At 41.6% G+C, this 230988-nt stretch overlaps 3 protein-coding genes across 18 annotated transcripts in view; all 3 read left to right on the forward strand.

The window, feature by feature from the left end:
- Positions 1 to 7303: 7303 nt before the first annotated feature.
- Positions 7304 to 67492, forward strand: LOC101530346 (cytochrome P450 2C18-like). 3 transcript variants are annotated; one of them, XM_012925467.2, is made up of 9 exons: positions 7304 to 7574; positions 9374 to 9536; positions 9711 to 9860; positions 12679 to 12839; positions 19373 to 19549; positions 20377 to 20518; positions 23645 to 23832; positions 26865 to 27006; positions 28313 to 28614. In XM_012925467.2, exons 1-9 carry the CDS (start codon positions 7407 to 7409, stop codon positions 28492 to 28494), a joined length of 1473 nt encoding a protein of 490 aa, XP_012780921.2. In that variant the 5' UTR covers positions 7304 to 7406; the 3' UTR covers positions 28495 to 28614. The 3 variants fall into 3 exon arrangements, with proteins under 3 accessions (XP_012780921.2, XP_058527968.1, XP_004580108.2); XM_058671985.1 differs by lacking the exons at positions 9374 to 9536; positions 9711 to 9860; positions 12679 to 12839; ... (3 more) ...; positions 26865 to 27006; positions 28313 to 28614 and adding exons at positions 51161 to 51323; positions 51516 to 51665; positions 53287 to 53447; ... (3 more) ...; positions 64095 to 64236; positions 66212 to 67492 and having other exon boundaries at positions 7392 to 7574; XM_004580051.2 differs by lacking the exons at positions 7304 to 7574; positions 9374 to 9536; positions 9711 to 9860; ... (4 more) ...; positions 26865 to 27006; positions 28313 to 28614 and adding exons at positions 49641 to 49850; positions 51161 to 51323; positions 51516 to 51665; ... (4 more) ...; positions 64095 to 64236; positions 66212 to 67492.
- A 13191-nt stretch (positions 67493 to 80683) lies between these two features.
- Positions 80684 to 197021, forward strand: LOC101529516 (cytochrome P450 2C14-like). Of its 10 annotated transcripts, none has more exons than XM_004580050.3 (9): positions 80684 to 80851; positions 82007 to 82169; positions 82495 to 82644; positions 84557 to 84717; positions 89226 to 89402; positions 97006 to 97147; positions 100646 to 100833; positions 103831 to 103972; positions 106571 to 106792. In XM_004580050.3, exons 1-9 carry the CDS (start codon positions 80684 to 80686, stop codon positions 106750 to 106752), a joined length of 1473 nt encoding a protein of 490 aa, XP_004580107.2. In that variant the 3' UTR covers positions 106753 to 106792. The 10 variants fall into 10 exon arrangements, with proteins under 10 accessions (XP_004580107.2, XP_058527975.1, XP_004580106.2 ...); XM_058671992.1 differs by having other exon boundaries at positions 82495 to 82643; positions 84586 to 84717; XM_058671989.1 differs by lacking the exons at positions 80684 to 80851; positions 82007 to 82169; positions 82495 to 82644; ... (4 more) ...; positions 103831 to 103972; positions 106571 to 106792 and adding exons at positions 123458 to 123625; positions 124801 to 124963; positions 125245 to 125394; ... (4 more) ...; positions 151054 to 151195; positions 152058 to 152470.
- Positions 197022 to 230155: 33134 nt separating this feature from the next.
- The window catches only part of LOC131481792 (cytochrome P450 2C14-like), a 22626-nt gene continuing 21793 nt past the window's right edge, over positions 230156 to 230988 (forward strand). For all 5 annotated transcript variants that reach the window (XM_058672011.1, XM_058672012.1, XM_058672015.1 and 2 more), the window contains exon 1: positions 230156 to 230323. In XM_058672011.1, coding sequence (XP_058527994.1) covers positions 230156 to 230323 — 168 coding nt within the window. The remainder of the gene's footprint in view (positions 230324 to 230988) is intronic.

The raw sequence follows: 230988 nt of genomic DNA on the forward strand, positions 1-230988 counted from the left end.
CCAAAGAGAAGTCTCAGGTCCTTAGACAAGGCATCATCTGGTTATTTGTATATAAAAGGGAAGAATAGCCTGGTTTTGCTCATTATGCTTTGTTTCTTGCGTTGTTACCTTGCCTGCAATTCAGCCTTCTCCAGCCTTGTGTGACCACAAAAGAAATGTGGTTTGACCACAATCAGGAGTGAATGGACTTTCCTAAAAGCTGCTTTGACACTTGGAACTTTTGAAGGGGTTCGGTGATGGAGACACAACTTTTATGGCATGTAATAGGGAAGTACCAGATTTCAAGTTAGAAGACTTGGGGTTTCAGTGGGTTTGCAGTTTAACTATCATGGAGATAGAGGAAGATATGTATGAGCACATCTTTAAAATAATACATATATATTTTATTTTGATAATCTTTACATAGTTGATTAGGGCACAAAGCGTCAAGAGCTATAGGAAACTGGGTAAGACCATTGTTTCCACATTAATATATACATATGTATGTGTATTTTTTTCTTCTGTATCTGGGGTAAGGGTAGAGATAAAGAGAAAAGACCCACCCAGCCTCTCACCCATCCCAGGTCTCCGATGTGGGGCTTTCTCCGAGGGTCCTGCTCAAGCAGTTTTGATAGTTAAACAGTTCAGAATTGCTGCCAATCTAGCCGTTCCAAACACGATCAACTTTCATTTTTTTTAAATATTTTTTTAAACATTTATTCATTTTATTACAGCCAGATATACACAGAGGAGGAGAGACAGAGAGGAAGATCTTCCGTCTGATGATTCACTCCCCAAGTGAGCCGCAACGGGCCGGTGTGCGCTGATCCGAAGCCGGGCACCAGGAACCTCTTCCGGGTCTCCCACGCAAGTGCAGTGTCCCAATGCATTGGGCCGTCCTCAACTGCTTTCCCAGGCCACAAGCAGGAAGCTGGATGGGAAGTGGAGCTGCCGGGAATAGAACCGGCACCCATATGGGATCCCAGGGCTTTCAAGGCGAGGACTTTAGCTAGGCCACGCCGCGTCATCCAATCAACTTTTAACACATCCGACTTACTGTATACTGTACAGTTGTTATATGTGGCAATATATTAGGAGACCACCAGGTGGCAGTGTTTTCCCATTTAATATGACCTCAGGGCATGATTTCAATTTTGTTTCTGCTGTTGACAAAGGATAGCAGTTCATTAGTTTCTACAACTATAACAGTAAAGGAAGTTAAAAAATTCATTGTATTTTTATTATACAAAAGTACTTCAAAAGATTTGTAAAGATTCACATTATGACAATACTATGCATGGATTCTAAGAAATATTTCTAATTAACCATAGTCCTCATGTATTTCAAATTTCTAGGCTTATTGATCCTCCACAGCTAAAACTTCATGCTCTTTGATTTCTGTCTCTTCATTTTTCTCTGTCTTATTGCCTCTGGTAACTACTATTCTACTCTCTTCTTAGATGTGTGCATTTGTTTTTGTTTATTTATTTATTTTTGTTTGTTTAGATTCCACATGTGAGCATATGCATATTTTTCTATCTGTCTGGCTTTTTAAAAATTAATTTATTTGAAGAACAGAGTTTATTTAGTTATCTTAAAAAAGGTTTGCTTATTTTTATTGGAAATTTAAATTTACAGAAAGAAGGAGAGACAGAAAGATCTTCCATCTGCTGATTCACTCCCCAAGTGACTGCAATGTGTGGAGCTGAGCTGATCTGAAGCCAGGAACTTCTTCTGGATCTCCCATGTGAGTTCGGTGTCCCAAGGCTTTAGGCCATCTTCGACTGCTTTCCCAGGCTACAAGCAGAAAGCTGGATGGGAAGTGGAGCAGCCAGGATCTGAACCGCTGCCCATATGAGAGTGCAAGGTGAGGATTTAGTCACTAGGCTACTGTGCTGGGCCTGAAAGTTTTATAGTGAAGGAGAGGCAGATCTTCCATCCACTGGTTCACTCCCCAGAATGACTGAGTTTGGATTGGTCTAAAGATACGAGCCAGGACCTTCTGTATCTCCCCTATGGGTGTCAAGGGGTCAAAGGACTTGAACCACTTAGGCCATCTTTGTCAATTTCCCAGGCACCTTACCAGAAAGCTGGATTGGAAGTGAAGCAGCCGGGACGCAATCCCGTCCCCAAGTGGAATGTTGGTGTCTTAGGGGACAGCTTGTTCTACAACAGGGACCTCCTGCGCTATTTCACTTAATACAGTATTCTTTAAGTCTGTCCATACTGTAAGTGGCTGCATACTGTTTTTTTAAGGCAGAGTAGTATCTTTATATCATAATTTCTTTATGCTTTCATTGCTTGAGGGATGCATGGATAGTTTCCCTATCTTGAGTAACATTGTGATAAATGTGAGTTTATCACATTTTTCTGAGCTGGTGGTTTTATTTCCTTCGTGCATCTACCCTGAAGAGGGATTTCTGGATTATGGGTAGGTCCGTTTCGTCTTTCTTTGGGAACTTCAGTGTTTTCCCACGGCGGCTGATCTTCGTACTCACCAGCGGTGGAAAGTCTCCTCTTCTTGAGGAACTTGGTGATCTTTTGGTCAGATCACATGGGCCTCCCAGGGAAGCTGAGAACGAAGGCCTGAGAAGGCCTGGCTTGCGGTGCTCAGAGGACGCTCTGGAGAGCCGGGGTGTGGGGGGAGAGCTCGCTGGACTTAGGACTGGCTACGAGAAATCACAGGAACAGCTCACAGTCACCCAGGTGCCCATATGGGGTGTTGGCACTGGAGGTGGAGGATTAGCTCATTGAGCCATTGAGGCAGCCCCTAATGGATATATTTCCGTGCAAGAAAATTAATTATTTTGGGGAACTGTCCTTGGGAGGAATTCATGTGAATCTTGTTCCTATAAGCCTGAGTTGTTCTTGAAAGAACGAGACTGGGCTGCCACACTCTGCTCTCCTGTCTTCCGTGGGATTTCTCTGGCTCACAAAGCTCTGCCATGCGGCCCTCATCAGATGCCAATGATAGATTCCCGCTTCCGAAACTGAGCAAACGTTCTTATCAAGTGCCAGCCTCAGTAGTGACCAGAGGAATACAATGGTGGACACTAGGATGCCCTAACTCTGCAGTGGATGTGCGCTTAGAATTTTCAGTCCTGCCTCCCTGGTGTTTCCTTGTCCCAGAAGCTCGCTGCTGCCAGTGACATCACCTCAGAGGACATCATTCTAACGCAAGACCTTACCTGTCAGATTGTTTACTGCTGTGTGACTCCACCCTTACGACAGTGCTGACTTCATTCCATATGCCTCCTTGCCCAGGACTGCCCCTCCTAAGGAAGAGGACACAGCATTCACTGCTTTTCTTCCTATTACATAGTGGATTTTTGTATTTCTGTGCTTCTTGCTTGCCAGAACAAATATCCCCACCTTCCTGTGTCTGCAGGAAAACATTGTTAGTTACAGACAGAATGTTTCTGTTCCTCCACAGTCTGTATGCTGAAGTCTAAAACATTTTTGGGCCTGCCCTCAGTTGAAAAGCTGTCCCCTTAGAGATCCTGCGCCTGTAATTCTGTTTCCTCAGGCAGTCTCTTCTAGGAGCTGCTTGATTTGAGTCCAGTGCAGTCTGCGAAATTGTTTTCCTATGAGCAAGTTGTTCAGATCTAACAATTGTTGCCCCTGAGAAAGTGAAATCGGATTAGCTATCACTGTATCTTTATTAGAGCTGAAGCTCTCCGACTGAGTCATTGAAGTGAAGTGAGAGCAACGTGTCTCAACAAGATGAGTCACTGGGTCGTGGCTGAGCAGCTCAGCAGCGCTCTCCTGATTCCAATGACTCAGCTCAAATCTGAAGTGTCCCAGGACCATTGTTAAGCAGTTCCTGACGCTGGACCATTGACAGGTTAGGAACCTAAGACTTGGTGTAGGTTTTACAGTCGTGTTCCAAACCTTGATCTCATGCTAAGGACCTGTAGCACAGCTCCTTTGAAGTCTGATGGCTATTTTGTCTGAAGCACACGTGGCCCTGTAGCTGACTCAGGATTGGCCAGGCTGCCTGATCTTTGTACTGTGGAACCGAACTGGGCTTTATGTCTGGGGGCCACCTGGACCTATTTTGGGTGTAACCTGTAGGATGCCAATTTGGTAACGTTTTCCCTGGGCTGCTGCTGGAGCTGCAATTGCCAATCGCTGGTTGCTGAGCTCCTTTAGGCTATTTGGTCACTGTAACATCGCTCCATCTTCTTCCCAGCTTCCCTGTGTCCGCAGGTCTCCAGGTGCCCCTTTGCTGTCAGCCTGTCCTCTCCTATTTCCTGGAGTCTGCCCTCTCTGCTTCACCCAGATCACAAGTCACTGTTTAGCAATGAGGCCAAGGGTCAAAACTGATATCTGGCCTGGGCCATAAGAGCCTAAGAGCATAAGCATACGTGAGCCTTCCCCTTCTTCAGGACCACAGCCCCCCGGTCATGGGGGGATGAATCTGTAAGGCATGCTACCACGTGAAATAAACCAGACACAGAAACAAAATACAGTATAGTCTCACTTCCATGTGAAATTTTAAAAAGTCAAATAAATAGAACTGGAATAGGATGGTGGTTAGAGTTTTCAGTGGGAAGACAAAGGGAAAAGTAGTTTAAAGAGTACAAATTTAAAGAATACAAATTTGCCGTTAGATAACCAAGTCTAGAGTGTTAACATACAACAGGAGGATTGTAGTTAGTACTGCATTACTGTGCTTTAAAAACTACTAGCAAGAAATGTTAGGTGTTCTTATCACAGCAGACAAGACATTCTTGGCAGGTGATGGATATGTAAATTTGACAGTCATTCTTTCACTATGTTCAAGGATATTAAAAAAGTTCATGAAGGCATGGAGGGATGGGTACTTGGTGCATGGCTAAGACATTGCATGAGACACCTGCATCCTGTAACAGCACCTGGGTAAAGTTCCATCGACATTCCTGAGTCCAGCTGCCTGCTGAGGCACACCCTGCTGACCACACCCCGCTAATGCACACCCTGCAGAGGTACACCCCACTAATGCACACCCTGCAGAGGCAGCATGTTAGTTCCAGTACTAGGGTCCTTGCCACTCACCGAGGATACCTAGACTAAGTTACCAGCTTCAGGCTTCAGTCTAGCTTCGTGTGTGAGCATGTGGGGCATGGACCAGCAGATAGGAGATCTCTGTCCGTTTGTCTCTTGCCTTCTGCCTTTCAAATAAAATGTAACTATTTTGAAAAAAATACATAGTATGAAAACAACTACACTTGGATTTCAGATACTTTCATATGGAAACTTTCGTCTTAAAAAATGTATCTGAAATGCAGAGGAATGGGGAGAGACATAGACATATCTCCCACTTACTTTTATTACTCCCCGAGTGCTGCAGCAGCTGGAGCTGGGGCAGGATAAAGCTTGGAGCCAGAAACACAGCCTGGGCCTCCTGCACTGAGCCAACGTCTGCTACCTGCCTAGGTGTACATTAGTAGGAAAGTGGAGTCAGAAGTAAAGTCCAGATTCAAGCGCAAGTGTTCTGACCAACCACTGCACCAAGAGCTTGATCGAAACATATCTGTTAATTGTGTTTTTCTCCTAAATACATGTACATGTGTGTATACATTCATTCATATATATTCATCATATATATCCATATATATCCATTTATATATGACACCTTACAACAAAAACACATTCAAAAGAATTAACCACGTTCAATGATTTAGGACAAACACTATGTTATATTTTTTAGAAAAGCTTTATTTTATCTATTTGAAAAAAGAAGTACAGAGAGAGATAGAGAAAGAGAAGAGAGAGTAAGAGAGATCTTCCCTACACTGGTTCAGGCACAAATGGCTTCCATGGCCAGGGCGAAGCCAGGAGCTAGTTTTCCCTGGGTCTCCCTGCATAGAGGCCAAGCACTTGGGTAATCTTCCCCTTCTTGCCCTGGTCATGAACATCCAGGACTTGAACCGGGGTGCATATGGGAGGCCTGGAGAAGGCGTGACAAATACCATGATATTTTCTGTGCCTTTATACCTTCATTGCACTTGATGGTCTTGTCAGGCTTTCACTCCAGTGCTGTTCAGGTCCTCCTGCCGCCCTCAGTGGCATCTGCCCTTGAGGTCTGCACACGGTGGTCCTGTGACCTGAGTCCGTTTGACCCTTGATGCCGTTCACTACTGAAGCTCATGCCTGCAGGTCTGTCCATTGTCGCGCTTCCTGGTCATCGTTTGTATTATTCTGCTATTGCCGACAATGCCAGGCTAAGGAAACAACAGCAACAGCTGTGTCTGGAAGTGATGGGGAGATGGGAACAGCCCATTTCCCCCAGCCTTTTGCATTCCTTTCTGAGACTGGCCTTGCCTCAGCGAGAAGGCGGAGCAAGATGGTGGAGGAGGACTGTTCCATGTTGGTGCCCTTACAGAGACTTCAATCGGAGCAGCGCTAAGGAAATCAGGTGAGACAACGCTGCACCTGCTTGGAGCAGAGAAGACAATAGAAAAGACAGTTTAAGAGGTCTGGAATTGCTTCCCTCTGGGACGAGAGCCTTTGCTTGCTTGAGAAAGGGAGAAAGGGTCGTGTCTTCCTGGGAAAGGCTGAGAACAGGGCGGTTTAGATGCTCCGTTAAGGGAATAACTGTTGCTTCTGTAGCAGTGGAGAGAGCAGAATCTGTCACTTTGTTTCTGCAAATGAGAATGTCAAGTCGCATTATTTTGTGAGCAGCCCGTGTGGGGTACATTCAGAACAGCTCATGTTTTTGAGGCTTAGTTTCATTTTGCTAAAATTACTTTAAGGGTGGCTGTGATGTGAATCATGGCATACGACTACAGTGGACGTCAGAAGAGTCGTGTTCTGGCCCGCGTGAGCCGTGGGAACCTTCAGGTCGTTCCTTCTCCAAGAATAAGAAGCAATAATCCCTGTTTTCAAATGTTAATCAGAGGGTTAGTAAGAAAAGGTTCAAATGTTCAACACATATGACTGACGTCAGTGATTTCATGTTTAGGCAGCTGTGGTTTTGAGAGGCTTTCGTTTTCAGAGAAAGCAGCAAAGTATTTGCCAAAGACTTACTGTGTAAACATTGTTTTTAGTAACAAGGGATAGAATGAACAGATTGCCTCAGAATCACAAATTTCCAACTGATTGTTAAGCTAAGAATCCTGAAATTGTACAAACCCCTGCCACCAATCAAGTAATTTACCTCATTAGTTCTCTGTCCTGGGCTTGTTTAAAAAGTGACTCAAGAGTGCCTGGGTTCCACCCGAAAACTGATTAGTCCAGTAATGCTAGGGTGGGACAACAGAAAGCCGAGCAACAGCAAAGAACACCCTCCTTTCATCTTTTTCAGTGGGCCAAAGTCTACTCAGAAAAAAACAGCAATGTGCATCTAGCTGCTTAGTCACTTCCCTGTCCACAGCCATGCGGGTGGTAGTGTTAGAAGAGCCTCTGCCTGTTCACGGTTCTCGCAGGAAGAAGGGAAGGCATCAATGGATCCCGCCGTGGCCCTGGTGCTTGGTCTCTCCTGTTTGCTTCTGCTTTTGCTCTGGAGACAGAGCTCTAGAAGAAGGGGGCTCCCTCCCGGCCCCACTCCACTCCCGATTATTGGAAATATCCTGCAACTGGATATTAAGGACATCAGCAAATCCTTAACCAATGTAAGTATGCATTATGCTCCTCCTGTGGCGTGCAAAGGTAAATAACTAACTCCTAGTTTTAAATAAAATATGACTGGGGACAAATTTTGAGAGTATTTTATTTAATGCAACGAGCTTCCTGGGGATTATTATTTTTGGTACGTGATTCTCAGAAACCCTGGCATTCAGGAATGCATCTTGCCACTAGAGAAATATTTAAATTGGAAGGGGGAATCAAGATCACAAAATGCTGCTGCCATTCGTTGTTTCAGTCATGTTAAAAAAAGATTCATTTATTTTATTGGAAAGGCAGATTTACAGAGAGGAGGAGAGTCAGACAGAAAGATCTTCCATTCACTGGTTCACTCACCAAGTGGCCTCAATAACTGAATTTGCACCAATCTGAAGCCAGGAGCCAGGATCATGTGGGTGTAGGGTTCCAAGGCTTTGGGCCATCCTCCACTGCTTTTCCAGACCAAAGCATGGAGCTGGATGGGAAGCGGAACAGTTGAGATATGGACCAATGCTCGTGTGGGATCCCAGCACTTATATTCTATGGTATTTTGTAGAATGGTAACTTCTAATGGAGTGCTGTTTAATTAGATTTTAAATAAGATTTTATTTATTTTTATTGGAAAGGCAGATATACAGAGAGGAGGAGAAACAGAGAGGAAGATCTTCCATCTAATGGTTCACTCCCCAAGCGACTGCAATGGCTGGAGTTGAGCCAATCTGAAGCCAGGAGCCTCTTCCAGGTCTCCCTCGCGGGTGCAGGGTCCCAAGACTTTGGGCCATCTTCCACTGCTTTCCCAGGCCAAAGGCAGGGAGCTGGATGGGAAGTGGAGTGGCTAGGATTAGAACTGGCACTCATATGGGATCCTGGTGTGTTCAAGGAAAGGACTTTAGCCGCAAGGCTATTGCATTGGGCCCTAATTAGAGATTTTATTCATGAAGTTACCTAGTGTGTGTGCCTCATAATTTCACTCAGATGAGCCAAGATAATTGAATTATGAAGAAACAAGTTATGCTTGATGTTAAGGAAATATTTATGGTGACGCAATAAACACTATTGGATGAGAAAAAGTGATCTACTCAGGGTCCGTTGGGTGGTAAAGGGAAATTTTGGGTCTACCCAGAGCTGCTGCCTTGGCTTGTGGCCGTATAGCCATGGTTTTTGTATGACATGCCACATGTCCTGACACTGCCTGTGTGGTGTTTATTCTCTCAGTGTTTGTAATACCAGCAGATCTCAAATTGAGTTGGCATTAGAATGATCTGTGGCTAATTTTTAAAATGCACCTTTATTTATCACAGGCTGCTGAGATACCCATGGGAATAGCTTTGCAGGTGACCCTGAAACAGCATTTGACAGCGTTAGAGCATTGGCCCATTATAAGTTGCTCAAGCAGCAGAAATTAATATTTAAGTTCTCTACTTTTCATTCATAGGATACTGGAGATAAATTGGGAATTCTTTAAGGCTTAGTTTCGTTTCGTTTCTTTTTTTCTTTTCGGTGTAGTTTCTTTTTATCTGTGAAAGTAAATCTGAGTAAGTAAATCTAGCCCCAGGTGTGATGTGATTATTGGTGTAGTGATCTATACTAATCACCAAGTCTGTTGCCTGGCAATGGGAGGGAGTCTCTATGTGGCCACTGGAACAATCACTATTATAGTTATACCACACATCTAGGTATAGTTGGAGATATGTCTGACAGGACAAAAACATCAGCAACATGATAATGCCAATCTCAATCACACAGATTATACTGGCAAAACACTGGCTTCTTTCGCTACAGTTTGACTCTTCTTTCCATTTCCCAGCTCTCTAAAGTCTATGGCCCCGTGTTCACTCTGTACTTTGGCATGAAGCCCATTGTGGTCTTGCATGGATATGAAGCAGTGAAGGAAGCCCTGGTTGACCTTGGAGAAGTATTTTCTGCAAGAGGCAGTTTGCCAGTATCTGAAAAAGTTAATAAAGGACTTGGTAAGTGACAGAGCGTGTGTGTGTCTGTGTGTTGGGCAATGGGATGGAGAGTATGGAAAACAGAGATTTGTATAGCTTTTCAAACAGATGCTACAGGCTATCCATTGTCTGCCGTCTGTTTCCTTTATCCTTGCCTGGAATATCCCTCCTAATTTCTGTTTCCCCTTCTTGTAGGACTTATTTTCAGCAATGGAAAGACATGGAAGGAGATGCGGCGCTTCTCTCTCATGACCCTGCGGAATTTGGGGATGGGGAAGAGGAGCATAGAGGAGCGAGTTCAGGAGGAGGCCCTCTGCCTTGTGGAGGAGCTGAGGAAAACCAACGGTGGGTGACTCTTCACTCTGCACCTCTGCTTTGCCACATTTACTCTGCCACACTGCTTTGACCTCTGTAATGCTCCCACATACTTTCCAGCGTTGTCCAGACCTTTCTGAGATTGAGTGTCAGTCCACGTGGATGAAGTGGGAATGACTGCCAGCACCCTCATGGAGCATGCGCACATGGTCTAGGCTTGGATGGTGAGCCTCCCTGCCGCGTCTGGGGGCTACTTGGAAGGCCAGGGCTTACCATTTCTGCCCATAGTGATGCTTATCTGTGGTTTCAAACAGCTGGACATGTTTAATGCACTCTTATCAACTATGATTTCCCTGTTAACTAATAGCTATTTGTCTATTTGTTTCAAAGGAGAAAGGGAGAAAGACAACAAATCAGTTCTCTTGTTCACTTACCATTCCTGGTGCTGTGCTAGGCCACAGCTTGGAGCTTGGTACTCATTCCAGGCCTTCCGTGTGGACGGCAGAGACCTAAACCCTTGAACCTTCATCCAGCATTTGCTAGGGTGTCCTTTAGCAGGAAGCTGGAATGAGGGGTGCAGCCAGATTCAAACCCAGGTACCCTGGGATGGGATGTGGGCTGCTTCGTTAGTAGAGCAAATGTCCATCTACAGTAATTATTTTAAAGCAATAAGCTGGAGCTATATATTTAAGTACATTTAAGAAATTATTGCAGTAAAATTCTCCATATATGCAAATAACCATTAATAAAGTTATTTTAACTAAATTCTATTATTAAAAATTCTTGCCTTATCTTCCCCAGGATATTCTCCTGCCTTTATTTATGTTAATCATTTTAACGTTTTCTATCTATCGTGATTCTTTGACTTCTTGGATGCCTATAGGCTGGGGAGGGACTCCCCAGCTAGGACTGGGTGATCTCAGCTAGCTAGGTGTTCTAGATCACCCTAGCTCATCTCTAGAGATAGCAAGTATCTTTTTTTAAAAAAATTTCATGTTGTGACACAGTTTCATAGGCTCTGGGATTCCCCCCACCCCTCCCCAAACCCTTCCCCCATGGTGGGTTCCTCCACCTTGTTGTAGTATTACAGTTCAAATCCAGTCATGATTCCTTCATTGCAAGCATGTACCATGAGTAGAGTCCAGCATCTTATTGTCCAGATACATGCAACAGTTTCTTGGGGAGACCATCTCTGGTCTGAAGGCAAAGCTGGCAGTGTAGATAGCAAGTATCTTGCAATGGGTCCTTCAATGATTTAATTCTCTACTGTTTTTTCACAACACTTTAAGTTACTCATGATATCAATTTGGGGGTTTTGAACATATAATTTTTTTTTTATTGGAAAGGCAGATTTACAGAAAGAAGCAGAGACAGAGAAAGATCTTGCATCTACTGGTTCACTCCCCAAGTGGCCCCAATGGCTGCAGTTGCACCAGTCTGAAGCCAGGAGCCAGGAGCTTCTTCCAGGTCTCCTGTGCGGGTGCAGGGTCCCAAGGCTTTGGGCCATCATCCTCTACTGCTTTCCCAGGCCAAAAGCAATGAGCTGGATGGGAAGTGGAGCATCCGGGATATGAATAGGTACCCATATGGGATCATGGTGCATGCAAGGCAAGGACTTCAGTCACTAGACTACCACCCTATGTCCGGAACGTATATGTTTTATTAGTGATCCGATTACAACAATTTCATTTAAAATTCCCCATCCTTCCTTCCCTTCCCCCGGAAAAATGAGGATTTGACATAAATGATGTTGAGTGTAATAAAGCAGACATCTGGCAATTTGATTGCTGTTTTTTGCCCTTGCCTATGAACTATGGTCTTTCTACTTTTTATTTATTGAATATTATGGTTAGTGGCATATTAAGCTGTGATGATAAAGTGAGTTGGAATTATATTTTTGTAAAATTAAAAAAAATAAAGGAGGAAGATTGAGAGGGGAATGAAGATATGGTTATATTCTTGGAATTATACTTATGACATTTGCTTTGTTTCTACTAATAAAAATTACAAAATACCCTCTCTCAGTTTTTGATGGCTGAATAGGGCGTTAATCCGTAATCCCACAGGAGGGCAGGCTTTGTCCAATAAGCGTGGGTTCTGCTTGATGAGAATATGTGCTCTTTCCTAATTCAGCCAATATTCCCCTCCACCTCTTTAATATTGAAATGGACAAACTAAAGGTCTTTATTTATCGATTGAACGTTTTCTTTCTCTTGTGATTTGAGTTTGGAATGAAGGCTTCTTATTTTGTTTTTAGGAGGACCCATCAATCTTCTGATTTGTGTTTGGGTTAGTTTTACCTTTCATAGAACCTGGACGAGCCTTTTTTCTTTTCTTTTCCTTTTTTTTTAACATTTGTTCCATCAGGTACTTGCATTTTCCTGTTCTCTTTTTACTTTTAGTCCTTCCCTCTGCTGGTTAACCACACAGTTCCTTCCAGCCTTCTCTGTGAGAGAGAACTTCCCAGGTCCCAATTTTCCTGCTCTGTCAAGGATGGATGATCTGTATTATTTTCAGCTGACAAATGGTTGTCATCTTTGCATTAACTTGAATTAGTATTTCATTTGCTCTGCAAAAAGAAGACACTTTGGGTCAGAATCATGTCAACTGAGGCCATGATGGCAGTCGAGTAACTGGAAGACCACTGTTACTAGATCGGCTAGGATGAAACAGCCAATCTCAGGTCTGAGGAAAAATGACACACGGATTTTAAAAATGCTGAGGAATTTTATGATCAGGGCATTTCTAGGTAGACAATAACCCAGAGGTTCTAAAATGATCTTTATTTATTATCGGTAGTTCTATGTTATGTGTTAATCGTATTTTTAAATTGTTTCTCGTTCTTCAGGCATGCCCTGTAATCCCACATTTATCCTGGGTGCTGCTCCCTGCAACATGATCTGCTCCGTGATTTTCCAGAACCGTTTTGATTATGCAGATAAAAATTTTCTTAATTTGTTGGAAATGTTCAATGAAAACCTCAAGCTTATGAGTAGCCCATGGATCCAGGTGAGGTTAAACACTTCTTTACCAAGAAAACTCCTTGATGCTCTTTCAAAGATGTTGAGGATTCTATATGGAGTGTGAGTTGTTCTCCATGGCGTGTGCTTTGAAAGCTGGCGGTTTGAATACCAACCAGGTGATAATCCTGGAAGTCAGGCTCTGTGCTGTTCTTTTGGGGCTTTGTGGTTGTTTTCTGCTGTGGATATATTTCCTCTCCTTGCTTTCCATAGATTACAGCTGTTTGTTTAGCTAAATAAAATTATTTATTTTTATTGGAAAGGCAGATTTACAGAGAGAAGGAGAGACAGAGAAAGATCTTCCATTCACAGATTCACTCCTCAAATGGTTTCAATGGCCAGAGCTAAGCTGATCTGAAGCCAGGAGCCTCTTCTGGGTTTCCCACATGGGTACAGGGTCCCAAGATGTTAGGCTATTTTCCACCATTTTCCCATGCCACAAACATGGAATTGGATTAGAAGTGGAGCATCCAGACAGGAAATAGTGCCAATATGGAATGCTGGCACTTGCAGGCAGAGGATTAGCTGGTGGAAAGATGGTGCCGGTCCCTGAAACAGTCCAAAACCAGGAACCAGAAACTTCTTCTGGGTCTCCCACACAGGTGCAGGGTCCCAAGACTTTGGGCTGTCCTCAACTGTTTTCCCTAGCCATAAGCAGGGAACTAGAATGGAAGTGGAGCAGCTGGGACATAGGATCCTGGTGCATGCAAGGCAAAGGCTTTAGCCACTAGGATGCTGCGCCAGGCTCAAAGATTAAATCTTTTTCTCTCAAATCTCAGCTAGTCAGGACAAAGATTTTATGGAATGTGAGGTGTCAGAAAGAAAGAGGTAGGAAGATACAGGTGAGATTGATAAATAGAAAAAAAAGGTGGGAAGAAGAAAGGAATGACACTTAAAAAAAGAAAATGGAGGGTCTGGCGTGTTAGCCTAGTAGCTAAAGTCCTCGCCTTGAAGGCACCGGGATCCCATATGAGCACTGGTTCTAATCCCGGTAGCTTAGCTTCCCATCCAGCTCCCTGCTTGTGGCCTGGGAAAGCAGTCGAGGACGGCCCAAAGCCTTGGGACCCTGTATCCGGGTGGGAGACCTGGAGGAAGCTCCTGGCTCCTGGCTTTGGATCGGAGCAGCTCTGGCCTTAGTGGCCGTTTGGGGAGCAAATCAATGGATGGAAGGTCTTCCTCTCTTCTCTGTTCCTCTCTGTATCTGCCTTTCCGATAAAAATAAAATAAATCTTAAAAAAAAAAAAAAAAAGGAAAATGGAAGGGAAGGAGGAAGGGAGAAGGAGGTTCTTGCAGACTGGCCCTGTGCTGCAGTGGCTGGTGCTTCAGCAGCTCTGAGGGGTCAGCTGGAGTGACAGTCCAGTCTTCCCAGGTCCCCTCTTAGCCTGTGTCCAGACCAGAGTATGCTCATAGCTTTCTGAGTTCTTCTGTGTGCACAAACACATTAGAATGATTTAACTAGTTTATTAGAAGGTCAGAGTGGGAGGGAGAGAGAGAGAGAAGGAGGAGGAAAGGAGAAGGAAGAGAGAGAAACAATTCCCATTTACCGGTTCATTCTTCAACAATTGTGATGATTGAGGCTGGGACAGGTGGAAGCCAATAACCTGGAACTCAGTCCAGGCAGGGCCCAGGAACTTGGGGCGTCCCCTGCGACTCCCCATGGTGAGCATTAGCAAGGAGCTGGAATAGGGAACAAAGCTGAGTCAAGCTGATGTCTGAACTCGTGTTCTAATTGCAACACCAAATGCCCATCTTCATGTGCACTTTTTTTTCCAGACAGAAAAGTTTATCTGCAAAGGGAGCATGTGAGCAGGAAAAGAGGTGGGAAGGGGAAATCACCTTCCAAGAGGAAGCCGGGAGGTGGGGTGCCTCTGGACAGGAGAGAGGGCGAGACATCAAAGGTTTGAGGAAGGGTCTTGGGCTTTTAAGCCTTCTCTTACCCCTCCTTATTGGACGGGAACCTACAGGTAAGATGTTCCCCATTGGTGGTCTCTTCACCAGCTAGGTTAGGCAATACTTGCGCTGCCCACCTGAAGGTGTGGCCAAGACCTCAGCAGGTCTGGATGGTCTCAGAGGCTTCACGCTTGCCTTTTTTCATTCCTCCAAAACAATAAGTGATGTGATGTCGTTCACCCTGTGGGCCCCTGCTGGGATTCTTTGCAGAGGTCACCTCTGCTCCAATGGGGATGTTCATCTCGTCTCTCAAGCTTTTTTCCTAATGTTTAGGGAGTCATAGCTTTTTTTTTTCTTTTAAAATCTCTTATGTGTTTTAAAGTTACCGATTATTGACACCTTGCTCCTAGTAACCTGAATCAGCGATACTTTTAGCTGGATCCTGTAGCTTACTGTTTAACTTTAGCTTTATCTGTTCATAAGCAGGCCGAGCAGTAGTGCAGAAAAAGAAGCAGGCACTTTCTTTTTAGATGCTGGGGGTCAAAATATCCCCAAGGCTTGAGGATAAGTCCCAACGTGGTGTTTGTGATGGATGGCTAGTTTCCCATTTGAAATGAGAGGATAAAAACAGAAGTGTCCTTGAGTTCATATCTCTTGAATGTTTGAAATATCTTTCAAGCTTGTCACCAGTCTGTGGTGTTCAGGTGTGTCCTGAGGGCCACAGGGAAGGGAGGAAGGTGAGGGTGAGGTTAGACCCACAGTCGCTCAGCCTTCCAAGCCTCCTGGGACAGATCTGTCAGGAGTGGCATGTGCCGGGATTGATCAGTTCCTGTTTTCTGCACCTGCCTGTTCAGATATAGCCTGGTCCTGGTCTGTGGACATATACGTCGCAAGTAGCATGTCCCAAGATTGAGAAGTTCCTGTTCCCTGCATCGTGCTAGACCTGGGATTCCTGCCTGGTCAAGCATATCCTGGTTTTGCTAGCCTTAATCAGGATCCAGGGGTCAAATAAGTCCCAGTTTTTAAGGATACAATGAGAGGTATCCGGGAGTCCACTTGCGAATTCTGCTGAGATCCCATCTTGTGAAGTCGTCTCTCGGTTCAGTCGGGCGACGTGGCTCCGGTCTAAATCTCTTTTTCACACCTCACGTTGGGCGCCAGGGGAAATATGTTATCAGAAAAGCCTGGTGGATTTTTTCCCTCGACTTTTTATAGAAATGAAAAGCTGGGAACCGGTTGCAGACAGAAAAGTTTATTTGCAAAGGAACCAGGTGAGCAGGGAAGGGAGAAGAAACGGGAAGCACCTCCTGAGAGGACCAGGAGTGGGGTGCCTCTCAAAGCAGAGGGGGGAGACACCGCACGAACACTTTTTTTTTATGTTTCTTCTTCTTTTTTTCTTTTTTTTTTTATTATTTATTATTTTTAATTCATTAATTACATTGGATTATGTGACACAGTTACATAGGTACTTGGGTTCTCCCCACCCCTCCCCAAACCCTCCCACCATGGTGGATTCCTCCACCTTGTTGCATAACCACAGCTCAAGTTCAGTTGAGATTCCCCCATTGCAAGCATACACCAAACATAGAGTCCAGCATCTTATTGTCCAGTCAAGTTCAACGGCTTCTTAGGTATACCCTCTCTGGTCTGAAGACAGAGCCAGCAGAGTATCATCCCAGTCAATTGAAAGCTCTAACATACCATCAGCAAAAATTTACATCATTATGGAATTAATTGACATAGTAATGAGTAACCAATATGTTAAAAGTAAATGCGAGTTCCCAGCCACCTTCTGTGACCACCTCACTTACATTTCAATTTTAGTTTATACACAACATATAACATTCATAACATAACATGTTGTACATAACATCATATCATCTTAAATTAAGGCAAACATGTGGTATTTAACCTTTTGTGATTGGCTCATTTCCCTTAGCATTATGGTTTCCAGTTTGGCCCATTTGGCCACAAAGAACTGCATTTTGTTTTTTTTAATAGCTGAGTAGTATTCCATGGAGTAGATGAACCATAGCTTTCTTATCCAATCCTCTGCTGATGGGCATTTTGGTTGCTTCCATGTTTTTGCAATTACTGATTGTGCTATGAGCATAGGAGTGCATGTTGGTTTCTCATAAGACAATTGTTCTGGATATATTCCTAGGAGTGCTATTGGTGGATCATACGGTATGTTGAATTTGAGTTGTTTGAATATTCTCCATACTGATTTCCATAGAGGCTGTACCAGCCTGCAGCCCCACCAGCAGTGAAGTAGGGTTCCCTTTTCCCCGCAACCTCGCCAACAAGTGTTGTTGGTGCTTTTATTCATGTGGGCCAGTCTTACTGGCGTTAGGTGGTACCTCATTGATGTTTTAATTTGGATTTCCCTTATTGCCAGGGAGCTTTAGCATTTTTTCATATGTTTATTTGCCATTTGGGTTTGTTCCTTTGTGAAGTGTTTGCCCATTTCCCGTGCCCATTTCTTAAGTGGCTTGTTTGTTTTGACATTTTGGTTGTTTTGTAGCTCTTTGTATATTCTGGAGATTAGCCCTCTATCACCTATGTAGTGTGCAAAGATCTTCTCCCATTCTGTGGGTTGCCTTTTTACTTTGTTGATTGTTTCTCTAGCTGTACAGAAGCTTCTTAGTTTGATGAGGTCCCAATTGTTTATTTTGGTCTCGATTTCTACTGCTTTTGGAGTCTTTTTTAGGAAGTGAGGGCCTACCCCTAAGTGTTGCAGTGTGTTTCCGACATTTTCTTCCAAAAGTTTGAAGGTTTCTGGATGAACACCTTTTAAAGCCCTATTTAAAGGGGGAATCTCTGAGCCTAAGGAACTGCATCATGAAAAATAAAGAATTAGAAGAAAAAAAGATATATTGACTAAGGAAAAAAAGTCCTTATTTCGTGCTCTATTGTGTTAATTCTGGTGTAATCCTTTTCAAATGGTTGTCCATTTGCCTTAAAAGGTTTTGATAAAATGACTACTTCTTTTTCACTCTGAGCTCTGCATTAGATGAAGCTAAGGTGAATGCCTTCCATCAATCCTTCAAGTAGTTCTCGGGCAGGTTAGAACAGAGAAACAATCATTTTGTCTGCAGCCAGAAGCCAGGGTCCCAGCCTGGGAACAGGCTGCGCTTGCCAAGGGCACTGCCAAGGAAAGCAGGGAGCGGTGAAGGGGAGGGAAACACTGCAGAACTTTCAAGTTGCCTTTCCTTTCATTCATCTTCCCTTTCCCTTCTTGCTGCCAATCCTTGTTGTTTTGAATTCTGACAAAGTTTGTTATGACAGTTCTTTCTTGGTTCCTCAAAATAAGGTTTTTGCAGGTAGGGGACTTTGGAGCCATCTACTGTGCCATTTTTTGCCTGTGTCATACTGTGACGTGCATACATAAACAGCACAGACCTATCCACATTGTTACAACAGGGAGGAATCACCTGGAAAAGAGAGCTACACTCTTTGTTTTATAGACAACAATACAGATACCAAAAGGTAGAGAAGGAATTCCAGCCCCTTGACTGGCAGTTTTCTCCTCCACAAGTCTTTTTTTTTTTTTTTTAAGATTAATTTATTTCTGTTGGAAAGGCAGATACACAGAGAGGATGAGAGACAGAGAGGAAGATCCCCCATCCGATGACTCACTCCCCAAGTGGTCGCAATGGCCGGAGCTGCACTGATCCAAAGCCAGGGGTCAGGAACTTCTCCTGGGTCTTCCACACAGGTACCGGGTCCCAAGGTTTTGGTCCATCCTCAACTGCTTTCCCAGGCCACAAGCAGCGAGCTGGATGGGAAGTGGGGCTGCCAGGGTTAGAACAGGTGCCCCTATGGGATCCTGGTTCATGCAAGGTGAGGACTTCAGCTGCTAGGCCACTGTGCTTGACCTCTCCATCACTCTTTGAGCGATTGCTTAAAAGCATGCACATGGCCCCCGATGACATCTCCAGGGCTTTGATGAAAAGCTTCTGCTGCTCCACATGCTGGTTCACCAAGCAACATTTAGACATACCTTGGTGACATTACTTGGCAGAAATGCCCTGGGTTGGGATGTCAAAGAGTGAGAATGTTTGGGAGCACAGATGCTGTGAAGAAGCCCTGAGTAGGTTATGTTAGATGCACCTCCTGGGATGCTAGCTGGGATTGGGAAGCATAGATCAGCATTACAACCTTGCTCTGTGTTGAGCTGCATCGTGTGATAGAAGTAACCACCACGTTGGCACACGGGCTCTTACTCATAACGCTCATCTAGATTCTGTGGCGGCTTTGCAGTCCTCCCGTGTTCACACTGTCGTCCTTCTGTTCCCGTGGCTGCTTGCTCAGAGCGCGAACAGCAGGGAGTGGCCTGTGCCTGGGCTCAGGTGGCACATCCCTCTTTCCTCTGTCCTCAGCTGTGGATGTCAATGAGAGCAAAACTCTTGCCAGTATGTGTTTTTACATAAAGATGCATAAACGTAATGTGTGAATTCAGGAAACTATTGTCATCTTTGAACGTGAACTCAACACAGGTTTACTTTATATGAACCATCAAACATTGCTCATTAAGGTAGAGATGGTGGCTTTTTTCATCTCAGTTTTAATACATTCTGTACATGTCCTCGGTATGTGTTTTTAATTAAATTTTTGTATTTTTTTTTTAAGATTTGCAATACTTTTCCTATACTCATGGATTTTCTCCCAGGGAGTCACAACCAAGTACTTGCAAATTTTTCTTATGTAAAAAATTATGTTTTGGAGAAAGTCAAAGAGCATCAAGAATCTCTGGACGTTAACAATCCCCGGGACTTCATTGATTGCTTCCTGATCAGAATGGAACAGGTAAAATGTCATTGTTTTTGCCTGTGTTTTGTGGCAGGATATTTTTAAAGGCTTTTGATGTGACTGTATATTCTTTTGTTCAGGGCATAGGAGTCTCCCAATTTGTTTCTTTCTCTTGGAATGATTTTGCCCAGGAAAAAATGTGTGGTGCATTCAACAGGAGGGAGGAGTAGGAGGCCTCTGTTCTGCCATATTGTAGAAGTCATAGTCTGAGAATTCCAAAGTCCTAATTCTGACTTACGACATTTTTAAAGATCTTGCCCTAATTTCTATCAGCTAAGATTGTGTGTGCAGTGAAACAGAAAACCAGGTAACAATGACCTGATGAATTATTGTCCTTATTTATTTCATATGCCAGAAGTCTCAGGTTAGTCCAGGATTGTTGCTGGATCCCTGAGCCATTGTGGACCGTTGGTCTATGATTCTGACTACTATTTGTACATAAACATTCGTACTTGTGCTCAAATACTTACGTTCCAAGGTGTTATCTGGACCTTGAATAAGAACAAAGAGAAAGTGGCCGGAAGCATCCTTTTTATGTGTTGGTGGCACAAATCTGCTGCATGATCATCGTACCTACAGCAGTGACTAGGGAATGGAGTTTTGAGGCAAAAAAGAAAAAAAAGAAAAAAAGAAAAAATTAGAGGGAGTGATAGGAAATAAAGATTGGGTCGATGAGATTCACAATCTGCTGTTTCATGCAATTGAAGTTTCATATTACACTGTCCAGTTTCTATGTTTGTTTGTTTTTGGAATAGCTGAGTTACTTTGGATTCTATCTGAATGTACTGGAAAATAAAATAACTAAATGCTCACATAATTCCTAGGAAAGGCGTAATCAACAGTCTGAATTCACTATTGAAAGCTTGCTGGCCACGGTCACTGACTTGTTTGGAGCCGGGACAGAGACAACGAGCAGCACCCTGAAATATGGACTCCTGCTCCTGCTGAAGCACCCAGAGGTCACAGGTATGCTCCTCATTAGTGAGCAGGATGAGGTTCGGAAGACGTTGGCAGGACGTTGGCAGGACGTTGGCAGGTGCCCTCCGCTTTGTTTCCCTTATAGAAGCTTTGCTGAAAAATCTGTGCCATCAGTTGTAATGGATGCAAAAGCAATGAAGGGATAAAAAGTGAAGCAAATATGCCCAATAAAGAGGCCTGTGTGAGCACTAACGCAAAGGCATGGCAGCTCTCCAAGGAAGGACGCAGCATGAATAGGATGATATGTTGACTTTTTGAAAAGTAGACAAGTTGGAGTGTAGGCATGTGTCTTAGTCCATTTTCTGTTTTTTTTTTGAGGCTGAGTTCATAGAGAAATGAAGTTTATTCACTCCATTGTTGTGAAGGGTCAGGAGCATGTCGTCTCCTGTTTCTGGCAGGAGCTTCACAGAGGAGGCCTTGGTGATGCCAAGACCATGTGCAGGAGTTGCAAGTGAAGGAAAAATTCAGGAAATTGCTGGACTCCACCCAGTGAGCCCAGCGTTAATCCCTCCTGAAAGTGAAGCCCCGTTGCCTAAGCCGTTCTGTCTGTAGGTTCCTTACCTCTCACCCAACCATTCAGAGGGCACATGAAATTTGAGGAGAGATACTGTGACCATGTCCAGATGATGGCAGTGTGTTCTTACGGATCTTTCCTGATTCTGAGAATGTGGTGTTGTAATGCTGTGGCAGGGAAATCAGAAACTAGAAGTATAGTAGATATTCCAGAAATTTGATGAAATGGCTTGTGAACATTTCCAGTCTGGAAAATATTTTGTTATGCTTTAAAATTGATTTTTCTTTGAATGGCAATGAGACAGAGACAGAGACACAGAGTGAATGAGAGGTCTTACATTTACTGATCACTTCCACAAAGGCCCACAAAGGCCCACAACATCTAGGACTGGGCCAGGCTGAAGCAGGGAGCCTGCAGCTCCATCCAGGTCTCCTATGTGGACAACCGGAACTCGGAGAGGTGAGCCATGCCTGTTGCCTCCCAGGGTTCACATTAGTACAAAGCTGAATGGAAGCAGGAGCGGTTGGGACTCAAACCCAGACACTGATATGGGATGTTCATGTTACAACTGGTGTTTTAACCTCCGTATCAAATATCTGTCTCAACAAAGTTGATGCAGCTATCATGAAGTAAACAATAGCATTGACATAATAAAATGTTGTTATAAATAAAATGTAGAAAATATAGTGAGAAGAAGTGTTTATATGTTTACTTGTGGGTACATAGCCTCACATATTTTGTGAGGTATCAATGATGATGTGATGTGAGCTCTTTTTTCTCTTACCATCATAGTTTAGACATTGTCTAAAAATAAAGTAATAGAAATGGTTATTACTAGAAATTTGAACATAAAGTTTGGAAGAAGCTTCTAGAACTTTAAAATTTTTATAAGTATAAAGAGAAAGTATTTCATGTGTTACATAGATTTAACTATAAGAAGATAGCTATTCTTCCCTCTTTCTCAAATTTTTTCTTCTAGTTCCCTTCCTCCTCTCCCTTTTTTTTTATTAATTTTTGTAAAGATATAGTTTTATTCCACTCCATAATCACAGGCTTAACTCACCATTAACCATAATATTCAGCAAGTAAAAAGTAGGAAGACCACAATTCCACAGGAGTGTAAACAGGGCTAAAACCAAAAATCATATCACAAAATGTCTGTTTCATTCTTGTACTTTTTGTATTGTATATTAACTGACAGGTTTCAGAGAAAACATGTATTTGTCTTTATGAGACTGATTAATTTCACTGTGTGTAATGGGTTTCCAATTGCATCCATTTAGTTGCAAAAAAAAGGACTTCATTTTTTAATGACTGAGTAGTGTTCTATGGAGTGTGTGCATATATATGTGTGTGTGTGTATATATATATACACTCTATTTTTATTCAGTCATCAATCAGTGAACATATGGGTTGATTTTGTATTTTAGCTAGTATGAATTGAGGAACTACATTAAATGTGGAGGTACGGACAAGTCTTTTGTCACTGGAAGTCGAATGTACTATCTGTTATAGCACAAATATAATTCTTGCTTGTAGTGATTTAATTTCTTTGGAGTAAATTCCCAGAAATGGAATGGCTGTGTTATATGGTAAATCCATTTTTTTCATCTGTATGGGGAATCTCCCTAATGATTTCCATAATTGTTACACAATTTACATTCCCACCAACAGTATGTCTTTGGGGTATGTGAAGATGAGAGCATATTATTGCAAGTTGATAGCAAATACTTTACATACACAGCACTCAAACTCACACTTATATACTAACAGATTTATTAATAAATTCAGTTTTTTATAATATCACATATCCTTAATTTTCTGTTTTCCTTTTTGCAAGACAGTAATTTCTTGAGGTTAGATGTCCTGAATATTTATATTTTGAAGATTTAATAATTTGTATTGATTATCCTATTTGTTAGTATGTAGGTATGTATAGATGTAATGCTTACTTTATGAGAGAGTTATATCTGCCCATAATATAGTCATTCTTTCTTCAAGTCTAGATGTGGAAGTGTATTTTAAGATAGCTTGTGTAAAAATAAAAAGATAAATTTATTTTGATACAAAGATGAAAATTCCATGTGTAGATTTTTTTAATAACACTCATTGTCCATGAACTTTTTGCTTTTAAAGATTCATTTGTTATTACAAAGTCAGATATACAGAGAGAAGGAGAGATAGAGAGGAAGATCTTCCATCCGATGATTTACTCCCCAAGTGAGCTCAACAGCTGGTGCTATGCCAATCCAAAGCCAGGAGCCAGGAACTTTCTTCAGGTCTCCCACGCCGGTGCAGTGTCCCAATGCATTGGGCCATCCTCGACTGCTTTCCCAGGCCACAAGCAGGGAGCTGGATGGGAAGTGGAGCTACCGGGATTAGAACCGGTGCCCATATGGGATCCCGGCGTGTTCAAGGCGAGGACTTTAGCCGCTAGGCCATGCCACCGGGCCCTGTCCATGAACTTTTTAAAGAGTTGTGTATTTTAGGCCTTGTGGTGTTGCTGGGTCCACTTTATCATGCATTATGTGACACTAAACTGCTGTGAAGTATGTTCCACTTTTGTTGCCTTCTGTTAGTTCTTATTTGTGTCTTCCCAGCTAAAGCCCAGGAGGAGATTGAGCGTGTGATCGGCAGAGACCGGAGCCCCTGCATGCAGGACAGGAGCCGCATGCCCTACACGGACGCTGTAGTACACGAGATCCAGCGATTCATTGACCTCATCCCTACTAACTTACCCCATGCAGTGACCAGTGACATTAAGTTCAGAAGCTACCTCATTCCTAAGGTAAGAGTATTAATTAGCTAATAATGAAATACCAAGGCAACTGTCTTCATAAAGAGAAAAGGGTTATTTAATTAATAGCTTTGGACATTCAGAGTTGAATATTGGGCCAGAGGAAAGGGCATGTTATGAACAGGGCAGGACTGTGTTGAGCAGGAGTCTTGTGGTAAGCCAGGAAGCAGAGACAGCAACTGGTCCCGATTTAAGCCTTTAGAACTATCCTTTAATAAGAAATTCCTTTGAGAGTACACTTCAGGACTTCAGAGCATCCCACGGGGCCCATCTGCTAAGCTGCATGATTGGACTGCGATTCTACCCTCTTACTATGGCCAATCTGAGGTTTAAAGTGCTGCGTGTTGATGGGCCAAGACATGTTCAGACGATAGCAGCATGCTTGCTTTGACTATGCCACAATTCAAAAATGATGCTTGTTGTTTTTTTCTAAATTTATTTTTTATTTATTTTTTCTTTTTTTTCAAAAGATTTATTTATTTTATTACAAAGTCAGATATACAGAGAGAGGAGGAGAGACAGAGAGGAAGATCTTCCATCTGATGATTCACTCCCCCAAGTGAGCTTCAACGGCCAGTGCTGTGCCAATCTGAAGCTGGGAACCAGGAACCTCTTCCGGGTCTCCCACGCAGGTGCAGGGTCCCAAAGTTTTGGGCCGTCCTCGACTGCTTTTCCAGGCCACAAGCGGGGAGCTGGATGGGAAGTGGAGCTGCCGGGATTAGAACCGCCGCCCATATGGGATCCTGGGGCTTTCAAGGCGAGGACTTTAGCCACTAAGCCACGCCGCCAGGCCCGATGCTTGTTTTTGTGCCAAATAAATCCATACTCTTAGATCCATTTTTTTCTGATATTTTATTTTCATATGAACCAGCGCTCACATGGGATACTACTACACCACAGTGGAAGCTTTGGAGATTCTGGGCCATGCGATGGAAAGTAGTCCTCCATCTGTTTTATGTGTAAATGTTTTCTTGGAAGTTTTATTTCAGGTATATATTTTTGGCTAGAATATTATTCATATGATGTCATGTGTGCTCCGTTGCATCACATTGTAGCTAAATGCAGGTGAAGTCAGTTCATTCCTTTACTGCTGATGTTAAATTGTCACTTGGAGGTCTGTCAGAACTCTCCATTGCTGGGCCTGGTGTGATGGCTCTAATGACTAATCCTCGGCTTGTGAGCACTGGGATCCCACATGGGTTCCGGTTTGTGTCCTGGCTGTCTCACTTTGCATGCAGCTGCCTGCTTATAGTCTGGAAAGACAGTGGAGGATCCTTGGGACCCTGTACTTAATGTGGGAGACCTGGAGGAGGATTCTGGCTCCTGTGTTTGGATCAGATTGGCTCAGATCTGGCTACTGTGGCCCTTTGGGGAATTACCTCGTGGATGGAAGATCTTTCTTTCTGTCCTTCTCTCTGTAAATTTGATCTGCTTTTCCAATGAAAATAAATAAACCTCAAAAAGAATTCTCCATTGTTGAGATTCTGTTTTTTATAGAAAATTAAAAAAAGAAAAATTATTTTTTATTATTTTTAAAGATTTATTCATTTTATTGGAAAGGCAGATGTACAGAGAGGAGGAGAGACAGAGAGGAAGATCATCTGTCCGATGATTCACTCCCCAAGTGGCCGCAATGGCCGATGCTGCGTCAGTCCGAAGCCAGGAGCCAGGAACTTCTTTCCAGGTCTCCCACGCCGGTGCAGGGTCCCAAGGCTTTGGTCCATCCTCGACTGCTTTCCCAGGCTATAAGCAGGGAGCTGGATGGGAAGTGGAACTGCCGGGATTAGAACCGGTGCCTATATGGGATCCCGGTGCATTCAAGGCAAGGACTTTTACCACTACACTATCGCACCAGGCATCCCAAAAGAAAAATTATAACATAGTACTGCCAGAGTTTGTGAACACTGTGTCATAATTCATGTAACAATTTTAATACTGAACTATGATCCTTGCCTGAATAGATGATCTTACCTAAATATTGCAAAGTGGTGAATATTTTTTTTAATAGATTAGAATCTATCTATAGTGAAGAGTTTGTCCACATTTTTAAAGTAAAAGAAATATATTACATTTCAGTGGTATTCCATAAATCTTACTGTATTCTATCGGCACAATTTCAAAAGTCATTTAGTAAGTCCTATGAGGAATTTTCCAGTACTCCTGATGTTTCTAAAGCCAACACAGGCTTCCACTTAAGATGAAATCCACATATAGGTTGTGTGGAAACTGAGTTGATGAAGAGAACAGCAAGTGATGAAAAAATGATCAAAATATTGGGATTGCAGACCCTGGTGCACAAGTTTCCAGGACTCAGTACTGTTGGAAGACACTTAGAAAAATCATTGCTTCTAGACTCAAACTACTTTTTCTGCTTTTCTGGAGAAAATCGCTTCTGACTTCCCCCCATTCTATCTTGTTTTTAATTTTATGATACAATTTCATAGGCTCTTGGATTTCTTTTACTCCCTCCCCAAATTCCCTCCCCTCAGCTTATTTCCCCCATGTTATTACAATAGTATGGTCGTTCATAAGCAGTCATAAGTCCATCATTTTGCTATTTAAGTGTATCTTGACATTGCCAATAGACAATGGCAGACAGTCCAGCAACCTATTATCAAGATATGTACAGCAGTTCTATCTTTGATCTGGAAGTAGAGATGCATACTGCATTGTATCCTCACATCTGGGTATGATGGTCTCTGTTACCTAGTCACTATACATTCCCTTAATTGAGAAGCCATAAAACAAAATCAACAACAGGAATACAATTTAAAAAATGTACAGCACCATGGAGTTCAGTAACATGCTACTGAATAACTAATGTGTTGCTGAAGAAATGAAAAAGAAAACACAAAATATTCTTGGAGAAAATGATGGTACTGTGTGATCTACGGGTCATCACTGCTGCTTCTACATGTGGGTCCTCTAACGTATACACCAGGGACTGAAGTAGGTGACTTCTACTGTTTCTTGCCATTCTTTGACATTTTTATGGCTTGGTTATCTATGTCTGTTTTTTCCAGGGCACAACTGTAATGACATCACTAACTTCAGTACTGCATGATAGCAGGGAATTCCCCAATCCAGAGATATTTGATCCTGACCACTTCCTGGATGAGAGTGGTAACTTTAAGAAGAGTGACTACTTTGTGCCTTTCTCAACAGGTAATAGAAGTTCATTTCCGTTTGTGCTTCAGGGGACAAGAGAACTTGCTGGCATGATTTGGAATTTACATGGCATCTCCTTGGGAGGTGATTGATGTGCTCTTTGAGCATGATCATGAGTACAACTCCCAAGGCCTTGAGTCTTCTTTGCTTGTAATACATCCTTATTATTGAGCCAGACTAGTGGGGATTGGAGTGTTGACCCACCTTTGATAGATCACGCAGCTAACCAGCTGTTCCTCTTAGAAAGCGAAGCTCATTAAGGCTTTCTTTTATCATGAGAAAGTCTACAACTTTGAGTATCTTCTCTGTGGTGGCTGCCACTCTCTAAATAAGCTATAGAGATATAATAAGTATCCTAGGGAACATGTAAGCATCTACGGGGCTGACTTGTGAGTTAGGGAAGCAGATGAATGAACTGATTGTTGCAATCCAGTGGGGTGAGTGCTGAAAAAGGGAAACCACAGGTTGCTGGCTGCGCTGGAGGGAGAAGCTTTCTACCTTCTAAACCCTCTATGCCTCATAACACTTCAACAGGAGAGAGGAAATTTCAGCTCCCTCTCTAGAGTCGAGAACAAGAACAAGAAAAGTCCAGGCACTACTACAGAGGAGATAAGCTCCAGGAACAAGTTGTGTATAGATTCAGGGATCAGAACCAGACCACCAGCTAGAAGAACAGGAACACCCTTGGACTGTTATAGGAAATCTACTGGGATACCTGGCACTGTGATCTTCCTCTACTCATGGGTTACATGTCTTTCATGACTCTGCCTCCATTGCTGAAGAATGTGTATAAGTTTCTGATCTTTTTTTTTCCTAGTGGCTTTTGATCATGGCAAGCTTGAATCTCTCTTTTTACCAGAGTTGAAAAACAAATAGAGTATGGTATTTAAAGTAGTGCCTCTTTCAGTGGAGGCGTGAATGTAACAAAGAAACCTGGAGAGGTGAAGTTGTACTCCACAAGAGGATTGCAAGCATAAATAGTTGCTGATGTTAGCTTGTTAGATAAATGGAATGGCTTACTTGGCAAAGCTTGAAATTTCATGGGGGTATTTGAGCTGAGAGTAGAAGAGGTGAAGAATGTAACGAGTGATGTTGGGCATCACATTGGGAATAGAATGTTAAGGATCTCACATCAAGCCATTTTGACCTTTGTCAAAGACAGCTCCACCTGTCTGTCCAACCATTCCACGAGCCATCCTATGTCCTTCAATTCATTTGCTTGTTCAGCCATTACTGCATGCTTTTAATGACAGTTCACAACACAGTATTTAAGGAGTACGTTCTCTCCATTTGCTGTTTTTAGGAAAACGGATGTGTGTTGGGGAAGGCCTGGCCCGCATGGAGCTATTTCTCTTCCTGACCAGCATTTTACAGAACTTTCGGCTGAAACCTTTGGTTGACCCAAAGGACATTGACAGTACTCCTATTGCCAGTGGATTTGGACATGTGCCACCTTCGTACCAGCTCTGCTTCATTCCTATCTGAAGAAGGGAGAATCATCTGCTCTGCTGTCGTTCATAACTCCCCAGCCTGTGGGAGCATCATCTTCCCCCCTTCCCTGTCATTCTCTCACTCACTCCTTTCCGTCAAGACCCAGTGGGCTCCAGCCCAACCCTCCATTTTTGAGTTTGCTGGGTCACTGCCAATTATATTCACTACGCATTTTATGTATAACACACAAATTGATCACCACAAGGCTAATGCTTATCTTATGCTCAGTTATTAGTATGTTATTACTATAAAACAATACAATGGTAGAAAACAAAAAACATGGTAGTTCAGAACATTTCACCTCTGGATGTTCTAAATAAAATATTTTACTAATTTCTGGATCAGTTCTCAGACTTTCATTTCTCTAGTGAATAATGCAGGGAAGAAATAAAAACAGCCCCCAGAGGCCATGCTGGTTCCCTTAACATAGACACAGAAGTGGACAAAGGGGAAGAAGGTAGAAAGCTCTGTTTGCTGCCACCTAGCGGTATTGGAAAGAGAACTTGTCCAGGGGCGGTTCAGGATTGTAGTGAAACATTGAGAGACTTAGCTGTAGGGAGGATGAACATCCAGTGATAGAATCCATGTCTCTACTTTGGTGTTACTGTGGATATTAAACAAAAATTTGAAATATTTTTCTTTAAAGATTTATTTATTTTTGTTAGAAAGGCAGATTTACAGAGAGAAGAAACAAAAATCTGTTCACCGGTTCACTCCCCAAGCAGCTGTAATGGCTGAAGCGGAGCTAATCTGAAGTCAAGAACCTCCTTCCACATGAGTTTTTGGGCCATCTTCTACCGTTTTCCTAGGCCATAGCAGGGAGCCAGGTGGGAAATGGAGCAGCTGGGACACAAACCAGTGCCCCTATGGGATCCTAGCACTAGCAAGGTGAGGTTTTAGCCACTGAGCCATTGTGCTGGGCCTGAAATATTCTTTTTACTTCTTGTTTCCAGCTTAGAGACATGTATGCATATGTACTTTCATATTGTTAATCATGTATTTTCTCCTAACAAGAACAAAAGTTTGTAGAAAACATCACCAGATTCCTTTATTTTTTCATCTCCACTGCACGTTTCGTGCTTAATATGAATCTGATGGCAGTTTGATGCCAACTCTAAAATCATTATCTCCCCCCCTCTCTCCCTTCCCCGTCTCTCTCTCTCTCTCTCTCTCTCACACACACACACACAGTGAGACAGTGAGTGAGAATCAGTGACCTTCTATCCATCAGTTTATTCTCTGAATTCCCCCGTGGTAGAGAAAAAAGGGAGTTGAAGCTGGGAGCTGGAATTCAAGCAAAGTCTCCCATGTGATTCAGAGAAATTCCTATACATAAAACCATATTATGGTAAATAATACACAAAATGAAAGACGTTTCAAAAGCTCATCATTTATGCTTGCATCCTTTGTCATCACAGGTTGAGGCTGTCAGTTTCTGAAATTTCTATAAATGAAAATAAGCACTAGATATTCTTTGAAGAAAAGGAATACAGTTGTATGCATATTGTATACATACAAGTGTATGCATATTGAAGAGACACTATCCACCTTAATGAGGAAGTGAGATGACTGAATGCTATCAACACAATCATACAGACTGAAGTTATTGCCAGTTAAGGTAAATCTGGCTGCAAGAGATGAGAAATTTTAAACAAATGACTGTATAAGTTATGAGAATCATAAGTCTAAAGAAATTTGAAAAGAATTATTTTCTTTTCTCAGAGGCAGATTATGTCAGATATAAAAGCTCATGAACTTGCTGATAACTTGCTAGTCTGAATGAAATCTCTGAGAAGAAGATGCAGGCAGGGGACAGAGAGAACATAAAGATATTTGTTTTTTGGGGGATTGGCTTATTTCACCGAGCATAATGGTCTCCAGTTGGGATCATTTTGTTGCAAATGAGAGAATTCCATTTTTTTCAATGGCTGAGTAGTATTCCATTGAGTAGATGTACCAATTTCTTTATCCATTCCTCTTTCGACGAGTATCCAGGCTATTTTCATGTCTCCACATTGTGGATTGTGCTGCTGTAATGCAGGGTTGCAGATCACTTTCTCATATACAGATTTCATTTGCTTTGGATATATTCCCAGGAGTGGGATAGCTGGGTCATAGAGTGTATCAATCTTCAGTTCTCTTAGCATTCTCCATACTGAATTCCTTAGTGGCTACACAAATTACACTGCCACTAATAGTGGAGTAGAGTACCTTTATCCTCACATCCATGCCACCAGGTGTTTTTAGTAGGGTCCTGAATAGTAGAGTTATGAGCCAATCTCACTGGATTTGGTTGAAATCTTGTTGAATTTGTATATTATTTTTAGTAAGATGGCTATTTTGATGATGTTGATTCTACTGTTTTCAGAAACATGGTAAATTTCTCCATCTTTTGATGTCTTCTATTATTTTTAACGTTTTGTAATTCTCATCATAGAGTTCTTCCACATTTTTGGTTAGGTTTATCACAAGGTATTTAAGGTTCTTCTTTGCTATTTTAAAGTGGGCTATATTTACAAGTTCCTTCTCAGCTATGGAATTATTTGTATATATTTGATTGATTTATGTTTAATTTCGTATCTTGCTATCCTGCCAAACCGTCTTATGAATTCCAACAATCTCTTTTTTTAAACATTTTAGTTTGTTTCATGATATAGTTCCATAGGTTCTGAGGTTGCCTGTGCCCTTTCCCAAGGTCCCTCCCCTCCGCACATCGATTTCCCCTCTAGTTTTACAATGAATGTCCTTCGTGAGCAGTCACAAGTCCATTGTGTTGTTGCTGAAGTATTTCCCAACAATGTCGGCATGGACATTGTCAGGAATTCCCTCTTCTTACTGTTAGGATAGTTTTCAATTCTTTCACTGGAAGTCCATCTCTGGTCTATATGCATAAAGACATTCAGCACTTTATCTTCATATCTGAACATACCCACCCAGTCTCGAGATTTTGATGGAAGTTATTTTATAGTAGAACAAACATGTGGTATCTGACCTTTTGGGATTAACTCCTTTCCTTTAGCATAATGTTCTCCAATTCGGCCCATTTGGCTGCAAATGATTGCATTTCATTCTTTTTTAATAGCTGAATAGAACTCCATAGAACAGATGAACCACAGTGTCTGATCCAGTCCTCTGTCAATGGGCACTTATGTTGTTTCCAAGTTTTTGCAGTTGTTCATTGTGGTGCAGTGAATACAGGGGTGCATGCTGCTTGCTCATGTATCAGGGCCTATGGATATATTCTCCGTAGTGCAGTTGCTGGGTCACATGGTCGGTGCATTTTCAGTTGCCTGAATATTCTCCATACTCACTTTCTCAGTGGCTGCACCAGCCTGCATTCCTACACTTGGTCTAAGCCAAAAGGCCAAGAAGCACCAACCTGCATTCCTACCAGCAGTGGAACAGGGTTCCTTTCCCCCGCCGCCCCCGCCCCCCCCGGCATCCTTGCCAGCAGGTGTTGTTGGTAGGTTTCTCTGTGTGAACCATCCTTACTGGGGTTAGGCGGAACCAAAAGTGTTGTTTTTATTTCAATTTCCCTTATTGCTGGGGAGTTTGAGCAGTTTTTTTTCATATGTCTGTTAGCCATTTGGATTTGTTTCTTTGAGAAGTGTCTGCCCATTTCCTTTGCCTATTTCTTTTTTTGTTTTTTAATTTTACTTATTAAAATGATTTAGTTTTTTACTTTCCTTTTATTTTAAATGTAGGTACATACATGCACAGAGAGAGAGAGAGAGAGAGAGAGAGAGAGAGAGAGAGAGAGGTCTTCCTATATTCTATTTGCTGATCTCCTCCCCACAAGTGCCCATCTGTGAATGACCAAAGCTGGGCCAGGCTGAAACCCAGAACCCAGAACTCAGTCTATTTCTACCTGTTGGTCACACAGTCCTAGTAGTTGAGCTGTCTCTGCTTCCTCCTCTAGAGCACATTAGCAGGAAGACAGAACCGGAAGCAGATCTGATACTTCAACTGTATACCCTGATGTGGAAGAGGGCATCGTAGTGGACACTTTTAATGCCATATTACTTGCCCACCCCCTTGGCAAACTAGCTGATTTCAGAGAACTCTTCATCTTCAGATTATCTCTGATAATGTAAAGAGAAGGTGGACTGACAGTTCAGATCCTCAGAAAGGAAGAGGTGCAGAGCAGGAAGCAAATGACTGCCCCAAACAGAATGACTGTGGTTGTTAGGGTTTGGAGCTGTGTCAAGTGGGCAGTGAATTACTGCATCTGTACCTTTGACAGAGTTCACCAAGACCTGGGTTCATCTTAGTTCTGAAGATCATAAACTGAACTTTGCTTTGGTCAGCCAGTGAACTAAATTTCTGTTTATTTTGAGAGTTACCAATTAGGTTGGATCATGAAATGTTGACTCACAGCAACACATATTTTGTGAGCCCAGGTGAACAGGGCATTTTGTTTGGTGGAAGAGTGTAAGATACGGAGCATAGGGGATTGAGCCTGACCTCAGTGACTGGCAGTTGATGTGTCCTTGGACAAAGGAAAGACTACAAAGCCCAGCTTCCTTATTCTTACGCAAACTTAATAAAATCCAAGGGGTTTCATGGGGTAAAAACTCTCGTAAGTTGTTAGAATTCTGTAACATGACCAATAAAACTTTGGCAAGATTTGACAAGTTACATTTCTTTAATAACAGAGCTTAGAAATAACGGCACTGATCAATATACAACCAATCTGATGGTATCTTGAAAAACTGTGCCTTTTCTTAAGTGTTGCCATTAATGATCTAATAGCATCTATCATCAAGTGCTATTTAGATTATCATAACAACTGTCACTTTCTATTTGGGTCTACATGTTGCGGTCCTGTGGTCCCATTGTCCTACGGGTCAGTTTAATGATTTTTGTAAATCCCATCTTGTATTGCTTCTACAGTTGTTCTCTTTATAATTTCCTTTTCTGGCTGTGCAGGGCAGAAGGGTGGGAGTGAGGAGAAGGGGTGGAGTGTCTGATCGGAGCATGGGAATTCTCAGCTGTTCCCTCCCGAGTGGCCTAACAGAAGGGCCCAACTGGCGCATTCGACGGGGCAGAATGCAGAAAGCACTGCGGGGAAATGGTCCAGGATTTGAACTAAGATCTTCTGATGCATATTGTTGCATTAGACTATGAACTTTCTGATTCTAGCCAGATCTCCTGATCTCCCAGAGCATCTGTTTTCCCATCTGAAAAATAAAACATTGTGATCTCTCCAATGTCATTTTGTAATTAATGGTGAGGGAATACAGATTGATTTAGCTAAATACATGCCCAGTTATTGAAGATGTCTGAATTATGATAGCTGTTTAATGGTTAGGCAGCTACATGCTCATGGAGGGTTCTGAGTATTTGAAAGGCTTTCACTGTCCAGGACAAAGTGTTCTTGATTTTTGGAATGGTGCACAACAAATAATACATGTTGTAGAGTATTCTGATTTTCTTCAACATCATAAATTCCCAAGTAGTCATTTGTTGATGAATCTAGAATTTTGAGTAATTTTCTTGCATCAAGTTACTTCAGTGTTTTTCAATCACAGCTGCACATAGATTCAAAAAATGACCCATAGTTTTGCTCCAACTTGGTATAATTTTTAAGATTAGCATGGGAAAGAAAGAGAACATGATTAAAGAACATTCAATTTCTTTCATTGGAACAGTGTCTTCTCAGAAGATAGTATATAAATTACATCTAGGTGATTGGTCATAGTATACATCAATAGCCACCAAGTGAATCGAATCACTTTTCATTGCATTGTATGCAAAGAGAAGGGCAAGCATCTCCAATGAGAGTCTTGTGAAAGCAGCAAGCATGAGGGATCATCAGGCAATCACCCCTGAACGACATGGTACATGTACTCTTGAAATGTGAGCAAGGTCAAAAGTTCAGAACAGATTGAGGAGCGGCCTCAGCCTTAAGCGAGCCAGCCTAATCTTCAGTTGCAAAGTGTGATTCAGAGTGCTGAGCTGGTTCTGGGAAATTCTATAAAAGCCTTATTGGTGAGCCAGTGGCGAGGATTTGATGATTCTAGTGCATCATGATGAATTTCCTGGTTTTGAACGTTATGTAATTGTTTTATGAGAGAATTACCTTTTTAAAAAAAGAATTTTATGAAGAATCCCATTCACTTTCAAACATCTGGTCAGCAATTTGCTTGCAAATGTTCAAGGTAAATGAAGTTATTTTTATGGCTCTCTGAAGTCTCCTGCAGGAGATATTGTGACTGTGTGGTTAGGTGTAGCCTTAAGGCAACTCAGGACTATCACTATGTGTCACTGTGTTCCAAGAAGAGCGCCCCCCTCAGCATGGATGCAGCTCTGCAGAATCTTAAACAGACTGAAGTTACAAGTACAGCTTCTAGCTTTTTGGGGGAAGCAACCTCTGGTAACTGCCTCATTGTGAATATCAGTTTCTTCTGAGAATAGATTCTAGACAGAGAGGCTCTGTCTCCTCACTGTGATCACGCCACTGGCCTGCTCTCGGTATCTGTCTTGTGAGCCTGCAAATGTCGTGACACTGGATATCAGGGACTGGGAAAGGCAGTGAGGAGGAGGTCCTCGGACAATTGTTTTCCTTGATTGTGCTGGTTACACAGGCGTGAGTACTTGGTGATAATTCACTGAACTACCGTATATGTGTAGGATGTTCTCTGTCGTTATGTTCTTGTTAAAAATTTACTTTAAAAAGTTCTAAATCAAGTTGAGATTTTTCATAGCTTTTTTCATATCTGTTTAAAATTATTATTGTGTGATACAATTCCATAGGCTCTGGGATTTCCCCCTGTCCTTCCCAAGTCCCCTCCTCCTAGTGATTCCCCCTATAATGTTACAATAATACAGTCCTTCGTAAAGTCGTTAAGTCCAGCATTCTGCTATTTAAATGTATCCTGACATTGTAATTATGAATAATGGCAGAGAGTTCAGCATTCTACTGTCAAGCTACATTTAATAGTTGTTAGGAGCCACAGACTTACAGGCCTTAGACTCAGCATGCCTGACAACCTGCTGCATTGCAAAACCTACCTTGGGCAAGCACGGCCACAGCAAGCTGGATCGTGCGGCCAGACCATCCCGTGCAAAGCAAGCAGAACAGAACCTCCACCCTTGTTCCTGTTCAAATAATTAGTTCCTTCCCTGCTTCAATATAGATGATTAGTTCAAGGAAATCCATCCCCTTCTCCTCCTCCCCTAGAGAAGAAGGTATATATATGAGGAGTAAAAAAAAAAAAAAGGGCATTGGCACTCTCTTTCACCAATTACGTGTGTCCATGTGCTTCTTGGGCCAGCAGCCCAGGGGCTAGCAGCCCGGCATTCCTAGTCCACCCTCAGGATTTGAGCATCATGTCCTGCAGGTCGGGACAAATAGTTTCATTGGGAATCCTTTGATTTGGAAGTAGAGAAACATACTGCATTGTATCTTCACATCTGGATAGATAGTCTCTATTACACAGTTACTATACATCACCTTAAATGAAAAACCAAAAAGCAAAATCAATAACAAGAAGAAAAATAGAAAATTTACAACAACATGAAGCTAAACAACGCGCTACTGAATGACCAATGTATTGCTGAAGAAATGAAAAAGAAAATCAAAACCTTCTTGAGGAATGATGCTAATGTGTGTCACTGAGGAATTAATAAGGAAAAAAACTGTTTTAAGAAATGAAAATAAAAACAAAGATATCAAAATGCATGACATGCAGCAAAAATAGTGTTGAGAGGGACATTTGTAATACCAGGTGCTTGCAAAAGATAGACATATCTCAACTAAATGATCTAATAATGCATATCAGGAACTTATTAAAAAAGAAAAATGAACAGGAAGCAAAAAATGATAAAAATCACAGCAAAAATGAATGCTGTGATTTTTTTTTAAGTTTTACTTTTTAAAAAATTTTTTTTAAGTCTTTTTTTTTTTAAGTTTTACCTATTTATTTTTTTGATTGTCTGTTTGCTCTTTTGGCTGTATCTCATATGTTTTAATGTTTTTATGTCAGTTTGCTTGCTTCCAAATAATCTCTTTTCTCTAGTAGAATTCATCAAGTGCTCATGAAGTATATGATGGCATCATCTTTCCCAAGAGACTTCTGTGTTTCCTTTTAGTTAAGCATGTATTGCTTACTCAGTGGCACATTATTTTATCAGGGTGCTGCAATGTGTTGTTGATGCTGTTGTTGTTGTTGTGCTCGATGTGGCTGTTATGAAATGATGTCAATCCGAAAAACAGTAATATTATTTCAACCCCAAACAGCCTGTATCTCATGCAATAAGATATTGTGAAGTAACCAATGATATGAGGCAGATTGCTTATGATCTACATCAAAGAATTGTAAAACCTAATGTACTTGTAAGACCCCATGATACTTGGAAATGGGGAGGGAGAGCAAAGAAATCTTACATCACCCTAGAAGGTATGAGGAAGATGGGAAATATAACCTATCAGGATCATAACTGGTAACTCATAGACAACAGACTCGAATTAGCATTAGACAATAACAAAACTACAAAGGCATATGGGGGAATCAGGAGTAATCCTAACAACCTCTTAACAGGAGGTCATACGCATAGAGTAGGGGGGGACCCCAGAGTGGAGCAGGCGGACAGGAGGAGGCTTTTATCCCAATCCTGAAGACTCCCAGTACCTCACCAAGGAGCACCGAGGACTACATCCCTACTGCCAAGGAGACCACGGGGAAATGGAGTGCCATCGGAGACCAAGAACTCTGAGGTTAACCACCCCCATTTGGATCTACCACATGGGATGGAAGAAGCCCAAATCCTGCCTTGCAGGTTCCAAGGTCATTGGAACAACAACCAGGAGCCCTGAGCGGTCCCCAGAAACAGAAGAACAGTAAACTTCCTTCGGGCCTAGGGAGAGGAGCTTTCTCTGGTCCTTGCCTGCATCCAACTTTGGGTCCCCACCCCTCTCATAATAACCATCAGGAGCGCGCCAGAAACCCCTCAAAACAAACAAACAAACAAACAAACAAACAAACAAGCAAGCAAACAAAACTAGAATAGATAGACAGAGAACAACAAGAAAAGCTTAGAACCAGACAGGAAACGGTCAGCGGGGATGTACTTATACCTCACTGGGTGGGACACAAAGATTAGTTACTCCTCTCTGGGGTATGGAAGATTTCTCTGAACACCCCTCCTAAACATTCTCACCTAAACTGTTGACATATATCCTGTTAGAATTATAGAGTTAGACCACCCGAAAAACAGCCAGGGTCAGTGAAATCATGCTTCAATGCTATAAACTGCTAAATACTAAAATTAAAATAGGCATGAGACAGCTGAATAGCAATCTAAGCCATTTTAAGGTGTATAGAACACGGTTGAATGTAAACCAAAATTGAAATGTCTATGAAGAAGTCACAGGTTGTGGTTGAGAGCCTGCATTTTCCTATTAACATATTGGTTAATCAATACCATGTCAATTAATGCCATAATGTTGTAAATGGTTGGAAATATTATGTTGGGACTTTTAATTGATTGGAATGATACTCTGCCGGCTCTACCTTCAGACCAGAGATGGTCTCACCAAGAAACCATTGAACTTACCAGGACAATAAGATGCTGGACTTTATGCTTGGTAAATACCTCAAATGAAAGAATGTCAACTGAATTTGAACTATGGAAATGCAACAAGGTGGAGCAATCCACCGTGGGGGGGAGGGGAGGGCTTGGGGAGGGGCGGGGGGAATCCCAGTGCATAAAAAAATGTATCACATAATGCAATGTAATTAGTTTTAACAAAAAGGAAATGCAAAAAAAAAATGTTAAAAAAATAAAATTTAAAAAACTACAAATTGCAACAAGAAAGCAATGTTTTAAGAAGATGAGCAAAAGAAATTTTTAGCCAGACTAGCAAAGAAAAGCAAGAGAGGAAAACCAAGTAAATTTGGGAATGAAAAAGATAACAAGAGACTAGTAAGGTCTGTTTTTGCTGATGGATCCTTTGATCATTGTGTGGTGTCCTTCTTCATTGCTTTTAATATTTTTCTCATTAAAGTGTGTATTATCTGATATAAGAATGGCTATACCAGCTTGTTTTTCTTTACCATTATCCTGGAATATCTTTTTCCATCCTTCAGTTTCCACGTGTTTGCTGGTGAGATGTGTCTCCTGTAGACAACAGATAGATGGGTTTGGTTTTTTGATCCAGCCCTCTAATCCATGGCATTTGATTGATGAGTTTAAGCCAGATTTAATATTGATAAGTAGTGATTTAGACCTGTCATTTTAGCAGTAGGCTGTTCATTGTTTGACTTAATCTTCTTTCATTGTTTTATTCGAATGTTCTCCATATTTGCCTTGTTTTTTTGGTAGGTGCTATTCCTTTTCTCTCTCGAGAGAACATCTTTAAGTATTATTTGTAGGACAGGTCTGGAAAAGGTGAATTCTTTTAGCTTTTGTTTGTTGTGGAAGTATTTTCCTTCATTATGTAAGACAAAATCTTGCTAGTAATTTATCATGGGCTAATAATTCATTCCTTTTAGAATCTGGAATATGTAGCTCCATTCTCTTCTGGCCTGTAGAATTTCCTGTGAGAGGTCAGTAGTGAGTCTGATTTGGGCTCTTCTATATGTTAATTGATTTTTTCATGTACATATTTAGGAATCTTCTCCTTATATTCAACTGAAGAAAGCTTGGTTATTATGTGTTATGGTGAAAGATTGCTTTTGGTCAACTCTGTTGAGAATTCTGTGCTCTTCCTGTCTGTTGTTTCCTAATTCATTCTTCAAACTAGGAAAGTTTCCTTTATTATTTCATTGAATTCATCTTTAAGCCTTACATCTCTTTCCAACTTTCTGGAATTTCCATAACTCTATTTGGGGTTTTAATAGTGTCCCTTTCTTGAATACTTTTCTTTGTTTGACCCAGTTTTGCTTCCAGCTTTTTGATGAATGAAATATCTTCCAATTTTGAGATTCTTCTTTCTGCGTTGCTCATTCTATTATCGAGGCTTTCCAGTGAATTTTTTTTAAAAGATTTTATTATTATTATTGGAAAGCCGGATATACAGAGAAGGAGATACAGAGAGGAAGATCTTCCATCCAACGTTTCACTCCCCAAGTGAGCCGCAACGGGCCAGTGCGTGCCAATCCGATGCCGGGAACCAGGAACCTCTTCCGGGTCTCCCACGCAGGTGCAGGGTCCCAATGCATTGGGCCGTCCTCGACTGCTTTCCCAGGCCACAAGCAGGGAGCTGGATGGGAAGTGGAGGTGCCGGGATTAGAACCGGCGCCCATTTGGGATCCCGGGGCTTTCAAGGCGAGGACTTAAGCCACTAGGCCACGCCGCCGGGTCCTCCAGTGAATTTTTAATTTGCTCCATGCTGTCCTTCATTTCTGATAATTTGGCTTGACTTTGTTTCAGTGCTGTTATTTCCTGTGTGGCATATTCTTAAGTTTCTATGTGTTTCTTTTTGTGAATAAAGTTCATAACAAGTTTTTAAAATTCCTTATCCCATTTGTCCTCAATGCCTTCCTCAGTTAACTCTGAGGCTGACAAGGGCTTTTGCTCCTTTGCAGCGGACTCTTCAGGAATAGTTATTGTGCCTCTCTTTCTTCGTTTGCTCTTAGTCATTGCACGTCTGGTTAGCAGAGTCTTCTCCTTATGGCCAGCTTCTAAGCCGTGTCACCCACTGGTCCGCAGGTCAATTTAACTGATTGCATTTTGTTTCTGGTTCTTTGTTTGCTGTCACTTGTGCTACTCCCTCCAGCGAGTTTCACTCCCAGGCTTTTTTTTTTTTTTTTTTTTTAAGATTTATTCCGTTTTTTTTTTTTTAATTGGAAAGGCAGATACACAAAGAGAAAGAGATACAGAGAGAGAAAGATCTTCCATCTTCTGGTTCATTCACCAAATGGCCACAATGGCTGCATGTGAGCCAATCCAAAGCCTGAAGCCAGGAATCAGGAACCAGGAGCCTCTTCTGGGTCTCCCATGTGGGTGCAGAGTCCCAAGGCCTTGAGCCATGCTCCAATGCTTTCCAGGACACAAACAGGGAGTTGAATGGGAAGTGGAGCAACCAGTACATGAAGCAGATGCCCATATGGGGTCATGGCAGATGCAAAATGAGGATTTAGCCACTAGGCTATAGCCCTGGGCCCAGTCCTGGGTTCTTGTACTAGGTTTCCACCACGGTTTCCATAGCCAAGCTCCTGGCTCACCACTTTCCACCCCCTCTTCTCCATTGCCTACAATAGCTTTTCTCCCACTTCTACTTTGAACAGTGTCTGGGATTAGGGAGATACAATCTATGGGTTGTCAGTGATGCTGGTCTTGTTGCAACCTGCTGGCTATTAGGTCTGAGGACCACCCAGACATATTTTGGGTGGAACCTGCAGGGTGTCTCTTCGATACTATTTTCCCTGTGAGATCGCAAGTGGATTGCCTCCTGGGTTAGTGCCTGTGCAGCTCGCTGTTGCTCCTTTAGCCCTACAGTCTTTTCCTCACTACATAAAAATCGTATCTGATGTGGCTCCAGTGGAGGTCTGGGCCTGCTGGCTGTTACAGGTTACCTGGACCTATTTTGGGTAGACCCAAAAAGGTACCCCAAAGTTGGTAGTTTTCCCTGTGAGACCAGTGCAATACATAGATCTGGAAATGAGCTAGTTTCTGGCTTCATTAATGCAGATCTTGCTGTTTCCTTCTAGCTCCAAAGCCTTTTCCTCAGTATACAAAATGGTGCCTGATGTGGCACTGGTGAGGGGTCTGAGCTTTGAAATATACCCTGTTCCTGCAGCTGCCTGCTTAGGCATGCCACTCTGCTCATGGCCAAATCAAGCAAATCAGCAGGATAGGCAGTTCTATGGCTGGGCTCACTTCCTGGGCTCTCGGTGAACTCCTCTTGGCATCTGGCCACTGGTGGAGTTCTGATTGCTAATCACTGACTGACGCTGGGGTATTTGGTCACTGCAACACCACTCCACTGTTTTTGCTACTTTTCTGTGTCCAGAAGTTTCCAGGTGTTTCTCTGCAATCAGCATGTTATCTTTTATTTCCCTGGTTTGTGCTCTCCTCGCTTCACCCTGGCTAATGATTCACTCCTGATTATCCATGTGGGCAATTATGAGAAAGGTCTTTCATCTGTTGGTTCACTCCCCACACAGCTACAACGGCTAGAGCTGAGCCAATCCGAAGCCAGGATCCAGGAGTCAGGAGCCAGGAACTTCTTCCAGATCTCCCATGTGGGCGCAGGGTCCCAAGGCTTTGGGCTGTCGTTGACTGCTTTCACAGGCCAGAAGTAGGAAGCTGCATGAGAAGCGGAGCAGCCAGGATTAGAACTGGTTCCCATATGGGATCCTGGCATGTTCAAGGCGAGGACTTTAGCCATTAGGTTACTGCGCTGGGCCTGAAATCTTAAAAGAATCTTGCTGATGAATCAGTGACACCGCACAGGTTCACCATTCTGCAATGAAAGCCTGTGTTCTCTACTGGCTCCCAGAATGTCCTTCTTAATCTATGTCTTTTTCATTCTATATGGAGAAAGGACCTAGCAGAAACCTCAAGAAAAAGAAGCAGAAATAGAGTCCTCCATTTTATGAGAAGCAAAATGATTGTTTTAGAGAGGTCATTGGAGTTCATTTCATCCAAATAAGGTATCGCAACTCTTAGACTTCAGTCAAGTAATAAACTTGACTCATCCAAGTTCTAAAGTTTAAAACATGAATCTCTCCTAACTGATTTTCATGAAGTTGTGCTATAATAATTTACTCAGTACATGTATATTTGAAAGTCATTACTGTGTTTTAGAAAGCAATAAGTAAACACTGGAGAACTCAGTTGAACTGAGTATCTTGCTTGGTAGCAAGTGTGCGAGACTCAGGATATGGAATCCAGCCCGAGCTTGGCACTGGCAGAAACAACACCTTGGTCCAGAGATTAACTTCCCAAGGCTCAAGTTCCTAACTCTAAAAAAAGAGCAATTTTGCCTTAGGCTACGGTGGTTCAGAGACTCCAAAGGGATGCTACTCAAGTGTCAATTCTGTATAAACTGTCAAAATTTCTGTAAATATGTCCAATAAGTCATTATGCATCTGGTTTTTGGACAAAATTTGATTTTTCTAACTGTAGTTAGAAATAGCTGCAATAATAGGTCTAATTTTTAAAGACATTTGTATTGGAAAGGTAGAGCTACAGGCAGCGAAGGAGGCTCACACACACACTCATGCACACAGCTCTTGCACTCACTGACTTACTCCCCAAATGGCAGCCATGGCTGGAACTGAGCTGTTTCAAAGTCAGGAGCAGCAGCTTCTTCAAGGTCTCCAACATGGGAACAGGGGCCGAAGTGTTTAAAGCATTCTCTGCTGTTTTCCGAGACCGCTAGCAGGAAGTCATATTGGAAATGGAGCCCCTGGAATATGGATCCGCACCCATAAGGGATGTTGGTACTGTAGGAGGAGGCATAGCCTGCTATGTCACGTGCCAACCCTAATAGTGGGCTTATTTTACAAAGACTACAAGACTGGAAAAACTTTCGTTAGAACTGGTTCATGTACTGGTCTTTAAGCATGGAGGAACTCTTTCTTTCTTGGTCCTACCAAACAGAATAGGACATTGACATACCATGATAGAAAACTTTAGAGGTCTAAATTCACAAATGTGTTTAATAGAGCAAATGTGCAAGACTCTGTACAGAAATGAGATATCACCCAGTTTCTGGTTCATTTCCCAAATGATCATAACTCCATGGTTTGGATGTGCTGAATTCAGGAGCTGAGAACTCTATATTCATCTCTCTCATTGGTGACACAGATCCAAGTACTTGAACTCTTGCTGTTGAACGTTAGGAGAAAACTGCACTGGAGTGGCGCTTGGATTTAAACACATATACTCTACTACTGGATGCTGGCATGTGTTCCAAGTGGAGGCTTAACTTGTTGTACCAACATGCCCATGTCAGGGAAAGTTTTACTTTTTATTTTTTACTTTTGATAATGTTTATATAGTTGATCAGGAAGGAAAGGATTGAGGGTTATGGGAAAGTGGGTGTGATTACTGTTTCCAAATTTTCTATTTCCTCTTCCTGTATCTGGGGGAGAGGGGAGATAAGGGAAGGAGCCACACCAAGCTTCTCTATGCTTTTCAAATAAACAAATAAAATTTGTTTTTTGAAGAGCATTCTTAGCACACCAGTGTTTTTCCTGTGCATACATTCTAGCCTCAGGTATGGGAATATCAAGCATTATAATTTAGTTAGCATTAGTCTTTTGAAATGGTGGCTTTCTGTAGAGGTTGTACCAATGGCAATCTTTTTATAATAGTTACTATCAGACAATCGTATGTAATAGCCCTTTATTCATAAACTCTGAAATTTATGTATCTTAGCTTAGGCTGACATGAGTAACCCTATTTTAACATTGATATTCCCCCCTCATGATCAAGACATTTTTTCTGAGGACACTTGTGGTCAGTAATCATGTAGCCCGGTTTTGCTCCTCATTGCTGGAATACACCTGTTCTGCTGGTTGCTGGTCTGATCTATCCCACAGTGTGGGCCAGATGTTGGCAACCAGAAGTCAATATCAAAAACAAAACTTTTCACTGTGCTGGAGCCACAAAGAGTTTTTAGTAAAAATTGGTTTTAGGTTAGCTTCAACTGAAACTCATTACCAAATTTAACCTTATCAGTTTTGTAGCAAGAGTCATCAGCCAAAGGGCCAGGCCAGTATTATTTTGCTGTTGAGTGGTAGTTATGTGGAATTTTGATCGACAACAAGTATAAAGCTCAAAAAGAATATGCAAAAAACATGATAAACCAACAGGAGCATAACAAATTGAGTTTGTGTCTTATGGACAGTGAACAGAGCTAAAATATAGTAGCAGGAGATTTTGGTTTGGAGGTTGACTACTTGCATAAGTATAGTAAGAACCACATAAAAACCTCAAATTCCACCTCCCCACCAACAAAAACCACACACAACTCCCCAGCCTCCCCCCAAAAAACACAGTAGTTAATCTTTTGGAGATTCTGGACATAATAAAAAGTGATTTTATTTAGTAAGTACAAGGCCAGGAATACCTTAAACCAGGTCAGCAATTTAAGATTTGCCAATGCTTCCAGTTTTATCCTGTTAGGGACAGAATATTTTTATTGGACTTACACAAATAAGCATGTTACTACAGAAACTCAAAATACTGTTCATTTTGAAAGAATTAAATAGAGAGATGTAATCATCATCAAAAATTAAAAAAAAAGAAAAAAGAATTATGAGGAAGGAGAATGAAGCCATTTTTGCTTACCAAATATACTTTACCTAAGAGTTGTAAACCACAGAAATCTTAAGAAAAAAGTTTTTTTTGTAAACCAGACTCTAAATCAATGTAAGTATACAGAACGAATATTGTTTTAAATAGAAGACATAGAAACCTACAGATTTCACTCTTTATTCAGTTTCATGTAATTGATTTTTGTCTCTCTTGTTCCCAAAAGTTTCATAGGTTCATCACTTTTTAAAAAGATTTATTTATTTTTATTACAAAGTCAGATATACAGAGAGGAGGAGAGACAGAGAGGAAGATCTTCCATCCAATGATTCACTCCCCAAGTGAGCGCAATGGCCAGTGCTGTGCCGATCCGGAGCCAGGAGCCAGGACTTCCTCCAGGTCTATTTTTTTCTTTCCTGGGATAGTTGCCAAAAGGGGAAATCATGAGTGAAGAATCAAATGATCCTGTTATAAACATTTTAGTGTCATGTCATAAATAGGAAAAGCTTGAATAGAAGGAATATAATATCTTGAATGTCAAAGTACATTGCATTATCTGGTTACACAGAAGACACTGAATACGCCAAAAAAAAAAACCCATGAGCAAAAAATCAACCTATCTTCTAATCTAGGCATTTAAGGGTGCATTTTTATTGTCTAGTGATTAACTCAAGAACAGCTGGGTAGAAAGGAGCTTACTGAAGGTAGGTAAAATGTGAGGAAGAGACCAATTACATGAAAACTATACTTTTTTTTTTTAAAATGAAAGAACACCTTAGCTGTCAGCATCTACCTAGGCTGCCTTGTACCTAGACAAGTGTTCAGTGCTGGGAGAAAAGCAAGTAATAGCTAGTGGGAACCAACCCTGGCCTGGGTGATGCCAAATTTGTGTGCCAGCATAGGTGACTATTCTATTGTTTTTTCTTGAAGATAGGTAGGGATGGGTGTGGTGTGATGGCTCAGTGGCTGGATCCTAGGCTTGCATGTGTCAGGATCCTATATGGGTGCCAGTTTGTGTCCTGGCAGCCCTGCTTCCCATCCAGCTCCCTGGTTGTGGCCTGGGAAGGCAGTAGAGAATGGCCTAAAACCTTAGGACCCTGCACCCATGTGGGAGACCCAGAAGAGGCTCCTGAGTTCAGATCAGCTCAGCTCTGGTTGATCATGGGGAGTGAATCAGCAGATCAAAGATTTTTCTCTTTGTATCCTTTTCTCTGCAAATCTGCATTTCAAATGAAACAAAATCTTAAAAAAAAAAAAAAAGGATACATGGTGAAGGCAGGACTTGACAGGTTGGGAGATGACGCCCTGACTCCTAGGTGGTGAGGCAGGGCTGCCCAGGGAAGGGAGTCTGGAGATGTATTTGAGTGGGAGCAGCTGAGGGCATGTTTGACTGGGGAGGAATAAGTTTTGGGGTCTTCCATGGAGCAGGTCTCTGCACTCACATGTAGGATGAGGCAGCTGAGATGAAGTGGTTTAGAGAGGGGGAAACTGGAGGCTATGTCTTGGTCAGCCAATACACCCTCCCATGTTGGAGATCTGTGCCACACGAGCGGGCATTGTCTGCCGATCAGTGGCACATGCAAAAGCTGGGACTGAGGGGCATGCTTGACTTGGCTAGGACGCACTACCTGCTGTGAGTGTCAGAGCAAGGAAGGGATAGACCACATTAGGCTGGGCTGCAGCACCCACCAGAATGCAAGACAATTGGATCTGGGGACAGATCCTTTTTTTAAAAAGATTTATTTTATTTTTATTGGAAAGTCAGATACACAGAGAGGAAGAGAGAAAGAGAGGAAGATTTTTCCATCCGTTGATTCACTCCCCAAGTGGCTGCAATGGCTGGAGCTGGGCTGATCTGAAGCCAGTATCCCAGAGCCTCTTCTGGGTCTCCCATGCAGGAGCAGGATGCCAAGGCTTTGGGCTATCCTTGACTGCTTTCCCAGGCTACAAGCAGGGAGTTGGATGGGAAGCAGGGCTGTTGAGATTAGAACCGGCATCCATATGGAATCCTGGGATGTTCAAGGCGAAGACTTTAGTCATTAGGCTACTGCGCTGGACCCTGGAGGCAGATTCTGTAGAAGACTTGTGGGTTTGACTCCGGGGGAACTGCAGCACTTGCCAGTTTATTTGCAGACCTGGGGGTGGTGACAGGTTAAGACAGCCCGGACTGTGGAACTCACCTGACACTTGCAGGAGCTGGGGCTTGTAAGAGTCCATGCTGGACCAGCCTGCAGCACTTGCTAGCACATGCAAAGGTCAGGACTGAGGACAGATCATGCCAAGCAGGGCTGTAACACCTGCCAGCATGTGTGAGATCTGGGACTGGGAGCAGAACTAGTAGGGGAGCACAGAGCTGGGGCTGGGAGTAGGTCAGGCCAGGCAAAGCTGCAGCACTTGTTAGCATTTTTGTGGGTGAGGGCTGGGGGTAGGCTGGGCTGACTGGGCTGGGACAGGTCACAGTACCCACTGGCATACACAAGAATCAGAACAGGGTGTAGTCTGCACGTGGCTGGGCCAGACTGCAACACACACCAGCAAGAGCTGAGACTGTGTGAGCCATGCCAGGCTGAGTTGAAGTACCCAGGAGCACGTGTGAGGTCTGGGGTTGTGAATGGGCCTGTTATGTGAACTCTGGGAACTCCCCTGCTAGGCTGTACCTTCCACTGTTGGATGCAAGAGCAAGGGCTGTGGGCAGACTGGGCTGGGCAAGGCTGCAGCATCCATCGGCATGTATATGGGCTGGGGTTGGGGGCAAGCCAGATTGGCTTAGGCCCCAGTACCCACTGAAACTCCAAGAGCCAGAATGGATATGGGACAGGCTGGAATAGGTCATGGCACATGATGGTTCACATGAGACAGGTCTGGGGGTGGACCAGGCGGAACTAGGTTGTAGCACCCACTAGCAGGAGCCAAAATAGGTGTGAGCCAGTTGGACTAGGCTGCAGTACCAATCAGTAAGTTTCAGGTCTTGGGCCAGGCCTCTTAGACTGGCAGCAGTAATTGCTGCCACATGTGAAATCTGGGGTTTGGAGCAGGCCAAGCCAGGCTGGGCTGGGCACCTATTGGCATATGTGTGAGACAGGTCTGATGGCAGGCTGAGCTGAATCAGTGCACAGCACACACTGGCATGAGCAAGAGCCAGGATGAAGTGCAGGACAGGCCAGGTTGGACCACCACACCTGCCAGTTCATATGAGGGCTGGGGGTGGGCCAGGTTGCTGCTCCTGCCAGTGAGGCTGGGTCTGGGGGTGAGTTGGGCTGAGCTAAGTTGCAGCACCCATGGGTGTCCAACAGAGCCAGGTGGGATTTGGGATGGACAGGGCTGGGTCACAGCACATGCCTCTAAAAATATTAGACAAGCATAGTCATTATTTTATTTTGTTTTATTTTTTTATGTGTGAAGTTTTGATTTTTATTGTTTAAAAAATACTTCAAGTAATAGTCATTATTTTTAAGCCTATCTTGTTATGCCTGGCATGTGTAACAAGGTATTGTATTTTACTTGTGTGTAGGCTAAGTTCATATTTTTATGACCTTAGATGGATAGCAGAGATAAATATCTATTTTTTAAATATTTATTTATTTATTTATTTATCTTTTTGTACTGGAAAGTCTTATATACAGAGAGGAGGAAAGAGAGGAAGATCTTCATCTGCTGATCCACTCCCCAAGTGGCTGCAACGGCTGGAACCAAGCCAATCTGAAGCCAGGAGCTTCCTCTGGATCTCCCACATGGGCTCAGGGTACTAAAACTTTGGGCCATCCTCTACTGCTTTCCCTAGGCTTCAAGCAGGTTGGGGAAGCAGGGTCACTGGACATGAACCAGTGCCCCTATGGGATCCCTGCTCGTGCAAGGTGAGAACTTTAGTCACTAGGCTACCATGCTAGACCCTAAATACAATCTTGATTGACTAGAAAAATCAGGAACAAAAGTATGCTAACAATTCTGAAGATATCTGTGCTTTTATTTTGCCCCCAAAATCTAATTTTTAATGATTCATGTGAACATTAATATTTATGTCGTTGAATTGTTTTAATTTATGTGTCATTCATAATCTTTAGTTCAACAAAACAACACCTTAAGTAAGTTTTACAATGTAAACACAACATTTAGCACATACGTACATATAACAAATATCATGAGAGAAAAAGTAAGAATTTCTTGTACAAGTTGGCTTTAATTTTTTTACCTTTGTTTTTAACTAAAAATTTCTCTGTAATCCCATAAGTTTACATGGTAGTAGTATATCTTGCCTATTCACAGAATTGTTCTTCCCCTTTTCTTTTTGAATCACTTGTAACAATTTGATTTGTTGCTGTTGGCATCTCTAAGTTTTAGTAAAAATCATGCAAAGTTTAAAGTGTCATGTATCAACATTTCAGGAGGAACTTACATGTGGAAGAAATGTTGCTTGAGCATTCAGGTTGCAAACAACTCATTCCAGCAAAGAGTTTGGAATTATTACATGTCAAAAAAAAGCTGTCTTAATTTTAAAAATGGTATGCCAAAATGTTTTCAAGGCTTTAATTTTGAAGGAATGTTCCTAGTGTTTCAGAAAGCATTATAGGATAAATATTATCTTATGTACAAGGGACTGGAAAAAACCTCACATTGTTCTTCAAGTCGTAAATTCCCAACTGGTCATCAATCTAAGAAATCAGAATGTGGAACAATTTTTTTTGATGGAATGGTTTACTTCGTTGGTTTTCAGTTTTAGCTGTAAGTGGGAAAACAGTTGTCGAGTTCCTGGACCCACCCTAGCTAGGCAGGCTAGAGTTTCCAGGGTGTGGCAATGGGCAGAGCCACAGTAAGAAACACACTATTTCAACCTTTTCAGTGGACCAAAGTCCACTGTGATGGACTTTACAGTCAATACAGCTTATTGCTTAGCTTATTGGGCAAAAGGACACAGAAGTGGCAGGGAGTATTATAAACATCTGGGATTGCAAGCTTGGTGAGAGAAGGCTTCCATGGATCTAGTTGTGCTGCTGGTGCTCTGTCTCTCCCTCTTGCTTCTCTTTTCACTCTGGAAGCAGAGTCATGGGGGAGAGAAGCTGCCTCCTGGCCCCACTCCTTTCCCAATCATTGGAAATATCCTACAGTTAGATATTAAGGACGTCGGCAAATCATTAACCCATGTAAGTATGCATTATTTTCTTCCTATTGGTTGCAAAAGGTGAGTTATTAAGTTCTATTTTATGATAAGATACATTGCTGTGGGTGAATAATTTAAAAATATGTACTTAAAAATACTCCCTGGGGATTAATATTTTTGATGGGTCACTATCAGAAACAGTGGGATACATTGAAACATTTGAGAGGGGGGCAGTGTTGTGGCGCAGTGTGGCAAACTGTTGTTTGTGATGGTGGTATTTCACATCAGGGTGCCTCTCCAAGTCCCTGCTATTTTCAATTAGAATGCTTTTCTCTGTTACTCTGCTTTTCAAATAAGTAAATAAAACCTAAAAATCAATGCATTTTGCCAGTAGAGAAATAATTTAAGTTGTAAGGTAGAGTTAAAAAATGCTACTTTTTTTTTTGTTTGTTTCACAGTTGTTTTCTACAACAACAACAACAACAACAAAAAAGCCTGAAAAATAGGTGGTAATGGAGAGGCTTGTGATTAGAGGCTTTAGTTAGAAAGTCATCTACTAATGCATACAGCATTATGGTTTTTTCAGATAAGTAAGAGGATCGAACTATCAGGAAGCAAATTCGGGATGAAGTCAAGGAAATATGGTTCTATAATAAAAACAAGTGAATGAAACCAAGAGTGGCTGAAGGTCTGCTGGGTGGTACTGGTGTACTCTGAGGCCTGCAAAATGTTGCTGTTCGTTGCCTGTGAACGTACAGTCTGGCTGAGTCTGTCCTTTGTTGGTAACTCCATGTCTTTCTCATGGTGCCATTCTGCACTGGCAATAGCAGCTGTTTTTCAGTTGGGCTGGGCTTTTGGGCTTTTAAACACATAGATTTCTAGTATTAATCTCAAACCACTGGCTGTGCTCACCAATGGGAATTTGTTCTGAAGCACTGTCCTATAGTAGACAGATGTAGGTAGAAACCTGAGCATTAAGAATAATAAATTCTTCAGGCATTACAGGTTAACAAGGCGGGGTTTAATTTTGGGTCTATATTTTTTGGGAAAAAGGATTTTGAAATGTTTTTAATTCAGTTTCTGTATCTATAAAACAGCAATAAGGCTCACTCAATGTGTTAATTACTTGTAATAATCTATATACTAATTTCCCCTATCATTTCTGGGTATTGGAATTCACTCTGTTTATGGGAGTCTTAGCAAACATCATTATGTTAGATGTAACAGAGAAACATTTGTCTTTGAGAGCATAGCAAATCAATATGATGGGACGTCATTCTAAATCATCTAAACATGCATAGACCAAAGGGAAATTTCTTTTACTAACATTTGATTTGTCTTTTCTGTTTCAAGCTTTCAAAAATCTATGGCCCTGTGTTCACCGTATATTTGGGCAGGAAGCCCACTGTGGTGATGCACGGTTATGAAGCAGTGAAGGAAGCACTGGTTGAGTTTGGAGATGAGTTTTCTGGAAGAACCAATTTCCCACTGACTGCGAGACTTAATCAAGCATCTGGTCAGTGTGTATGTGTATATGCATAAGTGTATGTGTGTGTGTCAATGTGTGTGGTAATGGGTTTGGTGACATTGAAGACCAAACACCAGAATGGTTCCGCCTGCAAAACTGGAACAATTCACGAGGCTTCTGTTGCTAGCTTATTCTTTCTTGCCTGGAGTTCTCCTTAGTTCCCACTTCTCTTTATATCAGGAGTCGTTTTCAGCAATGGAAGGAAATGGAAGGAGATGCGGCGTTTCTCACTCATGACCCTGCGGAATTTTGGGATGGGGAAGAGGAGCATAGAGGAGCGAGTTCAGGAGGAGGCCCGCTGCCTTGTGGAGGAGCTGAGGAAAACCAATGGTGGGTGATATATGTTCTTAGGAGACTTCTCTCATTTCAAGTGATGGCCCTGGACACATTATAAAGATAGCAAGACCTTCTATTCTGGGCCCTGGTTGTCAACTCCCTAGAGGAGCAGGAGCATTCTGAAGCAGAGAACTGTTCGGCTGCCCACTTACAGCAAGAACTCTTTGAAAGTATTCCAATTATTCAATCCTATAATTACTGAACTTGCCACTCAGTCACTCCCCAAATGGCAGCCATGACTAGCTAGGTCAGCTGAAGCCCAGAGTTTAAAATGCCGTCTGGGTTTCCTATGTTGGTGGAGGGGCCCAAGGACCTGGGAAATCCTCTGCTGCTTTCCCAGATGTGTTAGCATGGAGCTGGATTGGAAGTGGAACATCTAGGAGTCAAACCAGTACTCACATGAGAGGCTGGAGCTGTAAACGATGGCTTCACCCACTGCACCCCAATGCTAACCCTAACTGCCATCATCTGACGTCCTGATGACTAACCATATGTGATATAAACAAAATCTCAGGTGCACTTCAAAGCAATTGGTTTGGGGTTAGGCCTTTTATATTTACTCCTCTTTCTGTAAGCTCGAAAGTGTATGTTATATGAGATTGATTTTAAGTTTGAATTCCAGAGTGCCCTGACTTTTGTTTAAAGATTTATTTATTAAGTCAGATATACAGAGAGGAGGACAGAAAGAAAGATCTTCCATCGCTTGATTCACTTCCCACATGGCCACAATGGCTGGAGTGGTGCCGAGCCAAAGCCAGGAGCCCGGAGCCTCTTCCTGCATGAAGGTGCAGGGTCCCAAGGCTTTGGACCGTCCTCGACTGCTTTCCCAGGCCACAAGCAAGGAGCTGGATGGGAAGTGGGGCCACCAGGACTAGAACCAGCGCCCATATGGGCTCCTGGTGTATGCAAGGCAAGGGCTTTAGCTGCTAGACTATCATGCCGGAGTGCCCTGATTTTTAATAATATCTTCTAAAGGAAGTAACAGGAAGGACTGAAATGAGGTTTCCACAATAAGCGCGCACACACACACACACACACACACTCTTGCGTCTTACATTACTATATCCAAATTGTTTCTTACCTTCCAGGTAAAGTAGAAGTTTTTTTTAAAGCTTAATGCCATGATCTGTTTTAATTGAAAAGGGGCCTGTTTAGAGCAATTACTAGACAGGATGCCTCTTTTTAAATTACTTATCAGTGTTTTGTAATACTTTGGTTCATTGTCTTCAATTAGATCTGTGATAAAATTTGGTGTTTCATTTAAAATAAAACACATTGATCATGTGATTGCAATTTGACTTACATGTTGCTTACCACTGAGCGAGTCAAAACAGAAAAATGAAAAGCAGTATTTTGCTTTTATTTCTTTTTGGATAAAATTACAGAGTTGGCTTAAATGATGATCAAATTAAAAAATTCATAATAGCACGGGTTTTGTTGATGGCTGACTGGAGTTATGATCTATAACTTATAAAAACACAGGTTTAAGATGTTGATAAGGTAATGTCTGTAGATACTGTTTTAGATCATCCTAAAATTACCTGTATTTGTTAGTTCAAAAGCCCAAACGTGTGCATGTGTATTTTAACAGTATTTAAAAATGTTTTCCCTTCAGCCTCACCGTGTGACCCCACCTTTATCCTGGGTGCTGCTCCCTGCAATGTGATCTGCTCCGTGATTTTCCAGAACCGTTTTGATTACAAAGATGCAGATTTTCTTAACTTGATGAGAAAATTCAATGAAAACTTCAAAATTCTGAATTCCCCCTGGTTGCAGGTGAGATCAGTTCCTCTCTGACAAATAATTCCTCTTCTCATCAATGAGCACAGAACTGTACATTGCTTCCAGCCTCTCTACCCTTCACATATTCTCTTCACTTAAAATGTTTTTCTTTCCTCATTTCTTTTTTTCTCCCTGCTTCCCTCCTTCTCTCCCCTCCACCCTCCCTTGCTCTTTCTTTTTCTTTTCTTTTCTTTTCTTTTCTTTCTTTCTTTCTTCCTTTCTTTCTTTCCTTCCTTCCTTCCTCTTTCTTTCTCTCTCTCTCTCTTTCTCTCTTTCTCTCTTTCTTTCCTTTCTTTTTATAGGCTCTGCTTCCCCCAGTTTTCCAGTTTATTTCGGTCTCACATTTACCTATTTATTTTGTGAGTGATATACATATTTTTATTTTGTGTCTGAATTCTGCCTTTTATTTGCTTTTGCTCAGTTAGTTTGACAGAGATTACCTTGAAGGTGAAAGCCAAGAAAGAGAGAGGGAGAGAGAGAGAGAGAGAGAGATGTTTTCCCTAGAGCCTCAGGCCTGAGCACTCCCCATATCAATTTTCGCTTGTTGCTTGTGTTGAATCTAGACGATAGCTGAGGGTGAAAGCTTATTGTCTTCTCAGGTCCTTTTTTAGCTTGTGGCCTGTTCATGGGATATTCATGGTTTTCTAACTACCTCAGTATTTTCTCCCTGACTTTTCCCTCTGAATCTTAGTGCTCTATTGTTTACCTCAATTGCTACTGTTTGCCTAAGGTTGACTGTTGGTTGTTCATGATTCAGGAGAAATACCTGCTTCTTTCTATCCTGAGTGTTTTGGATTAAATAAAACAAAGACAACTGCTTTACATCACTCCTTCAGGTGGTCTTCAGACAGACACAGAGAAACATCTCTTGCTCTGAAATCAAGGTCCTGTACTAGGCACAGGGCCGTACTTGCCAAAACCACTGCCAAGACAAGGAGAGGGTGGGACAAGGGCAAGTAAAATGTTACACAGCTTTTCTATCAGGTTCAAGTTACCTTTTCTTTTTTTTTTTTTTTAATTTTATTTTAAATTCATTAATTGCATTGTATTATGTGACACAGTTTCATAGGTACTGGGATTCTCCCCACCCCTCCCCAAACCCTCCCACCATGGTGGATTCCTCCACCTTGTTGCATAACCACAGTTCAAGTTCAGTTGAGATTCCCCCATTGCAAGCATATACCAAACATAGAGTCCAGCATCTTATTGTCTAGTCAAGTTCAACGGCTTCTTAGGTATACCCTCTCTGGTCTGAAGACAGAGCCAGCAGAGTATCATCCCAGTCAATTGAAAGCTCCAACATACCATCAGCAAAAATTTACATCATTATGGAATTAATTGACATAGTAATGAGTAACCAATATGGTAAAAGTAAATGCGATTTCTTATCCACCTTCTGTGACCACCTCATTGACATTGCAATTTTGGTTTATACACAACATATAACATTCATAACATAACTTGTTATACATAACATCATATCAAATTAAGGCAAACATGTGGTATTTAACCTTTTGTGATTGGCTCATTTCCCTTAGCATTATGGTTTCCAGTTTGGCCCATTTGGCCACAAAGAACTGCATTTTGTTTTTTTTAATAGCTGAGTAGTATTCCATGGAGTAGATGAACCATAGCTTTCTTATCCAATCCTCTGTTGATGGGCATTTTGGCTGCTTCCATGTTTTTGCAATTACTGATTGTGCTGCTATGAACATAGGAGTGCATGTTGGTTTCTCATAAAACAAGTGTTCTGGATATATTCCTAGGAGTGCTATTGCTGGGTCATACGGTATGTTGTATTTGAGTTGTTTGAATGTTCTCCATACTGATTTCCATAGAGGCTGTACCAGCCTGCAGCCCCACCAGCAGTGGAGTAGGGTTCCCTTTTCCCCGCAACCTCGCCAACAAGTGTTGTTGGTGCTTTTATTCATGTGGGCCAGTCTTACTGGCGTTAGGTGGTACCTCATTGATGTTTTAATTTGGATTTCCCTTATTGCCAGGGAACTTGAGCATTTTTTCATATGTTTATTTGCCATTTGGGTTTGTTCCTTTGTGAAGTGTTTGCCCATTTCCCGTGCCCATTTCTTGAGTGGCTTGTTTGTTTTGACATTTTGGTTGTTTTGTAGCTCTTTGTATATTCTGGAGATCAGCCCTCTATCACCTAAGTCGTGTGCGAAGATCTTCTCCCATTCTGTGGGTTGCCTTTTTACTTTGTTGATTGTTTCCTTTGCTGTGCAGAAGCTTCTTAGTTTGAACAGGAAGTTAGCAGGGGGAATCACAGTCCCAGACCTCTGGACATACTATAGGGCAGTGGTTATCAAAACAGCCTGGTACTGGCAAAAAAATAGAGAAGAAGATCAATGGAGCAGAATAGAAACACCAGATGGGAACCCACACAAATACAGCCAAATAATCTTTGACAAAAAGACAAACGACAACCCAGGCAAATGGGAAGGTCTGTTCAATAAATGCTGTTGGGACAACTGGTTGATAGCCTGCAGAAACAAAAAGATAGACCCACATCTCTCACCATATACTAAGATCAAATCCAAATGGATAAAAGATTTAAACCTACATCCAGAAACCTTCAAACTTTTGGAAGAAAATGTTGGAAACACACTGGAACACTTAGGGGTAGGCCCTCACTTCCTAAAAAAGACTCCAAATGCAGTAGAAATCAAGACCAAAATAAACAAGTGGTACCTTTTCTTTTATTTAGGTTTCTCCTTCTGTTGCTGTAGACCTTTGACTGTAGTGTAGAATTATGTTAAAGTTGATTCTGGCAGGATTTGCTTTTGGATTTTCAACATTTTTGTGGAGACACAAGATATTTGAGCTGAGATGGAGCAGTGGTTTTCTTACCAATCCTGAAAACCCAGCTTCCAGACAGTACTTGGTTATTGCCAAAAAGCATGTCTGTGATCCTCAGTGACAATTTCAGGTCCTTACAGAAAAATTTCTCTTATCCTCATGCTTGTTCATCAATTAGAACTTGGGGAACTTTTCATCATGTTGCTTGGCATAAATACCCTGAGTTGGGATGCCAGAGAGGGAGATGTTTGCACACACACTTCCAGGAAGTTCTGAATAGAGTCTGTTTGATGAATCATTGCAAATGGTAGCTGACAAGGTAATAACCATGATTAGCTGACAAAACTATTTGACCTGAGCTGTGTGAATCGTCAGCAAACATCCCAATTTCAGCTTGTGTTGCACTGACACGTTCTGTACCCTGCCTAAAAAATAAAAGACAAATTTCATGTGTTCTCTCTGATTTAAGATGACCTTCATGCAAAATACAAGATCAATAGATACGTAGGTAAACATTCATGTACAAATAGCCATCTAGAGGACCTGTGTAATAGAGATGATCATATCGAGGTGTGAAGACACAACGCAGTACAGTAGGATGTTGGACTTTCTGCCATCATCTATACATTTCACTGCAGGAACTGCAGCCTAGTCAGAACAACCTCTGATAATCCCAAATATGCCCACACCCAGCTCTGGTTCCTGTGCTTGCCAGTATGTGCAACAGACTGGTACAGCCTGCCCCCGTGTCCCATTCAGTTCTTGTACATGTCAGTGGGCACTGAAGCCTCGCTCAACCCAACACACTCCACTTCCCAGCCCACTCTCATCGGTGTACAGGCTGCTAAGCTGGGTTTCATGGTGTCTTTGTGCCACGCCCAATCACATGGAGTGACTCATGCTAGAAATAGGAGTGGCTCTGTGAGCATTATCAGGTTGCCTCACCCTCCTTACCTTCTGTTATAATCATGGACCGTGACAGAGATTCCTGCATTTCTGCATTTCTGGATTGTAGCAATGAGTTAATACAATGAAAGCATCAATGTAAAGATGCTTTTCTTCTATAAAAATGATGCATGGGGACGTTGTCGTCATCTTTCATCATGAGGTCTGTGTTTGCTCCCGTGTGTCTGTCAGTGCAGAGGATGACCATGTGAGCAATCCAGTGCTCTCTCTCAAGGTGGAGATCTTATTTCCCTTAGTTTTAAAGCATATGTTGTTATGTTCTGTGTGTGTCCTCAATACATATTTTTAATTCAATACATTTGTTTTTTTTTCTTTTAAGATTTGCAATACTTTCCCTATTCTCTTCGATTATTTCCCAGGAAGTCATAATACAGTCGTTAAAAACTTTGCTGAAATAACAGATTATATTTTGGAGAAAATAAAGGAACACCAACAGACCCTGGATGCAGATAATCCCCGGGATTTCATTGATTGTTTCATTATCAAAATGAAACAGGTAAAATGTTATTTGTTTGCCTGCACTGTGGGGTCACTGCTGATCTGTGACTATTGGGGATGTTTCAGTGGTCAGATCCGAAATGCTCTAAGGTCTCCAAGATTGTGGTTATCAGTGGCTAATTTCTTAATACTATTTAAAAAATATAGATATCCAATGCTCAGTAGGTACCACCAGACATTAAAGATAGAAGGTAGGCTCTAGAGATGTAGCAGAAAATGTAGTGATGTTAGACATGTGTTCTGGTTCCTTCTGTCTTCACAGTGGATCTGAGAATGGGTGTTTTTGTCTTCAACTTTCTGTCCACTTTGCCAAGGAGAGAATTTATGGCAAAAACCTGGACTACTATTTTGACTACTCCCTCTGGCCACAGGGAGATAAGTGCTTGTTGTGGGCACATATCTCTGTTTCCTGTGATCTTTGGAGTTTCAGGGATGGGAATATCTGTAAACTTGTAGAAATAGATGGTTGAAAACTTGGTGAGAAGCACATAACTGGTACTCAGTGCATGGACTAAGCTCCATTTGGGATGAATCGGTACAGCTGCAGTTACCATTGAGGCAACAAAGGAGAAGGCTTGCAAATGTGAAGTTCCTGTTAGGATTCTAGAAGGTTGCTGTTCATAAACCCAGTGAATGTTCTGATGCAGGCTAGTTGGAAACTCACCTGTCAGCAGTGATAGAATATGCTAGCAAGGACCTTTTAGGCAGAAATATGGACCGTTGAAGGTTATCTGCCCCTCTGCTCTATCCCTGGGGATGAAGCCACTAGATATGTTTGCATGCCTCTTAAAATTGTCACTTTATTCTGTGATGTAGAAACTTGGATATGCCCAGTTTCCTAGAGTTGGTGAATTAAGAGCCAAACTATGGTACATGGTCTTCTGTGTGTAGTCTAAACCTTTCTTTCCTTAGGAATAGGATGAGTCTTCGGCATTTATTCTGGATTGCATGCCACAATGCACGGGATGGATGTCCATGTCTGAGTTTACCATTGTTTTTCTCATTTGGTGTGGAAAATTCTCCACTGGCAATGTGTAGGACTGTGTTTATATATATATGTAATCTTTAGGAAGAGAACAACGAGCAGTCTGAATTTACTACTGAAAGCTTGATTGGCTGTGTAACTGATCTGTTTGTGGCTGGGACTGAGACGACGAGCACCACTCTGAGATTCGGGCTCCTCCTCCTACTGACCAATCCAGGCGTGGCAGGTAAGTTTACAATGAATGGCTGAAGCCAATATCAGGTGGCACAGCAAGTTTCATTACTGAAATTCCTGTACCCCAGATGTAGTTTCTTGAAGGAATCATATGAAGAAGGCATAAAATTGAGACAAGTATGCCCAATAGGAGAGAAGGACTGAGAACAGTGAAGCTAACACAAGCAGCAGGAAAAGGCATAAAGCTCTGGATGGTGACAAATTGTGGGGAGCAGTTTGCAGCAGGCGAAGAATCTTGAATTGGTTTGAGTTTAGAGTTATTGTTTTGAAGAACAGAGTGCTTCGAGTGGCAAGTCTATTCGCCTGGGGCTTCTTTCATATGACAATGCTAATGTTGGGTTAGAGAAGACTAGTATTTTATTTATTGAGGTGTAGTGAATACAACATTAAGCATTTTAAAAAAGATTTTGTTTCTTTTTATTGGAAAGGCAGAGTTAAGAAAGAGCAAGAAAGAGAGAGACAGGAAGTTTTCCAACCGCTGATTCACTGGCTAATGGCAGCAATGGCCAGATCTGGGCTGATCCAAAGGCAGTAGCCGGGAGTATCTTCAGGTCTCCAGTATGGATGCAGGGGCTCATGGACCTGGGCCATCCGCTGCTGTTTTCTCAGACCATAAGCATGGAGTTGGTTTGGAAGTGGAACAGCTAGCCATGCATAAGTTTTCATAGTACAAAGTGTGCATGAATTCTTTGACGTTCCTCACCTGTGTGTATAACACAGAAATTCTGTCACTCTAGGTGTACTGTGACCTTATACAACTGTTGGGATTCCTTTACTTTGCTTCTCTTAGCCCTCACCTGCTAAGAGAAATGTGCCATATTTCTCCTAACCCCAGGTTCCTTACTTGTGTTTTGCCAGCTACAATGCAGCAGGAGATTGAGCGTGTAATAGGCAGAGAGAGGATCCCCAGCATGCAGGACAGGAGCCGCATGCCCTACACGGACGCTGTCATGCATGAGATCCAGAGATATGTGAACCTCATCCCCAACAATGTGCCCCGTGCAGCAACCTGCAACATTAAATTCAGAAACTACTTCATCCCTAAGGTAAGCTTATTTCCCCCACACTGCATGTCTGTATTCCTGAACTTGCTAGTCAATATGCTTCTAATCCTCTGTTTGCACAAGGTGGGAGAGTGTAAAACTCTTACTGCTGCATTGTGATGACCTCTCGGCTGTTTTCAGTGTCTGGCATGATGACCTGGGGCAATAGCCTAGCGTCAAAAGTCCTTACCTTGCATATGCCAGGATCCCATATGAGTGCCGGTCCATGTCCCAGCTGCTCTACTTCCCATCCAGCTCCTTGCTTGTGGCCTGGGAAAACAGTCAAGGATAGCCTGAGCCTTGAGACCCTGTACCTGCCTGGGAGACCTGGAGGAAATTCCTGGTTCCCGGCTTCGAATTGGCTTTGCTCTCTGTCTCTCCTTCTTTCTGTATATCTGTACATCTACCGTTCCAATAAAAACAAATAAATGTTTAAAAAACGCGGCATGATGTGTCCTGATTGCTGGCATCTCCTAATTTTTTATGCAAAAATGGTTTTTACTACTTTCATAAACTTACATTTTCAAACAAGTGTTAAATCTACCAATTTGTTGACCATCCAACATTCCTTTGAGATCTCTATCAAGGTGGCAGCAAATGAAGCTATAGATCAAGTTGAAAAGAATTGGCATTAAAAAGGATGCATTTACTTATTTGAAAGGCAGAGTTACGGAGACAGGCAGACATACAGATAGAAAGATAAAGATAGAGAAAGAAAAAAACCATCCACTGGTTCACTTCTAACATGGCTGCAATGACTTGGCTGAGCTGGACTGAAGCCAGGAGCCTGGGACTCCACTGGGGTGTCCCATGTGAGTGGCAGGGGTCCAAGTACTTGCCCATCTTCCACTACTGGAACTTGAACTGGTGTTCATATGGAATGCTGTGTCATAGGTGTTGTGTTTACCCGTTGTATCACAATACTGGCCTCAATAACTGATATCTTGACAGGTTGAATCTTTATGTTTGGGGATGTAAGCATGTCACAATTTGTTTTGGTTTCATTTTTTTTTCTTTATTTTCAATGTGGTGGCTTGTGAATCTTTTTTTTTTTAATGAATGATGGCTTGAGTTGATTATAAATATTTGTGCTCATAATGCATTTTTAGTTTATTTTTAGTACTGAGAATATAATCCACATTATTCTTTGATAGTTTGTTATCTAGCAATCTTGCTATATTCATTTATCATTGCTAATAATTCACAGATTCACGTGTAATCTCTTTGTGCAGAATTCTAATACCCGATTTAATATTTGCTTTTTCTTATTTTCAATTTGTCATTTCACATTCCACTGGCTATGGTTCCTAGGATAGTGTTGAGTAGAAGTTAGGAGTGTAGACATGATTGTTTTATTTCTAACCTCCAGCAGAGGTGGAGGTTAGACAGCTGACCTTTGAGAGTGAGGTTTGTATTTTTGAGAACAATTTTTGTGAATAATTTTTTATTGGATTAAGGATATGCATCCATTTCTCTTACAATTTTTGGGTTATGAACGCATATACATTTGGATTAACTGGATTCTCTTCACTTTTTTATATGTTCATAATTTTGACTGGCTGTGTTAAATATGCATTAATTATGTATTTTAACATTTTTTATTGATGTAAGGAGAAAAGATCTCACGTATTACATAGGCATAACTGCAAGAAAACAGACATATTTTCACACATACAAATGTACAATTGGCTTTGATTTATTTGTTCAGGATGTTTACATTTATATACGTAAGAGACATTCTCAACTTTTTCCTACAAAATATTTTTGTTAAGTATTTTTATAAGAAGGTAGAATTTACCTAAAAAACTAGGCAATGTTCCAAGCTGTGAGTTTATTTTAACCATTGTTTGGCATTTTACTATTCTCTAAAAGAAATTATTTGAGGGATGAGAGACCGATAAATTTCATCCACTGGTTCTCTCCTCTCAGATTTATTTATTTTTTATTGGAAAGGTAGATTTACAGAGAGAAGGAGAGATAAAGAGAAAGATCTACTACCCACTGGTTTACCTCCCAAGTGGCCGCAATGGCTGGAACTGAACCAATCCGAAGCCATGAGCCAGGAGCTTCTTCTGGGTCTTCCCTGTGGGTTCAGGGTCCCAAGACATGAGGCCATCTTCCAGGCCTCAAACAATGAGCTGAATAGGGAGTGGAGCAGCCGGGACATTAACTGGTGCCTGTATGGGAATCTGGAACTTGGAAGAGAGGATTAGCGAACTGAACCATTGCGCCAGGCCCTCATATGCCTGTAAATGTCAGCACCGGGCTGAGGAGAGTTCCAGGAATCCCATTTAAGTTTTTTTCTGGAGTAGCCATTGAGGCTGCCTCACAGGGAGTGCACTAGTAGGAAGCCAGAGTTGGAAGCTGGTGGTGGAAAGTAAACCCAGGCACCTCCATGCAGAACAGAGGTGTTACTTTTGGGTTGAACATCTTTTCCCTGTCCTTATATCCATTGATTCGCTCTCTGCTGTGCTGAATAAGCGCTGGCTAGTGCCAGTTATTACACATGAGAACACGTAGAATCTCAGATGAAGTTTCATTTTCCAGAAAGCATTTGTTTCTCCTTCAATATAGACAAAAGGGTTTAATATTTGTCTTCCTTCAAATCTGCAATGAATAAATTCAGAAATTGGCTGTAGATTTCAGCTGACCTCCAAGGTTCTCTTGATACCACTACATTATTTATGTTGCAAGAAGTGAATTTGGTAAGATCTATAAAATAAAAGTTAAAACTGAGAAAATATTTTTCAGTCATCATTTAGATGAAGTCAAAAGCTAAGAAAACATTTCGTTGGTGAGAATGAGTATAAATGAGTGTTTTTATGTTCTAAAATGATTACAAATAAGCACCTCTTTTTGGAGGATAATTTGTATTATCTAATCCATTATAACATATCTTACCCTTTAATAATTCAACCTTTGCATACCTACCATATAACTGGGACTGTGCAAATGGGAAAATGTCCAAAATGTTTATTATTTACTCATCGCCTATAAAAAAGCAAAATTCAAACCATTGTAAGTATTCATCTGTACTGTAATGGCATATTTGTATTGATTATATAGCTATTTAAGGTATGTTCACGTGCTAATATGGGACAATATTGAAATGAATTTATTATATACAAAAATCAAGATACAGTGATGTCTGTCCTTTGGTGTTAAAAATAAAGAGACAAATTGTAAGTGATGTAAATTTATTTAAATGGAAACTAGACATTTTTCTATTTTTTTTAAGTTTGGGTTCATTTGCAATAAAGAGTTCCAATATAATTTTATGTGAAAAAGAAACATTCCAATGGTAGGGACTCAGTAATATGTAGATAACATCACAGAAGTAATTTTAAATTAGACCAGACATCTGATTAAAAACTCCTTTTGGGATTGGTGCCATGGCATAGCATGTTAAACCCCTGCCTGCAGTGCAGGCTGCACATATTGGGGCCTGTTCAAGTCCTGACTGTTCCATTTCTGATCCAGCTATCTGCTAATGGGTCTGGAGAAAGTAATGAAAAATGGTATGAGTCATTGGCATCATGCACTCAAATAGGAGACCTGGAAGAAGCTTCTGGCCTCTGGTTCTGGCCTGGCCCAGCTCTGGTCATTTTGCCATTTGGGAAGTGAACCAGTGGGTAGAAAGTTTCTGTCTCTTTATCTTTTCCCTTCTTTTTCTGCAAATCTGCCTTTCAAATAAAAATAAATCAATCTTAAAAAAAAACCCTTTTAGTAATTTTCAAATACTCCTTAGTATAAAGAGCCATCATAGGATTCCACCTGGACAGTAGTCCATAAATGAGGTGTGTGGCAACTGTGAAGATGAACCTAAGCAGCAAGTGGTGGCAGGTGGTGAGAAACGGGCTGTGGAAGGTTTGGCACCCAAGTCTAGAGTGCTCAGGGCTTCAGTGCTGTTGGAGAGCGTTTAGGAAAGTCACTGCTTCTGGGCTCAAATTCATCTTTGTTTATTTCTTGATCTGTTTTGGTGGAAAATCCATTGCTGTTTCATACATGGATGCTCTTTTTATTGACCAAAGAGGTTGAAGTACGGAGGTGATTTCTATCCCCCCCCACCCCAAGGATTCAGTTCATTTTTTTTTTTCCCTCCAGGGCACATCCATGATAACTTCACTGACCTCTGTGCTGCATGATGACAAAGAGTTCTCCAACCCTCGGGCGTTCGATCCTGGCCACTTCCTGGATGAGAGTGGAAATTTTAAGAAAAGTGACTACTTCATGCCTTTCTCAGCAGGTAACAGAAATCCGTTTCCATTTCTGCTGAGAGGGACTTGAGAATGTTTTGGGATCCGTTGAAGCACGCCTGGTCTGTTTTGTGGAGCTGGCAGGTGTGCTCTTTGTACCTGAGCACCACTCCCAGTACTTTTGTGCCTTCCTTGCTCATGAAACACTCGCGTTATGCGGGCAGCTTAGTGGGGCTTTGGGATGTTGATTCAGTTCTTCCAAACTGAGAAAGCTGTAGTACAGGTTAGTTGATTCTTATTCTAGCTGTATCTGGTTACACACATGCTCCTCTTACACCTGGAAGCTCATTCAGACTTTCCACTCATGCCATGATTAGGAGATTCATTTTCGTTGAGTCTCCTGCGCAGTGGTTTTCACTCTGAAGGAGCAATAAGGGTATAATGAGTATTCCAGAGCCCACAAAGGACTCCTAAGGGGCTCCCTTCCAAGTAATGGAAGCAGGTGACTAGCCAGCACAGTGTGACCCAGCACTATGAGTGTTTTGAGCAAGGCGATTTCTGGGGAGGCTAGAGGGAGAAGCTACTTTCTGCTCATTCCTACCCCATGGCTCTCTAATGGGAGAAAGGAAATTTGAGCTTCCTTATAGGAGGTGGATAAAAGGAAAAAGAATCAGGCCTGTTTTACAGAGGTGATAGACTCTGGGAATGCATTGCCAGTAGATTCGGAGAATTGAATGTAGTCATCTAAATTCAGGGATAGGAACCCTTGAGAATGGGGACAGTACTTACCACTAATTCCAGAGCACCCTGATCTTGTATTTGTGATCCCACATCTTGGATATTTGCTCTCCACAGCTAAATTGTGCTACTACCAAATCTCCAGACCTGGAATCCTCTTCACTGTTGTTTATCTTTTCAATGCTTTGGGTTTGGTGCCATGTTTATTAACATGCCAGTGATTGCATTCTTCTAAAGAACACCATTTTGTCTGATGAAAAAAGAGAAGGATTTCAGATGCTTCATGCTTCAGAGAGTTATGACTATGACAAGGAAGTTCAGAGAGGGTGAGATTACACTTACCTGAGAGGCTCACAAACATCACAGGTAGGAAGTGACATGGGTTACAGATCCCAGAGGACCATAAGAGTAAAGTGTCTATACCTACGGGATATGGTAAGATGAAGCTGGAAACTTCATGAGGTACTAGGTAGTGAGGAACTAGTGAGGAAGAGGAATGCACTTAGACTGAGTAGAAGCGGTGGAAAGAAGAAGTGACATCGAGTATCAGACCAGGAATAGAATGTGGAGGGCCAGATGAAAGCATTTGGATCTCATGCCAAGGTACACACACAATGTTAATTTAAAGTTCTAAACTGAAAGTGACCTGTTTAGATACATGGTTTTAAAATTGCCCTGGGAAAAGAACATCTTTGGCTGAATATTCTGTCAGAGGAACAAAAGGCAATGGAAAGGCAATTCAGAAACCAAGTGGAGAATAGAACTAATGATCAATATATTTTGGTGCAAAAAGTTTTATAACCTGTGTGTAAGAAGTCCCCCAAAATGTTTGTGGAAATGTCTAGTGTGTGAAAAGCATGGTTTAAAAATTTGTTTATAAGACGTTAAATTTACCCCTTAACTCCATTTTATTTAACTCTTTGAAGTAATCTGACATATGTATCTTTTCTTAATCCTTCTCTCTTCAGTTCCTTTCATAATAAATATGTGTTTCTAGAAGAAGATGAATGGAAATTTGAAATGTCAAAAGAATCATTCTAAGGCTATAATAGTTAATGAATGTGTACTATGGAGTTGATATTCAATACATATTTGTTAACTAAGAAAAAAAATGCTAGCAAGTGTTTATCCTTTGTCTATTTGAATATCCAGCCATCCTCCCAGTCATCCTGTCTCTACCTATCATTTTCAGTCATTCAAATATATCCTACATGATTTTTGTGTTAGTTTTATAACCTTTGTAATTTCGTGCTTAGACAACAAACCTTCCATGCTTGTAATTTTCAGGAAAGCGAGCGTGTGTGGGAGAGGGCCTGGCCCGCATGGAGCTGTTTCTGTTCCTGACCACCATCTTACAGAACTTTACCCTGAAGCCTCTGGTTGACCCAAAGGACATTGACGTCACCCCAGTTTTCGAAGGATTTGGCCGTGTGCCCCCCTTTTACCAGCTCAGCTTCGTTCCTGTCTGAAGGAGGGCAGGTCATCTGGCTGCTGCTGCACTGTCACCCTCACCTCCCCCCTTCCTGGAGCCACCCAACTTTTCCTTTTTATGAGCGCTTTCTCTGATCTGTTCTCTGACATTTCCTCATTTCTCAAAGATCAACTTTACTAGAGAGCTTTTAGGGTCTCTTCACAGAGACCCATCATTCCCTATAGTCTACACCTTTTAAATTGACCACCTTGTAGCATCATCTAGTGCTGTTATTAATGTGTTATCACTGTAACAGTGAGCAAAATTTTTGCATTTGATAATTCAGAGACATTTAGCTTCTGCAGCCATTTCCCCTTATTAGATCAGTTCTTAGATTTTTTCTTGTTGTGTGATCATATGATTAGGGAGAGAAGGAAAATGTCTAAAGAATCCAGGCTGGGACTTGCGTGGTAGTCTGGTGGCTAAATCCTTGCCTTGATTGTGCTGAGATCCCACATGGGCACTGGTTCATGCCCCGGCTGCCCCACTTCCCATCCAGTTCCCTGCTTGTAGCCTGGAAAAGCAATAGAGGATGACCCAAAGCCTTGGGATCCTCTGTCTTTGTGGGAGACCCAGAAGAAGTTCCTGGCTCCTGGCTTTGGAGCAGCTCAGCTCTGTCCATTGTGGCCTTGTGGAGAATGTAGCAGTGGATAGAACATCTTGGTAAACCTGTCTTCCCAAAAAAGATAAATAATTTTTTATAAAAAACGCTGGTCCTCATAATGGTAAGTCTAGACAGGGACCAAAAATATGTGTAATTATCAATCAAGTATAAAATGAAAGGTTTTGAAAGTTTGTTTATGTTATGAATGAAACATTTTATTTGCTAAACATTTCAAAAGGAATGAAAGTAGGGTATCTAAGAGATATTTCTGTACTCATGTTTATAACAGTATTGTTCACAATAGCCAACATGTGGAAGCACCTCAAATATCCATTGAGGAAGGAACGCAATTACAAAATGTGATGTATATGAACAATAGAATCTTATGAAGCTCCAAGAAGAAAATTCTGTCACATGATACAATATTGATGACTTTAGGACACTGACAAATGAAAAATGTCAAATAACAAAAGACAAATACTATATGATTCCACATATATGACATAACCAAGAATAAAGAAATTCACAGAGAAAGGCATCCCTGATTACTATGTGCATGAGAATAGAAAATTACTGTTTAATGTGCAAAGTTATATTTTCAAGGTGAAAAAGTGTTCTTAAAAATGATAGTGGTGATTGCATAATAATAATGTAAATATACTTAATGTCAATAAATGGCACACTTGAAGGAAACAATATGGACATAATAGTCTTACCCACTTCCCTATAGTCCCTGAACCTTTTTACCGTAATTAACTATGTAAAGATTGTCAAAAATATAATAAAATAAATTAAAAGAATGGCACTGAATTATGGTAAATTTCATGTTGCATCCGTCTTGCCACAATTAAAGTACTATTTGCATTTGTTCCAAAACTGTGTTAGTACAATGGAATGACTTAAATGATGCTCCCTTAACACAGTTACCATGAATGTATAATTCAATCAAGATACCAAAAACATTTAAAAGTGAACAGTATCCTGAGATTTGCATTAGTTTGAAAGGTGTGCAGCCATTCGCATCACTCTTTATAGTTCCTTTTCACAGGTATTTTCCTGACGAAGTGACTGTCCAGTGAGCTTTGTGAATTGCACATTTAGAAGCAGCTTTTCCAGGATGAAGTTGTGTTAGCTGTGAAAAATGCTAAGAAGATTGGCTTCCTCCATGTACCACTGATCATCCCTGAAAGGGATGCACATCTCTGCAGCCCCACGTTTCCGATCTCAGAATGAGTCTTTGAGAACAGCTTATGGCAGATGCCTTATCCTGCTGTCAGTCTCCTGCCTTCAGTGTATCTGTAGATCCTTCAGACAGTAAAACACGAGCAGACCAGCAGGACCACAGCTGGACATGAGGACACTCACAAAGATCTTTTATCTTCAGGGCCTGTGCCTGGGACATTGTGCCTCCCAGACTAGTACCAAGGGGTGTAGGAACTCAGAATCAAATGGGGAGGGGAGTTGAGGGACTTCTTTTTTCAATTTTCAGATAAGCTGTAGTGGACCTCGGACACAAGGCTTGTTGAAGTTGGAGGACATCCTGGCAGACAAGGGTAGAATCTGACATGCAGGGTGAGGCTCCCTCCTGCCTCAGGAGAAATAGCTTCCTGTGTACAGAGAGCAGGAAGCAGCTGCTCCCCAACGAATGGGTTGAGATCATCAGCTGCCATTTGTATCTGGAAACTGGAGCTGAATCAACTGGGAACATTCTTTAACCCTTCTTTGCACAAGATGAAGTTTTATTCAACCCCTATGCTCTTGAGTCTTCAGATCCAGGACAGAATCTGTCTCTGACAAGAGGAAGTGGCTCTTTTCAATATTTTTTCAGGAGACCCAGTGCCAAGATAGACTCCCCACCCCTGAGGCTCAAGGGCCCAGCACCACTTGCAGACAGGCCTATGACTATGGGACATATGGATCAGGACCCGCCAGACCCCCATCCCTGGGGTTTCACGTACTTGGCCCCAAACTTGCAGGTGGGCTCAGTGACCTGGACCAGGAGACCCAGACTGTTCCAGGCCCCCCAACTCTGGGCTTCATGAATCTGGTACCCATCTGCCTGGCAAGTCTGAGGGTGTCTCCTTAGCTCTCCAACCAGGTCTATTACAAGCCACAACCTTGTGCATGCCAGTGCAGATTGCTGTTCCACATGGGTGAGACCACATATTGCCCTGCAGATTCTACCCCCAGACCTGATTCACTCACATGTTTGTTGGCTGCATGGCCCAACCTCATAGTACCTGCTCCCTTTTCTGAACTTCTGTGGTTGGTTCCATGTTGCAGTCCTTCAAGTAGAGTGTCCTTGTCCATGGAAGTTTCAGAGAAGTCATTCCCCATCTGGACATGAATCCTATGGTCTCTGCTCATCTCCACCTTTGCTTCCTGTAAGCCCTCACCCACAAACTCCGAGAGTGAAACTCCAGGCAGCCTATGGGTTTGGCCTGGCACCATTGGCACCTGGGCAGCCTGGTGTGGATTCCTTCAGCCACCACAGCCACATGGCTGGGAGATTCAGATACCCATGCCTCTGAGCAGACTTACCTGAACTCCACCCACTAGCATGGCAGTGGAGGGTGGAGTTCCTGAGCATGCTCAGAGCTGCCCAAGATCTGCCCACAGCATGATCTCTGGGCCAGGGCAAGCTCAGGATTTGCACACTACCTGGCAGCAGTGGACAAAAGCTAGGATCCCCAGCAGGAAGCCTGACCAAGCACAGATTTCCCCCAGCCACAACCATGTGGCTGGGAGATTTAGAAACCTGTGCCTATGCCAAGACTTACCTAGAGTACATCCTGGAGGTAACTTTAATGAGTAGAAAAAGGATAGCTGGAATATTCCTAAAACCTGGGGATGAGAAGACACAACATGGTTATATAGCACAAGAATCAAAGAAGAAGTGTCAAGAAATTTAAAATTTTAAATAAAGTAAAATTAAAGCTTTTCAGAATTTGTGAGATGCAATAAAAGCAATTCTTAGAATTTATAGCATTCAATGCATATGTTATAAAAGGGAGGAATGAAGGCAGTAATTTATATTCATCTTAGGAAATTGGAGAAAAAAGAACAAATTACATTGTAAAAAAAAAAAGAAGAAAAGAAATAATAAATAACCAATGGAAACAATTAAAACCAGGACAGAAGTTAGCATATTTGAAAGCAGGAAATCATTAGAAACACTCAATGAAAATATGAACTATTTTTTAAGCCAAATGGCTTGGCTGCAAAGGTATCAAAGCCAGAACTGAACCGATTTGCAGCCAGGAGCCTTTTCCAGGTCTCACACATGGGTTCTGGGTCCTAAGGATTTGGGCTGTCTTCTGCTGCTTTCCCAGGCCACAAGCAGGGATCTGGATGAGAAGAAGAACAGCTGGGGATATGAGCCAGCACCCCTATGGGATTCTGGCAGATGCAAGGTGAGGATTTAGCCATCAGGTTGTTGTGCTGGGCACAGGAAATGACTTTGTAAAAATAAAATTAATATACAATCAACCAGACTCACTAAGAAAAAAAGAAAGAAGACATATTTTACTAACATCAGAATGAAAGCGAAATCATTGCTGCTGATAGGCAGGCAGTCGAAGTGTAATAAAAAGTATCTATGTCCCAAATTTTATACTTAACTGAAATGAGTCCATTCCTTAAGTGCTATCTGCTAAAATTCATACAGGGGGGCCCAGAATGCAGATACTGGCTAAGGTCCTCGCCTTGCACATGCAGAGATCCCATATGGGCTCCGGTAAATGTCCCTGTGGCCCCGCTTCCCATCCAGCTCCCTGCTTGTGTTCTGGGAAAGCAGCCGAGGATGGCCCATGGCCTTGGGACCGGACACCCACATTGGAGACTCAGAAGATGTTCCTGGCTGTTAGATTCAGATTGGCTCAGCTTCGGCTGTTTCGGCCACTTGGAGGAATGAATTAGCTAATAGAATATCTTCCTCTCTGTCTCTCCTCCTATCTGTGTATCTGATTTTCCAATAATAATAAATAAATAATTTAAAAAAATTGACACAGGAGGAAGTAGGTAACTTGAATAGTCCTTATTTTTTAAGGTGATGTTTTAATGAGTAGCTAACTTCCCCCAAAAAAGTGCAAGTTCTAGGTGGAATCACTGGTCAATTCTACTAGACAGTGTATGAAGAGACGATACCTGTTCTGTAGAAGCTCTTCTAGAAAGCGTAGGTGAGCAAAATCTTCCTTGCTCATCTTATAGGCCAGTATTACTGTAAAGCTGAAAACAGGCAAAGATGTTATAAGAAGGGAAAATTAAAGACCAACGTATCTAATTAAACCATATATAAAAATCCTCAGCAAAATGTAAATAAGCCAGCAGTGCACGAAATCAGTTATACCACGTGACCAGGTGTGATTTATTTCTAGTAGCTTCAATGATTCAATTTTGGGAATTTGACAAATATATCCTTTCACATCAATTTAATGAAGAAGTCACATGGTCATGTTAAAAGTACAGAAAGTATTTGATTTGATGAAACTCTACAAAGAAGCATTTGAATAATAAATATTTATAAAATACACACCTGATAAAAGGACTGTTATTAAAATACACAGAAAACTTTTAAAGTTCAACAGTGAGAAAATGGAGAACCTGACTAGAAAACCAGCCCAAATACTTGACTATTCATCTATCCACGTAGGCTCATGAGTCAAAGAAGTTCTTGAGAAACTGGACCATCAGACATGATTAGGGAATTATAAACTAAGTCACCAATAAGATGCCATTAAACATCTACCCAATGGCTAAATTATAAAAAAATGGATGAATAGAGCCAAATTTCAGCCAAATGTGGAACATTGCATTCTATTAAACATTGTATGTAGCAATGCCAAAGTTCAGTTTTTGAAAAAGAAGTTTGATTTTTCACGTTACCCAGCTATTGCACTCGTTAGTTTTTATTCAGATGAGTGGGAATCTTACATCTACAGAAAAGCCGGCACAAGGGTGTTTATAGCAGCTTTCTGCATCATTTTCAGAAATTGAAGGTCATCAAGATATTCTGCACTAACTGAAGGGATAAACAAATTATAGCATATACAAGCTATGAAATACAATTTAGTGCTAGAAGGGAGTGTATTATTGCGACTGTGTATTGCACAGTTAATTAAGTCACCAAGTGTGATGCTGGCATTCCATTTCAGTAATTTATTTCTGATCCAGCTCTCTACCAATGTACCCAGGAAGGCAGTGGAAGATGGAATGAGGACTTGGGTCCCTGCCACTCCTGAGGGAGAGCTGCATGAATTCCTGGTTCTTGGAATCAACCTGGCAGAGATCTGGCTGTCTCAGCCATTTTGGAAGTGAACCAGTGGATGGGAAAACTCTCTCTTGCACTCTCACTCTTTCATATAAATATGTCAATAAACAAGAGAGCAAATTCCTAAAATATTAATGTGTTATTATGACATGAACATACATGGAAGAAATTTGTGCATATGCCTAGGTGAAAAAAAAACAGTACATAAAGCCTATATGCTGTGGTATCCAGGCAAACTCTGTTGATATGAAGATTATTTGAGGAGAGGGGTTTACCCTTGGAGAAGGAGATGCATCAGCAGAGACCAAGGTGTTGTAGGGCGGTGAAACTGTTCTGTTTGATAGCATTATGATATATGCAGTTCATTGAATGCTAATTGGAAGAAAGGAGTGTGCAACATAGAGTGAACCCTTTGTGAAATATGAACTCTGATGTGTCAGTGTTGCCTTCTTGATTTTTAAAAAGGGATTTAGTTATTTCTTTTGAAAAAACAGGGCTACTGAGACAAGGCAGAGACATGGAGATATCTTACTTCTCCTGGTTCACCTGCCAGAAGACTGCAATGTCCAGTGCTGGGCCAGGCAAAACAGGGCACTGGGAGCATCAATCTGGGTGGCAGAGGTCAAAGCACCTGTGTCATCCTCTGTTACTTTACCAGGGCCATCAGGTGGAGTTGGATCATGAGTCTAGCTCCCAGGTCACACATTGTTGCCCATAGGGAATGCTGGTGTCACAGCATCCTTACTTGGTATGATATGTTTCTTGTGCTGGTTTGTTGAATTTTAACTAATGAGCCTTATTGTTTGGTGATATTGATTGTGAGACAGGCTGTTTGGGTGTGTGGAGGATATGTATGGCACTGAAGTACTTCATAGGGAATACTTCTATAATCCTGAAAGTGCTTTCTAAAAGTCAGGTCTAAGCATTAATTTACAGGGTTGGTTCTTGACTTATCAGGACATGCAGTCACTCAAGTCCTAAAGGTTAAACCCTAAACTGTTTTGACCCTGATCTTGACAAATTGATGCTGTAATTATTAACTAAATTTATCAAGTAAATTACATTTCATCATAAAGAGTGACTCTTAGCACACAATCAATAACTGTTGGGCAATCCTGCAGACTTGAATGCTACTGGGTTAAAGGGAGCAAGACAGTGGTTTCAGGCTCCAGCGTGAGCTGTAGTAGCTGTAGTGTGCTGTCCTTGGGAAGCAGGGGACCCTGTGAGGTTCTCCTCTACATTCCTCTAATAGGGAGAGTTTTATCTTAAGCAAAGTCTGTAGACTCTAAACCATGTGATTTCTATGACTCTGTAAATCTCCAGAATCCCCGTTATCATGATGAATAAAGCATTGTGTAACTGGGTTTGAAAGCAACAATTGATTTTTCTCTTTAGAAAGACAAGCAAATGCCATGCTGCTCTCTTCCAACACACATGGCTCTGCATCAACACTGTCTTTAGTGATCAGGTAAAGTTTAGGACTGCAGTGATGCTCTGATGCAGATGAGCACTGAGTGCCCCTTGCTGTTCAGGTCTGGGTATGGTGGTCTTTGTGTCCTGTGGGTCAGCTATGGTATATCTATCTCCCATCCTCTCTACCACACTGGAGAAGATTGTTGTGTGTATATTTGTTTCATTGCTGTGCATTATCTCGTGTTTATTTGTGACAGTGGGAGGCCAAAAGCAACAGAAATGGCCTTGTGTGGAGGTGATTATGCAGGTGGAAGTGTAGTTTTCACATTCGTTTTCAGTAGATTCTCTTGTGCTGGTTCTTTCCCCTGATGTGCTGGGCAGGTCTTACCCCTTCAGTGACAAAATGGGAGAATTCCACCTGTTTTCCTTGCTTCTGTGTGTGTCCTGTTTCATTATTGTTGGATCAAATAATGATTTCCCGACACCTTGAAGCCTACGCCTTGTTTGTTTTACCTGAAATGCAGAGACAAAGGGAGAACAACATTAGTGTGCATCTGTGCACATGCACGAGAGAGAGAGAGAGAGAGAGAGAGAGAGAGAGAGAGAGAGAGAGAGGTCCCATTTCTGCTGGTTCACTTGCTAAAAGCCACGTGTTCATGGCAGGGCTTGATAGAATTCAGAAGCCCAGAACCATCAGGGTCTTGCACTGGTAGCAGGGCCCACGACCTTATCCAGTATCTGGCACTTCTCTGGACGCATTAGCAGGAATCTAGATTAGAAGCTGGTGAGCCAGTAATGCAATTGTTACTGCAGTAAGTGTGTGGATATCATGGTTAACCCACTGCAGCCGTAAACCTGCCCCACACCCTGAGCTTTATGACCAGAGGGGTGTTCATTTAATGTACCAAATGTTTGAATTTGCCTTTTTGGGCTAACTTTATTGTCCAGGTAATTGTGTTGGTTGTAGTACTCATACCACATATCAGAAAATCTGAAGTGAAATTCCTCTGTGGTTTTCTTGAAAGATTTGTTTATTTATTTGAAAGTCAAAGTTACAGAGAGAGAGGAAGAGAAAGAGAAAGAATTTTTAAGAATGGTTTATTTTATTTTTATTGGAAAGTCAGGTGTTCAGAGATGATTAGAGATAGAGAGGAAGATCTTTAGTCTGTTGATTCACTCCCCAAGTGTCTGCAATAGCTGGATTTGAGCCCATCTGAAGCCAATAGCCTAGAGTTCGGAGCCTCTTCCAGGTCCCCTACATGGGTGCAGGGTCCAAAGGCTATGGTCAATCCAAGACTGCTTTTCCAGACCACTGTCAAGGAGTTGGATGGGAAGCGGGGCTGCCGAGATTAGTATCCTGGTGTGTGCAAGGTGAGGATTTTAGCCGCTAGTCTGCTATGCCAGACCCGAGAGTGCTTTTCATGGAGGTTTCCCACATAGGTGCCAGGACCCAATCACGTGGGCCATTCTCTGATGCTTTCTCAGGCACATTAGCTGGTTTGGAAGTGGAGTAGACAAGACGTGATCTGGTGCCCACATGGTATGCTGGCACTGCAGGTGGCAAATAACATGCTGTGCAACAGCACTTTTTTTTGTCATTTATGTGCCATATGACCATGATCAGTTTTGTTACCCCACAGTCTCCCTTTCCCAAATGGAAAAATAGAATACTGACCTTTCTTTCTGCTGTATTTTGCATTCAGTGGTGAAAGACATACACATCTGTTTAAGTTATAACTTGCTATCGGTTTCGGTACTGCATGTATGAGAAGCTGTTTTACGGTTTGGCGGCTGTCATGCTGGTAGAGGGAACTGAGTGAAAGTCATGAACAAAGATTCTTAGAGCTTTGAAGAGCACACAGGACACTTTTTTTTCTTTTTTTATTTATTTTTTTTAATTCGTTAATTACATTGTATTATGTGTCACAGTTTCATAGGTACTGGGACTCTCCCCACCCCTCCCCAAATCCTCCCACCATGGTGGGTTCCTCCACCTTGTTACATAACCACAGTTCAAGTTCAGTTGAGATTCCCCCATTGCAAGCATATACCAAACATAGAGTCCAGCATCTTATTGACAAGGACACTTTTAACATACATGTCATAGAATACTCTGACTCCTCTCAATGTCCTAACAACTCACTGTTCATTAGTATAAGAATATAGCATTTAGAGTTATAAACAGAAAAACCATGATACTAAATAAATATATATTGTCAGAGACATTTATATTAACTTTTAAAAAGCTCAAACTATTCTGTGACAATGCACAGGATTTTAGAGTGGGGAGATGTTAATGGAAAAGAGACATAATGGGATTCTGAGAGTCTGCTAAATACTTTTTTCTTGAGCAATATGTTGATCACACAGAAACATTTCCTTCATGTTTATTTATCGATCTGACTTCTACATTTAAGATGCCTGCAATATTTGTATGTGTTATACTGCAAGGGAAGTATACAAGACATTTCTAGCTCATAGTGTGCCCTGGAGAAAATTTTTGCTCCATTTTGACAATGAATGGCTTCAAATGCTGCCCTCCTAGGCATCCGTTTGGTCAGTGATGAGAAATTTCTTTACTGTGAGAATGCTTGAATTAAGCTTAGTTTGTTTATTTATTTTATTTTATTTTATTTTATTTTTATTACAAAGTCAGATATACTGAGAGGAGGAGAGATAGAGAGGAAGTGGAGCTGCCGGGATTAGAACCAGCGGCCATATGGGATCAAGGCGAGGACCTTAGCCACCAGGCCACACTGCCAAGCCCAAGATTAGTTTATTTTTTAAAAGATATATTTATTTTTATTGCAAAGTCAAATATACAGAGAGGAAGAGAGACAGAGAGTAAGATCACCTGTCCTATGATTCACTCCCCAAGAGACCACAACGGCCAGTGTTGTGCCGATCCGAAGCCAGGTTCTCAGATCCTCTTCCGGGTCTCCCATGCGGGTATAGGTTCCAAGGCTTTGGACCGTCCTCGACTGCTTTCCCAGGCCACAAGCAGGGAGCTGGATGGGAAGTGGAGCTGCTGGGATTAGAACCGGCGCCCATATGAGTTTCTGGCTTTTCAAGGTGACTCCTTTAGGTGCTAGGCCACCATGCCAGGTCCTAAACTTGGTTTCTAAAACAAGGTCTGATACTGATGTTTTAGGGAAACTTCATCTCAGAAATCACATGGGGTTTCACAGGGGCTTATGTGGGAGCTTATCATGTTGGACTTTCACCTTCATTTGGAATCACATATGGGTGCCAATTTGAGTTGTCCCACTTGGTTGTCTTACTTATCATCCAGTTCCCTGTTAATAGCCTGGGCAAGCAGTGGAGAATATCCCAAGGCCTTAGAGCCCTGCACTCCCACGGGAGACCCTGGAGAAGCTCCTGGCTTCAGGACAGCCCAGCTATGGCCATGGTGGCCATTTGGGGAGTGAATTAGTGAATGGAAGATCTCTCTCTCTGCCTCTGACTCATTTCCCCTCTTTTGCTCTCTTGTGTTTGTATATTTGACTTTCATGTAAAAACAAGTAAATCTTAAAAAATCTCATTCCTAAAGTTGAATAGGGACACATTGGTAGATACCTAAGGTCCCTTCTATTCATCTAATTATGTGTGAGTTTTTTTTCATCTTATAAAGAAAAAACTGATGGGTGTGAGGAGAGTGACGAATTTTACTTTATGAAAAGCAGATAACTCAAGTGCCTAATGCAAGCTGGCACTGAGAGTTCGCTTCTCAGTTTCTAGAATACAGAACCATTTCTTTTCTTTTTCCTTCACTAAGTTGTACTTCAATTATTTATTTTTTTTTAAAGATTTATTCATTTTATTACAGCCAGATATACAGAGAGGAGGAGAGACAGAGAGGAAGATCCTCCGTCCGATGATTCACTCCCCAACTGAGCTGCAACGGGCCGATGCGCGCTGATCCGATGCCGGGAACCTGGAACCTCTTCCGGGTCTCCCACGCGGGTGCAGGGTCCCAAAGCATTGGGCCGTCCTAGACTGCTTTCCCAGTCCACAAGCAGGGAGCTGGATGGGAAGTGGAGCTTTCGGGACTAGAACCGGCACCCATATGGGATCCCGGGGCTTTCAAGGCGAGGACTTTAGCCGCTAGGCCACGCCGCCCGGCCCTGTACTTCAATTATTAACTAAATTCGTGTTTATTTGCCAGTCATTGCTGTGTAAGTTAGTATGTAAATGTCTGTAACTTGTGGAGCTGATCATCTGCTTGGTTGGGAGGGAGCAAGAGTCAGAGGGTGAGAAACTCCACTACCTTGGACAAGGGGATTTTTAAAAGGGCAATAATTTTATCTTAAGAGACATTTGTTGAGAACCCAAATAGGTATGATATTAAACATTCAATTTTCAGAATACTAATATGTATGAATAATCAAATATTTTACATGAAAATTCACTTGATTTTCCTTATTGTAGTTAGAAATAATTGCAGTGTCTCAGCATGATTCACAGAAACCAAGTTGTGGAAATAATATAAGTGTCCACACCAGTTTAGTTGATTAAATAACGATCCCAGGATATGCACATGTATACAGTGGAATACGATTCATTGAAAATAGGGGAAACACTAGCATTTGTGAAAAATCACGGACCTTTTGGAGAACTCTGTATTAAGAGAATTTTAACAAATATAGATAGAATATATTATAGGCAGAATGTAAAAATATGCCAAAATACCTAGTGGGGGCCATTAGGAGTTGCCCTGACTTGGCTGCAGCTCCCACTGGTTTGCGAGAGGGCCAAGTGTGTGCTGGGAAAAATCAGGCATGACTGCAACACCTGTTGGTTCGTGTGGAAGACAGGTCTGGAAGCAGAAATAACCAAGCAAATGCAACCAGCAGTATATGCATAAGCTTATTGGGGTGACGGACTGTGTTGGGCACTGCACTGGCATTCACACACAAGAATCAGGTCTAGGATCACCTTAGATGAAGTTTCTTTGGAGATCCCTCCAACTGAACTGCTGATCTCAGAACCCCAACCGTGAAAAAACTATGTCAACCAGCGGATTCTGAAGAGATTTCATCGTGCTTAGAACGGTGAGATTGGCAGCAATTTAGAACTGTTGAACTATCAAAACTGCATGAGAAGGATCCTTGGAGCGTGCACCACATTGGACACCTGGGATGAGTGGGAGGTTGAGTGGGGCTTTTCCTGTTGTCTCTCCCCTTACCTCAGATACAGAAAGAAAGAATAATATTAATGTGGAAACAATGGTCTTATTCACTTTCATGTAGCCCTAGACCCTCTGTGCCCTAATCAACTATGTAAAGATTATCAAAATAAAAAATACGCCAAAATATAGGTACATGGATACATTGTTGTCACTGGTGGAGGAAGAAGATAAGGAAAAATAAAAAAAGTATATGAGTTTGCCATTAGGGAGAATGAGTAAGTCTAAAGGGACAATGTGAAGTGTAAGAATTATGGTTAATAATACACTCTGGTTTCTCTTCAGATCGTGTAAATCTTTCGCTTTTTTAAAGAATTATGGTTAATAATATGTAGATATGAACAGAGCAAGTGTCCCTTTGTATAGAACGAAGTTATTGTGAATTAACAGATGCGAAAATATATTTTATTTTGATAATTATATTGCTACGTACATAATAGCATCTAAGCATCAGGTTGTACCTCATACACATAGATAAGAAAAGTAAATTGAAATAGTAGTGATCTGTAGCTGCTGTTGATGCCCAAAGTCATGATGGTTTTACAGAACGTGCCTTGAATATACACACTTCGGTGATGCGGTCAGGCTGTCTGCGTCAGTGCTGTTCAAATCTTACCCACTCCAGGTCATTGACATTTGTGTCTGCATATGGTGCAGGTCCTTCTGTGCCTTGAATGTGTTTGGAGAATTCCTTGGTCTCATCCTCCACGGGAGCACATACATGTGGTCTGCCCATATTCTCCCTTCCTGGGTGTTCTTTATCCTACCATGTCATTGCTGACAAGGACAAGCCAGGTAAGCAATGGAAGAGCTGTGTGGAAATGATTTGAAGGTGGTAGAGTCTGCCGTTTTCCCAGTTGTTCCCTCTGTGTTTCTGAGACTGGTTTTGGCCCTGTTTACACTGAGAATGCGTCACCTCTTAAAGGCCAGTGGAGAAATCCTGTCTTTATTTGTTCTCTTGAGGGTGTAGAGCTCTGTTACCTAGTGAACAGTCTGTATTCCTTCAGAGTAAGATTTTAATTCCAAAGCTGCTGTTGAAGAATCTGAAGCTCTGCTATCAAACACCTCAGTTCCAAACTCATTTGTACCATATGGGAGGTTTGGGACCCTACAGGTGTCCTGTTTATAGAATCCTATTCTTCCCTTAAATAAAGGATTATATCTGCTTTCAAGGTGTTTCATGGTAGAAGGTGTGACTATTTAATTGATAAGGTGTTCAGTCATTAAAAGTTGTAGAAGTATGAATTGTTTCACCTGTCATGCTTAGTACTCTAACATTAATATAGCAGATTTAAAATTTGTAGGCTTGCCCAATTTCAAGGAAAATATTCTTGTATTTCAGAAATGTTTTAGGGACAAAACTTTTATATACAAATCTTTTGAACACTTGGATTGCCCTTAGTGCTATTAACTCCCACCTGATATCAATGTAATAAGAATTAACTGAGCAATTTTTTCAATGTGCTAGTTCATTTCATCAGTTCTTATTTCTCACTGAACTTGGAAGCACTGGAGCTGGTTGCAAAAGTCACAGAAGAGTGCCTGTGGTTTTCGTCCCATTTCATCCCCCTGCCCTTCCACTGAGTTGACTAGAACCTCTGAGTTGGAAAGGACTAAGGGAACAGTGAAAAACTAAACATTAGGAAATAACATTTTATTTTCATCTTTATCAATGGACCAAAGTTCATTCAAAGGATAGTTAAAGTGCATCCAGCTCACCTGCTGCAGTACAGGTCAAGCACACGTGATGAGCAGGCAGTTCTGTAATAGCCTGTGGTTGCCAGCTCCCACTTGTCTCGGGGAGAAGAGGAGGCTCCATGGATCTCACGGTGGTGCTGGTGCTTTGTCTCTCCCTCTTGCTTCTCTTTTCACTCTGGAAACAGAGCCATGGGCGAGGGAACCTCCCACCTGGTCCCACTCCTCTTCCAATTCTTGGCAACATCTTACAGATAGATTTTAAGAACATCAACAAATCCCTAACTGAAGTAAGTATGCATTATCATGCTCCAGTGGTTTGTAAAGGATAAGTGATCTACTGCAGGGTTAAAAAAATTCTGTATGGTTGGAAGCTAATTACTGAAGTATTTTATTTCAAAGAAACAAACGCTTGGGATTCAACTTTTTGATGTGGTGTTCTCAGAAATCGTTGGAAGAAAGTAATGCATTTGGTCAGTATAGAAGCTTTAAAGCAGTAGGGTAGAGTCAAAGCTATAAATTCCAGTGTTCGTTTGTTTGTTTCACGCTCTTTTTGCTCAGTGGCTTAGCTTCCTCAAAGTCCATGGCAACAGAGTGTTTTATGATAGCTGATTTTAGTGAAAAAATCATCTAGTGTTTATTTCTTGAATTTGCTTTGATAACCAAGAGAGTTAAACTTCAGGGAAGCAAATTGTTACTGTTGTCCAGGAAAACTCTATGGTTCTTCAGTACAAGTGAATAAAAGAGAATGAGCCAGGGTCTTCTGGGTGGTAATGGAATGCATTTGGACGTGTAAAACCACCGTCTGTGACAGTGAATGCACAGTAGGGGTCGAATGATCTTTACATCAGGTCTGTGTGTTCTTGCTGTACCTCAGTGGCGCCCACTCTCTGTATGCTGGTTACTCACATAGAGCTTTACTTGGCTGGCCTTTTGAGTTCCTGGGTGACTGTAAATCTTGTATTCCTTACTACTGAGTAGGCTTCCCATGGCAGGAGGTTTGTAGGTGATCCAATTATTGTCATAGTGCAGCTGGGTGGGGGTGTGTGTCTGATCTTACCTGTGAACTCTGATAAATTCTCAGGCATCAGTGTCGCTGAAGCAGAATTTAAATATGGGCCTTCTACTTATTATTCAAAGGACATATAATTACAAACCTCTGCACCTTTAGATGTTTGTCTTTTAAATCTGGAATACAGATGAACTAATCTTTTGTTTTCTGTGTTGACTAGTGATGATAATCTGACCCTTATTTTCTCTGCAATAGCATGGGTGTTGGGAGTCACCATGTATATAGTTGTTGCAATCATCAACACGTTTGTGCATAACTTCCAGAATGTTGATGTTGTAATTGACAGAACAGGATTATTGACAGGAAGGTGTTCATACCAGCTCAGTGATGTACATAATGTAAACCAAGTGAGAACTTTTCTTTCCTCCCTCAGCTGTCTAAAATCTATGGCCCTGTGTTCACTGTGTATTTGGGCATGAAGCCCACTGTGGTGTTGCACGGTTATGAAGCAGTGAAGGAAACACTGATTGATCTGGGAGAAGAGTTTTCTGGAAGGAGGAGAATGCCGGTGAATGTAAAAGCTAATAAAGGATTGGGTTAGTGTTCACATCTATGTTTTCATAGTGTTCACATATGTGTTCACATGTGTTCAAATGTGCATGCTTACTGTTATTTGTCAATATTTGCTTACATGTTGTCACACGATTGTATGTTCACAAGCATGCTCACGTGTTACCCTTTTCATGAACATTGTCACATGTGTAGTAATGTGTGTGTGTGTGTGTTTGTCTGTGTTTGTTGGTGGTAACAACGGGGATTGTTAAGGTTGGCACAGAAGTTAGGGGCTTCTCCTGTAAAATTTTCACATCCTAGTTTTCTCTTACTCTTCTTGGATCCTCCTTAACTTTCCACTTCTCTCAGGAGTTATTTTCAGCAATGGAAAGACATGGAAAGACACCCGGCGCTTCGCACTCATGACCCTGCGCAATTTCGGGATGGGGAAGAGGAGCATAGAGGAGCGAGTTCAGGAGGAGGCCCGCTGCCTTGTGGAGGAGCTGAGGAAAACCAATGGTGGGTGACCCTTTATTTACTTATTTTATTTCTTATTTTAAAATTACATTTATTTTAGTTTTTGATGATGCTCCCATAGTTGAGAAATATGTATGTCCATACGCAGCATTGATTGGTGTGGCGGGTTAAGGAATGGGGGAAAGTAGATAAGAAAATAGGTTACAATTTTTTTTCTACCAGTAATTGAGTGTAGAGGGTAGAGAGGGTAGACGGCTGCTCCCAGCAGTCTAACCACATCAGTACCAGGGGATGGGGACTGCCAGTTGATGCCATCCTAGGATCTGGTGGCTGACCCTTTAAATGTCCTTAAGAAACCTCTCTCCTGTCTAGTGACAGCCTTGGATGGACTCACTGCAAGGATAGTGAGCAACTGCATTCTTTGTCGTGGTTTTCATCTCCCTGGAGGAGCAGGGACTGTTTGAAGCAGAGTCCAGGGAGCTTCTGTGGATATTTAGCTGTTGTGCTTCACATACTGATCATTACACAGTTTTGGGAATAGAAGCCTCACAGGACTATTTTCTGTTTTTACTTTGTTTTTGCATCCTCATTTTCCAAAGAGAACATAGCATTTTTATTCCTGTAACACAATTGTGGAACAATATTCTAGAACATTTCACCAGAGTGCATGATGGGAATGACTTGATCACACTATGATGGAGCATGAAAAGGCATCAGACACTATCACTAATTGGCCTGCATTTGTAGTGTGAACCTCTCAACATGATCTAAGAGATTTTCAGTGTTTGTAGGGCTTTGATTTTAACTGCCTAGCACTCTTTTAAAGCACTCAATATCTATCTGTTATTTAATTTCTTATCCATCTGTTACTTAATTCCTCATCCATTTGTTATTTAATTTCATATCATTTCTTTTTATTCTCCTGATTCAATTCCTTTAATTATCTCATGATGTTACATTTTTATACATATAATATTTAGTTATGTCTTGGCTTTAGCAATTTGATTTTTTTAAAAGATTTATTTATTTTTATTGGAAAGGCAAATGTACGGAGAGGAGGAGAGACAGAGAGGAAGATCTTCCCTCCGATGATTCACTCCCCAAGCGGCCACAATGGCTGGTGCTGTGCCGATCTGAAGCCAGAAGCCAGGAACTTCTTTCCGGAACTCCCACGCGAGTGCAGGGTCCCAAGGCTCTGGCCATCCTTGACTGCCACAGACAGGGAGCTCGATGGGAAGCAGGGCTGCCGGGATTAGAACTGGCGCCCATACGTTATCCCGGTGTGTTCAAGGCGAGGACTTTAGCTGCTAGGCCTCGCCACCAGGCCCTGCCATGTTATTTTTAATGGAATTTGTCTAACTTCATTTTAGTTTTAGGCAAACGAGTCTTGGTCAATTTTTATTTGTGCTGTTTTCCCTGGCTTGCATGAATTCTAGCTGTCCTTAATTGTTTCATCAAACCCATAAATTGTGTCAACCCTTTCTCTTCTTGGGTTTCATCACTCTGCAGTTTCTACACCCATTTTACTTAATTATTGAATATGTGCAAAATTCCCTCACCATTTCTTTCTTATTCACTGTTCTGTTTCAGGGTAGATATAACTGTACACTGATAACTTGAGTTATTGGTGTTTTAAGGATGGCCTCTCAGGTTTTCCCCTTGGCCTCCAAATAACATTGACTTGGGGTCAGAGTCCTGCGCACAGAGGCTGTGATGTTTCCTCTGGCGTTGGGTGTTCCTGAAGCTGGAAGACTGTCATTCAATAAGGGATGAGGTCAACAGTCCTTTCTGGGAAGGGGAGGAGTGTTGTTCTCAGCACTTTGAAGATGATGCTGGTTAGGTAATTTGTACATAGTTCCTGTTTTAGAGTCTAAAATCACCGGTGTCTCATAGTTCAAAGTGTAGGAGGTTTGTATGGCTTTTCAAATGGTGCTTAAAAATGTCTTTCCTTCAGCTTCACCCTGTGACCCCACCTTTATCCTGGGTGCTGCTCCCTGCAATGTGATCTGCTCTGTGATTTTCCAGAACCGTTTTGAGTATAGAGATGCGGATTTTCTTATCTTGATGGAAAAATTCAATGAAAACTTCAAACTTGCTAGTTCCCTGGGTGTACAGGTGAGATGGTGTTCCTCTCTTTCTGATAACATTTCTTGTGTTCACTAACAAGCTCAGAATTGTACATTGCAGTGCAGCTTCTCCACTTTTCAACATTCACTTTGCAACATGTTTTATAGTAGTTTGTGAGAAACTAACTTCTCTGCTTGTGGGTTTTTTCATTTTTACCAGTGGCTCTTTTTACCATTTTTTTTTCTTTTAGATTAGCTATTTGCTTAGTGACTTTTTCTAGACTATTAAAATTTTGTATCTGTTGCTCAGTGTGTTCTACGTCTTCTCTGTTCCTTTACCTTTTTTTTTTTAAAAAGATTTTATTTTCATTACAAAGTCAGATATACAGAGAGGAGGAGAGACAGAGAGGAAGATCTTCCGTTTGATGATTCACTCCCCAACTGAGCTGCAACGGGCCAGTGCTGTGCCGATCCGATGCCGGGAACCAGGAACCTCTTCTGGGTCTCCCAAGCAGGTGCAGTGTCCCAATGCTTTGCGCCGTCCTCAACTGCTTTCCCAGGCCACAAGCAGGGAGCTGGATGGGAAGTGGAGGTGCCGGGATTAGAACCGGCGCCCATATGGGATCCCGGCGTGTTCAAGGAGAGGACTTTAGCTGCTAGGCCACGCTGTCTGGTCCCTGTTCCTTTACCTTTTTGTAACTTTCTTTGACAGAGGTGAAACATTAAGTGGAAGTGAAAATGGAAACAGAAAAATTTGATGAATATACACAATATGAAACAGAGCAAGTATGAGAGAGATAAATAATAGATTAAAAGACAAAAAATGAACAAAAGATGGAAGAAAGGATGAAAAAGTGAGAAAGAGGAAAGAAAGTCATGATTTGTGTTGGGGTCTTCCTAACCCCCCTTTTGCTTGTAGAGCAAATTGAACCCCAGTGTTATTCAGAGGTGAAAGCTCAGTACTTTCTCAAGCCCTTTCTCAGTTTTTCAATATCATTATGGAAAAATATTGATGTGTTTGTGTTTTCTTGAATGGCTGGGACTGGGAGAGACTCCGGATCAAATAGACACAAACTGTTCTCTGATTATCTCTTCATTTGCCCATGACACCCAGAATTCTGCCAAGCTGAACTCAGGAATCTGTGATGTCGTTGGTTTTTTTCTGTGGGTGGCATGGATCCTGTGTTGAGGCATCACCTACTGCCTCCCTGTGGATGTGTTACCCGGAAGGTGAGAGTGGCTGTTGTTGTGAGACATGAGTGGAAAGACTACAGTTAGGAATATGTCCCAAGTAAAATATTTGTTTCTTTCTTACATTATTAGCTAATTAATTAATTAACTATTGGAAAGATAGATATGTAGAGAGAAGCTGACACAGACAGAAAGATCTTCCTTGTACTGGTCCACTACCCAGGTGGCCACAATGGCCTAAACTGAGCCAATCTGAAGCCAGGAGTCAGGAGCTTCATTTAGGTTTCCATGCAGGTGCAGGATCCCAAGGCCTACAGCCATACTATACTGCTTTTCCAGGCCACAAGCAGGGAGATGCGTAGGAAGTAGTTCAACTGGTTGCCCATGTGGGATCCTAGCAAATAAAAAGTGAGGATTTAGATGTTAGGCTATTGTGCTCCCCAAGTGAAATCATCTTTAAATTTACCTAATGCCCATTCCCAATTCTTTTTGCTTTAAGCTAGAAAATGTGTCTTACAATTTTTAAATTATTTGTCTCGTGCAATGCAGGAAAAAATAACACAGCTACAGAATTAAAAGGCCTTGATGATATCCATCTAATTGACAGTACATTCGTTAAACAATATCTATACGTTTGACAAATTGTGGCTATGACACCCTGAACCAGAAGGATTTTTTGTTAATGCTAAGCAACTTTTTTGGCAGATTCTTTACGGTTGTCTATGCACTCGAGGTGACCTCTATCTTTGCTCTCTCTCCTGCTAAGAACCTTAGTGCTTTTCTATTGGGTTTGGAACCTTCAGTTACCTGATTGACCACTTCCATCACCAGCTCCAGAACCAACAGCACCATGGAAGCTGCCCAAACAACTTCCTCCAAAACTGCCTCCTGTCCTGGGTCCATAATGTTACAGCTGTTATCCACGATAACTTACAAAACTATTATAATTGCCACCAACATCATAGGTACCTCAAAATTTGTTGTATTTGAATCATGATTTCCACCAGGTCAAAAATTTTCATTTTCATATCCTGGTCCTCAGCCATCACAGACTACTATAAGCATGACTATTCATATCATCACCACACCTTCTATCCAGCGTTACCCCCTCCATAACTTCCCTTGCTCCCAGCTCCTTGTTTATAGTGGCCTTCTGCTTCTCCCAAATTTCTATTTAGTGAGAATTACCTCAACCAAAGATGATATTTACTTTGTGATTCAAATTGTCACATCCAGCCCTGTGTCCTCTTGGTGATTCAGCAGCTGAATGTGTCTCTTGTTTGGAAAAGGCCATTTTCACCTCAAAACGATGCCCACTAATCTTCTGATGTTTTTGAGCAATAATGTTATCAGTGTTGTCATGATTCTTACAGGTTACCAGTGCAAATCCACTCTTCTGCTTCTGCCTCCCATTCTTAATTCTGCATCTCCAATCTTTGTGTAGGTTTGTATGTAGTCTCAGGTGTTATGCTTCTGCGTGTTCCTAAATAGCACCAACAACAGTCTTCACTGTTAGGTGGGCACCAGGTTGCAGAAGATCTGTCTGGTAACAGCTCCCTGGTCCCACCCCATCCCACGTACCTTGTGTGTTTGAGCAGCCTTGGCCGCATCCACCCCTGCTACACAGGAGCAAGATCATGATATCAAAGGCCCGGGAACGTTAAACGGTGAACATGCCTGATTTCTCAAAATGTTCTCTCAAACCAGAAGCTCCATATTCAGGCCTTACTTTGTTCATTTTCTTCTAATGTGATATGTTTCACAGCTCCTTTCTTAGCCTCTGTCTTGCCTGGATATATTTGCAGTTTGGTCAATTTTCCAGTAGTCGGGCACTTCTGAATGCCCTGATTGATCATTTTATTCTGTCCTCTGCTGTTCTTCTTTCCATCTCAGTGTTGCAATGTGTGCCTCAGTTGTAATGTTTTGTTGTAGGTTGTCCATTTTTCTTGCAATTTTTGGAGGAAAGTCTGCTTCTTTGCAGCTGAGTCAATACAAAATTAGATGTAAATGAAGACAAATGTTTTGGGTCAGCCTCCAGATGTTCTTTTGCAGATTTAGGAGAGAGGTACAACCTCTTTATCTGGAACCACAGACCAGAGTCCCACGCTGAGATCAGTGCTGCCCTTGCCAAACCACTGCTCATTCCTGAAGGATAGATGCGACAATGGCAAATGACAGAACACAAAGCTTTTTGAAATTTAAGTTGTTTTTCTTTCCTACAACTTTCTATTGCTCCCATGAACTCTGATTATGGTCTTGAGTTCTGATAAAGCTGACTCAGGGTGATTCAGACTGGCTTTGCTAGGTTTCACAAAATGTGGAGAAATGGGGCTTTTGATCTGTCTACTATAACTTCTTGGTTGAAATCAAATGGTGAAGTGACTGCACATTACAGTTTTGTTCACATTGTGTATCCTAGAAGTCTTCCTGGAAATAGAATTGAGCCCTTTAAAGAACAGATGTGTGGAAATGGTGCTGAAATTCAAGCCCGTGGCTGGTGGTGTTTACATCAACCTTGACAGCTCATTGTCTTGGAGGTCTTTCTGTGGTTGACCACCAGTCCGCACGTGACTTACCATACACAATCAAGGTCCCTATTGAAAGGTTTTGGTCTCATGTATGTGTCTACTGTACGACCTAGAGACCTTTTCCTTGCATTATTTGCCTGAAAGGCCCCAACTAGGGATGTCAAGGAGGCTGAATCAGAGCAAAGATGCTACCTGGAATCTTTGAATGTGTTGGCATGTTGACAAAACAGGGTTAACTGGCAAAATGATTGGTTTGGGACGAATGATTCATGAAAAATGTTATAATTTTTGTCCTCTGATGATGTGCAGACATATTTTATGATTTGTAGACGTAACTTAAGCACTCTAGTGCCCAGATTTTCATTCACAAAATGCTGGTCTGGATTGCTTGGTTTCCTCAGATATCCCCCTTCCACACAATGGTGATTCTGTTCCTGAGGCTACAGTCTTAACATAGACACAGCAGTGTCTGAGTTTGGTACCTGCTTGGCAAGCCTTGCTTCCTTTGACAATTCTTTACGTAATGTAAATGTTGCATTTACACCACTACATATTTTAAGTCTGTAGGAAAAAGTTGATGTATTAAGTGAAAACCAGCAAGAGGATCATGAAATTAGCAAGTGTGTAAAGAGCTTATTGTCATCTTTTATGAAGGGATCTGGGCTTTCGCCTTTACCTTTCCTTGTAAGCAGTAAGGGTTAATTTGCACAAACACTCCAATGGTGCTGTTCAAGGTAGAGATGCTTTTTTCTAGGAAAGTTTTGATTTATAGGTTTGTGTGTTGTGTATATGTCTTTAATAAATGTGCTAAATGTGCTTTTATAATTATTTTTTTAAGATCTGCAATATGTTTCCTATTCTTACTGATTTTATGCCTGGGAGTCCCAATAAAGCAATTAAAAACATTATTTACATTAAAAACTATATTTTGGAAAAAGTAAAAGAACATCAAGAATCTCTGGACATTAACAACCCTCGGGACTTCATTGATTGTTTCCTGATCAAAATGGAACAGGTAAAATGTCCTTTATTTGCATTTTGTGAATCATTGATAATTTCTGTACTTATTGGGAATATCCAAATGATCAGGTAAGTAATATGTGGCCACTATTGTAGTTACCTGCTCTGTTTAAGGATCTTGACTAAGTGTCCTATAAGAGTTAAAATGAGCTTTTTATTAGAATATATGGATTTTGTTTTAGATGACAATTTTTTGAGGCAAAGAAAATGCGCATGTCTTAGCCAATATGCAAAATAAGTTAAAATACAAAATATCCAATGTAAATTGGGGCTTCTCTTATTCCCATGTTACAGAGTATGGGATAATGTGAGTCAAGGTTTTTTTTTTTTTAACAATGTGACTGTCAGGTGAGTTTTATTATAAACAACCAATTTTACATATCATGGTGCATTTCCTTGGGCTCAGCGATTTCCCCTTCTACTCATTCCCTTTCTCCTTCCTACCACAACTGCTGTTCCTTGTGTTATGATGATAGTATTGTCCTTCAGCACCTGTCACCCGTCAGTCATTCTGCTATGTGCGTGTATTCTGACACTGTGGTTAGACAATGGTAGAAGGTCCAGCATCCTACTGTCGAGATATATTTAACAGTTATATTGAGAGTCCTTCTTTTAGTGAATCAAGGATTTAATCTAGCCAGGTTAGTCATATGTCTGAATGTTTATGTTTTTATGAAAGTTATTTGAAGGTCAGAGTTAAATAGAGTAGGAAAGACAGACAGATAAGAGGTAGCGGGAAAGAGAAGGAGGCTTGGAGGAAGGGAGAGAGAGAAAGAGAGAGAGAGAGAGAGAAAAAGAGAGAAACAGATTCATCCTGAGACTGTGGCCAGGACAAATCAAGAAGTCAAGAATTCAGTCTTAGTGTCCCCCATGAGGATGGCCAGGTCCAGCTAACTGAGCTAGCACCTCCTTCTCCTGGTGGATTCATTGCTCCAAGTTTGAGAAAATCCTTCCAAGGTCTGTTTGTGAGCGTCCATGTTAGTACATCCACGCACCTAGACACTTGCTGCCAAGTTGTCTAACTTATGCTGTTATCCATCTTCTGAGAAGGCACTTGAATTCCTCTGCTGTTCTAGATGACCTGGCAGTCTTGTGGCTCAAATGTATCTGGGCATGCCATCCACTGTGAACGCATCAGCAATTGAGGAGTTCCAGTCCCAACACATACGTTCCAAGGTTGGATCATGAATCCACTGCTCATCCCTGTTGCTAGAGGTTTGTTCCTAGTGGTCTAGTTTGACAGTCTTCCAAGAAACCTCATCAGGGATGACCACAGATTCTTGAATGTAGTAGCCTTGACAGGGTCCAGTTCAGTCTGTCACCCACATCAGTCTGTACATGCACTAGTGATTATAATTGCCTGGTAGTCTGTCCCCAATCCTATGTCTTATGCAAACCTATGTGTGCTATAGTGCAGCCAACCCAACTTGCAATAGACCTGTCTCTTGTACACTTTGGTGGGAACTGCATCCTATTGGGATGACTTCACAAATACCCCAACCATGCCCACCATCAGCCCCAGTTTCTGGGTGTGCTAGTATGTTCAGGAGACCAGTATATTCTGGTCCATGCCACATCCCAGTCGTGCTCTTGTATACACCTATGGGTGTACACCAATGGGTGAAGCTTAACTCATCACACCACACCTCACAATCCAGTCTACAAATATGTCAATGTGTGCTGCTGCCTTGTCCAGCCTAGTAAATCCCTAGCCCTGGGTCTCATGGCTACTAGCAGGGAACTGCCCAGCAGAGGAGTGACCACAAGTTTTCTACTAGACCCACTCTTGGTTCCAGATCTTGCATTCTCCAGTGGTTACAATGGTCCATCTGATACAACTTGCACCCTGTCTTGGCATTTGCCAGTGGATGCTGCAGCAAAGCCCTGCCACTTATCCAAGCTTTTGTGTGTGTCACTGGATGCAGTCTCCTGGCCTGGTTTGGCCCTCCCCTAAATCCAGCTGACTTGCAGGCCATGGTTTTATTACAGTATTTTAAAACATTTTAATTTTAGAATAGTTTCAAATTTAAAAAACAAAGGGTATGAGTTAGTTCAAATTATTTTTGCAATCCCTCGGCAGTTTCACTCTTGAAACATCTTGTATTGTTATGATACATTTGCCTCAATCTTTTTTTTTTTTTTTTAAAAATAAAGCAAACATTTATTAAACTATAATAAAAACATTCGGTCAAATTACAAAACCTGAGCAAGAAAAACAAACGGCACATGCTTAACTGTAGTTGACATTCAAATAAAATTTGCATTTCCAAAATTATACAGTAATTAGAAAATACCAGCCAAAGTAATATTAGGATACTTTTAAGTGCGATCTCCACAAATTTGAACAGAAGCAAATTTTAACAAAGGTAAATTTTACAGTGAAACATAGCAGTAGATTAAGGATCTTAACATGTTTATTTTACTGCTATTTGACACTATGATACAAAAATAAGAGGATTTACTTGACATTTTTAATAAATATCTCATGGGCTGTTGCGTGCCTTACTGGTGAAAAGATTTAACTGGCTAATCTCATCAATCCATTTTGTACATTTAGTAAGCATCATCTCTGCCCTACATAACTCTTAATGCAATTCACAGCACACAAATTGTTATCATATTAAATACATAATCAACTCGGACTTCTCAACAAGGAAATTAGTAAACCATCAAATGGACTGCTTACCATACACTTTCCTCATAACTAAATAACACACAAAAAAATCAAAATAATATTTGTCATCACTCTAAACTATTGCCAGCAACTGATGGAAACTGCCAATTTGCCACATTCATGTTCGCAACATGCTAAATATACTCTGCTGTTACTTCATCCATGAAATGCCAACATGCCTAGAACAGAGAATTTTCACCATCTCTTGCCATGGGACCTGACTTGCAGCAATCTATATTTAGATCAGAACTCCATGGGCACTTGATGAACTCTACCTTTCCATGTTGGCTTTCTTATATGAGAGAGAATATATGGTATTTATTCTTTTGTGATTTACTCATTTCGCCGAGCATAATAGTTTCTAGTTGGGACCACCTGGTTTTAAATAGAATAATATCGTTCTTCTTGACAGCTGAATAATATTCCATTGAATAGATGTACCACAGTTTTTTTTAACCATTCTTCCTTAGACGCACATCTGGTTTGTTTCCATGACTTTGCTATTGTGGATTGTGCTGCTGTGAATATAGGATTACAGATCCCCTTCTCGTATGCAGATTTCACTTCTGTTGGGTATATTCCTAAGAGCGGGATTGCTGGGTCATATGGCAGGTTTATTTGCAATTGTATTAGCCTACACTCCCACCAGCAGTGAAGGAGGGTACCTTTTTCCCCACATCCACGCCATCATGTGTTGTTTTTCGAATTCTGAATGTAGGCCAGTCTCACAGGAGTTAGGTGATACCTCAAGGTGGTTTTCATTTGTATCTCTCTGATGGCTAGAGAGCCTGAGCATCTTTTCATATGTTTATTAGCTATTTGTATCTGTTCTTTTGAGAAACGTCTGTTCATTTCCTTTGCCCATTTTGCTACAGGGTTTATTTTTTCACTATCCTTGGGTTTCTGAAGCTCTTTGTAGATCCTAGATATTAGTCCCCTGTCACTTGTGTAGAATGCAAAAATTTTTTCCCATTCTGTAGGTTGTTTCTTCACTTTTTTAATTGTTTCTTTTGCTGTACAGAAACTTATTAGTTTGATATAGTCCCATTTGTTCATTTTGGATTTGATCGCCATTGTTTTAGGCGTCTTTTCTAAAAAGTCTTTCCCTGTTCCTATATCTTGGAGTGTGCTTCCTATGTTTTCCTTTAGTAGTTTAATGGTTTCTGGGTGTAGATTTAAGTCCTTGAGCCAATTAGAGCTGATTTTTGTATAGTGCGACAGGTACGGGTCCTGCTTCTTTATTCTGCAAGCGGCTATCCAGTTGTCCCAACAGCTTTTATTGAATAGACCAGGTTTTTTACCTGGATTGTTTTCTGTTTCCTTGTCAAAGATTAGTTGACTATACATGTGTGGATCCCCTTCTGGTATTTCTATTCTGTTCCACTGATCTTCTTCTCTGTTTCTGTACCAGTACCAGACTGTTTTGATAACCACTGCTCTATAGTATGTCTTGAGGTCTGGAATTGTGATTCCTCCAGTTTGATTTCTATTTTTCAAGACAGCTTTAGCTATTCGTGATCTTTTGTGGTTCCAGATGAACTTCTGTATCATCTTTTCTATTTCTATTTGCCTCAATCTTTAAACCAAGTCAGCTTTCCCTAATAATATCAGCCATATTAACATGAAATACTTTTCATCATTCATGGATCACTCCCAGCTTCCTATATTTTTTGAAGATTTATTTATTCATATTTGAGAAGCAAGAAAGACTATTCTTCTGGCCTACTTTCAGTTGGCTGGAATAAGCTGGCCTAAGCTGAAACCAGGAGCTAGAAGCTACATCTCAGTCTGCCATATACCTTCAGTAGTCCAAGGACATGGCCATCCTCCATAGCTTTTCCAAGGCTATATGTCTAGAGAATCAAGATGGTGAGACAGGATAAGGACACATTTAAATGGATGGAGTGAAGCAGTGCGGGCAGATTCCAGAAAACAGATGACAGAACAACAACAGAGGGGTACTCAATCTACCCTCTTAGTGCCGTATTGGGCACCGTTTTGTTTAAGGAAGCAAAGGTTATGGAAAGGATTGAGCATGCACTGAGCTGGGACTGAACTCATTTCTATCACAGTGAACTGGAAAAACGTGGCATGCTACAGATTCCACCCCAAATACATCTGGCACCCTCAAACCTGATGGCCAGCAGATCAAGAACTCTAGTAGTGGCACATCAGGTGCCATTTTGTACAGTGTGGCAAAGGGTTTAAGACTACAAGGACAAGAGTGAGCTGCGCATGTGCTGATCTCGATGAGAACTCACTGAGCTCAGTGCATTGCAGTGGCCCTGCAGGAAAATACCGAGTATGGCATTGTGTGAGTCAAAATTAGACCCTGTGGCCTTCAGACCTAATGGCCAACAGGTTACGGCAGGATCAGCACCACAGATAACCTAGCTGTATAGGACTGCTGGCGTCTCCTTATTTCTGGGACCTGTTCTAACTGAAAGTGGGAGAAAGGTTGTACAGACAATGGTGCAGCCTCCAGGAGGTGGATTCTGGTGAGCAAGAGCTGGGGCTACAGAGACCATGGTGGAAATCTAACGTAAGAACCTAGACGTGGAACTTGCTGGAGGCAGTGGCACAACTGGCTGCCAACAAAGAGCCATGTACCAACTGCAATAAGCAAAATCGAACTGTAGACCTGTGGGTGACACAGCTTAGAAACCTGCCCCAAGGAGAAGACTCTGCTAACCAGACGCACAATGACCAAGAGCAAAAGAAGAGACAGAGGCACAATGAACATTACTGAATACTCTCCTGCAAAGGAACAAAACCCTTTGCCATTCTCAGAGTTAACTGAGGAAGACATCAAGAAATGGGGGATACAGAATTCAAAACACTTGTTATAAAACTTCTTATCAACAACAAGAAGCACGTAAAGCATGCCTCAAAGGATTTAAGGAATATGTCACACTGGAAATGAATCAAATGAAAGCTGGAGCAAATGAAAGTATAGTGGAAAGTCTCCAAAATAGAATGAAGGAGGCAGAAGAAAAAAAATCTCAGAATTTGAAGCTATTACTTGTCACAATGGGGAAACAAACAAACAAACAAAAGCTGGAAGCAGAGCTGGGCAAGACTAAAAAGTATTCAAGAATTAAGAGGCACTACCAAACAGCCAAATGTAAGAGTTATGGGAGTCCTGGAAGGTGCAGAAAGAGAAACTGGGTTTACAAATGTATTTAATGAAATAATAAGGGAAAACTTCCCTAATCCAGAGAAAGAATTGGGAAACAACATCCAGGAGGAGCACAACACTCCCAACAGGCTTGACCAAAAGCCATTGTCATCACGATACATGTTTGTCAAGCTCTCTTCAATCGAACAAAAGGAAAAAATCCTTAGATGTGCATATGAAGAAAATGAATTGACATATAAAGGAATGCCAACTAAACTCACAGGAGATCTCTCACAGGGAACTCTACAGGCAAGAAGAAAATGGAGTGATATATTCCAGATTCTAAAAGACAGAAATTGTCAGCCCAGGATAACATATCCAGCAAAGCTTTCTTTTGTCTTTGAAAATGAAATAAAATTCTTCCACAGTAAAGAAAAATTAAAAGAATTTGCCTCTTCCAAACCTGCCCTACAAATGATCCTTCAAGATGTTCTCTTCACAGAGAAGAGGAAGAACATCCACCAAAACCAAAGGCAAATGTGAAGAACATCCCAGTAAAATAACAACAGAAGACCAAATCAATGAACTATTCATTACTAAAATGACAGGACCAAATTACCACCTATTTGTATTAACCCTGAATGTAAATGGCTTAAAATACTCAAACATCAAAGATTTGTTACCCACAGGAGACATATTTCACCACAAAGATCAGCAGAAACTATATCTCATGGATTTTGATTTTTTATTGTTAGTTTCATCTCTTCAAAACACTTTCTCCTGAATAAATTCTTCAATGACTCATAGATCATACACTAGCATCATTTTCTTCAAGAAGGTCTGGTTTTCTTTTTCATTCCTTCAGTGACACATTATTCATTCAGTAGCATGTTGTTTAACTACATGGCATTGTTAATTTATTTTTTTTTCCTGTTGTTGATCTTTTTTTGTGGCTTTTCATTTAAGGGGATGTATAGCAAATGTGTGATAGAGACTATCATACTCAGTAGCATTTTATTTATCTTCATGGCATTGTAAATTTCTCTTTTTCTTCCTGTTGTTGATTTTGTTGTGGCTTTTCATTTAAGGGGATATAAAGCAACTTTGGAATGGAGACTATTATATCCAGATGTGAGGATACAATGCAGTACGCATCTTTACTTTCAGACAAAGATGAACTTACGATGAAATTGTTTACTATATCTTGACAATAGGATGATGAATTCTCTGGCATTGCCCATGCCTGCAATGATGGACATAGGGCTGTTTATAATGAACTATACTACAGTAACAATATAGGGGAACTCAGTGAGAGGGTGGGTATTTGGGAGGAGACAAGGGAAATCCCAGGACATATGCAACTGTATCATAAAATGATAATAATATTAATTATTAAAAGAAGTAAAATAAAAAATCCCTATTATTCTGGGGGTCATTAGATGTAAAGCAGCCAGGATACAATGTAGTGTCCATATGGGATGCCAGCTTTCTTCAAAATGGGTTTAACCTCAAAGCCACAATAATGACCCTAACTTTTGTTTATAAATAAAATTTCTTCTATCTTTTCATATTGAGTTTTTTTTTTGTTTAGTTTTAAGCTTCCATATAGTGGTGACAACATATAGTGATTATCTTTCTGTGTTTAACTGCTTTCGGATGTCCTTTAGTTCCATGCAGCTGGAAGTGCTATAATGCTGCCCTTTCTATTTTATAAGTTTGACCGTTTTTGAGAAGGAAGCTCTTTTTTTTTGTCCTAAACATGATGCAATGTGCTAGCACAATGTCATGTTTGCAAATAATTCCTAGGAAAAGAACAACTCACAGAGTGAGTTCATTATTGACAACCTGTTGGCTACGGCGACCGATTTGTTTGCTGCGGGAACGGAGACGACCAGCACCACCCTGAGATACGGACTCCTGCTCCTGCTGAAGCATCCTGAGGTCGCAGGTATGAGCAGTGGGAGGGAGCATGGCAGGGTCAGCAGAGACACCGGGAAGACGGGCCTTAGCCTGCACCTTGTTTCTCTCAGAGCAGCTTTGTCTTTGAGATGTCGTGCTGGCAGCTGCACTCCGATGAAGGGATAACTGGGGCAGTGAGGACATGAGAGCAGTAGTCACCGTCATAAAGCTCAGTGCAGTGACAACAGCTGTGGAGAAAGTGTCTGGGCTCCACGGAGGGGTTTGTCACAGGCACAGGCTTCATGAAGTGGCATGGGACTGTCTGCTGGTTTTTCCCTGAGAGCAGAACACTTTGAATGGCTGGTAGTCTTTCAGAGATCTTTCGTTAATCTGACAACTTTGTTTTCTTATGCTGGGACAGCATACTCCAGGACAGAAAGTTTATGTATTTATTGTAGTGGATATGCCAGGAACTTGAGAAAATGACCTGAGAAAATTTCCACAGGCTGGAAAGTATATTGAAAGGAATAATTTATAACAAATGTGTATGCATTTGAGTCAGATAATGTGTATAAGGGATTTATTAACCTAGCAAATTGAGTATAATAGAACTTCATGTATTTATATGTTATAGAAACCATTTTTTAAATCTCTACTGGCTTCTATTTTGCTGCATCAGATTATGTTTTCTTGGTTCAGAAACTCATTTAAACTATGATAACTCAATGACAGTTAAGAATCCTTCCTGGTGAATCCTGGATTGTTCGTCTCACCCACATAGAGGAGATGAGGAGATCCCCAGTTCTGTGAGATTGAAGTTCCAGCCTAAGTGCCGTCAGAGCAAGGAAGCACCCGTGGAAAGGCCTGCAGGTGCTGCCATCTGCAAGGAAAGTTCTCACCGCAAATTAAATAGATGAACATATCCACCCAACACAGGGTCCTGGCATTTCAGGATTCAAGGCAAACCATAAAGTAATTCATTCAGAGGCTAATGTATATATTAGAGTCTACATAGACAATGAGGATGAGAATGGCATTACAATCCAGTACTAGCCTTCTTACTTCCTGAGTCTTACTAATGACAGTTCATTTTCTGCTTTTCTTTCTCAGACAGACACTAGAGGGTGTGCTACATGTAGGCACCTGAAATCACGTGAGAGGGAGTCATGGGTCCTAGAACCAGGAAAGCTCATGCTGGAGGCTGGGAGGGCCAGGAAGGGCGTAGAGCACAGACCCGGAAACACCATTTGACGGTGGGCCAGGGGATGATGTGTGTGTGAGGGGAGACGCCCAGGCCTAAGAGAGCTGATTGTTTATTTGCTGCTGTCAGTTATGAGAATAATTAATTCTAGCAGTTTTGAAACACATATGAGAATTTGCAAAACTTCTAAATTAGTATCTAAAACTTGGAATCGAAATGATTAGTTTAAGCTTGAATGTACAAAAGATGAAATGAGATCTTAGCTGTCAAGGAACTGTAAGCCACAGTGATGTGTAGGGTGAACACTGATGTAGCAGAAACTGTGATATAAACACTGGAGGAACGGAGTGAGGGAAGAGCCTGTGTGCATGCGTGTCTGTAGGTGGGTCGCTTTGACACACTGTCTGATATGGGGTGGAGAGAGCTGTCCTCATGTCCCCTGATAGCAAGGATAGAAATTAGTTAAGACAGATAACATCAGCAATTACAGTCATTATTTACAAATGTGAACATGGTTCTAAGAAATCTAAAATAAACATTTTATGTTCTCAGTTTTCCATATTTAGGTATATATTCAGAGGGGATCAACGCAGCATCTTAAAGATATAGCTAAGGTGTAGTGTCTTTTATTGTACCAAATACAATTAGACATGAAATCCTCCTTGATGTGTCTTGAAATTTTGTGCATACACGCAACATTATACACACATACCTACACTTAATGGAATATTTGTCTGGCTTAGATAGTATAATTTATATTTAATTTTGTTGTTTGAGACCTATTTTTAAAAATATTTTTTTAAAAATATAATTATTGGAAAGGCAGATTAACAGAAAAAGAGACACAAAAATCTTACTTCTATTGGTTCTGTCCCCTAATGGTTTTAATGACTGGAGCTGAGCAGATTCGAAGCCAGGAGCCAGGAACTTCTTCTGGATCTCCCATGTGGGTGCAGGGTCCAGAGGCTTTGTGCCTTCCTCTACTGCTTTTGCAAGCCACAATCAGGGTACTTGATGGAAAGTGGGATTGCCATGACATAAAGTGATGCCAACATGGGAACCTGACATTGAAACTGGATGAGTAGTTAATTGAGAAATTTTGTCAGGCCCTAAAAGTGTGATTTTATGAGAGAGAGAGAGAGAGAGAGCGAGCGAGAGAGCGATAATGTAGTTAAATATCTTGTGCTATAACTTCTCTGGCCAGACCAGCCTGCAGCCAATGAGGCAGGAGCTTCATATGAGACGGGAAGTGGGGATAGGTTGGAGCAGCCCAGTCTGGAGGTAAGTTTGTGTCCATAAAGGATGCTCTATTTGCATGGGGCGGCCTCTACTCAGTAAGCAGCAATTGTGGCTCCAATATCCTATAATTAGTGAAAAAGAACAGACCTAGATCATATTATGCTGTAACAGGCACCAAGTCCAACTTGACAGTGAGAATAAGTTCTGGTGTTGTGTGGCAGAATGGATGAGTACAGTGCATGAGGACTTACTATGTCTTTATGAACAAATGGAAGAGGGGAGGTTGAAGGCTGTAAACCCAAAGTCGTCATGACCAAAGAGAACAATGTCTTGATCAGGACACACTCTATAAGGAAATCTGATATATCATGAATACATGTAATGACAAAATGTTAATTGGAAATTTAAAAAATACTTGGTGAATGAAGTGTAAACTAACCTGAATTACAAAATACATGCATGAAATTATCACAGTGTATCCCATAAGTGCGCATAATTGCATCATAATCAAAAGCAATAGAAATGTGAGCACAACTTTTGCAAGAATCTTCTGCAGTGGTTCTAATCAGCCATATTTGCTGATTGCAAATGAAACAGTCCATGTTGCAAATAAACTCACTCTAAACACACACATATCTGTTGTTACATCCCTATCTGTTTATAGAATTCTATTTACAAATAGTATATTTACAAATACTGTTCGTTAGTGTCCTACAAAAATATTTGCTTCCTTTTAAAAAATATAGTGACTATCATGTCCCAAGTGTCAATATATTTTTGTAGTTCAAAAAATTTATTTATTTGAAAGTTAATCTAAATAGTATTTCATTAAGAGAATGAAATATATGTATTACTTTAAGTGTACACATATCTGAAAAAGATAAATATGTTTTCATAGAACACATTCAAAATCCATACCCAGTTTCTCAGAGGAAGAATTTCCCAGGAACCTCCTGTGTCTGCTACAGTGATGCTTCCTTGAGTCTCCGTGCACTCTGATCTTCAGGGCTGTTGGACACCTGCCTCCTGCTTCACTCAGCCCTCACCTGCTGTGAGACATGGGTTGTGCTGATCCTAGTCCCTGACTCCTCCCTTGTGTCTTTTCAGCTAAAGTGCAGGAGGAGATTGAGAGTGTGATTGGCAGACACCGGAGCCCCTGCATGCAGGACAGGAGCCGCATGCCCTACACGGACGCTGTCGTACATGAGATCCAGAGATACATTGATCTTGTCCCCGCTAGCTTACCCCATGCAGTGACCTGTGATGTTAAATTCAGAAACTATCTCATCCCCAAGGTAAGTTTGTTCTTCCGACACCACAGGTCTGACAGTCTTCAACTCAGAGAAGGGTTTCAATTTTCCACTAGCACAGCCTGAGAGCAGTGTGAGCCTCCTAAGTGGGGTGTCGTAATAGATTGATTTGTACTGTTTGTGGTTTGCAGCTATTAACAACTGCATCAGACGCTTAGTTGTGGTGTAGTGAGTGACTCCTGTGTTTGTTAGTCAGCAGACCTTATGTGCAGCAGGTGTCATGGCTGCTCCACTTGAGCTCCAACTCCCTGCCTGGAGTAGCAGCAGCAGGGGCCCCAAGTCCTAGGACCCCAGCGCCCACAAAGTTTGTCCCAGCTCTGGCTGCTGTGGCCTTTGAAGAGTGAACAGGTGGATAGAAGCTCCCCCTTTTTTCCTTGTCTCTTTTCTCCTGCCCTTCTTTACTAAACATGCTTTTTCTGTAAGTGTATGTTTTAAACATTAAAGTGAATATTAAAAACAAAAATCTTCCAAAATACATCTTGATTTATGGAGCCTTTGGATTTTTCTGTTCTTTTTAAACATCTAGGTGCTTACAATTAATTACATCTGAGTGTTAGATGTATCAGCTTATCAACTTCCAGCAATGTTTTATTATTTCAGTAAGAGTGGTATTACATTTTAGATTGATTTGGAATAAATTGAATTTTCCAGGTCATTGATTTTTCCAACTTATACTTATGTATCAATGTTTGGAAGATGACTTATTTTTCACCACTATTATTCTAATTTCATTACTCTGACTTGCACAGATAAAAATTTCCCTTGAGAACAGATATTTTTCAGTTGATTGTAGTGCTTTTTAAACTAGCTTCATAGATTACTTGTTTCTGCTATATGGAAATACAATCAATTATTTTTTATGTTACATGATACTTAGTAATCTTCAATTAATTTGTCATTAATAAAAAGTTGTGGGTCCATGTGTAATTATTATGTGTAGAATTCTTCAATCTGTTGCAATACCTTTCTTCTTGTCATTTCTCCTTATTGCAGTACTTGCCTGGAGTGATTTCTAGGACTGTGTTTAGCAGAAGTCATGAGTGTGGGCATACTTGTTGCTTTGCTGAGCTCTAGGAGAGGTGAAGATTTAACATCTCAGTAACGAGAATGCTTATGATATGTTTTGTGGATTTTTGTCATAGCTGGGAATTTCTCCCCTTTGTCCTATCTCTTTTTGTAATGAGTGCATATATAGTTGAATTTAGTGGATTCTCTGCATCTATAAATATAACCATTTATTCAGGACTGTCTTTATGCGAAAAGTAATTAATAAATATAGGAAGTGGTTACATATTATCTTACACTGAATCCTGTGTAGCTGCACTGGATTTGCTACATTTGTTTGGGATGTTTGTAGTTTATATTTATGTGGCTTTGCTGTCGCATTGATTTCACAAGGTATATTAGGGTAAATATGTGTATCTCCTCAAGCACATGAAAAAAATTCAAAATTCTTTCATTTTCTTGAATTGAAGATATACAGTACATTATTTTTATCTCTAGTCAACTGCAGTGCATAGAAGAATAGATGAGAGCAGCAAGTGAGAGCAGGCACCCAAGTGCAGGCTTGCTGGAATACAGAATGCTCTGAGGAGTGATTAGCACCGAGTTCCCAAGTCTCAGCACATCAAATAATATTGGATGGAAATCATTGCTCCTGAGTTTAAGCTCATCCTGGATATTGCGTGTTCTGGCTGAAGTGACACTATATTCCTTTGCAAATGGGTTTTCTCATCTACAGATCAAAGAGATTTACTAAATGCCGGAGTTCAGCTCCAGCCGAGAGTTCGGAGCTCGGGAAGGGTGCGTGGAGTCGGCGATAAAGAAAGACACAGACACTGACACTTGGTGCGTTCTCACAACAGCCCAAGAAAAAGCTGTCCTTTTTATTTACTCAAAACCTCACAGCTTTTGCACAAGCAACTAATTGTTCTATTTTTTTACTTCAAGACTAAGGGGGCATGTACAGACATTCGGTCATTCCGTCTGCACTTCAGGGCTAAGCAGGTGTCCCCAGAGATAATTCTTTAAAACACTATATTTATATTCTTCAAAGCAAGCCATTATTCATTCTTTAACAGTAGCCATGGAGCGGCAGCCAGGACTCCAAGGCCAAGGCACATGCGATTACCTGCTAATCAGTAGTACATTCCTACCACATTTCTATTTCTACAATTTGCTCATTATTCAATGGGAAAATAGTTTACAAGGGGAAAAAATATAAATCTAAAAACAAAAGTAACAAATATTAAATCCCCCTACAACTATAAGCTCTACAGCCCCATAAACAATAAAACAATAATCAAAAGCATTTTTCTTTAATAAAAACATCCTTAATTCCTCTAGCTAAAAATTATAAAAGCGGCTAAAACAGCTACATTTTTTATGCTCCAAAAAAATTGCGAAGACAGGCTAGCCTATGAGATAACAATAACTATATTTATTGCCACAGCAATTTCAGCTCTCACTCCCATCACTTGCATTAATATTTAGGATATTTTCAAGCCCCCTCCCAGAAGGAGTGCTGTATGTCTGGACGAAATTCTGAGGCAATGGTCAAGTACCCAATAAGGCATCAAAAATGGCATGGGCTTAATTGCACTCCTGTGTGTAAATTTTCAAAGGCCCACTCACCAAGACATTATCAGTGACATTAACTCTCAAGCTCACGTTGGTGGCAAAAGCCATCCCACAGGGGCAAACAATGCCTCAATAGATTACAGAATTCTTAGTGGGGTGCTTGAGTTTCCATGCAAAAAGGTGGAGAGACTGCTTCAAGGTGGTCAGGGGTGAGAGAGAAATCCGCCAGGCCCTGCTAAACAGCTGGAAGCTCCCCCGGGCCCTGCCAAGCAGGGGAGCTGTTCTCTTCACACCTTCGTGCCATCCACACCTACTGCACTGACCCTGGCAACTAAATGATTTCCATCCTTTTTTCCCATTGTTTGGCTTCTTCAGGATTCAGTTTCTGTCTGTTTTATCCAGGGCACACCAATATTACCATCACTGAGTTCTGTGCTGCATGACAAGAAAGAATTCCCCAACCCAGAGGAGTTTGACCCTGGCCACTTCCTGGACAAAAGTGGCAATTTCAAGAGAAGTGATTACTTCATGCCTTTCTCAACAGGTAAGAATTTATTTCCATGTGAACACAGGGTATGGGATAGATTTTTGCAATCAGTGGATGGTTTGCCTTGGGGAGGTGGTACATGTGCCCTTTGTGCATGATCAGAAGTCCCACTCTTTGTGTCTGTGTGTCTTTCTTGCTAATAATAGTAGTATCCAATTAGTAGGAATTTGGGATGTGTCTGAGGCATTCTTCCAAACTGAGAAACCTGTAATATAGTTGAATTCTGCCTGCAAATATGCCTTTATACGGTGGTTTCTCTTTGACTGTGACTCATCATTATTTTACTCATATCAAAGAGGAATGTACCAGAAGAATTGTATGTGTTTTGAGCAGTTTGAGGTACATCTGTGATGGTTTTTGCTTCCACTGAGCTGTTCATTTTTTTAAAGTAATTTATATGGAAGACAAAGCTACAGAGACTGGGATAAAGATAGAGAAGTGGTGGTAGGGAGAGAGACAGGAGAGACAGATCCTCCGCTTATGGTTCTCTAATTATTGTCGACAGCCAGACTCGGGCCAGGCCCAAACCAGGTGCCTGGAACTTCATCAGAGTCTATTACATGCATGCAGTGTTTCATAGACTTGGGCTAACTTCTGCTGCTTTCCCAGGTAGATTAACAGGAAACAGGCAAAAGTGTGGTGTTTGGGAATAGAATAAGCACGCTTCTGGGAAGCAGTGGTTTAACCCATCCTGGTACAGCATTGACCTAAAACTGTAGGGAGTTAGTATTCCAGAGTGCATAAAATGCTGTAAAGACCCTTGCATTCACCTGAGGGAAGGAGGTAAGTAGCTAGAATATTGCATCCCAGTAGGATGAGTGCTTTGAGAAAGGAAAGCACAGACTGCTGAGGTGGCTAAACGGAAAACTGCTTTCTGTTCATGCATGCTCCATGATTTTCTAATTGGAGAGATGGAATCTGATCTGTCTCAGAGGAGGCTGATAACCTGGAAAGGAGAAATCAGGACACTTGTGCAAGACAACAAAGCTCAGGAATGGAGCTCTCCCTGCAGCTCCAAGGTCAGAACTGTGCAAGTGATGTAGACCAGGGAAGGCTTGGGAATGTGCAGGCTCCTTTTAGAGTGCAGAGCAGGTGTTGTGCTAGCACACAGGGTCATTTACATTGGGTGTTTGTGTTCCACAGTACACTGTGTGCATTGTGTGTGTACACATGTAGTCCCCATCTCTTCCTCTGTTGTTTCCCATGCTTTTCGTTTGCCATTGTACTTTCAACACGTCAAAGTCCAAGCTCTTCCTAATGGACTCTTATTTTACCTGTGTAGATAAGGAAATAGGGAGTGATATTCATTGTGTTTCATGATGTAGTGGATCATGAAGGAAAAGGAAACCTAGTGGGAGAACTTGGGCCCACTGCACCATGAAGAGGCAGAGACGTGAGACATAGGTTCCAAAAGGAGCATAGGAGAAGAGCTTGTTAGGTCAGTGGGACAGCATGGAAATGCAGGGTAGACTAAGGTTGATGCAGATGGGTTGCACCTAGAGCCGAGTGGAGGATGCTTAGACCCAAAGGAGTGATACTGAACATAAACGAGAACAGATTATGAGGTTTGAGCACAACCATTTGGACCTTGTTCTCGGGTATGGATATGAGAATCATTTATGGTTTATGTTCACACAGCATATCCTGTGTGAACATATGATTTTACACTGTTCTGATGGAAGGAGAATAGTTGTCTGATATTCTGCAGAATTTTAAAAGTTTATTATTAATTTATTGGAAAGTCAGATTTACAGAGAGAATGAATTGCAGTCTGTTCTTTCACTCCTCCAGTGTCTGCAATGGCTGGAGCTGAACTGAGCTGAGCTGAAGCCAGGGCCAGAAGCTTCTTCTGGGTTCTCCATGTGGGTGCTGGTTGCTAGGGCTTTGCGCCATCCTCTTTCTCTCTCCCAGGCCACAAGCAGGGGCTTAGAAAGGAAGTCGGGCAACCAGGATATGAACCGTTGCCCATATGGGATCACAGTGTGTGCAAGGCAAGGATGTGGGATACTCTGCCCAGAGTTCTGCCTGAACTTTGCATGGATATGTGTACATTAATTTAAGCTAGTAGAAAACAAAATTAAAAATGTTTATTTTCACCAAAATTTTTGCTATTCATGCATTAGATTTGTCTTCAATACTTCATTAAATGTATAAGGTGGAAAGTTTCTAATGGCTTTAATAGTTCTTGAACTTTAATAAACTTTGCATTTCATTTGATCCAACTTTTTTGAAGTTCATGTGTGAATGTGCTCTCTTCGTCCCATCTTCCTTTAACCCTCTGTCCAAATAATGTGTCTGTTAAAACTTTGTATAAACTTGGAGTGGTTATATTGTGGTAATACTTAATTAAATATGTCACATGCAATGATAGTCAATAAGCGTTTGTTGAGTAAGAGATGACAGATGTTACATGAGACTATCTGAATAGCAAGTGTTCATTATTCTTTCCATGTGTATATCCCATTACCCTCCCAGCTAGCCTGTCTTAAACCTACCTGTCAATTCAGTCATTAACCACTTAGTTACTGAATATTTCTTTTGATCATTTCAGACTCAATGTTTAGATGAAAAATCCTCTGTGCTTGTTATTTTCAGGAAAGCGAGCGTGTGTGGGAGAGGGCCTGGCCCGCATGGAGCTGTTTCTGTTCCTGACCAGCATCTTACAGAACTTTACCCTGAAGCCTCATGTTGATGTAAAGGAGATTGACACCAGTCCCCTTGTTAGCGGGATAGGCCGTGTGCCCCGGTTTTACAAGCTCAGCTTCATTCCTGTCTGAAGAGGGCAGGTCACAGGGCTGCTGTGCTGTGGTCTACAGCTGTCCTCTTGCAGGCACCCTGTACCTCTTCTCCCAGCATGGGTTCCTTCCATGTTGTGTACTCTGACATGTCCGCAGTCCTCCAGATCTTGTCTCCATCTGGAAGCTTTCTGGGTCATTCATTAATGTCTGTTTGCTATTCTTGGTAGCTTGTAATTTCTGGATAGATGACTGCTTGTTTCAGTCCATGCCTGATGTTGATTTATTAATGCATTATCACTGTGAAATTGTGGGAGATGATTGGCATTGAAAAATTCAAACCATATCTTTCCTAAGTGTCCAGAATAAAGCCATTATTAACTGTTAAATCAGTTTTTAGATTTTTTTCTTTTGCAAATAATGTGAATAAGAAATGAAAGAAAATCAAGTCCCAGGAGACCATGCTGGTCCTTATAATGACAGCACAAAGATGCAGAAAGTGAAATAGAAAATGAGCGCCTTGTCATCTATACGTATTAGATATTTGTCTGAAAAAGGGAAACTGTCAATCTACAGGGGAATATTGAATAGATTACCAAAGGGCAACTTAAAGTATCCATTGTTTTCTTCATCTGCCAGTCACTCTGCTCCTCAAATAAATTATCAGTCCTGAAAAATATAGTTCGAATTCCCAGCTCTAGTCTATTGCATAGGTTTATTGCACCTAGGTAAGTGTTACACTGTGTTGGGAGATAAGACGCCAATAGCTGTCTTGCGTTCTGGGCCTTGTAAATGCCAAATTTGTGTTAACTATACCAATATACCAGCATAACTGCTTATTACCTTTTCCTTTTTTCCTTTTTCTGTCTGTTTTCTTTGTTCTTAAGATAGTAGGGGAAGGCAGTGAAATCAGGCTGGGACATGCTCCACAGCCCCAGGTGATGGCAGGCTGGCAGCAGATTGCCCAGGGAAGGGAGTGTGGGAACATTGGAGTGGGAGCAGCTGAAAGCATGTTTGCCAGGAATGATTTCTTGGGTTTTCCATGGACAGGGCCATTACACTCATAGGTAGGCCAGTAATTGACAGAGTGATTTAGAGAGGGTAAACTGGAGGTCATGTTTGGGTCAGGCCAAGGCACCCATCCAGGTGGGAAACCTGGGCTGGACTAACTAGCATCACCTACCACCTGCTTGTGCTCACCACAACTGGGTCTGGGAACGTGCCTGGCAGGGCTAGATCACAGTATCCCCAAGTGAATGTCAGGGATGGAGTGTGTATGTCAGCACTGTATGGTTTCTGCAGAGAGCTGCTGCAGTGATGGGCTATGCCAGGCTGGACCATGGAACTCAGCTGACAGGACTCATGTGACACTCGTGGGGCCTGGGGCCTGGTGGTAGACCAGTTGGGTCCAGGCTACCACATGTGTTAGTGCACATAAGGGCAGAACTGAGGACAGACCATGACATGTAGTGCCACTGCCTCCACTGGCATGCATGAGATCCAGGGTTGAGGTTAATTTTGGTTGGGCATCTTGGGGAACTCCCCTAGTAGTCTGAAGTTCCCATGGGGGAACATGGGAGTCAGGTTTGGTGGTGGGCCAGGCTAGGTAAATATACTCAGTTGTCAGTGTATATGTGGGTTGAGTCCTGCAGGACTAGGCCTTAGCACCTACTGGCATAAATGAGAGCCAGGGCAGGGTGTGGACCATGCCTGGATAGGCTGGGCTACAGTATTCTCCAGAATGAGTTGATAATGTGGGTGTGCCATGACAGTCTATGTCCAAATACCTGCCAGCACTTGCAAGATCCAGGGCTGGGGATAGGTCTGGTTAGGGAACTCTGAGGACTGCCCTACTGGATTGCAATTCCCACTGGTGTTTGCAAGAGCTGGGGCTATGACAAACGAGACTGGACAAGGCTGTAGCATCCAATGGCATGCTTGTGGGTTGGGTCTGGTTTGGGCCAGACTGGACTGGGCTCCAAGATCTGTTGGTGTTCACAAGAGACAGAATGTGTGTGGGACAGGTCAGGGTAGGCTGCAGTGCCAAGAGCCAGGTGTAGGGGTGGGCCAGGCTGGACTAGGCTATAGCACCCATGAGTGAGAGCCAGAATGGGTGCAGGTGAGTCAGGTTAGACCTCTGTACCCACTGATGAGTGCCAGTTCTGGGTGCTGGTCACATCAGTCTCCAGCACACAGGAGTTCCATTGCTAGGAGCAGGCCTGATAGGGGCAACTGGGGAACTCTCTTGCAAGGACAGCTCCTGCCGATGGGCATGAGAACCAGGGCTGGAAACAGGCTATAGCAGTCTGGGCTGTAGCACTCATTGGCTAATGTGTGAGCTGAGTCTGAGCCCAGGTAGGGAGGGTCATCCACACCACACACTGGCATGAGTGCAAGTTGGAATAGGGTAGAGTTCAGGCCAGCTTGGACCACTATATCTTCCAGTTCACATGAGGGCTGTGGGTGGGCCAGGCTGGGCAAGGATGCTGCACCCACCAGTGAGAGCTAGTATTGTGGGTGGGTGGGGCCAAGCCGGCTGTAGCACATGCTTGTGAATGCAGAGACTTGACTTCTGAGACTGGACCATAGGCTGATCCATGCAAGATTTCTTGGCTGCAAGCTGTCCAGATTGTGGAATCTTTGGGGCCTCCTTAGCTGTGTTGCTGCTTCCACTGTTGAGCATGAGACCTGAGACTGTGGTTGGACGTTATGGGGTAAGCCAGACTAGGCTAGGCTGCTGCACCTGCTGGTTCACATGAGAATCAGAATGGATGTTGTTCAGATGAGGCAGTCTGCGTTGCCAGCTGGCAAGTGCCATGACTGGGTGTGAGTCCTGTCAGTCTGGACTGCACTATACTCTGTTAGGGAAACTGTGCGTGTTCCCCTGCTTGGCTGGGCCCTCCTCTAGTTAGCATGGCAACCAGGGTTAGGATTAGGCCAGGCTGGACAAGGCAATGTCAGCTGTTAGTATGCATAAAGTCTGAGTCTGTGGGGTGGGTTAGGCTGAAGTAATTCCCAGCATCCATGGATATGCATAAGTGTCAAAGGAGATGTGGTCTTGCCCACACTAGGCTGCAGCAGAAACTGGGACATGCCATTACCATGACTGAGTCAGGTCACGTGCAGGACTTTTGGGGCTCACCTGAACTAGGCTGCAGGACACATTGATATGTGTGAGGACTGGGTGTGTGGTGGGCTGACTGGGCCAGGCTGCAGCATCTATTAGTTTGCATGAGATATGGGTTTGCGATGGAAAAGACCAGGTAGCTGCATCCAACGATATGTACATTGGCTGGTGTAGGTGACAGAATGAACTTCACCCTGCACTGGCTGGTTCAAGTAACAGTCAAATGTGAGGTCACCCCAGGCAAGCTTTCTCAGGGAACTATCTGATTAGACTATTGGACTCAGACCCTGGTCACAGGGAAAATCACAGGATGTGTTTGGTCTGACCTTGGAGTTCATGTATTATGACTCATTCCTAATGCTTGTGCAGTAGCTAGCAGATCCAGATGCATACAGGGGGCATGCAGGCCACTTCATTTATTTATTTTTTTTTAGATTTATTTATTTTTTTATATTAATTACATTGCATTATGTGACGCAGTTTCATGGGCTTTGGGATTCCCCCTACCTTTCCCCGTACCCTCCCCCCATGGTGGATTCCTACGATTTGGTGCAATATTACAGTTCAAATTCTGTCAAGATTCTTTAACTGCAAGCATATACCAAGCATAGAGTCCAGCATCTTATTGTCCAGATAAATTAAATGGTTTCTTGGGGAGACCATCTCTGGTCTGAAGGCAGAGCTGGCAGAATATCATCCCAATCAATTAAAAGCCACAACATAACATCAACAGCAATCTACAACATTATGGAATTATTTGACATGGTATTGAGTAACCAATATGTTAAAAAAACGCAAGTTCTTAACCACATCCTGTGACTGCTTAGGCCACTTCATTTAAACCAGCATTGGATTCAGCTTGCCTTGTAAGATGATGGAAAAAAAAATAGGGGACGCGGTGCATCGGTTCAGTGGCTAAATTCTTGCCTTGCATATGCCAGGATCCCATAGAGGTTCCAGGTTGTGTCCAGACTGCTTCACTTCACATCCAACTTCCTGCTTGTGGCTGGGAAAGCAGGGGAGGATGGCCCAAAGTCTTATAGGCCCTGCACCCAACGTGCGAGACTTGGAAGAATGTGCTTACTCATTGCTTTGGATCAGCTCAGCTCAGTCTGGCCATTGCGGCCACCTGGGGGAGTGAACCGGGGAACAGAAACTCTTTCTGTCTGTCTCTACTTCTCTCTGTAAATCTACCTTTCCAATTAAATAGAATGAATCTATTATCTATCTATCTATCTATCTATCTATCTATCTATCTATCTATCTATCAAAACCAATAGATAGGATAAATCTGCTGGCCAAGCTTTGCAGCAAGGTCCAGTGTCTGCTGATACCTTAATGTGGAATTTGCCGACAAATAGAAATTGGAAGAATTTTCTTAACTCTGGGGCAATGAGATGAACAGCTTTTTAGAAATATCAAAACCACTCCAGTAACACCCTGTGAATAAGCTTTTCTGCCTCAGGGTCTCCAGCATGTCACAAAAGCACTGTGCCCACTCCTGAAGCATGTGTCTCACCTACCTCCTTCTGTGTCTGATCTCTCCCAGTATAATTGGAGGCCCACATGGACATGCATTTCTCTCAACTGGGTGAACAACATTGAAACTAAAATTAAAAAATTAAAAGCTGTATGTATGCATTCACCTTAGGAAATTCTAGAAAAAGGAATAAATTACATTCAGTTGAATAAATATATAGGCAAACATGTAAATACATGTATTCTCATAGATGAACTGTATCATGGAGACTAGTAGGCTGGGAAGTGAAGATACATTGTAGTATGCATTTCTACTCCTGAGTGGAAGGAGGACTCCCAGTGAAAGTGTTACATATACCTTGAAAATAGGATGGTATGCTTTCTGCCATTGTGTATACCTGCAGTGATATAACACACTTAAATAGTAGAATGCTGGACTTGTGACTGTTGCTGAACATCTATGCTATTGTAATAACATGGAGGAAAACATTTGGGATGGGAAAGAATGGTGGTGTCGTCTTAAGGGAAATCCCTGAGCCTATGGAATTGTATCACGAGAAAATATGATAGTTATGCAGAACTGCATTTTTGACTTCTCATGTTATCCAGCTGTTACACTCCCTAGGTTTTACTCGGATGAGTTGAAATCTACAAAAAACCCTCACAAGGTTGCTTATAACAGGTTTCTACATCATTTTCAGAAATTGAAAGTCATCAAGATATTCTGTAATAACTGAATGAATAAACGAACTATAGTAATCCAAATAATTGTTTGAATCTGAATTTGAAAATGCTTGAATTTGTCTGGTTTTATTGACATTATTGTCCATGTAACTGTGGTGTTAGTTGTAGTACGCCATAGCACATGTGGATTATCTCAAGTAAAATCGTTTTTTTCCCTTTTAGTAAAAGATTAATTAATTTATTTGAGAATCAAAGTTAGAGAGAGCCAGCGAGAGAGAGCTTCATGGAAGTTTCCCACATGGGTGCTGGAACCCAAGCACTTGGACCATCCTCTGATGCTTTGTCAGGCACATTAGCTGCGTTGAAAGTGGAGTAGGCAAGACATGAGCCAGTGCCCATATGGTATGCTGGTGCTACAGGTGGTAGATAACCTGCAGTGCAAGAGCAATGGTTCTTCTAATTCATTTCTTGTCATTTATGATTTATATGACTTCTGATAGTAGTGATTATTTACTTTAATGGCTAATAACTCATATCTATTTAAACTGATTTCACTGATACTGGTATAAATAATAATAGTATTTGGGGACTATAAAATGATTGAGGAATTAAATGTATCATAAGTATAAAAATGAAAGAACGAATTTGAGAGAGAATCTAGGAATAAGTTTTGTAAGTAAGCACAATATATATGATGCAGTATAGTGTTATTGGAAAGTGGACTTGGATTTATTGTATTTTATTGTTTGCTTGCTTGACATAGCTTTTGTTTTTATGCTTAGAGCTACAATTTAATTAATACATAATGTTTACACGTAATTTTAGGGGATAGTATGATTTTTGTTATTTGTTTTAAAAAATATTTTGAGAATCCATTTAATGAGTTTCATAGATATGAATTCAACTATGTCATAGTTTCCTTCTTCCCTTCTCCCTCCCTCCTCTTTCCTTAGGTTCCTTTTAATTTTGTGTGGCAGCATACTTGAAGACCCAGAGGCTCAGTACTCCTTTGAATAGAGAGTGCTTCACAGGGGTTCAGACAAGGGTTGAAGACAAGAAGCCAACCAGAAGATGACAGTTCAGCTCCATATTCATTGAGGTTTTTTGCTTGTTTATTGTAAGTACATATTTAAAATTTTGTGGAGGCTATTTCAGAAGCAAATGAAGAAATACAAGCAGAATGTTCAGGAAGAAGAGAAAATGGAGTGATAAGACATGCTGTTAAAACTCCTGAAGGCAGAAGATTATTACAGGCAAAAATGGAAGCAAAAAACAAGAGCAATGAGTAGGAAAAAGCAACAAAATTAGAAATTAATCCAGCTATATTAACATCCATTCGAACATCACTAAATGTACCAATTAAAAGGAGTCTTTCAGAGTGGAAAAAAATTTAATTTTGGGCATAAGATATCCACTTGAAATACAGATACATAAATGAAAAGTAACAGAGGTTAACGCTTGCCAAAAATAAAGCTGTAATTTCTGTATTAGTTTGCTTTATACAAAGCAATCTACAAAATAAGAATTCTTAAAGAAAAACATGGTATAATGGTAAGGAGTTCGATTCCCCTGAAGTCACAACAACCCTTAAGGTGTGTGTGCCTCTGACTTGTGCTCCGACCTTTAAAGAACACTTGACCCAGACAAGCAGAATACACTTTCTTCTTCAGATAAGTGGCACATTCAGCAATATGGACCATGTTCTAGGCTGGAGTACATGACTAAATAAATATGAAATGATATGGATGTTATAATGTGTTATCTAGGGTCATTATGGAGTTGTGCTTTAATAAGTAGAGGAAAGATAGCTGGAATAGTCCCAAGTGCTGAAGATAAAATGAAATAACATGCTTTAATGTAATACAAGAATCAAAGAATAAATGTGAAGAGACTTAAGATTTAAAATAAAATAAAATAAAATAAAGCTTCTCAAAATTTGTGAGATGCAATAAAATCCATTCTTTGTAGAATTATAGCATTCAATGCATATGTTAGAAAACAAAGAAATATAGGCAATAATTTATACATTTGTCTTAGGAAATTGGAGAAAAAGAACAAATTGTTTTGTAAAAAACAGAAGCCTGACACCTGTATAAACTGGCAAGCACAGGAACCAGGGTAAGGGGCAGGCCTGGTGCGGTTATTGGGAATTACCTTAACTAGACTGCAGCTCCCACCGGCTTGCATGAGGGCAGAGTGTGAGGTGGGCAGAATCAGGTTGGACTGCAACACCCATTGGTTTGTGTGGAAGACAGGGCTGGAAACAGAACTGACCCAGCAATTGCAACCAGCAGCATATGCATAAGCTGACTGGGGCAACAGACTATGTTGGACCCTCTACTGGCATTCACACACAAGAACCAGATCTGGGATCACCTCAAATGAAGTTGCTGCTGCTTCTTTCTTTCTTCCTTCCTTCCTTCCTTCCTTCCTTTCTTTCTTTCTTTCTTTCTTTCTTTCTTTCTTTCTTTCTTTCTTTCTTTCTTTCTTTCTTTCTTTCTTTCTTTCTTTCTTCTTTTTTTTCATCTTACCACATATATTTAATCAGAATGTTTTGAAATGTGTACTGTCTAGCTAAAAACAAACAAGTCCTTTTGTAAACTAACATTGTGGTCAAATCAATTCTAGCAGCACTGGAAATTTAAAGAAAAACATTTTCTTAATATATTTCTTTTTTTTTGTAATTTTACTTCTTTTTATCATTTTGTGATACAGTTCCATAGGCCCTGGGATTTTCCTTATCCCCTTCCCAATCCTTTCACTCTCACTGAGTTCCTCTCTATCTTCATTATAGTATAGTTCTTCATAAACAGTCATATGTCCATAATTGCGGGCATTGTCCTATTGTCAAGATATAGTAAACAGTTTCTTTGAGAGCCCATCTTTGGAAGTAGAGATGCACACTGCATTGTATCCTCACATCTGGATATAATAGTCTCCATTACACATTTGCTATACATCCCCTTAAATGAAAAGCCACAAAAAAAGATCAACAACAGGAAAAAATATAAATTAACCATGCCATAAAGCTAAACAACATGCTACTGAATGAATAATGTGTCACTGAAGGAATGAAAATCAAGAACCTTCTTGAAGAAAATGATGCTAGTGTATGATCATTGAAGAATTTATTCAGGAGAAAGTGAGATATAGTTTCTGCTGATCTTTGTGGGTGAAATATGTCTCCTGTGGGTAACAAATAGATGGGCTTTGTTTTTTTTTTTTTTAATCCAGTCTACTAATCTTTGATGTTTGATTCAGGGTTAATACAAATAGGTGGTAATTTGGTCCTGTCATTTTAGCAATGGATTGTTCATTGATTTGGTCTTCTGTTGTTATTTTACTGGGATGTTCTTCCCGTTTGCCTGTGGTTTGGTGGATGTTCTTCCTCTTCTCTGTCAAGAGAACATCTTGAAGGATCATTTGTAGGGCAGGTTTGGAAGAGGCAAATTCTTTTAATTTTTCTTTACTGTGGAAGAATTTTATTTCATTTTCAAAGACAAAAGAAAGCTTTGCTGGATATGTTATCCTGGGATGACAATTTCTGTCTTTTAGAATCTGGAACATATCACTCCATTTTCTTCTTGCCTGTAGAGTTCCCTGTGAGAGATCTCCTGTGACTTTAATTTGCATTCCTTTATATGTCAATTCATTTTCTTCATATGCACATCTAAGGATTTTTTTCCTTGTGTTCGATTAAAGAGAGCTTGACAAACATGTATCGTGATGACAATGGCTTTTGGTCAAGCCTGTTGGGAGTGTTGTGCTCCTCCTGGATGTTGTTTACCAATTCTTTCTCTGGATTAGGGAAGTTTTCCCTTATTATTTCATTAAATACATTTGTAAACCCAGTTTCTCTTTCTGCACCTTCCAGGACTCCCATAACTCTTACATTTGGCTGTTTGGTAGTACCTCTTAATTCTTGAATACTTTTTAGTCTTGCCCAGCTCTGCTTCCAGCTTTTGTTTGTTTGTTTGTTTCCCCATTGTGACAAGTAATAGCTTCAAATTCTGAGATTTTTTTTTCTTCTGCCTCCTTCATTCTATTTTGGAGACTTTCCACTATGCTTTTCACTTGCTCCAGCTTTCATTTGATTCATTTCCAGTGTGACATATTCCTTAAATCCTTTGAGGCATGCTTTATGTGCTTCTTGTTGTTGATAAGAAGTTTCATAACAAGTGTTTTGAATTCTGTATCCCCCATTTCTTGATGTCTTCCTCAGTTAACTCTGAGAATGGCAAAGGGTTTTGTTCCTTTGCAGGAGAGTATTCAGTAATGTTCATTGTGCCTCTGTCTCTTCTTTTGCTCTTGGTCATTGTGCGTCTGGTTAGCAGAGTCTTCTCCTTGGAGCAGGTTTCTAAGCTGTGTCACCCACAGGTCTACAGTTCGATTTTGCTTATTGCAGTTGGTACATGGCTCTTTGTTGGCAGCCAGTTGTGCCACTGCCTACAGCAAGTTCCACGTCTGGGTTCTTATGTTAGATTTCCACCATGGTCTCTGTAGCCCCAGCTCTTGCTCACCAGAATCCACCTCCTGGGATAAAGTGCTGAGGCTGCACCATTGTCTGTACAACCTTTCTCCCACTTTCAGTTAGAACAGGTCCCAGAAATAGGGAGACACCAGCAGTCCTATACAGCTAGGTTGTCTGTGGTGCTGATCCTGCCGTAACCTGTTGGCCATTAGGTCTGAAGGCCACAGGGTCTAGTTTTGACTCACACAATGCCATACTCGGTATTTTCCTGCAGGGCCACTGCAATGCACTGAGCTCAGTGAGTTCTCGTCAAGATCAGCACATGCGCAGCTCACTCTTGTCCTTGTAGTCTTAAACCCTTTGCCACACTGTACAAAATGGCACCTGATGTGCCACTACTAGAGTTCTTGATCTGCTGGCCATCAGGTTTGAAGGTGCCAGATGTATTTGGGGTGGAATCTGTAGGATGCCATATTTTTCCAGTTCACTGTCATAGAAATGAGTTCAGTCCCAGCTCAGTGCATGCTCAATCCTTTCCATAACCTTTGCTTCCTTAAACAAAACGGTGCCCAACATGGCACTAAGAGGGTAGACTGGGTTGTGAAATCCACCCTGTTGCGTTACTGCCCATCTGGGATCTCCCGCTCTGTCTCTGCTCCTGGTCAAATCAAGCAGACCGCCAGGATTGGCAGTTCTTTGCTTGGGTTCACCTCCTAAGCTCCTCGTAGTTGTTCATTCCCCCCTTGTTGCTGGTGGAGTGCTTACTGCGGGTGCAATTCGGATCGCCACTACTGTATGCCACTGGAATGTCAGTCACTACAACACCATATGTTTGTGTCCGCTGCTTTCCTGTGTCTGTCAGTCTCCAGGTACCCCTCTGCCGTTGTTCTATCCTCTCCTTTTTCCTGGAATGTGCCACTCTGCTTCACACTGGCTAATGTTCCTCTCTCTGTTTAAATGTGTGCTTTCCCAATTTGCCATCTTGATTCTCCCCTGATGAAGTTTTTTTTAGGGATCTCCCAAACTGAACTGCTGGACTCGGAACCCCAACCATGGAGGAAATTGCAGATTCAATGGTCTGACCATGGATTGCATGTGTCAAAGCTGAGCCTCCTCAGAGGCTCAGATGGAACAATTGACAGCATATCCAGGTGTACATGGAGAATATAGCAGTCCATCGGAACCTGCAGAGGACAACTGATACTGCAACAAAGGATGGAGGACAGAACATATTGATCAACTACCCCAGCCAAGTGTTGCCAGTTAAAATATGAGCAAACAGAGACTCTAAGTTGGGCAATGCCAGCCAGTGGATTCCTTTTTTTAATTGCATTTCATTAAAAAAAATTTTTTTTTTAAAGATTTATTTTATTTTTATTACAAAGTCAGATATACTGAGAGGAGGAGAGAGAGAGAGGAAGTGGAGCTGCCGGGATTAGAACCAGCGGCCATATGGGATCAAGGCGAGGACCTTAGCCACTAGGCCATGCTGCTGAGCCCAATTGCATTTCATTTTATGACACCATTTCATAGGCTCTGAAGTTCCCCCAGCCCCTCCCCGTACCCTCCCCCCATGGTGGATTACTCCACCTTATTGCAGTGTTGCAGTTCAAATCAGTCATGCTTCTTTCATTGCAAGCATGTACCATGCATAGAGTCCAACATCTTATTGTCCAGATCAATTCAACAGTTTCTTGGGGAGACCATCTGTAGTCTAAAAGCAGAGCTGGCAGAACATCTTCCCGACCAACTAAAAGCCATAACATAAATTTAACAAGAGTTTACAACATTATGGAGTTAATTGACATGGAATTGAGTGACTGATATATTAGAAAATGCAAGTTTTAACCATGTCCTGTGACTACTTCATTGACATTTCTATTTTGGTTTATACACACCCGGCTGCTATACACCTTAAAATCAGCCAGTGGATTCTGGGGAGATTTCTTCTTGCTTGGAATGTTGAGATTGGCAGCAATTCAGAACTGTTGAACTATCAAAACCACCTGAGCAGTGCCTTCAGAGCATGCTCCATGTTGGGGACCCTGGGAGGGGCTGGGAGGTTTGGTGGGGCTTCTCCCTTTATTTCCCTCCTTACCCAAGATACACACACACACAAACACAAAAGTGGAGACAATCGTCTTCCCCACTTTCCTGTAGCCCTTGACTGTTTGTATCTTAATCAACTATGTAAAGATTATATACATATAAGATTATATATATATAAAAGAAGAAAATAAATAATAAACAATCAAAGGAAACAACTAAAATCAGGACAGAAGTTAATACAGTTAAAAGCAGGAAATCGTTAGAGAGACTCAGTGAAAATAATAACTGGCTTTTTTAAAAAAAGATTTATTTATTTTTATTGCAAAGGAAGATTTACAGAGAGACAGACAAATGTCCTCCATTTACTCTTTTACTTCCTACATAGCTGCTAAGGCCAGAGCAGAGCAGATCTGAAGCCAGAAACCAGGAACTTCCTCCAGGTCTCCCACATGGGTGCAGGGTCCCAAGGCTTTGGACCATCATCGACTGCCTTTCCCAGAACACAAGCAGGAAGCTAGATGGAACTGAAGCAGACGGGACATGAACCAGTGCCCATATGTGAACCTGGCTAATGTTAGGCAAGGATTTTGCAATCAGGTTGTTGTGTTGGGCCCAGGAACTGGCTGTTTTCTTATTATTTTAAAATTTTTATTTGCTTATTTTCTTCTTCCCCCTTCTATTTCATTTTTAATTTTATGATACAATTCTGTAGGCTATGAGATTTAACTTGCCTCCCTCCCTGAATTCACTCCCTCAACTGATTTCCCCTGTATGTTTTACAATAGTATAGTCTTTCATAAGCAGTCATAAGCCCATCATTCTGTTATCCATGTGTGTCCTGACATTGCCAGTACACACAATGGCAGACAGTCCAGCATCGTATTGTCAAGATACACCCAACAGTATTATTGAGAGTCCTTTGATTTGGATACAGAGATGCATACTGCACCACAGCTTCACATCTGGATATGCAAGTCTCTGTTACGCTGTTACTATACATTCCTAAATGAAAGTCCATAAAACAATATCAAGAACAGGAATAAATTTAAAAAAAAATTTACAACACCATGGAGCTAAATAACATGCAAGGACTAATGTGTGGAAAAATAAATAAAATAGAAAAGAAGAAATCTTGTTGGAGAAAATGGTGCTACTGTATGATCTATGAGTCAATGAAGAATTAAATAAGAGAAAAGAAACTATTATGAAGAAATGAAAGTAAGAACTTAGATATTAAAACCCATGTATTGAAGCAAAAACAGTATTGAAATGGCTATTGATCTTATATTTTGCATGAAGGTTGACTTATTTCAGAGAGAACATATGGTATTTGTCCTTTTGGGATTGACTTATTTCACTGAGCATAATGGTGTCTAGTTGAGACCATTTGGTTGTAAATGGTAGAATTTTATTTTTTTTAATGGCTGTGAAGTATTGCATTAGGTAGATGTACCAGAGTGTCTTTAACCACTCCTCTTTGAAAGGGCATCTGGGCGGTCTCCATGTCTTTGTCATTGTAGATTGTACTGCTGTGAATTTAAGATATTTTAAGAAGGAAAACTAAAGACTAACATATCTAATTAAGGCACATATAGAAATCTTCAGCAAAATGTAAATAATCCAACAGTGCACGAAAACAGTTATACCACATGACCAGGTGTGATTTATTTCAAGTAGCTTGAATGATTCAACATTGGGAAATTGGTGAATATATCTCATCACATCAACTTAGTGAAGACATCACATGGTCATATTAAGACTAGAAAAAGTATTTGATGTGATGAAACACTACAAAATGAGAATGGAAGCATTCGATTGATGAATATTTATCAAATACATGTCTGATAAAATGGTGGTTATTCAAATACACAGAAAACTTTTAAAGTTCAATAATGGGAAAATGGAGAACTTGACTAAAAACCAGCAAAAATACTTGACTAGACATCTATTCACATAGGCACACAAGTACAAAAATGATTGAAAGACTGGACCATCAGACATGATTAGGGAATTATAAACTAAGTCACCAATAAGATGCCATTAAACATCTACCCAATGGCTAAATTATAAAAAAAATGGATGAATAGAATCAAATTTCAGCCAAATGTGGAACATTGCAGTCTATTAATCATTGCAAGCAGCAATGCCAAAGTTCAGTTTTTGAAAAAGAAGTTTGATTTTTCACGTTACCCAGCTATTACACTCGTTAGTTTTTATTCAGATGAGTGGGAATCTTACATCTACAGAAAAGCCGGCACAAGGGTGTTTACAGCAGCTTTCTGCATCATTTTCAGAAATTGAAGGTCATCAAGATATTCTGCACTAACTGAATGGATAAACAAACTACAGCATATCCAAGCTATGAAATACAATTTAGTGCTAGAAGGGAGTGTATATTGGGGCCTGTGTATTGCACAGTCAATTTTTTTTTTAAAGATTTATTCGTTTTATTACAGCCAGATATACACAGAGGAGGAGAGACAGAGAGGAAGATCCTCCGTCCAATGAGCCACTCCCCAAGTGAGCCGCAATGGGCCAGTGCGTGCTGATCCGAAGCCGGGAACCTGGAACCTCTTCCGGGTCTCCCACGCGGGTGCAGTGTCCCAATGCATTGGGCCGTCCTCAACTGCCCTCCGCGGCTACAAGCAGGGAGCTGGATGGGAAGTGGAGCCTCCGGGACCAGAACCGGCGCCCACATGGGATCCCGAGGGCCCCCAAGGTGAGGACTTTAGCCGCTAGGCCACGCCGCTGGGCCCTGCACAGTTAATTAAGTCACCAAGTGTGATGCTGGCATTCCACTCCAGTAATTTATTTCTGATCCAGCTCTCTACCAATGTACCCAGAAAGTCAGTGGAAGGTGGAATGAGGACTTGGGTCCCTGCCACTCCTGAGGGAGAGCTGCATGGAATTCCTGGTTCTTGGAATCAACCTGGCAGAGATCTGACTGTTTCAGCCATTTTGAACTCATAGCACACCATCAATAATGGTCGGTGAGTCCTGTAGATTTGAATGTTTTGCTGAGTTAAAGGGAGCAAGAAAAATGTGAGGAAGGGATCAAATAAAAGGAAGGAGGAACAGAGACACCCTCTTGTCAGTAGTTAACTGATTGCTGTGAAGAGAGTGAAGGATTTCATTTTATGCAAAGCAGGTAACCCAAGTGCAAAGCGCAGGCAAGCAGCCAGCAGCAAAAGCTGGCTTCCAAGTAAACTAGATACAGATCCATTTTTCTCTTTTCTTAACTAAGCTGTACTTCAACTATTAACTAAATTCATGTTTATTTGTCAGTCATTGGTGTGTAAGGCAGTAAGTAAATATCAGTGAATCCTGCAGAGCTGACTATCTAGTTGGTTTGGAGGTAGCAAGTGTCAGAGGTTGAGAAATGCCACGTGAGCTCTACCTCCTGCGGGAAACACTTCCTTGGCAAAGGTGTTGTATTTTTAAAAGGGCAATAGTTTTATGAAACAATTGTTGAGACCCCAAATATGTATGGTATTGAACATCCAATTTTGAGAAATTCAATATGTATGAATAATTAAATATAGTATATGAAAATCGATTTGATTTCCTCAGTGTATTTATAACTGCAATATCCCAGCATGATTCACAGAAATCAAGATGTGGAAATAACAGAAATGTCTATCACCAGTTGAGTTGATTAAATAACGATCCCAGGATATGCACATGTATACAGTAGAATATGATTTATTGAAAATTGGGGAAACAGCAGCATTCATGATAAAACATGGACCCTTTGGAGAAATCAGTATTAAGAGAATTATAACAAATATAGATAGAAAATACTATGTGCAAATTATAAAATATGAAATATGTAGTATATGGATAAATTGTTATTGGTAGTTGAGGAAGATAATGTAATGTAAAAAGCAGTATGAGTTTGCAGTTAGGGAAAATGAGTGAGTCTAAAGTGACGAGGTGAAGTGTGAGAATTATGGTTAATCATATCTAGATTTGTAACAGATCAAGTGTCCCTTTGTAAACAAAGAAGTTATTGTGTAAATTGACAGATGAAGAAATATATTTTATTTTGATAATAATTTTGCTATGTATATAATGATATGTATAAGCAGAATTTTGTACAACATACACATATATAAAAAAGCAAATGGAAATAGTTATGACCTGTAGCTCTGTTGATGCCCAAAGTCATGATGTTTTTAAGGAACATTCCTTTGTGTGCACAGACTTTGGTGATGCAGTCAGGCTTTCTGTGTCAGTGCTGTTCAGATCTTGCCCACTCTATGTCATCTGCCATTGGTGTCTGCAGGTAGTGCAGGTCCTTCTGTGCCTTGGATGTGTTTGGAGAAGTCCTTGGTCTCATCCTCCACTGGAGAACATGCCTTTGGTTCTGCTCATATTCTCCCTTCCAAGTTATACAAGTATGAGTTATTTCATCTGTCATGCTTAGTACTCTAGCATTAGTATAGCAAATTTGAAATTTGTAGGCTTGCCCAATTTCAAGGAAAATATTCTTGTATTTCAGAAAGTGTTATAGGTACAAACCCTTTATATACAAGAAAGTTATGAGTTCTTAACTGCCGTCGATGTATAGATAATAATATTGAACATTTTTCAATACATTATTTTAATATCAGTTCTTATTATTCTGGCCTTTTATCCACTGGGCTGGTTACAAAAGCCACAGAATAGTGCCTGTACCGCACCCACCATGCCTTTCACACACAATGAATTGACCAGAACCTCTGAGTTGGAAACGACTAAGGGAACAATGAAAAACAAAAGTTTAAAAAATAACATCTTGTTTTCATTTTTATCAATAAACCAAAGTTCACTCAAAGGATAGTTAAAGTGCATCTAGCCCACCTGAGGCAGTACAGGTCAAGCACACGTGATGAGCAGGGAGTTCTGTAATAGCCTGTGGTTGCCAGCTCCCACTTGTCTCAGGAAGAGGAGACTCCATGGATCCCACGGTGGTGCTGGTGCTTTGTCTCTCCTGCTTCCTTCTCTTTTCACTCTGGAAACAGAGCCATGGGAAAGGGAATCTCCCGCCTGGCCCCACTCCTCTTCCAATTCTTGGCAACATCCTACAGATAGATTTTAAGGACATTAGCAAATCCCTAACTGAAGTAAGTATGCATTATCATGTTCCAGTGGTTTATAAAGGATAAGTGATCTACTGCAGGGTTCAAAAATTCTGTATGGTTGGAAGCTAATTACTGAAGTATTTTATTTCAAAAAAACAATCCCTTGGGATTCAACTTTTTGATGTTGTGTTCTCAGAAATAGTTGTAAGAAGGTAATGCATTTGGTCAGTATAGAAGCTTTAAAGCAGTAGGGTAGAGTCAAAGCTATAAATTCCAGTGTTCATTTGTTTGTTTCACGCTCTTTTTGCTCAGTGGCTTAGCTTCCTCAAAGTCCATGGCAACAGAGTGTTTTATGATAGCTGATTTTAGTGAAAAAATCATCTAGTGTTTATTTCTTGAATTTGCTTTGATAACCAAGAGAGTTAAACTTCAGGGAAGCAAATTGTTACTGTTGTCCAGGAAAACTCTATGGTTCTTCAGTACAAGTGAATAAAAGAGAGAATGAGCCAGGGTCTTCTGGGTGGTAATGGAATGCATTTGGACATATGCAAAGCCACCGTCTGTGACAGTGAATGCACAGTAGGGGTCAAATGATCTTTACATCAGGTCTGTGTGTTCTTGCTGTACCTCAGTGGTGCCCACTCTCTGTATGCTGGTTACTCACATAGAGCTTTACTTGGCTGGCCTTTTGAGTTCCTGGGTGACTGTAAATCTTGTATTCCTTACTACTGAGTAGGCTTCCCATGGCAGGAGGTTTGTAGGTGATCCAATTATTGTCATAGTGCAGCTGGGTGGGGGTGTGTGTGTCTGATCTTACCTGTGAACTCTGATAAATTCTCAGGCATCAGTGTCGCTGAAGCAGAATTTAAATATGGGCCTTCTACTTATTATTCATAGGACATATAATTACAAACCTCTGCACCTTTAGATGTTTGTCTTTTAAATCTGGAATACAGATGAACTAATCTTTGTTGCTGTGCTGACTAGTGATGATAATCTGAACCTAATTTTCTCTGCACTAAAATGAGTATTGGGAGCCACCATATATGTAGGTGTGCAATCATCAACATGTTTATGTATAACTTCCAAAATGTTGATGCTTAATTTAAAGAATAAAATTACTGATAGTAAGACATTCATGTCAGCTCAATGATGAACATAATTGTGGCTAGAAGAGATTTCTCTTGTTAACATTCACATTTTCTTTTCTCCCTCAGCTGTCTAAAGTCTATGGCCCTGTGTTCACTGTGTATTTGGGCATGAAGCCCACTGTGGTGTTGCACGGTTATGAAGCAGTGAAGGAAGCACTAATTGATCTGGGAGAAGAGTTTTCTGGAAGAGATAGTTTTCCACTGAATGCAAAAGTTAATAAAGGATTAGGTCAGTGTTCACCTTTGTGTTTACATATGTGTTCACATATGTGTTCACACATGACCATGCATGTGTTTATGCATTCACATGCATATATATCCACATGTGTTCACCTGTGTGCCTGCATGAGTTAGGTGTGTGTATGTTCACGTGTGTGTTAATGTGTGTGGTGGTGACCTTGGTGATGGGGAAGATGTACAGAAACCAGGAGTTCCACCAGCATAGCTTTCAGATGCCAGCCTCCTCTTCCTAACCTGAAATCCTCCTTAACTTTCCACTTCTCTTCTAAGGAATCATTTTCAGCAATGGAAAGAGATGGAAAGACACCCGGCGCTTCTCTCTCATGACCCTGCGGAATTTTGGGATGGGGAAGAGGAGCATAGAGGAGCGAGTTCAGGAGGAGGCCCGCTGCCTTGTGGAAGAGCTGAGGAAAACCAATGGTGAGTTTATTTATGTTTTTTTTATTCTCTTAAAAATTACATTTATTTTATTTTTTAATGATGTTCCCATAGTTGAGAAAGATGTATGTGCATATGCACCATTGGTGGGGGGAGGTTGAGGAATGGAATAAATTGGATGAGACAATTGCTTCAAAATTTTTTTTCCTGTACTGGGAGTAAAAGGAAAAGCTGGAAAGAGGGCTGCTCCCAGCAGTCTAACCACATCAGTACCAGGGGATGGGGACTGCCACTTGAAGTCATCCTAGGATCTGGTGGCTGACCCTTTAAATGTCCATAAGAAACCTCTCTCCTGTCTAGTGATAGCCTTGGATGGACTCACTGCAAGGATAGGGAGCGACTGCATTCTTTGTCGTGGTTTTCATCTCCCTGGAGGAGCAGGGACTGTTTGAAGCAGAGTCCAGGGAGCTTCTGTGGATATTTAGCTGTTGTGCATCACATACTGATCATTACACAGTTTTGGGAATAGAAGCCTCACAGGACTATTTTCTGTTTTTGCTTTGTTTTTGCATCCTCATTTTTCAAAGAGAACATAGTGTTTTTATTCCTGTAACACAATTGTGGAACAATATTCTAGAACACTTCACCAGAGTGCATGATGGGAATGACTTGATAACACCATAATGGAGCATGAAAAGGCATCAGATACTATCACTAATTGGCCTGCATTTGTAGTGTGAACCTCCCAACATGATCTAAGAGATTTTCAGTGTTTGTAGGGCTTTGATTTTAACTGCCTAGCACTCTTTTAAAGCACTCAATATCTATCTGTTATTTAATTCCTCATCCATTTGTTATTTAATTTCATATCATTTCTTTATATTCTCCTGATTTAATTCACCTTTAATTATCTCATGATGTTACATTTTTATACATATAATATTTAGTTACGTCTTAGTTATAGCAATTTAATTCTAATATTGCTCACATAAATACAAAACATGAAGCAAAATAGAAAACTTCATCTTGTTGTGTATGTAAAATGATGAAATTGACCTCAGTGATGGTTCATATTGAAAATTCACGCTGACACAGTATTCTGTGATGGCTCTGTAGCACAATAATCTATAATTCCACAAGAGCACTGACTTAGTGTAAAGAAAAGGTGTGCAGCCTGGTTAGTAGTGCTGGGCATTGTTTCCTATTGAAGAAGTACGTTTCCTCCCACCTCAAAGGCTCTAAAGAGGCGATTCGTCAGTTTACATATGATGTTTGCCATGCCAGTTTGATTGGAAGTTGTCTAACTTCATTGTAATTTTAGGCAAACAAGTCTTGGTCAATTTTTATTTGTGCTGTTTTCCCTGGCTTCCATGAATTCTAGCTGTCCTTAGTTGTTTCTTCAAATCCCTGAATTGTGTCAACCCTTTCTCTTCTTGGTTTTCGTCACTCTGCAGTTTCTACACCCATTTTCCTTAATTATTGAATATGTGCAAAAAAATCCCTCACCATTTCTTCCTTATTCACTGTTCAGTTTCCGGGTAGATATAACTGTACACTGATAACCTGAGTTATTAGATTTTTTAGCGGTGGCCCCTCAGGTTTTCTCTTTGGCCTCCAAATAACATTGACTTGGGGTCAGAGTCCTGCGCACAGAGGCTGTGATGTTTCCTCTGGCGTTGGGTGTTCCTGAAGCTGGGAGACTGTCATTCAATAAGGGATGAGGTCAACAGTCCTTTCTGGGAAGGGGAGGAGTGTTGTTCTCAGCACTTTGAAGATGATGCTGGTTAGGTAATTTGTACATAGTTCCTGTTTTAGAGTCTAAAATCACCTGTGTCTCATAGTTCAAAGTGTAGGAGATTTGTATGGCTTGCTAATGGTGCTTAAAAGTGTTTTCCTCTTCAGCTTCACCCTGTGACCCCACCTTCATTTTGGGTGCTGCTCCCTGCAATGTGATCTGCTCCGTGATTTTCCAGAACCGTTTTGAGTATAGAGACTCGGAGTTTCTTAACTTGATGGGAAAATTCAATGAAAACTTCAGGAATGCTAATTCCCTGACTATTCAGGTGAGATGATGCTCCTCTCTTTGATAACATTTCTTGTCTTCAGTGACAAGCTCAGAATGTGACTTGCAGTATAGCCTCTCCATTTTTCAACATTCACTTTGCAACATGTTTTACAGTAATTTGGGAGGATGTCAAATTCTGTTTGTGGGTTTTCTTTTCTCATTTAACCAGTGGCTCCTTTTACCATTTTTTTTTCTTTTAGATTAGCTGTTTTCTTAGTGACTTTTTCTAGACTGTTAAAGATTGTGTATTAGTTTCTCTGTGTGTTCTATGCCTTCTCTGTTCCTTTACCTTTTATGTATCTTTCTTTGACAGAGATGAAAGTTTAACTGAAAGTAAAAACTGAGAAACAGGAAAAGTTGGATACATATACACAATGAGAAAGTGAGCAAGTCCGTGAGAGATAAGTAATTGGAAAAAGAAGAGCAAAAGAAGAGAAGGGAAGGAGAAAAAGTGAGAATGAGGAAGGAAAGCCAGGATCTGTGTTGGGGCTCTTCTAACCTTCACTTATACATGTTGATCAAACTGAACCTCAGTATCAGTCATAAGTGAAGGCTCAGGATTTTCTCAAGTCCTTTCTGTTATTTTTTATTTGAAAATATTTGTTTTCTTTGAGTTTACTTGATTGGCAGAGATTGGAGAGTATTCAGATAGGATCAGATAGACACGAAATGTCTATCCTCTGATCCTCTCTTCAGTTGCCCATAACACCCAGGAATGTGGGACAGTGTCAAGTTTTTTTCTGTGGGTGGCACGGATCCAAGTATTGAGGCATCACCTGCTGCCTCCCTGTGAATGTGTTACCGGGAAGGTGAGAGTGGCATTTGTTGTGAGAAATGAGTAGAGAGACTACAGTTAGGAATATGTCCCATATGAAATCTTTATTAAATAACTAATTAATTAGTAGAAATGCAGATATACAGAGAGAAAAAGATAATGAGGGTAAGATCTTTTGTCCACTGCTCTACTGCTCAGTTGGCCACAATGATCTAAGCTGAGCCGACCTGAAGTCAGGAGCCTGGAGCTTCATCCAGGTCTTCAACACAGGTGCAGTGTCCTAATGCGTTGGGATGTCTACTGATGCTTTCCCAGGCCATAAGCAGGGAGCTGGCTGGGGAGAAAACCAGCTGGGACATAAACCAGTACCCAAATTGAAAACCAGTGGCTGCAACACAAACATTTAACTTCTAGGCTATTTTGCTGGGGCCCCAAGTGATATCTTAAAATTTACCTAATGCCCATTCCCCAATTCTTTTTCTTGCAAGCTAAAAAATGTTGTCCCGCGATTTTTAGGCTATGTATGAGATATAATGAAATGAAAATAAATAACAAAGCTACCTAGTTAAAGGTCCCAATCGTGTGTATCTAATTGACACTATATCCATTAAATAGTAGCTATACTTTTGGCAAATTGTGGCTATGACATCTTGAATCAGAAGGATTTTGTTAATGCTAAGCAGCTTTGTTTGCAGATTATTTACAATTGTCCGTGCACTGCAGATGATTGTTTCAAATTAACCTCTATCTTTGCACACGCTCTCTCTCTCTTGCTAAGAAATGTAGTCCTTTTCTGCTGGGTTTGGAACCTTCAGTTACCTGATCCAGCACTTCCTCCTCCAGCCCCAGAACCAACTCCACCATGGAAGCTGCCCAAACAACTTCCTCCAAAACTGCCTCCTGTCCTGGGTCCATAGTGTTACAGCTGTTATCCACGATAACATACTAAACTATTATTGTTTCCACCAACATCATAGGTACCTCAAAATTTGTTGTATTTGAATCATGTTTTCCACCAAGTCAAAATTTTGCCACCACCCCCACCACAATGGCCTTCTGTTCCTACCAGATTTCCACTATGCCAGAATTACCCTAACCACCTGCAACGGTTCCTGTGTGGCTCACCAAATTGTGACATCCACCCTGTGTCCTCTTGTTGATCCAGCAGCTGAATGTGTCTCTTGTTTGCAAAAGGCCATTTTCACCTCAAATCTATGCTCACTAATCTTCTGATATTTTTGAAAAATAATGTTATCAATGTTGTCATGATTTTTAAAGGTTACAAATGCAAATCCACTCTTCTGCATCTGCCCATCTCCCTTAACTGCTGTGTCTCCCATCTTTCTATAGGTCTGTAAGTAGTATCTCAGATGTTACACTTTTGCGTATTCCTAAGTAGCACCAACAGCAGTCTTCACTGTTAGGTGGGCACCAGGTTTCAGGCGACCTATTCTGGAAACAGCTCCCTGGTCCCACCCCATGTCCATGTCCACCTAATGGACGTGTTTGAGCAGCCACGGTCACACCCACCTCTGCTACACAAGAGCAAGATCATGATATCAAAGGCTCTGGAATATTTAATCTGGAACTCTCTTAGTACCACACCCTTGGTGAACATGTCTTTTTTTCTCAAAATATTCTCTTAATACGAAGTTCAGATCATTGTCAGATTCCCCAACTTTTCTGGCTCCTTCGGAACATGGGGCTGCATATCCCAGCCTTACTTCCCTCATTTTACTCTAGTGTAATATGTCTCTCAGCTCCTTTGTTTTTTTTTTTTTAAGATTTATTTATTTTTATTGGAAGGTCAGACATACAGAGAGGAGGAGAGGAAAGAGGAAGACCTTCCATACCTTGATTAACCCTTCAAGTGACTGCAACGCCTAGAGATGAGCTGATCTGAAGCCAGGAGTCAGGAGCCCAGAGCCTTCGGGTCTCCCATAAGGTTGCAGGGTCCCAATGCTTTGGGCCATCCTCGACTGCTTTCCCAGTCCAGGAGCTGGATGGGAAGAGAGGTCACTAGGATTAAAACTGCAGTCATATCGAATCCCAGCATATTCAAGGCGAGGCCTTTAGCCCCTAGGATACCACAACTGGCCCTCTCGGTTCGTTTCTTAGCCTGTATCTTGCCAGGGTGTATTTGAGAGTTGGTGTGTTTCCCAGTATTTAGGCACTTCTGAATGTCCTAATTTTCCATGTTTTTCTCTAGCCAGCTCTGCTTCTTTTGGTCTCAGTGTTGCAATCTGTACCTCAATTGTAATCTTTTGCTGTAGGCTGTCCATTTTTCTTACAATTTTTTGAGAAAAGTCTGCTTCTTTGTACCCTATGGGAATTCGATACACCTGAATAAAGACAAATGTCTTTGTTAGATTTAGAAGAGAGACACAACCTCTTTATCTGGAACCACAGACCAGAGTCCCACGCTGAGATCAGTGCTGTCCTTGCCAAGACTACAGTCTCGTCAGGAGGCAGATGGGACAGTGGCGTATACAAGGAAACAAAATTTTTAGAATGTTTAAATTAGTTTTTTTTCCGTCAGCTTATTGTTGTTTTTGTCATCGTTGGCTATGTTCTAGATTTCTGATAAAGCTGATTCAGGCTGTTTTTGCAAAACTGTTTGTGGAGAAATAGGGCTTTTGATCTGTCTTCTGTGACTTCCTTGTATCTGATATCCAGTGGTGAAGTGACTGCACACCACCGTCCTGTTTGTATTATAATATAATAGAAGTTTTCCTAGGTATAGAGTTGAGCCCTTCAGAGAACAGATGGTGCTAAAATTCAAGCCCTTGTCTGGTGGCTTTCACACCAATATTGAGAGCTCCTTTTCTTGGAGGTCCTTCTGTGTTTTCCCTCCAGCCTCACATGACTCTCCACAGACAGCCCAGGTCCCTGTTGAAAGCTTTTGGTTCTCACATGTATATCTACTGTACGACTTAGAGGTATTTGGCTTGTTTTGTTTGCCCGAAAGACCTCAACTAGGGATGTCAATGGGGCTGAATGGGAGCACAGATTCTAGCTGGAATCTTCGAACGTGTGGGCATGCTGACACAACAAGGTTTAGTAGCAAAATGATTGGTTTGCGATGAATGACTCATGAAAAATGTCATAATTTTGTCCTGTAAAGATCAGACACATTTTGTGATTTGTGGAAGTAACTTAAGCATTGTAGTTCCCAGATTTTCATGCAGAAAATGCTGGTTTTGATTCTTGGTGTCTTCACAAATTACCTGTTCATGCAATGACGATTTTATTCCTGAGGCCACATGCTCTGTGTGGATACAGCAGTGTCTGAGCATGATATCTGGTTGGTAAGCCTTTCTTTCCCCTTTGTTTCTCTACAGAATACCAATTTGCATGCATGCCAGTTTATATTTTCAGTTTGTAGGAAAGTGTTGATGTATTAAGTGAGAACTGACATGAAGAGGAAGATTGTAACGTGTGTAAAGAGGTTATTGTCGTCTTTTATGAAGGGACCAGGGCTTTCCCCTTTCCCCTTCCTTGTCAGCACCAAGGGTTAATTCACACAAACATTTTAATGGTGCTGCTCAAGGTAGAGATGCTTTTTTTCTAGGAAAGTTTTAATTTGTAGCTTTGTGTGTTGTGTATATATCTTTAATAAATGTGCTAAATGTGCTTTTATAATTATCTTTTTAAGATCTGCAATATGTTTCCTATTCTTCTTGATTTACTCCCTGGGAAACACAAAAAATCAATAAAAAATACTACTTATATAAAAAATTATGCTTTGGAGAAAGTAAAAGAACATCAAGAATCTCTGGACATTAACAACCCTCGGGACTTCATTGATTGTTTCCTGATCAGAATGGAACAGGTAAAATGTCATTTATTTATCTGCATTTTGTGGATTATTGATAATTTCTGTACTTACTGGAAATATCCAAAATATCAGACAAGAAATATGTGGCCCCCATTGTAGGTACCTGCTGTGCTTAAGGATCTTGACTAAGTGTCCTGGAAGAGTTAAAATGAGTTTTTTCTTTTTTACTAGAATATATGGATTTTGTTTCAGATAATAATTATCTGTGTGCTCATATTCGTTTTCTACAGAGTATGGGATAGTATGAATAAACGTTTTTTTCAATTTTTTGATTAGAATGTGGCTGTCAGGGAGTTATTTTTTTAATTTTACATTTCATAATACATTTCCATATGCTCAGAGATTTCTCCTTCTACTAGTTCCATTCCCACTCCCTGCCTCCACTGTTTTCACCTGTATCATTATAATAATATTGTCCTTCAGCAATGGTCACGAGTCCATCATTCTGCTATGTTTATGTACCATGACATTATAGCTAGACACTGGTAGAAAGTCTAGTACCCCGTTGACAAAATATATTTAATAGTTGTATTGGGAGTCCTTCTTTACTGAATCAGAGTTTTCATTTAGCCAGATTTCCTGCGTGTCTGAGTATTTAAGTTTTTGTAAATGTTGTTTGAAAAGCAGAGTTAAATAGAGTGTGAAACACAGATAGATAGGGGAAGAGGGGAAGAGAAAGAGAGTTGCAGGAAGAGAGAGGAAAAAAAGAGAGAAAGAGATAGAGAAGAAGTGTGAAACAGATTCACCATTAGAATGAGACCAGGACCAATCAAGAAGTCATCAACTCAGTCTTAGTGTCCCTGATGAGGTTGGACTGGACCCAACTGATTGAACTATCACCTCCTGCTCCTGGTGTGAACTAACAGGGAAATGCTGCAGGAGCAAGCTGGTATTTTGATTCTATCACTCTGCTATTGGCAATGGCAACTGGCTGGTGCCACTTCTGTCACCACATCAAAACTCACTTCTCCCCTTCATTTTGCAGGATTAGTATTGTTGGAGGAAGCATTTTTCTTCTTCGTTGTTTCTTTTTTAGCTTTTCTTTTCTTTCATAATTTGAATATATTGTTCTCCTGTGAGATGTCTGTTGAGTAATATTCTTTTTTAAACATTTTATTATTATTATTATTATTTTATGATACAGTTCCATATTCCCTTATCCCCTTCCCAATTCCCTCCCCCTACCTAGTTCCTCTATATCATTACTAACATACAGTTCTTCATGCTCAGTCATATGTCCATCATTGCGGGCATGGTCAATGGCAGAGAGTTCGGAATCCTATTGTCAAGATATAGTAAACAGTTTCGTTGTAAGTCCGTCTCTGTCTGGAAGCAGAAATGCATACTACACTGCATCCTCACATCTGGATGTTAGTCTCCATTTCACAGCTACTGTACATCCCCTTAAATGTAAAGTCATGATACAAGATCAACAATAGAAAGAAAAATAGAAATTTACAATGCCATGAAGTTAAATGACATGTTACTAGATATAACAGTCTCCATTATACAGCTACTATACATCCCCTTAAATGAAGAACCACAAAACAAAATCAACATCAGAGAGAAAAAAGAAATTAACAACACCAAGAAGTTAAATAACATGCTATTAAATGACTAACGTGTAGCTGAAGAAATGAGAATCAAGAGCATTCTTGAAGAAAATGATGCTACTGCATGATTTAATCAGAAGGAAGTGTTTTGAAAAGATGAAACCAACAGGAAACAACAAAACCCATGTGATACAGTTTCCACTGATCTTTGTTGAAGTGTGTCTCCTCCAGACAATAAACAGATGGGTTTTGTTTTTTAATCCAGTCTACTAATCTATGACATTTGATTGAGCTTAAGCCATTTACATTCAGAGTTTAATATGTATGGATGGTACTTTGGTCCTGTCATTTTAGGAATGGGTTGTTCATTGGTTTAGTCTTCTGTTGTCATTTTACTGGGATGTTCTTCCTGTTTGCCTTTGGTTTTGCTACATGCTATTCGTCTTCTGTGTGAAGAGAACATCTTGAAGTATCATTTGTAGGGCAGGTTTGGAAGAGGCAAATTCTTTTAACTTTTCTTTACTGTGGAAGAATTTTATTTCATTTTCAAAGGCAAAAGAAAGCTTTGCTGGATATGTTATTCTGGGTTGACAATTTTTTTCTTTTAGAATCTGAAATATGTCACTCCATTCTCTTCTTGCTTGTAGAGTTTCCTGTGAGAGATCTCCTGTGGGTTTAGTTGGCATTCCTTTATATGTCAATTGATTTTTTTCACGTGCACATTGAAGGATCGTTTCCTTATGTTCATTTGAAGACAGCTTGATGATCATGTGTCTTGGTGAAGATCGCTTTTGATCAAGCCTGTTGGGAGTTCTGTGCCCCTCCTGGATCTTGTTTCCCAATTCTTTCTCCAGATTAGGGAAATTTTCCTTTATTATTTCATTAAATACATTTGCAAACTCAGCTTCTCTTTCTGCACCTTCTGGGACTCCCATAACTCTTATATTTGGCCTCTTAATAGTGTCTTTCAATTCTTCAATACTTTTTTTGGCCTGATCCAGCTCTGCTTCCAGCTTTTTATTTACTTCCCCCTGGTGACAGGAAATATTTTCCAATTATGAGATTCTTTCTTCTGCTTTTTTCATTCTATTTTGAAGACTCTCCATTGTAGTTTTAATTTGCTTTACTGTGTTCTTAATTTCTGACATATCAGCCTTGATTTGCTTTGTTGCTTCCTTAAATTCTTTGACCTCTTGCATGAGCTTCTCATTGTTGATCAGAATCTTTAAAATGAGTCTTATGGATTCTGTGTGCCCCATTTTCTCGATGTCTTCCTCAGTTAACTCTGGGGTTGGCATAGGGTTTTGCTCCTTTGCAGGGGAGTTTTCGGCAATATTCATTGTGCCTCTGTCTCTTCTTTTGCTCTTGATCATTGTGCTTCTGGTTAGCAGAATCTTCTCCTTGGGGCAGGTTTCTAAGCTGTGTCACCCACAGGTCTACAATGCGATTTTACTTATTGTAGCCACTTGTGCCACAACCTCCAGCGAGTTCCAGGTCTGGGTTCTTATGTCAGATTTCCTCCGTGGTCTTCAGAGCCCCAGCTCTTGGCTCACCCCTCTCTATCTCCTATGATACCATGCTGAGGCTGCACTGTCTCTGCAACCTTTCTCCCACTTCCGGTTGGAGCAGGTCCCAGGATTAGAGAGACAGCAGTTATCCTACATAATTAGGTTGTTGGTGGCGCTGATCTTGTCGAATCCTGTTGGACGTTAGGTCTGGGTGCCACACGGACCTATTTTGACCGGTATGATGCCACAGTTGGTATTATTTTCTGTGGGACCAGTGCAATCCACGGACTTCAGTGAGTTCTTGCGAGCTCAGGACATGCGCAGTTCACTGTTGTCCCCTGCAGTCCCAAAGCTATTGCCACAGTATATAAAATGGCACCTGACATACCACCACTACAGTTCTTGATCTGCTGGCTGTCAGATGCGAGGGCTACCCAGACCTGCCCCGGGCGGAACCTGTAGGATGTTACGTTGATGCAGTTCACCAAGTCAGAAATGAGCTCACTCCCAGCTCAGCGCATGCTCAGTCCTTTCCCTTGCCCTTTCCTCTTTATGCAAAATGGCGCCCAATTCAGCTCTAGGGTGCTGACTGGACTATGAAATCCACCCTGTTCTCGCACTACCTGTCTGAGACCTGCTGCTCTGTCTCTGCTCCTGGTCAAGTCGAACGGACCAGCAGGACAAACAGTTCTTTGTCTGGGTTTACCTCCCAAGCTCCCGATGAAAGTCCTTTTGCACCTCGTTGCTGGTGAAGTTCCGGTTGCTGGTGGAGTTCAGATAGCTATTAGCTGAATGCAACTGGAGTATCAGTCACTGCAACACCACACCTCTGTGCCTGCTGGTTTCCTGCGTCTGTCAGTCTCTAGGTACCCCTCTGCTGTTGTTCTGTCTTTCCTATATCCTGAAATATGTCCTCTCTGCTTCGTCCTTTTAAATGTGTTCTTACCCTGTTCCGCCATCTTGATTCTCCTTCTTTCTAATCTTGAATCAATTCACTAATATTCTTATCCAAGTTTCATTGTGTGCAGAAAGTCAGTTTTCTCTTGATGGTTTTGAAACTGTGCTTACATTCAGGCAAGGTATTTGTGACTTGGGTTAATGTCAGTTTTATTGATGTCATTGTTTTTGATGTCCTTTGTTATTTCCAGAACTGGATTTTTGATTCTGGGGAATTTTGACCAAATTTCAGTCAATACATTTCAATCCTTTTGTATTAGACATACTTTGTTGTATTTCATCTTGTTTGCTGTCAAAGTGTAAATCTGAGCTTCTTAGTTTCACCTACACTCATCTTGAGCTATGGGACTTCTATTTGGGCCTTGCAGACACTTTCATCTCTGCAAGAATTCTCCACCTGTTCATGTGCTCATACCTTGCCCTCTCTACCATGGTGAGCACTGTTATAATGCCATTTTGAGTTTTGTGTCAGATAAATCACATATATCCTATTCACTAATTCACTGCTATTGATTTCTGGAGACAGAGCTTACCATCTTTTTTTTTTTTTTGAGCAGATGTGCCTCTTATTTATTATCCTGGACTCCTTGTGATAGTTTCTATGCATTAGATAAGAGAACTGCTGCTGCCAGTCTTGTTAGATTGGGCATGAAGTAGCATCTCACCCATCCATCTGGATAGCCATTCTGAGATGCCATGTGATGTTCATGTTCTTCACAGCTATTGCCTCTGTTTTCAGCACTCACTAAGAGGTGAGGATGTGCTTTGTCCTGTAGTGCTACAAAATAGTGAGGATATAATACAGACTGTGGAGGTGCAGCTGTACATGTGGGGGTTAGATACACATTTCAGATCATGTATCCTTCTATTGCAGCTCAGAGTGGATGTCTGTTCTTCATTCTCTTTCCATTTTCCAGAGAGAGGATTTGTAGAAACTACCTGCACTCATGTTCTGAATGCTCTGTTAGTCCCTGACTGGGAGACACTGCTGGATATGGACCCACTGCATTTGTATGTCTTCAGTTTCTGTGACCTAAGGAGGATTGGGAATGAGAAGGCCGAGGCACTTGTAGAAATAGGTAGTTGATGATGCAGGAGAATCATAAATATGTGGCAGTCAGTACCTGTATACATTCTCTGCAGGATGAATGGATATGTCCCTAGGTACACTGAAGTACTTAGGGCTAGGGTGGGGGAAATGTGAGGCTTCTGCTTAGGATTCCAGAGGTTTGCTGTGTGCTGTGCATGTCAGCTTCCTAACATGGGCTCACGAAAAGCTCTGCTATTAGCCATGGTGTCACCGGCAGCATATGTTCACAAAGTATATATTTGAACCTTCATATTTTATACTGTGTCCTAATTCTGGAATATGAATCCTGTTATCTTACATGTGCATCCCTATGCAAGACTGCTATTCCTTTGTGTGGTTTGGAAAGACACCAGTTCTAGACATATTGAATTAAGAGGCACACCATGGGTACCCTTGTGTTAGGTCCTTATGTGTTTGGTGTAAAATCTTACTTCCTTAGGACAAAAGTCAGTGCTGGGGTGTGCTTCTGGATTATCTAACACAATGCATGATATGGGATTGATATTTGAGTTTACTACAACTGTTTGTACTGTTTGATATGGATATCTTCTTAGTTGCCAGGTTTCCTGCTGGTGATCGTCACTCCCCATCTACTGCTGCTAAGCAGTGGGAGGATTTGGTTTGTGGGCAGCCTGAATACCAGCTGGCACCAGGCCTTGCCTGCTGGCTGCCTGGCAGTGAGCTCTTGGAGGTATTGAATTACTTTCTAGGGACATCTGTGGATAAGGCCACTGAATGTATAGGTGAAGAATGAATCCTGAAGGACACCCAAAGACAGGACCACTGTGCTTGCAGGTAAGCATGGCAACTGAGACCTGGTGGTTTGGAGTTGAGAGACTTGAAGATCTTTATGGGTCAGACTGATACACCAGCCCACACAGGAGTCTTAAGTTGGGCTTCTTAGCATGGAACATTGCTGACTACTACATGCCACTGTACATGCAAGCTATAGCTGGGGGCCTGTCTGGCAGGGCTAGATCCCAGTACCTGACAGTGAATGTTGGATCAAGGGATGGGTCATATTAGACTGAGCCATGACACCAACCAGCACACAAGAGAACCTCGTCTGGGTGTATTTTGTGGGGGTGTATGGGCCCAATGCTATGGAACTACAAGTCCCACTGGTTAGCTTGAGAGTTTGGATGGCAATCAGCTGAGCTAGGTGTGACCGTGGAACTCACTGATACTCATCAGTACTGTTGCTGGGAACAAGCAGGCCAGGTCCAGGCTGCAGCACCCACATGAGCACCCTAAAACAGAGTGTGGGGCATGCCAGGCCACACTAGCTAATACAAGCCTGGGACGGATGGGGCAGGCCATGCCAGGTAAGGGCCATGCACCCACTGGCATGCATATCTGGTCTTGGAGTGGTTTGAGCAGGGGAACCTGGGAAACTTCCTTAGTGGGTCATTAGCTCCTGCTGATGAGCACATGGTCCAGGCATGGGTGTTGGGCAAGCTGGGCAAGGTAGCTGCATCCTTTGGAAAGTGTGTGAGTTGGTTTTGGAAGGGGGCAGACTCAGTGGGACTGAGCAAACCATTGTCCACTGGCAAGTGCAGAAGCCAGAATGGAGTGCAGGTCATGCTGGACTAGGCTGCTACACCTACTGGTTTACATGAGACAGGAATGAGTGCAGACTGAGTAGGGGCCAGGTTGCAGCACTGACCAGTGATTTAGAACTGGGAGTCAGCTAGACCAGGCCATGCTGCAGCATCTGAAGGCAAAAGCTAAGATAAGGGAGGGATGATGCTAAACTGGGTCGGAGCAACCACTGGTATGCAGGAGATCTATGGTTGGGAACAGACTTGGTTGGGGAGCAAAGAAGATGCCCTGGTTGGGTTGTGGGATCCACTGGTGAGTGCGGGGGCTGGAGTGGGTGCTGCGGTCTGATCTGGACATGGCTGCAATCTCCCTTGGCATGGGTGTGGACTGACTGGGCTAGAATCTAGCATCCACTGATTGTGAAAACCAGGATAGTGTAGGATGGGCTGGTCTGGGTCTCTGCCCCGATGAGCCATGTGTGAGCTGTGTCTTGGTGTGCGCTAGGCTTGGCTGGGCTGTAGCACCCAACAGTAAGAACCAGAATGGGTAGGGCCAGTCAGGAAAGGCTACTATTCCTACTAGGACAGGAAGTAGACTAAGTAGGGCTGGCCCACAGACCCATGGGTGTGCTTGAGATCTGGCTTTGGGAGAGGTTCTGATGGAGGAGCTTGGGGAACTCCTCTGTCGGGACACAGTCCCTGCAGGTGAGCGCAAGAACCAAGAGAGGGAGCAGCTTAGACCAGGCCAGGTTATGGTACCCACAAATTTACCTTTGGCTCAGGTCTGGGGTGAACCCATCACTCTCTGGTAAATCTGACAGCCATAATGGGTTGGGTTGCAGTACCAACCAGTTCACATTAGGACTGGGACTGGGGGCTGGCTGGGCTGGCTGGGCTGGCTAGACTGTAGTCCCCATCAGCATAGCTGAAACTGGGGAAGGGCAGGGCTGGGCCAGGCTACTGCACCCACTGGCAAATTCCAAGGTGAGGCAGACCATGCCAGACTGGGCCACAGCATCCAACCAGCACATATGAGAACTTGGGGAGAGTGAGTGAACCCAGTAGGGGGCCTGCTGGGAGCTCCCCTGCAGAGCCACTATTCCCACTGGTGAGTGTGACAGCTAGGATTGGGGGCAGACCAGGGGACAAAGTGGACCAGTTGGCTGTACATATTGGCACAGGAACTAGGGCAGGGGGTGGGTCTGGTGGGGGTTATTGGAAGTCGCTCTGTCTAGGCTGAAGCTCCCACTGGTTTGCATGGAGCCCGAGTGTGTGGTGGGCAGGATCAAGGTGGGCTGCAATACCCATTAGGTTGCATAGAAGACAGGGCTAGAGACAACGGATCCAGCAATTGCAACTAATAGTGTGCACGTAGGCCAATTTGAGTGACAGAATGTACTGGACCCTGTATTGGCTTGCACACATAAGAATTGGGTCTGGGATTACCTCAGATGAAATTTCGTTGGGAATCCCCCTAACTGAACAATTGGACTCAGAATTCTAACCATGGAGAAAATTGCAGGTTCCATGGTCTGACCATGGAACGCATATGTCTTCAGTGGCTTAGACAGAGCAGTGGATAGCATATCCGGAAGCACATGGAGGATATGGCAGTACACTAGAGCCTGCAGAGGACACCTGGTACCATAACGGAGGATGGAGGACAGAATAAATTGATCAACTACCACAGCCAATAGTTGGCAGTGTATACCTGGGTAAACAGAGACTCTAGGTGGACTATGTCAGCCAGTGGAGTCTGGAGAGATTTCATCGTGATCAGAGTGGCAAGATCGGTAGCAATACAGAACTGTTGAACTATCAAAACTAGTTGAGCAAGGACTTCGAAACATACACCACATCGGGGACCCTGGGATGGTTGGGAGACTGGGAGTGGCTTCTCACCTTATCTCTCCCCTTTCCCCATATACAAGGAGGAATAAAGAGAATGTGAAAACAATGGTCTCAGCCACTTTCCTCTAGCCCTTGACCCTTCACACCCTAACAAAATATGTAAAAATTATAAAAATGAAGTTTACACAATTGAAGAAAAATAAAAATCAAGAAGAAAAAATAAGGAACTATGTTAATTGAGCAACACAGCTGCAAGAAAGGCTGAGTAACATAGTTTTAAGGCAAGCAAGTGATGAAGAGTTAACAAGGAAAGATTGGCTAAATTAATACATTCTTGGTCATACTATGTTATTATTACAGTGCTTTTATTTTTAAAAAATCAAAAATAATTATTACTGACATTGTTTACATAGCTCACAGGAATGCAGGGATGCATGCCCATGAGGATCACTGATTTGTGTTCAGAGTGTCGAGGCAAGAGTTAAGGTGGATGGGAAGAATACTTCCAATTTTCTTTTCTTCCCTTTTCTCCTGTATCTAGGGTGTGGGGAACGAGGGTGAGCAAGGCCACTCCCATCTGTCAAACTACATCAAACCATGAGATGGGGCATTATCACTTGCTGTCATTTTAGAAATCCCAGTATAGAGAAGAATATTCTAAAGGTATTGCTTGAATAGTTTTTATAGTTCTGAGATGCTGTCAGTTTCATTGCTCCAAGTTTGAGAAAATCCTTCCATGGTCCATTGGTGACAGAGCCCTCTGTAGTGTATCCACTCACCCAGACACTTGATGCTAAAGCTCAGCCAGAATAGTTGTCTAACCCATTCTGTTTGCCCACTTCTGACATGGCACTCAACTTCTGTTGGCCTAGATGATCCGGCTGTCTTGATCCCAGATGTATCCGGGTATACCGTTCACTGCACAGCCATCAGCAATCAAGGATACCTAGTCTCAACACATGCATTCCAAGGTTGGATCACAAGTCATATGCTCCTCCTTGTGACTAGAGTTATAGTTCAGTAGTCTAATTTGAGAGTCTTCCAAGAAACCTCACTTGCAATAATCCCAGATTCTTGCATGTGCTGGCTAGTACAGGATTCAGTTCTGTTTGTCACTCGTATCAGATTGTACACACACTGGTGATTACAGTTGTCTGGTCAGTTCTGTCCCCAGTCCCATGTCTTATACAAACCTGTGGATACTCTGAACCTTCCATAGACCTGGCCCTTGCACACATCCCTTGCAGGGAACTGCAGCCTAGTTGGGGTAACTCCACAATCACCTTCACCACTGTTCCTGTGTGTGGCAGTATATTCAGCAGACTAGTCTTGTCTGTGCCACCTCCCAATTGAGCTCTTGTATTCACCTATGGGTGTTGAAGCTAAGTTTATCCTCCTCCCCCTAAAGCAGTCCACAGGTATGCTAATTAATGGATGCAGTGGAGTGTCTGTAGTCCCAGATCTTGCACTTTACAGGAGTTACAGTGGTCCAGTCTGACTCTACTTGCACCATATCTTGACATTTGCCTGTGGATGCTGCAGCAAAGCCCTGCCACTTGGCACTTATCCTGGCTCTTGCATGTGCCAGTGAATGCAATAGCCTGGCCTGGTTTGGCCATCCCCTAAACCCAGCTCACATGCAGCCAATGGTTGTTTTACAGTATATTTTTGAAAATTAAATTAATTTTACTTTTTTATGATGATCACGTGGTTGACCAGGGTGGGAAGGATCCAGAGGCAGAGAAAAGTGGGTGAAATAATTGCTTCACATTCTCTATTTCTTGTTGTCTCTGTCGGAATGGGAGAGATAAAGCGGGAAGCCATACTTAGCCTCCCAAATGTCCCAGTACCTAAGTTTGGGGAACTGCCACCAAATATCAGCTCAGGGTCAGACTATAGTGCATGTTCTGAGGGTTGTGACCAGGTGGTTTGGATAGCTCTGAAATGCTGTCATTTTCACCAATCCAAGTAAACCTCCCAATGTCCTCTGGCTGTCATTGTTGACCTCAAGCCTTCATTCACCCAGATTTTTGTTTTCATCATTTGCTCAGATAGTTGTTCAATTTGCTCTGTTCTCCTTCCTCTGCCATTGTGCCAAATGGGTTGCCATATTCTCCATGTGCATCAGGGTTTGTGTCCATTACTATGCCCTTTTCCACTCACAGGCAGGTTGAAGGACCAGGACCAGAACTCTCACCCTCACAAACCTGGCACCCACTTTGCAGGCGGACTCCAGGACGTGGGTCAGGTGACCCTAGCTCCACTGGATTCCCACCCCCATGGCTCATGAACCTGGCAGCCACCTTGCAGGTGGACCCCAGGACCCCAGTCAGGCAACCAGAGCCCCGCTGGATTCACTACACCCAGGGCTCATGAACCCAGCACCCACCTCACAGGCAGGTCCTCGGCCCCAGGCCAGGCCACTCGAGCCCTGATGGAACCCCCACCCCTGGGGGTTCATGAACATGGTAGCCACTTTGCCTGTGGGCCCCAGCATCCAGGCCAGGTGACCTAGCCCCAATGAAGCTCCCTCCTTTGGGGCAATGGACCCGATACCCACCTTTCAGGCAGGCCCCAGTATCCAGACCAGGTGACAAGAGCCCTGCATGATCCTCCACTCCTAGGGCTTATGAACCCAGCATCTCCTAATCCAAAGCTGGGAAGGCTTGTATCTCCTCAGTGTGAATTGGCTGGTGTTGTGACCTGACTGGCCCCTCCTACACCCTGTCCTAGTTTTCAGATCTGCCAGTGAATGTTAAGATCTGGCCCTGCCTGGTCTGCAGATAGTGTAACATGGCATGGTCAAGGTTGCTCTTTGACTTCGTTCTTGCGCTCACTTGCATGGACTGCATCCCTACAAAGGAGTTTTCCAAGCTACTCTGTTGGGTCTCCTCCCAGTAGCAGATCTCACACACCAGTGGGTACCTGGCCCAGGTTGGCTTTGTCCACCTCCTGTCCTAGCAGGGATAGTGGCCTTGCTCAACCAGCCCACACCCATTCCGGTTTTTGCTGTTGGGTATTGTAATCTAGCCAGACCTACTCCATTCCCAGACACAGCTTTCACGTGGTTCAGTGGGAGTCAAGACCTAGGCCAGACCATTCTATATCCACCCTGGCACTCACAAGAACCAGGGGGTACTGGGGTGTAGCCCAGTCCCAGACCCAGTACACACTTGTGCTGAGGGAGGCTTTAGCCCTGTCCAACCCAACCTGCTGCTCTCAATCTGGCTCTTATGTTCACACATGGGAATCCAAACCCAGCTGTGGTGTCCCCTTAGCTCCCCAGCCAGGCCTGTTTCTTTCCACAGTTCTTACACGTGCCAGTGGAGATTGCAGTTTTATAGGACCACCACAATTATTAAGCTAACCAGCTGGACTTGTATTTCCACAGGGTTGGACCCACAAATCCTCCATACAGTCTACCCACAGACCTGGTTCTTCCGTATGCTGGTTAGAGTCATGTCCCTGCCTAATGTGACTGGCCCCCTGTTCTGACACTCAGTCAGGTCCTGAGATCTAGCCCTGCCCGATAGACCCCCCAGCCCTAGGTTTCATGTGGGCTGGTGTGTGGTGGTCAGCAATGTTCCATGCTAACAAGTCCAACTCAGGAGTTCCATGTGGGCTGGTGCATCAGTCTTATCCATACAGGTCTTCTGGTCTCTTCCCTCCACAATACCAGGTCTCAGTCCACCTTGCTTACCTGCAAGTACAGTGACTATATCACTCAGAATGCTGCAGGAGTCATTTCTCACCTACAGGTATGGTTGCCTTATCTATGGATATCCCTAGGTAGTAATTTGTCACACCCCCCCCCAAGTCCACAGAACTCATAGCTGGGTTGTCAGTGAGTTTTGCGTGATGCTGTTGTTGCACTGGTTGCCTGATCCATGACGGTGCAAGTCACTTTAAAGCAGCTGGAGCTTTAAATTCTGACTCGGGAGCTAGGCTGTAGATGAGGAGGCATATATCTTCCCTCTGGTGGCTCACTCCCCAGTTGGCTACAGCAAGCTGGCCAGGCTGAAACCAGGAGCAAGGCACTACAACTCGGTCTCCATATATGTACAGGAGTCCAAGTTCACAGGTCATCCTCCATAACTTTTCGCAGGCCATAGATCTGGAAGTGAATCAGATGTAGTGATACCAGGATGCAAAGCAGTGTCCATAAGGGATGCAAGCATGTCAGGCAATGGTTTTGCCAGCAAAGCAACAATGCTGTACCCTCCCTTATTTTTGTAAATCAAAATCCTTCCATCTGTTCTGCAGCACTGATCTCTGCACCTGCATAGTTCATTTTGAGTTTCTTTTGTTTGTTTGAACTTTCATATATAGATGAGAACATGCAGTGCATATCTATGTAAGACTGCTTTCACTCAACATGATGTATTCTAGACCCAATGAGTGGAGAGTGTTGTAATACTGCTGTTTCCATTATATAAATATGATTATTTTAGAGAAATATCAGTTCTTTAGGTGATTATGATGAAAAGTGCTAGCACAATATCAAATTTTCACTTAATTCCTAGGAAAAGCACAACCCACAGAGTGAGTTCACTATTGACAACCTGTTGGTCACGGTGTTTGATTTGTTTATTGCGGGAACGGAGACCACCAGCACCACCCTGAGATATGGGCTCCTGATCCTGCTGAAGCACCCTGAGGTCGCAGGTATGAGCAGTGGGAGGGAGCATGGCAGGGCCAGCAGAGACACCGGGAAGCCGGGCCTTAGCCTGCACCTTGTTTATCTCAGCAAGGCTTAATCCTTTAGATTCTGTACTGGAAGCTGCAGTTTGTGCAGCTCCGATGAAGGTATAATGATGAGAGCACTGTGCATTACAGGGAGCATGACTGGGACAGTGAGGACATGAGAGCAGTAGTCACCGTCATAAAGCTGAGGACAGTGACAACAGCTGTGGAGAAAGCGTCTGGGCTCCACGGAGGGGTTTCCCGCAGGCACAGGCTTCATGAAGTGGCCTGGTACTGTCTGCTGGATTTTCCCTGAGAGCAGAACACTTTGAATAGTCTTTCAGAGATCTCTCAGTGGTCTGACAATTTAGGGTCCTTATGCTGCCCAGACATAGGGTCCTGGCATTTCAAAAGACTAGGATTCAAGGCAAACCAAAAAGTAATTCATTCAGAGGCTAATGGGTATATGAGAGTCTATATAAACACTGAGGATGAGAATGGCATTAAAATCTACAACTAGCTTTCTTGTTTTCTGTTTCTTACCAATAAGGGCTCATTTTCTGCTTTCTTTTCTCAGATAGTCCCTAGAAGCTGTCTTGCTGCACGCAGCTGAAATCATGCAGAGGGAGTTAAGGGCTGATGTTGGAGGCTGGGAGGACCAGGAAGGGTGTAGGACACAGACCTGGAAGCACCACTTCACAGTGGGCCAGGGGATGATGTGTGTGTGAGGGGAGACAGCCAGGCCTAAGGGAAGTGATTGTTTACCTGCTGCTGTCAGTAATGAGAAAATTAATATTAGCTGCTTGAAATACACAATAGCATTTGCAAGACTTCTACATTAGTATCTGGAACTGGAGATTGAAATCAACAGTTTAAGCTTGAACATACAAAGGAGTAAAAGAGATCTTAGTTGTCCATAATCAAGGAACTGTTAAGCCACAGTGATGTGTGGGGTGAACACTGATGTAGCAGAAACTGTGATATAAATACTGGAGGAACGGAGTGAGGGAAGAGCCTGTGTGCATGTGTGTCTGTAGGTGGGTCACTTTGACACACTGATGTGGGGGTGGAGAGAGCTGTCCTCATGTCCCCTGTCTGCAAGAATAGAAATTAGTTAAAATAGATAACATCAGCAATTAGTCATTATTTACAAATGTGAATAGACTTAGTAATCTAAAATAAACATTCTATGTTCTCAGTTTTCCATATTTAGGTATATATTCAGAAGATATCAGCTCAGTATCTTAAAGATATACCTAAATTTAATGTTTTTCGTTGCAGTATTTGTAATACTGTAGACATGAGATCCTTGATTCCCCTTGATACTCACTTTATGGATTCAAGAAACATCATACATACATACCCTCACTTAATGAAATGAAATGTTTTTCTTTCTTAAAAAGGATATCCTATATTTTATTTTGCTTTTTAGACTTATTTTAAAAATACCTCAAAAATATTTTTTATTGAAAAGGCAGATTTACAGAGAAAAGGGAGACAGAAAGAGCTTCTTTGTGTTGGTTTACTCCCTAAATGTCTGTTATGGCCAGAGCTGAGCTGATGTGAATCCAGGAGCCAAGCACTTACTCTGATTGTTCCAGATGGGCATAGGGTCCCAAAGTTTTGGGCCATCCTGCACAACTCTTCCAAGACATAAGTAGGGAGCTGGATAAGAAGTGAAATTGCCATGACGGCTTCATCCCACTACACAGCTTTGCTAGCACCAATATCCTATATTTAGAGCAAAATGAGCAGACCTAGATCATATTATGCTATAACAGAAACAAAATCCAGCTTAACAGCGGGAGTAAATTCCGGTAATGTGCGGCACACTGGATGAATACAGTGCATGAGGGCTTACTATGTCTGTATGAACAAATGGTAGAGAGGAGGTTGACGGCTGCAAACCTAAAGTCATGACCAAAGAGAACAATGTCTTGATCAGGACATACTCTGTACTGAAATCTGATATATCATGAATACATGTAATGACAAAATGTTAATTGGAAATTCAAAAATACTTGATGATTTAAATTTAAACCAACTTGGTGAATGAAGTGTAAACTAACCTGAATTAAAAAATACATGCATGAAATGATCACACTGTATTCCATAAGTATGAACAATTTTATCATAAGCAAAAGCAAAAGAAATGTGAGCACAACTTTTCAAAGAATCTCCTGCAGTAGTTCTAATCAGCCATCTGTGTGATAACTGCAAGTGAAAGATACCACATTGCAAATAAATCCACACTAAACACACACGCCCATTGTCACATACATATCTGTTATAGAATCCTATTTACAAATACTATTCATTAGTGTCCTGCAAAATATTTGTTTCTGTTTTTTAAAATATAGTGATTACCATGTCCCAAGTGTCAGTATTTTTTGTTTCTTTTTTAAAAAGATTAATTTATTTGAAAGTAAATTGAGATTAGTATTTCATCAAGAGAATGAAGTATATATATTATTTTAATCAAAGTAAGTGTATACATTACACTGAAAAAGCTAAATACAGTTTCATAGAACATGGTCCAAGTCCAAGCTCAGTTTCTCAGAGGAAGAATTTCCCAGGAACCTCCTGTGTCTGCTTACAGTGATGCTTTCTTGAGTCTCCGTGCACTCTGATCTTCAGGGCTGTTGGACACCTGCCTCCTGCTTCACTCAGCCCTCACCTGCTGTGAGACATGGGTTGTATTGATCCTAGTCCCTGACTCTCTCTTGTGTCTTCTCAGCTAAAGTGCAGGAGGAGATTGAGCGTGTGATTGGCAGAGACCGCAGCCCCTGCATGCAGGACAGGAGCCGCATGCCCTACACGGACGCTGTAGTACATGAGATCCAGAGATACATTGACCTCGTCCCTATTAGTGCGCCCCGTGCAACAATCTGTGACGTTAAATTCAGAAACTACCACATCCCCAAGGTAAGTTTGTTCTTCTTTCAAACACCACAGGTGTGTGATTTTGAAGTTCCACAACTCAAAGAAGCGTTCCAATTTTCCAATAGCACAGCATGATAGTAGTGTGAGCATCTTAAGTGGGGTTTCTTAACGACTGAGTTGTACTGTTTGTGGTTTGCAGGTAAAAACTGCATAAGGCCCCGAGTTGTGGCATAGTGAGTGACTCCTGTGTTTGTTAGTCAGCAGCTCACATGTGCTCACAGCAGCTCCACTTTAGCTCCAACTCCCTGCTGATGTGCCTAGGATAGCTGCAGAAGATGACTCAAGTCCTAGAGTCCCACCCTCACACAGGAGACCAGGGAGATGATTTCATCTTCACTTTGGCTTGTTCTGGCTGCTTTGGCCATTTGAAGAATGAACCGTGCTCTGTCTGTTTTCCCCTCCCTTTCTGACTATTCCTGTTAGTTTTCTGTAAATATATATTTTGAATACATTAGAATGAATCTTAAAAAATTTTTTTTTCTGTTACACATCTTGATTTCTGGAGCCTTAGAATTTTTCTCTTTTTTTTAAATAGGAGAACTACTTTTAGGTAGTAAGTGTTAAGTATCATAGTTTATGAACTTCCAACACTCTGTTAGGATTTGTATCAGAGTGGTATTACATTTTTAGATCAATTTGGAATAAACTGATATACGACCGGTGGAAAATTCCAACTCATGGATTATCTGCTAACTTGTACGTATGATCCAATGTTTTTAAAATGACTTAATTTTAGTTTTCATTGCTTTGAGTTGCACAGATAAAATTATTCCCTTGCGAAAAGATGTTTTCTATTTTATGGTTTTCTTTTGGAAATAACTTCATATTTTATTTGTTTCTGGTATGTGAAATGTAACTGAGTTATTTTGTTATATGGTATCAGTAACCTTCTTAAATTCATTTGTCAGTAATAAAAATTTGTGGGATCATGTGTAATTTCTGTATGTAGAATTCTTTAATCTGTTGCAATGTCTTTCTTCTTTTCATTTTTCCTTATTGCAATACTTGCCTGGAGTGATTTCTTGACTGTGTTTAGCAGAAGCCACGAGTGCAAGCATCCTTGTTGCATTGCTGAGCTCTAGGAGATGTGGAGGTTTAACATCTCACTAAAGAGAATGCTTATGATATGTTTTGTGGATTTTTATCCTAGCTGAGAATTTTCCCCCTTGGTCCTATTCCCTCTTTGTCACGAGTACATGTAAGGTTGCATTAAATGCATTCCCTGCATCTATAAATGTGGGCACACATTCAAGACTGTCTTTATACAATATGTAATCAATAAATACAGGAAGTGCTTACATATTACCTTACACATTCCTATGCAGGTGCACTGGCTTTGCTGCATTTCGTTTTTTAATTTTTAAATTTTATTATTTTTGATATAGTTGTGCATGCTCTGGGGTTTCTCTAACTACCTCCCCAGATCCCATCTGCTCCTCAGTCATTTTCCTTATATAATTACAATAGTATAATTCTTCATAAACAGTCATAAGTTCATCATTGTGGTCATGGACAATGTTAGAGTGTGAACACACTATTATAAAGATAATCCCAGGATTAGGAAGACACCAGGTCTCCTGTATAGCTAGGTTTTTGGTGATGCTGATCTTGCTGCAACCTGCTTGCTGTTAGGTCTAAGGAGCACTCAGACCTATTTTGACCCGTAGGATGCCAAAGTCAGTATTATTTATCCTGTGGGACAGTGCAATGCACTGAGTTCTGTGAGTTTGCTAACAGCTCAGCACACATGCAGCTCACTGCTGTCCCTCCAGTCTCAGCCATTGCCACTCTGCACAAAATGGCACCTGATGTGCCACTGTCAGAGTTCTGCTGGTTGTTAGGTCTGGGGGCTACCTGGACCTATTTTGGGTGGAAGTTGAAGAATGGTGCAATGCACTGAGACAGAAATGAGATTACTCGTAGCTTAGCACATGCAAAGTCCTGTCTCAAAGCTTTTTCCTTCCTACACAAAATGGCACCCAATGTGGCTTTGGTGGGGGTCTGGACTGTGAAATCCACCCTGTGTCCGCACAGAGATTTGGGATCTGCTGCTCTGTCTGCTCCTGGTTGATTAATCAAACATATCAACAGTATGGGAAGTTCTTTGCCTGGGTTCACCTCCTGATCTCCTGGTGAACTCCTCTTCCCACCTGGCTGTGGGAGGAGGTCTGGCTGCCAGTGGAGCTGAGACCACTGATGCTGACTACCGCTGTGGTATCTGTTCAGTGCAATACCACATTGTTGTTTCCACTGCTTTCCTGTGTCTGTAAGTCTTCAGGTACCCTCTGCCATCAGCCTGTCCTCTCCTATTTCCTCAAAAGTGCCATCTCTGCTTTATCCTGGGAATGATTCTGGGAATTTCCTTACCCTATTTCACCATATTGATTTTCTCTGATTTGCTACATTTGTTCGGAATGTTTGTAATTATATTTACGAAGTTTTGCTCTCACACTTATTTCACAAAGCATATCAAGGTAAATATGTGCATTTCCTCAAACATTTGAAAACATTCAAAATTATTTCATTACCATTTTAAAAAATAAAGATATACAGTACAATATTTTTATTATCACCTGCTGTGCAATAGAAGAACAGATTAGAGCAGCAAGTGAGGGCAGGCACCCAAGTGCAGGGTTGCTGGAATACCGGGTGGACTGAGGAGGGACTGGCCACTGAGTTCTCAAGGGCTCAGTACATCAAATGCTATTGGAGGGAAATCATTGTTCCCGAGCTTCTACTCATACTGATTATTGCATGTTGTGGCTGAAATGACACTGTATTCCTTTGCACATGGGTTTTCTCAAAACCCAGATCAAAGAGATTTATGAAGTGATTTCCATCCTTCTTCCCATTGCTTGACTTCCTCAGGATTCAGTTTCTTTGTCTGTTTCATCCAGGGAACGCCAGTATTACCATCACTGACTTCTATGCTGAATGACAACAAAGAATTCCCCAACCCAGAGGAGTTTGACCCTGGCCACTTCCTGGACAAGAGCGGCAATTTTAAGAAAAGTGACTATTTCCTGCCTTTCTCAACAGGTAACCAATTTATTTCTGCATGAATACAAGGTATGGAGTAGATTTTTGTAATCAGTGTAAACGTGGGTGGTTTGTTTTGTGGATCTGCAAGATGCGCTCTTTGTAATGATCAGAGATCCCACTCCTTGTGTCTTACTTGCTATTGACCTTAGAACCATATTTGTATGTATTTGGGTTGGGCCTAAGCAGTTCTTCCAAACTGAGAAACCTGCACTATATGCTAACTGAAATCTGGTGTATAAATACTTTAGTACACAGAAGTTTCTCTTAAATTGTGACTCATCTCAACTTTGCTCATTGATCATGAGAATGGTACATGGGTTGACAACTTAGAGGTACTTCTGTGATGGTCCTCACTTTAATGAGCCATAAAGACTTCATTATTTTTTTAAAAGAATAATTTATAACAAAGAAAATATATGATGGCCTTAATAGTTCTTGAGCTTTAATAAACTTACCTTTTCATTACATTTTATCATGACCTTTTTTGAAGTTCATGTGTGAATGCCCCTCCTTCAACCCATTTTCCTTTAACCTACTGCCCACAATGTGTGTCTATTAAAACTGTAAACTCAGAGTGCTTATATTGTGATAGTAGTTAATTAAATATGTGACATGGAAATTATCATTATTATTTGCCAATTAATATTTGTTGAGTGGGTGATGCCTGACTTAATATGCTGTTATATTTATGTGTATAGCAAGTGTGTATTTCCATGTGTATATCCCATCACCCTCCCAGTTAGCCTGTCTTCCACCCACCCATTGATTCAGTCATTAACCACTTAGTTACTGAATATTTCTTTTGATCATTTCAGACTCAATGTTTAGATGAAAAATCCTCTGTGTTTGTTATTTTCAGGAAAGCGAGTGTGTGTGGGAGAGGGCCTGGCCCGCATGGAGCTGTTTCTGTTCCTGACCAGCATCTTACAGAACTTTAAGCTGAAGTCTCAAGTTGACCCCGAGCACATTGACACCACTCCACTTGTTAGCGGGATAGGCCGTGTGCCCCGGTTTTACAAGCTCAGCTTCATTCCTGTCTGAAGAGGGCAGGTCACAGGGTTGCTGTGCTGTGGTCTACAGCTGTCCTCTTGCAGGCGCCCTGGACCCCTTCCCCCAGCATAGGTTCCTTCCATGTTCTGTACTCTGACATGTCCTTGTTGCTCCAGATCTAGTCTCTACCTGGAAGCTCTGAGTCTCTTCATAAATATGTTTGAATTGACTACCACTTGTTTTAATGCCTGCCTAATGTTGAGCTCTTAATAGGTGATTGCTGCGAAATTGTGGGAGATGATTGACATTTGATAATTCATACTTTCCTATGTATTCTTTCCTATGTATTCAGAATAAAAGCATTATTAGCTGTTCAGTCAGCTTTCAGATTTTTTCCTCTTCAAATAATGTGAATAAGAAATGAAAGAAAATCAAGTCCTAGGAGATCATGCTGGTCCTTATAATGACAACACAAAGATGCAGAAAGTGAAACAGAAAACGAGCTCTGTTTGTTGTCATCTTTAGGTACTACATATTTGCATGTGGAAGAGAGAAACTGTCAGGTGTGGTTTCAATGTACAGGGTAATATTGAAAGGGTTACCAAAGGGCAACTTAAAGTACCCATTGTTTTCTTGATCTCTATAAGCCACTCTCTTCAAATAAACAATCTCGAAGAAACACCCTTCAATTCACAGCTGTAGGTAATTTCGTAGGTTGAATTGTACCTATGTAAGCGTTTCTGTGTTGAGAGACCAGCATCCAATAGCTGGCGTGTGTTCTGGGCCTTGTAAATGCCAAATTTGTGTTAACTACACCAATATGCCAGCATCACTGCTTATTATCTTTTTCTTTTCTATCTTTTTTCTTTGTTCTCAAGATAGTGGGGGAAGGCAGTGAAATCAGGCTGGGACATGCCTCCACAGCCCCAGGCAGTGGTGGTTGGATGGCAGATTGTCCAGGGAAGGGAGTGTGGGAACATTGGAGTGGGAGCAGCTTAAAGTATGTCTGACAGGAATGATTTCTTGGGACTTGCACGGACAGGGCCATGGAGGGGCTAGGCCACAATCCCACCAAGTGAATGTCAGGACTGGGGTGTGCCACATCAGGCTGGACCATCGCACCAACTTGATCATGAGAGAATTGTATGTGGAGCAGATTCTGTAGGGGAATTATGGGTTCACTTCTGTGGGATTGTAGCACCTGATGGTTTATGCAGCGAGCTGGGGCAGTGATTGGTTGATTTAGGCTGGATTGTGAAACTCACTTGACAAGAACTCATTTGGCATTTGTGGGGTTTGGGGCTATGAGAAGACAAATGGGTTCCTGGGTACTGCATCTGTTAGTGCATGCAAGGTCTGGGACTGAGGGCAGACCATGCCAATCAGTCTCACTACCCTCAATGGCTTGCATGATTGTAGGGCTGGGATTAGGGCTCATGGGGGAACTTGGGGACCTCCCCTACTAGTCTGAAGTTCCCATGGGTGAACGCAGGTGCCCAGGCTGGGGGTGGGCCAGGCCAGGTAAGTATGTAGCACTTGTCAGTGTATGTGTCGGCTGGGTCTTGCTGGGCTAGGCCTTAGCACCTGTTGGCATAAACAAGAGCCTGAACAGTGCATGGACCATGCCTGGATAAGATGGGCAGCAACCACTGTCAGTGAGACCTGAGACTATTGATAGGAATTGGCAGGCTGTGTCTAAATACCTGCCAGTACACGCAAGATCCACGACTGGGAATAGGTCTGGTAAGGGAACTCTGAGAACTTCCCCACTGGCCTGCACTCTCAGTGGTGATTGTGAGAACTGGGGCTATGGCAAATGAGATTGGACAAGGCTGTAGCATCCGATGGCATGCTTGTGGGCTGGGTCTGGAATGGGCCAGACTGGACTGGGCTCCAGGATCTGTTGGTGTTCACAAGAGACAGAATGTGTGTGGGACAGGCCAGGGTAGGCTGCAATACCCACCATGTCACATAAGATCTGGGTGTCATGGTGGGCCAGGCTGGACTAGGCTATAGCACCCATGAGTGAGAGCCAGAATGGATGTGGGCTAGTTAGGGTAGACCTCATTACCCACCTGTGAGTGCCAGTTCTGGGGGCTGGTTATGTCAGTTTGGGCAGCTAAACCCTTCAGCACAGAGGAGATCCGTTGTGAGAAAATGGCCTGTGTGGGAACTTGGGGAACTCCCCTTCTAGGGACAACTCTTGCAGATAAGTATGAGAACCAAGGGTGGAAGCAGGCTATAGCAGGCTGGGCTATAGCACCCATTGCCGAATGTGTGAACTCGGTGTGAGGGCAGGTAGCAGGGTCATCCACAGCAAACACTGACATGAATGAGAACAAGGACACGGTGCAGATCAAGTCAGATTGGACCACAACATTTGTCAGTTCACTATAGGGCTGTGGGTGGACCAGGCTGGGTAAGGTTGTTGCACCCACCAGTGAGAGCTGGGCTGGAGGTGGGCCTGGCTAAGCCAGGCTGTCGTACCTGGTTTGAATTTGGAGATTCGGGGTGGGCCATCTGAGACTGGGCCACAATAGCTGCTGACACATGCACCACCCTGGGCTGGAAACTGTGTGGGTGGGGTAACTTCGGTAATTCCTTAGCTGGGTTGCTGCTTCCACTGGTAAGCCTGAGAGTTAGAACTAGTGTGGGATAGTCTGGGGGCAGGTTGGGCTAGGCTAATGCTATACCTTTGGGGACACATGAGAGCCAAAATGGGTGTGGGCCAGTTGAACTAGGCTGTAGTACCATCAGGAAAGTTCCAGGAACTTGGTATAAGTCATTTCAGCTGGACTGCACTACCCTCTGGCAGGTGCAAGATCCAGCTTTGGGAACATGTCTTGCAGGGGAACTGTGGGCACTCCCCTGTTGAACTGTCCCCTCCAATGGTAAACATGAGAAGCCGGGCTGGGATAGGACAGGCTGGACAAAGCAGTGGTAGCTGTTGGCATGCATGAGGGCTGGTTTGGGGGTGGGTTGGGCTGAGCTAAGTGCCAGCATCCATGGGTATGCATGAGAGTTGGAATGAGATGTGGGTGGGCCAAACTAGGCTGCAGCAGAGACTGAAACATGCAACAACCATGACTGGATCTGGCCAAGTGTGTGTGTGAGGAGGTTTGGGGGGTCACCTAGACTAGCTTGCAGGACCCACTGATACCCATGAGGACTGGGCCTGTGCAGACTGGCTGGGCTGCAGCACCCGTCAGTTTACATGAGATATGGGTGCATCGATAGTGAGGAGGCAGTTGCATCTAGCAGTATGTTCATTGGCTGGTGTAGGTGGCAAACTGAACCTGACCCTGCACTGGTTGGTGCATACAACAGTCAAGTCTGAGATCACTCCAGGCCTGGTTTCTTGGGGGAACTATCTAACTGAAATGCTGGTCTCAGACACTGGCCACAGGGAAACTCTCAGGATGTGTGGTCTGACCTTGGAGTACATGTATTTAGACTGGGCCTCCTTCATTGCTAATGAATAACATGCCCAGATGCATACAGGGAGACACTCAGGCCAGCTCATCTAGACCAGCAGTGGATTCAGCTGCCTTTTCAGAGGATAGAAAGCAAAAGAGGTATGGGGCCCAGCATAGTGACTCAGTGGCTAAATCCTTGTATGTGTCAGAATCCCTTAGGGGTGCCAGTTCATATCCTGGCTGCTTCATTTCCCATCCAGCTCCCTGCTTCTGGCCTAATGGTAGGGAGGAAGCAGTAGAAGATGGCCAAAACCTTGGGGACCTACACCCTTGTGTTAGTCCTGGAAGAATCTCCTTATTCATGGCTTTGGATCAGCTCTACTCGGTTCCTGCTTTTGTAGCCACTTGGGGAGCGAATCAGCTGACAGAAGATCTTTCTGTCTCTCCTCACTACAAATCTGCCTTTTCAATAAAAATGAATGAATAAATTTATATATAAAAAAACACAGCAGGTAGGATAATTCTGTTGACCAAACTTCATAGCATGTTCCAGGGTCTGTAAATACACTAAGGTGGAAATTGTCCATCAATAGATCTTGGAAGGATTTTCTCAACCATGGCTCAATGATATGAACAGTGTCTCAGAACTATCAAAACCACTCCAGTAACATCCTCAGAACTCTTTTTTCTACATCAGGTCTCTTGGGTGTCATCAAAGCACTGTGCCCACTCCTCTCATGTAGACACAGAAGAAAGAAAAGACGGAAGCATGTGTCCCACCTACCTTCTTCTATGTCTGATCTCCCCCAGTATCATTGGAGGCCCACATGTGCATACATTTCTCTCAAATGGGTGAACAATATTAAAAATAATAATAAAAAATTAAAAGCAGTATATATACATCCACCTTAGGAAATTCTAGAAAAAAGAATAAATTAGATTCGGTTGAATAGATATACATGTAAGTTCAGTTGAATAGATTCACATGTCAATACATGTATTCTCATAGATGAGCTGTATAATGGAGAGCAGTTCATGGCAATTGAAGATACACTGCAGTATGCATTTCTACTCCCAAATAAAAGGAGGACTCCCAGGGAAACTGTTAAATATACCTTGATAATAGGAGACTATGCTTACTGCCATTGTCTATACCTACAATGATATGACACACTTAAATAGAATGTTGGCTTTGTGACTCTTACTGAATGTCTATGCTATTATAATAACATAGAGGAAAATAGCTGGAGGGGAAAAGGAATGGTGAGGGAGTCGAAAGGGAAATCCCTGCAACTAAGGCATTGCATCATGAGAAAATATGATAGTTATGCAGAACCACATTTTTTGACTCTTCATGTTATCCAGCTATTACATTCCTTAGTTTTATTCAGATGAGTTGAGATCTTCTATCCACTTAAGACCCTCAAATGATGCTAACAATAGGTTTTACGTCATTTTCAGAAATTGAAAGCCATCAAAATATTCTGTAATAACTGAATGGATAAATAAATTACAGCATATCCAATAACTGAATTGTTTGAATCGCCATGTTTTGTTAACATTGTTGTCCATATAACTGTGGTGTTAGCTGTAGTACGCCATAGCACATGTCAGAGATGTCAAGTCAAATCCCTTTTTCCCTTTTTGTAAATGATAAATTTATTTATATGAGAGTCAAAGTTAGAGAGTGAGCTGGAGAGAAGAGAGAGAGAGAGAGTTAGTTTTTCATGGAGGTTTCCAACATGGGTGCTGGAACTCAAACACTTGGACCATCCTCTGATGCTTTCTCAGGCACATTAGCTGGGTTGGAAGAGGAGTAGGAAAGACATGATCCAGTGCCCATATGGTATGCTGGTGCTACAGGTGGTGGATAACCTACAGTGCAAGAACAATGGTTCTTCTAATTCATTTCTTGTCATTTATGATTTATATGACTTCTGATAGTAGTGATTATTTACTTTAATGGCTAATAACTCAAACTATTTTAACTGATCTCACTGATACTGTTGAAAATATAATAATAATAATAATAATGTATTTGGGATTATAAGATGATTGAGAAATTAAATGTATCAGAAATATAAATACAAAAGAATGAATTTGAGAAAGAATCTAGGAATAAAATTTATGAAGTAGGCACAGTAACCATGAAACAATACAATGTTATTGGAAAGTGGACTTGGATTTAGGGGCCTGTGTATTGCACAGTTTAAGCCACCAAGTGTGATGCTGGCATCCCATGCTAGGCACTTTACTTCTGATCCAACTCTCTACCAATGCACCTAGGAAGGCAGTGGTGGGTGGAGTAAATACTTGGATCTCTGCCACTCCTGAGGAAGAGCTGCATGGAATTCCTGGTTCTTGGAATCAACCTGGCAGAGATCTGGCTGTCTCAGCCATTTTGGAGGTGAACCAGTGGATGGGAAAACTCCCTCTTGCACTTTCACTCTATCATATAAGTATGTAAATAAATAAGCAAGCAAATTCATAAAAATAATGTGTTTTTAAGACATGAAGATATGTGGAATAAATTTATGCACACACCTAAGTGAAAGAAGCCAGTATATAAAGCCTTTATGCTGTGATATCCAGGCAAACTCTGTTGATGTGAAGATTACTTGTGGAGAGGGGTTTAACCTTGAAGAAGGAAATGCATTAGCAGCGACCAAACGGTTGTAGGGCAGTGAAACTGTTCTGTTTGATAGCATTATGATATATGCAGTTCATTGAGTGTTAGTTGGAAGAAAGGAGTGCACAACACAGAGTGAACCCTTTGTGAAATATGAACTCTGATGTGTCAGTGTTGCCTTGTTGATTTTTGAAAATATTTTCGGTTATTCATTTTGAGAAACAGGGTTACAGAGAGCAAGGCAGAGACATGGAGATATCTTTCTTTTCCTGGTTCACCTGCCAGAAGACTGCAATGTCCAGTGCTGGGCCAGGCAAAACAGGGCACTGGGAGCATCAATCTGGGTGGCAGAGGTCAAAGCACCTGTGTCATCCTCTGTTACTTTACCAGGGCCATCAGGTGGAGTTGGATCATGAGTCTAGCTCCCAGGTCACACATTGTTGCCCATAGGGAATGCTGGTGTCACAGCATCCTTACCTGGTATGATATGTTTCTTGTGCTGGTTTGCTGAATTTTAACTAATGAGCCTTACTGACTGGTGATATTGATTGTGGGAGAGGCTGTTTGGGTGTGTGGAGGATATGTATTGCACTGAAGTACTTCATAGGGAATACTTCTATAATCCTGAAAGTGCTTTCTAAAAGTCAGGTCTAAGCATTAATTTACAGGGTTGGTTCTTGACTTATCAGGACATGCAGTCACTCAAGTCCTAAAGGTTAAACCCTAAACTGTTTTGACCCTGATCTTGACAAATTGATGCTGTAATTATTAACTAAACTTATCAAGCAAATTACATTTTATCATAAAAAGTGACTCTTAGCACACAATCAATAACTGTTGGGCAATCCTGCAGACTTGAATGCTACTGGGTTAAAGGGAGTAAGAAAGTGGTTTCAGGCACCAGCGTGAGCTGCAGAAGCTGTAGTGTGCTGTCCTTGGGAAGCAGGGGACCCTGTGAGGTTCTCCTCTACATTCCTCTAATAGGGAGAGTTTTATCTTAAGCAAAGTCTGTAGACTCTAAACCATGTGATTTCTATGACTCTGTAAATCTCCTGTTATCATGATGAATAAAGCATTGTGTAACTGGGTTTGAAAGCAACAATAGATTTTTCTCTTTAGAAAGACAAGCCAAATGCCATGCTGCTCTCTTCCAACACACATGGCTTTGCATCAACACTGTCTTTAGTGATCAGGTAAAGTTTAGGACTGCAGTGATGCTGTGATGCAGATGAGCACTGAGTGCCCCTTGCTGTTCAGGTCTGGGTATGGTGGTCTTTGTGTCCTGTGGGTCAGCTATGGTATATCTATCTCCCATCCTCTCTACCACACTGGAGAAGATTGTTGTGTGTATATTTGTTTCATTGCTGTGCATTATCTCGTGTTTATTTGTGACAGTGGGAGGCCAAAAGCAACAGAAATGGCCTTGTGTGGAGGTGACTATGGAGGTGGAAGTGTAGTTTCCACATTCGTTTTCAGTAGATTCTCTTGTGCTGGTTCTTTCCCCTGATGTGCTGGGCAGGTCTTACCCCTTCAGTGACAAAATGGGAGAATTCCATCTGTTTTCCTTGCTTCTGTGTGTCCTGTTTCATTATTGTTGGATCAAATAATGATTTCCCGACACCTTGAAGCCTACACTTTGTTTTACCTGAAATGCAGAGACAAAGGGAGAACAATATCAGTGTGCATCTGTGCACCTACACACTAGAGAGAGAGAGAAAGAGAGAGAGAGAGAGAGAGAGAGAGAGAGAGAGAGAGAGAAGGTCCCATTTCTGTTGGTTCACTTGCTAAAAGCCACGTGTTCATGGCAGGGCTTCATAGAATTCAGAAGCCCAGAACCATAAGGGTCTTGCACTGGTGGCAGGGCCCACGACCTTATCCGGTATCTGGTACTTCTCTCGATGCATTAGCAGGAATCTGGATTAGAAGCTGGTGAGCCAGTAATGCAATTGTCACTGCAGTAAGTGTGTGGACATCATGGCTAACCCACTGCAGCTGTAAACCTGCCCCACACCCTGAGCTTTATGACCAGAGGGGTGTCCATTTAATGTAACAAATGTTTGAATTTGCCTTTTTGGGCTAACTTTATTGTCCAGGTAATTGTGTTGGTTGTAGTACTCATACCACATATCAGAAAATCTGAAGTGAAATTCCTCTGTGGTTTTCTTGAAAGATTTGTTTATTTATTTGAAAGTCAAAGTTACAGAGAGAGATATTTTTAAAAAAGGCTAATTTTACTTTTTTTGAAAAATAGATATACAGAGAGGAGGAGAGACAAAGAAAAACGTTTTCATTCCATTGATTTACTCTGCAAGCATCTGCAATAGCTGGATTTGAGCCCATCTGAAACCAATAGCATAGAGTTCGGAGCCTCTTCTAGGTCCCCCACATGGGTGCAGGATCCAAATGCTATGGTCCATCCAAGACTTGCTTTCCCAGACCACTGTCAAGGAGTTGGATGGGAAGCGGGGCTGCTGGGATTAGTATCCTGGTGTGTGCAAGATGAGGACTTTAGCTGCTACTCTACTATGCCGGACCCGAGAGAGAGAGAGAGAGAAAGAGCTTTTCATGGAGGTTTCCCACATAGATGCCAGGACACAATCACTTGGGCCATTCTCTGATGCTTTGTCGGGCATATTAGCTGGGTTGTAAGTGGAGTAGGCAAGACATGATCTGGTGCCCACATGGTATGCTGGCACTGCAGGTGGCGAATAAGCAGCTGTGCAACAGCCTTGGTTCTTTTTTGTGTGTGTCATTAATGATCAGTATGACCATAATAATGACTTATTCTTTCTGCTCTATTTTGCACTCAGTGGTGAAAGATATACACATCTGTTTAACTTATAACTTGCTGTAGGTTTGGGTACTGCATGTATGAGAAGCTGTTTCATGGTTTGGTAGCTGTCATGTTGCTAGTGGGTACTGAGTGAATGCTTCCAAGTCAGGAACAAAGTATGTTAGATTTTAGAAGAGCATGCAACGGACACTTCTAACATACATATCTTAGAAATTCTGATTCCTCTCAATGTCCTAACAACTCACTGTTCATTAGTTCAATAATGTAGCATTTTAAGTAAGCTTTGCACGAAGTAATAATTTACTTCAGTGGTTCATGGTCATGACTACACATTGCAATCTCTTGGATGTTTATCTTAAATTCCCAGTAGCTGGATTGTGTCCCAGTACGATGAAACCAGAATTTCTAAAAACACTCAATTGATCATGTAAAGTTCATGAAGTTGTTGGTAAGATTAAACATTAATGGGCACAAGTGAACTGAATCCTTTGTCATCTAATTGCATGCAAAGAGAAGCCAAGTCTATCATTTAATCATCTTGCCAAAGTTGCATACCAGCATCTAATCATGAGGAATCTTCGGACAACCTCAGATTGAGTGACATTTCTCAGACTCTCAGTCTATGCTTTTCTTTTGTTTTTTTATTAATTATTTTGCATTATGTGACAGTTTCATAGGCTCTGGGAATCCCCCCACCCTCCCCACACCCCTCCCCCCTCGTGGATTCCTCCACCTTGATGCAGTATTACAGTTCAAATTCAATCAAGATTCTTTCCTTGCAAACGTATACCAAGCATAGAGTCCAGCTACTTATTGTCCAGATGGGTTGAACAGTTTCTTGGAGAGACCATTTCTGGTCCGAAGTTAGAGCTGGTAGAATATCATCCCAGTCAATTAAGAGTCCCAATATAACATCAACAGCAATTTGCAACATTATGGAATTGACATGGTTTTGAGTAACCAGTATGTTTAAAAAAAAAAAAAAGCAAGTTCTTAACCACAACCTATGATTAGCTCATTGACATTTCAATTTTAGTTTATATACAGGACCGGCTGCTATATACCTTAAAATGGCTATAAGGTACCATTCAGCTGTCTCGTGTCTATTTCATTTTTGTATTTAGCCATTTGTTGTGTTGAAGTATAATTTTGCTGATCTTGGCAGATTTTAGGATAATCTAGACTGGCTTGTAACTCTAACAAGACATTTGTCGACAATTAAGGTGCAGAACATTTTTTTTTTGGTGGGAGTGTGCAGGAAAATCCTCAACACCATGGTGAGGAGTGACTAATCTTTGTGTCCCACCCAGTGAGGCATGAGCCAATCCACGCCAGGTCTTTCCTGTCAGATTTCAAGCTCTACTTTTTGTTGTTTGTCTATTTATTTTAGGTTTTTTTTTTAGTTTGTATGATTGTTTGTTTGCTATGAGGGGTTTTCAGAGCGATCCCAATGGTCATTGCAAGGGAGATTGGGGGTCCAGAGGTGGAGCCAGGCTCGGACCAGAGAAAGCTCTCCTCCCTGGTCCCGAAGGACGTTTATTGTTTTCTGTTTCTGCGGACCGCTCAGGGCTTCTGGTTGTCTTTCCGATGACGTTGGTTTCTGCACGGTAGTGTTTGGACTTCTTTCATCCCCTGCGGAAGCTCCGGTTGGGGGTGGGTGACCTCAGAGTACTTGGCCTCCGAAGGCATCCAATTCCCTGTGGCCTCCTTGGCAGTTGGGATATAGTCCTTGTTGCTCATATTAATAGTTTTTGGTGAAGGTCTTTGAGTCTTCATGGTTGGGATCCAAGCTTCCTCCTTACCACCTGCTCCACTCTGGAGTGCACCCCTGCTCCATTCACATGACCTCCTGTTAAGAGGTTGTCAGGATCGCAACCAATTCCCCCCTCATGCATTGGTATAGTAGTTTTATTGTTGTTTAGTGCCGCTTTGAGTCTGTTGTCTATGAATTACCAGATTTGATCTTGATAGGCTATATTGTACTTTTTCCTCACTCTTTTTATGGTCCTGAAAGATTTCCCTGCACTCCCTCCCCATTACGGATTAACATAGCATATTGAGGGTATAGTAGGTTTTACAGTTTTTCGATGTAGATCTTAAGTATTCTGACATTAATTGTTGGTTTATAGATTATATCACATTATCTTATTGCATTGGATACAGGTTGTTAGAGATTGCACTAATATTACAATATACAGGTACTATCTTCCAAGTTGTCATCTTTTCATCTCAGATTAAGGCAAATATGTGTTATTTAACCTTTTGGGATTGGTTCATTTCTCCTAGCATGATGGATTCCAGTCAGGCCCATTTGACCACAAAGAACTGCATTTCGTTTTTTTTAATAGCTAAGAAATATTCCATAGAGTAGATGAACCATAGCTTTCTTATCCAGTCTTCTATTGATGGGCATTTTGGTTGCTTTCAGATATTTGCGATTGTAGATTGTGCTGCTATGAACATAGGCGTGCATGTTGTTTTCTTGTGTAGGAGATGTTTTGGATATATCCCTAGGAGTGCTATTGCTGGATCATGTGGTATGTTGATTTTCAGTTGTTTGAGTATTCGCCAAACTGATTCCCATAGAGGCTGTACAAGTCTGCAGTCCCACCAGCAGTGGAGAAGGGTTCCCTTTTCCCCACATCCTCGCCAGCAAGTGTTGGTGGTATTATGTATGTGTGCCATCCTTACTGGAGTTAGGTGGTACCTCATTGTTGTCTTCATTTGGATTTCCCTTATTGCCAGGGAACTTGAGCATTTTTTCATATGCTTGTTTGCCATTTGGGATTGTTCTTTTGTGAAATGTCTGCCCATTTCCTGTGCCCATTCCTTGAGCAGTTTGTTTGTTCTGGTGTTTTGGTTTCTCTGGAGATCTTTGTATATTCTGGAGATCAGCCCTCTATCTCCTATGTCGTGTGCAAAGATCTTCTCCCATTCTGTAGGTTGTTTTTTTACTTTGTTGATTGTTTCTCTAGCTGTACAGAAGCTTCTTAGTTTGATGAGGTCCCAATTTTTAATTTTGGTCTCGATTTCTACTGCTTTTGGAGTCTTTTTTAGGAAGTCAGGGCCTACTCCTAAGTGTTGCAGTGTGTTTCCTACATTTACTTCCAAATGTTTGAAGGTTTCTGGATGTAGGTTTAGGTCTTTTATCCATTTAGATTTGATCTTAGTGTTGGTGAGAGATGTGGGTCTATCTTTTTGTTTCTGCAGGCTATCAACCAGTTGTCCCAACAGGATTTATTAAACAGACCTTCCCATTTGCTTGGATTATTGCCTGTCTTTTTGTCAAAGATTAATTGACTGTATCTGTGTGGGTTTCCATCTGTTGTTTCTATTCTGCTCCACTGATCTTCCTCTCTATCTTTGTGCCAGTATCAGGCTGTTTTGATAACCACTGCCCTATAGTATGTCCGTAGATCCGGTACTGTGATTCCCCCTGTTAAGTTCCTGTTCTTCAGAGTGGTTCTGGCTATTCGTGGTTTTTCATGTTTCCAGATGAATCTGTGTATCATTTTTTCCAGTTCAATGAAGAATGCTGTGGGTAATTTGATTGGGATTGCATTGAAGGTATATATTGCTTTTGGTAGTATAGACATTTTGATGATATTAATTTTGCCTATCCAGGAGCATGGGATGTTGTTCCATGTTTTGAGGTCTTGTTCTATTTGTTTTTTGAGTGTTTTGTAATTTTCTTCATAAAGGTCTTCTACGCTTTTGGTTAAATTTATTCCCAGATATTTCATGCTTTTCTCTGTTATTTTGAATGGTAGCTTGTTGGTTAGATCTTCTTCCATCTTGCGGCTGTTTGCATACACTATGGCTGTTGATTTTTGTTCATTCTTCTTGTATCCTGCCACTCTGCCAAATTCTCGTATGAGTTCTAGGAGTCTTTGTATTGAATTTTTTGGCTCTTCTATGTAAAGAATCATGTCATCTGTGAATAGTGAAAGCTTGACTTCTTCATTTCCAATTTGGATTCCTTTGATTTCTTTGTCTTGTCTTATGGCTTCTGCAAGTACCTCTAGGAGTATATTGAATAGCAGTGGTGATAGTGGGCAGCCTTGTGTTGTTCCAGATCTCAGTGGGAAGGGATCCAGTTTTTCTCCATTTAGTATGATGCTGGCATTGGGTTTTTCATATATTGCTTTGGTTATATTGTGGATTGTTCCTTCTATCCCCACCCTGGTTAGGGTTTTTAACATGAAGTGGTGTTGAATTTTGTCGAAGGCTTTTTCTGCGGCTATTGATACTATTATATGGTTTTTGTTTTTCAGTTTTTGGATGTGACATATCACATTTATGGATTTCCTTATGTTGAACCATCCCTGCATTCTCTGGATGAAACCTACTTGGTCTGGATGGATGATCTGTCTGATGTTTTTTTGTATTCTATTGGCTAGGATTTTGTTGAGAATCTTAGCGTCAACGTTCATCAGGGAGATCGATCTGTAGTTTTCCTTCTCTGTTAATTCTCTGTTCGGTTTGGGGATTAAGGTGATATTGGCTTCATAGAATGAGTTTGGAAGAGTTGCTTCCTTTTCTATTGTTTTGAAGAGCTTGTAAAGGATTGGGGTTAGCTCTGGTTGGAATGTTTTGTAGAATTCTGCGGTAAAACCATCTGGGCCTGGGCTTTTCTTTGTTGGGAGCTCTTTAATCACTGATTCTATCTCTGATTCTGTAATGGGTTTATTCAAGTCTTCTGTTGCTTCTGGGGTGAGTTTTGGTAAGTCGTGAGAGTCTAGGAATCTTTCCATTTCCAAGTGGTTATCGGATTTGTTGGCGTATAGTTCTTTGTAATAATTTCTGATTATTTCCTTAATGGTAGTAGTGTCTGTTGTTATGTTGCCTTTTTCATCTTTGATGCTGCTAATTCTTGCTTTGTCTTGTTTTTTCTATGTCAATCGGGCCTGTGGGGTATCTATTTTGTTTATCCTCTCAAAGAACCAGCTTTTTGATTCATTTATTTTCTGAATGTTTTTTTTTAAAATTTCTTTCTGATTTATTCTTGTCTTGTTTTGATAATTTCTTGTTTCCTCTTGTTTGTGGGGTCCTTCTGCTGTTGCTTTTCCAGTTCCTGGAGGTGTGTGCTTAATTCCTGCATTTGTTGCCTTTCTTGGGCTTTGATGTGCACACTAATTGCAATAAACTTACCACATAACACTGCTTTGACAGTATCCCATAAGTTTTGGACTTTTGTATCTGGGTTTTCGTTGGTTTCCATAAATTTTTTGATCTCGTCTTTAATTTCTTCTCTGACCCATTGTTCGTTTAATAGCATATTGTTCAGCCTCCAGGAGTTTACGTGTTTCCTGGGACATTTTGAGTTGTTGATTTCCAGTTTCACTCCGTGATGGGCTGAGAAGGTACATGGTATGATTCTTATATTTTTGTAGTTAGTTAAACTTGCTTTGTGTCCTATTATGTGGTCTATCCTGGAGAAGGTACCATGCACTGCTGAGAAGAAGGTGTAGTCTGTGGCCTTAGGATGAATAATTCTATAGATGTCTACTAGGTCCAGTTGTTCTGTTGTTTGTGTGAGTTCTGTGTCTTCTCTGTTGAGCTTTTGCTGCGTTGATCTATCTATTGGTGTTAGTGGGGTATTCAGATCTCCCAGAATTATCGTATGTTCATCTATGTCTCCCTTTAAGTCCAAAAGTAGTTGTTTCACGTAGCTGGGTGCATCTGGGCTATGAGCATAAATGTTAAGAATGGCGATTGGCCTGGCGGCGTGGCCTAGCGGCTTAAGTCCTCACCTTGAAAGCCCGGGATCCCATATGGGCGCTGGTTCTAATCCCAACAGCTCCACTTCCCATCCAGCTCCCTGCTTGTGGCCTGGGAAAGCAGTTGAGGATGGCCCAATGCATTGGGACGCTGCACCCATGTGGGAGACCCGGAAGAGTTTCCTGGTTCCTGGCTTCGGATCAGCGCGCATTGGCCTGTTGCGGCTCACTTGGGGAGTGAATCATTGGACGGAAGATCTTCCTCTCTGTCTCTCCTCCTCTGTGTATATCTGGCTGTAATAAAATGAATAAATCTTTAAAAACAAAAAAAAAAAGAATGGCGATTGGTTTTTGTTGGATCCTCCCTTTCAAGAAGATGTACCCCCCTTCCCTGTCTTTTTTGACGTTCGTTACTTCGAAGTCCATATCATCTGAGAATAGGACTGCCATACCAGCCTTTTTTTCTCGTCCATTGGCATGGAATATTTGTTTCCACCCTTTCACTTTTAGTTTCTTGGAGTTTCTTCTGGTTAGATGTGTTTCTTGCAAGCAGCGTATAGTTGGGTCCTGATTTTTAACCCAGTCTGCTAATCGGTGCCTTTTGAGTGATGAATTTAAGCCATTTGTGTTGAGGGTTAGTACTGAAAAATTATAATTTTGCCGTGCCATATGCCTGTGTTTTTGGGGTTGTTGGTAATTGATTGTCGTTTCTGTGGATGGACTTTATTGAGATCTCCCAGATTGCCATCGTTGCTTATGGCTTGCTTCCTTTTTCTCTGGGAGTAGCACATTTCTAAGGAGATTTTGTAGAGTCGGTTTTGTGTTGGCATATTCTTCTAATTTCTCTTTGCTGTGGAAGTATCTAGTTTCATTCTCGTATACAAATGAAATCTTTGCTGGGTAGAGTATTCTTGGTTGACAGTTGTTCTCTTTCAGTACTTGAAAGCTTTTGTTCCACTCCCTTCTTGCCTGGAGCGTCTGTTCTGAGAAGTCAGCAGTGATTCTGATGGTCCTGCCCCTAAATGTAAGCTGATCTTTGGTTTGTGCTAACCTTAGGATTCTTTCTTTGTATTCATTGGAGGGTAACTTGATTACCACGTGTCTTGGGGAGGATCGTTTTGGGTCAACCCTGTGGGGAGTCCTCTGGCCTTCCTGAATTTGGATTGGGTTCATGTTCCAGGTATTTTAGAAGTTCTTCTGCATAATTTCCTCAAGTACTGGTTGTATGCCTGTCTCTCTTTCCACTCCTTCTGGGAGCCCCATGATTCTGATATTCGACTTCTTGATGTTATCGTTCATCTCCTGGATCATCTTGGTTGCCTTGTGTAGTTGTGACTCCAGTGAGTAAATAATCTGCCTGCTTTCATTCTGGGAATCTTTCAAGTCGGACATCCTGTCTTTTGCTGCTGTAATTCTGTTGGCTAAGCTCTCAACTTTGTTCTTCAAGTCTAGGATCTCGTTTTTGAGTAATTTTGTTTCTGTGATTATGTGGTTTTTTAAAATCTTTGAGCTCGTCCCATCGTTTTTCATTGTCTCTGAAGAGTTTTATAATTATTTTTCTGAACTCCTTATCAGAGACGTCTTCAATTTCTTCGTCTGTAATCTCTGTGATTGACCAGGCTTTATGGTGGCTTTTTGGGATGGCGCTAGCTGTTTCTACTTCACTAAATCTCTTATTCTGTCCCATACTTGTGGCCCAAGGTGTTGCTGAATTCTCACCCTTGACCTCTGTTGCCACCTAGTGGTTGGCCTGAGGTCTTGCTGGCCTAGGTTTTTGTTTTCCTTCTGGACCAGGGAGTTTTTGTTTTTTCCTTTCCCTTCTGGGTTTCAGGTTTCAGTGCCTCAGTTTTCTGCGCCTAGGCGCCCCAATCTCATCTCTTGGGTGTTTTTTTTTTTTTTTTTTTTTTTTTTTTTTTTTGTCTGAGGCACGGGATCTGGCAGACCCCGCTCCACCGCCTCTTTCCCCTGGACTGGGTTGGCCCAGAATTTAGATTAGTTGTGATCCTGGGGATTTCACCCTCGCTGCCGCAGCTGCCAGCTACTGCACTTCAGCGTCCTAGTGCCCTCCTGGTACAGTGGCGTTTCGTTATGGGGGAATGTGTGTTAGTTAGCCGTCCCTGTCTTTGCCTGGGTCCCGCCAAGGTTATTAATACTGCCACCAGTGCTAGAGGTTTCAGCACTCCTGCAGTTTCTAGCCACCACAGGAGGGGCTTTGTGCAACGATTTCCTAAAGTTGCCTGTATCTCCTCTGGTTAAAATTCGCGCTGGCCTTTCCCCTGCTGGGTTCTTAACTCACCCTTTTCCAGCCGACAAGCCATGCGCTAAGCCGAGCCGCTGAGCGTTGCCTTGGTTTTTTTGTGTTGTTGCTATTTTTGGTTGATTCTCCAGATTGCGTGGATCTTGTTGATTCCGCAGTGTCCTGGGGGGTTCACACACCTGCTTATACTATTTTTAATTATACTTGCTCCTTCTTCTGGCACTTTTTGGCCCTCTCTCTCTGCCTTCCTCCTTACATCAACCCTCCATGGTCGGCCATTTTTTTTCTCTCCCTAGTCTATGCTTTTCAAAGACAACAAGCTCAGAGTTATGCTGGAAAGCAAAATTGGGGGAGGTGTGGAATCAAGATGGCGGAATAGAGTAAGGACACATTTAAACATATGGAGAAACATTTAATCAGGATGAAGCAGAGAGGACACATTCCAGGAAATAGGAGAGCACAGAACAATAGCAGAGGAGTACCTGGAGACTGACAGACACAGGAAAGCAGCGATGTGGTGTTGCAGTGACTGATACTCCAGTGGCATTCAGCTAACAGCTATCTGAACTCCACCAGCAACGAGGTGGGAAGCAACTTTTACTGGGAGCTTGGGCAGTGAACCCAGAAAAAGAACTGTTTGTCCTGCTGGTCCGTTTGACTTGACCAGGAGCAGAGACAGAGCAGCAGATCACAGATGGGCAGTGTGAGAACAGGGTGGATTTCATAGCCCAGTCAGCCCCCTAGAGCCGAATTGGGAGCCATTTTGCATAAAGAGGAAAGGGCAAGGGAAAGGACTGAGCATGCGCTGAGCTGGAAGTGACCTCATTTCTGACTCAGTGAACTACATCGAGGTGAAATTCTACAGGTTCCATTCAGGGCAGGTCTGGGTAGCCCTCAGATCTGACGGCCAGCAGATCAAGAACTGTAGTGGTGGTACGTCAGGTGCCATTTTATATACTGTTGCAATAGCTTTGGGACTGCAGGGGACAACAGTGAACTGCACATGTGCTGAGCTCATGAGAACTCGCTGAGTTACTGGATTGCACTGGTCCTGCAGGAAAATAATACCGACTGTGGCATCATACCTCTCAAAATAGGTCCGTGTGGCACCCAGACCTAACGTCCAACAGGATTCGGCAAGATCAGCATCACCAACAACCTAATTATATAGATTATTAAATTATCCATTCTAAGTTATTGGGCTTAGGAGAAACAAAGTCTTAATGTATTTATCACTCTAAAAAATTATAAGGAGTTTGCTCTTGAATTTTTATTTTTATGTTTATTCTTATAAGGTCTGTTGAAACCTCTACCACTATGTTAGCGCAACAGGTTCATACAGCTAATCATATTAATTATCTTTCTTGTAATATTAGCTATGTCTTATTCACACAGAGAAGTATGGATAAAAATTAATGCATTTAAAAACCTGTCATTTACATTTACAATGAAATCTAACACTTGAAAAACTAAATTTGCTACCACTTGCCATGGCAATTATAAATGGATTTGTGTTACTTTCCTTTATTATAATGATGCACAGTTGTCTTGGGATGATATTAAAAGTCATCTTCAAGATATATGGAACAGTATTTCCACTACTCTTAGTATTCAACAACTACACTCCCAAATTTGCACCATCTCCCATTCTTATCCTCAAGCTCTCTCTGCAGGAGATGTTACTAATCAATTTTTATAATCTATTATATCTTTTGTTTCTGATAAAGTGTTTGCTTCTTTTTTATATTAATTTGGGAACTACACTAATTATTCCTCTTATTGTACTATTTTGTTTTGTCCCTGTCTTCATCCAATGTCTAATGTATTACTTCAAACCACACACAGGGAACTTTGTACCCTTCAATTTGATTATAACAGAGGGGGAAATGCAGAGGGCCAAGCAGTTGGGTCAGATGGCATGTATTTTGTAATGATTCCCGCTCTTTGGTTAGCAAGTCTATGAAAAGTTTCTGTCTGCATGGTAAGTCCCGGCAGAATGTGTCTAATCACCTCTTTGCTGCCTCACCTCATTGTATGGACACTTGATCACCTCTCTAATATTTCATGGAATTCTCTTAAGAATGTTGCTGTTGCTTTTAGCAACTTAAGGCAACGACACACAGCTAAAAGTGTACAATAGTAGAATTGAGCCCACAATGTCCCCAAACATCCTGTAATGTGCCCACTTTGTCCTGGAGCTTGCTGTGATATAAATAATATTTTCCTTAAGCAATGGCTTGATAATATCTTGGAACAGATGGTAATTGTTTACTGTGCAGCCTTGAACTGCTACAACACATGAAATGATGCACTTCGGTTTCTCACCACGGAAAGCAGAAAGTATATGGGACATCTTCTAAAGGGAGACAAATGTGAACGCCCAAAGAAAAGTGGTCTAAAACTTCTACCTTATTTGACACTTATATTTAGGGGAAGAAGACAGTTTGTAAAGATAAAAAGAAGTTTCTTGTATAGGCCCTCTCTTCATAGAAGGGCTGAGTTGTCCTGATCCTGTTTCACTGCCCTTTAACAAAACAAAAGCAATTGAATCAGTACTAGGTAAAGGAAATGGTAATTAGTACATGACTGATTATAAGATTTAATAAGGAATCTATGGTTTATGCCTTTATAAACTCCTTTCACCCATGAGCTTTGTTTTCTATTCTGTATTCTTGACATGTTAAGTGATGTTAGTTTAGATTTAGTGAAAATTGATTTTGGATATAAGTAAACTACTTGTTACTATGTAACTGCATGTGCTGCCAATTGTGGAGTTCCTGGCTTCAGCTGGGTGACTGCAGGTTTGAATGAGTAATGGTTTACTGAAAATGTTTTCTTTGAAGTTAAACAATATAATGTTTTTTAGAATTGATTTTTAACCATCCTTTTAAATTTTTTTCCAATTTTATTATATTTTTGACAATCTTTACATAGTTAATTATGGTAAAAAGTCTCAAGGGTTATAGGAAAGTGGGTTAAAACTATTATTTGCACATTGTTTCCTTCATGTATCTGGGGTAAGTGGGGCTATTAAGGGAGAAGCCCCACCCAGTCTCCCACTCATTCCAGATCCCAGATGTGGGGCCTGCTCTGAGGGTCTTATTCAAGTGGTTTTGATAGCTCAACAGTTATGAATGTTGCCAATCTCACCACTCCAAGCTTGGTGAGGTCGTTCAAGAATCCACTGATTAACATAGTCCATCTTAATTCTCCATTTGCCCAGTTTTTCACTGCCAACATATGGCTGAGGTGGTTAATTGACTTGTTCTGTCCTCTGTCTTTTCATGGTTAGGATTCTGAGTCCAGCAGTTCGATTGGGGAGAACCCCAAAGAAACTTTGTCTGAGGTGTTCCCAGATCAGATTCTTGTATGTATTAGCAAGTACAGGGCCAGCACAGTCCATCACCCCAATCAGCTGGCGGCTGCAATTGCTGGGTCGGTAACCATTCTTTTAACCATGAAGTAAAAGTGAAACAAATGGATGCTGTGCAAAAGCTTATGATGATTTCTGTATAAATAAAAAGGCAGCTTTTTTTAGTTGTCCATAATGAGCTTCATGCCATAGTGGTTCATGCCTCCCTTTTCTTGTCTTCTCAATAATACATGCATCCTTTGCAAGCTCTCAAGTCATCTGGAGTTGGTCTCTGGCAGTCCTATATGATTCTATTCTTCCCCTAAAATAAAGGGTCCTATCTGCATTCAAGGTGTTTCACGGTGGAAGGTGTGAATATTTCATTGTCAAGCTGTTCTGTCATCGAAGTTGTAGAAGTATGAGTTCTTTCACCTGTCATGCTTAGTACTCTGTTAGTTTAACAGATTTAAAATTTGTAGTCTTGCCCAGTTTCAAGGAAAATATTCTTGTATTTCAGAAAATGTTATAGGAACAACACATTTTTGGGATACTTGGATTGCCCTTAATGCCATTAACTCCCACCTGACATCAATGTAATAAAAAAATAAATTGAGCAATTTTTCAACTTGTTATTTCATTATATCAGTTCTTCATTCTCATGGCTCTTGAAACCACTGGGGTAGGGCTGGTTAAAAAGGCCACAGAAGAATTTCTGTGTCCCAACACACCGAATTGACCAGAACCTCTGACTTGGAAGGGACTAAGGGTGCAGTGAAAAACTAAACATTAGGAAATAACATCTTGTTTTCATCTTTATCAATGGACCAAAGTTCACTCAAAGTGCATCTAGCCCACCTGAGGCAGTACAGGTCAAGCACACGTGATGAGCAGGGAGTTCTATAACAGCCTGTGGTTGTCAGCTCCCACTTGTCTCAGGCAGAAGAGGAGGCTCCATGGATCCCACAGTGGTGCTGGTGCTTTGTCTCTCCTGCTTGCTTCTCTTTTCACTCTGGAAACAGAGCCATGGGCGAGGGAACCTCCCGCCTGGTCCCACTCCTCTTCCAATTCTTGGCAACATCCTACAGATAGATTTTAAGGACATCAACAAATACCTAACTGAAGTAAGTATGCATTATCATGCTCCAGTGGTTTGTAAAGGATAAGTGATCTACTCCAGGGTTAAAAAATTCTGTATGTTTTTAAGCTAATTACTGAAGTATTTTATTTCAAAGAAACAATCCCTTGGGATTCAACTTTTTGATGTTGTGTTCTCAGAAATAGTTGTAAGAAAGTAATGCATTCTTTCACTTTCTCTCTAGATGTCATCTGTTTACGTTGAGCCTAAATCTATATGATTTCATACAACAGTTAAGTCACATTGTAGTATGTGGTTGTGTGAGAAATGACATAATAACTAATACATAGATTGTGAAGAAATCTATTGTTACGTTCTATTGAATATTAAATCTTACAATTCTATAAAAATCACTGTACTTTTTCTGCATATTAAGTAAAAGAACTAAAATGCCTTTTGTGGGTATTTTTGTAATAATATTTTCTGTTATAAAGAAGGCATTGCCAGACAGTACCATCTGTCGTGTAGATTGACAGTATACAAATCTAATGCCTTTCTGTGACTTTCTATCTTATATAATTGGAGGTTTCAGCTTGATTTCCACCTAAGGACAGCCTAAGTTTGAGTTTACAGGGATATTTTAATCATTTCTCTGCTATGTGCTGATAAGACCAGTATGCCATATAGTTAAAGACTGTGAATGTGTCTATTGAGAATGTTAAACATTTTCCTCTGAGCTTCTGGCCATCATCCAAAATTATTACCACAATAACTTAAAAAATGAGACAGAAACCAAATGTATTTTAATCAATAAATGTTTCATTTGTACTTAAAAAAAAGAAAGTAATGCATTTGGTCAGTATAGAAGCTTTTAGGCAGTAGAGTGGAGTCAAAATAATAAAATCCAGTGTTTGTTTGTTTCACGCTCTTTTCACTAATGGCTTAGTTTTCTCAAAGTCCATGTTAATACAGTGTTTTGTGATAGCTGATTTTAGTGAAAAATCATCTAGTGTTTATTTCTTGTATTTGCTTTGATAACCAAGAGAGTTAAACTTCAGGGAAGCAAATTGTTACTGTTGTCCAGGAAATCTCTATGGTTCTTCAGTACAAGTGAATAAAGGAGAGAATGAGCCAGGATCTTCTGGGTGGTAATGGAATGCATTTGGGCGTGTGCAAAGACACTGTCTGTGGCAGTGAATACACAGTACGGGTCAAATGATCTTTACATCAGCTCTGTGTGTTCTTGCTGTACCTCAGTGGTGCCCACTCTCTGTATGCTGGTTGCTCACATAGAGCTTTACTTGGCTGGCCTTTTGAGTTCATGGGTGACTGTAAATCTTGTATTCCTTACTACTGAGTCAGCTTCCCATGGTAGGAGGTTTGTAGGTGATCCAATTATTGTCAGTGCAGCTGGGTGGGAGGTCCTATCTTAACTGTGAACCCTGATAAATTTTCAGGTATGAGTGTCACCAAAGCACAGTTTAAATATGGGCCTTCTCTTTATTATTCATAAGACATAGACATATAACTTCCAGAATGTTGATGTTGTAATTGACAGAACAGGATGATTGACAGGAAGGTGTTCATACCAGCTCAGTGATGCACATAATGTAAACCAAGTGAGAACTTTTCTTTCCTCCCTCAGCTGTCTGAAGTCTATGGCCCTGTGTTCACTGTGTATTTGGGCATGAAGCCCACTGTGGTGTTGTATGGTTATGAAGCAGTGAAGGAAGCACTAATTGATCTGGGAGAAGAGTTTTCTGGAAGAAAGGACTTGCCAATAAATGACAAAGTTAATAAAGGATTGGGTTAGTGTTCACATCTATGTGTTCATGTGTGTTTACATGTGTTCACATGTTGGCATGTTTATTATTATTCTCCGTATTTGCTTACATGTTGTCACATGAGTGTATGTTCACATGCATGCTTGTGTGTTACATGTTTGTTTACATGCACATGGTTGCGTGTGTGGTATTGTGTGTGTGTGTGTTGGTGGTAAAAATGGGGATTGTTAAGGTTGATAAAGAAGTTAGGGGATCCTCCTGTAGAGCTTTTAAATGCCAGCTTCCTCTTCCTCTTCTTGGATCCTCCTTAACTTTCCACTTCTTCACTCAGGAGTTGTTTTCAGCAATGGAAAGACATGGAAAGACACCCGGCGCTTCGCACTCATGACCCTGCGCAATTTCGGGATGGGGAAGAGGAGCATAGAGGAGCGGGTTCAAGAGGAGGCCCGCTGCCTTGTGGAGGAGCTGAGGAAAACCAATGGTGGGTGGCCCTTTATTTATTACTTATTTTTAAACCACACTTATTGTATTTTTTGATGATGCTCCCATAATTGAGAAATGTGTTTGTGCATTTGCACCGTTGAGGGGCGGTAGGTCGAGGAATGGAGGAAATTGGATGAGACAATTGCTTCTATTTTTTTTTTCCATCTGTACTGGGAGTAGAAGAGATAGATGGAGAGTGGGCTGCTCCCAGCTGCCTAACCACATGAGTACTGGGATGGGAACTGCCACTTGAAGTCATCCTAGGATCTGGTGGCTGACCCTTTAAATGTCCATAAGAAACCTCTCTCCTGTCTAGTGACAGCCTTGGATGGACTCACTGCAAGGATAGTGAGCAACTGCATTCTTTGTCGTGGTTTTCATCTCCCTGGAGGAGCAGGGACTGTTTGAAGCAGAGTCCAGGGAGCTTCTGTGGATATTTAGCTGTTGTGCATCACATACTGATCATTACACAGTTTTGGGAATAGAAGCCTCACAGGACTATTTTCTGTTCTTGCTTTGTTTTTGCATCCTCATTTTCCAAAGAGAACATAGTGTTTTTATTCCTGTAACACAATTGTGGAACAATATTCTAGAACATTTCACCAGAGTGCATGATGGGAATGACTTGATCACACTATGATGGAGCATGAAAAGGCATCAGACACTATCACTAATTGGCCTGCATTTGTAGTGTGAACCTCCCAACATGATCTAAGAGATTTTCAGTGTTTGTAGGGCTTTGATTTTAACTGCCTAGCACTCTTTTAAAGCACTTAATATCTATCTGTTATTTAATTCCTCATCCATCTGTTACTTAATTCCTCATCCATTTGTTATTTAATTTCATATCATTTCTTTATATTCTCCTGATTTAATTCACCTTTAATTATCTCATGATGTTACATTTTTTATACATATAATATTTAGTTATGTCTTAGTTATAGCAATTTAATTCTAATATTGCTCACATAAATACAAAAAACAATGCAAAATAGAAATCTTCATCTTGTTGTGTATGTAAAATGATGAAATTGACCTCAGTGATGGTTCATATTGAAAATTCATTGTGACACAGTATTCTGTGATGGCTATGTAGCACAATAATCTATAATTCCACAAGAGCACAGACTTAGTGTAAAGAAAAGGTGTGCAGCCTGGTTAGTGGTGCTGGGCATTGTTTTCTATTGAAGAAGTACGTTTCCTCCCACCTCAAAGGCTCTAAAGAGGCGATACCTCATTTTACTTGTGGTGTTTGCCATGCCAGTTTGATTGGAAGTTGTTTAACTTCATTGTAATTTTAGGCAAACAAGTCTTGGTCAATTTTTATTTGTGCTGTTTTCCCTGGCTTCCATGAATTCTAGCTGTCCTTAGTTGTTCCATCAAACCCCTGAATTGTGTCAACCCTTTCTCTTCTTGGTTTTCGTCACTCTGCAGTTTCTACACCCATTTTCCTTAATTATTGAATATGTGCAAAAATCCCTCACCATTTCTTCCTTAATTGACTGTTCCTTTTCAGGATAGATATAACTGTACACTGATAACTTGAGTTATTGGGTGTTTTAGGGTTTTTAGTGGTGGGCTCTAAGGTTTTCCCTTTGGCCTCCAAATAACATTGACTTGGGGTCAGAGTCCTGCGCACAGAGGCTGTGATGTTTCCTCTGGCGTTGGGTGTTCCTGAAGCTGGAAGACTGTCATTCAGTAAGGAATGAGGTCAACAGTCCTTTCTGGGAAGGGGAAGAGTGTTGTTCTCAGCACTTTGAAGATGATGCTGGTTAGGTAATTTGTACATAGTTCCTGTTTTAGAGTCTAAAATCACCTGTGTCTCATAGTTCAAAGTGTAGGAGGTTTGTATGGCTTTTCTAATGGTGCTTAAAAATGTTTTCCCTTCAGCCTCACTGTGTGACCCCACCTTTATCCTGGGTGCTGCTCCCTGCAATGTGATCTGCTCTGTGATTTTCCAGAGCCGTTTTGATTATAAAGATCAGAAATTTCTTAACTTGATGGGAAAATTCAATGAAAACTTCAGACTTCTTAATTCCAGGATTGTACAGGTGAGATGATGTTCCCTCTTCCTGATGAAACATTTCCTCTCTTCACTGACAAGCTCAGGATTGTACATTGCAGTTCTCCACTTTTCAACATTGACTTTGCAACATGTTTTATGGTAATTTGGGAGGAAGTTAAATTCTGTTTAGGGGTTTTTCTTTTTCTTTTTCAATTTGGGCAATGGCTCTTTTTATCATATTTTTCTTTCAGATTAGCTATTTGCATAGTGACATTTTCTAGACTGTTAAAATTTTGTGTCTGTTGCTCTGTGTGTTCTGCACCTTTTCTGTTCCCTTACCTTGTTTGCAACTGGTATCGTCAGAGATGAAACTTTAAGTGCAAGTGAAAAATGGGAAACAGGAAATATTCATTACATATATACAATGAGAAAGAGAGCAAGTATGAAGTGATATGTATATATATATGTATATATAGAGATAGACTGTATATACGTCTGTATATACTATATATATACATCTCTCTCTATATATATACGTACACACACATATATATATATATATAGAGAGAGAGAGAGACAGAGAGAGAGAGAGAGAGGGACAAAAATGAATAAAGGAAGGAAGGGAGCAGGAGAAAGTGAGAAAGTGAGAAAGGAAAGAAAGCCAGGATCTGTGTTGGGGCTCTTCTGACCTCTGTTTTATATGTTGATCAACTGAACCTCAGTGTCAGTAACAGGTGAATGCTCAGGATTCTCAAGTTTTTTATTTCAGTTTTTAAAAAAATTATTATTAAACATTATTTTCCTTGAGTTTTCTTGAATGGCTGAGACTGGGAGAGACTCAGGATCAGATAGACATGAAATGTCTATCTTCTGATTTCCTCTTCAATCGTCCGCAACAGTAAAAGTGTGCCAACTCAAGTCTGGAATCTGGGACATGATTGAGTTTTTCTGTGGGTTGCATGGATGCAAGTATTGAAGCATCACCTGCTGCCTCCCAGTGGATGTGTTACCGGGAAGGTGAGAGTGGCAGTTGTTTTGGGACACGAGCACAGAGACTAAAGTTAGGAATATGTCCCATGTGAAATCTTTATTAAGTAACAAATTAATTATTGGAAATACAGATATAGAGAGAAAATACAGAGAGAAAACTTTGTTGTCCACTGGTCCACTACCCAGGTGGCCACAGCAGCATAAGCTGAGCTGATCTGAAGCCAGGAGCCAGGAGCTTCATCTAGGTCTCCTGCACAGGTGCAGAGTCCCAAGGCCTAGGGCCATTCTATAGTGTTTTCCAGGCCACAAGTAGGGAGCTGTGTGGGTAGTGGTTCAACTGTGTATCCACACAGGATCCTAGCCAATATAAGGTGAAGTTCAATTGTTAGGGTGTTGTGCTGTGCCTTCAAATGAAATCTCAAAATTTATCTAATGCCCAGTCTCCAATTCTTTTTGCTTTATTTTTAAATTATTTTTTAATAATCTTACTTAGTTGATTAGGGTACAAAGGGTCAAGGGCTATAGGGTGAAAGTGAGTAATACCATTGTTTCCACACTAATATCATTTTCCCCTGTATCTGGGGTTAGGGGAGTAACAAAGGGAAAAGCCCCACCCAATCTCCCACCCATCCCAGATTCCCAACAGGAGGCACGATCTGAGGGTCCTGCTCAAGCAGTTTTGATAGTTCATCAGTTCTGGATTGCTGCCAATCTCATAGTTCCAATTGCAATGAAACCTATTCAGAGTCCACTGGCTGACAGTTTCTTCATGGTTGGGGTTCTGAGTTGGAGGGATCTCCAAAGAAACTTCATCTGAGATGATCCCGACCTGATTCTTGCGTGAGTTTGCTAGTACAGAGTCCAGCAAATTCTGTCACCCCAATCAGCTTATACACATGCTGGTTGTTGCGATTGCTGGGTGCTTTCTGTTTCCAGCCCTGTCTTCCTCGTGAACCAATGGGTGTTGCAGTCCAGCTTGATCCTGCCCACTTCTTACTCGGTCCTCAAGCAAACCAGTTGGAGCTGCAGCCTAGTTGGGGACACTCCCCATAACCCCCAACAGTTCTGCCCCCTACCCTAGTTCCCATGGTTGCCAGTATGTACCGCAGGCTTGTCCAGTCTGTCCCGCATCCCATTTAGCTCTCACACATGTCAAAGGGCATTGAAGCCTAGTTCAACCCAACCAACCTACTATCCAGCCCATACACCTGCTGGCAGGTGCCTTTCTGTCTAGCCATGCCTGCCCTGTCCTGGCTTTCGTGCTGTCCAGTGAGAGTGGTAACCCTGAGGGAGGTTCTTTTTGTTTTAAACTAAAAAATTTGTCTTACCATTTTTAGGCTATATGTCTAATGAAATGAACGAAAAAAATAGCTATGCTGTTGAATTAGAAGGCCCTGATGATGTACATCTAATTGACACTATATTCATTAAACAATAGCTATGCATTTGACAAACTGTGGCTATGACACCCTGAACCAGAAGGATTCTTATTAATGTTAAGCAACTTTTTTTTGACAGATTCTTTACAGTTGTCTATGCACTCGAGGTGACCTCTATCTTTGCTCTCTCTCCTGCTAAGAACCTTAGTGCTTTTCTGTTGGGTTTGGAACCTTCAGTTACCTGATTGACCACTTCCATCACCAGCCCCAGAACCAACACCACCATGGAAGCTGCCCAAACAACTTCCTCCAAAACTGCCTCCTTTTCTGGGTCCATAATGTTACAGCTGTTATCCACGATAACATACTAAACTATTATAGTTGTCACCAACATCATAGGTACCTCAAAATTTGTTGTATTTGAATCATGATTTCCACCAGGTCAAAAATTTCATTTTCATATCCTGATCCTCAGCTACTAGTATAAGCATGACTATTCATATCACCACCACACCTCCTATCCAGTGTTACCTCCTCCATAACTTCCCTTGCTCCCAGCTCCTCCATTATAGTAGCCTCCTGCTTCTCCCAAATTTCTATTAAAGGAGAATTACCTCAACCAAAGATGATATTTACTTTGTGATTCAAATTGTCACATCCACCCCATGTCCTCTTGGTGATCCAGCAGCTGAATGTGTCTCTTGTTTGGAAAAGGCCATTTTCACCTCAAAACGATGCCCACTAACCTTCTGATGTTTTTGAGCAATAATGTTATCAGTGTTGTCATGATTCTTACAGGTTACCAGTGCAAATCCACTCTTCTGCTTCTGCCTCCCATTCTTCATTCTGCATCTCCAATCTTTGCATAGGTTTGTATGTAGTCTCAGGTGTTATGCTTCTGCGTGTTCCTACATAGCACCAATAAGTCTTCACTGTTAGGTGGGCACCAGGTTGCAGAAGATCCATCTGGTAACAGCTCCCTGATTCCACCCCATGCCCATGTACCTTGTGTGTTTGAATAGCCTTGGCCACATCCACCCCTGCTACACAGGAGCAAGATCATGATATCAAAGGCCCGGGAACGTTAAACGGTGAACATGCCTGATTTCTCAAAATGTTCTCTCAAACCAGAAGCTCCATATTCAGGCCTTACTTTGCTCATTTTCTTCTAACGTGATATGTTTCACAGCTCCTTTCTTAGCCTCTGTCTTGCCTGGATATATTTGCAGTTTGGTCAATTTTCCAGTATTCGGGCACTTCTGAATGCCCTGATTGATCATTTTATTCTGTCCTCTGCTGTTCTTCTTTCCATCTCAGTGTTGCAATGTGTGCCTCAGTTGTAATGTTTTGTTGTAGGTTGTCCATTTTTCTTGCAATTTTTCGAGGATAGTCTGCTTCTTTGCAGCTGAGTCAATACAAAATTAGATGTAAATGAGAACGAATGTCTTGGGTCAGCCTCCAGATGTTCTTTTGCAGATTTTGGAGAGAGGCACAACCTTGTTATCTGGAACCACAGACCAGAGTCCCACGCTGAGATCAGTGCTGTCCTTGCCAAGACTACAGTCTCGTCAGGAGGGAGAAGGGACAATGCAAATGCAAGGAAACAAAATTTTTAGAATGTTTAAAAAGATTTTTTCCCTTCAGCTTTCTGTTGTTTTCGTCATCTTTAGATAAAGCTGATTCAGGGTGGTTTTGCAAAACTGTTTGTGGAGAAATGGGGCTTTTGATCTGTCTACTAAAACTTCTTGGTTGAAATCAAATGGTGAAGTGACTGCACACCACCGTCCTGTTTGTATTATAATATAATAGAAGTTTTTCTGGGTATAAAGTTGAGCCCTTCAGAGAACAGATGGTGCTAAAATTCAAGCCCTTGTTTGGTGGTTTTCACACCAATATTGAGAGCTCCTTTTCTTGGAGGTCCTTCTGTGTTTTCCCTCCAGCCTCACATGACTCTCCATAGACAGTCCAGGTCCCTGTTGAAAGCTTTTGGTTCTCACATGTATATCTACTGTACGACTTAGAGGTCTTTGGCTTGTTTTGTTTGCCCGAAAGACCTCAACTAGGGATATCAATGGGGCTGAATGGGAGCACAGATTCTAGCTAGAATGTTTGAATGGCGGGGCATGTTGACAAAGCAAGGTTTAGTAGCAAAATGATTGTTTTGAGATGCATGACTCATGAAAAATGTTATGATTTTGTATTGTGGTGAGGTGACACTTCGTGTTATAGAAGTAACTTAAGCATTGTAGTTCCCAGATTTTCATGCAGAAAATGCTGGTTTTGACTCTTTGATGTCTTCACCCATTCACACAATGGTGATTCTATTCTTGAGGCTACATGCTCAATGTCAACACACAAGTGTCTGAGCTTGATACCTGGCTGGCAAGCCTTTCTTCTTTCTCTTTATAGAATGTGAAAGTTTCAGTCATGCCAGGCTATATTTTGGGTTTGTAGGAAAGTGTTGATGTATTAAGTGAGAACTGGCATGAGGATGTTGAAATTGACAAGGTGTGTAAAGAAATTGTTGTCATCTTTTATGAAGGGACCAGGGCTTTGTCCTTTACCTTTCCTTGTCAGCACCAAGGGTTAATTTGCACAAACATTCCTATGGTTCTACTCAAGGTAGAGATGCTTTTTCTCGGAAAGTTTAAATTTACAGGTTTGTGTGTTGTGTCTATATCTTTAATAATTGTGCTAAAATTAATTTTATAATTATCTTTTGAAGATTTGCAATATGTTTCCTATTCTTCTTGATTTTATGCCTGGGAGTCCCAATACAAGCATAAAAAACACTATTTATATAAAAAATTATGTTTTGGAGAAAGTAAAAGAACATCAAGAATCTCTGGACATTAACAACCCTCGCGACTTCATTGATTGCTTCCTGATCAGAATGGAACAGGTAAAATGTCATTTATTTGTCTGCGTTTTGTGGATTATTGATAATTTCTGTACTTACTTCAAATATCCAAATGATCAGGTAAGTAATACGTGGCCACTATTGTAGTTGCCTGCTCTGTTTAAGGATCTTGACTAAGTTTCCTGAACGAATTAAAATGAGTTTTTTACTAGAATGTATGGATTTTGTTTTAGATGAAAATTATTTGAGGCACAGAAAATGCACATGTCTTAGCCAATATGCAAAACAGTTAAAAGACAAAATATCCAACGTAAATTGGGGCTTCTCATATCCCCATGTTACAGACTATGGGATAATGTGTGTCAAGGTGTTTTCTTTTCCCTTTTTTGTTTTTTTACAATGTGACTGTCAGGTGAGTTATATTGTAAAAAACCAATTTTACATTTCATAGTGCATTTCTTTGGGCTCAGCGATTTCCCCTTCTACTCATTCCCTTTCTCCTTCCTACCACAATTGCTGTTTCTTGTGTTATGATGACAGTATTGTCCTTCAGCACCTGTCACCCGTCCATCATTCTGCTATGTGTGTGTATTCTGACATTGTGGTTAGACAATGGTAGAAAGTCCAGCATTCTACTGTCAAGATACATTTAACAGTTATACTGTGAGTCCTTCTTTTAGTGAATCAAGGATTTAATCTAGCCAGGTTACTCATATGTCTGAATGTTTATGTTTTTATGAAAGTTATTTGAAGGTCAGAGTTAAATAGAGTAGGAAAGACAGACAGATAGGAGGCAGAGGGAAAGAGAAGGAGGCTTGGAGGAAGGGAGAGAGAGAAAGAGAGAGAAAAAAAGAGAGAAACAGATTCTTCCTGAGACTGTGGCCAGGACAAATCCAGAAGCCTTACTGTCCCCCACGAGGATGGCCAGGTCCAGCTAACTGAGCTAGCACCCCCTTCTCCTGGTGTGTATTAGTAGCAAACTGGGATTTGGACTCTACCCCTCCATAACAGAAAGTGGCATCTGGCTGGTGCCTCTTCTGTCACTGTGTCAAAACTCACGTCTCCCCTCCATTTCTCAAGGTTTGTTAGTTGGGGAAAGTGCCTTTTAAATTTATTTGTATGTATTTTTTGCTTTTCTTTTTTTCAAGGTTTGAATATATTGTTCTGCTGTGAGTTGTCCACTTGAAAAATTCACTGACAGTCTTACCTGAGTTTGATTGTGTATAGGAAGTCAGTTTTCCCTAGATGATTCTAAAATGATGCTTACATTCAGGCAAGCTATTTGTGACTTGAGTTGGTGCTAGTTGTATTGGTGTCATCGTTTCTCATGTTCTTTGTTATTTTCAGAACTGGATTTTTGATTCTGAGGACTTGTTTGCCAAATTTGTGTGAATACTTTTCAGTCCTTTTGTATTAGAGGTCCTTTGTTCTATATGTCGTCTGCTGTCAAAGTGTAAATCTGAACTTCTTAATTTCAGTCACACTCATCTTGAGCTATATGACTTCTATTCGGATTTTTCAGACACTTTCAAGAATTCTCAACTTATTCATGTGTTTATATTTTGCCCTCTTTACCATGGTGAGCACTTTGATAATGCCATTTTGAGTTTTGTGTCAGATAAATCACATATTTCCTATTTCCTACTATTGGTTTCTGGGGATAGAGCTTACTATTTTTTTGGGAACACATGTATCTATTGTTTATTTCCCTGGGTACCTTGTGTTGGTTTCTAAGTGGTAGATAAGAGAACTGCTCCTCCCAGTCTTGTTAGATTGGGCATGTGAGCAGGAAGCATATCACCCATCCATCTGGATAGCCATTCTGAGATGCCATGTGAAGTTCATGTTCCTCACAGCTGTTGCCCCTGTTTTCAGTGTTCACTAGGAGGTGAGGATGTGCTTTGTCCTGTAGTGCTACAAGATAGTGAGGATAGAATACAGACTGTGGAGGTGCAGCTGTACATGCGGAGGTTAGATACACATTCCAGATCATGTATCCTCCCAGTGGGGCTGAGAGTGGCTCTCTCTCTGTCCTCCACTCTTTCCATTTTCCAGAGAGAGGATTTGCAGAAACTACCTGCACTCATGTTCTGAATGCTCTGTTATTCCTGAGTGGGAGAAACCTGCTGGATACGGATCTGCTGCATTTGTGTCTTTGGTTTCTGTGACCTAAAGAGGGTTGGGAATGTAAAGGTCCAGGCACCTGTGGAAACAGGTAGTTGATGATGCAGGAGAATCATGAAGATTGTGGCAGCCAGTGCCTGAATAAGTCCCCTGCAGGATGAATGGATATGTCCCTAGGTACATTGGAGTACTTAGGGCAAGGCTAGGGAAATGTCAGGCATCTGCTCAGAATTCCAGAGATTGGAGTGTGTGCTGTGTCTTTTATCCTCATGAGATGGCGTCACGTGCAGCTCTCTTGTCAGCAGTGGTGTCACTGGCAGCATATGCTCGTCAAGAGAGAAATTTGGTTCCTCGTATTTCATACTGTGTCCTAATCCTAGAAGATGAATCCAGTGGGCATGTATGCATCCCTATGCAAGACTGCTCTTCCTTTGTGTGGTTTGGAAAGTCACTACTTCTCCTAGAGTTTTTGAATTAAGAAGCACACCATGGGTACTCGTGTGTGTTTGGTCTAAAGTCTTGTCTCCTCTTGAAGAAAGTCCATGCTGGAGTATGTTTTTGGATTGTGTGACAAAGTGCGTGGGTTGAGATTGACATCTGAGTTTGTCACAGCTGTCTGTAAAGCTTGATGTGGATGTTTTCTCAGTTGTTGTGGTTCCTCAACTTATATTACTTTGTCTTCTAGGGAATTAATTTGTGAATTTTTATTTATTTATAAATGCATAGATAGTGTGGAAACCTAGATGCCTCTACGACAGTGTCCAGCCAGTTCAGTATGTCACCCACATCAGACTGTACACACAATGGTGATTACAGTTGCCTGGTCAGTTCTGTTCCCAGTTCCATATCTTATGCAAACCTATGTGTGATCTAGCCCAGCCAATCCAACTTGTCATGGATGTGGCCCTTGCATACAGGGGTGGGAACTACAGCCGATTGGGATAATTTTGCAAGCACCTCCACCATGCCAACCACCAGCCCCAGGTCCTGTGTGCTAGTTTGTTCAACAGACTAGTCTGGCCCATGGCACATCCCAATCAGGCTCTTGCATGCACCTATGGGTGTTGAAGCTTAGCTCAGCAGATCACACCCCATAATACAGTCCACACATATGCCAATATGTGCTGCCGCCTTATCCACCCTAGTCCATCCCCAACCCTGGCTCTCATGCCTATTATCAGGGAGCTGTCCAGCAGAGGAATGCCCACAATTTCTCTCCTAAGCCCCATTCTCAGTCCTAGATCTTGCATTCTCCAGTGGATAAAGTGGTTCAATCTGACACAACTTGCACCCTGTCTTGGCATTTGCCAGTGGATGTTGCAGCAAAGCCCTGCCACTCGGTATTTATCCTGGTTTTTACTTGTGCCACTGGATGCAGTGTCCCAGCCTAAACCCAACTCACATGCAGGCCAATGGTTTTATTACAATATTTAAAAACATTTTAATTTTAGAATTATTTCCAATTTATAAAACAAGAGTTCTGAAGTAGTTCAAATTATTTTCATAATCCCTGGGCAGTTTTCCTCTTTTTAGCATTCTGTGTTGTTACGATACGTTTGCCTCGAGCTTTAAACCATAACCAATTTCCCTTATTAATATCAGCCATACTAGCATGAAATATTTGTCATCATTCATGGATCACTCCCACCTTCCTTTTGATTGAAGATTTATTTATTCATATTTGAAAGGCAAAGTTATAGAGAGGAGAGACCTGGTCAAGACCCCAATACAATAACATTCATGCAGAAGGAGAGAAACAGAGAGTAAAAGGGGGGAGAGAAAGAGAGAAACAGAGAGAAAGAGAGAGAGCGAGAGAGAGAGGAATTTTCCTTGTTCTGACCAACTCCTAGCTGGCTACAGCCAGCTGGTGTAGGTTGAAACCAGGAGCCAGGAGCTACATCTCAGTCTCCCATATGCCTGCAGTATTTGAAGGACATGGGTCATCCTCCTCAGCCTTTCCAAGATTGTAGGTCTGGAAGTTGATCAGATGTAAAGCAGCCAGGATACAAAGCAGTGTCCACGTGGTATGGCAGCTTTCTGATAAATAGTTTAACCTCAAAGCCACAAAGATGACCCTCTCTATTTTATAAATCAAATCCCCTCTATCTGTTAAATTGAGTTTTGTTTCTTAGTTTAGTTTAGTTTTGAGCTTCTGTATAGGGGTGAGAATATACAGTCATTATGTTTCTATGTTTAACTGCTTTCACTTAACTTGATGTCCTCTCGTTCCTAGCAGCTGGAAGTGTTGTAATGCTGCCCTTTCCATTTTATAAGTTTATATTTGAGAAGGCAGATTTTTTTTTGTCCTAAACATGATGCAATGTGCTAGTATAATATCATATTTTCAAATAATCCTAGGAAAAGCACAACCCACAGAGTGAGTTCACTATTGACAACCTGTTGGTTACGGTGTTTGATTTGTTTGCTGCGGGAACGGAGACGACCAGCACCACCCTGAGATATGGACTCCTGCTCCTGCTGAAGCACCCTGAGGTCACAGGTATGAGCAGTGGGAGGGAGCATGGCAGGGCCAGAACAGACACTGGGAAGCCGGGCCTTAGCCTGCACCTTGTTTCTCTCAGAGCAGCTTCCTCCTTTAGATTCTGTACTGGAAGCTGTAGTTTGTGCAGCTCTGATGAAGGGATAGTGATGAGAGCAATGACTGGGCAGTGAGGACATGAGAGCAGTAGTCACCGTCATAAAGCTCAGGACAGTGACAACAGCTGTGGAGAAAGCACTGTTGCAGGTGTTAGCAAGATCATACCAGACCTGTCTAAGGCTTATTATGGAGTCTTTATTAACCAAGCTTGGTGATAATAGAGCACAAGAACAAATCACAAGTCTATACAGCAATCCACCCCATCATAATCCTAAAAGGAACAAATGGTCATTATCCTTAAGTCCATCCATTAAGCTGAAAACCTATGTTCCAGCTTCCCCAACAATACAAGTTATTCTAAGAGACATGCAACGAATAACCTGGATACACTCACAAAGAACCTGGACACACTTACAAAGCTGCAGACATTCACCTTTCCCTGGCTTCTTTGCCCACATTCTACTACTGCTAGGCCTCACCCCTCCTGGAACGCCAGATAGTACACAGACCAGAAACAACATTATTATAACTGTTGCCTCTTCTAAGCAGTACACAGGGACCATGCTCAGGTGTTTACCTGTCCCGGGTCAGCCAAGAGTCGAGGTGCCAGAGTAATGGAAAAACCTGGCCAGAAAAAGAGAGAAAGAGCCCCTGCTTCATGGGCCTTTTAAAGGTGCTTGTGAGGGGAGTGGTTACACAACAACACAATACCGTCCCCTCTCAGTTGATAGGTGAGTCACAGATGGGCAGGAGCGAATACCTAAGTGTTGTGGGCTAAGGAGTTGATTAGTGCTTGTTAGGATGAACAGGAACAGGAACTGGGCTAGTAGCTAAAAACACCTAGACTAATTGGACTTCCAATATCCTGGCTCATTTAGGATGTGGGGGAAGTGGTTGAGGATGCAATTACCATTCCATGGCTGTTAGGACCCACCTTCAGGACAGAGGGTAGAGAACACAGCCAAATTTCATTTGCCCACTGGCTATCACTGGCTGCACCCCATAACAGTGTCTGGGCTCCACGGAGGGGTTTGTCACAGGCACAGGCTTCATGAAGTGGCCTGGGACTGCCTGCTGGTTTTTCCCTGAGAGCAGAACACTTTGAATAGCTGTTAGTCTTACAGAAATCTTTCGTTAATCTGACAACTTAGTTTTCTTATGCTGGGACATCATACTGCAAGACCGGAAGTTTTTTTTTAATACTAAATTTTTATCAACCTAGCAACTTGAGTCCAGAAATGAATTCTGCTAAAGGTTTATCTTTTACAAACCATGCTTTTTTCTTTTTAAATAAGCATTTACTGTTCTTTAGTAGCTTCTGTTTCCATTTATCGGGTTACATATATATATATGTGTATATATATACACTTTGTGTATATACAATGTATATATACATATGTATATACATATACATATACATATGCATATACATATTTAAATACACACATATGTATATACATATTTACATATGCATATGCATATATACATACACATGTACAATGTGTATACATTGTATATACATTGTATATACAATTTACATATACATATATACACACTGTATGTATATCTACATATCTACATTATATATATGTATATATGTATATATATATATATATATATTGTTCTGAAACCCACCGAACATAGGATAACTCAATCACAGTTGAGAATCCTTCCTGGTGAATCCTGGATTGTTCGTCTCACCCACATAGAGGAGATGATGAGATCCCCAGTTCTGTGAGATTGAAGCTCCAGCCTAAGTGCCGTCAGAGCAAGGAAGCACCCGTGGAAAGGCCTGCAGGTGCTGCCATCTGCAAGGAAAGTTCTCACCGTAAATTACATTAAATTAAATAGATGAACATTTCCACCCAACACAGGATCCTGGCATTTCAGAACACCAGGATTCAAGGAAAACCATAAAGTAATTCATTCAGAGACTAATGGGTATATGAGAGTCTATATAAACACTGAGGATGAGAATGGCATTAAAATTCTTGACTTGCTTTCTTAGTTTCTGAGTCTTAGCAATCACAGTTCATTTTCTGCTTTCCTTTCGCAGTAGACCCTAGAGGCTGTCTCGTTGCAGGCACCTGAAATCATGCAGAGGGAGTCATGGGTCCTGGAACCAGGAGAGCTCATGCTGGAGGCTGGGAGGGCCAGGAAGGGTGTAGGACACAGACCTGGAAGCACCACTTCACAGTGGGCCAGGGGATGATATGTGTGTGAGGGGAGACAGCTGTGGCTAAGGGAAGTGACTGTTTACCTGCTGCTGTCAGTAATGAGAAAATTAATATTAGCTGCTTGAAATACACAATAGCACTTGCGAGACTTCTACATTAGTATCTGAAACTGGGGATTGAAATCAACAGTTTAAGCTTGAACATACAAAGGAGTAAAAGAGATCTTAGTTGTCCATAATCAAGGAACTGTTAAGCCACAGTGATGTGTAGGGTGAACACTGATGTAGCAGAAACAGTGGAGGAACGGAGTGAGGGAAGAGCCTGTGTGCATGCGTGTCTGTAGGTGGGTCACTTTGACACACTGTCTGATGTGGGGTGGAGAGAGCTGTCCTCATGTCTCCTGGCTGTAAGAATAGAAATTATTTAAAACAGATAATATCAGCACCTACAGTCGTTATTTACAAATGTGAATATGATTCTAAGAGATCTAAAATAAACATTTTATGTTCCCAATGTTCCCTATTTAGGTATATATTCAGAGGGGATCAACTCAGCATCTTAAAGATACAGCTAACTTTTAGACATGAAATCCTCCTTGATGCCCCTTGATATTTTGTGCATTCATAAAATATTACACACATACTCACACTTAATGGAATGTTTTCCTCGCTTAGATAGTACAACTTACGCTAAATTTTGTTTTTGAGATCCATTTTTAAAAGATTTTTTCAAAACATAATAATTGGAAAGGTAGATACACAGAGAAAAGGAGACACAAAAATCTTCCTCTTCTTGTTTCAGTCCCCCAATGGCTGCAATGGCTGGAGCTGAGCAGATTAGAGCCAGGAGCCAGGAACTTCTTTTGGGTCTGACAATAGGATCAGGGTCGAGAGGCTTTGTGCCATCTTCTACTGATTTTCCCAGCCACAGTCAGGGTACTTGATGGGAAGTGGAATTGCCATGACATAAACTGATGCCTATATGGGAACCTGACATTGAAAGTGGATGAGTAGTTGATTGAGAAATTTTGTCAGGCCCTAAAATCATTTCTTTAGTAGAAAGCCAGGGAGAGAGAGAGACAGCCAGAGAGAGAGACAGCCAGAGAGAGAGAGCGAGAGAGAGAGAGAGAAGGATGTAGTTAGCTATCTTCCACTGTAGCATCCAGGGCCAGACCAGCTGGTAGCCATGAGGCAGGAGCTAGATCTGGGGTGGGAAGTGGGGACAGGTTGGAATAATCCAGCCTGTACAAAAGTTGGTGTCCATAAAGAATGCTGATGTTGCATGGGGTGGCCTCAACCCAGTAAGCAGCAATGGTGGCTCCAATATCGTATATTTAGAGCAAAATGAACAGACCTAGATCATATTATGCTATAACAGGTACCAAATCCACTTGACAGTTGGGGTAAGTTCTGGTGTTGTGTGGCACAATGAATGAGTACAGTGCATGAGGACTTACTATGTCTTTATATACAAATGAAAGAGGGGAGGTTGAAGACTGCAAACCTAAAGTCATGACCAAAGAGAACAATGTCTTGATCAGGACATACTCTATATGGAAATTTGATATCTCAAAATACATGTAATGACACAATGTTAATTGGAAATTTACAAAATATTTGGTGATGGAAATGCGAATGAACCTGATTTACAAAATACATGTACGAAATGATCACAGTGTATTTCATAAATATGCATAATTGCATCGTACTCAAAAGCAAAACAAATGTGTGCAGAAGATTTGGAAGAATCTCCTGCAGTAGTTTTAACCAGTCATATTTGCTGATCGCAAATGAAAGAGTCCATGTTGCAAATAAACTCATTCTAAACACACACATATCCATTGTTACATCCCTATCTGTTTACAGAATTTTATTTACAAATATTATATTTGCAAATACTATTCATTAGTGTCCTACAAAAATATTGTTCCTTTTAAAAAATATAGTGATTACCATGTCCCAAGTGTCAACATGGTTTTTGTTTTTTAAAAGATTTATTTGAAAGTTAATCTAAATTAGTATTTCATCAAGTGAATGAGTTATATGTAGTACTTTAATCAAACAAGTGTGTACATTACACTGAAAAAGATAATGTATTTGCATAGAACATGGTCCAAGTCCAAGCCCAGTTTCTCAGAGGAAGAATTTCCCAGGAACCTCCTGTGTCTGCTACAGTGATGCTTTCTGTGAGTCTCCGTGCACTCTGATCTTCAGGGCTGTTGGACACCTGCCTCCTGCTTCACTCAGCCCTCACCTGCTGTGAGACATAGGTTGTACTGATCCTAGTCCCTGATTCCTCTCTTGTGTCTTCTCAGCTAAAGTGCAGGAGGAGATTGAGCGTGTGATTGGCAGACACCGGAGCCCCTGCATGCAGGACAGGAGCCGCATGCCCTACACGGACGCTGTCGTACACGAGATCCAGAGATACATTGACCTCATTCCTATTATTGTGCCCCATACAACAACCTGTGACGTTAAATTCAGAAACTACCTCATCCCCCAGGTAAGTTAGTTCTTCCTACACCACAGGTCTGATGTCTTGACAGTCTTCAACTCAGAGAAGGGTTTCAGTCTTGCACTAGCTCAGCCTGGAGTAGTGTGAGCCTCCTAAGTGGGGTGTCTTAATAGATTGATTTGTACTGTTTGTGGTTTAAAGCTATTAACAACTGCATAAGGCCCCGAGTTGTGGCATAGTGAGTGAATCCTCTGTCTCTTAGCAGCTCACATGTGCAACAGGTGTCATGGCTGCTCCACTTGAGCTCCAACATCCTGCCTGGCGTAGCAGTAGCAGGGGCCCCAAGTCCTAGGGCCCCAGCACCACAAGGTTTGTCCCAGCTCTGGCTGCTGTGGCCTTTGAGGAGTGAACAGGTGGATAGAAGCTCCTCTTTTTTCCTTGTCACCTTTGTTCTTGCCCTTCTTTACTATTCTTACTGTCTTTCTGTAAGTATGTTTCAAACATATTCAAGTGAATATTAAAAACAAAAATCTTCCATTATACATCTTGATTTCTGGACACAAACTTTTTCTGTACTTTTATAAAAGGTGTACTACTTTTAGGTGCTTGCAATTCCATGTAAGTGTTAAATGTATTTGCTTATCAACTTCCAACACTCTTCTAGGATTTCAATCAGAGTGGTATTACATTTTGAGATCAATTTGGAATAAATAAGATTAATTTTCCAGGTCATAGATTTTTTCCAACTCATACTTATGTCCCTTTGTTTGGAAGATGACTTAGTTTTCACCACTGTTGTTCTATTTTCATTACTCTGACTTGCACAGATAAAATTTTCCCTTGAGAGCAAATGTTCGCCTGTTGATTGTAGTAATTTTTAAAATAGATTCATTTTTTTCTGGTCTAAGGAAATATAACTAATTATATTTTATGTTGTATGATATGTAGTAATCTTCAATTCATTTGTCATTAATAAAAAGTTGTGGGTCCATGTGTACTTTTCATGCGTAGAGTTCTTCAGTCTGCTGCAATATCTTTCTTGTCATTTCTCCTTATTGCAATACTTCCTGGAGTGATTTCTAGGACTGTGTTTAGCAGAAGTCATGAGTGTGGGCATCCTTGTTGCATTGTTGAGCTCTAGGAGAGGTGGAGGTTTAACACTGTCTAATGAGAATGGCTATGATATGTTTTGTGGATTTTTATCCTAGCTGGGATTTCTCCCCTTTGTCTTATTACCTTCTTATGATGAATAAATATACAGTTGAATGAAGTGGATTCTCTGCATCTATAAATACAGCCATTTATTCAGGACTGTCTTTATCAATAAATGCAGGAAGCACTTACATATTATCTTGTACTGATTCCTATGCAGCTGCTCTGGATTTGCTACATTTGCTCAGGGTGTTTGTAGTCATATTTATGTGGCTTTGCTGTCACACATTCATTTTACAATTTTAGGTTAAACTTGTGTATCTCCTCAAACACTTGAAAACATTGAAATTCTTTCATTTTCTTTAAATTAAGATATACAGCACATCATTTTTATCTATAGTCAACTGCAGTGCATAGAAGAATGGATGAGAGCAGCAAGTGAGGGCAGGCACCCAAGTGCAGGCTTGCTGGAATGCAGAATGGCCTGAGGAGTGACTGGCACTGTTTTCCCAAGTCTCAGTACATCAAATAATATTGGATGGAAATCATTGTTCTTGAGCTTCAGCTCATCCTGGTTATTGCATGCTTTGTTGAAATGACACAATATTCCTTTGCCCATGGGTTTTCTCCAAACCAGGATCAAAGAGATTTAAAAATGATGTCTATCATTTCTTCCCATTCCTTGACTTCTTCGGGATTCCGTATCTCTGTTTAATCCAGGGCACACCAATAGTGCCATCTCTGAGTTCTGTGCTGCATGACAAGAAAGAATTCCCCAACCCAGAGGAGTTTGACCCTGGCCACTTCCTGGACAAGAGTGGCAACTTTAAGAGAAGTGATTACTTCATGCCTTTCTCAACAGGTAAGAATTTATTTCCATGTGAACACAGGGTATGGGATAGAGTTTTGCAGTCAGTGGGTGGTTTGCCTTGGGGAGGTGGTACTTGTGCTCTTTGTGCATGATCAGAAGTCCCACTCTTTGTGTCTGTGTGTCTTTCTTGCTAATAACAGTAGTATCCAATCAGTAGAATTTGGGATGTGTCTGAGGCATTCTTCCAAACTGAGAAACCTGTAATATAGGCTAGTTGAATTCTTCCTGCAAATATGCCTTTACACTGAAGTTTGTCTTAAAATGTGACTCATCTAAACTTTCGTCATTGATCATAAGAATGGTACATGTGCTGATTGGTTTGAGGTACATCTCTGATGGTTTTCACTTCCACTGAGGTCTAAGAAGTTCTTTTTTTAAAAAATAATTTGTAAGAGTGACAAAGCTACAGATGAGGAGAAACATAGAGCGGGGTTGCTGGGGATAGAGACAGATCCTCCACTTATTGGTTCTCTAAGCCGTGTCTAGAGTCAGGCCTGGGCCAGGCCCAAACCAGCAGCCTGGAACTCCATCAGTCGATTACATGCATGCCCGCAGTGTCCCACGGACTTCTGCTGCTTTACCAGATACATTAACAGGAAACTGGCACAAATGGGGTGTTTGGGAATAGGACAAGCACCCTTCCCTGCTACAGCATTGTCCTGGAGCAGTAGAGAGTTGGTATCTGAGAGTGCATAAAATGCTGTAAAGACCCTTGCATTCACATGAGGGAAAGAGGTGAGTAGCTAGAGTATTGCATCCCAGTAGGATGAGTGCTTTGAGAAAGGAAAGCACAGGCTGCTGAGGCGGCTAAAGGGAAAACAACTTTCTGTTCATGCATGTTCCATGATTTTCTAATTGGAGAGATGGAATCTGATCTGCCTCAGAGGCGGCTGATAACCTGAAAAGGAGAATTCAGGACACTTGTACAAGACAACAAAGCTCAGGAATGGAGCTCTCCCTGCAGCTCCAAGGTCAGAACTGTGCAAGTGATGTAGACCAGGGAAGGCTTGGGAATGTGAAGGCTCCTGCTAAAGCGCTGAGCAGGTTTTGTGCCAGCACACAGGGTCATTTACATTGGGTGTTTTTGTTCCACAGTACACTGTGTGCATTGTGTGTGTACACATGTAGTCCCCATCTCTTCCTCTCTTGTTTCCCATGCTTTTCATTTGCCATTGTACTTTCAACATGTCAAAGTCCAAGCTCTTCCTAATGGACTCTTATTTTACCTGTGTAGATAAGGAAATAGGGAGTGATATTCATTGTGTTTCATGATGCAGTGGATTATGAAGGAAAAGGAGACCTAGGGGGAGAACTTGGGCTCACTGCACCATGAAGAGGCAGAGACGTGAGACATAGGTTCCAAAAGGAGCATAGGAGAAGAGCTTGTTAGGTCAGTGGGACAGCATGGAAATGCAGGGTGGACTAAGGTTGATGCAGAAGGGTTGCATCTAGAGCCGGGTGGAGGATGCTTAGACCCAAAGGAGTGATACTGAACACAACCGAGCACGGCCATTTGGACCTCATTCTCGGGTATGGATATGAGAATCATTTATGGTTTATGTTCACACAGCATATCCTGTGTGAACATATAGTTTTACACTGTTCTGATGGAAGGAAAATAGCTGTCTGATATTCTGCAGAATTTTAAAAGTTTATTATTAATTTATTGGAAAGTCAGATTCACAGAGAGAATGAATTGCAGTCTGTTCGTTCACTCCTCCAGTGTCTGCAATGGCTGGAGCTGAGCTGAGCTGAGCTGAGCTGAAGCCAGGGCCAGAAGCTTCTTCTGGGTTCTCCATGTGGGTGCTGGTTGCCAGGGCTTTGCGCCATCCTTTCTTTTTCCCAGGCCACAAGCAGGGGCTTAGAAAGGAAGTCGGGCAACCAGGATATGAACCATTGCCCATATGGGATCACAGTGTGTGCAAGGCAAGGATGTGGGGTACTCTACCCAGAGTTCTGCCTGAACTTTGCATGGATATGTGTACATTAATTTAAGCTAGTAGAAAACATAATTAAAAATGTTTATTTTCAGCAAATTTTTGCTATTCATGCATTAGATTTGTCTTTAATACTTCATTAAATGTATAAGGTGGAAAGTTTCTAATGGCTTTAATAGTTCTTAAACTTTAATAAACTTTGCATTTCATTTGATCCAACTTTTTTGAAGTTCATGTGTGAATGTGCTCTCTTCATCCCATCTTCCTTTAACCCACTGTCCATATAATGTGTCTGTTAAAACTTTGTATAAACTTGGAGTGGTTATATTGTGGTAATACTTAATTAAATATGTCACATGCAATGATAGTCAATAAGCATTTGTTGAGTGAGAGATGACAGATGTTACATGAGACTATCTGAATAGCAAGTGTTCATTATTCTTTTCATGTGTATATCCCATTACCCTCCCAGCTAGCCTGTCTTAAACATACCTGTCAATTCAGTCATTAACCACTTAGTTACTGAATATTTCTTTTGATCATTTCAGACTCAATGTTTAGATGAAAAATCCTCTGTGCTTGTTTTTTTCAGGAAAGCGAGTGTGTGTGGGAGAGGCCCTGGCCCGCATGGAGCTGTTTCTGTTCCTGACCAGCATCTTACAGAACTTTACCCTGAAGCCTCATGTTGATGTAAAGGAGATTGACACCAGTCCCCTTGTTAGCGGGTTAGGCCGTGTGCCCCGGTTTTACAAACTCAGCTTCATTCCTGTCTAAAGAGGGCAGGTCGGCCCGGCACTGTGGCCTAGCGGCCAAAGTCCTCGCCTTGAACGTGCCAGGATTCCATATGGACGCCGGTTCTAATCCCGGCTGCTCCACTTCCCCATCCAGCTCCCTGCTTGTTTTTTGGAAAGCAGTCGAGGATGGACCAAGGCTTAGGGACCTGCACCCCTGTGGGAGACCTGGACGAAGTTCCTGGTTCCCGGCTTCGGATTGGCACAGCACCGGCTGTTGCAGTCACTTGGGGAGTGAACCATCGGATAGAAGATCTTTCTCTCTGTCTCTTCTCCTCTTTGTATATCTGACTTTGTAATAAAAAAATAAATATTAGAAAAGAAAGAGGGCAGGTCACACAGCTGCTGCTGTGCTGTGGCCTACAGCTGTCCTCTTGCAGGCACCCTGGACCTCTTCCCCCAGCATGGGTTTTTTCCATGTTCTGTACTCTGACATGTCCTCAGTTCTCCAGATCTTGTCTCCATCTGGAAGCTTTCTGGGTCATTCATTAATGTCTGTTTGCTATTCTTGGTAGCTTGTAATTTCTGGATTGATGACTACTTGTTTCAGTCCATGCCTGATGTTGATTTATTAATGCATTATCACTGTGAAGTTTTGGGAGATGATTGGCATTGAAAAATTCAAACCATATCTTTCCTAAGTGTCCAGAATAAAGCCATTATTAACTGTTAAATCAGTTTTTAGATTTTTTTCTTTTGCAAATAATGTGAATAAGAAATGAAAGAAAATCAAGTCCCAGGAGACCATGCTGGTCCTTATAATGACAGCACAAAGATGCAGAAAGTGAAATAGAAAATGAGCGCCTTGTCATCTATACGTATTAGATATTTGTCTGAAAAAGGGAAACTGTCAATCTACAGGGGAATATTGAATAGATTACCAAAGGGCAATTTAAAGTATCCATTTAGGTGTAGGCCGTTACTTCCTAAAATGGACTCCAAAAGCACTAGCAAGCAAGACCAAAACAAACAAATGGGACTTCATCAAATTAAGAAGCTTCTGTACAGCTAGAGAAACAATCAACAAAGTAAAAAAGCAAGCCACAGAATGGAAGAAGATCTTCGCACACTACATAGCAGATAGAGGGCTAATCTCCAGAATATACAAAGAACTCCAAAACAACCAAAATACCAGAACAAAGAAGCCACTTAAGAAATGGGCACGGAAAATGGGCAGACATTTCACAAAGGAACAAACCCAAATGGCAAGCAAACACATGAAAAAATGCTCAAGTTCTCTAGCAATAAGGGAAATCCAAATTAAGACATCAATGAGATACCACCTAACGCCAGTAAGATTGGCGTACATACAAAAAAACACCAACAACACTTGCTGGCGAGGTTGCAGGGAAAAGGGAACCCTGCTCCACTGCTGGTGGGGCTGCAGGTTGGTACAGCCTCTTTGGAAATCAGTATGGAGAATATTGAAACAACTCAAAATCTGCATATCATATGATCCAGCAATAGCACTCCTAGGAATATATCCAAAAACACCTGTTTCATGAGAAACCAACATGCACTCCTATGTTCATAGCAGCACAATCAGTAATTGCAAAAACATGGAAGCAACCGAAATGCCCATCAGCGGAAGACTGGATAAGAAAGCTATGGTTCATTTACTCCATGGAATACTACTCAGGTATTAAAAAAACCCAAAATGCAGTTCTTTGTGGCCAATGTGCCGAACTGGAAACCATAATGCTAAAGGAAATGAGCCAATCACAAAAGGTTAGATACTACATGTTTGCCTTAATTTAAGATGATATGAAGTTAATATGAAAAACGGTATATGTAAAATGTAATATTATCTCAACCTCAATCAGCCTATGTCACATGCAATAAAATATTTTGGAAGTAACCAATGAACCAACAATCAATGTAAGTCAGACTGCTTACAATCTATATGAAAGAACTGTAAAAGCTAATATACTTTTAATAACCTATGTTATCCCACAGTGGGGAGGGAGAGCAGAGAAATCTTCCATCTCCCTAGAATGTGTAAGGAAGATGCGAAATATAACCTACCAGGATCATAACTGGTAACTCATAGACAACAGTCTGGAATCAGCATTAGACAATAGTTAAACTACGAAGACATAGAAGGGGAAATCAGAGCGGTCCTGACAACCTCTTAACAGGAGGTCATGTGCACAGAGCAGGGGGGGACCCCAGAGTGGAGCAGGGAGGAACAGGAGGAGGCTTGTATCCCATCCCTGAAGACTCATGAATTCTCAACAAGGACCATCAGTATGAGCACTAAGGACTACATCCCAACTGCCAAGGAGACCATGGGGAATTGGAGTGCCTTTGGAGGCCAAGAACTCTGAGGTCATCCATTCCCACTTGGATCCACCACATGGGATGAAAGAAATCCAAATCCTTCCTTGCAGTATCCAAGGTCATTGGAACAACAGCCAGGAGCCCTGAGCAGTCCGCAGAAACAGAAGCACAGTAAACTTCCTTCACGACTAGGGAGGAGAGCTTTCTCTGGTCCTTGCTTGGTTCCGACTTTGGGTCCCCACCCTCTCTCGCAATGGCCATCAGGATTGCTCCAGAAACCCCTCAAAACATGCAAACAAATAAACAAAACTCTAGACTAGATAGAGAACAACAAGGAAAGCTTGGAATCAGACAGGAAACCGTCAGCGTGGATACACTTATGCCTTACTAGGTGGGACACAAAGATTAGTTACTCCTCACTAGGTTATTGAAGATTTCTCTGCACACCCCTCCTAAAACTGTTTTGCACCTAAACTGCTGACATATGTCTTGTTAGAGTTATAAGCCAGTGTAGACTACCCAGAAAAAAAATGCAAGTTCAGCAAAATTATGCATTAATGCTATATAATGCTAAGTACTATAATGAAAATAGAGACGAGACAGCTGATTAGTAATCTATAGCTATTGTAAGGTGTATAGAACCCGGTCGTGTATAAACTAAAATTGAAATGTCAACGAAGGAGTCACAGGATGTGGTAAAGAACTTGCATTTTTTTTCAACATGTTGGTTACTCAATAGTATGTCAATTAATTCCATAACATTACAAATTGTTGCTGATGTTATGTCAGGGCTTTTAATTAATAGGGATGATACTCTGCCGGCTCTACTTTCAGACCAGAGATGGTCTCCCCAACAAGCCGTTGAATTTGTCTGGACAATAAGATGCTGGTCTCTGTGCTTGGTATGTGCTCGCAATGAAAGAATCTCAACTGATCTTGAACTGTGGTAATGCAACAAGATGGAGGATCCACCACGGGGGGAGGGTTTGGGGAGGAGTGGGGGGAATCCCAGTACCTATGAAACTGTGTCACATAATGCAACTGTGTCAATTAAAAAAAGTCAAAATTAAAAAAAATAAAGTATCCATTGTTTTCTTCATCTGCCAGTCACTCTGCTCTTCAAATAGATTATCAGTCCTGAAAAATAGAGTTTGAATTCCCAGGTCTAGTATATTGCATTGGTTTATTGTACCTAGGTAAGTGTTACACTGTTGGGAGATAAAACGCCAATAGCTGTCTTGCGTTCTGGGCCTTGTAAATGCCAAATTTGTGTTAACTATTCCAATATGCCAGCATAACTGCTTATTATCTTTTCTTATTTTTCTTTTTCTGTCTGTTTTCTTTCTTTTCAAGATAGTGGGGGAAGGCAGTGAAATCAGGCTGGGACATGCCTCCACAGCCGCAGGTGATGGCAGGCTGGCAGCAGATTGCCCAGGGAAGGGAGTGTGGGAGCATTGGAGTGGGAGCAGCTGAAAGCATGTTTGCCAGGAATGATTTCTTGGGTTTTCCATGGACAGGGCCATTACACTCACAAGTAGGCCAGTAATGAGATAGAGTGGTTTAGAGAGGGTAAACTGGAGGTCATGTTTGGGTCAGGCCAAGGCACTCATCCAGGTGGGAAACCTGGGCTGGACTAACTAGCATCACCTACCACATGTTGGTGCTCATTAAAGCTGGTGTTGGGAGCATGCCTGGCAGGGCTAGGTCACAGCACCCCAAAGTAAATGTCAGATCATAGTGTGTTCAACACTAGGCTGGGCAATAGCAGCCACCAGCACCTGATGGTTTCTGCAGAGAGCTGCTGCAGTGATGGGCTATGCCAGGCTGGACCATGGAACTCAGTTGACAGGACTCATGTGAAACTCATGGGGACTGGGGCCTGGTGGTAGACCAGTTGAGTCCAGGCTACTGCATCTGTTAGTGCACATAAGGGCAGGACTGAGGACAGACAATGACATGTAGGACCACTGTCCCCACTGGCATGCATGAGATCCAGGGTTGAGGTTAATTTTGGTTGGGCATCTTGGGGAACTCCCCTACTAGTCTGAAGCTCTCATGTGGGCACATTGAAGTCAGGGCTAGAGGTGGGTCAGGCTAGGTAAATATGCTTAGTTGTCACCTCTGGCCAATGTAGCTACTTGGGGAGTGAAACAACTAACATCTAGGTTTGAGTCTTGCAGGGCTAGGTCTTAGCACCTACTGGCATAAATGAGAGCCAGGGCAGGGTATGGACCATGCCTGGATAGGCTGGGCTACAGTATCCTCCAGAATGAGTTGATAATGTGAGTGTGCCATGACAGTCTGTGTCCAAATACCTGCCAGCACTTGCACGATCCAGGGCTGGGTTAGGCCGGGTAAGGGAACTCTGAGGACTGCCCTACTGGACTGCAATTCCCACTGGTGTTTGCAAGAGCTGGGGCTATGACAAACGAGACTGGACAAGGCTGTAGCATCCAATGGCATGCTTGTGGGTTGGGTCTGGTTTGGGCCAGACTGGACTGGGCTCCAGGATCTGTTGGTGTTCACAAGAGACAGAATGTGTGTGGGACAGGTCAGGGTAGGCTGCAGTGCCAAGAGCCAGGTGTAGGGGTGGGCCAGGCTGGACTAGGCTATAGCACCCATGAGTGAGAGCCAGAATGGGTGCAGGTGAGTCAGGCTAGACCTCTGTACCCACTGATGAGTGCCAGTTCTGGGTGCTGGTCACATCAGTCTCCAGCACACAGGAGTTCCATTGCTAGGAGCAGGCCTGATAGGGGCAACTGGGGAACTCTCTTGCAAGGACAGCTCCTGCCGATGGGCATGAGAACCAGGGCTGGAAACAGGCTATAGCAGTCTGGGCTGTAGCACTCATTGGCTAATGTGTGAGCTGAGTCTGAGCCCAGGTGGGGAGGGTCATCCACACCACACACTGGCATGAGTGCAAGTTGGAATAGGGTAGAGTTCAGGCCAGCTTGGACCACTACATCTTCCAGTTCACATGAGGGCTGTGGGTGGGCCAGGCTGGGCAAGGATGCTGCACCCACCAGTGAGAGCTAGTATTGTGGGTGGGTGGGGCCAAGCCGGCTGTAGCACATGCTTGTGAATGCAGAGACTTGACGTGGGTCTTCTGAGACTGGACCATAGGCTGATCCATGCAAGATTCCTTGGCTGCAAGCTGTCCAGATTGTGGATACGTCGGGGCCTCCTTTGCTGGGTTGCTGCTTCCACTGTTGAGCATGAGACCTGAGACTGTGGTTGGACGTTCTGGGGTAAACCAGACTAGGTTAGGCTGCAGCACCTGCTGGTTCGCATGAGAATCAGAATGGATGTTGTTCAGATGAGGCAGTCTGCGTTGCCAGCTGGCAAGTGCCATGACTGGGTGTGAGTCCTGTCAGTCTGGACCGCACTATACTCTGATAGGGAAACTGTGTGTGTTCCCCTGCTTGGCTGGGCCCTCCTCTAGTGAGCATGGCAACCAGGGTTAGGAGTAGGTCAGGCTGGACAAGGCAATGTCAGCTGTTAGTATGCATAAAGTCTGAGTCTGTGGGGTGGGTTAGGCTGAAGTAATTCCCAGCATCCATGGATATGCGTAAGTGTCAAAGGAGATGTGGTCTTGCCCACACTAGGCTGCAGCAGAAACTGGGACATGCCATTACCATGACTGAGTCAGGTCACGTGCAGGTCTTTTGGGGCTCACCTGAACTAGGCTGCAGGACACATTGATATGTGTGAGGACTGGGTGTGTGGTGGGCTGACTGGGCCAGGCTGCAGCATCTATTAGTTTGCATGAGATATGGGTTTGCGATGGAAAAGACCAGGTAGCTGCATCCAACGATATGTACATTGGCTGGTGTAGGTGACAGAATGAACTTCACCCTGCACTGGCTGGTTCAAGTAACAGTCAAATGTGAGGTCACCCCAGGCAAGCTTTCTCAGGGAACTATCTGATTAGACTATTGGACTCAGACCCTGGTCACAGGGAAAATCACAGGATGTGTTTGGTCTGACCTTGGAGTTCATGTATTATGACTCGTTCCTAATGCTTGTGCAGTGGCTAGCAGATCCAGATGCATACAGGGGGCATGCAGGCCACTTCATTTATTTATTTTTTTTTAGATTTATTTATTTTTTATATTAATTACATTGCATTATGTGACGCAGTTTCATGGGCTTTGGGATTCCCCCTACCTTTCCCCGTACCCTCCCCCCATGGTGGATTCCTACGATTTGGTGCAATATTACAGTTCAAATTCTGTCAAGATTCTTTTTTTTTTTTATTTAACTTCATTAATTACATTGTATTATGTGACACAGTTACATAGATACTTGGGTTCTCCCACCCCTGCCCAAACCCTCCCACCATGGTGGATTCCTCCACCTTGTTGCATAACCACAGCTCAAGTTCAGTTGAGATTCCCCCATTGCAAGCATACACCAAACATAGAGTCCAGCATCTTATTGTCCAGTCAAGTTCAACGTCTTCTTAGGTATACCCTCTCTGGTCTGAAGACAGAGCTAGCAGAGTATTATCCCAGTCAATTGAAAGCTCCATCATACCATCAGCAAAAATTTACATCATTATGGAATTAATTGACATAGTAATGAGTAACCAACATGTTGAAAGTAAATACGAGTTCCCAGCCACCTTCTGTGACCACCTCACCTATACTTCAATTTAGTTTATACACAACATATAACATTCAAAACATAACATGTTATACATAACATCATATCATCTTAAATTAAGGCAAACATGTAGTATCTAACCTTTTGTGATTGGCTCATTTCCTTTAGCATTATGGTTTCCAGTTCGGCCCATTTGGCCACAAAGAACTGCATTTTGTTTTTTTTAATAGCTGAGTAGTATTCCATGGAGTAGATGAACCATAGCTTTCTTATCCAATCCTCTGTTGATGGGCATTTTGGTTGCTTCCATGTTTTTGCAATTACTGATTGTGCTGCTATGAGCATAGGAGTGCATGTTGGTTTCTCATAAAACAAGTGTTCTGGATATATTCCTAGGAGTGCTATTGCTGGATCATACGGTATGTTGAATTTGAGTTGTTTCAATATTCTCCATACTGATTTCCATAGAGGCTGTACCAGCCTGCAGCCCCACCAGCAGTGGAGCAGGGATCCCTTTTCCCCCAACCTCGGCAACAAGTGTTGTTGGTGCTTTTATTCATGTGGGCCAGTCTTACTGGCGTTAGGTGGTACCTCATTGATGTTTTAATTTGGATTTCCCTTATTGCCAGGGAACTTGAGCATTTTTTCATATGTTTATTTGCCATTTGGGTTTGTTCCTTTGTGAAGTGTTTGCCCATTTCCCGTGCCCATTTCTTGAGTGGCTTGTTTGTTTTGACATTTTGGTTGCTTTGTAGCTCTTTGTATATTCTGGAGATCAGCCCTCTATCACCTATGTCGTGTGCAAAGATCTTCTCCCATTCTGTGGGTTTTTTTTTTTTTTTACTTTGTTGATTGTTTCTCTAGCTGTACAGAAGCTTCTTAGTTTGATGAGGTCCCAATTGTTTATTTTGGTCTCGATTTCTACTGCATTTGGAGTCTTTTTTAGGAAGTGAGGGCCTACCCCTAAGTGTTCCAGTGTGTTTCCAACATTTTCTTCCAAAAGTTTGAAGGTTTCTGGATGTAGGTTTAGATCTGTTATCCATTTAGATCTGATCTTAGTGTATGGTGAGAGATGTGGATCTATTTTTTTGTTTCTGCAGGCTATTAACCAGTTATCCAAACAGCATTTATTGAACAGACCTTCCCATTTGCCTTGACTGTCGTTTGTCTTTTTGTCAAAGATTATTTGGCTGTATCTGTGTGGGTTTCCTTCTGGTGTTTCTATTCTGCTCCATTGATCTTCCTCTCTATCTTTGTGCCAGTACCACACTGTTTTGATAACCACTGCCCTATAGTATGTCCAGAGGTCCGGAACTGTGATTCCCCCTGCTAACTTCCTGTTCTTCAGGATGGTTCTAGCTATCCGTGGTTTTTTGTGCTTCCAGATGAACTTTTGGATCATTGTTTCCAGTTCCATGAAGAATGTTTTGGGCAATTTGATTGGGATTGCATTGAATGTATATATTGCTTTTGGCAGTATAGACATTTTAATGATATTGATTTTACCTATCCAGGAGCATGGGATGTTACTCCATCTTTTGAGGTCTTGTTCAATTTCTTTTTTAAGTAGTTTGTAGTTTTCTTCAAATAAGTCTCCTACATTTTTGGTTAGATTTATTCCCAGATATTTCATACTTTTCTCTGTTATTTTGAATGGTATCTTGCTGGTTAAGTCTTTTTCCATCTTGGGGCTGTTCGCATACACTATGGCTGTTGATTTTTGTTCATTAATTTTGTACCCTGCCACTCTACCAAACTCTCGTACAAGTTCTAGCAGTCTGTGTATTGAGTCTCTTGGCTCTTCTACATAAAGAATCATATCATCTGCATATAGTGAGAGTTTGACTTCTTCGTTTCCCATTTGGATTCCTCTGATTTCTTTTTCTTGTCTTATGGCCTCAGCGAGTACCTCTAGGACTATGTTGAATAGTAGTGGAGAAAGTGGACATCCCTGTCTTGTTCCAGATCTCAGTGGGAAGGGTTCCAGCTTTTCTCCATTCAGTATGATGCTGGCGTTGGGTTTTTCATATATGGCTTTAATTATGTTGTGGATTTTTCCATCTATGCCTACCTTGGTTAGGGTTTTTAGTAGGAAGTGGTGTTGGATTTTGTCGAAAGCTTTTTCTGCATCTATTGATACTGTCATGTGATTCTTGTTTTTCAGTTTTTGGATGTAGTGTATCACATTTATGGATTTGCGAATGTTGAACCATCCCTGCATTCCAGGGATGAATCCTACTTGATCTGGATGAACAATCTGTCTGATGTGTTTTTGAATTCTGTTGGCTAGGATTTTGTTGAGAATCTTAGCATCAATGTTCATCAAAGAGATAGGTCTGTAGTTTTCCTTCTCTGTTAGTTCTCTGTCTGGTTTTGGGATTAAGGTAATGTTGGCTTCATAGAATGAGTTCGGAAGGGTTGCCTCTTTTTCTATTGTTTTGAAGAGTTTGTAGAGGATTGGGGTCAGTTCTGTTCGGAATGTTTTGTAGAATTCTGGAGTGAAGCCGTCTGGGCCTGGGCTTTTCTTTGTTGGGAGGTCTTTAATCACTGATTCAATCTCTACTTCAGTTATGGGTTTGTTCATGTCGTTTGTTGCCTCTGGGCTAAGTTTTGGCAGGTGGTAGAAGTCTAAGAACTTTTCCATTTCTTGGTGATCTTCTGATTTGTTGGAGTACAGTGCTTTGTAGTAATTTCTAATTATGGCCTTAATGGATGCGGTGTCTGTTGTTATGTTGCCTTTTTCATCTTTGATGCTGTTAATTCTTGCCTTCTCTTGTTTTTTCTTTGTCAGTCGGGCCAGTGGGGTGTCTATCTTGTTTATCTTCTCAAAAAACCAGCTTTTTGATTCATTGATTTTGTGTATGGTTTTTTTTATTTCTATCTGGTTGATTTCCTCCATTGTTTTGATGATTTCTTGTTTCCTATTGTGTGTGGGGCACTTCTGCTGTTGTTTTTCCAATTCCTGGAGGTGTGTGTTTAGTTCTTGTATTTGGCGCCTCTCTTGGGCCTTGACATGAGCTCCAATTGCGATGAGTTTACCCCGTAGCACTGCTTTGGCAGTGTCCCACAAATTTTGGAATGTTGTGTCAGAGTTTTCATTGGTTTCCATAAATTTTTTGATCTTATCTTTAATTTCTTCTCTGATCCATTGTTCGTTTAATAGCATATTGTTCAGCCTCCAAGAGTTTCTGTATTTCCTGGGGCATTTTGAATTGCTGATTTCCAGCTTCATTGCATGGTGGTCTGAGAGGGTACATGGTATGATTCCTATCTTTTTGAAGTTATTTAGGTTTGCTTTGTGTCCTATCATGTGGTCGATCCTGGAGAAGGTGCCATGCACTGCTGAAAAAAATGTATAATCTGTGGCCTTAGGGTAAAAAATTCTATAAATGTCAACCAAGTCCAGTTGTTCTATTGTTTGTATGAGCTCTGTTGTTTCTTTGTTGAGTTTTTGTTTTGTTGATCTGTCTATTGTTGTTAGTGGGGTGTTAAGATCACCCACTATTATTGTGTGCATATCTATGTCTCCCCTTAAGTCCGTGAGTAATTGCTTCACGTAGCTAGGTGCGTTTGAATTTGGTGCATATATGTTCACAATGGTAATTACTTCCTGATGGATCAGTCCCTTCACCAATATATAATGTCCTTCCCTGTCCTTTTTGATGTGTGTCAGATTGAAGTCCACATCATCTGAAATTAAGACAGCTACCCCAGCCTTTTTTTCTCGTCCATTGGCATGAAATATCTGTTTCCAACCTTTCACTTTCAGCTTCTTCGAATCTCTTCTGGTTAGATGTGTCTCTTGTAGGCAACAGATAGTTGGGTGCTGTTTGATAATCCATTCTGTTAATCTATGTCTTTTGATTGGTGAGTTCAGGCCATTTGTGTTAAGAGTTAAAATTGAGAGGTTGTGATTTTGCCCTGCCATACTTGTTTTTGTGGGTGTTGATATCTGTGTAATTGCCCTTCCTTGTGTGGACTTTAGTGGGGAGATCTTCCTGTTTGCCATCTTTGCTTATGATTCACCTCCTTTTTTTCTGGATTTAGTGCATTTCTAAGGAGATTTTGTAGAGCTGGTTTTGTGCTGGCATGTTCTTCTAATTTCTCTTTGCTGTGAAAGTATTTGATTTCGTTCTCAAATACGAATGAGATCTTTGCTGGGTACAATATTCTTGGTTGACAGTTGTTCTGATTCAGGATTTGGAAGATCTTTGTCCATTCTCTTCTTGCTTGTAAAGTCTCTTCAGAGAAGTCAGCAGTGATCCTGATTGGTTTTCCCCTGTATGTGATCTTTTCTCTGCTTCGTACTTGTCTCAGGATTCTTTCTTTGTCTTCATTGGAATGGAACTTGAGCACCATATGTCTGGGTGAAGATCGCTTTGGGTCATATCTGCTGGGAGTCCTCTGACCGTCCTGGATTTGGGCTGGGTTCATGTTCATGTTTTGGAAGTTTTCCTGTATAATTTCGTCGAGCACCATTTGCATTCCTGACTCTTTTTCCGCTCCTTCAGGAAGGCCAATAATCCTAATATTTGATTTTCTGAGGTTGTCTTTCATTTCTTGTATGGTCTTATTGGCTTTGTTCAGACTTGTCTCCAGCTGTTTAATGAACTGGGTATGTTCGTTTTGTGTGTCTTCCATTTCAGAGATCCTCTCTTCTGCTGTATTTGTTCTGTTGGTTAGGCTCTCAATTTTGTGCTCTAAGTCAAGGATTTTACTTTTCATTTGTTGTATTTCTGAGGTTATGTGGTTCTTGAATTCCTTGAAATATTGTCTCTGACATATTTTAACATTATTTTTTTGAATTCCTTGTCTGGTAGATCTTCTATGTCTTCATCTCGCATCTCCGAAATAGACATTGGCTTTTGATTCTTTATTGGTAGGGTGTTGGCACTCTCATCTGGATCATTACCTTTTCTGGTATTTCTTCCCATTGTGTTAGTGTTTCTTTTTTGAGAGACCTAGGCACCAGTGTGCTGAGGGGTCTCCAAGCACTATCCTGTAGAGATCGGAGTCTGCAGGCGTGGAGTAGCAGGGTGTGGGAATTTTCAAGGCACTTTTGGTGCGTCTCCAGAACACTGGACCTCAGGGCGCCACTTCCAGGGTCCAGCGGATTCCAAGCGCACTCTCAGCTCGTCCGCTACAGGTATGCTACCACAGGACGTGGGGGAGTGAAGGCACTCTCTGTGTGCGCCCCCTGTGCGCAGGATCACAAGGCTCGGAGCACGGGACTATAGGGCGTGGGGTATTCCAGGTGCTCTCTGGAGGCGCCTCCTGCGCAGGCCCGCCCACCTCAGCGCTTGCAGGGGACTGACCGCCCCAGCGCTAGCACAGGACTGCCCAGCCCAGAGGCGTGCTTGGGTTCCTGTGTGATAGCACCGCCCAGCTGAGTGCCACACCGCAAAGGCACGGGGGAGTATTCAGTGTGCCTTTTGCCTTTCTCCCAGACACAGCTTTGGCAGTTTCAAGGCACTCTCCCGGTGTCTCTAGAGGCTGGAGTCTCGGGGGGGGGGAGGGGCGGGGAGACGAGCACCAAGGGTGTTCAGGCTCTGTGCATGCCCCTGGGGGGCCAACTCCCGAAGCCTCCAACCCACCACTGTCCCCACCCAACTCACTCAAACCTCAGGTTCTTGCAGTTTGCCTCTTCCTCTGGTGGGAACCCTCGCCGCGGATGCGTCTCTCAGCTACTGCGTCTGTTGCTGGTCTCGGCGGGTGTAGGCGGGTGGAACCTGGAGGCTGTGGTGGTCCCAGCAGGGCTTGGGGACCAGGGTGGGCTGATGCCAGCGGGTCCCGGTGACTCAGGGTCCTGGTGTACGCAGCGGGGGGAGTCCTGGCGGGTCCTGGTGACCAGGGTGAGCAGATGCCAGCAGGTCCCGATCACCGCCGGTCCTCACGGCCACAGCATGTGCTGGTCGGTCGGCGGCTTTCGGCGTCTGCATTCAAAGGTGACTCAGCAGGTCAGGAGCGGAAAGTCGTCTTCCCTGCCCTTCGTTTTTTTTTCCCTGGTTGCTCTTCCGAGTTGTGTGGATTTTTTTGGTTCCACACTGTCCAGGGAACTTCACGTTCTTCTCCGTGTAGTTCTATGCTGCTCCACTTACGCTTTTGTCGCATTCTAGCCTTCTCTGTCTGTGAGCTCTCTCACAGTCTTCCTCCTATGTCGGCCATCTTGCGAGTCTCCTGTCAAGATTCTTTAACTGCAAGCATATACCAAGCATAGAGTCCAGCATCTTATTGTCCAGATAAATTAAATGGTTTCTTGGGGAGACCATCTCTGGTCTGAAGGCAGAGCTGGCAGAATATCATCCCAATCAATTAAAAGCCACAACATAACATCAACAGCAATCTACAACATTATGGAATTATTTGACATGGTATTGAGTAACCAATATGTTAAAAAAACGCAAGTTCTTAACCACATCCTGTGACTGCTTAGGCCACTTCATTTAAACCAGCATTGGATTCAGCTTGCCTTGTAAGATGATGGAAAAAAACATAGGGGACGCGGTGCATCGGTTCAGTGGCTAAATTCTTGCCTTGCATATGCCAGGATCCCATAGAGGTTCCAGGTTGTGTCCAGACTGCTTCACTTCACATCCAACTTCCTGCTTGTGGCTGGGAAAGCAGGGGAGGATGACCCAAAGTCTTATAGGCCCTGCACCCAGCGTGCGAGACTTGGAAGAATGTGCTTACTCATTGCTTTGGATCAGCTCAGCTCAGTCTGGCCAGGCCATTGTGGCCACCTGGGGGAGTGAACCGGGGAACAGAAACTCTTTCTGTCTGTCTCTACTTCTCTCTGTAAATCTACCTTTCCAATTAAATAGAATGAATCTATCTATCTATCTATCTATCTATCTATCTATCTATCTATCTATCAAAACCAATAGATAGGATAAATCTGCTGGCCAAGCTTTGCAGCAAGGTCCAGTGTCTGCTGATACCTTAAGGGGGAATTTGCCAACAAATAGACCTTGGAAGAATATTGTTAACTCTGGGGCAATGAGATGAACAGCTTTTTCGAAACATCAAAACCACTCCAGTAACACCCTGTGAATAAGCTTCTCTGCCTCAGGGTCTCCAGCATGTCACAAAAGCACTGTGCCCACTCCTGAAGCATGTGTCTCACCTACCTCCTTCTGTGTCTGATCTCTCCCAGTATAATTGGAGACCCACATGGACATGCATTTCTCTCAACTGGGTGAACAACATTGAAACTAAAATTAAAAAATTAAAAGCTGTATGTATGCATTCACCTTAGGAAATTCTAGAAAAAGGAATAAATTACATTCAGTTGAATAAATATATAGGCAAACATGTAAATACATGTATTCTCATAGATGAACTGTATCATGGAGACTAGTAGGCTGGGAAGTGAAGATACATTGTAGTATGCATTTCTACTCCTGAGTGGAAGGAGGACTCCCAGTGAAAGTGTTACATATACCTTGAAAATAGGATGGTATGCTTTCTGCCATTGTGTATACCTACAGTGATATAACACACTTAAATAGTAGAATGCTGGACTCGTGACTGTTGCTGAACATCTATACTATTGTAATAACATGGAGGAAAACATTTGGGACGGGAAAGAATGATGGTGTCGTCTTAAGGGAAATCCCTGAGCCTATGGAATTGTATCACGAGAAAATATGATAGTTATGCAGAACTGCATTTTTGACTTCTCATGTTATCCAGCTGTTACACTCCCTAGGTTTTACTCGGATGAGTTGAAATCTACAAAAAACCCTCACAAGGTTGCTTATAACAGGTTTCTACATCATTTTCAGAAATTGAAAGTCATCAAGATATTCTGTAATAGCTGAATGAATAAATGAACTACAGTAATCCAAATAATTGTTTGAATCTGAATTTGAAAATGCTTGAATTTGTCTGGTTTTATTGACATTATTGTCCATGTAACTGTGGTGTTAGTTGTAGTACGCCATAGCACATGTGGATTATCTCAAGTAAAATAGTTTTTTTCCCTTTTAGTAAAAGATTAATTAATTTATTTGAGAATCAAAGTTAGAGAGAGCCAGCGAGAGAGAGCTTCATGGAAGTTTCCCACATGGGTGCTGGAACCCAAGCACTTGGACCATCCTCTGATGCTTTCTCAGGCACATTAGCTGGGTTGAAAGTGGAGTAGGCAAGACATAACCCAGTACCCATATGGTATGCTGGTGCTACAGGTGGTGGATAACCTGCAGTGCCAGAGCAATGGTTCTTCTAATTCATTTCTTGTCATTTATGATTTATATGACTTCTGATAGTAGTGATTATTTACTTTAATGGCTAATAACTCATATCTATTTAAACTGATTTCACTGATACTGGTATAAATAATAATAGTATTTGGGGACTATAAAATGATTGAGGAATTAAATGTATCATAAGTATAAAAATGAAAGAACGAATTTGAGAGAGAATCTAGGAATAAGTTTTGTAAGTAAGCACAATATATATGATGCAGTATAGTGTTATTGGAAAGTGGACTTGGATTTATTGTATTTTATTGTTTGCTTGCTTGACATAGCTTTTGTTTTTATGCTTAGAGCTACAATTTAATTAATACATAATGTTTACACGTAATTTTAGGGGATAGTATGATTTTTGTTATTTGTTTTAAAAAATATTTTGAGAATCCATTTAATGAGTTTCATAGATATGAATTCAACTATGTCATAGTTTCCTTCTTCCCTTCTCCCTCCCTCCTCTTTCCTTAGGTTCCTTTTAATTTTGTGTGGCAGCATACTTGAAGACCCAGAGGCTCAGTACTCCTTTGAATAGAGAGTGCTTCACAGGGGTTCAGACAAGGGTTGAAGACAAGAAGCCAACCAGAAGATGACAGTTCAGCTCCATATTCATTGAGGTTTTTTGCTTGTTTATTGTAAGTACATATTTAAAACTTTGTGGAGGCTATTTCAAAAGCAAATAAAGAAATACAAGCAGAATGTTCAGGAAGAAGAGAAAATGGAGTGATAAGACATGCTGTTAAAACTCCTGAAAGCAGAAGATTATTACAGGCAAAAATGGAAGCAAAAAACAAGAGCAATGAGTAGGAAAAAGCAACAAAATTAGAAATTAATCCAGCTATATTAACATCCATTCGAACATCACTAAATGTACCAATTAAAAGGAGTCTTTCAGAGTGGAAAAAAAATTAATTTTGGGCATAAGATATCCACTTGAAATACAGATACATAAATGAAAAGTAACAGAGGCTAACGCTTACCAAAAATAAAGCTGTAATTTCTGTATTAGTTTGCTTTGTACAAAGCAATCTACAAAATAAGAATTCTTAAAGAAAAACATGGTATAATGGTAAGGAGTTCGATTCCCATGAAGTCACAACAACCCTTAAGGTGTGTGTGCCTCTGACTTGTGCTCCGACCTTTAAAGAACACTTGACCCAGACAAGCAGAATACACTTTCTTCTTCAGATAAGTGGCACATTCAGCAATATGGACCATGTTCTAGGCTGGAGTACATGACTAAATAAATATGAAATGATATGGATGTTATAATGTGTTATCTAGGGTCATTATGGAGTTGTGCTTTAATAAGTAGAGGAAGGATAGCTGGAATAGTCCCAAGTCCTGAAGGTAAAATGAAATAACATGCTTCAATGTAATACAAGAATCAAAGAATAAATGTGAAGAGACTTAAGATTTTAAATAAAATAAAATAAAATAAAGCTTTTCAAAATTTGTGAGATGCAATAAAATCCATTCTTTGTAGAATTATAGCATTCAATGCATGTGTTAGAAAACAAAGAAATATAGGCAGTAATTTACACATTTGTCTTAGGAAATTGGAGAAAAAGAACAAATTGTTTTGTAAAAAACAGAAGCCTGACACCTGTATAAACTGGCAAGCACAGGAACCAGGGTAAGGGGCAGGCCTGGTGCGGTTATTGGGAATTACCCTAACTAGACTGCAGCTCCCACCGGCTTGCATGAGGGCAGAGTGTGAGGTGGGCAGAATCAGGTTGGACTGCAACACCCATTGGTTTGTGTGGAAGACAGGGCTGGAAACAGAACTGACCCAGCAATTGCAACCAGCAGCATATGCATAAGCTGACTGGAGCAACAGACTATGTTGGACCCTCTACTGGCATTCACACACAAGAACCAGATCTGGGATCACCTCAAATGAAGTTGCTGCTGCTTTTTTTCTTCCTTCCTTCCTTCCTTCCTTCCTTCCTTCCTTCCTTCCTTCCTTCCTTCCTTCCTTCCTTCCTTTCTTTCTTCTTTCTTTCTTTCTTTCTTTCTTTCTTTCTTTCTTTCTTTCTTTCTTTCTTTCTTTCTTTCTTTCTTTCTTTCTTCTTCTTTTTTTTCATCTTACCACATATATTTAATCAGAATGTTTTGAAATGTGTACTGTCTAGCTAAAAACAAACAAGTCCTTTTGTAAACTAACATTGTGGTCAAATCAATTCTAGCAGCACTGGAAATCCTTTGTTACTTTACCAGGGCCATCAGGTGTAGTTGGATCATGAATCTAGCTGCCAGGTCACACATTGTTGCCCGTAGGGAATGCTGGTGTCACAGCATCCTTACCTGGTATGATATGTTTCTTCTGCTGGTTTGTTGAATTTTACCTAATGAGCCTTATTGTTTGGTGATATTGATTGTGAGAGAGGCTGTTTGGGTGTGTGGAGGATATGTATGGCACTGAAGTACTTCATAGGGAATACTTCTATAATCCTGAAAGTGCTTTCTAAAAGTCAGGTCTAAGCATTAATTTACAGGGTTGGTCCTTGACTTATCAGGACATGCAGTCACTCAAGTCCTAAAGGTTAAACCCTAAACTGTTTCGATTCTGATCTTGACAAATTGGTGCTGTAATTATTAACTAAACTTATTAAGCAAATAATATTTTATCATAAAAGAGTGACTCTTAGCACACAATCAATAACTGTTGGGCAATCCTGCAGACTTGAATGCTACTGGGTTAAAGGAAACAAGACAGTGGTTTCAGGCTCCAGCGTGAGCTGCAGTAGCTGTAGTGTGCTGTCCTTGGGAAGCAGGGGACCCTGTGAGGTTCTCCTCTACATTCCTCTAATAGGGAGAGTTTTATCTTAAGCAAAGTCTGTAGACTCTAAACCATGTGATTTCTATGACTGTAAATCTCCCGTTATCATGATGAATAAAGCATTGTGTAACTGGGTCTGAAAGCAACAATTAATTTTTCTCTTTAGAAAGACAAGCCAAATGCCATGCTGCTCTCTTCCAACACACATGGCTCTGCATCAACACTGTCTTTAGTGATCAGGTAAAGTTTAGGACTGCAGTGATGCTGTGATGCAGATGAGCACTGAGTGCCCCTTGCTGTTCAGGTCTGGGTATGGTGGTCTTTGTGTCCTGTGGGTCAGCTATGGTATATCTATCTCCCATCCTCTCTACCACACTGGAGAAGATTGTTGTGTGTATATTTGTTTCATTGCTGTGCATTATCTCGTGTTTATTTGTGACAGTGGGAGGCCAAAAGCAACAGAAATGGCCTTGTGTGGAGGTGACTATGGAGGTGGAAGTGTAGTTTCTACATTCGTTTTCAGTAGATTCTCTTGTGCTGGTTCTTTCCCCTGATGTGCTGGGCAGGTCTTACCCCTTCAGTGACAAAATGGGAGAATTCCACCTGTTTTCCTTGCTTCTGTGTGTGTCCTGTTTCATTATTGTTGGATCAAATAATGATTTCCCGACACCTTGAAGCCTACACCTTGTTTGTTTTACCTGAAATGCAGAGACAAAGGGAGAACCACATCAGTGTGCATCTGTGCACCTACACACTAGAGAAAGAGAGAGAGAGAGAGAGAGAGAGAGAGAGAGAGGTCCCATTTCTGCTGGTTCACTTGCTAAAAGCCACGTGTTCATGGCAGGGCTTGATAGAATTCAGAAGCCAAGAACCATCAGGGTCTTGCACTGGTGGCAGGGCCCACGACCTTATCCGGTATCTGGTACTTCCCTGGATGCATTAGCAGGAATCTGGATTAGAAGCTGGTGACCCGGTAATGCAATTGTCACTGCAGTAGTGTGTGGATATCATGGTTAACCCACTGCAGCAGTAAACCTGCCCCACACCCTGAGCTTTATGACCAGAGGGGTGTCCATTTAACGTACCAAATGTTTGAATTTGCCTTTTTGGGCTAACTTTATTGTCCAGATAATTGTGTTGGTTGTAGTACTCATACCACATATCAGAAAATCTGAAGTGAAATTCCTCTGTGGTTTTCTTGAAAGATTTGTTTATTTATTTGAAAGTCAAAGTTACAGAGAGAGAGATTTTTAAAAAAAGGCTAATTTTACTTTTTTTGAAAAATAGATATACAGAGAGGAGGAGAGACAAAGAAAAAGGTCTTCATTCCATTGATTTACTCTGCAAGCATCTGCAATAGCTGGATTTGAGCCCATCTGAAGCCAATAGCCTGTTACTCAGAGCCTCTTCCAGGTCCCCCACATGGGTGCTGGATCCAAATGCTATGGTCCATCCAAGACTTGCTTTCCCAGACCACTGTCAAGGAGTTAGATGGGAAGTGGGGCTGCTGGGCTTAGTCTCCTGGTGTGCAAGGTGAGGACTTTAGCCGCCACTATATTATGCCGGACCCGAGAGCGAGAGCGAGAGCGAGAGAGAGAGAGAGAGAGGGAGAGAGAGAAAGAGCTTTTCATGGAGGTTTCCCACATAGATGCCAGGACCCAATCACTTGGGCCATTCTCTGATGCTTTCTTGGGGATATTAGCTGGGTTGTAAGTGGAGTAGACAAGACATGATCTGGTGCCCACATGGTATGCTGGCACTGCAGGTGGCGAATAAGCAGCTGTGCAACAGCCTTGGTTCTTTTTTGTGTGTGTCATTAATGATCAGTATGACCATAATAATGACTTATTCTTTCTGCTCTATTTTGCACTCAGTGGTGAAAGATATACACATCTGTTTAACTTATAACTTGCTGTAGGTTATAAGGTTATAGGTTATAGGTGTTTAGCTGTTTCATGGTTTGGTAGCTGTCATGTTGCTAGTGGGTACTGAGTGAATGCTTCCAAGTCAGGAACAAAGTATGTTAGATTTTAGAAGAGCATGCAACGGACACTTCTAACATACATATCTTAGAAATTCTGATTCCTCTCAATGTCCTAACAACTCACTGTTCATTAGTTCAATAATGTAGCATTTTAAGTAAGCTTTGCACGAAGTAATAATTTACTTCAATGGTTCATGGTCATGACTACACATTGCAATCTCTTGGATGTTTATCTTAAATTCCCAGTAACTGGATTGTGTCCCAGTACGATGAAACCAGAATTTCTAAAAACACTCAATTGATCATGTAAAGTTCATGAAGTTGTTGGTAAGATTAAACATTAATGGGCACAAGTGAACTGAATCCTTTGTCATCTAATTGCATGCAAAGAGAAGCCAAGTCTATCATTTAATCATCTTGCCAAAGTTGCATACCAGCATCTAATCATGAGGAATCTTCGGACAACCTCAGATTGAGTGACATTTCTCAGACTCTCAGTCTATGCTTTTCTTTTGTTTTTTTATTAATTATTTTGCATTATGTGACAGTTTCATAGGCTCTGGGAATCTCCCCACCCTCCACACGCCCCTCCCTTCTCGTGGATTCCTCCACCTTGATGCAGTATTACAGTTCAAATTCAATCAAGATTCTTTCCTTGCAAACGTATTCAAGCATAGAATCCAGCTACTTATTGTCCAGATGGGTTGAACAGTTTCTTGGGGAGACCATTTCTGGTCCGAAGTTAGAGCTGGTAGAATATCATCCCAGTGAATTAAGAGTCCCAATATAACACCAACAGCAATTTGCAACATTATGGAATTGACATGGTTTTGAGTAACCAGTATGTTTAAAAAAAAAAAAAAAGCAAGTCCTAACCACAACCTCTGATTAGCTCATTGACATTTCAAATTTAGTTTATATACAGGACCGGCTGCTATATACCTTAAAATGGATACAAGGTACCATTCAGCTGTCTCGTGTCTATTTCATTTTTGTATTTAGCCATTTGTTGTGTTGAAGTATAATTTTGCTGATCTTGGAAGATTTTAGCATAATCTAGACTGGCTTGTAACTCTAACAAGACATTTGTCGACATTTAAGGTGCAGAACATTTTTTTGGGGGGGGAGTATGCAGGAAAATCCTCAACACCATGGTGAAGTGTGACTAATCTTTGTGTCCCACCCAGTGAGGCATGAGCCAATCCACGCCAGGTCTTTCCTGACAGATTTCAAGCTCTACTTTTTGTTGTTTGTCTATTTATTTTAGTTTTTTTTTTTTTAGTTTGTATGATTGTTTGTTTGCTATGAGGGGTTTTCAGAGCGATCCCAATGGTCATTGCGAGGGAGAGTGGGGGTCCAGAGGCGGAGCCAGGCTCGGACCAGAGAAAGCTCTCCTCCCTGGTCCCGAAGGACGTTTATTGTTTTCTGTTTCTGCGGACCGCTCAGGGCTTCTGGTTGTCTTTCCGATGACGTTAGTTTCTGCACGGTAGTGTTTGGACTTCTTCCATCCCCTTTGGAAGCTCTGGTTGGGGGTGGGTGACCTCAGAGCACTCGGCCTCCGAGGGCATCCAATTCCCTGTGGCCTCCTTGGCAGTTGGGATATAGTCCTTGTTGCTCATATTAATAGTTTTTGGTGAAGGTCTTTGAGTCTTCATGGTTGGGATCCAAGCTTCCTCCTGCTCCACTCTGGAGTGCCCCCCTGCTCCACGCACATGACCTCCTGTTAAGAGGTTGTCAGGATCGCAACCGATTCCCCCCTCATGCATTGGTATAGTGGTTTTATTGTTGTTTAGTGCCGCTTTGAGTCTATTGTCTATGAATTACCAGATTTGATCTTGATAGGCTATATTGTACTTTTTCCTCACTCTTTTTACGGTCCTGAAAGATTTCCCTGCACTCCCTCCCCATTACGGATTAACATAGCATATTGAGGGTATAGTAGGTTTTACAGTTTTTCGATGTAGATCTTAAGTATTCTGACATTAATTGTTGGTTTATAGATTATATCGCATTATCTTATTGCATTGGATACAGGTTGTTAGAGATTGCACTAATATTACAATATACAGGTACTATCTTCCAAGTTGTCATCTTTTCATCTCAGATTAAGGCAAACATGTGGTATTTAACCTTTTGGGATTGGTTCATTTCTCCTAGCATGATGGATTCCAGTCGGGCCCATTTGACCACAAAGAACTGCATTTCGTTTTTTTAAATAGCTGAGTAGTATTCCATAGAGTAGATGAACCATAGCTTTCTTTTCCAGTCTTCTATTGATGGGTATTTTGGTTGCTTCCAGGTTTTTGCGATTGTAGATTGTGCTGCCATGAACATAGGCGTGCATGTTGTTTTCTTGTGTAGGAGATGTTTTGGATATATCCCTAGGAGTGCTATTGCTGGATCATGTGGTATGTTGATTTTCAGTTGTTTGAGTATTCGCCAAACTGATTCCCATAGAGGCTGTACAAGTCTGCAGTCCCACCAGCAGTGGAGAAGGGTTCCCTTTTCCCCACATCCTCACCAGCAAGTGTTGGTGGTATTATGTATGTGTGCCATCCTTACTGGAGTTAAGTGGTACCTCATTGTAGTCTTAATTTGGATTTCCCTTATTGCCAGGGAACTTGAGCATTTTTTCATATGCTTGTTTGCCATTTGGGTTTGTTCTTTTGTGAAATGTCTGCCCATTTCCTGTGCCCATTCCTTGAGCAGTTTGTTTGTTCTGGTGTTTTGGTTTCTCTGGAGATCTTTGTATATTCTGGAGATCAGCCCTCTATCTCCTATGTAGTGTGCAAAGATCTTCTCCCATTCTGTAGGTTGTTTTTTTTTTTTTTTTTTTTACTTTGTTGATTGTTTCTCTAGCTGTACAGAAGCTTCTTAGTTTGATGAGGTCCCAATTTTTAATTTTGGTCTCGATTTCTACTGCTTTTGGAGTCTTTTTTAGGAAGTCAGGGCCTACTCCTAAGTGTTGCAGTGTGTTTCCTACATTTTCTTCCAAATGTTTGAAGGTTTTTGGATGTAGGTTTAGGTCTTTTATCCATTTAGATTTGATCTTAGTGTTGGTGAGAGATGTGGGTCTATCTTTTTGTTTCTGCAGGCTATCAACCAGTTGTCCCAACAGGATTTACTGAACAGACCTTCCCATTTGCTTGGATTATTGTCTGTCTTTTTGTCAAAGATTAATTGACTGTATCTGTGTGGGTTTCCATCTGTTGTTTCTATTCTGCTCCACTGATCTTCCTCCCTATCTTTGTGCCAGTACCAGGCTGTTTTGATAACCACTGCCCTATAGTATGTCCGTAGATCCGGTACTGTGATTCCCCCTGTTAAGTTCCTGTTCTTCAGAGTGGTTCTAGCTATTTGTGGTTTTTTGTGTTTCCAGATGAATCTGTGTATCATTTTTTTCCAGTTCAATGAAGAATGCTGTGGGTAATTTGATTGGGATTGCATTGAAGGTATATATTGATTTTGGTAGTATAGACATTTTGATGATATTAATTTTGCCTATCCAGGAGCATGGGATGTTGTTCCATCTTTCGAGGTCTTGTTCTATTTGTTTTTTGAGTGTTTTGTAATTTTCTTCATAAAGGTCTTCTACACTTTTGGTTAAATTTATTCCCAGATATTTCATGCTTTTCTCTGTTATTTTGAATGGTAGCTTGTTGGTTAGATCTTCTTCCATCTTGCGGCTGTTTGCATACACTATGGCTGTTGATTTTTGTTCATTCTTCTTGTATCCTGCCACTCTGCCAAATTCTCGTATGAGTTCTAGGAGTCTTTGTATTGAATTTTTTGGCTCTTCTATGTAAAGAATCATGTCGTCTGTGAATAGTGAAAGCTTGACTTCTTCATTTCCAATTTGGATTCCTTTGATTTCTTTGTCTTGTCTTATGGCTTCTGCAAGTACCTCTAGGAGTATATTGAATAGCAGTGGTGATAGTGGGCAGCCTTGTGTTGTTCCAGATCTCAGTGGGAAGGGATCCAGTTTTTCTCCATTTAGTATGATGCTGGCATTGGGTTTTTCATATATTGCTTTGGTTATATTGTGGATTGTTCCTTCTATAACCACCCTGGTTAGGGTTTTTAACATGAAGTGGTGTTGAATTTTGTCGAAGGCTTTTTCTGCATCTATTGATACTATTATATGGTTTTTGTTTTTCAGTTTTTGGATGTGACATATCACATTTATGGATTTCCTTATGGTGAACCATCCCTGCATTCCCTGGATGAAACCTACTTGGTCTGGATGGATGATCTGATGTTTTTTTGTATTCTGTTGGCTAGGATTTTGTTGAGAATCTTAGCGTCAACGTTCATCAGGGAGATCGATCTGTAGTTTTCCTTCTCTGTTAATTCTCTGTTCGGTTTGGGGATTAAGGTGATATTGGCTTCATAGAATGAGTTTGGAAGAGTTGCTTCCTTTTCTATTGTTTTGAAGAGCTTGTAAAGGATTGGGGTTAGCTCTGGTTGGAATGTTTTGTAGAATTCTGCGGTAAAACCATCTGGGCCTGGGCTTTTCTTTGTTGGGAGCTCTTTAATCACTGATTCTATCTCTGATTCTATAATGGGTTTATTCAAGTCTTCTGTTGCTTCTGGGGTGAGTTTTGGTAAGTCGTGAGAGTCTAGGAATCTTTCCGTTTCCCAGTGGTTATCGGATTTGTTGGCGTATAGTTCTTTGTAATAATTTCTGATTATTTCCTTAATGGTAGTAGTGTCTGTTGTTATGTTGCCTTTTTCATCTTTGATGCTGCTAATTTTTGCTTTGTCTTGTTTTTTTCTATGTCAATCGGGCCTGTGGGGTATCTATTTTGTTTATCCTCTCAAAGAACCAGCTTTTTGATTCATTTATTTTCTGAATTTTTTTTTAATTTCTTTCTGATTTATTCTTGTCTTGTTTTGATAATTTCTTGTTTCCTCTTGTATGTGGGGTCCTTCTGCTGTTGTTTTTCCAGTTCCTTGAGGTGTGTGCTTAATTCCTGCATTTGTTGCCTTTCTTGGGCTTTGATGTGTGCACTAATTGCAATAAACTTACCACATAACACTGCTTTGACAGTATCCCATAAGTTTTGGACTTTTGTATCTGGGCTTTCGTTGGTTTCCATAAATTTTTTGATCTCATCTTTAATTTCTTCTCTGACCCATTGTTCGTTTAATAGCATATTGTTCAGCCTCCAGGAGTTTACGTGTTTCCTGGGACATTTTGAGTTGTTGATTTCCAGTTTCACTCCGTGATGGTCTGAGAAGGTACATGGTATGATTCTTATATTTTTGTAGTTAGTTAAACTTGCTTTGTGTCCTATTATGTGGTGTATCCTGGAGAAGGTACCATGCACTGCTGAGAAGAAGGTGTAGTCTGTGGCCTTAGGATGAATAATTCTATAGATGTCTACTAGGTCCAGTTGTTCTGTTGTTTGTGTGAGTTCTGTGTCTTCTCTGTTGAGCTTTTGCTGCGTTGATCTATCTATTGGTGTTAGTGGGGTATTCAGATCTCCCAGAATTATCGTATGTTCATCTATGTCTCCCTTTAAGTCCAAAAGTAGTTGTTTCACGTAGCTGGGTGCATCTGGGCTATGAGCATAAATGTTAAGAATGGCGATTGGCCCGGCGGCGTGGCCTAGCGGCTTAAGTCCTCACCTTGAAAGCCCGGGATCCCATATGGGTGCCGGTTCTAATCCCAGCAGCTCCACTTCCCATCCAGCTCCCTGCTTGTGGCCTGGGAAAGCAGTTGAGGACGGCCCAATGCATTGGGACGCTGCACCCATGTGGGAGACCCGGAAGAGTTTCCTGGTTCCCGGCTTCGGATCAGCGCGCATTGGCCCGTTGCGGCTCACTTGGGGAGTGAATCATCGGACAGGAGATCTTCCTCTCTGTCTCTCCTCCTCTGTGTATATCTGGCTGTAATAAAATGAATAAATCTTTAAAAAAAAAAATGGAGATTGGTTCTTGTTGGATCCTCCCTTTCAAGAAGATGTACCCCCCTTCCCTGTTCTTTCTGACGTTCGTTACTTTTAAGTCCATATCATCTGAGAATAGGACTGCCATACCAGCCTTTTTTTCTCGTCCATTGGCATGGAATATTTGTTTCCACCCTTTCACTTTTAGTTTCTTGGAGTTTCTTCTGGTTAGATGTGTTTCTTGCAAGCAGCATATAGTTGGGTCCTGATTTTTAACCCAGTCTGCTAATCGGTGCCTTTTGAGTGATGAATTTAAGCCATTTGTGTTGAGGGTTAGTATTGAGAAATTATAATTTTGCCGTGCCATATGCCTGTGTTTTTGGGGTTGTTGGTAATTGATTGTCGTTTCTGTGGATGGACTTTATTGAGATCTCCCAGATTGCCATCGTTGCTTATGGCTTGCTTCCTTTTTCTCTGGGAGTAGCACATTTCTAAGGAGATTTTGTAGAGTTGGTTTTGTGTTGGCATATTCTTCTAATTTCTCTTTGCTGTGGAAGTATCTAGTTTCATTCTCGTATACAAATGAAATCTTTGCTGGGTAGAGTATTCTTGGTTGACAGTTGTTCTCTTTCAGTACTTGAAAGCTTTTGTTCCACTCCCTTCTTGCCTGGAGCGTCTGTTCTGAGAAGTTGGCAGTGATTCTGATGGTCCTGCCCCTAAATGTAAGCTGATCTTTGGTTCGTGCTAATCTTAGGATTCTTTCTTTGTATTCATTGGAGGGTAACTTGATTACCACATGTCTTGGGGAGGATCGTTTTGGGTCAACCCTGTGGGGAGTCCTCTGGCCTTCCTGAATTTGGATTGGGTTCATGTTCCAGGTATTTTAGAAGTTCTCCTGCATAATTTCCTCAAGTACTGGTTGTATGCCTGTCTCTCTTTCCACTCCTTCTGGGAGCCCCATGATTCTGATATTCGACTTCTTGATGTTATCGTTCATCTCCTGGATCATCTTGGTTGCCTTGTGTAGTTGTGACTCCAGTGAGTAAATAATCTGCCTGCTTTCATTCTGGGAATCTTTCAAGTCGGACATCCTGTCTTTTGCTGCTGTAATTCTGTTGGTTAAGCTCTCAACTTTGTTCTTCAAGTCTAGGATCTCATTTTTGAGTAATTTTGTTTCTGTGATTATGTGGTTTTTTAAAATCTTTGAGCTCGTCCCATCGTTTTTCATTGTCTCTGAAGAGTTTTATAATTATTTTTCTGAACTCCTTATCAGAGACGTCTTCAATTTCTTCGTCTGTAATCTCTGTGATTGACCAGGCTTTATGGTGGCTTTTTGGGATGGCGCTAGCTGTTTCTACTTCACTAAATCTCTTATTCTGTCCCATACTTGTGGCCCAAGGTGTTGCTGAATTCTCACCCTTGACCTCTGTTGCCACCTAGTGGTTGGCCTGAGGTCTTGCTGGCCTAGGTTTTTGTTTTCCTTCTGGACCAGGGAGTTTTTGTTTTTTCCTTTCCCTTCTGGGTTTCAGGTTTCAGTGCCTCAGTTTTCTGCGCCTAGGCGCCCCAGTCTCTCATCTCTTGGGTGTTTTTTTTTTTGTTGTTGTTTTGTTTTTGTTTTTGTTTTTGTTTTTGTTTTTGTCTGAGGCACGGGATCTGGCAGACCCCGCTCCACCGCCTCTTTCCCCTGGACTGGGTTGGCCCAGAATTTAGATTACCTGTGATCCTGGGGATTTCACCCTCTCTGCTGCAGCTGCCAGCTACTGCACTTCAGGGTCCTAGTGCCCTCCCGGTACAGTGGTGTTTCGTTATGGGGGAATGTGTGTTAGTTAGCTGTCCCTGTCTTTGCCTGGGTCCCGCCAAGGTTATTAATACCGCCACCAGTGCTAGAGGTTTCAGCACTCCTGCAGTTTCTAGCCACCACAGGAGGGGCTTTGTGCAACGATTTCCTAAAGTTGCCTGTATCTCCTCTGGTTAAAATTCGCGCTGGCCTTTCCCCTGCTGGGTTCTTAACTCACCCTTTTCCAGCCGACAAGCCATGCGCTAAGCCGAGCCGCTGAGCGTTGCCTTGGTTTTTTTGTGTTGTTGCTATTTTTGGTTGATTCTCCAGATTGCGTGGATCTTGTTGATTCCGCAGTGTCCTGGGGGGTTCACACACCTGCTTATACTATTTTTAATTATACTTGCTCCTTTTTCTGGTGCTTTTTGGTCCTCTCTCTCTGCCTTCCCCGTTAGATCAACCCTCCATGGTCGGCCATTTTTTTCTCTCCCTAGTCTATGCTTTTCAAAGACAACAAGCTCAGAGTTATGCTGGAAAGCAAAATTGGGGGAGGGGTGGAATCTGATGGCGGAATAGAGTAAGGACACGTTTAAACATATGGAGAAACATTTAATCAGGATGAAGCAGAGAGGACACATTCCAGGAAATAGGAGAGCACAGAGCAATAGCAGAGGAGTACCTGGAGACTGACAGACACAGGAAAGCAGCGATGTGGTGTTGCAGTGACTGATACTCCAGTGGCATTCAGCTAACAGCTATCTGAACTCCACCAGCAACGAGGTGGGAAGCAACTTTTACTGGGAGCTTGGGCGGTGACCCCAAAGAACTGTTTGTCCTGCTGGTCCGTTTGACTTGACCAGGAGCAGAGACAGAGCAGCAGGTCAGACGGGCAGTGAGAGAACAGGGTAGATTTTTTTTAAATATATATTTTTTTATTAATTATTTTGCATTATGTGACAGTTTCATAGGCTCTGGGAATCCCCCCACCCTCCACACGCCCCTCCCTTCTCGTGGATTCCTCCACCTTGATGCAGTATTACAGTTCAAATTCAATCAAGATTCTTTCCTTGCAAACGTATTCAAGCATAGAGTCCAGCTACTTATTGTCCAGATGGGTTAAACAGTTTCTTGGGGAGACCATTTCTGGTCCGAAGTTAGAGCTGGTAGAATATCATCCCAGTGAATTAAGAGTCCCAATATAACACCAACAGCAATTTGCAACATTATGGAATTGACATGGTTTTGAGTAACCAGTATGTTTAAAAAAAAAAAAAAAGCAAGTCCTAACCACAACCTCTGATTAGCTCATTGACATTTCAAATTTAGTTTATATACAGGACCGGCTGCTATATACCTTAAAATGGCTATAAGGTACCATTCAGCTGTCTCGTGTCTATTTCATTTTAGTATTTAGCCATTTGTTGTGTTGAAGTATAATTTTGCTGATCTTGGAAGATTTTAGCATAATCTAGACTGGCTTGTAACTCTAACAAGACATTTGTCGACATTTAAGGTGCAGAACATTTTTTTTGGGGGGGAGTATGCAGGAAAATCCTCAACACCATGGTGAGGAGTAACTAATCTTTGTGTCCCACCCAGTGAGGCATGAGCCAATCCATGCCAGGTCTTTCTTGTCAGATTTCAAGCTCTACTTTTTGTTGTTTGTCTATTTATTTTAGGTTTTTTTAGTTTGTATGATTGTTTGCTATGAGGGGTTTTCAGAGCAAACCCAATGGTCATTGCGAGGGAGAGTGGGGGTTCAGAGGCGGAGCCAGGCTCGGACCAGAGAAAGCTCTCCTCCCTGGTCCCGAAGGACGTTTATTATTTTTTGTTTCTGCGGACCGCTCAGGGCTTCTGGTTGTCTTTCCGATGACGTTAGTTTCTGCACGGTAGTGTTTGGACTTCTTCCATCCCCTGCGGAAGCTCCGGTTGGGGGTGGGTGACCAGGAGCACTCGGCCTCCGAGGGCATCCAATTGAACAGGGTAGATTTCATAGCCCAGTCAGCCCCCTAGAGCCGAATGGGCGCCATTTTGCATGAAGAGGAAAGGGCAAGGGAAAGGACTGAGCATGCGCTGAGCTGGAATTGACCTCATTTCTGACTCAGTGAACTACATCGAGGTGACATTCTACAGGTTCTGTTCAGGGCAGGTCTGGGTATCCCTCAGATCTGACGGCCAGCAGATCAAGAATTGTAGTGGTGGTACGTCAGGCGCCATTTTATATACTGTTGCAATAGCTTTGGGACTGCAGGGGACAACAGTGAACTGCACATGTGCTGAGCTCGCAAGAACTTGCTGAGTTACTGGATTGCACTAGTCCTGCAGGAAAATAATACCGACTGTGGCATCATACCTCTCAAAATAGGTCCGTGTGGCACCCAGATCTAACATCCAACAGGATTCGGCAAGATCAGCGTCACCAACAACCTAATTATATAGATTATTAAATTATCCATTCTAAGTTATAGGGCTTAGGAGAAATAAAGTCTTAATGTATTTATCACTCTAAAAATTATAAGGAGTTTGCACTTGAATTTTTATTTTTATTTTTATTCTTATAAGGTCTCTTGAAACCTCTACCACTATGTTAATGCAACAAGTTCATACAGCTGATCATATTAATTATCTTTCTTGTAATATTAGCTATGTCTTATTCACACAGAGAAGTATGGATAAAAATTAATGCATTTAAAAACCTGTCATTTACATTTGCAATGAAATCTAACACTTGAAAAACTAGATTTACTACCACTTTGCCACGGCCATTATAAATGGATTTGTGTTACTTTCCTTTATTATAATGATGCACAGTTGTCTTGGGATGATATTAAAACTCATTTTCAAGATATATGGAACAGTATTTCCGCTGCTCTTAGTATTCAACAACTACACTCCCAAATTTCCACCATCTCCCATTCTCATCCTCAAGCTCTCTCTGCAGTTGTTACTAATCAATTTTTACAATCTATTATATCTTTTGTTTCTTATAAAGTGTTTGCTTCTTTTTTATATTAATTTGGGAACTGCACTAATTATTCCTCTTCTTGTACTATTTTGTTTTGTCCCCATCTTCATCCAATGTCTAATATATTACTTCAAACCACACACAGAGAACTTTGTACCTTTCAATTTGATTATAACAGAGGGGGAAATGCAGAGGGCCAAGCAGTTGGGTCAGATGGCATGTATTTTATAATGAGTCCAGCTCTTTGATTAGCAAGTCTATGAAAAGTTTCTGTCTGCATGGTAAGGCCCGGCAGAATGTCTCTAATCGCCTCATTGCTGCCTCACCTCATTGTATGGACACTTGATCACCTCTCTAATATTTCATGGAATTCTCTTAAGAATGTTGCTGTTGCTTTTAGCAACTTAAGGCAACGACACACAGCTAAAAGTGTACAATAGTAGAATTGAGCCCACAATGTCCCCAAACATCCTGTAATGTGCCCAGTTTTGTCCTGGAGCTTGCTGTGATATAAGTAATGTTTTCCTTAAGCAATGGCTTGATAATATCTTGGAACAGATGGTAATTGTTTACCGTGCAGCCTTGAACTGCTACAACACATGAAATGACGCACTTCGGTTTCTCACTACGGAAAACAGAAAGTATATGGGACATCTTCTAAAGGGAGACAAATGTGAACGCCCAAAGAAAAGTGGTCTAAAACTTCTACCTTATTTGACACTTATATTTAGGGGAAGAAGACAGTTTGTAAAGATAAAAAGACATTTCTTGAATAGGCCCTCTCTTCATAGAAGGGCTGAGTTGTCCTGATCCTGTTTCACTGCCCTTTAACAAAACAAAAGCAATTGAATCAGTACTAGGTAAAGGAAATGGTAATTAGTACATGACTGATTATAAGATTTAATAAGGAATCTATGGTTTATGCCTTTATAAACTCCTTTCACCTATGAGCTTTGTTTTCTATTCTGTATTCTTGATATGTTAAGTGATGTTAGTTTAGATTTAGTGAAAATTGATTTTGGATATAAGTAAACCACTTGTTACTATGTAACTGCATGTGCTGCCAATTGTGGAGTTCCTGGCTTCAGCTGGGTGACTGCAGGTTTGAATGACTAGTGGTTTGCTGAAAATGTTTTCTTTGAAGTTAAACAATATAATGTTTTTAGAATTGTTTTTTAACCATTCTTTTAAATTTTTTTCCAATTTTATTATATTTTTGACAATCTTTACATAGTTAATTATGGTAAAAAGGCTCAAGGGTTATAGGAAAGTGGGTTAAAACTATTATTTCCACATTGTTTCCTTCATGTATCTGGGGTAAGTGGGGATATTAAGGGAGAAGCCCCACCCAGTCTCCCACTCATTCCAGATCCCAGATGTGGGGCCTACTCTGAGGGTCTTATTCAAGTGGTTTTGATAGCTCAACAGTTATGAATGTTGCCAATCTCACCACTCCAAGCAAGGTAAGGTCGTTCAAGAATCCACTGATTGACATAGTCCATCTTAATTCTCCATTTGCCCAGTTTTTCACTGCCAACATATGGCTGAGGTGGTTAATTGACTTGTTCTGTCCTCTGTCTTTTCATGGTTAGGATTCTGAGAACCCCAAAGAAACTTTGGCTGAAGTGTTCCCAGATCAGATTCTTGTATGTATTAGCAAGTACAGGACCAGCACAGTCCATCACCCCAATCAGCTGGCGGCTGCAATTGCTGGGTCGGTAACCATTCTTTTAACCGTGAAGTAAAAGTGAAACAAATGGATGCTGTGCAAAAGCTTATGATGGTTTCTGTATAAATAAAAAGGCAGCTTTTTTGAGTTGTCCATAATGAGCTTCATGCCATAGTGGTTCATGCCTCCCTTTTCTTGTCTTCTCAATAATACATGCATCCTTTGCAAGCTCTCAAGTCATCTGGAGTTGGTCTCTGGCAGTCCTATATGATTCCTTTCTTCCCCTAAAATAAAGGGTCCTATCTGCATTCAAGGTGTTTCGCGGTGGAAGGTGTGAATATTTCATTGTCAAGCTGTTCTGTCATCGAAGTTGTAGAAGTATGAGTTCTTTCACCTGTCATGCTTAGTACTCTGTTAGTTTAACAGATTTAAAATTTGTAGTCTTGCCCAGTTTCAAGGAAAATATTCTTGTATTTCAGAAATGTTATAGGAACAACACATTTTTGGGATACTTGGATTGCCCTTAATGCCATTAACTCCCACCTGACATCAATGTAATAAAAAATAAATTGAGCAATTTTTCAACTTGTTATTTCATTATATCAGTTCTTCATTCTCATGGCTCTTGAAACCACTGGGGTAGGGCTGGTTAAAAAGGCCACAGAAGAATTTCTGTGTTCCAACACACCGAATTGACCAGAACCTCTGCGTTGGAAGGGACTAAGGGTGCAGTGAAAAACTAAACATTAGGAAATAACATCTTGTTTTCATCTTTATCAAAGTTCACTCAAAGGAGAGTTAAAGTGCATCTAGCCCACCTGAGGCAGTACAGGTCAAGCACACGTGATGAGCAGGGAGTTCTGTAACAGCCTGTGGTTGTCAGCTCCCACTTGTCTCAGGCAGAAGAGGAGGCTCCATGGATCCCACGGTGGTGCTGGTGCTTTGTCTCTTCTGCTTGCTTCTCTTTTCACTCTGGAAACAGAGCCATGGGCGAGGGAACCTCCCGCCTGGTCCCACTCCTCTTCCAATTCTTGGCAACATCCTACAGATAGATTTTAAGGACATCAACAAATACCTAACTGAAGTAAGTATGCATTATCATGCTCCAGTGGTTTGTAAAGGATAAGTAATTTACCCCAGAGTTCAAAAATTCTGTATGGTTAGAAGCTAATTACTGAAGTATTTTATTTCAAAGAAACAATCCCTTGGGATTCAACTTTTTGATGTTGTGTTCTCAGAAATAGTTGTAAGAAAGTAATGCATTCTTTCACTTTCTCTCTAGATGTCATCTGTTTACGTTGAGCCTAAATCTATATGATTTCATACAACAGTTAAGTCACATTGTAGTATGTGGTTGTGTGAGAAATGACATAATAACTAATACATAGATTGTGAAGAAATCTATTGTTACGTTCTATTGAATATTAAATCTTACAATTCTATAAAAATCACTGTACTTTTTCTGCATATTAAGTAAAAGAACTAAAATGCCTTTTGTGGGTATTTTTGTAATAATATTTTCTGTTATAAAGAAGGCATTGCCAGACAGTACCATCTGTCGTGTAGATTGACAGTATACAAATCTAATGCCTTTCTGTGACTTTCTATCTTATATAATTGGAGGTTTCAGCTTGATTTCCACCTAAGGACAGCCTAAGTTTGAGTTTACAGGGATATTTTAATCATTTCTCTGATATGTGCTGATAAGACCAGTATGCTGTATAGTTAAAGACTGTGAATGTGTCTATT

This window comes from Ochotona princeps, chromosome 13 (assembly GCF_030435755.1).
Source record: "Ochotona princeps isolate mOchPri1 chromosome 13, mOchPri1.hap1, whole genome shotgun sequence".
Lineage (NCBI taxonomy): Eukaryota > Metazoa > Chordata > Mammalia > Lagomorpha > Ochotonidae > Ochotona > Ochotona princeps.

Excerpts from the sequence above, each read along its gene's own strand:
- LOC101530346 (XM_012925467.2), top strand. The coding sequence starts at position 7,407 with ATGGATCCCGCCGTGGCCCTGGTGCTTGGTCTCTCCTGTTTGCTTCTG. Across the intron at positions 19,550-20,376 it reads TCCTGATCAGAATGGAACAG|GAAAGGCGTAATCAACAGTC; the intron begins GTAAAATGTCAT and ends CATAATTCCTAG. Across the intron at positions 20,519-23,644 it reads GAAGCACCCAGAGGTCACAG|CTAAAGCCCAGGAGGAGATT; the intron begins GTATGCTCCTCA and ends GTGTCTTCCCAG.
- LOC101529516 (XM_004580050.3), top strand. The coding sequence starts at position 80,684 with ATGGATCTCACGGTGGTGCTGGTGCTTTGTCTCTCCCTCTTGCTTCTC. Across the intron at positions 80,852-82,006 it reads TCAACAAATCCCTAACTGAA|CTGTCTAAAATCTATGGCCC; the intron begins GTAAGTATGCAT and ends TTCCTCCCTCAG. Across the intron at positions 89,403-97,005 it reads TCCTGATCAAAATGGAACAG|GAAAAGAACAACTCACAGAG; the intron begins GTAAAATGTCCT and ends AATAATTCCTAG.